At 41.8% G+C, this 288,358-nt stretch overlaps 5 protein-coding genes and 1 pseudogene across 6 annotated transcripts; 2 read left to right on the plus strand and 4 right to left on the minus strand.

Moving 5' to 3' along the window:
• Positions 1–76,756: 76,756 nt before the first annotated feature.
• On the minus strand, positions 76,757–86,126 carry GLUL (glutamate-ammonia ligase). Of its 2 annotated transcripts, XM_045811399.2 has the most exons (8): positions 85,972–86,118; positions 84,795–84,917; positions 83,149–83,327; positions 81,631–81,792; positions 80,138–80,284; positions 79,620–79,747; positions 79,241–79,440; positions 76,757–78,688 (listed from the first exon to the last, which is right to left on the minus strand). In XM_045811399.2, the coding sequence occupies exons 2-8, from the start codon at positions 84,902–84,904 to the stop codon at positions 78,370–78,372; spliced, it is 1,245 nt and encodes a 414-aa protein (XP_045667355.1). In that variant the 5' UTR covers positions 84,905–84,917; positions 85,972–86,118; the 3' UTR covers positions 76,757–78,369. The 2 variants fall into 2 exon arrangements, with proteins under 2 accessions (XP_045667355.1, XP_045667356.1); XM_045811400.2 differs by lacking the exon at positions 84,795–84,917 and having other exon boundaries at positions 85,972–86,126.
• Positions 86,127–92,970: 6,844 nt separating this feature from the next.
• LOC123801413 (transmembrane epididymal protein 1A-like) lies at positions 92,971–94,144 on the minus strand. The gene has a single exon (XM_045811422.2). The coding sequence runs from the start codon at positions 94,142–94,144 to the stop codon at positions 93,248–93,250; it is 897 nt and encodes a 298-aa protein (XP_045667378.2). The 3' UTR covers positions 92,971–93,247.
• Positions 94,145–98,414: 4,270 nt separating this feature from the next.
• RGSL1 (regulator of G protein signaling like 1) lies at positions 98,415–223,578 on the plus strand (the record flags this gene model as incomplete). Its single annotated transcript, XM_087866065.1, has 20 exons — positions 98,415–98,523; positions 146,596–146,678; positions 149,699–149,773; positions 153,901–154,030; positions 155,535–155,639; positions 156,878–157,039; positions 158,128–159,107; positions 165,427–165,489; positions 165,898–166,120; positions 168,859–168,966; positions 192,673–192,778; positions 204,822–205,015; positions 206,317–206,434; positions 206,863–206,971; positions 208,941–209,070; positions 213,128–213,302; positions 217,950–218,088; positions 218,328–218,452; positions 221,597–221,706; positions 223,460–223,578. Coding segments are annotated over 20 exons (3,363 nt in total), but the record flags the coding sequence as incomplete, so codon positions are not given.
• LOC123801317 (transmembrane epididymal protein 1-like) lies at positions 105,914–106,810 on the minus strand. Its single transcript, XM_045811282.2, has one exon. The coding sequence runs from the start codon at positions 106,808–106,810 to the stop codon at positions 105,914–105,916; it is 897 nt and encodes a 298-aa protein (XP_045667238.2).
• Positions 135,580–136,353, plus strand: LOC123801415 (transmembrane epididymal protein 1-like). Its single transcript, XM_045811423.2, has one exon. It carries the CDS (start codon positions 135,580–135,582, stop codon positions 136,351–136,353), a length of 774 nt encoding a protein of 257 aa, XP_045667379.1.
• Positions 223,579–245,799: 22,221 nt separating the features above from the next.
• Positions 245,800–246,910, minus strand: LOC123801447 (heterogeneous nuclear ribonucleoprotein A1 pseudogene; annotated as a pseudogene).
• Between the last annotated feature and the right edge of the window lie 41,448 nt (positions 246,911–288,358).

Below are 288,358 nucleotides of genomic sequence, written 5' to 3' on the forward strand. Positions count from 1 at the left end.
CTGACTTTGTTCCATGACTGATGAAGGTTTGGTTGCCCCCCAGAAAGAGTTACAGTCTGAGTCCCCTCATTGGAGGTCTCATCTGGCTCTGGTGACTGCTGTGACACTTGATAATTGGTCATTTGAGTCACCTCAGACCCTACTATTTACTTTGAGCATCAACCAGTTAGTGCTCTTGGAAGATGAAATTCTTCATTCCAGCTTCTGAGACCTTGGAACTCCTTCTCTATCTTTTCCTTGCCCTGAACAACCTGTGGCTACTGCTCTTAGCTCTCATGGTCATTTCCCATTAGGGCTAAGAAGGAAATAAGTGATTGGCAACTAATTAAGGCTTCTCAACCCTCTTTTCCAGGAGCAGGGCCACAGATCCCATAACCAGGATCCAGCAGAGTGAGGTGCACTTAGCAGATACTTATTTAATGTTTACTAATTTGAATTGTTCTAACTAAGCATAAGAGAAGCTAGAGTCAGACTGCCTTGTCAGCAACTAAATGGAAGAGAAATGCACACAAAGGCCATTATGTGTTTAGACATGCTCACTTTTCAAGGATCCAAAATAAGGCTCTTGGATCATGCTGAGCCTTTTATCATTTTAATGATTATTGTCTTCTCTTTAATATAGACAGCAGATAAACCAACCAATCAGCAAACATGTATGGATCACCAACTTTGTGCAAGTAGCCATGGGCATTTCAGAAGTGAATGACAAAGGGGAGATAAGTGATCTCGGGAATGAGAGCTGTCTTAGGTAACGTGGGCAAAGCATGAAAAGAATCCAGCATGGAGTCTGCCCTCTTGGAGTTCACAGACTCCACAAGACACATAGACTGACTCACATAACAAGAACCAGGGCAAAACTGTGAGGAAACACAAGGGAACATTCTGGGGAGGCTGTATGGAGGACGGAGGTTGCACTGGACCTTGAGGAATGATAAGGATTTGAAAAGATACAGAGGAAAGGGAAGGATGTATCAGGAGAAAAAGAACAGCATGAACACAGGGAACATAGACCAGAGGAGAGAACTGGTGTAAGGTGCATACATGTACATGCTGTGAGGGCTGTATGTAAAGAGTTAGTCTTACTCCAGTGAAAATATGTGTGAGGGGAGGAAAAAAGAAAAAAGAATCTGAGGATAGTCAGCATCTGCTGGGCCTTCAGGGCTAGGCTATGATCCAGGCAACCAACCAGCTACAGACTCTCGTTACCCCCTCACAGAATGAGCAGGCTCCTGTAGAAGAGGGGAGATTTTGCCCTTGTTCCTTCGAGAAACCACTAGATATGGCTTCTTTCCAGTCTCATATTCACTCCCACCCATTTATCTGTTCTTACTTCATGGAAAACCAGGTTTTAAAGTGTCTGTAGAACCAAAGAAATCTACTCCAGATGAGTGAGCCCATCCATGCACTTGCCCCACTGTGCGGGTCTCTAGCGGCGTCTGGGGCAGCAGACACTCATGTGAGGACTCTACCACTTGGGCCACCAAAGGCTATGGCTTCAAGAGACAGTGAAATGAACAAAGAGCTGGACCCCAGATAGACAAGAAACCCACGCATTCCTGATTGGCCATTGTCCTGACACACGAGTGGAACCAATGGCCGAGTTGTCACTGTTGCCATCTTAGTTGATCCACAGGGAAGAAAGGTCTATTTTAAGAATCTTTTTGACTGGTCACATGGAAAATTGCTACTCAAAAACAGCTATTTACTGGGTAAGTAAAGCTGCCTGCAAAACAAAAGGTTAGTATACTATCCCCAGTAACTCTTTAAACCAAAGCAAACATCCAGGCAGGCCGTGTTTGCTCTGCATAGTACTTGCTTTCTGCCCTCAGTCACCTGATTCCTAAGGTTCCTGGTTGATTTCCTCCTCGGGACTAAGCTGAGAGAGAGCAGCCGTGATATCAAAGGACGGGGTCTCTAAAGAGTAAGGGAATTAGGGGCCCATAGCAGTTCTTTTGTTATATGATGAGACTTCAGTTGCCTTTTTCAGGGAAGTCAAGGAGCTGGGCAAGCAAACCTAAAAGAATCTGGAAGGTCTAAGACCCTTCAACAGAAAAATGTCCCCTCCACTTATATCTGAGGAGTCTATTATTTATGATTAATGGACAGGAAGGACGTCAATATGGTCTATAGAGATACTGCTCAAACTGGAGGGTCACATCATCAAGGTAATACCAAAAGCATTAAAATCAACATTGCAGAGACTAAATGTGCTTATTATGGTGCCTCTGCAGTGGCTGGGACTTACTGCAAGCTGTCACAACAGCGTGATCACAGCTTCTCCATGGGTATCCCCAAGCCTTCTTTACCTCTCAGCTTTGACGATATGCTACCATACTGAGTCATATCAAGTTAAGGAAATCTTTATGTGACCTATCCTATGGAATTTACGATCTTGCTTAGGGTATAAGGTGACACATATATCAAAAGAAAATAATACAAGGTAATATATAAATACTAGAGGGCCACCTGGGTGACTCAGTCAGCTAACATCTGCCTTCAGCTCGGATCATGGTCCTGAGGCTCTGGGATTGAGCCCTGCTTCGGGCTCCCTGTTCAGGGGGAGCCTGCTTCTCTCTCTGCCCCTCCCCCCAGCTTATGCTCTCTCTGTCTCTCTCAAGTAAATAAATATACTCTTAAAGTATATTTAAATATACATATATATTTACTAGAGAATAAGTGGCATAAATCAGTGTGGGGGTTAGGGGGCAGAGCAGTGTGGCCTAGAGCACCCAGTGAAAAAGACAATGCCTATAATGGAAATTGAAGTCCCTAGCTTGCTTTCCAGTGCTTTCCAGAATTTGGCCTCAACTTGTCCCTCAACCTTATCTCCCAGGACCCCTCCTCTACAATCAAACTAGACAGTGTCTTAAGGTCACTTTGTTCCGTGGCTGTTTTACTACTCAGCACAACTTTTTCTCCCCTCTCTGCCATGCCAAATGCTAACCATGCTTGAGGTCTGGCTCACATTTCTCCTGTTCCTTGACACCTTTCCAGCAACCTCCCATCCCCTGCCAGCCCTCAGTGACCTCAGCCTGCTCTATGTCTCCCAGCAAGTCATGTGCGACTCACTGTCTGGATGCTCCTTCATTCATCAGCTGTAGACAGCCTCAAGATGGCTGCAGACGAGTTAGCTCAGACTATGCTTAACCTTTGACTTCTTTGCATATCATTCCCCCAATATATTATTCTGTCTTTTAGAGCTTGCGTCTTGGACATCCCGCATTACCTAGCACAGGACATAACACATAGTAGGTGGTCAATAAATATTTGTGAAATGGATGACAGAATAGAAAACCTTTTGATGCACAACGACCTTTCCTGATTTATGCCACTTCAGAGGGTAAGAGAAGGAGCTACACTTCATGAGGGTCTGTCATGGGTACTTGTTGGGCACTTTCTGAGTATCACATCATTTAAACTTCGCACGGAGGGCCAAGAATATTATCTTCAATTTGCATATCATGAAAATGAGGATCAAAGATGTTAAATAATTTGTTCAAGGTCAGTCAGCAATAATGAGATGGCACTGAGAGGCAGACCCTGGGACGCCTGCCTTGGAGGAGCACACTCTTCTGGCGGTGCCACACTGCCTCCCACCTGAACATCCGTGGGAATGTTGCTGAGCTTCTTGCTGTGGGTCTCTCAAGTGATCTTCCCATGACTGTCACTTCGTCACTCCGTGCATGCCCCCTCCCTTTAAACCACCCCCGAATAGTTGTTTTCCCTGCAATGCATTGGTGCTTTCAGATTTCCCTACAATTCCCTTATAATTCCCTTATCCTGGAAAACATCCTTCCACCTTTTCTACCTGAGAAATCTTACTTATCCTTGAAGGGCCCACCTGAACTGCATCCCTCTTTCATGAAATTTTTGGAATCCCACCCTAGAATAAAATTGCCCTCACTTCTGAGTCCCCATGGCCACACTGCCTCTTCCACAATTTAGGACTCACTTTATTCTGCTTCAAATACCGGTCAGTCATTTGCCTTCTGCCCCCTCTCCTAGGCTGCAAGCAACCTGAAAGCAAGGAGGCATCCTCTTCATGGCTATAATTCTGTCTTGCAGGACAGCAAGGTCTCCCAAGGGTCTTTGATGGTAAAGACAGGTGACGACACAGAGAGTACTGATTCAGTAGTGGCACCAATACCTTCAGTGATTCTGCACTGAGCCATTGGAGACATATCGAAGCCAAGAAAAAGAAACCCCAAGCAGATTTCCCATGTTTGTGCCCAGCTCCCAACCCAGGGTTTTCACCCTGGAGGCAATGCAAGTTCCCAGTTTCAAGTGATTCAAGAATGGTTCGACCTCCCTTCTTAATCTGGTCTAAGATGGTTTCCAAGATAGTTATATCACAGGGAGAGGCTGACATAATGGTTTTCCCTCTGGTTTCAAGTACTAAGGAAGAGAAATGGCTAGATATAACCTTCTTAACCATGTAGGAATAAGGTCTAACCGCTAGGTTTAAAATATGAATGAACAGGGGCGCCTGGTTGGCACAGCGGTTAAGCGTCTGCCTTCGGCTCAGGGCGTGATCCCGGCGTTACGGGATCGAGCCCCACATCAGGCTTCTCTGCTATGAGCCTGCTTCTTCCTCTCCCATTCCCCCTGCTTGTGTTCCCTCTCTCGCTGGCTGTCTCTATCTCTGTCAAATAAATAAATAAAATCTTTTAAAAAAAATATGAATGAACAAATAAATGAATAAATTAAGGATAAACATTCCAGACCCTATTTGAATGAATATATGACATTTGTTTGATTTGCCTTAGAGAGTTGCAAGCCCTCCCCAAAGTTCTTGAACACACTCCATCTAAAGATGGAGACTGGGTGTCCTCCTGGAGAGCCAGCAGCCAGCAAGAGATGGTAGCTAGGAAGCCAGCCTGGTGGATATGGCCAGTATGGTATCTGGAGCCCCAAAACCTGTATACAACCTTCAACTGCACACGACTGAAGCCTAGGACCATCTGGATAATCCAAACAACAAAGGTTTTAAAGCAATTACTACAGCAGGGGTCTAGGGAACAAATCTGTAGCACACTCTCCCTTGAAGTCAGGGCTTGAAAGTGTCGAATCTTTTAATTTTTTTTTAAGATTTATTTATTTATTAGAGAGAGAGCGAGAGCAGGGGGAGGGGCAGAGGGAGAGGGAGAGAGTCCCAAGCAGACTCCCCACTGACCATGGAGCCCCACATGGGGCTCGACCTCATGACCCTGCGATCATGACCTGAGCGGAAATCAAGAGTCAGACACCTAACCGATCGAGCCACCCAGGCGCCCCAAAAGTATCAATTCTATGTCCCCAGTAGCCCAGAGCCTATGACACAATAGATACTAATATATATTTGTACATGGATGCCATCCTCGCTCTTCTCTCTCCTTTTATCCTCCACTTGCTCCTCCTTTCTCAAGTCTCCTTCCTACCCATTCAGAACCTGTTGAGGCCCTAATTACCTTTCCCTCTCTACCTCACCTCTTCCCCCAGGCAATACATGAATGCTCTCTATGAAATATTAAATATTAAATTCTATCTTCTTTCGAATTGGTGGTTCGCTCGTCTTCTGGATGGCCAAGCACTGATAGCCGGCCTCTTGGGCAATTAGGCCTTGCTTCTCTTCCTTTGTTTACCCTCATTTTCAATCTTCTACTCCCAGTGGTGTCAGTCCCTGCAGAGTCCAGGTGCTGACCCTCAAAGCTGAGAAAATTGGCCCCCAGAGCCATGGCTCGGGAACTCTCCCTTGAAGAGTTTCTTTGAGGCGGGTTCACAGCTGCTGTTGGCTATCCTTCCCACCTACACCCCATTCTCCTGTCCTCTGCTAGCCCCCAAGAACCCAAAATATTACCAGCAACCGTGCCCCTGTTGGGGGGCACATAGGCTGTGCCAGTGGCCTTTTGGGCTGTACTAGCCACCATCTCCACAGAAAGGGTGCATTTCTTCTGGAGTGTGTGCCTGATTAAAGGCAACCCAGGAAACCAGGAAAATAAACCAAGCTGTAGGAGGATGATGTCAGCACTCCCGGGAGAACAGATACACTCTCTGGCCTAATCCAGCTTTATTTTGGCAGAGTTCACATTGAATTGTTTTGAATGCGCATCAAGACATACACCCACGGAGTTTTGAGCCCTGGTCCCAGCTGTCAGGTAAGTGGTTCACACTCTATCCCAAAGGAAGCTCTCTGGTCAAGGAGTGGAGGCTTCAAAAGGGGGACCCAAGAGGGTTGCCACCAGAGTTTCTAAGTCTGGGATTTCTTACGGGCTTGTTGGCGGGCTGATTTAATCTGATAAAACCTGCCTGCGCCTGTCATCCAATCAGGCTTTTGTCATCTATCTATCTATCACGTGGGAAAGGGTGCAGGACTCCTTCCAGGGTGGTGTAAGATCCTTTGAAGGGTGGTTTCCTCTTAAGGGGGGGCCCCTTGTCCCTGCCTGCCTGCCTTCCAACTCTCCTCCATCAGAAATACATCAATATGCCAGAAGTTTTTTCCAGGTTGTGAAGTTATGGGTGATCTTAGCTTTTTTTTCCCCCTGTATGTTTCTGTGCTGCCCCAAATCTTGTTATTTTGTTGTTGTTGTTATGGTTGTTATGTGTTTTTACCATGAGCAAATGTGACTCTAGTAATGTTGGATGAGAGGAATAATTTTTTAAATTTGATTTTCAAATGTAGCTCACCTTGCCCCAACTCATTCTCATCAAGCGAAAGCTGAGCACAAAGGCCTTTGGGTCTTCTGACCCCATGGCTCCACCCTCCTTCCTGTGGCTCAGCACAGCGTCCACACATTACCCTTATCTGAGGGCAGAGACTGAGGTGAAAGCCACCCAGGAGAGGGAGCTCAGGCAGGTAGATTCTGCAGGAACCAAGATCAGTGATAGGCCTAGAGGCCACCAATGGCTCCCCAGCTGAGCCCCAAACCCTAGCCTGCCCCAACCTTGCTCCCGAAAGATTCATTAGCAAAACGGGGAAGGGAGAAGTCAGGAATAGGAGGGGAGTGAGGCCAAGGAGCCAAGAAGGGGATTTCTAATAAAGAATTGAAACTGCTCTGCTCACAACCTGGCACATTTCCAAGGACCTCTAAGGCTGGAAAGAGAAGAGCGGGGAGACAACCAGGAAGAGGAGGCAAGGTTCAAGACAGCTCAGGGAGGAGGACCCCACCTCCTCCAGCCCCAACATAGTCTACTCATTGTCGGATCTTCTACATTCCCTTTTGTGTTTCTCTTATCTCCTTCACCCAAACTCTAGCTCCCACCCCCACCCCCAACTTTATTCTGTCCTGGACTAACAATCTGGGCTTGTTGCTCCAGAGCCTGCAGCTCCTACGGGAGGGGGTGACAATCACACCCCAGCTCTTATAGAGGAACTAGCTTGAGAGGTCAGGGAGGAAGTGGAGGGTGGGGCTGGTAGTGGCAGAGAAGAAAAGCTTGGAGCGGACCTCCCAGAAGTGTAGAGAAGGCATCTGAGCTCATGCAGCTCCATGCCACCCCCCCACCCCCATTACACTCTTACAGTGGTCTGACCCTTGAGCAGCCCTCAGTGTTGAGTCCAGAGTGGGTGACTGGCCAAGAAGGAGAAACTATGGAAGCAGAGGGGAAGAAAAAACATGCACAGACGTGTGGTGGGGTGAGGTACAGGAAGTGAGGTATTGCCCACATTTGCATTTACCCGGTAGGGCCCTTTCTGGAAGTGAGAATAGGTTGACATTTGTTCTTTAGGTTCTAATACCAAATAGATTGCTTGACAGTAGTTTCACAATCACACCCAAGGGTGTGTGTGTGTGTGTGTGTGTGTGTGTGTGTGTGTGTGTGTTGGTGGTGGGAAGCAGTGTGAGGTAGTCGAAGACAGTGAGGGAAGGGTCCTTCTGGAGAGTGCAAAGATTAACTCTGCATTCCTGCAAACTCCTGGGGGAAGGAATTGGATAACAAGTTCAGAAAAGTTATTAAGTCTTGGAAAATTCCGAGCCAATTTTCCCACAACAGGATATGAGCACATCTGTCCTTCCGTCTTCTTTGTCTCTAGTTTTTCTTTTGAAAAATTGATTGCTTTCGGGTAAAAATGTCTGTATTCTTGAAAAACATAACCCATCACATACGATTTCTATAGCAATGCCACTTTGCCACAGGAAGCCGTGCGGGGTAGTGGTAAGTACCTGCACCTCAGAACCAAATAGCCTTCAAAAGCCTGGCTCTCAGAGTTACAAACTGGGTGACCAGTCTGATTACCTGTAAATAGACATGCTCCTAGTTCCTTCTTCACAGGGTTGTGGTAAGAAATAATTGAGAGAGTACTGAGCCTGGCACTCAGCAAGCCCTCAGGAAGTTAGGCTGCCATGATGATATCTTTAGGTCAGCACTCTCCACATGGCTTCACTCCCAGTAAAGCTACTCAGGGTAGCAGAGTAATAGACTCAGCACTAGAGCAGGGGTAGCAAACTATGACTACTGGACCAAACCCTACCTGACACCTGCTTTTGTATGGCCAGAGAGCTAAGCATGTTTGTTACATTTCTAAAAGGCTGGGCAAAAATATCAAAAGAAGAATAATATTTTACAGCATATGAAAAGTATATGAAATTCACATTTCAGCCTCCATATGTTCTTCTTTCAGACGGTCTTGCTCATTCATTCACATATCTTCTATGCCTGCTTATGCCTATGAAGAAGGCCTAAAATACTTAACCATCTGCAGAGAAAGTCAGTCAGCCCTGCATTAGAGGATCAGTTGTCCAGTTCCAGCCATGCTTCCCACCTCCCAAACAGATATAATTCCACCCCCTCTTCACCAAAAACATGCCCACCAGCACACGCATACACCATTTGGCTCACTCACCATGATGTTGTTAACACCAGCTGGCCTAGTTTGGAAAGTGTAAGAAGGGACTGGCTGTAAAGCACTACTGTTATTTTCTGAGCTAGCACTTGGGGGTGGTGCAATTCCAGTCACCCCTACTGAAAAAACCTCAATGTGTTCTTTGTTCTCTCAGCCCTTGATCTTTCACTCTCGTTACTATTTCTCAAGGCCTGCTGTGTCCATTTGCACTTGCTCAGCTGGGAAAAATATGAGTTGGGCTTTGTCTACACCTTTAATCAGTTTACTGAAAAGGGGTCAGAAACACAAGAGGGAGGAAGCATTAAAACATACACATTACTGAGTGCTTACTATCCACCAGGCACTCTGCAGATTATGATGAGGAATCGGGAGAGGCCCCGGGAGAGGAAGACACAAAGAGTGAGGAAAAGAGTTATAAAACCCTGCAGTAGCTGCTGTAAAAGAGGCAGGTACAAAGCACGGAGGGAGCAGAGAAAGTGATTTATTCTATTGGGATCCTGAAGATAAGCGTCAGGAGAAGTCACAGAGAGGAGGCAGCTTTTAAGAGGGGAGAAGAGTCTGTTAGATGTGAAGAGAGGGTGAAGCCATGAGGAACAGAACAGCAAGGGCCAACGCAGAGGTAGGCACCACAAGCATGTCTGTGTGGAGGGCGGAATGCAGGGCAGACCCTTGACAAACGAGCCGGGACTCGACTGTGGATGGCCCTATGAACCACAGTCAGGGGGTGACACTTTATTCTGGAGCTGACAAGGAGCCTTCAGGGACTTCACGGACTTCAAAGAAGGGAGAGAGCTCATCGAATGTGCGCTATAAAAGTGATCATTGGCAACCATGAGGAAGGATGCCCTGGCATAGAGAAATGCTAGCTTGAAAACAAGTCAAGGGTGATGTAGCAGGAAGAAAGATCTTGGCTATAGACTTAATAGGACTTCGTGACATTGAACTCTTAGGTTAGGGAGCTCAGTTGGTTTTTTGTGGGCAGCAGAAGAAGTTGCTGGATTTGCAAAAGGGAGTCCTTGATGAGATGAGCAGGAGTGGTTTCAGTAGATTAGTGGGAACACAGGCATATTCCCCTGGTATCAGGAGTTAGTGGACCTGAAGAAGTAGGAGCAAGGAGCGTAGAGTGCGCTTTCAAAAAGTGACATTTCTATAACTCTTCCTCCCCTTACTCTTCCTTCTCCTTCTTCCTCTCCTTCTGCTTCCCCTTTCCCTCCCTCTCCTCTCCCTCTGGTTCTCCTTCTCCCTCTCCTTCTCCCTCTTCTTCTCCCCCTCCTTCACCTTCTTCCCTTCCTTCTCCCACTTCTCCCTCTCCCCCACCTTCTCCCTCTCCTCCCTCTTGCTCTCCTCTTCCTCCTTCTCCTTGTCCTTCTTCTCCCTTTCAAAAACCATTGTCTGTCCTGGAAAATACCTCTGCTTTCCAATTCATTAACCTGAGCTCTGTTCTGGAAATAGATGAATGGGCTTTTACAACTCTCCAAAGTGACATTTACCCTTTCACAGAACTTCAAGTGGGTCTTTTGGGAACCCATTATTTGAGGAATTCTTGCTTTTTTCTAAAAAAGTATTTCTAGATAAAATCAACAAAAAGCATCAAAAAGTCTTGCTTTGGAGGTAAGCCCTGCAGGATGGGTTCCTCTGTTAAGGTGTCTGCCACGAATCCAAGTCAGGCCGCCTCTCTGTCTAGGATACAGAAACCAGGAACCAGGAAAGAAGGGAAAGGCGGCCAGCTATGCTTTTAAGCTTCCCATCCCACATCGAGTTCCCTTTTCACTCTCGTCCAAGACCGACAAAGAATAGACAACTTGAAGGCTAGTTGGAAGGCAGGCAGGCAGGGAAAAGGGGCCCTTACACTAAAAAGAAACCACCCTTAAAAGGATTTTATACCACCCTGGAAGGATACCTCCACCCTTTCCCATGAATACATAGGTGACAAAAACCTGATTGGATGACAGGCACAGCGAGGGTTAATCAGATTAAAACAGCCCTCTAAGCAGCCAACGGAATGGGAGAATATATTTGCAAATGACACTACAGATAAAGGACTGGTATCCAAGATCTACAAAGAACTTTTCAAACTCAATACACGAGAAACAAATAAACAAATCAAAAAATGCGCAGAAGATATGAACAGACACTTTTCCAATGAAGACATACAAATGGCTAAAGACACATGAAAAAATGTTCAAAATCATTAGCCATCAAGGAAATTCAAATCAAAACCACACTGAGATACCACCTTACGCCAATTAGGATGGCAAAAATAGACAAGGCAAGAAACAGCAATTGTTGGAGAGGATGTGGAGAAAGGGGATCCCTCCTACATTGTTGGTGGGAATGCAAGTTGGTACAGCCACTCTGGAAAACAGTGTGGAGGTCCCTTAAAAAGTTAAAAATTGAGCTACCCTATGATCCAGCCATTGCACTACTGGGTGTTTACCCCAAAGATACAGACGTAGTAAAGAGAAGGGCCATATGCACCCCAATGTTCATAGCAGCAATGTCCACAATAGCTAAATCGTGGAAGGAGCCGAGATGCCCTTCAACGGATGACTGGATTAAGAAGTTGTGGTCCATATATACAATGGAATATTACTCAGCTATCAGAAAGAACGAGTTCTCAACATTTGCTACAACATGGACGACACTGGAGGAGATAATGCTAAGTGAAATAAGTCAAGCAGAGAAAGACAACTATCATATGATTTCTCTCATCTATGGAACATAAGAACTAGGATGATCGGTAGGGGAAGAAAGGGATAAAGAAAGGGGGGGTAATCAGAAGGGGGAATGAAACATGAAAGACTATGGACTATGAGAAACAAACTGAGGGCCTCAGAGGGGAGGGGGGTGGGGGAATGGGATAGACTGGTGATGGGTAGTAAGGAGGGCACGTATTGCATGTGCACTGGGTGTTATACACAACTAATGAATCATCGAGCTTTACATCGGAAACCAGGGGTGTACTGTATGGTGACTAACATAATAATAAAAAATCATTAAAAAAATAATAAAATAAAATAAAACAGCCCTCTAAGAAGCCCATTACAAAGCCCTAGACGTGGAAACTCCAGTCCCCTTCCTCCTCGAGCGCTTTGTACCATCACCTTGCTATTGTTCAATAAACCTGGCTTTGCTGCCCACCACTCTGTCTGGTCTACCTCTTCATTCTTCTAAGCAGCGTGACCAAGAACCACAGGCACTGTCAGAGAAAAAATCCCGGAACAGTAAGGGAGCAGCCCCTTAGAGAGCTGCATTCTAGTTCTGACTCCACTTCTTATCCCCGGGTCCTACCAAAAGGAGACAGTTGTCCCTATTCCAGTTCGATTTGCTTAAAATACACATATGATCAATGTATTTGCTTAACAAAACCTCCCATGGCTTCATCTTACACTAGGATAAAATCCAGTGTCCTTAACAGGGCAAACAGAGCCTTGCCCACTATCTAACACCTCCTAGATCTCTCCTCAAACTCTCTCGTCTGACCCACTGGATTGTCTTTTTTTCCTTCCAAAGCAACATGTAGCTCTTTATTCTTGTAGCTTTGGAATGTGTGAACCCCCTGTCCAAATGGCCTCCATCGTTCCACTTTATCTGGCAACCTTAAACTCTTCTTAAGTTAGATGCCAGGTGCTCCAGGGAACTCTTCGACGTCCCCTAAGCTAGGCTGGACCCCTTAGGTCAAACTCTATGTCCCCTTCTTAGCACTCCTGTACCCGTACTTGCTTAAGGTCACTCTATCCTACTAGAATATTAAGCCATCAGACAGCAGGCCCATAATACATGGGAAAGCTCTTTGAAAGGTCTAACAAAAGATCCAAATATTTGGATATTTTCTACAGAAAATAGCAAAGTCAATGTAAATCAAATCAACACTCCTGAAAAAAACCTCAAAATATTCTACATGGGATAGCCTTCATAATCAAGGACAATACTATTATCATACACACCTCAAACAAGTTTTTTTTAATCATATTGCCTTTATAATCACAGGATATTATTATTACTGCACATGATCTCAGCCAATTCATTATATCTTAGGACCAGAAGGGATCCAGAGGTCCTCTGATATTCCTGCAGACAGTATCAGAATGAATCAGATGGGTGAACATTGGAATGACTGAATAAGCTGCATTCTTCAAACACACAAATGTAAGCAAAATAATGCTCTTTCAACTTCTATTATCAATGAATGGTAAAAATTACAACTCAAATATTTTATTAACTAACATTTTTTCCCCTTAACTCTTTATTGAAGTAACATCCAAACCTTTGAGTGACACTGGATCAATCTTTACAAACATATACAACCATAAAGCTACTACCCAGATCAAGCTATACCAATGTTCTCTGTACCCCAGAAGTTTCCTTCTGCCCCTTTCTAGTCAACCCCACCGCCACCAAAGATAACAAGGATCCCAACTTCTTTCACCACAGACCAGGTTTTTCTGTTCTTGAACTTCATATAAATACAATCATACAGTATTTTCTCTTTTCTGTCTGGCTATTTTCGCTCAGTATTACGTGGATGCGATTCAGATATGTTTTCGCATGCCCTAAGAGTTTGGTCTTTTTCATTACTGTATAGTATTCCATTGAATATATATATGCTACAGGGATGCCTGGGTGGCTCAGTTGGTTAAGCAACTGCCTTCGGCTCAGGTCATGATCTCAGGGTCCCCCTGCTCATGCTCTCTCTCGCTCTCTCTCAAATAAATATGTAAAATCTTAAAAAATAAAATATGTCTGCTACATGCATTTATACATCCCACTATTGAAAGACATGTGCATGGTTTCCAATTTTGAACTATGGTGACTAAAAAAATGCAGTGAGCACTTTTGTGTTTCGGTGCTCATGTCTACACCTTTCTGTTGTGTGTTAACTTAGGAAATTGTTAAGTCACAGGGTAAGCACATGTTGGCTTTAGTAGATATTGCCCAAAAGTTTCCCCACGTGACTGTGCGAACTTGCTGTGTTAACATAACCACCCACAGGCCGGGTACGAGAAGTCCACACACCCCACTTCCTCTCCGACATTCGGTGTTGTACATTTCTGTTGGATTTATTTATTTGTAGCTCTTCCAGTAGAAAGGTACCTCCTTACAGTTTTCATTTGTTTTCCTGATGAGTAATGATCCTGAGCATTTTTCATGGTGTATCAGCCATCTGGACATTCTCTTTTATAATGCAGCTTACAGAAGAAGACCATAAAATATGGCCATGAACTTGGAATAGGCAAAGCCTTTTTAAAGAGAACACAATGAAGATGACCCATAAAGGAAAAGAGTGATAACATAGACTTCCTGAATATTTAAATATTCTGTTCATCAAAGGACACCACAAAAAAGGATAAAAAAAAAAAAAACCAACCGGCTTCTGGGTGAGAAAATATAACTACAATCATTGCCAGAATTATTTTTAAAATTTTGGAAATCAGCAAGAAAAAAAAAAAACAGATAACCCAATGCAAAAGTGACCAAAAGTCTTGAACTAAACCTTTTTTATTGTGAAATACTACAAATATTAAAATGCTTCTAACTGCACTTTTTTCTTCTGTGTAATTATAGTCTTGAATAAAGACGGTTCATTCAAAGTGATTTCATTGTTTTATATCTTTGCATGATCTTTTACATGAATAAAATCACAAATCAGGATTTAAACGATTCTTTTGTCCCATAGTTAATACTAGATGGATTTGGAAGATAGAGTCACAGTAAAGACTTCATTAGTCCAGCTCCTCGCCCACCCTGAGCCCTTATCTGATGAATGAACTCCCTAGTCTCAGGACTTCAAATGCTCAACAAAAACAGCAGTGATCGCTCAGCTCTGCCTTCCAGGATCAGGTGGATACTTCTGTTCAGATAAAGCTTCCTAAATCTCCAGGCCCTCAGGGAAAATATACAACCTGGTCTTTCTTAATCTCTCCTGGGACTGTCTCAGAAAGTCAGTTCCTCCCCGCCCCCAAGCTACATACACACTCCTCTACTCCCCATACCACCACCACTATGACCATATTCTTTGAAAATCTTCAAAGATCCTAGGAGTGGAGAGAAGAGGCAGTAAAAGCAGGAGGAGGTCTCTGCAAGGGGCGAGGGAGGTAGACCGGTGGGAAAGACTAGGGTAGGTGCCAGTGCTCTCTTATCTATGGAAATAACATCTTCCTGCAGTCCCTGGGGGCCTGGACGATGGCCCGGGGCTGAGAAATCTCTAGATATAAATGCAAATATCTTTTTTTCCCTTTCTTCTTGTCTTAATTTTTAAAAAGAAAAGTTCAGATTGAGGACCCGAAGTGGCAAAGCCAACAATGAAAGAAGAGGAGAGAAACAGATCCAAATATCTATTAAATGCCCACCAAATGCCAGGTAGTATACTAAGTATTGAATAAATCACAGCCCTCAAGGCACTAAGAGTCTAGTATGGATGAGCAATAATAATAGAATAATAACTGCCATTTAGTTAGTGCTTACACTATGCAACACATTGTAGACAGTATTGTAACCTGTATTTTAACATGGGTTTTGATATATAATTATAATATAAAATAATATATTCTAATATGTAATATATTTAATATATGTTATAATATATTCTTAACATTTTAAATCTTTAATCTTCATAGCACATTTAAAACGTAGAGATTATTTTCATTCCCTTTTATAGATGAGTAAATTGAGGTATCAGAGATGAAGTAATTTGCCTAAATTCAAGTAGTAAGGGCTTTATTCTGAGCTCAAGTAGGTCAAGTAGGAAGAAGCCAGGCTGGGAGTTGACCCTAACTCCCAATTAAAAGGGAGTAATAACAAGTGCATAGATAGCAAAGTGTATATAAAGGATGCTGGGAGAACAAAAGAGAGGCCTTTAGCCTCGCCTGAAGTCAGGCAAGGCTTCCTGGAGGAGGTGGTGTGTGAGCCATCCTGAAGAGTAGGTAGATTTTCAAAGAATGCGGTTGTAGTGGTGGTGGTATGGGGGAAGAGGAGTTATACGTAGCTTGGGGGAAAATCCAGCTTTCTGAGACAGTCCCAGGCAAATTAGAGCAGAGATTTCAGGCAGGAATTTCAGGACCTAGAAAGACACGAGGTGTGGGACAGCAGACCACGCAGTGTAGAAGCCTAGTGAGTGGAGGGAGACAGAGCCCAAGTGGGTGGGCAGGACCATCTCCAGGAAGCATTTTGTGTGCCAGCAAAGGACCGTGAAGAATTGGGCTTTCTCCCGAAGGCAATGAGGATCTGCAGGAGAATTTCATTAAGTAGGGAAGTGAGGGAGGTCACATTTGAATGGTGGTAAACATGATTTGCAGAGAGAAGGAAGGTTGGTAGGAAACGGGTTAGGTGGCTGTGGGAAGCCCAGGGAAAGAATTGTTACTGAAATAAAACTCCTTTGACTTAACCTCAGAACTGAGCACCACCCAGAGGCAGCAGTTTCCTCTAGTAGGCAAGACCCAGCCCACCACCAGCTGCGGCTAAGGTGGCTTCCTCCTACTCCCTGCCCCAGCGAACAAGTGCAGAGACCATCTCCCCTCCCCACTCCACCCACCACATCCAGGCTCCCCCACCCTGCGCTGCAGTAAGAGCTCCGTGACATAAGGGTATTTTAGCACCAGGCACACGCATCAGGGTGTACGGCAAAGGACCTGTGTATGAGGTGGGCTGTGGGGTCGCAGAGTCCTGGGGGTGAATTCCAGCTAAACCATACCAGATACTAGCCTCTCAGGTTACCTGCTGTAGCACGTGAATGGTAACACAGGGCGCATGAAGTACTAGGGGTCTTGCAGGTAAAGTGCACTCTGTTCGTTGTGGCTGTTAATGCTCTTACTATCATACAGACCCCTTATGATGGGGCTCCTACCTCCCACTCCAGGTTCACCCCCCCTTGCCTTGCACTCTACAGCCCATCGATATCATTCTGGCTATGTTTTCTCAGATAGGCTATTTGGCTTTCCATGCTCATGCCTTTTACGTGCTATTCTCAATGCCAAAAATACCATACCTTTCTTGCCTGTCATGGGGATTCCATTCCCATTTGTCTTTCAAAAGGGATGGTACCTAAACCGGGTAAACATGGCCATCGTGGCATTTTTATAGAGCAAAAGGCTGTGTATATGCTTCCTCTAATTATCTTTGTAAATACATATGTTTTGATATATAGTATATAATAATATATAATATATTCTAATATATAACATATTCAGCATATGTTGTAATATATTTTTATATCTTTACTCTTCATAGCACATTTGTAAGGTAGATATTATTAAATAAACAGTGCCTTTGTCTACCAGGCAAAACCGGAAATAAGCTAAACTCAAACTTTTGGACACAAAAAGCACAGACGATGCATGTATTAAAGCTTTGTACGCTCACTTTGGGTTTTTGACACACAGGTGGATACACAAATTTACTTGTAAATTGAAGCAAGTTTATTTGTGAATTTCCTAGTCGGCACACATAACTGACCTAAAAAAGTCAATAGAAGGATACGTTTTGAAGCCACTTGGAAGGCCATGTCATGTCACCACAGCAAGGAAGACTTTCCTCGGATTCCGTCTCCCCGTTGGTCCCTCTACTGTGTTTTCTCTACATCGCGCATCTTGTACGCTCTTCTACTCTTGCCCTTACTCCTCTGATGATGTCCTGCAGCGCATTTCTCTGATTGGTTACCTGTCTCTAAGTGCCCAGTTCCTTGCGTACCCCAGCCCACGGCCCAGGGCCTAGGGATCACTATACCTCCACTGAATGAATACTAATCTAAATAGCCCATAGGTTTTGGTAATGCCAGTCCCCAAGACAGGCATAATAGAAGAACTAGTTTAAGGGTAGAGTCTGTCCAGTGGGGTTCTAGCAGGAAGTTTAAGACCTATAGCTAAAAGTCAAATGAGAGATAAGAGCCTCATATGGTTTTGAGAGCTCAGTCCATGTCTTTATGGTAGCTGAAGCTATGATCTTGGTTACTGATGCCCAAGACTTGTGAATAGAGTGAGAAAAGGAGAAAGCCAAGGACTCTCAAGGAACTTCCATTTCTAAGGCCAACCAAAAGATGCCAGGAGGAAAAGATGAACAGTTGGAAACGCAGGAGAACAAAGGAAGAAAGGTATCCCAAAAAGCCAAGGGAAGACAGAAATTCAAGAGATGTCAGTCCTCCGCGGATGCAAGTGGATATGGATTTGATAAAATGGAGGTCCCTCGGGAATTTAGTGGAAGTGATTTCAGCAAAAAATCAGAGGATGGGGTGGTCGAGATTGCAGATTGTTACAGAGAAGGGATAAAAGGAGGAAGTGGGGGATCCACCCACCATTATTCAAATGAAGCACGTTCTTCCCTGCTTGAAGGTCTTAAGGCAGTATCTGTAATTTCTCAGAGGACAGTCAGCAGCTCTAGAAGTCCCTAGCGAGAGCAACCTCACTATGGCTTTGTTTCTGGAAGATGAACTAATTTTCCAGTGTGATATCTCCCAGCTTCTCTACAACTCAGAATAAACCTCAGTTTAAGTAGATGCAGACATGTAGCTGAGACCCAGGAGTTATCTTGCTCAAAGCCTTAACGGATAGATGGTCCCCAAATCCTAATTCCGACCCCCTCACAGGACCCTGAAAAAATAAAGGAGTGCACATACATCTTCCATTGACTGGGTGGGATCCAAAAATGGATAAGGGAGAGGTGCTAGTCCTGATGGATTTTTACAAGCCAAGTAGGTAGGGGCTGAACTGAAAACATATGAATAATTTGCTATAGCCTGGTTTCTGAGATAGGAAATTTTCAAATATGCATGCCATCGGTTAGATTATAAGATCCTTGGAGACAATGAGCATCCCCAAAGTACTAAACATAGCAGTAAGAACTTACTAGACAATAGAACGTTTAGACATAGGAATGCCGCTTAGAGATCATCTAGGTCTAATCATCTGTATCGTATTACCCTGAAATCACTTTCTTGTTGACTTGTCGGTCTTCTCCATTTGACTATGACCTCTTCTGAGGCAGAGTCCTTGACTTACTCATTTGGGGGGGGGGCGTATTACCCAGCACTAAGCCTGACCATTAAAGGCATTCAGTAAATGTTTGATTAATGAATAAATGCACACATAAATCTCACACAAGATGTGAAAGAGACAGTGAGTAATCCTTCTCTGCGGATCTGGAATTAAATGTCACTTCCTCAAAGAGGACTTTCTTGCTCATTGGCACTCACTGCTTCCCAGAACTTTTCAGTTTACATTTGGTTTGTTTACTCTTTTTTTATTATTCAAGTATAATTAGCATACAGTGTTATATTAGTTTCAGGTCCACAATATAGTGATTCTATAATTTTGTACATTTCTCAGTGCTTATCATGATAAGTGTATTCTTAATCCCCTTCACCTCTTTCACCCATCCCCCCACCCACCTCCCCTCTGGTGACCACCAGTTTCTTCTCTATAGTTAAGAGTCTGGTTTTTTGCTTGTTTCTCTTTTTTTTTTCTTTGTTTCTTAAATTCCACATGAGCGAAATCATACGGTACTTGTCTTTCTCTGATTGAGTGATTTCACTTAGCATTATACCCTCTAGATCCGTCCGTGTTGTTGCAAATGGCAAGATCTCATTCTTTGTTATGGTTGAGTGATATTCCATTGTGTGTGTATCACATCTTCTTAACCCATTCGTCTATCCATGGACACCTGGGCTGCTTCCACATCTTGGCTCTTGTAAAAATGCTGCAGTAAACATGGGGTGCATGTGTCTTTTCGAATCAGCGTTTTTATTTTCTTTGGGTAAATCCCATATAATCCAGTAATTCCACTACTGCTTTGTTTCCTTTTCAACTGTCTGCTCTTCAACTAGAATGTAAGTTTCAGAAGTTGGAGATCTCCTATATCTTGTTCATTGCTGTACTCAATGCATAGCGCTAGCAAAGGCCTAACACATAGTAGGTCCCCAATAGTTGTGGAATGAAAGAATGAGTGAGTGGAGCCAGAAGAAAGTCAAGCTAAAATAGAAGACTCAGATCTGTGAAGGAAGCAGGTCTTGGGCCGACTCCACCTGCCCTGGGACTTCTATATTCCCAGAACAAAGCAGCTTCTAGCCCTTCTCACTATCCAAGGAATGGGGGTAGAGCCTCTGGCTTCAAATCTTTTTTAAACTCTCCATTCTCCAGTAAATTTTGTTGGATTGAATTGTGATCCACGCTCCCCAGGATTAATCAAATAAACCCAGCTAATAAGTTAGCTGTGAGTTTTTACTCTTCCCTAACTAACTTCAAGTTTTAATCCCCTTCTGTCTCCAGAAGTCCCTAAAAGAAGAGCTGGAAAAAAAAAATCATTAGGGTTTTTCCAAACCCCTGAGTTCTATCTTTTCCCCTACCCCACTTTGACCCTCCAAATTCTGCAATTCCTCCCACCACACAAGCAGAAAGATGTGATGAGAAGACTTCCTCCCCAGCACCGGCCCACGGGTTATGGGGGAGTCACACCCGGATTGATGGAGATGGGTTCCAGCGACCTTTCGCCTTGTTTACTTGATTTATTGCCTGTGTCAAAGCGGTCTGGGAGAATTGCTTATGTCACTGCCCCGGCCTAAGGAAAGATCTCTGGCTGCTGAACCTTGCTTACTCCATCCTGCCGCCATCCCAGTTTACCGACTCCTCAATCCGTGGTTTGCCTTCCTCAGCTTGCTGCTAGGGGCTGGATGGCTCGGGGACTTCTGTTGACGTTGATGTTACTGGTATTGAGTTTTGCTCTATCTTTCTCCTGATGTAGAACAACAAATAGAACAAGGATATGAAGAACAGTTAACAATCCTAGAAGCCACTCATCTTTGATAAATTTCAAAGAGAAGGTGGGAGCAAATACACAACCACCTGGTAAAGAAATACCTGATGCACACGGAGAAGAGCGATGGCATCCAGATTACTACTGGCCCAGAGAAATGTAGTGTGAGCCATGCATGTAATTTAGAAATTTTAGTAACCGCACTAAAAAACTAAAAACACAAAAAAGTGATTAATTTTAGAATATATTTTATTTAACTTAACATACCCAAAATATTATCTTTGCAACATGCAATCAGTATAAATGTATCAATATATTTTCATACTGAATTTTCAAAATCTGGTATGTATTTTATTTTATTTTTATTATGTTAGTCACCATACAGTACATCATTAGTTTTGATGTAGTGTTCCATGATTCATTGTTTGCGTATAACACCCAGTGTTCCATGCAATACGTGCCCTCCTTAATACCCATCACCGGCCTATCCCATTCCCCACCCCCCTCCCCTCTGAAGCCCTCAGTTTGTTTCCCAGAGTCCATAGTCTCTCGTGGTTCATTCCCCCTCTATTTAATCCCCCCATTTTTCCCTTCCTTCTCCTACCGAACTCCCTGCTATTCCTTTATTCTTTATGTTCCACAAATGAGTGAAACGATATGATAATTGTCTTTCTCTGCTTGACTTACTTCACTTAGCATAATCTCCTCCAGTGCCGTCCATGTTGATGCAAATGTTGGGTAATTGTTCTTTCTGATGGCTGAGTAATATTCCATCGTATATATGGACCACATCTTCTTAATCCATTCGCCTGTTGAAGAGCATCTTGGCTCCTTCCACAGTTTGGCTATTGTGGACAATGGTGCTATGAACATTGGGGTGCATATGGCCCTTCTCTTCACTACATCTTTATCTTTGGGGTAAATACCCAGTAGTGCAATTGCTGGGTCATAGGGTAGCTCTATTTTTAACTTTTTGAGGGCCCTCCACACTGTTTTCCAAAGTGGCTGTACCAACTTGCATTCCCACAACAGTGTAAGAGGGATCCCCTTTCTCCACAACCTCTCCAACAATTGTTGTTTCTTGCCTTGTCCAGTTTTGCCATTCTAACTGGCTTAAGGTTGTATCTTAGTGTGGTTTTGATTTGAATTTCCCTGATGGCTAATGATTTGCAACATTTTTTCATGTGTCTCTTAGCCATATGTATGTCTTCATTGGAAAAGTGTCTGTTCATATCTTCTGCCCACTTTTTGATTTGATTATTTGTTTCTCATATATTGAGTTTGAGAAGTTCTTTATAGATCTTGGATACCAGCCTTTTATCCATAGTGCCATTTGCAAATATCTTCTCCCATTCTGTGGGTTGCCTCTTTGTTTTGATGACTATTTCCTTTGCTGTGCAGAAACTTTATCTTGATGAAGTCCCACAAGTTCATTTTTTCTTTTGTTTCTCTTGCCTTTGGAGATGTGTCATGAAAGAAGTTGCTGTGGCCGATGTCAAAGAGGTTGCAGCCTATGTTCTCCTCTATGATTTTGATGGATTCCTGTCTCACATCGAGATCTTTCATCCATTTGGAGTTTATCTTTGGAGCCTCGGGTCTATGGTCAACTAATCTTTGACAAAGCAGGAAAAAACATCCAGTGGAGAAAAGACAGTCTCTTCAACAAATGGTGCTGGGAAAAATGGACAGCTATATGCAAAAGAATGAAACTTGACCACTCTCTCACATCATACATAAATAAACATAAATAAAATCTTAAAAAAAAACCACACATCTCCATTCAGACTAACTGCATATCAAGTTCTCAACAGCCACACGTGGGTCTCGTGGCCACCATACTGGACAGAGCAGATCTAGATAGAAATGTCTCTTCTCCTTCTATGAGTGGGAAGCTTAGAAAATAAGGAAAGAAATTAACAAAGATGGTGACTTTAGATTATGGTAAATGCTCGCAGCGAAATAATGGTGATGAGCTAGCAACTGAGGAGTAGGGATGGGAAGTGGTGCTACTTAAATAAGGAAATCATCTGGGGCCTCTCACAGGAGCCTTCGAGTGTGTACCTGCAACCTAAAAATGGACCAGCCAGGTGAAGAAGTGCGCAGGAGCAATCCAGGCAGAGAGAACAATAGGAACAGAGGCCTCAAGGCATCCAAATGCTTGGCTGGAAATGTTCTCCAGTGTGGCCGGTAAACAATGATCATGGAAGAGGGTGCTGTGTGAAGACTTAAGGGGTGAGCAGAGCCAAAGCAGGTGGGGCTTGCAGGCCTTGGCCCAGAACTTGATGTAACTCCAGGAACAATGGAGAGCTGATGGGGGGATTCAAGCAGGGAAGTGCTCTGATCCAGTGTGCAATTGTCATGATTTCTCCCCCTTCTGCCTGGAGAATGAATACGAAAGCAACAAGAGAAGATGCACAAAAACTACTCAGAGGAGGTTATCTGGTTGACCAGGTGAGAGAAAGTAGAGGCTTGGCTGGGTATGATAATAAAGTAAACAGGTGTAAGGGACTTCAGGACACACGTCGAAGGTGGGACTGATGGATTTGCTCATGGACTGGCTTTGAGGGGGGAGAAAGAAAGAAAACATCAAGAACTTTGTCTTGAGCACATGGCTTGCTCCCCTCTTCTTCACCCTTAGCTCCAGTTTCTATAAACCACATTCCGGGAATGTCTGGTCTCCCTGAAACTTGAGCCAGAAAACCAGCTTTCCCAGGCACTGGACAGAAATTTGTGTCCGAGGTTTCAAGCCTGCAGATGCGCCCCTCCTCTGTGTCCGCTTATGCTTCTGTCCTCCTCAAATCTGTAAAGATACTCCGAGCTCCTGTGCCAGGACCACATTCCTGAGTGGAGTTTGCCTGTGTGCTTGGGCCTGAGAAGTGCTAGTAAGGCGGTCCCATTTAAATCACTCACAGCACCGGGCAGGTGAATAAACCTAAGCTGGCATGTGAATTTGTCCCGTTGATTGGAGAAAGGGTAGAAATTTATTCTAGGGGTGAGTGGCAACCGACAATACGTTCAAAAGCAAGCCTTCTGTGCACTGCATTTAAAAACAGCTATAATAACAAAAGGTACTGGTCTAGTTTAAGATGTCAATAAGATCATAAGGAATGAATTTCTTAACAACACTTCCTTATTTACTCTAGGCAAATGTTGAAGCTTAGTACACTTGATAACAAAGACCAGAATGTATATGAAATTCACATAAGCGTTTAAACCTTGTCATGGCTTGAAAACTAAGGGAGGGTGTAAGTGTGCATGCGTGGGGTCAAGGGAGTGAGAGGTGTGTCAGTGAGCTGGGGTAAGAGGCAGAACATACAAAAAGGGTGAACTGATGATGGCGAATGCCTGGCCCCTACCCTTTCTCCCTGCTGCCTGGGCCAAGGCTATATAGGAGGCATCCACATAGCAACTACACAAGATAGAACTAGTAGCGTTTTTGCTGCCTAGAAATAGGATGGCATTTCCCAAGAGAACTGAATATGAGGCCTAAGGGGGCCTGAGCTTAAATCCTGGAACTGACTGAGTCACAGTCACTGTGAAGGAAGAGTCGCCTGTTCAGTCTGGCTTTCAGCCTCTCCCAGCACAAGACAGCCCTCCCCCTGCTCCCCAGCCCAGGCACCGATGCCGCACATTCTTAAGAGATGGGAGGACGCTGTCCCTAAATTGTTTGACTCTGTGCCCTGATACCTTCTCGGCAGTGGGCATAAACCTTGGGGCTGGCTTTCCAGAAATAGTCGATAGTTCCCGGGGAAGGAAGCCTGACTTTCTTTCCACCTCAGGCCTGTTTCCTTTTCTGATAATTGTCCGTGCTTCACTGGGGGCCTGAGGAGGGCAATGTTGCACAAAGGAGACCCCAAAAGCTAATTCATTGCTAAGATGGAAGACCATGACCTGAAGCCCGTCCCCGAGAGACTCTCAGGGGAAAGGGATGTCACCTCCCCACCAGACCCAAGATATGAATGGATGGGAGGGAGAAATGGAGTAGAAGAAGAAGGTAGGAAGAAAAGTAATGGAAGAGCGAAGCCATCAGCTGAGTCCAAATCAGTCAGGCCCCTTTGGACAACCAACTGGACTTTAGACTGGTAACCTTAATTGTACACCATCACTAACCTTTCCTTTTCACCCTCCAAGTGATATCCACGACCTTGCCCACTAGCTCCCCCCCAGCCCATCCCCGCCATTTACTTGTGTTTTGTTTTCACTTCAAAGTGTTACAACCATGCACTCAGGTTTAATTGACAGAGTCTGTTTTTCTCCAAATCAGAACTGGCCTTTCAGTCGGTGGTGTAACACTTTCCCTAGAATTAGTAAGGACTGAAAATGCTAATCCACTGACCCCACGGCGTTCTGATAATACTGTGTGCACACGCATGTGTAATGTGAGCAAGGCCGTTGGATCTAATCTCGTGCCTGGAGAGCAGAGACCCAGAAATCAGATGTCCTCGATTCAAATTTCAACTTTGCCACTGAGTTGTTAAGTCTTTCAACAGGTCCCCTTCTGTCTACTGCCCACCTCCTTAGGTGAATTTAGGACAACACCAATTCAAAAATACCAACAATTCTAGTTGCACAATGTTACGTTGTTCTGGGAGTTTATTAAGGATTGAAAATGGGGCAGGGGGGTGGTAAAGCTCACTTGCATTTTTAAACAATAGAGGTGCACATATAAAAATCCAGTCAGCAATGAATAAAAACCTGATCTGAGATAAAATGCTGAACAATATTCTCATTATGAGAATCCACAGATTTCTAAAATTTGCCAGTACTTCTTGCTCATTTGTCTTTCTGGGGCTTTCAGGTCATTTATTCTTGCTCAAGCTGTGGCCGCAGTCAGGAGGGAGATTCTGCAAGGCGCAAGTCCTTTGCGGATCCTGGCCAAACAGACTTGTCTTTCATTTCTGGAGACCTGGAGTTATCCTGCCTGCCTGGGAGGCAGGGAGGCATGAAGGGTTAATCTAATCAGCCAGGCTGCACAAAGCAACCCTGTTCAAGGGAAGGAGGGTCAGAGGACTTAAGGACTTAACTACAGCCTTCAAATTAAAACTGAGACTTAAACCAAGTCTGTTTCTGGAGGGGTTGACTTTCTTGGGAGAAGAAAGGTCAAAAATAAAGCCCAGAGAGAAATGCAGTCTAGGTTCGTATTCTTGACTCGTTTTTCTTTTTCTTTCAGTCTATCATAAGGTGTTATTTCATGTGTTATTATTTGCTTATTGATTATTATTTGCCTCTCTCACTATCATGTAAATTCCATGAAGGTAGGGATCACATTTATTTTTTTTCTATTAATTCTAGGGACTCAGTAGAGTACCTCACATATAGTAAGCACTTGAAAAATATTTGCTGACTGAATGAATCATGAATTACTTAGTCTTTTTTTTTTAGGTGCTGGACTTCTTTTTAAAAATTGGGTAAAAGTTGGGGCACTTGCGTGGCTCAATCAGTTAAGCATCTGCCTTCGGCTCAGGTCACGATCTCAGGGTCCTCGGATCCGCTCATGGGGTAGTCTGCTTCTCCCACTCCCTCTGCCTCTCCCCCTCCCTCATGCTCTCCCTCCCTCTCTCTCTCAAATAAATAAACTAAATCTTTTTTTTTAATTGGGTAAAAGTTGTAACTGCTCTCTCCATAAAATATATACTTATATATTTTTTATTTTATGTTGATATTTATAAATTTATATTTTATTTATAAATATTTGTAAACTACTTGTAGTTTATATTTTACATTTTATATATTTATGTAACATATAACTCTTTTCTCCCTTATACATATACAATGTGTCTATATATATGTGTGTGTATAGATATAGATACAGATAAATTGAATCTTCCCATAATAAGACTCCAGTTTCCAAAGGATATTCCTGCTTCACCTGTGACACTTAGTATCCCTCAAAAGCACATAAATAAAAGCTCTAATGCCACACATTCTCCAGAGGAGCTCTTCTGAAAAGGACCAAGACTGAGACTAGGGTCTTCTGACTCCCAGGCTAAGACATCTGAAATTGGCCCTTGGAGATGCCTGAAGGATTCTGGGTCACCTTTGGACACATGTCCAGTAAAAGGAGATTCTGAGTGAAGGGGAACAGGAGAAAAAGAAATCCTAAATTTGTGGCTCAAGAAACTTGAATTGAAACCCGGCTCTTGCCCTTCCTAGCTGTGGTCTTATCCTAGCCGGGTGCGGGGCCTCTCTGGGCCTTAGTTTTCTCTCATGTGAATTCAGAGGTCAGGCCTAGGCCCAACCTCCTATGATATAATAACTTGTGAACCAGGCCAGTGATGCAGCTGGCAGGACTTCAACACAACAGAATGTAGTCTGTCTCACGCCGAGCTCCCGCACTATAAGAAGAAAAGAACAGGGGCTACCGGGTGGCCCTGTTGGTTGAGGGTCCGACTCTTGGTCTTGGCTCAGGTCATGATCTTATGGCTGGTGAGACTGAGCCCCACAGTTGGGCTCCGTGCTCATCGGGGAGTCTGCTTGAAGAGTCTCTCCCTCTGCCCCTCCCCCACTTGTGCTCCTGCACTCTCTCTCTCTAAAATAAGTAAACTAAAAAAAAAAAAAAAAGAACACAGTTGATGCTGAAGCAAGAGAGATTCGAAGCAAGATAGCAGGAAGAACTCTGAACTTTCTAAGGACTGGGAGACACTGAGTCAGCTGCTTGGGCAGTGGTGAAATCTCCTTCTGAGGGTGTATGGGGATGACGGTGGATAGCTCTCCGATGACCTCGTCACAGTATTGCCAGGAAAGGAGTCCTCCAGTCAGATTGCCTCCAAAATCCAGCCACTCTTTTGATTCTAGGAAAAACCCTGGGCTTCTTTTTGCCACAGATAAGATCTTAAATGCAAAATTCCTGGCAATTTTATTCTAATGGAACAGAAAATTGGTTGCCTTGAGGTGTTTTTCTTCTAGTCAGTTTTTTAGTACAAAAAAGCGTGAAAGAGGGGAGCCTGGGTGCCTCATTCGGTTAAGTGTCGGATTCTTGATCTCAGCTCAGGTCTTGATCTCATGGTCATGAGTTCTAGCCCCACGTTGGGCTGCGCACTGGGTGTGGAGATTACAAAAAGAAAAGAAAAAAAAGAAAAGAAAAGAAAAGAAAAAAAGAAAGCAAGCCTGAACGAAAGCAGCATTGGTTGAGCCCATACCTGGCAGTCTTTCCACTTGCTATCTTGTTGAACCCTACAGCAACCCTGCAAGGCACATTTTTCCCTACCAATTTTACAGATAAGAAAACAGATACTCAGAGGAAGAAATTAACTTGCTGTCACACAGCTAGGAAATAGAACTTAAGTCCAGGTCTCTCTGCCTGGAAATTCTTTCCACAACACCTGGCTGCCAGGAGGGAGGAGCTAAGTGTCGGCTGGGCACTGAGGGGTTTCCAGGCTTCCGGTTGTGCTCTCGACAAAGCATAGTTTACTTACTCTGCTCACCGAGGGGCAATGTACACTCTGTGTCTGGGGCCTTCTCTGCTTAATCTTTTCCCGAATTCCTATCTCTGAGTATCTTCCTTAAAACAATGGACTTTTAAACCCCAGTACATAGTTGGAATTCAAACAGACGTCTGCAAAAACAAAGAGACAATGAGCTTGTGAAGAGATGCTCAACCTCCTTAGAAATCAGGGAAAAGCAAATTGAAATCACAGTGAAAGAGCAGGTCACACCCACTACAAAAGCAAAAATGAAAAAGTCTGACAATACCCCGCATGCAATGAGGATATTGAACACAGGGAACTCATGTACACCAACAGACAAAGGATATTTGTACCATCATTTTGGAAAACAGTTGGCCTTATCTTGCAATGCTGAACATTCCTATAACCTTTGACTCAGCAAACGTTGCATATACTCCTCTGTATGTATCAACCATTTAATAGTAAAAATATCTTAAACAAATTAGAATATAGTCTATGATAGACACAGACATCAAGGAACCATGGGACTAAAGGGGTTCACAGCAGCCTTAGAGGAAGAGGTTCCCAGTAGGGAGGTGTCAGTCATGGAACAGAGCAACAGGTGGCTGCCAAAGGCACCGAACTCACTAGCTTGGTCTCATTCATTATGAATATGGATGCCAGATAAGATACAGGATGTCTAGGAAATTTGAATTTCAGATAAAACAAAGAATAGTTTTTTAGTGTTAAGTAGGTTCCATGCAACATTTGGGACATACTTATACTAAAATTATTTAAACTAAAAAATTATCTATCTATCTGAAATTCAAAAATACTTGCTACTCTTTATTTTTATTGGCTACATCTGGCAACCCTAATAATGAACCTCTCATGATTTGTAAGGGAACTGTCTTTTGACCCATAAATCAAAACCAATTATTGAACATATAAAGAGAACCGTTTCATAATAGTAGGAGTTTCATAATGGGCATAGAATTGTACTGTTAAGAGCTTGAAATATGAAATTAGGCAAACCCAGCCCTGAGCCCTAGCTCTGCCCCTTGCTAACTGTGGTCTAGAGTAAGTTCTTCCTCCTTTCCATGTGTAGTTCCTCATTCGGGCTTCTATGAGTTTTACATGAGGTAAGATGCATGGCAGGTGCTCAGCACAGTGCCAGACACACCATGATGTACCCTTGATAATATGAATTGCTCTTATCCATACATTGGGGTTCCTTTAAAACTGAACACTAGAATAGATGGATAGCATCTTGGTGGCCCGGACATTGCCTTCATTTCTGGGATATTTAGGACAAAATCAGAAGCAACAACCCCATCTCCTTGCCCCCCCCCCAACTAATTCACTCATTGTCTGGGAGCTAGAAGGCAGGAGAAGGGACTAGATGACCTCCAAAGACCTCCCAACACTAACATTTGGTGTTCTTAATGTCCTTAGCAATCTCATGTCCCTGATGGCCACCCTTCTTTATAACTGTAAGTGAGGGATGTGTCAAGTTGGGTTCTGTCCAGCGTGAGTTGGTCCAGTCATGGGGACACCCTCCGAGGCTATGAACCATATAGTTACACCCTTACTCTGGGAAATGCAATCTGCCTTGCTTTCTCATTCCTAGTCATAGCTCAAGTCCTTACTCTGGATCCAGAGAACACAACATACATGATTCCATGAAGATGTGGCCAAGATTTAGAGACTTCAGAGACCCCAACAGCAACACACCATCACCTGCGGATCTCCCTGTGTCTCTCCATGTCGCTTTCCCTTTCCTGCTGTTGTCCTCACTGTCTCTATACTCCGTACTCTATCTGTCTGTCTCCATCCCTACATGCTATACTAAACATGATTATTATTAGTACAGCACAGATATAATTAAGAGTTTCTGTCATTACAGGTTAACTTTAAGAGCATGGTTTATAAATAATTGATACTGGATAATATTGCCAATCATAAGATTTCCATATAATAGAATATCGCTCTGTCACAAGAATAAGGAATGAAGCATCTAGAAGAGACATTGTCATGCTCGGTATCAGTGGCTCCATATGTCATCAATGACATGAAACTATGAACAGGGAGCTTGCCCTTAAAGGAGGAACGAGATGGGCTTTGTTTCAGCTGCAGGCCCTGAATTACAGTGGCTGTCCTTCGTAGGAGACAGCTTTTCCCAGCATGGCTGAAAGGCCCAGAATATACACCTGGCCATCATGAGAGTTGGAGTTGCCCAGGGCTTCAAGCGATGTCCCAGTCTGGGTAAGTTTCCCCGAGCCTGTGGCATTCCACACCCTGCTTGGTTTCCCTCTGTCTCCATCATAGAAGTCTCAGACTATCTAATTTTGGCAAACTAAGTGTGGTTCAGTACTCAGAAAAGCATTAAGCATGTTTTCAGTGTCTTTGGGTTGAGGATAGGCAGCCTTTCTCAGCAGGCTGCTCACTTCATCCCTACCTCAACCCACGAATATGACCAAAGTAGCCATGTCCTCACTGGGATGCTGAGGGATGGATCCTGCTAAAGCTTCCAAAAAGCACCATGGCATCCTGTGCTTCAGTGAGAGCTCCAGCAGAACTTATGAAATCACATAATAAACACTGCTCCAACTTGCAGCATGAAGGGGTAGAAAGAGGCAGTGCTGTGGTTGAGTGTCCTGAGCAAGAGGCTCACCTTTGGGCCTCCATCTTTTCTGAGGGGCTGGGTCAGCACAGTCCCTAAGGTCACTCCTTGTTCTGACATTCTATGATGCGCCCTGTTTCATGGGGCAGGGAACTCCCCCTTACTCCCAGGTGCAGACTCTAATGGACTTCTATTGTTACCTCTCTCAAAGGAGTGATATTTTGTTGTCCTTTCCCTTTTCATTGAAAAAAAAAGAAAGAAAGAAAAGGAAAGAAAGAAAGAAAGAAAGAAAGAAAGAAAGAAAGAAAGAAAGAAAAAGAAAGAAAGGAGGGAGGAGGAAGAAAATCTTTTGAAAACAAACAAAACTAAAACCACAGAACAAAGCCATGCTTTTTAGAGTGGCTCGGCGGCTGGGCGCAGGGGATAGAGCAGCCTCTCTGCGATGCAGGGGTTGTGTAAGTGGCACCCCATCCCAGGGCCATGAGTCTTTGACCTCACTTGGTTATCAGGTCCAACTTGTTTATTCAAAGTGAAATGTGGTCCCCTTTCTCCACATCCTCTCCAACAATTGTTGTTTCTTGCCTTGTCCATTTTTGCCATTCCAACTGGCGTAAGGTGGTATCTCAGTGTGGTTTTGATTTGAATTTCCCTGATGGCTAATGATTTTGAACATTTTTTCATGTGTCTGTTAGCCATTTGTATGTCCTCATTGGAAAACTGTCTGTTCATATCTTCTGCCCATTTTATGATTTGTTTGTTTCTCATGTATTGAGTTTGAGAAGTTCCTTGTAGATCTTGGATACCAGTCTTTTATCATAGTATCGCACTACTGGGTATTTACCCCAAAGATACAGACATAGTGAAGAGAAGGGCCATATGCACCCCAATGTTCATAGCAGCATTGTCCACAATAGCTAAATCGTGGAAGGAGCCGAGATGCCCTTCAACAGATGACTGGATTAAGAAGATGTGGTCCATATATATAATGGAATATTACTCAGCTATCAAAAGAACAATTTCTCAACATTGCCTGCAACATGGACGGCACTAGAGGAGATAATGCTAAGTGAAGTAAGTCAAGCAGAGAAAGACAATTATCATATGGTTTCTCTCATCTATGGAACATAAGAACTAGGATGATCGGTAGGAGAAGAAAGGGATAAAGAAATGGGGGGGTAATCAGAAGGGGGAATGAAGCATGAGAGACTATGGACTATGAGAAACAAACTGAGGGCTTCAGAGGGGCGGGGGGTGGGGGAATGGGATAGGCTGGTGATGGGTAGTAAGGAGGGCATGTATTGCATGGTGCACTGGGTGTTATACGCAACTAATGAATCTTTGAACTTTACGTCAAAAATAAATAAATAAATAAATAAATAAATAAATAAGATTAAAAAAAAAAACCAAAGTGAAATGTGGGACCCAGACCACTTGCCAGGTGGCATCAGAGGTCTCCAATGGATTAGGAGATAAGATACCACATCCTTCCCAGCTCCTGTGCCAGAAAGATGTGGGCCGCTTGACCTCTGCTTCCTCATCTAAAAATACTATCATTAGAGTTTCATTAGGATGACTAATGAAAACATCATCCATCAGCCCCAAATGGGTGTTTTGTTCAAAGACTGTAAGACACTGAGAAGTATTTAAGAAAAGGCTGAACGATCCTTCCAACACATTCAAAGATTTGAATGCCCCTCCTCTTCCCACCAACAGTCCAATGCAGAAAGCAGACTTTGCTGAGGGACTTGGGGAGAGGCTTCCTCCTTGTTTCCATCACCACAGTTGGACGAACTGCTGTGACTACAGCAATGTTAATCATTACTGGAAAATGAAGACAAAGTCACTTAGCCCGTGGGATCTAGGCAACCAGGGATGCAACATTCAAATCCACTTAGTTCAAAAGGATTTCCAGAGGAAAATTCCACTTGATGTTCCCTAGGCTAGGGCTTTCCTGGCTGCCTATCACCTACTCCCAGAGCTTCCTCCTCCTCCTCTTCCACCCGCCTCGCTGCCCTGTTAAAGGGCAGCCCCCGTGCCCCACCCAGGCAGCCACTAACACGGTACCTCCAGGCAGCTTCACATCTGGAAGGGAAGAGAACGGGACGGTCATTTGAGATACTTCCTCTCCCACCACCCTGGTGACTGAGGCTGGAGGCAGCTGTGTGTATCAGATTGTTCTTGCATGGCCCCCGTGAAGTTTCCATCCTAAACAAAACAAAATTCCTCCCTTTGAAGAGAGAAGGTATCCGAAGAGCGCTACTCTAATATGTGCAGCAGAAAATGTCAGCAGCAAAGGGCTCTTCGGCCTTATTTCCAGGGACTGAGTTTAACAATAATAACCTGAGCTCTTGACTACGAGACTTCTCCGATGTGCACAGCCAGTCTCCAAGATGGGCATACGGCTTTCGGCGCCCTCTTATTTCATTTGACTGTGGAACTCTTTTCTCATGATGTGACTCGATGGAACTAATATTCTTCAGAATACACTTTGGGAAAAGCTATCTTTGGATAAAGATAAGAATTTCTCTTTTCCCCACCTTTTAACCTCTGGTTTGGATCTTCAGGGATTGTTGTAGCCAGAATGGATTTAGAACGCAGGTCACCACAGCCACTCAAGAACATGACGGATGTTCATTCGGGGGCCTACAAACCATTATTTAGCTCCGCTTTTTTTGGCACCAAAAAAGACAATGATCTATTTGTCCACCAGGGCTTCCTCATTGGAAAAATAGCCTTTTATCTCAGAAGCCCAGGATCTCTGCGTAGAAAGAGACCTGACTGTTATCCTGGAGCCCCTTACCTTTCCTACGGTAATTTGGAGGTTAACTTGCCTTGACTACTCCTCCTTCTCAACCTGATCCTTCCTCCTAGGCTCCTCCTTGTGACCGGCCAAAAGATGCCCTTTAATGGGGTTCAGGTGGAGTGTGATCTTATGCAGTGTCTCCCAAACTATGGTCTCTCAGCACACCATGGCAAGAACTAAGGGAGAGTGTGTGTTCCTAGAAGAAATCGACCTGAAATCAAATGCTGTGTCTTTGTCTATTTTAAGGGCCAGATCCAGGAAATAAACTGAGGCTGAACACATCCTTAGTTCTTGCCGTGCACCCCAAACAGAAACCAGCCTGCGGGACTCCCTTCATGAGCTCCCACTGCTGTCAGAGTAAAATCCAACTACCATCTGACTGCAGCCAAGTGCACCAACCACCAAATACGTTCCTACCTCTCAGACTTCTGTCTCGTGCTCTCCCAGCCCAGGCTCTTTGTCTCCTCAGAGGCTTTGACATTGCTGTTCCTGCTGTCTGAATACTCTTCTTCTGGCTCCGTAAAAGGATGGCTTGTTCTCATTCTTCAGGTCACAGCTTAGATGTCACCAGTGCAGGGAAGCCGTCCCTGGCCTCTCTAGGTCATCCCCCCTCGTTTATTTCACCAACCACCTTATTTATTCCCTTCGCTGCACTCACAACAATCTTCCTCTTGTTCCTTGCTGGCTCCATTCACTTCCTCCTGGTTGAGGACATGGCCTGTGCTAAACACTACTGTAGGCTTGGCCTTCAGCAGATATTCGTAGACTGAATGAATGACAGTGTAAAAGAGGGTTCCTCAAGACATCTCGGCAGCTCCTCTTTCAATGATTTCACGTTCAAACCCTGAATTTTCTACATGGGAAGAATTTACACCACGGAAATCGGCAAACGCTACAAATCAATGTTTGATTTATTGTTTTGTTGACTGTCAAACTTAAGTAACGAAGACAATGTTATGAACGCAGGTAAAAACTCAAAGCGTGTCCTATCTGTAGCTACTCTATTGTCAATGGCACAGAAAACTGAGACAATATTCGTGTATTTATGTGTGTGTGTACATGTATATATACACATTCTTTTTTTTACCCACGAAGAGCCAGTTAGCAGCACACAGCTGGCTTGGACATTGCCAGTATGTGCAACATGGCGTGACACGTGCTGCAATGGTGTAAGTGCAAAGCAAAGCTGTATCAGGAAAGGGGGGAGCAAGAACTTCAGCTGGAGCCATTGGGGAAGGCGTTCTAGGGGAAGTGACTTCAGTTTTATCCTAAGGAAAGAATGAGAAGTTTCCAAGTTAAATACCATGGGGATGGGAATTCCAGGAAAAGAATCCACAAAGATCGTAAAACATTTTGTACAAATTCCACACCCTGCTTTGTTTGTTCTGTTCTTGGCCTTTACGTCAGGGCGTCATGATGTATATATTCTTCTATGTCTTGGTTTTTTCAATTAGGATTTCATCTGTTGATACACAACCAGAGTTCATTCATTTGTACTATTTATAGAGTTCGACATTTTATCCACTTACTGGTTTATTTATTCTTCTACTGTTGACATGCAGTTGCAAACTTACGTAAACTTGTAATGAAGTAAATCATATTACAAACAAAAGTCATCCGCATCTTTTCTTAATTAGGGATCACTTCATTTTACTATTTTAGGTTGCTTGTTTCAGGGTTGTTGGGGGTTTTTTTAAGATTTTATTTCTTTATTTGACTGAGCACGAGCAGGAGGGGCAGAGACAGAGGGAGAGAGAATCTCAAGCAGACTCCACGCTGAGTGGGGAGCCCGACGTGGGGCTCAATCCCAGGACCCTGAGATCATGACTTGAGCCAAAACCAAGAGTCGGACACTTATGCGACTACGCCATCCAGGCACACCCTTGTTTCATGCTTTTGCCTATAAAACAATGCTGCCGTGAGCATTCTTCTCTATGTGTCTTGTACGTGTGCAAGAATTGCATACCTCCCTACAAGCGGAACTGCTGAGTCATAAAGCATGCAGTCACATTTACAACTTTGATTTGGAGTGTCTCCTTTTTCTCAAAGGGATTGAACCATGAGCAGTCTACCAGCACTTTTATTACACACATGCTATTGTTGACGCCTGCTTGCTATTGTCATATGCTTTAATTTTTGCACAACTGATGGGTGTAAAATGGTTTTGCATTATCAGTTTAATTTGCTGTTTCTTTGTCTTTCATGAGTTTTGTAATTTAGCAAATTTTCCAAATGGCCCAGCTGTTCTGGCCCTGGTGTTTAAGGGAAATAAATTACCCCATCTTTTCTTAATTTAATAGAAATTGTATGACTCACTTTATTATGCCCAGGTGATACGCTTGCCAGCCACTGGGTATCAAAAATACTTTCATGTCCTAACCTGAATTTGGTTTTCAGTCATGCAAAGCTGATTCCATGTTAGTCAGTTTAAATTAGATATTTGGGGAAATAGGGAATTCCTTCCGACAGGGTGAGTCTACGTCAATGGCTTTTCAACCTTCTCCCCCAAGGGAGAAAAGGAAGTAGGTGATGCCATTAATTCAGCATTTGGAGTATCTGTCAGGCCCTGGGAATAACTAAGAACACGGCCCCTACTTTTCTGGAATTTGCATTCTAGCAGCACGTACCAGTAGTCTAGCCCGACTCCCCTTCTCATCTCTCCAAGTCACGGGGCCCTTCATTCATTCAACCAGCATTACTGAGCACAGGCTCTGGGCCCTGGTATTGTGTGAAGTGCCAGGGCCACCCCTGGGGAGGCATTCTCATTACGTGTGCTGCCCCCAGGAATGCTGCCTGGCAGTTGGCTTCCAGGCTAGCCGAGGAGGCATGGGTTCTGTAAGGGAGGAATGAACTGAATCGCGCTTTGGTGGTTAGCTACGTTAAGCAGCCATGGTTTTCAAACTGCAGTTTACCTGCAATGAGAGCTACTTTCCAATGTCTGTTAATGATGCGAATTCCTGCACCCCTACTCCATGAGCTACTGACTCAGCAGGTGTGAGAACCTGGCACTTGGACCAGCTCTTTGAGAATTCTGATGCCTGAAATTTGAAAACCACTCTCCCCCTAAAGTCACGCAGCTGGAGAATGGTAGAAACTGCAGGGCATAACTCCCAGATAGAAACCCGCAGGTCAGGGCCTGTGCCCAGGAGGTGGGAACCCTGATGCTGTGGCTCCCTGGCCAGTGTTCTTGGCCCTAAGGAAATGTGCGCAGACAGAACGAAAGCAGCAGGTTGCACGGTGTCTAAGCCTGGCTCAGTGGGTTGGTCAGTGAACTTTGCTCCTGGGCTCCCCCGAGGGACGTGTGCTGCATGACCACTCCACACACCTCTGGGCATTTGTACAGAGAGAGAACACACATGCTGAAACATGCCAGCCCTGAGATGGCCCCTCTGGGTGGCTAATGGCATCGATTTACAAACACAGCATGCTTGGAGCCCCACTGGCTCCCAAAAGGAATCTCGCTGAAGAGCAAAATAACACGCAGAAATGGGCCGGAGCCACCATAGACCCAAACATGAACAGCTGGGAGCAGTGACCCCCTTAGGCCTCAGACATGGAGGAGGGAGTGTTACTTCCTGAGTTCCTGCTCAGAGGCGGGGAGGCTCCCGCTCCCTTAGCAGGTGCTCCCTACATGCCAGCTGCCTGCTGAAAGAAGGGTGACAAAGAGCTGAAGCATTTGGGGACAGGAGGCTGTGGGAGGAGAAGGGGCTCTGGATAGACTGGACGGTCATGTCCCCAAAGACAGCCGATCTCTCGGGCACTTGTCTTTCTACCCCACCCTCCCACCAGGACCCCTATTGTTGGCCTCCTGGGTGACCAAACTTGTCCTAGCCATGCTTTCCACACACTGACCGGTCCTGCCAACTCTAGACTCTGATCTGGGAACACGGGGCAAAGCCACAGGGAATGAAGTTGGTTTAACTCACATTAAACTGGATATCTGTGTAGCTGGATGTCTATATATTTTGTAAAGCATGTTAGCCCATAACTCTGCGTGGAGAGCTCCTGCCTGGCTGACAGCGCTGCCTTTTCTCAGCTCGCAGGGGGAGGCTTTTACATAAATACACCTCCCCCAGGTTACTCTCTATTCCATCGTTCTCTTTGTCTCCCTCAGGGCACTTGCCACATTCAGTAATGATGCTATTTACGTGTTTCTGGCTAACGGCCTCCTCGCTCTGGAAGGAGGGCTGCGCGAGGGCAGGAGCTTGGTTGTGAGCAAGCTGTCTTGTTCAGCGCCATATCCCAACACTGGACAGAGCCAGCACACAATTTTTAATACGGAATGAGTAACAACGCTAAGGCAGGTGTCATTTAGATGAGTCCCTGGGGCACAGAGAGAGGAAAGTTTGCCACCTAACCCTGAACCTCTGGTTCGTGGCAAAACCTGTTACAGAATCTGAGGTCTCTGGCTCCTAGTCCAATAGTTTGCAGGATGGCAGCACCTGTCCCTGTCCTGCAAAGGAAAGAAAACTCACCCACATGCCTGCAGGAGAGAGAAATGAGGGCAAGCCAGATTTGCTGAAGTTTGTTCTCTCTATAACAGTGTTTCCAACTGACTCCCTACTCTGTGCTTGGGACCTGGGGCGGGGAGAGAGAGAGTTTGGGTCCAGGTTGAGCCGCACCCAAGGGTATATCCTCATTCACCAGCATCACTTCCTGCCCGGCCTCCCTAGGACCTGAGGTTAGTTGAGACCGTCTTCTCTTGGGCTGCTATAACAACATACCACAGACTTTGTGGCTTCAACAGAAATTGATTTCCCCACAGTTCTGGAGGCTAGAAGTTGGAGATCAGGGTGCCCGGATAGCGGGGTTCTGGTGAAGATGCCTTTCCTGGCTTTCAGGTGACCGCCTTCTTGCTGGATCTTCACATAGGGGTGGTGCAGAGGGGAGGATATCGGTCTCTTTTCTTAGGACGGCATTAATCCCATCATGGAGGCTTTATCTTAATGACCTCGACTCCATCTAACTACTTCCAAAGGCCCCACTTTCTAACGCTACAACATTGGAGGGTTAGGGCTTCACCATATGAATTTTGGGGTAACACGAACATTCAATTTATAACAGGGACCCAGAAAGTGGCAGCCTCAGGGCAAAGAGAAGCCAAATGTGAACCTTCTGTAATCTTCAGCCAGAGAGATAAGACAACAGAACAGGAAGTGAGCAGGGAGATGGAGATTTCCACCCATGGGTTCGTTGGCAAGAGCCCTCCAATGGTTCCCGCGGGTTTCCTGGGCTCACCAGACGCCACTGGGAATGAAGGCTGCTCAGCTGGACCTCATTAGCGGGCCTTGTTTTCCATTCCAGTTTGCCGCTGACCCGGCCCTGGTTAGCACGCTGCCCCAGGCTGGGAAAGAGCGGGGCACCACCTCATGCTGAGTCACCCAGCCCAGGGACCAGGAAACTTACATAACGAGCCCGATTCCGGGTGTTTGTACATCAGGCTCAAGCTCCAGGGACAGAAAAGAAGGAAGCAAGCCTGGGGGCAGCAGTGGGGGCATGGGAGGGGGAAGTCCTGGGCACCCTGCGGTCTGTCGGTGCCAGGAAGTCACTGTGGCCCCAGGAGATCGTGAGAGGGCTCAGGCACACACGACGTGGCAGGACTCCTCGGATTATAGACGCAGATGAACGAGAAGGGCCACACATGGGACTTCAGCTTTCAATCCGTTAAGGCACCGTTCCCGCGCAGCCTGTTCTCGCCGCCTGGGGAATGTGAAGCCAGTCCAAAAAGAACACAGGTGGCAAATGAGGAACTTCATAAAAATGTGAACTCCTGAACTGTCTAAGCCATGTCTTCGGGGTATTGTTACAGCCACAAGAGACAGCACCGCAGTGACGTAAGACGACGTTGTTTGGGGAGGGAAACAGCCCGTGGGCTACAAAAATTTGAGTGGGTGGCCCTTTGAACTTTGTTGCAAAGCTCCTTTCAGTCAAGACCCCTTTGCAGATGAAGATTAAGGGACTGGCTATGGTAGAGACATTCCTGAGAACTCGTGGAAAGGGGATACTTTCCTTTGTAAGAATATTTTTGCACCCTAGCCCTTTGATTGGTTCTGGAAAAGCAGCCTTGCAGAACCCTGCCCACCCCCCACGCATACCCTGTAAGATGTGTCAAAGGAAAGTTGTCTACAGAGGAAGCAAATCATTCTTTCCCACCATAAACTGAGTGTCCATTGCTTTAGTAGGACTTTTTTCAATGTGCACACCATTTCTTGGCGTCTGGGTACAAATAAAGTGGCATGATGTTGTATGATTTCAGCTCTGGATAGAGTGAGAAAAGAACCAGTTTCAGAGGGAGAAAGACCTGAGTTGAAGCTTAGAGCCACCTTTGATCATCTCCCTGCCTGTTTGAGCCTCAGTTTCCTCCTCCATAGAATATGGTGATCATAGAAAACCTCACGGGGTCTCTCTGAAGGCTTTTAAAGAAGCTCTCGTTGAGATCTTTGGATATTCTAAATTTCTGGACAAACATTTGTTAGTGCTTTTTATTAATTTTTTTAATGGTTAGAAAATGAGAGAAAGTGACGAAAAGTGAAAAGGGGTATCAAAAGAACATATTGTTATTGTTTTTATTAATAACTTCTTGGTCACACACACACACAAGAATCTGATAAAAACTAGAACCAAATTCTCTAGCAGAAAAATACACTCTTTTACCAAATTTTCACATAATTTCAGGTTTCTAGATATCCTGAGGGCTAATATAAATCTCAAAATAAAAGTTCTATAATGTAAAAGGTTTAGTGCTCACAAGTCCCACGTCTGCCTCTCGGGAATCCGCAGGAGTCAAGGAGACACCAACGCTGAAAATCTTCTACCACACCGACACCCTCGGCTAGGAGACAAACACCCTTCCACCCTCATCTCGGAAGCCGGAGACGACTTCTGGGAACTGACCTGTGATTTCTTTGCACAGTGTAAGGGTGGAACTGGGAGGGAAGTCTCCACTTGTCTGCTGGTCGGACCCACCTTCTTGCCCATTGCCTGGACAGTGCATCAGGGAGGACCGGCGCTGAGTGTAGATCTCTGCCCACTGCCTGGCTAAGAGAACCGTGCTGTATGCTAAGGACGGAGCAAGGAAAATGCAGGCAATGTTTCCATCACCAGATGCTTCTGCTGCCTTTCTCTATGGGGTGATGCAGAGATTACAGAGGCAGTGAATTCTCCTCACACACGCATGACTGTGAACCCCGAGCCTGGACCAGCCCTGAGAGACAGTGACCAGGTCCTCCAGATCCCAGAGCATAAGACTCTGCACCTTTATTCTGCAAAATCCTGCAGAAGTTGGACTCAGCGCCCCTTCCCCATCACTCTGTGCTACCTTCTCCTTGCTCAACAAGAAAATAAGCAAGCTCAATCTACTAAGGCTGAGAGCAAGGGAGAGAGGTCTGGGTAAGGGTCCAATCAGAGCAAATACTTTTGCTGCCTGCAGGGCATTCATCATGAGCTTATTCTTAGGGCAAGACTCAAGAGAGGCCTTTCATTTGGCGGAGAATACAGGGCTTCCTATATTGACCGTGTGGTCTCACTGCTTCCCCTAAGTGCCACATGTTTCCTTCAGGACTTCCTCCTTTAATGTCAGGGCTTCAAAACCGTTTGTGGAAATGAGTTGATCGTGTCTAAACAGCTCCTTAAATACCAACATTAATGGATTCAAATTTTATCTATCAGATCAATTAGCAAGGAACAAAGGCTTAAGAAAATGGAGCACAGGGGCGCCTGGGGGACTCAGTCAATTAAGCGTCCGACTCTTGATTTCAGCTCAGGGTCCTGAGATGGAGCCCCAAGTCAGGCTCTATGCTCAGCATGGAGTCTGCTTGTCCCTCTCCCTCTGCTGCCCGCCCCCGACGCCCCCCACCCCCGGCAAGAGCTCACTTTCTCTCTGTCTCTTTCTCTCAAATAAATAAATAAAATCTAAGAAAGAAATAGAAAGAGAGAAAGAGAAAGAAAGAAAGAGAAAGAAAGAAAGAAAGAAAGAAAGAAAGAAAGAAAGAAAGAAAAGAAAAGAAAAGAAAAGAAAAGAAAAGAAAAGAAAAGAAAAGAAAAGAAAAGAAAAGAAAGAAAATGGAGCACCGAATAGTTAGAAAACTGGGAACAAACTGGGCTGTGAAACAGCTCTCCAGAAGGGATGATTGGCGTGGGGACATTGAGCAAAGTTCACTGGATGCCTGAGGAAACAGGCTGTGAGGTGAGAACATCACCATTACATCATCATACCCAACAATTACTGAGCACTTTGCTCTCTAAGAGCTCTGCTAAGCAGCTGGTCCACTTTTCCTCGTTTCAGAGTCACAGCACCCCAACCTTGTGAGGGAGGCACCACTATCATTACAATGAAGAAACTGACGGAGTAGCAGAGCCATTGAGTTTGCTAAGGATGGCACAAGCTAGAAAGAAGGAGATTAAGGGTCATCTGACCGTCTGCCTTGTATATGCACTCGAGTACTCTCTCTGCGCAAGGGGCTCCTGAAGATAGAACCTCAGTCAGGAGGGACTGTCAGACTCCTGAATTCTGAAGAGGAAGAAGAAGAAGAAGAAGAAGAAGAAGAAGAAGAAGAAGAGGAGGAGGAAGAGGAAGAGGAAGAAGAAGAAGAAGAAGAAGAAGAAGAAGAAGAAGAAGAAGAAGAAGAAGAAGAAGAAAGAAGAAAGAAGAAAGAAGAAAGAAGAAAGAAGAAAGAAGAAAGAAGAAAGAAGAAAGAAGAAAGAAGAAGTTTTCCGGGACTCCTCACTCAGCACTTGCACCTCCCAAAGGTGTCTCAGGTTCAGCAGGTTAAAGTTGAACTCTTGCCTACTTCCCCGAACACAAGAAACACCTCTAACCTGCATGGTGATTGCTGTTTCAACTAACAGCAACGTCATCCTTCTAGTTGTTCAGGCCCCAGAATCCCCAGAATCCCCCTTGACTCTACCCCTTTCTCTCAGATCACACATATCCAAACCATCAGGAAATCCTCTTGGCTTATCCTCAAAATACATCCAGAATCTGACCACTTGGTACCACTTCCTTTAGTATGACCTAGCATCTTCTCTCTTATCCAAGTAATAGTAAGAGCCTCTTCTTGGTCTCCCTGCCCCTACCCTTGTAACCCTATAATTTATTCTTAACACTATCACCAGAGTGGTCCCACCTTTTTTGTTTGTTTTTTTTTTACCATTTTAATGTGAAAAAAAACCCACATAGACACAAAAAGCTACAAACCAATGTCTAGTTTAATGAATTCGTATGAGGGAAACACCCTGGTAGCAACCACCCCGATCAAGAAAGTGACGGGCCACCCTAGGCCCCCCTCCATGTGCCCCATCCCAATCACACAGTCCTTCTGTGCCCCCAACACCAAGCATTATCCTGACTTTTACCCTCGATTGCTTGTGCTTCTTCATGGTTTTATCATCCACGTGGGCATAACCACGTACCACCGCTCAGACTCGCCTACTCTTTAAAACCTGATATGTCTTCTGAGTCTCTTTTTTTTTTTTTTTTTTTAAGATTTTATTTATTTATTTGACAGAGATAGAGACAGCCAGCGAGAGAGGGAACACAAGCAGGGGGAGTGGGAGAGGAAGAAGCAGGCTCATAGCAGAGGAGCCTGATGCGGGGCTCGATCCCACAACACTGGGATCACGCCCTGAGCCGAAGGCAGACGCCCAACCGCTGTGCCACCCAGGAGCCCCTGAGTCTCTTTTAATCTACAGGATCCCCTCCATCACTTTCTTTTCCTTCTTTTCTTCCTGTTGAAGAACCTGGGCCATGTGACCTGCATACTCTCCCCCAGGGCATGTTTTTACAGATTGAACACCATGATACATTTCAACATGTCCCTCTGTCCTCTTGATGTCCTGCACGTTGAAAGCTGGATCCTGGGCACCTGGGTGGCTCAGTGGGTTAAGCGTCTGCCTTCAGCTCAGGTCATGATCCCAGGATCCTGGGATCCAGTCCCGCATTAGGTTCCTTCCTCAGCACGGAGCCTGCATCTCCCTCTGCCTGCTGCTCCCCCTGCTTGTGCTCTCTCTCTCTTCCTCTCTGACAAGTAAGTAAATAAAATCTAAAAACAAAACAAAACAAAACAAAAAAATCCTAAACTGTTTAAAAAAAAAGAAAGAAAGCTGGATCCAGAGTCAGATCAGACTCTGGTCTGATTGCTTTGGCAAGCTGTGGTATATTCTTTCAATAGGAAACACAGAAAGTCTGGCCTTCATTTTTTTTTGTTTGTTTGTTTTATTGTTTTTAATAAACTTCATTTTTTAGCTTTCACTCTTTTGATGTTAGCAGCTAATGACGCTTATTACCTAGACCCATTAATTCCTTAGGGTTTGCAAAATGGGCATATCCTAATTACATGATTTTGTTTCCATTTATTAGTCAGAATAATTGTATGAAGAGATGTTTCCTTCCATTAGTATTACAGTTTACATAGGAAAGACAGGATATGTGCTTGGTTCTTCCCATTTATTTCCTTGGTTTTCAAGATAATGGATTGATTTCCTGTCATTCTCAAAAACTGTCCAATTTCTATATCGTGTGTGTGTATAATTTCGAATTCATAGATTTAAACAGATATGATGAGTTTCAATTCTTCATATTTCTTATCCTTACTGAAGCTCAAAAAAGCTTGTATTTATCAGAAATTCCAACCCAGGTCACTGAAATGAAAAGATGTTCATGACCCTCTGGTTTTCATCTTAGATTTGTGACCTTTTTTTCCCATTTATTTATCTGCCAATAATTATCCAAGTTGAAGAGGCTCCTCTGGGGAAAAAATGCTTTATTTCATCCAAATTTTGGCCAATGAAAGCTTCTTCATTCTGACTTATTTTGACATGATCCTAATAGTCTGTGGTGGGTTGAATAGTGTCCTCTCAAAATCTGTGCCCACCCAAAACCTATGAATGTGACCTTATTTGGAAACAGGGTCTTTGTAGATGTAATCAAATTAAGATGAGGTCATGTTGGATTAAGGTAGGCCCTCAACTCAATAGGACTGGTGCCCTTATAAGAAGAGGGACATTTGGACACACAGACACACAGGAAATATGTCATGTAATAGAGGCAGAGACGGGAGTAATGCATCTACCAGCCAAGAATTGCCAGCATTGACCAGAAAGTAGAAGAAAGGCATGGAACAGGTTCTCCCACAGAGCTTCCCTAAAGAACCAGTCTTGCTGACACCTTGATTTCAAATTTCTAGACTCCAGAACTGTGAGAGAATAAATCTCTGTTGTTTTAAGCATTCCAGTTTCTCGTGCTTTGTTATGGCGACCCTAGGAAGCTAAAACACAGCCTTTGATAACGTTTTCACTCTCTGGTATGAAAAAATGTTCTGGGCTCATCTTGACCATTTTGTGGCCCAGATCTGGAGTGTTTCTTGAACATTTAAGTAGACAAAACTTGGGGGTGGGGTGGGGGAGGAGGAAATAAACATATTTGAAGATTGAAAAACATTTGAAGATAAATGAAGGTAAAATTCTCATGAACGCATAATGATATTTCCAATTCAAATTCTGAGAGTCCTATTTCTCAAGGACCTAGGGAAAACAGAACAGCCTACAAAAATTTACTTGCTTTATCCTATGTTATAAATACAACAGTCTCAGAATACCAATACTACCACCACCAATTCTGATTACTGAAACAGTTTTAAAGCTATTGCTCCTGTTATTCCTATTCTCTTACTTTTTCAATGTTATACTAAATTTACATTGTTAGAACATATAGCTGTTACATACACCATGCCCTATGCCTTTTAACTCTCATTTAACCTAATTCTATAGGTAACTGTATATTTAATACTCAATAACACTTCTTATGCTGATTATTCTCAAGTCACTTTGTTGTCTGAAGCACATTTTTCAGAAAATTCCTTGAGAAGGACTCATGGGAACAATATTCCTTGAGTCCTGCAATGTTGATACATTTGTCAGGGTCCCTTCTACTTTAAGGTAAGTTTTGCTGGACTTACAATCTTTAGTTCACATTTTCTTTCCTTGAGTACCTTAAGCATGGCATTCCACTTGCTTCTGGCATAAATCAATGCCATCAAAAATCTGATGATAAACTACTTTCCTTTCCCTTATAAGTAACATGTTCTTTTTACAGACGTACCCAAAACATTTTTCATTTTTTTAAACCTAAAGATTTACTAGCTTGTGTTTATTTTCCCACACATTATATGCTCTTTCAATATGTTGTTTCAAATATTTTTCTTTCTTTTTTACAATTTGGGCAGGTTTTCTAAAGTCATGATATTGAGTTTCATTCTGTTTCCTTGTTTTGGTTTTCTTCTTCGGAAATCTCATTATTTTTTGGTTGGATCTTTTTGCCAATCTGAAATACTTGTCATGTGTTCTCAGATCCTTATCTTCATTTCTTTTTCTTTTTTTTTTTTTTTTTAGATTTTTTTTAAATTTATTTATTCGACGGAGATAGAGAGAGCCAGTGAGAGAGGGAACACAAGCAGGGGGAGTGGGAGAGGAAGAAGCAGGCTCACAGCGGAGGAGCCTGATGTGGGGCTCGGTCCCGTAACGCCGGGATCACGCCCTGAGCCGAAGGCGGATGCTTAACCGCTGTGCCACCCAGGCGCCCCTTCTTCATTTCTTTTTAATGTTTAAGATGTTGTACCTTTTTTCAGAATGGCGAAAATCAAAAACACAAGAAACAACAGGGGAGGTGAGGATGTAGAGAAAGGGGAACCCTTGTACTGTTGATGGGAATGCAAACTAGTGCAGCCACTGTGGAAAACAGTACAGAGTTTCCTCAAAATGTTACACAACTACCCTATGATCCAGGAGTTGCACTACTGGGTATTTATCCAAAAAATACAAAAACACTAATGCAAAGGGATGCATGCCCCCCTATGTTTATAGCAGCATTATTTACAATAGCTAAACTATGGAAGCAACCCAAGTGTCCATTGACAGAAGACTGGAGAAAGAAGATACAATATAATATAATATATAATGGAATATTATTCAGCCATAAAAAAGAATGGAATCTTGCCTTTTGCAACACCATGGATGGAGCTAGAGAGTATAATGCTAAGTGAAATAAGTCAGTCAGAGAAAGAAAAATACTATATGATTTCATTCATATGTGAAATTTAAGAAACAAAACAAATGAGCAAAGGAAAGAAAAAGGAGAGAGACAAACCAAGAAGCTGACTCTTAACTACAGAGAACAAACTGGTGGTTACCAAGGGGGAGGTGGGAGGGGATGAAATAGGGGATGGGGAGTAAAGAGTGCACTTATCATGGTAAAATAAATAAATAAAATGAAATGAAAAAAAAAAGAAAAAGGTCTTTTTACTTTCTATTTCTGTTAAGGTATTATTTTGTATGTTCTTTTGTTTCTGTGGTCCTTCTAATTTGATAATACTTTGTTTTTCCTTTTATTTCCTTGAGTTTTGTCACCTCATTTCTGAACGTATCTAATTCTGATATAAGACATCTTCTTAGTGTTTTATTTCATTTTGAGAAAACATATTCTATTTTTGATGCTTTATTTTGCAGCATACATTTTTGGCATGATTTCATCCATGATTTTAAGTGGATTTACATTTGACACTTTTTTTTTTTAAGATTTTATTTATTTATTTGACAGAGATAGAGACAGCCAGCGAGAGAGGGAACACAACCAGGGGGAGTGGGAGAGGAAGAAGCAGGCTCATAGCGGAGGAGCCTGATGTGGGGCTCGATCCCATAACGCCGGGATCACGCCCTGAGCCGAAGGCAGACGCTTAACCGCTGTGCCACCCAGGCGCCCCTACATTTGACACTTTTTGTTGCTCACTGTTACGTGGACTAAATTTTCTGGGACTGCTAGAAGGAGCCTTGATGTGAGGTAACTTCTCTCCTTTCACAGAGTTTCCTCCACTGTTTCCACGTAGTACTGGAAAACGAACTAAATGAAACAAAAGGAACTGTGGCAGCTTGCTCTCTCAGATCTCCTGGTTCTGGTCTCCTCCACCGCTTTGCCTTGGAGCTCGTCCTCCCACATCTCTTTCGTCTTCTTTTGTTCTATTTTGAATTCTATTTTGAACCCACCCCCAGCAGGTTCCCCTCAAGTAGGACCGTGCTGAGGAAGGGAGACTGGAGTCGGCTGTTTCAAAAGCTCACGGGGCTGGTGTGCTTCAGGGCCCTACATTCCTCCACCAGTGGAACGCTCTTCTCAGGCTGGCCTCCAGCACCTTCCAGTGAATGACTATTGACTATTTTGTGGCTCTCCTGTCCTCGAGTCCCGTCCCTTTGCTCTGCAGAGATGCCGATACCATGCAGGTCTTGTGGCTTTGGGTGACTGGTTTCTGTCCACTTCTATTTTGGGGTTTGTGAGGATACCTTGTCACCTAATTTTGAGAGAAATATTGTCCAAGGGTTTTTAGTTTTCATTCCAGTTTCTCTGTCAGTTGTGATGTGGGGATTCAGAAATGCCCAAATACTATGCTGGCACTGCAGCTGCCATCTTTCCAGAGTGCTCCTTCTGAAACCTGTTCAGGTCACGTCACTTCTCAAAAGTCCAGAAATGGGGCGCCTGGGTGGCTTAATTTGCTAAGCATCAGACTTTTCATTTTGGCTCAGGTCATGAACTCATGGGTTGTGAGATGGAGCCCCAAGCAGGGCTCCTCACTCATCGTGGAGTCTGCTTGGTATTCGTTCCCTCTCCTCCACCCCAAAGCCCCTCCCTCCATTCACATGCATTCTCTTCTTCTCTCTCTCAAATAAATAAATAAAATATTTTTTTCAAAAAGTCCAGAAATGACTTCCCATTTCACTCAAAGTAAAAGCCAAAGTCTTTACGATGGCTTATGAGGCCGTGTAGGATCAAGGCCTCTTCCGTACTCACTTCGCAGACCCTTTCTTGTGCTCTTCTCCTGTCTGCACTGCCCGCTCTAGCTCCACAGGCATCCTTGCTGTTCCTTGAACATGCCACGCATCTTCCCATCGTCTGCCTTTGCTCTAGCAGTTTCCTCTACCTCGATCACTCTTCCCTCAGACAGGAACTAACTTAACCACTTCCTTCAAGTCTTTGAAATCTCTTTCTCCATGACATCTAGTCTGACTGCCCTAATAGTGCAAACTCCTCATGGGCACCCCCATCCCCTTTCCTCTGCTCCGCTCTTTCTTCTTTCCAGAGTATTTCACCTCTTCTAACATTAAACATTTCGCTAATTTATTATGTTACTATGTATTACCTATCTTCCCTTTGCTGGAATATAAAATCCATGAAAGCAGGAATGTCAAGTCCGTTTTGTGCTTTTATGTATATCGAGTGCCCAGAACAACCCCTAGCAGCCGATGTAGCTGCGTAATAAATGCACGGGTGAATAAATACAGGAAGCAGCCAGGGGTGCGGCTTGCTCTGAGCCAGTCTCTGGGGAGCCACACAGGGCCGAGTCACCACCTCCATCACCCTCCTGCCCTGCTCCCTCTGGACACCACGGTCTGCAAGCCGATTGTCTGAATGAGCACCGAGCACAGCCAGGCAGAGTTTGTCCTTGAGCCTCATGGATTATCAGAAGGCGAGCGGTGTCAGAAACATTCTTTCTAGGACTTCTGAGTTCAGCCCAAGCCAGAAATAGCACCCCAGCCATGTGCTTTCCAGCCTTTCAGCACATCTGCTCCTCACCCCACTGGAAGAGCAGAGAAGCCTGGAGGGCAGAAAAAGAGAGACGACACCAGCCCTTTGCAGAGGGGCTCAAAAGTAGGAAAGAAGAGGAGAATGCGTGACAATCTGCCTGCCCCTGGGCGCCAGCCCGGGCCCAGCTGCGTGCCGGGCTGTTCTGAAAGACAGTAACCCAAGTCACTGATGTCCTTACCCCTTTCCATGGAATTCCTGACTGTTATTTACTTGGTGTTCTCCGCTTAGTCTCCGTGAACAGGCGTCACGTGGCCCATCTTCTAGCTGTTCCAGCATAACTAACGAGGTCAGGACCGACCGACCCATGCAAGCCATCAGGCCCACGGTCTTACTTTCTAAGCAAACCTAGGAGGTCTCAGGCAAGTGGGGTTCCTGCCCCCCCCTCCTTCCCTAAGAACAAGAAAGCCTAAGGTGGAGGCCATTTTAACAGGGAAGCCCTGCCTCAGACAGTCTCTCTGAAACTCTAATTAGTCTTGGAAAATGCTCCCTGAGCTTGGATGCCCGAAGGATCATTGCCCAATCAGGAGATTGCAAGTCTACTGCCAGGCCCAAGAAAACAGGTAAAAGGTCAAAACGGAGGCCTTCTCCAGCTCCACGCTTAGGATCTCAACCCTTTCCTTCAATTCTTTTTTTATTCTGATGGAAACTGCCAATATAGCAGGCAAGATTAGTTTCCAGACCCTCTCCACGTTGTCGATGGGTGGGATTCCGTCTGTGCCTCCCCTGAGCCTTCCCCGCCTTGTCTCCGGGGCAGCAGGAGCAGCTCTGGAAGCCCTTTCTTCTCTTTTGTTCCTTCCTCATTCCCAGTTAGTGGATGCATCGTTCTTAACCAGTAAAAATGAGTGGGCTCCACTTCCATCAGCTAAGAGTAAGCCAAGAACCCTCAAAGTACAGGAACCTGAAATTCAGATCATCTCTCAAGTTTTCCAAAGTTCCCCTTGAACTTGGATCAAATGTTCAGTGGTCCCCTGTCCCCACGCCACCGGGGCCCCAACCCTGCTGAGAAAGACATTACTGGGCACCAGACATAGTACATATGACATCTTATTTATTCCGTGTAAGCCCTTTAAGATGAATACCATCGTGCCCATTATATTCATGAGGACACTGAGCAGTGTGGTGGAGTGACTTATGCAAGGTCATGCAACTCGGAAAAGGCCCCATCAATTTTGACTGCCTTCTGGGTTTTTCAGCCAGCCTGGATAGATGCATTCACTGTGTTTAAAGGTGACAGGGGCGCCTGGGTGGCTCAGTCATTAAGCGGCTGCCTTCAGCTCAAGGCGTGATCCCAGGGTCCTGGGATCAAGACCCGCATCGGGCTCCCTGCTCCACTGGGAGCCTGATGAAGAGGCTTGAGGCTTGGAGGAGCTCAGGAACTCGACCTGCACAGGGCCTGGTCACCATGAGAGCCTTGAGCTAAAAAAAAAAAAAAAAAAGTGACAGGGACACTCACCTCCAGACTTCTGAAATGTCATGGCAATAGGACTTCCAGATAGGGAGACTGTGCACCTGGTGTCCCCAGGAGAGTTCTGATATCCATGTGTATTATTAACAGTGCTCCTTTTTCAAAGTCATCTTTGTTTGGACAGTAAGTGACATAGTCTTCCTATCCAAAGGAGCAAAGGAGTGGGAAAACGAAACGTAAAGAAAAAAAAAAAAAAAGAATTGCTCAAGAGGTCACAGAGCAGTGGGCATAGAAAGGCCTCAATAGGGCTTTGATGTTCTCAGGGTCTGCCCCACCCCAACTTCTCTTGCTGGCTTTGCCTCAGATGTTCCCTTCCACACTGCTCATACTTCTTGCACAATGCTGGGGCTATGACCTACGGGACAGGAGGAAATGAGATCAGCATACCAGACGGTTCTCAGTACCCCAGATGACCCTTCCTGCGGATCCTCGCATTACTGAAGATTAACGAAGCCTCTGAGCAGGTGATGTCTTTCCAACTCTAACAGAGAGAGGACACTACCGTGGAGGAGAAATCCGAGAGACCACCAAGGTTCTGAACGTCCTGTAAGGAAGGAAAATAGGAATGTCTTCGACCAAAGCTTTTACTCCAGATTGGAGCTTTGCCAGACGCTCTCTTCTATACCATAGTGAAAGGACACAGCAGAATGAGCAGGTGGTTAGCAAAGATCCGAATTTGTATTCTAGCTTACCCACTTATGAGTTGGGTGATCTTGGGTGATCAACCTCTCTGAGCTTTAGCTTTCTAATTCACCGGAAAAGGGGTATAAGAATGCCTACTTTGCAATGCAATTGTAAAATTTCAGATGAGATTATGTGTAAGATGTCCAGCATGTAAGAAGCATTTATTTGATTTATTTTATAATTTTTTAAGATTATTTATTTATTTGACACAGAGAGAGAAGGCACAAGACAGAACATAAACAGGGGGAGCAGCGGAGGGAGAGGGAGAAGCAGGCTCCCCACTGGACAGGGAGCCTGACACGGGGCTCAATCCCAGGACCCCAAGGTCATGACCTGAGCAGAAGGTAGACACTTAACTGACTGAGCCACCCAGGCGCCCCTAAGAGGTATTTATGATGATGATGATGATGATGACGTTGAGGGTGAGGATGATGGTGACGATGACAGTCATCTCTCACTGAATGCAACACAGCAATGCTAATCTCGGGTCATGGAGGAAATATTTCAAAGGCATAAACTCCAAAAGGAGTAACCAAGCAGTCAGAACTTTTGAGAAGAAAGGGTCCAATTATTTAACCAATTCAAACTAACTGAAATTTATTTGGAAACTAGTATGTGCCAAATAAGATAATGGATACTGAGGGGGTTTTTTTTGTTTTTTTTGTTTGTTTGTTTGTTTTGTTTTTTGGAGAGAATGACAGAGAGAGAAAGAGAGAGAGCATGAGAGGGGAGCATCAGAGGGAGAAGCAGACTGCCTGCTGAGCAGGGAGCCTGATGCAGGACTGGATCCTGGGACTCCAGGAACATGACCTGAGCCAAAGGCAGCCACTTAACCAACTGAACCACCCTCGCGTCCCGATTATGGGGACAAATGAGTTCATGCTCTTCAGGTGCTCACAGCCAAATGGAGGGTCCAGGTTAAAGGGGGACATATGTCCCCACTTTGCCATGATCTCAGGCAGTTTTAAAACACTGTCAGAGCAGAGAAGATGAAGACAGGCCGTTTTGCTTAGCAGGTGCAAGAACCTTACAGAAGAGTAGGCAAGGGAACTGGTTCTTCAGAGCTAGGCAGGATTTCTAGGCATCTGACTGCACGTTTACATTCTAGGCTGGGAAAATTCAGTTCCATTCTTCCCTCTTTAAAGAAGACAAGTTGTTTCTCAAAAAGGAGAATGAAGGAGATTCCTTCATACTCCTCTTCTACTTTCTCACATGAAGTCTGTGGCCAAGTCTAAAATTGGATACACATTGTGAGCGCCACAGAGACCTGAGATTGAAACAGAGCTTTTGATGCAGAAATTAATCAAGACTTGGATACAAATACATGTCACATATAAAAACAATGTTTCAACTTCATCGAGTTAACTATGAGACATTTAATGGAAAACAAGGCATTGAATCACAAAATAAGTGCACAAAATATGACTTATCAGAGGTAAAAAGATAAACAGTACTTGAGATATGTCACTGCTGAGAAATATTATCAATCAAGGTCACAGTCTGGAAAGAGGGATTAATAAATTCATTCCTTAGCCTTCTGCTTCTACTTCTATTCCCAAACCTTGTTTAAACTAGTAAGTTAGAACTTCTTGGTTATATAAACAGATAAGCAATTGGCTCTGGAATAGAAAATGAAACCAAATCATAATTCGGTGCAATCGCTCTTCTTCTTTAGATATAAGCTAGTAGAACATGAGGTGTTTCTATGTCTGCTACTGGTCTTCTTGGCCATTTTTCCTTCTTTTGCCCTAAGTCCAATGCAATAGTTGTCCAGGTGGGGAGTTTGCTCCCCAGGGGACATTTGGCAATTGTCTGGGGACATTTTTGATTGTCAGAATGGAAGTGGGGGAGCAGAGTGCTATTGGCATCTAATAGACAGGGGCCAGCAATGCTGCTAAGCATCCTGCAATGCACAGGACAGCCCCTCAAAGCAAAACAGTTACCCAGCCCAATAGGTCAATGGTGCTGAGATTGAGAAACTCTGGACCAAATCTGGGTAAGTTGAGAAAGGCCTTGCAAAGAAAAAAGAGAAGATGGGATTCAGAAAATTCATAGCTTGGGGTGCCTGGGTAGCGCAGTCCTTAAGCGTCTGCCTTCGGCTCAGGGCGTGGGGATCACCCACATCGGGCTCCTCCGCTGGGAGCCTGCTTCTTCCTCTCCCACTCCCCCTGCTTGTGTTCCCTCTCTCGCTGGCTGTCTCTATCTCTGTCAAATAAATAAATAAAAAATCTTTAAAAAAAAAAAAAGAAAATTCATAGCTTTCTTAATCATGATAATGTGAGGAGAGTATTTATACAGGCAGGTACTTAAAACCAAAGCTCTTACAGCATTTTGAGAGAAGCAACAGGAAGAAGGCTGCTCCTGGCTTCCCAGATCGGAGCCCCCACGGCTGCTGCTCGGGTCCTTCAGTGATTGTATTCTGTGAACTCCAAACTGAGTGATCAAGGATTCCTTTTCCTGATTAGTGAATTTGTTTATATGAAAATTTTAAGCAGTAAAAAAAATTATACCACATATATTTGGATGTGTCTGTATCCCTACATATATAGCAATTCCCTTTTATTAAAAAGAATTGTACTATGGAAACAACTTCAATATCCGTCAATGGAGGGCTGCTAAAATACACTATGGTACATATCGTTATATCAGAGTATCTGTGTATCCATTAAAAATAACAAAGAAAAACAAAAATGGAAATAGGACCTGCTGTAAGGGATTTGCCTTAAAATCCAAAAACAAACATTTTAAAGTAGAAGAATAGACTTAAAAATCGGCAAATAATCAATTGCTGAAGCTGCGTGGAGGTTATATGAGATATTAAATTTTCTATATACTAAATTTTGGGGCACCTGGTTGGGTCAGTTGGTTAAGCATCCAACTCTTGGTTTTAGCTCAGGTCATAATCTCAGAGTCAGGAGATCCAGCCCCGAGTCTGGCTCCCTGCTTAGTGTGGAGTCCACTTGAGCTTCTCTCTCTCTCTCTGCCCCTCATCCCCCCAATATAAAATAAATAAATAAAATCTTAAAAAAAATTTTTTTAATATATACATGAAGTTTTACATTCCTGTGATAGAGGGACACCTGGGTGGCTCAGTCAGTTAAGTGTCTACCTTTGGCTCAGGTCATGATTCCAGAGTCCTGGGATCGAGCACTGAGTCGAGCTCCTGAGCAGGGAGCTTTCTTCTCCCTCTGCCTGCTGTTCCCCTTGCTTGTGCTCTCTCTCTCTCTGACAAATAAACAAATAAAATCTTTTAAAATAATAATAAAATATAAAACTATTTTTAAAAAATAAATAAGTAAATTTGATAGAAGAAGTCAAAAGTAATCATTGGGAAGCACTCTATGTTCTTAGATGGAAATAGCTTGAAGATACAATGTGAATGGAAAGAAGTGAAGGACAGTATGAGAGGCGACACAATGGGGAAACATTCTTATTTTTACATGCATAAGTAGTTAAAAATTATAGAATAATAACCAAGAAATTAATTCAAGTGGTTACCTGGGGGCATGGATAGAGGAGTCAGGAACTGGAAAGATGGGGAATCAGGGCGGAAGACAGACTTTCCAATGTGTAGCTTTTTGTACTTTTGAATTCTTCAGCCACGTGAATGTATTTCACATTCAAAAGCTTAAATATTATGAAGTGCAAGTTCGTCAGATAAAAACTCATCTGTTCTAAGGAATGTAGGACATATCGTTGCCACACTTAACATTCCAGCCTTGAAAAGAACTCATGCTACTTTCACAAATATTATCTCATTTGTCTTCACAAAAACCCTGAAAAATTAAAAATGCACACGGTGGAGTGAGGAAGCAGGAATTACAGTCTGATACAGGCCGGGCACATCATGTGACACGGGAATTAGGCTTGTTCTCCCTGGTTCTTAGAAGTAGAAAAGGGGGCGCCTGGGTGGCATAGTGGTTAAGCGTCTGCCTTCGGCTCAGGGCGTGATCCCGGCATTATGGGATCGAGCCCCACGTCCGGCTCCTCCGCTGGGAGCCTGCTTCTTCCTCTCCCACTCCCCCTGCTTGTGCTCCCTCTCTCGCTGGCTGTCTCTCTCTGTCAAATAAATAAATATAATCTTAAAAAAAAAAAAAAAAAGAAGTAGAAAAGAACTAAAGTGTAACGAGAGAGAGAGAGAGAGAGAGAGAGAGAGAGGAGAGAGCATTAGACTCAACAGAAAGAATTATCTAAGGTCATGTGTCTAAGGAGGCCTCCAAAGAGATCAACTTCCCTGTGTAATCTCCACACAAAATCTTGGTGGAGCATGCAATTTAACAAAAGCTTATTGAGTTTAGGCTGTGCGAGGCCCAAAGGTAGACCCGAGTTGAAGATGAAAAAAACCACATTCTTGGATATAGCTATCTCTGCAAGGGAGTGAGAATCCCTGGCAGTATCTTAAAGATTTAAAATGTCCACATCCTGAAACCCAGAAATTTCATTTTATGGTGTCCACATGTGCAAAAGAGGCATATGTATAAGGATAATCTTGGCATCATTGTTTTGCAATCACCTGAGTTGGAAATGACCTATGTGTCAATTAATAGGGATTGGCTAAATAAATGATAGTATTTATATATAGATAGAGATATAGATATATATCCATATTAGGAAATACCACAGAGCAATTTGGCAAGGGAATATAAAAGACAATTTGGAAAAGCTACAGATAATTAAAGAATAGATTGCCAAGATACATGGTTGAGTTGAAAACAAATGAAAAAGGAAGTTGAAGGATGACCCATATCATATGGTACAAATGAAATATTAAAAAAAAAAAAAAACCTCAATGTTTTCCGTGGGTACACACACAAATATGAAATGTATAAGAAAAGGTCTGAAGGAAAAACAATGATCCGTGTTCACTTCCAGGGACTGGGAAAAGGGAGGGTGAAGGGATGGGATTGTCAAAGGAGTCTTTCGCCTTCTCTGTAGTATACCTTTTTTTTTAAAGATTTTATTTATTTATTCGACAGAGAGAGAGACAGCCAGTGAGAGAGGGAACACAAGCAGGGGGAGTGGGAGAGGAAGAAGCAGGCTCACAGCGGAGGAGCCTGACGTGGGGCTCGATCCCACAACGCCGGGATCACTCCCTGAGCCGAAGGCAGACACTTAACCACTGTGCCACCCAGGCGCCCCCTCTGTAGTATTTTTAATTTTGACAAAGCAAGTGAATTTATGGATCAACTGTGGAATGAAAAGAGTTGTTTTCATACTTAAAAGCAAGGAGAGGCGAAGGCAGCATCCTGGCTCTGCAGGCTCAAAATCTTTTATATGATGCATGAAAATATAATTCTATACGCTCTGCACAGCAATCAAACAACAATAGCTAACCTTTGCGGAGCTTTTATCATGTACCGTGGGCTATCTACTTAGCAAATCGCTTCATCGTGACCACAGCCCTAGAAGCAGGAACAATTATGACCCCTACTCTGCAGGTATGATAACTGAGGCGCTGAGCGACTTGACCAAGCCCACAATGCCAGTAAGTACAGAACAGGGATGTGAACACAGACGCTTACGCTTCCAGAATCCAGCCTCTTAACCTGCACGCCGTTCTGTCCATGTGTGGAGAGACCGCAGACGATCTAGGGAAGGACGGTGGGAAATGTCTGTGAACCTGAACGGGGGTCGTCAGGGTGGAGAACCGGTTATGGCAGACAGGGTACCTACCTAGGCAATATCCACTTCCCTTTTCTTTCTCACTAAGAGAACCCTGACCTGGTGCTAGGTGTCAACATTCATTTAAAACTCTCACAGGCCCCTTTGCACCGAGGGGCGGTCGCGTGGTGGCCCGTGAGATGCAAGCGAGCTTGTTGGCAGGAGAGCCTGTTAAAGGGCCAGTGCAGAAAAGATAGTTGTTGCTTAAGCTAGACAACTTGAGGTAAACTTAAGAGAAACAGCTTTTTTCTCTTCCTATACAATAGCTCATGTATAGATAATCTTCATGCTTTTTATTCTATGGGGCTAATAACAGAATATATTTAATTATTTGAACAACTGGGAAATAAGATTGATTCCCCAACAAAGCTATCACGTTGACCAATTCTCTGTGGCTGTGATGATGAAATCGTTCCTTACAAGCCAGAGCATACCCCACTCCATAGGGTTAACTATGGGCTTTTGGAGATAATGGATGACCCAACTTCCCTTGTGACTGGACTGGATGATGACCTGGGGATGCCCTTATCTCTTCACAAGTCTTCCCCCACTTGCCAGTGATTCCTTGCTAATTAAGATATTAAGGCTAGACCTCAAACAAAGAGGGCTTCTTAATGCTTTCATCCCGCATAGATTTAATCTTAGAAGCCACCTCTCTGGATGTGCAATTACAAGGAGAGGCTTTAGCCGAGCAGACAACAGCCCTCCTGGTAAAAGGAGCCTCAAAGCTCACCATGGGACAGTCTCTGACTGTAATGACTTCACATCAGGTCCAAGACCAAAAGCAACCAGTGGATAATGGGAAGCCGACTTATTAAATACCAGACTATGCTTATAGGTATGTCTGGAATAATACTTGAAACCTGTCAGACTTGAAACGCAGCTACCCTTAAGCCTGGACCTGACCATTGTACTTCTATAGAGCATAACTGTTCGGAGGTTATTGATCTTGTCTATTCTAGTCAACCAGATTTAAGATGTCCCTACTGAAAATACAGAGGACAATTGGTTCACCAATGGTAACAGTTTCATGGAAAAGAGGGGTAAGAAAAACTGGGTATGTTACAGTCAAGTCTAACTCAAGAATGTTGAGGTCAAAGCCCTGTCAGCAAACATGTCTGCCCCCAAAGCAGAATTAATAGCGCCCACCTGTGCTTTGCAATTGGCAAAAGCCTTAAAAATATTTATATTGACTTCAAATGTATTTTCCTGGTCCTCCATGCTCACGGTGCAATTTGGAAGAAAAGGGGATTATTATCAAGCCATAACTCTCCAATCAAATATGGGCCTGAAATCATTGCATGTATGGCCCTCCAAAACCAAGTAGCCCTTGAAATCCTGACTGCAGTTCAAGGAGGCCCAGTGTTATATGACTGGCTCCTGGCTGGGACCCAATGACTATGCAGCTCTAACCTGTAGCCATGGCTTCCCCCAGGCTGGATAGGCCACTGCACTCTTGAGTTTTGCCTAGATGCATGGATGCATTATTAAAACCATTACCAACCTTCCAAATTTAAAACCATAGTGGACATGTTCTGTGTTACATTGCTATGACCACCTAGCATCTATCTTTGTTACCTATTTGAGACTGGAGAATATTGTTTGGCACATGGAAACTCTTAAGTACATTGTCAAAGCCCTAAATGACACTCAAAATAGCGTTTCTCTATTAAATTCTGAAGTAATACAAATATGTGAAGCAGTTTTACAAAATGGAATGGCATTAAATTACACAAGGTGAAACTTGTGCTAGTGTGAAAGCAAGACTGTGTATACAGTCCAGATTACCACCAAGATACTTCTGGGTTTCTACCTGACAAATCAATGCTCTAATTGGTGCTTTAAATGTTGCTTTCCTTTAGTGATTGTTTTAAACTCCTGGACTGAAGGAAAATTATCAAAGGTCAACTATCAAAGATCTTTTATTCAGATCTCTCTTTCTTGTACAATGTTAACCGTGTTTTGTCATTTCTGGTGTCTCCCTTACTAGTGCCAAGACTCCTTCACTGCCATAACTTCCGGCTAACAGATAATCCCTTCTACTCAAGGAGATTCATCTATGTTGTCCATGTTGGATTCAGCTGCCTCCCCTTTCATAACTCCGCTATACATTCCCAACTGAACAATACTGACCCATAGGTAGGGACATCCCTATGCCCCTATCCAGCAGGAAGACGTTACAGAAGATGAGACCTTCCACCTTCAACAACCTTAAAGATTAAAGGGTCAAAATTGTTCAGGGGGGAAATGATGAGGGAACAGAAGGCAAAGCCGAGGACAAAGCAGAAACTGACACCCCCGCAACCCCCCCCCCCCCCATGGGATGTATGTGACATTCCTCAGGCACTCCTCGCTGCCCTCCAGGACAAAGAAATAGTTAACCTACAGATACCACAATGCTGCAAGACTTAAGTCTCCCTCAGTTTACAAATGTCTTTATCAATAACCTAGCTTCCGGAAGGGAATGTAGATACAATTAAATGTCCTTGTAATCTGCAGGCTCCAAGAAGTTCCCAACCATCTTCCTGTTAATGCCTTACTAGAGGGCAAAACCACTTTAACTTGACAATGGCAAGGCCTCTGGTATCTTGTGAATCTTCTTTAACATATGAAAGTATTTCCTCAACCTCCCCCAACCCATGGTAGATAATCAGCCACCCCTCACAACCTGGTGCCACAGCTCTTTCTGCCCACGGGTCCTGTCCCTGTGCTTTAATAAACCACCAATTTTGCACCAAAAAAAAAAAAAAAAAAAAAAAGGTCAGTGCAGCTGATAAGGGCCCCTTTGGCCTTTTGCCCTTCACCATGGCTCCTTTTTCTTGCCTAGAATGCAGAGATAATCCTGGAGATGCAAAAGCTGTCTAAAAGGAGTTTGCTGTGTTAATTACATCCTGGAGCTGGACAGAGCCCAGGCACCTACCCCTGACTTCTCCTTGTGTCAAAACATACACCTTGTTTTGGTTAAGCCCACAGTCATGTTCCATGCTCATGAATGCAGTCTAAGGAACACACAGGGGTCTAGAGAGGCTCATCTGGGGAAAGAACAAGATGCCTGCAAGGTCTCAGCCTCATCTGGCTCTGGAAATGTAAACGATTTGCTGCTTCGCTCCAAGTTCCCCGGGACCAGCAGGCCAAGGGCACGTGGCAGCCACAGCCGGCCATCAGACAGAGCATCAGCCCACAAAGACACACGGACATGTGGAATGGAGCCAGGGGCTCCGCCTGGCTTCAGATCCCCCTCAGCAAAAAACACAGGGCAGAAAGACAGTCCACTAGAGTTGAGCACTTGCAACTTGACTCCCGTGTTTAGGGCTATAGACCCCAGTCTACTTATAGCAGCAGCAAGTTGCCTGGGCTGGGGGGGCAGGTCAGGGCTCTGGCAGCTGCTTGTTTTGAACCTGCCTGGGCAGCTCCCAGAACATTTGTTTCAAAAGCAGGCAGGGGAGGAGGACATTTTGGGGGGAGGGGGTGGAAAAAGGAGCTTGGGGAAAAGAAGAGAGGTACACATCCTGGAAATGGAGTAGTGAGGGCTAACTCTCTGAGGATTCTATTCCCCAAGTCAGTGCCCTGAGCCTGACCACCCCAAGGGCCCGGCTGGTCCAAAGCTCAGCTCCAGCAGAGTTAGAGGCTGTCTGAAAGTCAAAAGGAGACAGAAAAAAAGCCAAAAAAGAGATCGGAGTGTCAGTCACTGATTCTAAAGGGGAGGAACATGTTGAGAAAGAGTCAAGCGGGTCAAGCTCCTGAGAGAGGCCAGGGAGGATGGGGGCGGACGTGACCAGCTGGCCGGGATGTGTAGGCAGCTGGGGTTGACCATCCTTTCCTAATGTCTGCCAGTGAATGAACAAACAGGGAAGCAGCTTAACAACGTGGTGGAAGGGAAGAAGGGAAGTCCGTCTAGGCAAAGGAAATAGTGGTTAGACTGCGGGGACAAACCCAGTGGGGATGTTAGATGGGGGCAGGCTGCAGCCACAGCTCTCTGCCACTCACCTCCCAGAGTGCCTGTTCTTCCTTTTTGCTGTGAGGGTCCTTCAATCTTTTTGGCTTTTAGGATCTCCCAGAGAATTTGAACTTCAACTAGAAAATCTTCAAACTCAAAATATTTGCCATATCCAAAACCACAAAGTTATCACGCAGGTGCTGAGTGAGGGAAGGTACTGTGATCATTTAAATGACTTTGTATTTAAATGACATTTTATTTAATGGTCATTCAAAGGACTCTACATCCAGCCAGCACTGGGTAGAAACTTGAGAGTGCTTTCCATGACTAAAAAGAGGTCAGAAGCCTAGAACTTGAAAGTTAGAAAAGAATCTGGATCACCTAATCCAACCTGCTTACTTTATCAATGAGAAGAAGTGAAGGTCGGAGAAAGGCAGTGAGTTGCCCAGGTCACACAGCCGGTCTGGGGATTATAAAAGCAGATACAGAGCACGTATAACAGGAGCTTTACATCCACCAATTCCTGTGAATCTTGCATCAACCCTAGACACAGGGATTCTGACAGGCAAAGTAGTTCAGCTCAGTTACTGTATGTGTATCACACAGAGACAGTCGGGGGCAGAGCTGGGAGCTGAACGCACATAATCTGGCTCCAGAGACTCGGTGCTCTTACCCATTTCTTTTGACTCCCTTGCACCTGTCAGCATCCTTTTCTCCACTCTCCCAAGCTACCTCCACTCTACCTCACCTTCTATTTCCCTCCCATTCCCTCTCCCCACCCGTTCCTTTCAATGTCCACGGAAGTCCTCACCTTGTTCCCAGCCTCTGATGGAAGCAGGGAGGAAGGAGGGTTTTCTACAGTGTGGAGGTCCCTTAAAAAGTTAAAAATTGAGCTACCCTATGATCCAGCCATTGCACTACTGGGTGTTTACCCCAAAGATACAGACGTAGTGAAGAGAAGGGCCATATGCACCCCAATGTTCATAGCAGCAATGTCCACAATAGCTAAATCGTGGAAGGAGCCGAGATGCCCTTCAACAGATGACTGGATTAAGAAGATGTGGTCCATATATACAATGGAATATTACTCAGCCATCAGAAAGAACGAGTTCTCAACATTTGCTACAACATGGACGGCACTGGAGGAGATAATGCTAAGTGAAATAAGTCAAGCAGAGAAAAACAACTATCATATGATTTCTCTCATCTATGGAACATAAGAACTAGGAAGATCGGTAGGGGAAGAAAGGGATAAAGAAAGGGGGGGTAATCAGAAGGGGGAATGAAACATGAGAGACTATGGACTCTGAGAAACAAACTGAGGGCCTCAGAGGGGAGGGGGGTGGAGGAATGGGATAGGCCGGTGATGGGTAGTGAGGAGGGCACATATTGCATGGTGCACTGCGTGTTATACACAACTAATGAATCATCGAGCCTTACATCGGAAACCGGGGATGTACTGTATGGTGACTAACATAATATAATAAAAAATCATTAAAAAAAAAAAAAGAAGGAGGGTTTTCTCTGGTGTGAAAACAATGGTAAAGGGAGAATAAAAAGGACCTACCTGGCCACCATGGAGGCCAGAAAGGGGCTGAGGCACAAGCCAAAGAGGATTAGGGCCTACAGCCCCTCCTGGGTATAAGGGGTGAACTGGCCTTCCTTTGGAGCAAGAGCTGAAGCGTAGAGCACGGAGACTTGGTAAAGTGGGGAAGATGACCCCCAGGAAGTGGTATGCAAAATTCTGATCGTATGCATTTTTTTTAAAGATTTTATTTATTTATTTATTTATTTATTTATTTATTTATTTGACAGAGAGAGAGAGAGAGAGACAGCCAGCGAGAGAGGGAACACAAGCAGGAGGAGTTGAAGAGGAAGAAGCAGGCTCCCAGGGGAGCAGGGAGCCCGATGTGGGGCTCGATCCCAGAATCCCGGAATCATGCCCTGAGCCGAAGGCAGACGCGACTGAGCCACCCAGGCGCCCTGATCATACGCATATTTTAGCATCCTGCCCCCATCAGTACAAAAGCTAATCTAGAATGAACCAGACTTTTGGTGTTGCCTTTTCCCACATTGCCTGGGATCCAGGGCAATACAGCTATGATACAGAGGCCAGAGCACTGGGGATGGAGTTAGGAAACTTGGGTTCAAATTCCGACTCTGCGTCTTAACTAGCTGTGCGGCCTTAAGCAAGTCACTTTACTTCCTGGAGTCTCACCTTCTTGATCTCTTATGTAAGAATAACCTACCACTTCCATAGCTGTGAGAATTAGATGGAAACTAGCTGCAAGCAAGTGCTTGCCTAGCTCAAGCTTGGCGGGTAGCCTATGCAGATTGCCAAATCCGGAACAGCGGATTGATACCAGAACTCTCAGATGCAGGGTCTTAAGGGCAGAATCTGGTGGAAGGAGAGCCTTGGGCTCTTTGATTTAAAGCTAGATTTGCAGAGAAAGCACAGGGCTGGTTTTTTTTTTTCTTTTGTTTTGTTTTACTTTGAAGTTGATTTTAATTCAAAATTCTGTTTTGTCATAACATAACCCTCCCTATTAAGAAATGAATGTCAAATGTTTTCATTATAAAGTAATGCATTTTCATGATTCAACACTTAGAAAATCTAGGAAAATCAACTTTGGTTCTACCATTTAATTTTAACATCTAATATATTTTTTCCAGGTTTATCAAAGCATGCTTTGCTTTGTTTTGACTTTGGTAAGATGTTGATCAAAACTATCTAATTGGGTTTTATTTGCTCATAGGAGAAAACTGTAAATACAAATGGAGAGAGAGAGAGACAGAGACAGAGACAGGGAGAGAGTGAGAGTGAGAAGGAGGAAGACGGAGAAGAGGGGGGTAGATTTATTTTAAGGAGTTGGCTCACACTATTGTGCAGGCTTAGCGAGTCCAAAACCTGATGGGGTAGGCCTGCAGATTGGAGATTCAGGAAGAGTTGCAATTCGAGTCAAAGCAGAATTCCTTCTTGCTTAGAGAAAGCAAGTCTGTTCCATTAAAGGCCATCGTCAGATTGGATGAGGGTAAACTTAAAGTCCACCAATTTAAATGTTAACTTCATCCAAAAATACCTTCACAGAAACATCCAGAATAATGTTTGGCCAACTATCTGGACACCATGGCTCAGCCTAGGATCAAATGAACCTCTATAAGTTCTTCTCATACCGTTATGGTATTTGTGCAAAGCTTTGTGGAAACCATGTCAGGTCTTCAACCCTGAGCATGTTTGGCTTAACTCCAGGAGTTTTCTCGTAGGTGGTGCTGGCGGTGTGAGAGGACTGGGTTTGTCTTCTGGAGTTAGCAAGCACACTGGTTTTGTTTAGGTTGTATGATGGGCATGGGAGCAAGTAGATCTGTTGGAAATTGAGGTGGGGGTGGTAAATCACATTACCTCCCTTGGTGGGGTCCCTTGGCTTGAAAGGACCCAGCAGGACAATGGCATCCTGACAGTGTCTCCTAAGGAGATAATGAAATGTCCTTGTCTGTTTCTCTAGATCAAGGTGTTTGTCCTCCACAAAGTCTACAAGTCCAACCTTGCTGCTCTGACAACACTCCATACCCTCAGGAGAGGGCTTGAGGCAGCCACAAGGAAACAATGGAGAAAGGAAATTAAAACTCTGGCAACGGTGGAGAAAGACTTCAGGCCAAGGAGAGGATGGGAATTGGAGCCATGAACTCTGCTATTTCTATCCTCTCACAGATTACCAGTCTGGCTGGCAGGCAACTCTATCAAAAGAAATTTGCAGAGCATGGGAGCCAGTAGGTCATATGGGTCTGGGGAAGGCACGGCCCCACCCCTGCCCCACCTCCCAACACATCCCCAGCAACCCCCGTCATCAGCAACCTTAGTCATCCCCAGCCTAAGATAGAGATGTCCTGGAGCCTTAGCAGGAAAGGTCAGTTGATTTAAATAGCTATGGCATCCACAGCAACTTTCCTGGCCTAAGAAAGGAAACCCAAGCCATGCGAGATGATGTGCCCATGGCTCTACCTCTGGTGGGGGAGGGCAGAGGGCGGGCCCAACGAGCATCCGTTAGGCATTTGCCGTGTTCCCTACTAGTGTGCTTTGGCACGTTCACATAGTGGCCTGACTCCGTCCTGAGGGCTGTACATCATTACAATCATGTTATAGGTGATGAAAAATCTCAGCAAGATTAAGTGACTTGCCCGAAGATAATAGGATTGGACACCTCTCCTTCACTGACTAACTGTTGTAGACTCAGTGCCATGGTGCTAAAAAGTATAGACTTTTTTTCCCAAAAGATCACAAATGCATGATTTTTGTTTGAACTCCAAACTGTGGGGAAAAGCAACCAAAACCAATTCTTTCCTACGCCTGTCTCGAGTTAAGTCACTACTGTCAGTACTTGTAAGTTTTTCCAGGAGTAGTCTATGAATATAAGGGCATAAGTTTGTGTGTGGGTGAGTATGTATGTTACATGAACACACACACACACACACACACACACACACACACGGTAGAATGCAGTATGCTCTTGCACCTTGCTTTTTTCACTTAACAATAACTCCTATTTCCCCATCAGTACAGATAGACCTCCTTCATTCTTGTTAACAGCTGCATAATATATATGGATGGGCCATATTTTTCTAACCAATTGGTTCCAATATTTGTTAATGTAAACAATGGGGCAATGATCCTTCCCGTACATGTCTTTAGGCACATAAACAAGAAAGAGAATGCTGGGTGTCCAAAGGATATGTGCATTGGAAATAATGATTTAAATTGCCAAACTGTTCTCTCAAAAGGATGTCCCAGTTCACACTTCTACTAGCAATGTTTGTGAGACTGTCAGTGATTCCAGCCTGCCAGAAAGGTCCAGAATCTCTTTGTATGCTGTATCTGACAGAACCAGTGCCCAGATCCAGGACTTCTGGTGTTAAGTCTAGTGTTTATTTGTCCTTTTATGCAAAAGTTATCTTCCACATAGACATGGTCTAAAAGAGGTAGGAGAAAGTCAGAATTTAGGTGAAATAGAAGGGCTAGTGTCTCTACCTAGCTTAGCTCCTAGGAGTAAAGAAAGCAATACAAACTTTTGAACAAACCACTAAACAACCCAGGCTGCAATGGCCAGGCCTATTTCTGAGTCTCAGTCCAGAGTGGGCATAGAGCTACTTGAAAATGTTACCTTGTCTCTGCTGGATCTCTTGGGCTGGCAGTGTTTCAGCATGTGGACCCAGGAAGCTTTGCCTTCTTCCTTCCCTGTTCTCTGAGGATGATGGCCATTCTACTCGTGTTTATTCTACTGGTTTGCATGGTGAAGGTGCCCACAGCATTTCCTCAACTCACACCATAAAAATGGGACATGTTTATGAAGACATCTTGAATAATTCTTAAATGATTTTTCTTGGGACGCAATTATATGAAAGTGAGCATCTTTAGAAATACCATGAATCAATATGCAGTAGCAGGAAAAACTCTGCTTCGGACTTTATGGATGTTGTCTCATTAATCCTAACAACAACCTTATAATGCTATGTTAATCCCATTCTACTGATGAGGAAAATAAGGCACAGAGAGAGAAAGTAAATCACAATATCACAAAATGGGTAAATAATGGGACCAACAATTAATCTTCCATCAAACTCCGCATCCCCAAATCTTTCTAGTACATCATATTGAATATAATTAAATAATAATGATTATTGCAAGGAGTACAGATCATAAATGCACAAATAAATAGATCAGCTTGGTAGATTGGTACCATAGATTGGTAATGTTATGCTAACTACAATACTTGTGATGAAAGAAACCCTAAGATTGACGTGGTGGAATAAACAGAGGACAGAGTCGAGGCTTTAGAGAGTGCAGTCAGGGAAGGCTTCTCTGGGAAGGCGGCAGTGAGCTGAGACCTTGACGATCAGACAGCTCTGCTTGGAAATGGGGAAGATGCTTTTCTGACTGAAGAAATAACACACTCAACAATCACCATCTTGGTGTGTTCACAGACCAGAAAGTGGGGACGGTAGGACTGAACACAGGCAGGAAAGGCACTCTGGTCTGAGATGAAATCAGAAAAGCAGAAAGAGTGCAGATCAAAGCAGGACCTAACAGACAGCAGAATGGAGCATACATTTCATTGCAACAACGATGGGAAACCACTGAAAAGTTTTAGAAGAGGAACGCCTGGGTGGCTCGGTCACTTAAGTGTCCGCTTTTGGCTCAGGTCATGATCCCAGAGTCCTGGGATCGAGTCCTGCTTCGGGGTCCCTGCTCGGGGAGGAGCCTGCTTCTCTCTCTGCCTCTGCCACTCACCCTGCTTGTGCTCTCTCTTTGACAAATAAATAAAATCTTAATTAAAACAAAAAGAAAGAGAAGTTTTAGAAGAGATAGGATGTCATCTGATTTAGGTTTCTGAACGATTACTCTGGTTGCTGTTGGGAAATACATTAATTGGAGCTTAGAGTTGAAGGAGAGAGAGGCCGTTTGCGAGTTTAAGTAGTAGTACGAGTGAGAGATGTAGTGATTTTGGCTGGGAATGGGATGGTGGAGGTGGATAACAATGGAAGGATTCAAAATATATTTGTACATAAAACATACAGGTTTGCTGATGGACCATATTGGAAGAGAGCATGTTGTGAATGAAAAGGAAGAATCAAAATTAATGACTAGGCTCAGGGCAGCAGTGGACGGTGCCAGAGAGCTGGGGAGGAAGAGTCTTGGGAAGGGTGCTTTGAAATAAAGAGTTCCATATTGGTCATGTCAGTTTTAGATTCCTAGTGGCCAGCCAACTGGGTTATCAAGGATGGAGTCATACAGAAAAGTCTAGAGCCCAAGGCAGAGAAAAATTGGGGCGCAGAGCCTGAGGGTTACAGGGGGGGAGATATACAGTTAAAAAGTCTAGGACAGAGCCCCAGAAACTCTCTAAAATGCAGAGTTTGAAGCCAGTAAAGGGGGTGGGGAGAGCCAGCAAGGGAGACAGAAAAGGAAAGGAGGTGCAACGTGGCTGATAAGAAGGGGCCAGGAACACATAGAGGTATCTGAGAATCCGGAGCTCTGGATTCATGCATCCACCTGGCCCCGAAGGAAAGCCTTGTCCTGAAGGTGTTGGTCACGGCAATGAGCTGGAGCGCAGATGCAGAAAATAAGTTAGGAGTCGTTTCAGAGAGCACAGTGGAAGGGTCAGATGTGGAGAAGAGGGGAGGGGATGGTCCACACTAGGGGATGTGTAGAGCAGTGTGGACATGAGACACTCTGTGATAAAGGTTTGAAGGTCCAGCTGGTTCAAGAAAAATAGAGATGGGGACTTGATGGCATTGATGGTGTAGGATAATCAGTTCAGAGTATGGTCCAGAATCATCCTAATGTGTGAGGGAGGAGACTAGTATTTGTAGCAACAAGCCCCCTTGTGAAGCTCGAAGTATTATAAGCTTGACTTTACAAGAATGGACGATTAATCTGGCTGAGCTGAAGCACGCTGATGCCAGGTGGAGTGTGAACTCAGGCTCTTGGAGCCCCAAATCTTGGCTTTGCTCAGCCCTCTGAAGCCAATAGTTATTTCCTAAGGTCGATTAAAAAGAATCACTTGGGATGGTTTTTACAAATATATACTCCTCTCTGCCTCCTCTGGAGATCATTATGTAGTTAGCTTTAGGGTGAGGTCCCTGATTCTGAAAGTTTACAATTTGGCCCCATTCCCACAGTTGTGGGAAGACCATAGTGCTATGAGCACGGAACTCTCTGGCTAGTATGGAATTTTAGAAGACCATCTTGTCCATGGTTGCAAAATTTGAGGGAAAGGTGGCACAGAAGTGAAAGGTAATTATGACTTAAACTAATGTCTCCCTGCCGATTAAAAACAAACACCATACAAAAAAAGTCCTTTCACTTTGGAAAAGCAATATTTATAGGGTCAAAGAATACACTCACTGTAAAGCAATTACACTTCACCTCTAGAAAGCATTTCTCTGAGGGACCTCAGGGACATCACACTTAGTTTCCATGTTCCTTTCTTCACTGAACTTCCTCTCCACCTGCCTTGTAGGGATATCCTAAAAATGCAAGAGGTCACCTGCTAGTACAGCCCCCTCCTCATCATTAGATGTGAGGAACCAAGTTAACTGGGAGAATCACAGTGGAAACCGCGTGCTGCTGGTTTTCCTTCTTCCTTCATCTGCTCATTTTAGCCCCCGGTGGCGGCTGTTTAAGAACACAACAGAGTCATCATTGCTACGCTGCAGTCTTTTCAGGTCACACAAGACCCGAAAATGGATGTGACATATTCCCTCCAAGATCTTCCTCTGTCACCTCCTCTCTCCCTCCCAGTGCCAAGTTGCTTCCCAGCCAGTGTGAATTAAACTACAAATTGGAAGGCTGCCCTTTGTGACGAAGGTGTATGAAGTCAAACAACTTATCTACATCAGAAATGTTCTGTGCTGGGAGACATGAAGGCAAAGGAGCGGGCACCGAGAACAAAACTGTGGCCATGTCACAAAAAAAGGAAAAGCTAGGAGTAAGGGATCTGTGACTCTTGAATCTCCTGTCTATGAAAAGTGCCTTGACCCCACACCGTACGAGCTACAGAGAACTGTCACACTGACTCTGTCCTCACAGCCCAGGACAGTTCTCACTGCCAAGTGCAAGATGAGCGAACGGACTGAGCCCCGGGAAACTGTGGGATGAGGCTGCCTGGGGTCAGGTGCTGACTCTGCTTCTTACTAGTGTGCGGCCCTTGGCCAGTCGCCTCAGCTTTCAGCACCTCAGCCCTCTTCTCTGTAAAATGGGAATAATAATAGTGATGCCACTACAAAGTGCTGCTGTACAGTGATGGAGTCAGCAGCGCTCGACACGCACTAATGACCTATGCAGGGTAAAGTCTTTATCTTCATCTTTATGTTTACCGATAAAGTCTTTCCTGATACACATTTTTTTAAAGATTTTATTTATTTATTTGTCAGAGACAGAGGGCACAAGCAGGGGGAGCGGCAGGCAGAGGGAGAGGCAGGCTCCCCGCTGAGCAAGGAGTCCGATGCGGGACTCGATCCTAGGACCCTGGGATCATGACCTGAGCCGAAGGCAGACACTTAACCGACTGAGCCCCCCAGGCGCCCCTAGAGTTTATGATTTGTCAAAGCACGTGCTCAAAAGGGAGAAGGGGAAGAAAGCCGAGTAGCTCAGATCCCTATGCACACATCTACTCATTCGAAAACATTGATTGGGCATTTTCCCGGATATTGGATAGACTTCAGGTGCAGGTGCCAAAGATAGGGCAGAGGGCTCTGAATTGATTCAAAGTGTTGTTTTGTGGTGTAAATTCAGAACCCTCTACCCTATCTTTGGCATCTGCTCCTCCTGTCTCCCCAAGTTCCTGGAAGTGGGCTATCACCTTCTGAGATACAGCAAAGGGAGAATGCCTCGGGTCTCCAGCTCCCCTTGGAGCTTCCCCACTCACCAGCAAGCGTGGCACGGTGGTGGAGCTCAGGAATGGAGAGAAGGTCACCCCTGTGTGTGTTCCCACAAGAACACTCAGTGCTGTACTGTCCCAGCTGCTGCGGCCTCCAATGGAGATACCAGCAGGCCCTGGGGTGACGCTTGCAGGCAGCTGGCACTCAGAGATCCTCCACAGGTTGTAAATGGAAGGAGGCCCCTGGCAGCAGCTAAAATGAGGGGGGAAGAACTTTACAGGTAACGTATGCTGTCACTGGAGACCAAGAACACATGAACAGGCAGTAAGAATTAAATGGTCTCCCTCTGTCTCCACCCTCCCCTCCCTTTGTCCTCTCTCTCTTCTCTTTCTCCCTTCTTGCTCTTTCTTCATTCTCTCTCCATTTCTTTGTTCTTCTCCTCCCCTTCTGTTGTGACCTCTAAGTTGGCTCAGCGTCACTGTTCCAGATCTTACATAATACGGCTTATGAAAGCAAAATAACCAGCCGCCTGCCGTGCCAGGCTGGGCGAGACCCAGAGTGAACAGAAACACCTGGTGCTCTCGGAGTTTCTCGGACTGTTTGCAAGGAGGGTCAGCGGCCCTGGGGTCATGCGCCCCGAGGGCACTGGACCCCTGAGTCTCTCCCGAGGTACACTCAGTCAGGTCTTGGAGTTTTGTAATCTGCTAAAAGGCAGAGAAAGAACAGGTCAGAGACAAAGGAGGGTGGGGGCGGAGTGGATGTTGGTAGGAGAGACCCTATGGTTGAATCATAGGAGGATGAGGACAAGAATCTGGTATTCTTTCCACCCTCGGTGACTGCCTCTGGAACTCTTAGTCGGCATCTCTTCTAAAAACTTTGCACAACCCACATCAGTTTAGTGGGCCCTGGAAGTGTTTCTTGCCTTTTCAATAGTTGTGTAGACGAAAGGGTAGGGCCATACCGATATTTTGAAGCATCCTGAAATGGCTTATGATAACCTTGCCCCTGAGGGATATGCCTGGCTCCCACATCCTGATTATTCAGGCAGAAATATTAATTGGGCCCCTTTAGGTTCCCTCCTGGGAATGCCGTGGCAAGACTATAGAAGTCTCTGGGGTTTCTGAGTTTATTTTCTTTCTGCTGAGGATTTGCTTTTCTTCCTTGAGTATCAGAAGAAAAGTTGGTTCATGAAGTTTTTTGTTTTGTTTTATTTTGGTTTTGGGATTAGAGAAAGTTTAGCCTAGGATAAGGAGGGAATCAATCACATTGTGTGTATATGTCTTCTCCCAACCCTTTCATCCAGGTGAAATGTGGTTACAATGACTCTCAAATAATCTCTGATGGGAAGATGTGTCACAGAGACACATGCAGGCACAGGCTTGGGTGGGTGTAATGTGAAGCCAGACGTTGCACGTGGTTTGGGGAGGCCAATAGGAGTCAAGTATAGCTATTACTTTATATGCATAAACACACACTTGGGGGCTTTTTTGGCCCCTGTAGACATTGTCTCTTTCTTCCTGCCTGCTCCAGGTTCCCTGAATGGCTCCCAGAGAACCCTCCTGCTCTTTGGGATGGAGAAAGGGAGAGAAGTAATCAGCATTATTCCTCATGTCCAATGAAGTACAGACAATGTACTGGAAATCCTTAATTCCACTCTCTGGCAAACAAAAAGGGCGTAATTAAGAGCAAGAGTCAAAGGAAAGAAACCGGAAACCTTAAATAAGACTTTCTCCCTAGGATAATAGTTTAATCTTTACTATCGCCTCAGGGCCAAAGTTGACAAGGGAGGGTGAGGGACAAGAGTCCATTGTGGACTTTAAAATTTACCCACAAATTCTTTGATACACATCTCCTCAAGAGGTGGAGCCTTTCCGTCCTCTAAGTGGGGACTGAATTTAGTGACTCACTACTAGCATATAGAGTATGGCAAAAAGTGACAGGGTATCACTTCTAAGACTAGGTTATAAAAAGACTGTGGCTTCCATTTACTTTCTCTCTCTCTCTCTTTCTCTTACTCCCTCTCTTTCTCTCCCTCTCTGATTTGCTTTCTTGATTCATTCACTCTGGGGTGAGACATGTCCTGAGCAGCACTATGGAGAATTCCATGTGGCAAGGAACTGAAGCCTCTTGCCAACAGTCCTGTGAGACATGATCTGCAGTTCTAATCAAATCTTTACGGGTTGCAGTCCTGACAGTTTAATTGCAACTTCCAGAGAAACTCGGAGGCAGAACCACCCAGCTAAGTCACTCCCAGCTTCCTGGCCCTAGGAAACTGTCTGAAATCACAGATATTTACTGTTTCAAGGACGTACATTTTGGGGTAATTTGTTATGTAACAACAGATAACACACTTAGGATGCTTTCAAATGATAGACATCCCTCAGGGATGGAGAGCACTGGGCCGAGCCACCTAAGGAAGATTGTTACTCAGCTTGAGGATGCCTATAGATGAAGCTGGAGTCTTCAAACAGAAAAATGATTCTCTCTAACATAGAAGAAATGAGCTTTAAATCACTTAGGGTGAAATATTCCTATTACTACTCATACTAAATGTCATCTCATAATTTCCCTCCCCAAAGAAATGCTGTATAAAATAGGGCTTGCTCATTTCTTTCAGACTTCTCTAACATAGCTGATCTTCTGAGTTCAGCTGAGAATGCTGATGGCAAATAAGTAATCATAAACTGAAAGATTACTCTTATCCTCCAAGAAAACAAATTTAAGACTGAACTGCTTTTTTTCAGTTTTGGAGATGATGGTTCATAGCACGGAATTCTAAATCTCGAAGGAATTTCATCCCCTCCTGGGGGGAAGAAAAGAATCTGGAAGACTCAGCTGCTACCAGGATAAAGCAATTGGAATGATCACCCCAAAAGGCTCTGCATTTTGGATCAGGGAGAAGATATTTCTGGACCAGGTACTTTGGGATTGGGGCAGCTCATACACAAGCCATTAACACCTAAGACTCATGCTTGTGAATAAACTGCCCCCTGCCTTAACCCAGGCTTTTATCCACTTCCTCTAGGAAGTGATATTGGTAGTGACTTTTCTCTAACAATCTAATTCAACAAATATTTACTGAAGGCTTCCTTGGCTAAGTACCTTAAGTGGCCTAGGTCATAATATATTTACATAAAAATGTCTAGATCCTAAGCCCACCTAGGAATGAGTCTGATGGTAGGTTCTTTGAGGAGAATTCCAGTATGTTTATTTGATGACCTCTTCTAAAGGAAGACCTGGAGAAGTGGATACTCAGACAGTACTGTCTCTCTAAACATATCTCCTAATGCATCACAGATTCCTTCCCAGAGACAAGTGTTTACTTCTTCCAAACAAAATACAATCCTCCTCTCTCCCCTCTACCAGTATAAAACCGTACTTCTTTATACATAACATTATTTGAGTTATCAAAACAGCTTGCAAAATCATTTGAGGATAAACTAGTATACCTAGCGATAGGACCAGAAGTCCCAAACTGCTTGGTGAGGCCAATGACATTCTTTTAGCTGTAAGAAGAGGCGGGCATAAGAAGAAAAATAGAAGAATTGCAATTCATTTGACCCCTTCATTCACAGGCTTGCACCAAAATACCCCAAATAGTACCTATTTGGTCCCCATTTTATTAAAGTTTGGAGGTATCTTGAATGCCTCCTCCATTTACAGTCGATATAATAGCAGTATCATAGTTACAAGGGAGAAGTCACTCTGAACTTTTACTGAAAGGCAAATGCAGAAAGGCTTCCAGGCAGAGTGTAGATTCATGAGCACATCCCACTGGAGTGAAGTGCACAGGTCGGCCAACTAGACCACAGATAGGGTGCAGTTGAGCAAACTGAGACAAGCTGCCATCTCAAGACGATTCAAGTACCTCAACCTGAAATCCATGAGAAAGAGGACAATTTGCTGATGTCCAAGGACCCCAGGAAACAACTCATGAAATGGCAGAAGGAACCATACCAACACTCCTCGGTCAAGTGGGGCTAGGACACCCGCCCCTGACATCAGAGGGCTCTGGGCAGTGCACCATAGACAAATACTTCTAAGCTGACAGTGCCTAAAAATCTCCTATCCATAAAGCAGAGAAAGGGTTGGCCGCAGAACCATGCTTGAAGACTTAACAGCTTCTATGGCCTGCGTCCCCGCTCCTAGTGACAGCTTATCAGCCCAGTGAATTCTACTGAAGGTGTGCTGCTTCTAGAAGAAGTACTCCTAAGTTCCTGTCTCCTTCATAAGATGCTGTATCTTGGGGAAAAGGTTCATGCAGGATATCCGTATGGTGTGTCTCGTGTACATATATGCATGTCCATCCAAATATGGTGTGTGCCTATCCTGTACCTCTGTGGATGTGCATATAGCTGCATATTGTAAAATCAAGAATGACATTTTCTCAAATGAGTGGTTGGTGATTGAGCTAAAGGCTATAAAATGGCAAGGCTCTAGTCAGCTCAAATTTGTTTACAGTTGCAATTTACCTGAAGCCTTTGGAATTACATAATGAATTGCCACTTTGTATTAGTTATAACTCATGAAGCCACACAAGGCTCTTGGCAGCCTGACTCCAGCCAGAATTAAGTGAGCCAGCAGTCATTAAGCTCAGTAAAACAGAACTTAACTTCAGTGCCATGACCTGGGTTAGAACACAGCCAGACCACCGAGACTTCACGGGTTTGATGTCACCAATAGAGCCAAAAGGCTTAGAACTCACGAAACTGATACTTAAAAATAATTCATTAGGCAAGTCCTTCAGGCACCATGACAGGATAGGGAGATAGTGCTGGGAGAGAAAACCAGGACCCCTGCCTTCCTAAAGTTTATATCAAACTGTCCTGTTGAGGGGTGGGCTTTCTTTAGGATAGCAAGTTACTTTCTAGACTTGACTTTATGGGTGTTAAGGGCCAAGCAGTAGCTGGATTTACCTAAGGGAAGCCTTTGGTAAGACATTTGAAGTCTTGGTGCCACGGGTGTGTTTAGGAACTTCCATACTTCTGTGTGATCCCGGGCTTGTTAAACGGCCCCAGTGTGACCATACAAGGAATGCCATGGGATCCTCCATTTGCTCCCTGACATTCCTCTGTCAGCCTGTGCTGTCATTTACCTCCTACCCAGTAACTGGCAGGATGAAATTAAGGAAACTCATGCTGAAAATGGAGAGCTCCTTTTGTGAACACTGGCCTCGGTCTCTTTAAGCCTGGAGGCTTGGCTGCCATTCTGCTTCATCTATCACTGATAACTTATCAAGTAACCCAGTGTCTGTTACATTAGCCATTAAAAAAAAAAAAAAAGACCTTAGAAATACAAGGGGATTGCACTGCGAACAGGGGCAGGTCAAAGCTAATTCTAGGTGAGGGGTGGAGAAGGAAATAAACTTGTTTCCACCTAAGTCTGATTGTATTAATTTAGAATTCCTTTTTGTGTAATCTTTGCCGGCGAACTATGCCCAGACCATTGCCTTGATCTAGTGCTTGGCTGCAGATAACATACCCTCCTCCCTCCTCCCCCTCCCCCCCAAGGGCCGCAAGGGGTACTCCAGTGGAGGGAAGCCAATTTCAGCTAGGAAGGGGGAAGTAGAGCTTCAACAGAAAAAAACACCCCACAATTTATCAGCAAAACCAGAATGCTTAGTGAGAGAGGACACTCTAACAATCCTAATGAAACAACCAATACAAACTGGGACCATACCCAGCAAACCAGTAAGATTATCCTACTTTGAAAGTGTCAGGAGCCAACCTTCCTAGGGAAAAACAAAATGAAACAAAAACACATATATCTAGGATTGCTTACAACTAGAGCAAAATATACACTTGCCCAAAGAAAATGGTGACCTCTAAGTTTGCGGTGACAAGCCCCACTTACTTCCAAACTGAAAGAGGACATTACCTCTTCAAGACAGTAACTACTACTGCACACAGTCCTGGCCCATTAGGTTAAAGTGTTGGGTGGATAGTGTGTTTGGCTGGAGTATGTGCACAGCACTATGGGGGAGGGAGCTCCTACCTGGCCTGGTACGGACACGAACTAAGGTCAGAGTAAACCAGGCAAGGTGTGAGAACTACCTTCAGGTAAAGGGACCAAGAACAAGGGCACAGAGGTGTCATGTGGAGCTTTTGGGGGAATCATGGGCAGCTCATTGGGGCTAGTGCCAGGGAAGGCACATCCAAGGCATATCTGGGCTAGCTGGCCCTGAGCACAGCCAGCCTCGGAAGGCTTCGACCAGGGTAGCCACAGGGTCAATATGTGCTGTCTAGAAGAACCATTGGCAGTTGGGTAAGGATAAAATCATGACCAGTAGGGATGCTGGGAAGTTTTAACGATCTCAGGCTGCTATAAAGTGAAGCCAGAGGGGTGCTTAAGACAATGTTATAGTGTTGTAAGTCAAAGCCAAGGTCTGGAGCACAGGGAGGGGAGGGTTGGGGTTTGTACCCTACTACAAAACTAGGGCTGGGATATGCCTTCATCCTGAGATTCCAAACACCTGAAGTACAGGGAAAAGCTGGTTGGCAACGCGACTCAGGATAGATTTTTAAAAGTACCCAGAACAAGTAAACTTGTGCTTTTTCTCTAAAAAAAAAAAAATTCCCCTTTTTGGGTAGGAAAGAAAAGAAAAAGGCACACAGGGACTTAAACACAAAGAATCAAGTCAGAAGAGATCTGATGTTATGTTGATTTATAAGAGCTGCTCCGGGCAGTTAACAGTCTGTTTACATCGAGGAGCTATCGAACGCTCAACATACTGTACATGGCAACTAGAAGTCGTCACAGCAAGAGAAAGCCACGGCAGGCCTGCTGCAGCCAACATGACCACCACGAAAACAGGCAGACACCGCAGTGGAAATGTAGGGATGAAGGTGGGGTTTGCTTCGTATTATAAAAGGAAAAGTAAATCCTCAGGAATCTTAACAAAGTAAAGGAGAATCTCACACTCAGAGAATAGACACCAGGATACAAAACGACAGGTGTTCTGACTCCAGGGCTGCCCCCATCTCCTCAGACAGCAGAGATGGGAAGGGGACAGTTGAAGCAAACAAGAGATTCTGGAAAAACAAAGACTTAGAAACCCTATGAACAGGATTAAAATCTAAACTTCTGGTTTCGCTTCTTAAAAATTTTAATATATCAAAAGGCCTGCTTTAGGGACATGCTCATCCCACCAGAAAAATCAACCCAATAACCCCTTGTCAGTAACATGCTCAAGTTGACCAGCCAACTCTTATTTCTCAACCTCTGTGTGGACATGTGTGTCTTTCAAATCAAAGCCACAGGGCCCAGGGGACTGCTCCTTCCACAATGTGCTTCCACCTGTTACCCGACCGGTGTCCGCCCCTTCCTCTCCACACCCCCCACCCCAAAAGTGGGCAGAGCATAGAGGACCCACCCTACAGCGGCATCGAGGGAACAGCGAAGAGCCCCAGATAGCTAGCTTTGCAAGCACTGCCTCCCTCACCCCCACTCAACAGGAGATCCTTATTTCCAACCAGACCTTTCACCTCAAATTTGGTTCCCAATGACCAGAATGTTCTTCCTCCTTTAGGAAAAAAAACACACATATCTGCACACCCATATATATAATTTTTTTTGTTTTTACATTTAAATATAAAAATACTACTCTGCTTTGTGTTATAAATGGAGGACCAAGCAATGAGAACTTTTTCTTCTAAGGTAGGTCAATCCATCCTTTTGCTGAGCTTGTCTTCACAGGGGGGCCATTTCGCCCCACGTAAGGGAAGCACTGTACCCAGAGGACGGGGTGCATTTTCCTGCCTGGTTATCTCCTAAGTCTCATTTTTAATAGAGTTGGTTATAAGCTTACATGAAATGGAACTTCCCACCAAGAGGGGAAATCCTAACCTAACCCCAGAGTAAGTAACCCCCCGCCCCCAACACTCAGCTACCTTGAAGAAAGAGCCCTCCCCCTCCCTTCACAAACACTATGCTCTGTCCAGATAGCTACGCCTATTGGACAAACACACCTGATTAAATGGAAAACAGTGGTTATGTCTCCCCACCCCCTCCCCACTAACGTACTAGACAGCTTCAGTGACAAGGAAAAAAAGGTAGGGGAGGGTGGGTCGTAAAAAGATTAAGAACCTGACCCCTCTATCCTGGCCAAAGAAAGCAAAGATATTAACTGGGCATGAGGAATAAAAAAAGACCTTGATATTCCTCCCTTTGAGTTATAGCTATTAGGACAGTCAAGAGAGGGGCAAACATGGAGGCAAGATGGAGAATTAGGAGGGGTTTGATGGCTGCAAGTCTAGTCCGCTTAGTTTTTGTACTGGAAGGGTTCATCGCCAGTTTCGTTGAGAAGACACGTGCGGATGAGGGCTTCTGTCACTGAAAAGGGGTCACAGTTGGCAGAGGGGCGACGGTCTTCAAAGTAACCCTTCTTCTCCTGGCCGACAGTCCGGGGAATGCGGATGCTAGCACCACGGTTGGCCACGCCGGCGGAAAAGTCGTTGATGTTGGACGTTTCGTGGAATCCAGTTAGGCGCCGGGCATTATCCAGGCCCCCCTTGGGATCGTAGGCTCGAATGTGGTAGTGGTGCCGCTTGCTCAGTTTCTCAATGGACTCCTCAATGTACCTGGAGGAAAGAGAAAAGATCGGGGTACAACCTGGCACCAGGAAATCTGTCCTTCAATGGCACGGAGGGACTCATCTATCAAAGACTGTTCACAATTCACCAAAACATTGTCCCCACAGATCAAATAATCTGTGAGGGTAGCAACTCTGCCTTCTTACCTGTGTGTCCCACCCAGTGCCTCAGAATGCTGCTGGATGCTCAGTAGATGGTATTTGTTGAACGAAAAGACCCTAATCAAAGACCCTGCCCCACCAGAAGCATTAAGTTCATTCACGTGCTTTTACTGTTACTAAGTTATTTCATATTGAAGATTTTCAAACACATTAAATTAGGTCCCCCTTTCCAATCGCTATCCTTGGATTCTGTTCCTAGATTATGTTTTGGTACTCTTCAAATAGGAACGAAACAAGAGAATTAGAAGACAACTTTTAAAGCCAAGTGCTAAAAGCTAAGGTACGAATGAAATCTGGATTATTAGCCCCAACACATCGAACCCTTGGCAAGGATGCTGGCAAAGAAAGGAAGATGGCCCCATCAGGAGAAGGCACTCACTTCAGACCATTCTCCTCTCGCATGGCCTTGGTGCTGAAGTTGGTGTGGCAGCCCGCACCATTCCAGTTCCCAGGAATGGGCTTAGGATCAAAGGTCGCTATCACTCCAAAGTCTTCACATACACGATGCAAGATGAAACGGGCCACCCAGAGATGATCTCCCATGTCGATTCCTTCACAGGGTCCTATCTGGAATTCCCACTAAAGAGAACAACATGGCTGGACTTTAAAATAATGTCAACTTCTGACCCCACTTCACAAGCTCCACACCCTGCTCTTTTCTCACCTCTATTCCAACCCACCTAAGTTTAGGGTAAACGAGGGGTGCCAGCAAGAGTCCCCACTGGCCCACACGTCCTATGGACGAACAAGTCATTTACCTGGGCAGGCATGACCTCAGCATTTGTTCCAGCGATCTTGATGCCGGCGTACAAGCAGGCCCGGTAGTGAGCCTCCACGATATCCCTGCCATAGGCTTTGTCAGCTCCCACACCACAGTAGTATGGACCTGCAGAGGCATTAACATGGAAAGTCAAGAGACAGGATACCAAGAAATCCCTTTCCACAGAAGTTAGAAATCAGAAAGCTCTCAATACTTGCTCTCTGGCATCACTAGACCTGCCTTCACTGGGAGGTGGGGGTACGGTGTCAGGGGGCTCCTCTTGGCCATAACCTCGGTGGAGTCAGAGGGGTTCCCCCCATGTGAGTGTCTTAAATATCCACATCAGGCTTTGGGTAACAGGAGGCCTCTTTACAGTATTAATTCAGCCAGCCTCAGTGGTATTCCCATAGCTTTTCTGATGCATAAGGAGTCACTGTCATCTCTGGGGAAGGAGTCTTTCCCTGGCAATTAAGCAACTAGGGAGCAAGAAGTTCACATCTCACCGGAGGGACTTACCTTGGGGCCCAGGGAAGCCATTGGAAGGCCAACCAAAAGGGTGACCATCTGTGCCCATGAGCGTATATTCCTGTTCCATTCCAAACCAAGGATGCTGATTGCTCACCATGTCCATTATCCGTTTACAGGTATGCCTCAAATTGGTCTCTAGAGAAAGAAAAAGAGTCAATGCGCCATTAGAGACATATGGGCAAATACACTGAATCCCAGTGCTGCGGGGACAAAGGTCTTTGGATTCCACAAAGCTAAAGTGTGAACTATAAGGTGAACTGACCTAGAATAATAAACCGTTGTTGGGTGTCCCATCAGCCTCAGCAGGGAAAATGGGAGAAGCGGTAATTGTACATCTATAGAGACTCCTGGGTCACAAAGAAATCCCATGACCGTGGATCCAAGAACACAGCAACTTTGTACCTTATCTGCCTGCTGGCCACCTCCCAAGTACCACATAGCAGGCACTTAAACTCTCTATGCACGAGACAGCTGCTTTTAGTTGTCAGCCTTATCCCTAGCTTCTCAAGCATTTAGAGACAAACGTACAATTTTCATTGAGAGAATCATGTCTATTGGGGGCCTCCCATTCCAGGTGAGAAGATGAAGGGCTAAGTCGGCTAGCACTAAAGTAAAATATTAAAATGAGATGAGCTCAACTGGAAACAATGTCTAAGCTGGAAAAGAACTTTAAAATAAGTAAATACAGACTTATGATCAGCTGCTTAACTATGTTCCAAAAAACCGCTTTAAAACCTCTACATGAAGGAAAACCCACAACGGAGTCTTTCTAGTGACCCTGAGGGAAGTATTTTAAAGCCTCTCCTCTTACAAAGGAGAAAATGCAGCTCAGCTCAGACACCGGGCGGCCCGCCCAGCTTACAGCAAGTAGCAGAACTGGTAAGGCTGCGGCTACCTTGGCTCCAGAGCTCATGCCCTTTACCACAATATGGTACTGCCTCTCAAAACAGAGGCAGTTAAGGTCCAGGCACGAAATGACTTGTCGCAAGTCACACTGGCAGAGTGGAGCAAGAGACTATAAACAGTGGGGAGGGTGGGGGGCTTCGTTTATTTCCCCCTCCTTTTACAATCAGGGAAACTAAGTACAGGGGATAAACAATTTGCCAAGGTTCAAAACCAGTTAAATGACAGATCCAGAATTCAAACCCATCATTCTGACTCAGAATCCATGTTTTTCCAATCTAGGGGCAAGGTGGGAGGGCTATGTCATGAGGGAACTCTGCTGATAGATTTAAAGGAATTCACTGTTGTTTTACATAACCAATAGGAGACTGTGGGTAGACGGGATCACACCACCTCTCTGAATGAGGAAGCTCAGGCTGAAAATGCATGTCTAATCGCCCAGTCTCCTGAAACAGTTCTGAGACACGAGATTAGTCTAGTCTAGTGTTCCCAGTACTGACTTTGGAATCTCCTGTACTTCCCCTTTTTACAACATTCATAGATTGAGGAGGGGGCACCCATACCTATCCTATACACACCTGCAGGCTTTCGGTTGTACTTGAAGACTTCACAGAACACCAGCTTGTTGGGGTCCTTGCGGAAAGGGTCCCGAAACATGGCAGCAGGGACAAGATACATGTCACTGTTGGAGCCTTCAGACTGAAAGGTACTAGAGCCATCAAAATTCCACTCAGGCAACTCTGGGGTAAAAAGAGAAGGGAAAATTAGGCTAAAAATGCAGAGCTTTTCAGGCAAGAGTACAGCCCCTTCCTTAACCTTTCTATGTCTAAAGATCTACACTTTCTTTCCAAAAAGTCACACATACAGGACTCCTGCTATGAATATGCAAACTCGGGCAACTGCACATAGCTTTACCGTCCTTCCTATGCGAGCTGCAAGTAAGACCACTGCATCAATTCCTTAAGAAAAATAACAGTCACAAAAACAACCTGAGAATGATTGATGTATCTTCCCTAAGTCCGTCTACTGGACACCAAGGAGACAAACTGAAATATTCTGACTCAACCAGGAAGTCAGTCATCACTTAAAAAAAATGGAACAGAAGAAACAGATTCTGATTCCCCTGCTAGGCCACCTGTGTTGCTTCTTTATCTCCCCACTGCATCTAGGGACTATTCCAGCTCAAGTTATGTCCTTATTCCACAGATGAGGGAATGGACGACTAGTCAAAGCTGATCCCATTATCACTTATCTACTTTCCCCAACTTGTTTTAAAGGCTGGTTTCTTCATCTCCCAAGTTGACTATGAGTTCTCTGAAGGCAGAGAGACCAGACTCTTATCTTGTAGCCCCCCACCCAGTGCCTAATACCTACCACAAAGCAGATACACACTATATACTTTATTTTAGTATTTAGTATTTATGGTCACGCATTCACTCCAATGTGAATATTATCAGAAGAGTAAGTCATCCTTAAAGTAGGCAAGAGGTGATATTTTTTCCTCTGGTCCCCTTCCAGAAGTAGGAGGGCTATGGCTTGCTCTAGACTGAAAAATGAAGGTCACAACTCTTATATAAGAGCTCCTGGTGTGATAAGCAATCAGGTGGTTTAAGAATTTCCAAAAGTGGAATCAACTAGAAACAAATAAACGGCTTGTCCTATTTAGAAACCACTTTACAGAGTCTGCTTTGCATCCAGAACCTCACTGATAAATCAGTATTCAAAGAGTTTGTGAAATAGATAGTAGCAGTCAGGTTAGAGCAGTAGTTTTCAAACTGGGTTCTTGCAGATGCCTCACAGCCAGCTAAGTAGGGTTGCCCAAGTTAGCGAAGTCTCCGGCCCCTTCTCCTGCCCCAACTAGACTTTTATCTTTCTTCTTCAATATACTGGCTTACATGGAAGGTTCTATTGAAATAAAGGGGTCCATTGTTGCTATGCTTTGAGGGAGTGGAGGAGCTTAACGTCGACTGAATGAAGTCTGAGAAACCCTGCCTTAGGAAAGCTTGACAAACAGAATAATAAAGCGGCCAAATCTAGCGGCTTGGTTTCAGGCTGCTCCCACTCCCACATGGCTCCCACTCGGCTTGGTCTCTCACCTTCTATACACTTGGGCTCGCTGTCCAAGGTCCGGGTCTTGCAACGTAATCCTTCTCCAGTCCCGTCGATCCAAATATACATAGCTTGCACTTTCTCGCCCTGAGGCAGGGACATATACAACTGCTTGATGCCTTTGTTCAGGTGGGAACTCGCGGAGGTGGCCATGGTGGACGTTGTTCTGCAGAGAAGAACCGACCAAACAATGATCAGACTCCAAACTGATCCTCTGCAAGAATGACTCAGTGAGGACCATCAAACCAAAAAGTCACAATGGGAATGTCATCCCTTCCCTTTGGAAGTCACCCTCTCCAGGGTAGAGTTATTTGTGCTGCTTTCAGAGGGATTTAAGTTTTTATCTCAGACAAAAATCTCCCTCTAGGCTTCCTCAAGCTAGAATCCACACCTGTGAAGATTAAGCTTTATTTTCTCAGTGTAGCCAAGGTAGGGGACACTGGGCGGGAGGGGGCTCCCAAAACAATACACTAAAGTTCAGAAAGAGTGTTTACAGAAGGTATCTCTCTCCCAACATGAGTAAAATCCAGCCACAGAAAGGCTTGGCTGCTATGGTTGCTGCATCAGCCCTGTCTTTTCCTTGCATCCTACCCGCCATCTCTGTGAAAAACCCTTTTTGGAGATTCTTCCACCTCTCCCAAAGGCACCCCACCCACTGAGACGGTAGGGAGAAGAATTAAAGGGGCTAGCTAGAAGATTTAAAAGGCTGGTGGGCTTCCTAAGAGCAGCACAGTTATTACAAATCCCTCAGGTATCAAAAAAGCTGATCTGCGTGGATTCTAAGATGCACACTGCCATCATTTCCAAGGGCTTCTCACTTAGGAAGGTAGATTTACATTTGCAAAGAACATTCTCGGATTCCACCAGAGAACTTGCATGAGGAAATTCCCACTTGAGTAACAAAAAGATCTGGGTTTTCAAAAGCTGAGGCACGCTAAAAACTGCAAGCCACTGCCACAAAACGTCTGAAAGAAGAGAAACCCAACACAAGAGGAAACGTTGTACCCCCCACCCCCACCCCCCAGCTCCGTGGCCCAGAGTGGCTGGAAAGGGAACACATTGTTCTCCAACGACTTGGGCAACTTTCTGAAGTACAGTGGCTAAGTTTCTATGGGCAACCGTCCATGTTTGCCCAGCTGAAAACAGAACTGCTTCCCCCTCGGAGAGCCTCACCCTTTCCCTTGGGGAAGAGCAGAACCTCCTCCGTCTGGTCTCCCGCACCGCATTGGAGAACCGGTCCCTTTCCATATCCTCTGCATACCGCGAGTGCAGAGGCCTCGGTGGGTCACACACCGCCCCTCAAACCTTCCCCACCCCCATGCCTGCCTTTAAAGGCCAGAAGGAACAACACCGGACCCCTTCAGCTCCCACTACAAAGTCTACAATCCAGTCTCTGGCCTTCCCCCCAACCTGTTACAACAATATCCAGCGACACTTTCCCCCTTCAAGCCTCAGTTTCAGATTTCCTGCTCTTTTCGGTGAGACGAGTTAGATGTCAACGTTCTAGCCTACTGTTATCGACTGGTAACTCGGTGCCCAAATTTATGTGGCGTAAAAATGGGATTCTGCGCTTTCTAGCTGTTCCTGCAGCTGTCGCCGGCTCCGGGGTCTTCCTCCCTGTCTCTTCACTCACCCCAGCCACAGGAGATCAATCGGATCGTTGGGGTAGCCCTCCCTGGCCCTTCTCCTTTTGGAGTTGCGCTCCCGCCTCTCCTGGTTCTCCGAGGGCTCCCGCTGGTCCATGCACCGGAGCTTTCTGGGCGAGGGAGACGGAGACGGAGAAGGGGTCAGGGACCGTTCGGGATCGCATCGGGCCGAAGAGGAATACGAGGACTGGTGGGCCACGGTCTTAATCTTGACTCGCGATTTCTCTCCGGAGTTCGTGGAGTAGGCGACGAAGCCGAAGCAGTTGGAGGGGGACTCCGAGGACCGCGACTCCACGTCGTCTTCATCTTCGTTGTTGGTGGTCTTTGCGGATTGGCGGCTGGGGGGGGTTCCCCGCTTCCCGCCCCCGGGGCAGTTGGGATAATCCACTTTGAGGGCAGCCCTTTCCCAATGAAATGTCCCTGAAGTCGGCGCCCCGCCCCTCGGGCCCCCGACCGAATCTCAGGGCCTGGCCGAGGGAGCCATATCCCTCCGAGGGCCGAGGCTGGGAGGGAGTAGGGGTGTCGGGGGTTGGGGCAGCGCACCGTCGCTGCCTCTGCCGGGCCAGGCCTCTCCGCCCGCTGCGCCCGCCCGCCAAGCCGGGCCCGTTTCCCCATTGTTTAGTCACACTGCAAGGCCCCCGGGACCCGCGCAGGAGCGGCCCATACTACCGACGCCCACAGCCACTCGCCTCAGTGTAGGCGTCTAGAGATCCTCCAGACCACGACGGTCCCCCAAGGCCCGCCACCGCGGAGCAGGAGAGCGAGGCTCCCGTGGGGCCACCCAGCAGGGCCACCCAGCCACTCCATCCGCAGCGCACACAACACCGCCGAGCTGGGAGCGCTGGGCCCGAGCAGTGACTCCACCGTTCGCCTCGCCGAGCGACCTCCAGGGGCGGCGCTTAGGGCCGCGAGCAACGAAAGAAAGATCAAAACAACTCCCCGCCCTCCTCCAAGCCTGGCGATCAGCGCACCCCACAATCGCCAGCCCAGAGCCTCCGGGAGCCGCGGGCGGCGAAAGCACGCGGAGGGCGCCGGGGCAGAGGAGCACCGTAGGGGCGGGAGATGCAAGGGGCTGCCCCGAGCCGCGGGGTCGACAGTCCGGGTTCGGGGGGCTGCAGGGGCGGCGCGCACCACTTCGAGACCCCGGGCCGGCGGCGTGCTTACCTGGACGGCGAGCAGGCGGCAGGGCGGGCAGGCCTCGAGAGCGAGGTGCGGCGAAGAGAGAAGGCCGGTGTGCCGCTCAGAAGCTCCACTCTTCTCCCATTCTCGGCTCTGCGGGGCTGCTCGCGGCCGCACACTCTTTATCTGCGGCCCGGGCCGCCCCCGGCGCCCTGATTGGCTCCCAGCCGCCGGGAGCCGGGGCGGATCAGCTGATGCACGCCTGGGCCCCGCCGCCATTGGGCGAGCGGCAGAGCGGGCACCGTCGGGGTGGGGGCGCGAGGGCCGGGAAAGAAAGAAAGGGAAAGGGCCCTGGGGGGAGGGGGTGTGTGGGGGAGGGGAGCAGAGGAAGGGCTGGCCGGCGGCGCGCCGACCGGCGAGTTCCTGCCAGGAAAGACCCCGCCTGCCCGGGCTGCCGCTCGCCTCCGCGGGCCGACCGCGGGCCTGGGGCCGTCCCCTCAGCCCCCACTCCCGGGCCCGAGCGGGGCGTCCGGTCGACCGCCTGGCCGCCGCCCCCGCCGCCCTCAGGTTGGATAGCTTTGCAGGCGAGGCCTCTCTTTTCCGGGGTCGTACTGCAGACCCCCAGGCTCCCTAAGGACGTTCTGATCCCCGGGAACGTAATTTTGCCTTTTGTTGTGAAAGACCCTCCCGCCCTCCTCGGCGCTCGCGTCTAGTTTGAGGCGCGGTGCGGGCAGCGGGGGCGGCGGCCGCGGCGGGGGCGGTGGCCGGGCGCCGAGGGGGCTGCCGAGGTGGTCCTGGGGCGCGCCCGCCCGCCCTCGCCGTGGGCCTGGGGACCGGGGAACGGCAGTCTGCGTTCTCACATCAGTTACCAGCACGCTGTGCTTAGGTCATGCCGTGGAGGGGATGCTGGCAGGCTTAGGAACGGTCAGGAGACCTGTCAGATTCTGCCTCCGTCCCCCCCAGACAAGTCTGTCAGCGACTCCCCAGGCCCAGGCTTCCTCATCTGCAAATAAAGCCGTTCGAGAGAGGACCTTTAGAGCCGCCCACCAGATCTGAAATTCTGTGTGCAGAACTGTGCCCCAAGGGCAGCTGAAAGAAAAGTGAGGTCTTCGCATACCCCCCTTTGAAGCCCAGGGTACGTCAAACTTTTAGAATTTTTTGAAAATAATGCTTTGTTTTGCTTTTCAAGTAACTTATTGTGTCTTCTTTTTAATCTGGAAAATTAGAATCGGTACCCCTTCCTCCTCTCGGCCTTGCTATGACGGTTGAGAATATGCGTATGTGAACACAATCTTGAAATGGGTGCTTGTCAAAAGATGCATACTAACCATATGGTATATAGAGAGACACAACATTTGCACACACACGGTATTTTCACTGCTACCGGTGCCCTTGCTTGAGTATCTCTTTTTATTGCCTGAAGCCTACCTGATGGTGTCTAGTCTTTATTGCCTCTTTCGGGGGGCCCCAGTATATGAGACTTGGAGATTTTTCTGTTTGTAGACCAAGAAGTCCAGCTTCATTGCCTTTGGAAGAGGAAGGGAAGAAGTTTGTTCTTGTGGTTACTTTTCGTACCACAAATATGGAAAAGAAATGTTGCCTGTGACCGCACACACATAACTTGGCCTCTTTGGTCAACATCCTTCCATTCCAGAGTGTGTCTGAAACTGTAGTGCTTTTAAGTGACAGATGCAGCTTTCACCCCACACTGGATTTTGGTATATTTCAGACAGGTGCCATTCTGCACTGGGTAAGGTTCCTTGCAAAGGGAAGAGAGAGCATCTTCAGTTGCAGTGCTGTACGTTGAAGCATCATGATGTGGTTAAAGGCTGAGCTTCAGGTCATACAAACACAGGTTCAGATCTGGGCTTCGCTTCTTACCAGCTTTGTGTTAGTTTTCTTAGCCACATGAAACCACAGTTTTCTTGCCTACAGAATAGGGATAACAGTTACCTTGTATAGTGTAAGGATTCCTTCTGATAGCTTATACACTAGATGAATATAGTAAACTTAGAAAACAGTAATTATAATTATTATAGGTCAAGGTAACCCAAAGAGATTGGATTCTTTCTTTCCCTGTAACAAACCCCGAAGCACAACTTTCTGACTCAGTCTTGAGTTGAGGAGGGGAAGTGGGGAAGAGGAAAGGTAATGTTTTTATTTTAAAAGATATTAGTTTTCAGATGCCCAACTGCCTAAGCATAAACCAGAGCCTTCTACTGCAGTCATCTCCACCAGCTTCTGACATGCAGGTGGCAAACATATTAGAAAATGGGACAATAAGAAGCAAATGCAGTTTTTAAAACTTACGGTATTGTATTTTGCCATGTGAGGACCTGCTTCACTTGCTAGGTATCTTCACCTCCTTAAGCAACTGACTCATCTTTCTATCCCCCAATAGTGTCCTGAATGAGTGTTCAATAAGTGATGTTTGTTAATCACACAGAAATGACAGCGGCACCATCAAGAAAACATGTGCTTTGAGCTGCGTTTCCGAGAATGCAAATGGATTTGCTTTGATCCATTCATGTGACCAGAGGCATACTTGGTGAGGGTTAGAAATGTAATACATGACCACTGAGACTTTCGGTAGGGAACAAAAGGCCTTGTCCTTGGTCAGCCCCATACTGACTGAAACCAGCCCAACTAGGGCCCAAGTGAGTCTGGGGACTGATCACGGAAGCTTTAAAGAGTATGAGGGGAAGAAAAAGCAGAAGCAGCTAACTGGTTTGCCCCCAGAAACCCAGACTGTACTTTTAGAGACGTTAAAAGGAGGACTGCCTGTTCATTCAGTTTGACTTTGCTGTGTCTGGGGCCCTTTGTTCTCTTCCCCCTTCTTCCCTAAATTGCCACTCGCCCCCATTTTCCACCTTCTCCATGAAAGAGCATTAGCATGCTTGAACCGGTGAACTGTTCCATCTCTTGGTACATCGAGTATCAGAGCCGATAGGGGGTTCTATTACATGTGCTTTGAAGTCAGGTTTTTCCCTCTTAGAGTAGGGTAGCTATGTCCAACAGGTGAGTGGAGTGGGAGAGCAGTATTACAGGTAAACATTTTTTGTTCCGAATCTACAGAACGGGCTGGGGACTAAAAGCATCCCTTCCGTGTTGTCCTGCTGTCCTGTAATAAAGGCCTTGTCTTGGGTGGGCTTTATCTGTTAGTTCTCTTAATTTCTTTCTCTCTCTTCTAAAGGACTAATTCTCACTTGCAAGTTGTAAAGTTCTTAAAGATTCTTATTTATGTATTTATTTGACAGAGAGAGAGCACCCAAGCAGGCAGAGTAGCAGGCAAAGGGAGAGGGAGAAGCAGGCTCCCCACTGAGCAGAGAGCCCAGGACCCCAGGACCACAACCTGAACCAAAGGCAGCCGATTAACCAACTGAGCCACCCAGGAGCCCGGTAAAGTTCTTAATCGAGTGATCTGGAAGTGCCTTCCCAGGGCTTGTGTGGCTGTCTTGCACTCATCATAGGCAAGATTGGGGGTAGGGCTCAAATATGATCAAACCTTCAACCATAACGGGCAGTTTGGGAAATGGAGTTTTCCCTATATTTGAATGATTTCAATAAGCATTCAACAAAACTCTTAGCTCAGGCTCAAGAAACATAGCTGAGATCCAGACTTGAGGAACACCCTGGAAACCCAACCCAGAATTGTAAACTATGCTTTTTTTTTTTTTAAATCAACACCAGTTCTTTCCTAAAGAATAGATTACAGACATAGTATAATCTTAAAACAAAAAGAACAAAACAACAGCCTTGGAAGTTGATATCATGGCTCTTAAACTAAACTCTGGGAAGAAGCTACCATTGGGCAAGCTTTCCAGTTTCACTCTCCATAATTAAAGAAGGAAAGACCAGGTTACCTTAATTCAGTACCGACCACTGAACACAAAAGAATTGTTCTTTATATCCTTCCTGGTTGTTTGGTATTCTCCCATCCACGTACTAACCAGGCCTGACCCTGCTGAGCTTCCCAGATTCGAGGAAATGGGGTGCATCCAGGATGGTATGGCCCTAGACTGATTGTTTGATATTCTTAAGCTCAGGTTAGGAAACTAGAAGTTCAGGTCTCCGCTATTTGTTCTTTAGCCTAATTTGAGGTTTGTTGAAGGTCCCTTGAAATCACTCGAAATACGGAACACTCCATTTCCCAAAGTGTGTGTTATGACTGAAGTTTTGGGCTTGAGCCCTACTCCAAATCTTGACTCCAATAGGAACCTGGGGAGCTGGGAGGAATTAAGTTCATCTTTGGTAACAACCCGGGGAAAGAAGTCCTGAGAAAATTAAAGCTGTGCACTTCCGGAACTAATCTGCACATCATTCTGCAGTGAGGAGACTGGCGCCTGTAACCTGTGGTAGCTTGCTGAAGTCACCTTAGGGCAGGATTTCACAGCCAAATGCACTTGCCAGGTGCAACTCCCTTGAGAGCCTTTTGCGTTTCCCTTCCTCCCGTCTCCTCAGGTTGCTGTGGGTATGTTCCTGGGCCACCACCTCCACAACACTGCAATCCCTCTTGTACCCACTGAGGAAAGGGCTCATTCTGTATACTTAATCATCTGTCCCCAGTTTAATTATTTCATGAACCTGGGATCTTCGTAGATGAATCTTGTTCCTTATTCTCTATGTATGGATCTCTTTTGTTCTCTAGATTGGTTGGAACATTAGTGAAGCTTATTTTTAAAAGCTTAGGAAATTAAGCATTGTGGTTAAAAAAATTGCTTGGACCAGAGTGTGTCCTTTAGTTGGTACTTTCCCCAGAGATAGCCTCAACTGATTCCACAGTCCTGCCTCCCTACCCTCTATCCCATTAGTTGATTTGAATCCCTGTTTACTTCACGTTCACATGCCAGATTTTAATGGGAAACAAACAACCCTGGGATATGTTCTGGGGATGCTTGCTTGGGCAATACATAGACTTAGTTCCTTATTTTTCCTGACCTCCTTTCCCCTCCCCCTACTTTTAAACCAGTTCGGAGGAGACTTGTTTACCAGGTTGGAGAGCCAGAGGCTTGGCTGGGGCGGTGTGATCGTAGCGCCCTCTGGTGTAATTTTGTGAGAATCTCCCCGAAGCTTAAGAGGGAATTTTTTTTTCTGACTGGCCTTGGAGGGGAGGGCCTCTGTGTTATTATCTCAAATATAGTAAATTAATAACATGCAAGTTTATTACCTACACTGTATATCTAAGAGATACTATGTTGGGATTACCAACTGATTACCAGAGGTTTGTTTATTATTATAAAATTAGGCTTCAAATGACTAGGAAAGAGCAGCTTAAGAGTGTTTGGTACTTTTTCCTTATCTCCCACCAGTGTGTGCAAGAGGTAAAGAGAGAAGAACATCTACCAAGAAGAGTCTAGAGCCCAAGAGTTAAGGGAGAAATGGCGAGGATCAGAAAACGTGGTTACAAACAAGTCTTATCCTCAGCCCTCACTCGGATCTGAGCCCAGAAATTTAAGACCCAGCCAGAAGTTGAGAGTCTGCCAGATTCTCACTCCCAGGGGAGGCCGGGCTGGGGGGATTGGGTGGTGGACAGAAATCTGACACAGACACGAACACGCCCTTTATGGGGACATCTGGAGTATTTACACAGTGCCACTCGTTCCAGGTGGGCCTTTTGGGTGACCATTTTTCTTCCTTCCTCCCTTTTTTCCTTCTTTCTTTTTTAAAACAATTTCAGTTTGAGTATCACTTCCTTCACCATTGCTATTAGCAAAGTCACTGTGGCCCAGAGGACACAGCCACTGGCCTGAGTCAGACACACCTGTACTTGAGTTCCTCTCTTGCCTTGTACCGGCTCTAAGATGTGGGTAAGTCAACCTGCTGGGTCTCAGTTTTCAGGAGTTCCTTATAGAAACACTTTGGAGGATTAAAAAGCAATAACAGAGTAAACAATTTAGAAATAGGCTGGTGGATTTTGTTATCCCAGGAACAAGGAAGAGAGTGGGCCCATTACTAAGGAGATGACTCAGGCTTTAGGACTGTTGGTGTTTCCCGGAGGTTCACAGAACCCTGGACCTGTCCTGAAAAACATTTAGAAGGAACCGGGGTAGGCGGAGATTCTGGAAGCAAATAAGCCCTTATTAAGCATTACCTATGCTACATATTTGGTGCATATATAGGAAGTTATGTAACTTGGATCTGGCAAAGTTCCTACCCTTTAGGAGTCTTAAGGTGGTGAGAAAAACCTCCCCAAAAGAAATGATTTCAGAGACAGTATAAAGCACAGTGTATCAGCTGTATGAACAACTTAACAAGGTGGATTTCGTATAAGCACCTCAGAGTTCCAGAACAAAGGAGTTAGTAAGAGTTCTTGGAGAAGGCCTCCTTGGGGGTGCTCAGTGGGGTGAGGGTGAAGGTGGGTTTTATGCTGGGTACCAGATAACATGGTAAATGTGATTGTCTCATGGCTTTCTGTGAGATGCAAGGGAGTGAAATATACAAAGACGCAAGGATACAATCCAGGAAATTACACGGGTACCAGATAACATGGTAAATGTGATTGTCTCATGGCTTTCTGTGAGATGCAAGGGAGTGAAATTTACAAAGACACAAGGATACAATCCAGGAAATTACACCGGTAGAGGTGGTGGTGGTGAAATAGGTAAGCTTTGAATGGAACAGGAGTAATAAAATAGGAAGTTGAAGAAGTACCGAGCATTTGAATTCTATATATTTGAATTCTGTACATCTGAAGTGTTACTAAATTAAAGCATTTATAAAGTCTCACTTTATTAATTTGGATTTGAAATGAAGGCAATCCTTAAAAGTAGGAGGGGGATACAAAGCACACTTTCAACCACTACAAATTAATTCTAAATTGTTTATATTACTTCCACATGGTGGTGCAACTTTGGTAAGCGAACTGAAGTACCCACTTTCTTTTATCAGGATGAGGCTTGAATGATTCCAGTTTTGAATTGTGAGAAATCATTATACTCTCAGGTGAAAGGCAATCACCTGTACCTGGAGAAGTAGGTGGTGACGGAACGACTGCTGGACTCTGCTCTCCTCCCGTTGAAATCCTCCCTTCTATTGCATCTTCTGTCCCCCGTGGCTTTTCTTGCACACTCACCTACTTCCCTGGTGCTCTCCCCACCATCCCACCAATCCCATCAGCATCCCTTTCTCAGACTCCTCTCTCCTCATCTCCTCAGCAATTAGACATTCAAGGACAGGAGATACACCAGCAGATGGAGACCAACTGTGCTCCTTTGTGGCCATTACCTTCACTGGGGACCAAAAAGGGTACAGTGCACATGTCTGAGAAAACCTGCGAGGAGGAAGGTGGGTGGACAATGTGCCAGGCATTCTAGGCCTTGTCTCAGGAAGAGCTTTTTGAAAGGAGAAGAGCCTGGTCTTCTTTCTCAGACTGCTCCACTCCCTGCAGCAATTTGTAGAGGGATCCCTTGTGATGTGGAGCTTCTTTGGATGCCATCAGCTTCAAGCTGGGACAGTAATGACGATACCAAAGGGAAGAGATGCCATAGATTCCCAGCAGACACGAAGCATTGATCATCACATGCCAACAGAAGAAGGTGGTGATAAACATGATGTCACTGATGTCATCATCCTGCCATGGGTAGCCAGTGACTGGCTTATACAGAATAAAGCCCGCCTGTATCAGCCAGGAGCCCATCATCAGAAACAGAAAAGTCTCAATCAGCAAGAGGTGAAATGTGTCAGGAGTCCACAGCTCTATAGTCAACACCAGCATCAATAGAAACACCACCAAGATGAGCAGACAGTGTGTCTGAAGCTCTATCCCTGTTGAGTTCTGGACATGTGACATCAACAACAGCAGAAGCACATAGAAGGTCAGGACCAGGGTGCATTTTTCTAGAAGCACACACCTCTGAGGCAGCAAGTTCTTGCTCATGACATCTACACAGCCGTTGAGGGTGAGGAGGATGAACATGGTGAGGTGCTGCCACTGTTTGGGGTACATAAATCTCGGTGGCAACTCTCTGTTCATCAGTATCAATCCTCCTTTAATGCAGCTGATCTCGTAAGCTATCAAGATGGAGCCAGTCACCATCTTCAGCAAACCTCCGTAGGGTATTTTCCACAGCCTGGCCCATCTTCCCTCCTTCCTAGGATGGCATGAACGATCCAGGAGAGAGTCTTTGAATATCACAGCTTTGGAGGCTACTATTGCCTGATACAGTGCATATAAGATTAGAAATAATCCTGGGTACACATGACCAATAAAGGTTCCCATTGAACTACAGATCTGTCTAACAGAGGAGAGAAGAGCAAAGTATGGGCAAGTCCACACCTTCTGGGAACACTTTAAGGTCTGGCCTTTGGAAAGAATTGCCTTCCACCAACTTTTATCATCTCACCCCACCCACTGCTCCCCCACAGAGGAAATGTTTCTTGAAACAAGCCTACGCCTGTGGTGGAGTAAAGCCTCATTGTTCCATTCCATTCTGGTACATTGGGAACTAACTTGACTTCTGCCAAAGAAGAACGCTTGTGAATGTGCTTTTAGAGGCTCCTTTCTGTGGCCCTTGAGGTACTTCTGTGCACACCTGTCCCTTTCTCCCATGGCTTCCTGCCCCTTGTGCTGCCTAGCACTCAAACAAGGAGAGAGGGGAATGGGATAGGGGTAGGAGTTGCTGTGCTATCCTGAGGTAGCCTGGCCATTCAGATATAGCTTTGGTCCAGTTGTAAGGGTTTTTTTTCTGAACACCTATATTTACAAACATTTGGGTATGTGACCGTATAATACACACCTAGCGTCAATCTGGCTTTTCTGTTCTTCTTTTATAGACACATTCTAAAGATCCCCAAGAAATCTCCCTGCATCTCCTCCTCTTACTTCACGTATCCATCTGTGCCCCTACCCCAACTGGCCAATAAATGGATACAAAAAGCTACCTTTTCATAATTGATTTTCAGGGACTGTGGTGGTTCTGTAGTGTGTCAACCTCACTAAGCTTAAGCCATATTTCCTAGAATTTCCTTCTTCAGATGGTTCCAGGTTGGGTTGGCTACAAGAAAAGTTTACGTGAGCATCTGAAGGTGGAAGAGCAGCGGCAATCCGAGCACTCCGAAGGTGTAGGATGCCAGGAGCCACTGTAGCTCATGCATTCTGTTCTTGAGCCAGGGGCTCATCTCGGCATAGGCACCACCCAGCCTATAGCTCCCTTCACTTCTCTTAGAGTCAGGGCACCAGCTTCTTCTGCAGCTCTCTTGCCACTGAAGTATTGCCATGGAAGTATGAGATGGTGAGAGGCAGACACAGGCCCCATTTTGTCCTCAGAGGTTTGATTTGTCCTTGCTCCTGCCTAACTTCATGTAGTATTCTTCCTGACTGCTGCCACGTTGACCTGAAATGACCTCGGGCCTCTTTACTTAGCAGCCTTCCATAGACTTCTTCCCTACAAATCTATAAGGTCTAATACCCATAAGAAATTCATATTTCATATCACTTTGCCCCCAAGATTCATCCCTAACTGATACAAGGGATTAAGATCAAATCCTTAAAATGCAGATACTGTTGAGTGAATGACTCCAGTGAGTTGGTGTCGGACGTTTTATTTGAATGTGACTTAGCCCATCAGCTTCATTTATCTGTTACTCCACTAGTGTCTAATGCATCTCAGAAGACAGATTCCTAGGTAATGGGTAATAGGCAGCTGAGTATAAAGCAGAGAGGGAAAAAAATAATGAAAATGAAGCAGAGAGGATGGTGGAGAAAAAAGATACAGGGAATGTGAGGCATGCCCTGAGCCCACACATGGTTTGGGGTTTATTGCAGTAGGTACCGAAATAGAGGAGTTTTTCAGGGCGTGGCAATTGTGCTACAGGGGAAGGAAGTTTATCACTCAGCATGAACCATGCTGACATCACAGTCTTCTGCGTAATCGCCGGTCCTCATAGTACAAGCAATGCCGGGGGGGGGGGGGGGGCGCAGAGAGGCAGCCCTTGTATGCCGACAGTGCCCCTAGAAGAGAGGAGGAGAATTTACCCCAGGTCATAGCACTGTCTCTGAGCCCTCACTCCTATCCATCCAAGGAACTTCTCCTCAAGTTCACTTAATTCCAGAAAAATTAAATCTCTCTCTGCCCTTGAGGATGACAATAATTCAGACTGCTTCTTACTATTGAGAGATTCAGTGAGGCTAAGATTTGAGTGTGAAGGCAAGTTGGAAAAAAGAATCTTAATTCTGCTTTATGAAGGAATTTGCTTATTTTGAAATTTAGTTTTAGGTGGTTTTTTGTTTTTGTTTTTGAGAGTGAGTGGGGATGGAGGAATGGCATAGGGAGAGGGGAGAGAATCTTAAGCAGGCTCCACACCCAGTGTGAAGCCCGATGGGGGGCTTGATCTTAGGACCCTGAGTCAGATGTTTAACTGACCAAGCCACCCAGGCACCCCTTTTTTTTTTCAATTAATGTATAGTCATTGTAGAAAAATCAGGTAATATATAAGCAAAAAGAACATTAAAAATCATCTTTAATCCTGTAATCTGGAGGTGACCATTGCCACCATTGAGGTATTGAAATGCAGTTTTAAGAACGCAGCATAAGGCAGTAAAAAATGAATCAACCAGAATTCATAAATCGGGTTCTAATTCCAGTTCTCCCTTTATTTGCTGAATGTCATACCTCTTATCTGAAAAAATTGAGTGTTGAACTTAACTTTCTATTGAAATGAAAATAAAATAGCATGAATATTGTTGCACAGAAGTGAGCATATTTATCTCCCGTTTGTATCTTCATTTTGGTGAAGTATCAAAATGCTTGAAGAGCTCGATGCTCGGAGCAGGGAGATTCAAAGGGAAAATCTGAGTGACTCTTCTAAAGTGAGTCAGGGAGGAGAGGACCCCAGGGACTCTCTTTGGTGTTTTGGACTTGTTCTGGGAGAAGCACAGGGTTCTGCCCTAAGTAATAGTAGGGCTGGGCTGGGCTGGGGGATGCATTCTCTACAGGCCCCAGGGAGCTGCATTTAGTCACTTTTAATGTTGCTCCTCATACTTCAAGGCTGTGGTCCATATGAAGTGAGGGCAGCAGGGTTCACTCCAGCTCCCACACTCATCTCCCCAGTTGTTTCTGGCAGCTGTGAGCTGGTTGCTAGTGGTCAGGGGAGGAGGGAGATGAGCAGCACTGACCCAACAGCAATGCCAGGTTGGAAGTGGCACGTATGAGGACAAGTAGCTCCACTTAAGGTCCCATCTGGGATGCTCAGGCCCCCACCTTGGCCAGGCACCAGCACTGCATGTTGGTCATTAAAACACGAACATCCTGACCCCAGGCTTTGAAGATAGGAATCACCCGTCCCAAAGCAGACACGGCCCACAAGTAGCTGAGAAGGGAACCGAGGGTGGTGAATGATTAGCAAAACTGGCAGACAGCCCCAAAGTCTGTGGACCGTGAGTGCCCGGACAGCTGTTTCATGAGGGAACTCCGCTTGACCATAGGAGCCCCTGGAGGTCCTTCATGTCCTGGCTGCTCCACACTGAGACGCCCCTCAGACCCACCCTCCCGCCACCCTCCCACATGTGTGGCATGAAATGCTAGAATGAGCATGAAATGCTAGAATGAGCAAAAAGGTCTTTAGGAATTCAGTAAATGAGAATTTGCTACTGCTGTGGATTCTACTGAGTATAACAGGGCATATAAAAAAGTATATGACATAGTTCTTACCCTCAAAGAGCTTACGATTTAGTTGAAGGCATACACCTCTGCATACACACACACACACACACACACACACACACACACACACAACAGACATTAGAAACTGTTTGGACTACCTCTGTTCCATAGAAATCAAATATTACATGTAATTTTACATTTTCTAACAGCACATTGAAAACATAAAATGGTGAAATTAATTTTAATGAGATATTATTTTTACCCAATATATCCAAAATGTTATTTCAACATGTAATTGATATAAAAATTATAAATGAAGTATGTCGGATTCCTCATTTCATACTAAGTCATCAAACTCCAGTGTATATTTTATACTTACAGCACATCTCAGTTCGGACAAGCCGTATTACAAGCACACTATACCTGCATGTGGTTAGCAGCTACCATATTGGATTGTGCAGATTTAGACAGTATGGAATGACATGTTGAGTGAATTTTAAAGTTTAAGTGAAAATAACAGATCATGGAGGAGATAGAAGTTTGGTCAAAAATGGCATGTAGCAGGGTGCCTGGGTGGCTCAGTTGGTTAGGCATCTGCCTTCAGCTCAGGTCATGGTCTCCGGGTTCTGGGATGGAGCCCTGCATCAGGCTTCCTGGTCAGCGGGAAGCCTGCTTCTCTCTCTCCCTCTGCCCCTCCCCACTGCTTGTTCTCTCTCTCTCAAATAGATAAATAAAATCTTTTTAAAAAATGGCATCTAGAGAACTACACTATAAACTTCTTAATAGCTGTGGGGTTTTAGTATGGTGCCTTCCAAAAGCATCTTTTAATTTATCTCCTTTCTGTTCAGGAGGGGTGTCATCATCGTCATCATCAACAAAGGATGATTGCAACTCACCTTGCTGCCAGGCAAAAATAAACCAAAGAAAGAAAGAAAGCCAGAGGCTGGGAAATCAAGCCGAACTACACAGGAAGTGGGTCCATGGAAATATGCGCAAGGTCAGAGATAGCCCATCTGTTGATGGGCCAAACTTTCATCTTATTTCAAATAAGGGTTACTAAGCCTGGGGTTTGTCATTGACTTACCAAAACAAGGCTCACAGAAGATGGAAAACGGCATTCTAATTTCTTAGTTTGAAAGGATGTATGTACTTTATTTCTTTTGGCACACCAGCCCATAATTTTCCTCTGAGTTTTTCTAAAACATGAGCTTTAGACCTCATTGCATAATTACGACTTAGGTTTCACAGTTTATGTAATTGATTTCAGGTACTTTTTGACGATCACATTTCAACAGCTGCAAGTTTCTTTTTGTTCTGGGAACTTTTGGCAAGGTGGAAGTATATACTCACCTTACCTCCGTTATACCTATTTCTTCCTTTATAACTATGTGACTAACTCATACCTATGGCTGAGGACAGAACTCAAGGACCCTGAGTCTGTTTTTCCATAGATCATTTCTCTTCTACCAGATATGTGTGCTCAAATTAGGAGTTAACCTTTGCTCTCTCTTGTTCAGAATTCTTAATTCTGTAATTTGGGCACCCCATGGTAAATTCCAAAATTTCCCGTGAGAGATACAGCTATCTGACCACTGAATACTCTTGCTCCCCTCCCACAGTGTAGGGTGTTTCTGGGACCACACTTCCCAGCCACTCAGTGACTGAGTTTGGGCCAGTGAAATGTGTGTGGAAGTGATGTACACCACTTCAAGACAGGACCTCTAGAAACTTCCTCCTATCCTTCACCCTTTCTTTTTCCATATCTACTGGCTGATTACAGAGGACTGTGAGGCACTGGAGAAGGACCAAGTCATAAGATGGGAGGAGTCGTATTTGAAAGACCAGGTAGAAGGCTCATAAGCATGGGAGAAATAACCTTCTTTTGTGTTAAGCCAATAAGATTTAAGGGTTTATCTGTCTTAAATCAGTTAGTATACATTGTCTGCCAAGCTCCAAGAGGCCCCAGGAAGCTCATGTAAATTCAACACCCAGCCATCAACTTTGATGTGACAAACTACCTGAAGGGTTAAGTTGATTTCTCCCAACCAGTTCTCTCCTCTGCCTTCAGTATCTCAAAGTCTAGAATTATTCTCACGAGCCCTATCCAAGCCACTGTTTCTGGAGCCCAGGAAACTAAGTTCACAGAAGCTGCCTTATGATTTATAGACAGAGAGCAAAAGAACTTGATGGTCCTAAAGCTTCTCATTAGGATCCCTGTTTCATTTTGGTTACAATCGTTCAGCAATGGGCCACATATCTTAATGAGATACAGTGTTTCTAATCACTGACCAGTGCTGGATACATCTTCACCTAAAACTAATACCAGCTATATTAGTTTTCTATTGCTGCATAACACATTCACATAAATTTAGGAATGTAAGCGATGCATTTATTATCTCACAGTTTCCATGGATTGGGAATCTGGTATGGGTTTGCTGAGACCTCTGCTGTAATCTCACCAAGCTGAAATCAAGGTGTTGGCTGGGGCTATGATTCTGATCAGAGGCTCAGGGTCCTCTTGCAAGCTCACTGGTTGTTGGCAAAATTCAGCTCCTTGCAGTTCTAAGACTGAAGCTATTGTTTTCTTGCCGGCTGTCAGCCAAGACGGCTCCCAGCATCTAGAGGTTGCTCACAGTTCCTTGCCATGTGATCCCCCACAGGAAGATCACAACATGGCTGTTGGCTTTCTTTTAGGCCAACAGGAGTACATCTCCTTGATGATTTACCTTCTTCTAAAGACCTCACCTGACAAAGTCAGACGATCCAGGACAATCTCTCTTTTCAGTAATTCAAACTCAAACAATTAGTAACCAATCATGGGAGTGAAAACCCTGTATATTCACTGGTCCTGTTCAAGGGGAGGAGATTGTACAGAGCATGTATGCCAGGGGCAGGAGTCATGGGCGCCATCTTAGAATTCTGCTTACCACACCACCCAATCCTCCTTTCCATTCCTTATTATAAGTTGCAGTATAAACGTATACATCTTTGTATCTTTCTCCTTGGTGTATTGCTAATCCCTGCATAGTACCTGGAAAATAGTAGCCATTTAGGATTTTTTAATAATTTAATCCTTCAGTTGTCTTGATTGAATTTGGAAGATCCCCTTAATTTATTACTCACATGTTTACAAATTAGTCTCCTTCATTGTATGTTCACATTTGTGAAATTCAGTTGTAGTTTTTCTCTTGTCACTATTCCAAATATCTGAGGGTGAATTGTATTTAAGGATTCTGACCTCCTGTGCAATTGGTCCACTGGTGTTTCAGTCAGGGTCCCAACAGGAAATAGATGGCAACACAAATTGGTATAGTTCAAGGACAGTTTCATAAAGGTTCTTCTTATGCAGATGTCAGCAGGGTAGAAGGAGGAGACCACTAGAGATAGCTGAGTAACAGTTGGAGCTGTTCTTAACTCTAGGCCCCAAGGGACATAGAATAGGAGAAGTTCTGGTATATGCAAGGACAGTGTAGTGGGTTGAATGGTGGCCCCCAAAAAGATATTTCCAAGCCCTAACCCCCAGAACCTGTAAAGATGACCTTATTTGACAAAACGGTCTTTGCGGATATAATTAAGTTGAGGGTCTTGAGATGAAATCATCTTGGTTTTAGGGTAGGCTCTAAATCCAATGACAGGTAATTTTATGAGAAAGTCTGAGGAAGACCTGAGACACAGAAGAATGCAGAAGAGAAGACAATGTGAAAATGGAAGCAGAGATTTGAGTATGTATCTACAAGCCAAGGAATGCCGAGGACTGCCAGCAGTCATCAGAAGCTAGGGGAGAAATATGGGACAGATTCTCCCTGAGAGCTTCTGGAAGGAATTAACACCTTGATTTTAGACTTTCGGCATCCAGAACTGTGAGAGAGTAGATTTCTGTTTTAAGCCACTAAGTTTGTGGTAATTTGTTATGGTAGCCTAGGAAACTGATACCGATGGTGTCGTGGGGGCAGGGTACTACCAGCCTGAGGTGACCCCAGAAACAGAAGCTAAAAGAATAAAAACTCTAATCTCAGTGTCTTATCCATCATCCTTCTGGTGCTCGTCATTGACTAAATGTTGCTTGAAGCCAGAGGATAATGAGCTCAGTGATGTGCTACAGACCAGGGCAGTCTCCTGGGAAAGAGACCAGGATGGAAGTGAAAAGTGGATTTGGAGGGGCAAACTGAAGATATACAGCACATCTCTTTTTGGGTTAGAAGTAGGGTAACCATAAATCCCGACGTGTCTGTAGCAGTTTGGTTTTTACCTGTTGTCCCAGTGCAAATATTAATTTTGCCTTTTCTTTCTCAAGTGTCCAGGTTTGAGTGATAAATTACATATGGTCGCATTAGTTATAGGTTAAAATTCAATAGTATTAGATTAGTATTCAAATGGATGGAGAGTTTTCTGTAGGATATGTTAAGTGAAGTGAGTCACCATACCATCAGGAGACCATCTCTCCTGATTGCCCTGTGGTCCTGACCATTCTTGGCAGGTATAAGGAGAAAAATTAAGACCTTCTGAGGTTAACAAGAACATACCTGTCTCCAAAATCTGGATCATACACTCTGTGTTTTTTGGAGTTAGCTTTTTTCACTTCATTTTGGAGATCCTGATGTGAGGGCATACAGATCTCCCCTGTTCTTTTTAATTCTTATATAGTGCTCCATAAATTATTTAACAATTTCCCTACTGGTGAAAGTTTATTATTTAAAGTTCTTGATAGAAAAAAAAATGCTTCAGTGACCATTCTGGAACATGCCCTTTATATAGGTTTATTCTAGATACTGTATCAGAGTTCCTAGCTATAGACAATAAGGATCTATTCTGGCTAGTTTGAGAGGAAGAATTTATTTAAAAAGTTAAGTTAGTTCACAAAATGGGGTGGCACTAACCCCAGAACTATGGGGCAGACCAGTATAATGATGAACATAGGTTCCTATCTTTGCCACTACTCTTCTACGGAACAGAAACCCCATGCATAGCCAATTTCCTTACATTGCTCATTTGTGAGTTGAAGTCTTAAGTGGGTGTCTCTAACTGGTCACAGTGTATCCTAGCTAGCTACAAGGGAGGCTAAGGATTAAAAATCAAAATCTACCAAAAAAGCAGGCCTGATAATGTGGAAATTGTCCAAAATGTTGGGAGGCTCTTTCAAAGATGGTGTTAGGCTTATATGACAGATGTCCACTGCAGGCAGCAAGAGTGGAATTGTTTGCTTGAAGGATATGTACACTTTAAATTCTGGCACACTCAGCCAAACTGATCTCAAGGAAACGTAGACCATGTATGATAATTCCCTACATCTCTTTCCCTGCATCTTCTCCAGCAATGGATAGTATTATTTCTTTAATACTTTTGACAATTTTTGACAACTTGACAGTGAAAAAAAGAACGTCCTTTTTAAAAATCTGCTTTTTCTTAAAATTGGTTAGTTTCTTAAAATTGTTAGTATTAACAATTTTTTTAAAATGTTGGTTAGCCATTTGTTCTGAGACAGTCATTTCTATCTTCTGCCCATTTTTTTTTAAAGATTTTATTTATTTATTTAACACAGATAGAGACAGCCAGCGAGAAAGGGAACACAAGCAGGGGGAATGGGAGAGGAGGAAGCAGGCTCATAGCAGAAGAGCCTGATGTGGGGCTCGATCCCAGATCGCCGGGATCATGCCGTGAGCCGAAGGCAGACGCTTAACCGCTGTGCCACCCAGGCGCCCCTGCCCATTTTTTTTTTAATATTAGGTTGCTCTTTTTTTGTTCATGTTTGAACACCTCCATATATTCTGGGTATTGGATTATTTTTTTCTGTTCAATGTGTTGAAAATATTCTTCACGGTGTCCCCTTTATCTCTTTCTTTTATGTCTTTTAGTTATAGGAAATCTAAATAAAATGGGTAATCTTTTCAGAGTTTATTTTTCTCAAGAAAAATTTTCTTGTCTTTTATTTTAAAATATCCTTCAATCCCTTCAAAATATTTTTATAGTCTTGTTGCTCATGTGTAACTTTTCAGTCTATCTATAATTCGTGTGTGTGTGTGTCGTATGAGGTAAAACTTTAGCTTGTTTGTTTGTTTTGTTTTTCCAAGTGGAGAGCCAATTATTCCTTGCATTATTTGAAGACACCATTTTTAACATGTATTTAATTCTCCCACTACATATTTCTGTTGCTGGAGTCTCTGTTTCATTACACTATGTGGATTTAAGGCTCTATGATGATACTCGCTTGGTCCTACACCACAGTTACAATTATTGAATACTTATAAGGTATTATAAAAGCTGGCAAAGCAATTTATTCCTCATTTTTTTTCTTCTCAGAAAAAAAAAAAGATCTAGGCTCTTCTCTATGTTTCTGTCCCAGATATGTTTTAGAATAGATTTGTTGAATTCCATTAAATCACGTGGAGAATTTTTTGACTGGAAGTACATTTAATTTAAATATGTTTCTTCCAGATATGTTGCCTGGAAGATATGTTTTATGGTGTATTATGTTAGGAGAAATTCACTTATTATTAGAGATTTCGTTAGCAGTTTAGAACTGGGGCACAAATAACTTAAGAACCATGAGGTGTTTTCTCTAGTTCTTCATCATTTACCATGAGTATATTAAAAAATGGCAATAAAAAAAATTGGAAGCCACCCCCCCCCCAAAAAAAAACAATGGGAAAGCACTCAGGAATTAGGTGTAACAGGAGAAACACGAAGGATTAGAAATACTCAAAGAAGCATGTTGTCTCAGACTCCGCTCTGACCTGTACCCAAAAATGTAAGCCCCAGGCAGAAGTTCAGGGAACCGTCAGCCTCTCCATAACCCAAGGATCCACGGGGTAGAGATAAATCAACTCTTTAGGAGGAGGGGGTATAATTGCACTGTTCTACTCATGCACACTGGGTCTCCTCGCTGCCTACTTTCTCCTCATTTCCTTGTCTGGATCAGTCAACCCTTCTTCTGCAGAGAAGTCATTGGAGCCCAGGCAACAGAAGAAGGGACTTGACTTTCAGACCTAGCAGCTTAAGTCTCTGTCCTGCCTCTGGCCAGCCATGATTCTTTGCACAAATTAGTCCGTCAGAGTCTTAGTTGTAGAAAGTTCTAAAAAGCCAGCTGGGGGTACCTGATGCAGATATACTAAGCAATGATATATAGAGAAACTATTTCAAATAGGTCAGTGGGGTTTTTTTATACACAGACCAGGAAGAGTGGACCCACCACTCAGATGATTTGTACTTTAGACTGTAGATGCCTCTCTGGGAGTTCACGGAGCAGTCAAACATTATATTTAGCAGAGACAGGAAATGGAGGCTCTGGAAGCCAAAGAAACTTTATTGAGCATCAGTCATGCAGAGGACAATGTTATATCCCGGAAGATGCAAAGCAAATTAGGTAACTAGGATATGAAAAATTCTCTACTCTTAAGGAGCTTACCTTTCGGTGAGGCAAAACTTGCCCATGAGAAACAAGACGTAGCTGAATGTATCAGAGCCAGAGGAGAATTAGACGAGTTCCTGAGTTCTAGGTCAAAGGAGCAGAAGAAATTTTTCTGGAGAAGGAATTGTTGGTGGTAGCAGTGCAAGGAGATTTAACGCTGAATATAAAATAACTCTGTGTACTAAATATATGGTGGGCACTGGCTTTTTCTAAATCATACACCATGTTTTTTGGCAAAGGCACAAGTGTAGCATATAGTAAATTTGAATCTAGTCGATTGCTGGTGGGACTTCTGGTAAAAAAAAGTAGCTCATAAGCACCTTGCTTTGGCTAGATGAGAAGTCAGGTATAAGACATGTGATGGCATTTAATGAAAATTTGGCTTATGGAAACTTGAAAAATTGTGATATGAAAGTACCAATTCTCACTGTATGTACAAAATTTGAAGTGATAGGACTCTATCCAAGTTAAAAAGTATACATGAGATTCTTATCATTTCAAGAGGGTGGGATAAGTGCATTATACCACATCTGTTTCCACATGGTATTGTCACTTTAGTTGGAAAACAGAAATACCCAACATTGTAGTTTTGTTTTCTGAGAAGTCTTTATTCCTTTAGTAAAACCTGGAGAAGTAGGTGGTGACGAAATGACTGCTGGACTCTGCTCTCCTCCCATTGAAATCCTCCCTTCTGTTGCATCTTCCGTCCCCCGTGGCTTTTCTTGCACACTCACCTACTTCCCTGGTGCTCTCCCCACCATCCCACCAATCCCATCAGCATCCCTTTCTCAGACTCCTCTCTCCTCATCTCCTCAGCAATTAGACATTCAAGGGCAGGAGATACACCAGCAGATGGAGACCAACTGTGCTCCTTTGTGGCCATTACCTTCACTGGGGACCAAAAACGTACAGTGCACATGTCTGAGAGAACCTGCGAGGAGGAAGGTGGGTGGACAATGTGCCAGGCATTCTAGGCCTTGTCTCAGGAAGAGCTTTTTGAAAGGAGAAGAGCCTGGTCTTCTTTCTCGGACTGCTCCACTCCCTGCAGCAATTTGTAGAGGGATCCCTTGTGATGTGGAGCTTCTTTGGATGCCATCAGCTTCAAGCTGGGACAGTAATGACGATACCAAAGGGAAGAGATGCCATAGATTCCCAGCAGACACGAAGCATTGATCATCACATGCCAACAGAAGAAGGTGGTGATAAACATGATGTCACTGATGTCATCATCCTGCCATGGGTAGCCAGTGACTGGCTTATACAGAATAAAGCCCACCTGTATCAGCCAGGAGCCCATCATCAGAAACAGAAAAGTCTCAATCAGCAAGAGGTGAAATGTGTCAGGAGTCCACAGCTCTATAGTCAACACCAGCATCAATAGAAACACCACCAAGATGAGCAGACAGTGTGTCTGAAGCTCTATCCCTGTTGAGTTCTGGACATGTGACATCAACAACAGCAGAAGCACATAGAAGGTCAGGACCAGGGTGCATTTTTCTAGAAGCACACACCTCCGAGGCAGCAAGTTCTTGCTCATGACATCTACACAGCCGTTGAGGGTGAGGAGGATGAACATGGTGAGGTGCTGCCACTCTTTGGGGTACATAAATCTCAGTGCATTCTTCTTGTCCATGAGTACCATCATATCATCAAGACAGAAGACCACATAAACTGTTAAGATGGAACCAATCACTATCTTCAGCAAACCTCCGTAGGATATTTTCCACAGCCTGGCCCATATTCCTTTATTCCTGGGGGGCCATGAAGGATAGAGGAGTGAGTCATAGACTATCATGGCCTTAAAGACCACTGTGGCCTGATACAGTCCATAATAGAAAAGATATAGCCCTGGATATAAATGACCTATGAACTTTCCCATGATATTACAGGTCTGTCTTACTACAGAGTGAGGACCAAAATTCAGGACCTCTCTTCTCTCCTCTCTGTTGTGGGCCCTTCAAGTTTTGGACTGCATATTCAGAGCTAACTTCTACCTACTTTTATCATCTACCTCTGCCCACTACTCCCAGAGAGAATGCAAAGTTCTGGACAGGAGCCTATACTTTTGGTGATACGTGTCTCATTGTTCCATTCCATTCTAGTACACTGGGAACAAACTGACTTCTGCCAAAAAAAGAAAGATGAATATTTCCTAGTATGCACCTGTGAGTATATGCTCTCATGAGCTCTGTGTTTGGACTTTTTGCTTCTGGTCACATTGTCTTTCTCTCTTCCATGGCCTGCTTTCTTCCTCTCCTGTCTAGTGCTTAGAGGAGCAATAGAGAGGTACATGAACTGGAGATTACCCAGAAAAGGCCTGGGCTTTGTGCATCTTTTAAGAACCCATACTCACGTCTTTGGCCATATATTGAAAGCAATTATATTCTTTCCAGACATGGAAGTTTATAAAATTTTTTCGGATGTGATTACATATATGCACATGGAGCATCTACCTAGCCTCTGTATTTTTCTGTAACAGATTTGGGGGGACCACTGAGAAAGTCCCTCACCTGCCCCCAAATCTCTTTCTAGTAGATAGTAGATAAACTTGAAAAGCCACTTTTTGAGGCCAATTTTCGGATGTTAAGGTGTGATTTGTTGTTAAAATGGAGATATGTTTGGACAAGTAGATTCAGTGAGCTACTTATATTTAATGTGAATTAGCTCATCAACTTTATTTTCAAATTATCATTTGCTCTCTGTCTCATACATATAGGGAGAAAAAGTCCTAAGCAGTAGATGATAGCCAGTTGCATCTAAGGCAATGCATCCAGGGCAAGAGTCTTCATTTAGAGGGGATGGTAGAGAGCAAGGTACAGGGAATGTGAGGCAGGCCTCTGGCACACAGTGGTTCTGGGTTAATTGCAAGAGGTATATGGAATAGGAGTAACTCTGAGAGTGACAGGTATGTGGAGGAGGAGGAAATTCATCATTCAACATGAAGGATGCTGACATCACAGTCTTATGCATAATGATTTGTCTTCAGAGTAGAGCAATGCTGTGGGGCAGAGAGGCAGCACCTGTATGCTAATAGCACCTTCAGTGGGGAGGAGGAGTGTTGACACCCAGGTCACAGCACTGATTCTGAGCCCTCACCACCTATCTCCCTTTCCTGCACCCACTTAATATCAGAAAGAAAAAAAATCAATCCACCCATGCCCTTGGGGATGAAGACCATTTCTTGATAGTGGAAGAGTGAGGATTTGAATGTAAAAGTGCTGTACAAGAGAGAGCTGAAGATTGCTTACAGAGGGACTTGACTTCCTTATTCCATTTTAATTTCAATTTTCCTTTCTTACACAAGCGTGGCATACATTGGCCAGCAATTCACTATATTCATTTCCTTTTCTTCCTTTGTGCATTGATAAACTACATTTCCTACTCTGCCTTGCAGTTAGATGTAGCCTTGCAACTGAATTCTAGCCAATGGGATATAAATGGAAATGATACAGATTACTTCCTGGTCTCGCCCATAAAATCCTCCCTCACATACTCTTCCATGTTATTTTCCTTTCTCTGGCTTTATACAGAATATCACAGCTTACTGTATGTTGTTGAGGATGGAGGAGCCCTAGGATGGAAGGAACAGTTTTCCTGGATTACTCCTCCTAGGAAACCTATACATTGTTCAGGAACACTCATTTTGGACTATAAATAAACAAGGAATGAACTGTTTTTCTTGAGCAATGGAAATTTTCACATCTGTTTGCTATTGTAGCTGGAATACCCAAGCAAATGCAAAACTAACACATAAACTTTATAGAAAGAAATTTGGAAAAATCCATAAGCAAAATAGACAAAAATAAGCACCTGCAGTTCCAAATCTGATGATAACCACTGTTAACATTTTGCTGTAAAATCCCAGCTTTTGGGGAAAAATGACTGGAAATTGATTCCAGAATTCCAGTCCCAGTTTTCCCCTAATTGGCTTCTGGCTTCTCTATTAAAGAAAAGAAAGAACTATGGTATCTGTGTTCTCTAAGTTGGGGGTGGGGGATAGAGGAGGAGGAGGAGGAAGGGAAACACTTGGGGGTTTTGCATAGAAAGGAATGATTTTGTCACCCCACATTTTTTCCTTTTTAGCTAGTGGTCAAAACACCCACCGAACTTCAAAGAGGTGAATGCTCAGGGAGAGGGGGTACTGAGGGAAGCCAAGAGTATGACACTGTGATAGAGTGGACTAGGGAGGAGAAATCTCTGGTACTCTCTGTGGTTCTTGCCTTGACCTGGGAAATTGTTGAGCTGCTCTGAGGGGAACTGGCTCTCAGTACAGCAAAACCCATTGTTCCACTAAGTATTTACCATCAGCAAAGAGCCAGTGTGTGTTTCTGAGTAGCCCAGTTCCACCTAGAATGGACTGCAGGTGTCAGAAAAGACTATTTGGGGTCACTAGTAATTGATCAGCTCCTCAGTGCTGTGGGTTTAATGGACATAGTAGATGTTGAGGGACAAGCAGATGCCATTCATCTCCTGACCACCACATTTATCTCCCATGTTTGGCCACTCCTGACAGCTGTGAAGCAGTGGTCAGAGGAGGATGGAGATGAGCAGCACTGACCCAACAGCAATGCCAGGTTGGAAGTGGCACGTATGAGGACAAGTAGCTCCACTTAAGGTCCCATCTGGGATGCTCAGGCCCCCACCTTGGCCAGGCACCAGCACTGCATGTTGGTCATTAAAACACGAACACCCTGATCCCAGGCTTTGAAGATAGGAATCACCCGTCCCAAAGCAGACACGGCCCACAAGTAGCTGAGAAGGGAACCGAGGGTGGTGAATGATTAGCAAAACTGGCAGACAGCCCCAAAGTCTGTGGACCGTGAGTGCCCGGACAGCTGTTTCATGAGGGAACTCCGCTTGACCATAGGAGCCCCTGGAGGTCCTTCATGTCCTGGCTGCTCCACACTGAGACGCCCCTCAGACCCACCCTCCCGCCCCCATTCTCAAGGAACCTCAGGCACAACCGCTGCCACTTGTCTAGTATGAAATGCCAGAGTGAGCAAGAATGTCCTCAGGAAGTTAGTGAACATGAATTTACTAAATGCTGTGAGATAATCTTGTCCTCACAAAGCTTACAATATAATTAAATGTGTACTATACACAGACACACACAGAAAATATACAAATATACATTAATTACAGAATTATTTAGAATTAGAGAATGCCATGCTGAGTGGTGTATAGACTGCATTTTAGAAGATTTCAGTGACAGGAGTTGTTCATGGGAGAGGTTCAAGTTTAATCAGAATCATCCCTAGATATGTCCTAGAAAACTGCCAGTAACTCAGGGAAGGTTCTAGTGTCAGATTCTTTCAAAAGCCTTTATACCAATTTTCAAGGGATCCTTCATTTCTTATCATTACAGGGCAGATATGGCTAAGAAACCAGGGTAGCATATGGGTTCTAGAGTGGCAGGGTCAATAGAGCGCTTGGCCCACCAGTCTCTAATGCTAAATCAAGGGCACTTATAGGAGGAGTAGGACTGGGACAGGACCGGGAAACAGGTGAGGCTGAAAACTTTGACCTCCTCAATTCCTTTGGACCCGCCTTTCTGACGGAGGAAACCCCTCCTCCCACCTAAGGGAAGTCTTCGTCTGCTTGAACACCTTTCAATATCTGCACCAGGGAGAGTCCTGTCCAAGGGGATACCAGTTTCTGTAGGACCCACTCCCATCACTCTTAATATCTCCATGTCCATAACAAGACTAGATCTGGATATAGCCCAGACAAGGATGTACAAGACCTAGTCTGAAGTGGGAGAGGAAACCAATACACTGAAAGAATTACAAGGCCTCACCAATCAGTATTGTCAAGAGTGTGGGGAGCACAGATGTGAATAAATTCTAAAGATGTTTGACCACGTAAAGTGAAATTGGATCACTAGTAGAGCCAGAGTTATCAATATGACTTTACTTTCCTGAGATTCTGGTGTAAATAGTCTGCTAGGTTGGCCGATTGAAACCTGGACACTCAGTGAAGTTGACATTCTGGAATTTCCCTGGCAAACTCTAGAGAAGCATTGCCAAAGAGAACTTTCTGCAAAGATGGGAATTTTCTATAATCTGCCCTGTCCAGTATGACAACTTCTAGCCCCCTGTGACTATGCAGCACTTGAAATGTGGCCAGTGCAACCGGAGAACTGAATTTTTCATTTTAATTATTTAAATGTAACTAGCCACGTGTGGACAGTAGCCATTGTATTGAAAGCGCAAGTCTGTTTGGAAGTCTGAAGGCTCAGGGGAATGGCAAGGACACTTCGTTTTTTATCTAAGTCCACTCTAGCTGCATCCCGCAGGTTTTGAAATGTGGAGTGCTGTCATTACCATTCACTTTTCAAATTTTACATTTTACACTTTTTACGTTTTACATTTCTATTTTTATTATCTACTTAATCCAGAAGTTATCTAGGAAAACATTTTTAATTTGCAAACAAATTGCTTCCTTTCTTAATTATCCTTCTTATGTTGATGTTATTTCTGCTTTTTATTTATTTTTTTTTTTAAAGATTTTATTTATTCATCTGACAGAGAGAGAGAGACAGCCAGCGAGAGAGGGAACACAAGCAGGGGGAGTGGGAGAGGAAGAAGCAGGCTCATAGCAGAGGAGCCCGATGTGGGGCCCGATCCCACAACGCCGGGATCACGCCCTGAGCCGAAGGCAGACGCTTAACTGCTGTGCCACCCAGGCGCCCCTATTTCTGCTTTTTAAAAGTATGTTGTTTTTCTTCATAAAGGTCCCATGAGAAGTATTTGAATATTCTATGTTCTTATTCATTTTGACATGGTATGATGACTTCTGAGATGGCTGTATTTATGGGTTTTTATTAAAGGTTATTTTTAAAAAACATTTTATTTATTTATCTATCTATTTATTTATGAGAGAGAAAGAGAGAGAGAGAAGGATTGGGGGAGGGGCACAGGGAGAGGGAGAAGTAGACTCCCCACTGAGCAGGGAGCCCAATGTGGGGCTCCATCCCGGGACTCCGGGATCATGACCTGAGCCAAATGCAGACCCTTAATCGACTGAGCCACTCAGACGCCCCTGTATTATGGTTTTTGACTATGACTTTGAATTTGTTCACTCTCTTTTTATTTCTTTCAGTTTTTATTTTATGCATATAGCTGCCCAGTATTAATACATTAAATTTGTAATCGTCATATCTTCTCGATGAATTGAATATAATAGAAGAAAACACATTTGTCCCTTTTAATTATTAATGATTCTCATCTTTAGTTTTCTTTTGTCTGATATTAGCATTTTAACATCTACTTTCTTTTATTATTTTTCTAGTATACTTATATGCCTGTATTTTCAACCCTCCTGTGCCCATTGTTCAAGCATGTCATGTTCTTAGCTTAACTTTGTATTTTAACTTGTTTGAAAACTCTGTGTTACTTTGACAGGGGGATTTTTTTTAAAGATTTTATTTATTTATTTGACAGAGAGAGACAGCCAGTGAAAGAGGGAACATAGGCAGGGGAAGTGGGAGAGGAAGAAGCAGGCTCCCAGCGGAGGAGCCTGATGTGGGGCTCGATCCCAGGACTCTGGGATCACGCCCTGAGCTGAAGGCAGACGCTTAACAACTGAGCCACCCAGGCGCCCCTTGACAGGGGGATTTAAGATATTCACTCTTACTGTGATCATTGATATATTTAGACTTCTGTTATGGTTCCATGTTCCTTTTTTGGTCCTACCCCCAGTTCCTCCTTTGAAAATACTTCCATAGGAATGAGTAACTTACGTTTACTAGATTTAAAATTTCCACTGAAATAAACATGTCTGTTGGAATTGAAGGTTTGGGGACTTGAGATTGGTGACACATTACTGTGTTTCTGTGTTCTCCAACTTCCCTCACCCCTTCAGCTCCAGCTTTGTTAGACTTTACAAATAATCCTATGGAATCTTGGAAACTTGACGTGCCACTGGACATGTCACATAAAGCAAAGTTGTCCTTGGGTTCTTATAGCACCAGTAGTTGAAGTGACAATGTCTATTCTTTCATTCCTCATAAATGAATTTTTATATATGAAATTTAATAAAAGCCAAGGCCTCACCGCACTGGTATCTCATGCATTGGATGCACCAGTTATTGGTTAGAGTCTTTCTTGCCTGCTAAGAAAGACTACCTAAGAAACAATAGAGTGAGGCAGTTAGTAGTACAGACTCTAGGAGTACTCTGCCCTGGTTGAACTCTCTTATTCCGTGGTTGGAATTTTACTTATTCCCTGTAAGTATAGTATGGGGTCAATAATAGTATCTCTTCAGGGGGTTCCTGCGAGGATTAGAAAAAAATAATCCATGTAAAAATACTAGGCACAATCCTTGATGAACAATAAGAACTCAGAAAATGGTAGCTGACATTGTTAGCAATTATCGTAGTCCACACTGAGGACTTGAGACAAGACTGTTTTCATACAAATTGCTGTTTCCTTATTGCCCTTCCCCTTCCCTGAAGGAGAGCCATGGAGCTCCTTGAAGACTCATGAAGAGACATAATCTACTTCTCTTGGTATTTTTAGCATTCCCAAAGCTGACTGAAGATGTGAATCCACGAACAGAGGGTTTGGGATTTAAACAGGTGCTACAGGCACTGGCCTCATACTGGCAATCTCTGTCCTATGTTTACATTTTGTCTGCAGTTGCTGCATTAAGAAGACCTGACCTTAATGAAATATTCAGTCCTAGATCTTTTCATGTCCCAAATTAACTTTAATGAGCAAACAAGGAAAGATCAAGAGGCTGCGACTGGGACTTAGGGGAAACTTTGAAGCAGAAGCCAGGATGGGGTAGATGCCCTCTGGAGATGGGCCAGCGTTTGCTTTTGATGACAGCGGACCTTCAGATCTTGTTCATTTGAGCTGCAAACAAGGTGCTCTGAGAAATCAGTATACCTGAGATTTCATCTTTTGCAATGCCTCTATGTTCCTCATTCAACAAACATGTGTTGAATACCTACTGTGAGAAAGAAATGTACTCGACTGCTTTTTTATATGCTTTGGATAATATCAGGGTAGATAGGACACTGTCACTACCCTCAATGATTTTATGTTCTAGTAGAAGAAATAAGGTGCACACAAATGGCCACGTTCTGTGTTGGGGTTGGGAGGGTGCGAAGACTGTGAAATGTCACAAAAGAGGTATAAATTTCCATCAGATCAAGGAAGAAGCAATTGCTTCCACCTGGGAGGGAACCAAGACTGCTATATGCAGGAAGGTAGATAGAAGTTGCCCTTTAAGAGTGGTGGGATCTGGACAGGTAGGGGTGAGCAGTGCTCTTTCAGGTAGAGCACACTGTGAGAACTGGTGGGAAATCCAGGGAATGTTTTGGTAATAGCAAGTTGTACCTACTCTGTTTCTTCTCTCTGTGTGTTCATAAGAAAATCTCTTAATCAGTTCAAGCCTCAGTTTTCCCAGGGGCTAGTTCTATTTACTCCTCAGAATAATTGCAAAGATTAGATGACTTGTTTTATAATAGGCAAACATGTAGATCATTGTATGTGCTTGACTAATGGTAGTTAATATCCCTCATGCTTATTTCTGGTTTTCTCCTTTATTCCAGTCCCTAAGCTGGTGAGAAGCATATCCCCAGGAATTTCTACTGGGATATGGAGTTTGGGGGCAAAAAAACAAAAACAAACAAACAAACAAACACAAAAAAAGGAGCTTCAGGTCAATACTGATGTTTAAATTTAAAGGACATTTAGGATTGCCACAAACAGTCCTCAGCGGAGACAGTTTTCTCCTGTCATAAAAGGGCCCTAGTGTCCTGGATAGAACCAGTCCTAGACTGACTATCCCCACTGTTTCTGTCCTATTACAAACTCCTGGTTGGCATGGTCATCTTTCCAAGTGTCCATCACAGTCATACCACCAAAAAACTCTTCTATCAAAGACTTTTCCTTCACTGCTTCTCCAGGCTTCTGGTTGAAGACTCCCAGAAAGGAGTTTAAGAATCCGTCAGATGATCTAATCCATCAGATTAGTAGAGTTGGCCTTTGAACTTGTCTCAAGAGTAGTAGACCTCACTTAGAGCTATATCTTGTCATGTTCCATTTTTGGTATTCAATTCAACAAATGTTTGAAACAGGATCTTAACTGTAACTCATCCTTTTGTCTCTGAGTTTCAAAGGCTAGTAATAAAACTGTTGGTGGGAAATCCCATTGTCCTCATTCCAAGGGGAGGTGCTGGAGCCTCTAGGGAAGACTTTTGAAGGAAAGGCCTGGAGTTATGCTGCTGGCTTTTGCTCCCCACCCAGTTCTAGCTCATCTTAAGAAGTTGAGGTTGACAAGAGATTGGAAAGTGGGGATTTCTTTGCAGAGAATTGTCAGTGTCCTGTGCATTTTCTGCACCATCCTTGCTGGCTAGTGGGAGGGATGAAGGTCCACTCTCCTTACCTCAAGCCATGTGACAGGGACTCCAGGAGGTACTGTGCAGAGAGCAGGACATGTGTTGCCTGGAGGAATGGAGGGCCCAAGTATGACTCTCACCTGGGAGTCCAGTGGCAAGAGGCTCTCATGGGGTTGTCCCTACCTGGTGCAGAGTGGTGAGAGGTGGCACAGAGGCAGTGAGGTGCATGTCCACTGACAGAAGGGCAATGGCTGTTGTGTCCAAAGTCTGCATATGAACCCTGTGGAAGTCAGCAGGACTGGGCTTCTTCAAGGGTTCTTCCACTAGAAAGCCCCCTGGAGGATGAAGGGACCTAAGGGATTGAAAGGGGGAGTCACAGGTGGCCATGTGAAGGAAGGGCATAGCCAGTGTACAATCTCTGAGGAAGCAACAGAGGTATCTCTACAAAGAGGACCATGCAGAGAGCATGGACAAATATACTAGCCTCATAAGACCATGTTCCTTTCCCCAATCTCCTTTTCCCTGAGCCAACCTGGACAGATGAGGAAGGGTAGCTAGAGAGTGCACAGTGGTGAAGCAAGGAAGAGAGAGAAGCTGACCACACACCATCTTGGCCACCTCCACCACCTTTGCAAACTTCTCAGCCTAAAGCAGCCCAAGCTAGAAGGAGATGAGTTTTAGACTGGATAAAAGTTTGGAGTTTAGATAATGCATATGAATTGGGCTAGATTATTTGATTAATGTACCAGACTGGACCTTTTTTTAATCTGAGTGACTGAGATTTGGGCCCAGGAGCAAAGAAAATTGGTTCCACAGAGCAGGTTTTAGGGGGCCATGGTAGGAAAGAATAAATTGCTTCCAGCTTTCACCTGGATAGGTTGGGCTCATTCAACCAACTAGAGTCTGTGCTATAACCACAATTGTGTTAGGAGCTGTGGGAGTCACAAATATGAACACAGCCCAGTACCTGCAATCCAGGAGCTGCTAAAGAACAGGAATACCTTTAATAAAAGGCATACCCTGAAAAGACTGACAGTAGCTGGGGCGCCTGGGTGGCTCAGTCGTTAAGCATCTGCCTTCAGCTTAGGGCATGATCCCAGAGTTCTGGGATCAAGCCCCACATCAGGCTCCTCCACTGGGAGCCTGCTTCTTCCTCTCCCACTCCCCCTGCTTGTGTTCCCTCTCTCGCTGGCTGTCTCTCTCTGTCAAATAAATAAATAAATAATCTTAAAAAAAAAAAAAAAGACTGACAGTAACATGCCAATGGAATATAAGGAAATGGGAAAGAAATTAGTGGAAGGAGAAAGACAATAAAAAATGAGCATCTAGGTATTAGATGCTGGTAAAGGCTACAGAGAAAAATGAAATGGGGAAAAGGACTGGAACATGCCAGGCCTGTGAGAGATTGCTATTTTAAATGAGATCATCTTTGAAGGCCAATGTGATAATGGTGACATTCGAGCAGAGACCTGAGTGGTAACTGGTGAGTCACTCAGATATTTGAGGAGAGACTGGTTAGGACTATGGCAGATATCCACATGGAGGCTGATGGTGCTGTGGACCAGGAGGAGGGGTGAAGATGGTGAGAAGTGGTCAGATTTTGCATGTTTTTTGAAGGTAGTGTCAAAAGGATTGAGAGAGCCATTAGATAAGTAATATGAGAGCAAGAAAGGAACCAAAAATGATACCAAGATTTTCAGTCTGAAAAACTAGAAAGATGAATTTGCATTTTTTGTGTGTATTGGCAAAGGCTTCAGGAGAAAAAGGATTTGGGGGAAAGATAAGGAGTTTATCTGGGGCACTTTAAGTTTGAGATGCCTGTTTGATATTCAAGTAGTGATGGCAATTAATTAGAAATGCCTGGAGTTCAGGGAGAGGTCAAGAATATAGATTTGGGAGTGAGCATATACTTCCATGAGTGTCAGTGGGACGATTGTCAAGAACTTTGAAGGATCTGAATTTTACCCGATTTACAAGCCAACAAGTCAGCCTACCACAGCGTCATGGATGCTGGCAGAAGACATGAGCCTCTGGGGTCATAGATAAAGACCATTATTACAATAATCATGGTAGGCAGAGTATCTGCCTTTTCCTTCCCTGGTTCCCTGAGTCTCAGGTCCCCAGGGCAATGTGGAAGGGCCAGAGATACCTGAAATGCAGTGGGTTGAATGACAGGAGAGGAACCCCAGGCTGAAGAAACCTGAATCTTTTGTAATGGACAGTCAGTGTGCCTGTCCTTTGCTCTGAGGGGGACACTCTCTCTGTGTTTGAAATCTATTTGCTATGCAGACATCCTTGGAAAGATAGTTCAGAGTAAAGTCAATCATCTCCTCTGCTCATGAGTTGTGCAGAAACACAAGAGACCATGGAAAATAGTTTCTTCACAAAGTATCACTCTCTGAGGAGCACTATGGAAATTTTAAGGGGCACACTTGTTTTTGTAATGACTGAGGTGCTGCTGTCATCTCATAGGCAGGATCCAGGAATTTTAGATATCCTGTAACATATGGGCAATATCACACAAAGAGACTTATCTCATGCCCCATACTACTTTTAATGTCAAGCATTCACTTCAGTGAAAAAAAAGTATAGTTAATTGAATTATTTGAGTCTAGACTCTATTTCTACTTTACAAAATATCTTCAGTATAGTTTACTATACATATAATATTTAATCATTTAAATCAAAGGAACATTGTACTTGGCTTTGTTTAGAATTCTATCAAAGTTACTCACCATTTGGGGAAAAAATACATTGCTAGCAGCAACACCAGTTATTCGAGTAGCTGTACTTACGTCAGACCACAATTGTAGCTGACACAATTATAGTGATTTTATGTGTATGGATATATATATTTATTCCACCTTTGTTTCATAAGGTCAAATATAAAGATTTTTTTGGAGTATTATCTAACTCCTCTTAAAACTCATTCATTATGAGAAGATATAATATAGTCAGATTCTTGTACAAATACTGCTGAGACATCAATGAAGAAGAGCACTGGAAAGTGACCATTGGATTTAGAAGCATAGAAATCATTAGTGACCTTGAAAAGAGCAATTTCAGCGAAGAGGTGAGGACAAGAGTCTGTTTGAAGTTGGTTCAAAATAGCGTGAGAGGACAGGAGTTGAGACATGAGTATAAACAACTTCTTTGAGAAGGTTTTCTGTAACAGGGAGCAGAGCAATCGGGTGATACGCAGAGCATTTGGCACAATGCCTAGCACATAGAAAGGGCTCAGTACATGTTGGTCAGAAGAGGACTTGATGACCTATGGGAGATGCTCAGGAAATGGTTTATTGACTGGGTACTAATAAAAAGACATGTAGGCATAGGGACTGGTCAGGAAAGGCTTCTTGGAGTCTTTTCTTTTGAGCTTTAAAAGAAATGATGGAGTTAGAGGAGGAGCATAGAGGGGAGAGGGTGTTTCAGGTACAAGCCAAGGAACCAAGATGGAGAGATGTTGAGGGAGGGGCAGCCTGCCTGCCAAGCCAGGGAGTTTGGGGGGATTCCAAATAGGAGGGGTGAAGAGGAGGACCTGGAGACACAGCTGACAGAAGACCTTGAATGCCAGACTACGGCATTTATTTTCGTTCTGATGAATCAGTAGGGAGCCAGAGATCTTAAGCATCAGGGACATGATGGGAATATAGCATTAATTGTATTTTCAACTACATGCTGTGCTTCTATTCCAAGTGTTGAAGCTGGGCAGGTTACAGCTCATGTTCCAGACAATCTAATGAGAAACACATGTTTTTATGCTAACTCTAACCTTTAGTTTCTTCCCTAGGCTAGGACAGTCCTGGGAATAAAATTCTGGGGATAAAGATAAATAGAAAATAGAAACTCACTTTGGGGATTTAAGGAGGGATGGGGAGAAGGGGTCCTCTGAATAAACACATTTGAAGTTGGCTTAAAAACAGACTGTTTCTGCAGAAAGCCAGGGACTGCTGTCTCAGCTGGCCATTAGCAGTAGTCTCTAGTTTCTGAGGCAGGGATGTGTATACCTTAATGGCGTCTCTCCCATATCCATGTATTATGGTGAGGAAACAGTGACTTCACTGGATATTTTAGAGTCAGGGCCATTCATCTTGTCACATATGGTCTTGAGGTTCTGACCAGGTATGGTTGGTGCAGTCCCAGGACACAGGGGAAAGAGTGGTGAGGATGGGTCTGAGAGGCATTGTGGCCTAGCAGCAAGCACCAGGCTTTGGCTTTAGCTGGATCTGGATTTGAATTCCAATCTTTCACCTCCTGCCTATGTGACCTTTGGCAAGTCCCTGGACCTTGATTACTTTGCTGTTAAGAAGAATATTTATTACTGCCATTAGTTTTTAAATTCTGTCCAGTCAATAAATGATGCAGTAAATGGAGAACGATGGGGGAGAAGCAGAGTTTCAAGCTGGAACATGATGGTTCCACCTAGATAAGCCCCTCTAAGCCTCAGATTACAGTGCACTCTTTGGCAATCCTATTTTGTTCACATGGTACAGGTTATAAGGAAAGCCCAAACAGGAGATTGCAGTCATTTCTGAAATTTTTTTAGATTATATCAATAATCTAATTATTAATATCTCTTTGGATCCTGGGCTTTTTACATAGAGAGATTGGGCGGGTGCATTGCTAAAGGGAATGAGCAGGCAAAGAAAATGTAAATAGGTGACTTTGGACTCTAAGCAGCTTTAACTGTAGCTTTCTATTAGATCATCAACTGTTGGCTGGGATGATTGAGACACCAGATACGTTTCTATGAGTGTGAGAGCCTGGCTTGCTCCACTCCACCATGAAAAAGTTGCAATGCCAGCTACATATGGACAGCTACAGGAATTCAGCATGGCCAGTCAGGGAGTTGAGTCTGACCCCTCCATCTGGAAGGGAGTTTGAATTATTCTTCAAATGGAACTTTGAAGGCTGGCCCTAGAACTAGGAGCCAGGGCAGCCTCTGTGCCTATAGAGAGAGGTGTGATCTGAAGGGCCTTCCAGAATCTCTTCAAAGTTGCCTCTTCTCTTTCCCTGATCTCCATGAGCCAAAATACCTGAATTCTGCCATTGTATGAAGACACAGACCTGGGGTCTGGAACTCAAACCCAGACTTTAAGCATTTATTAGCTGTCCGGACTCATAATAATTAGTTAAACTTTCTTTCTTCTTCTTCTTCTTTTTTTTAAGTAGGGTCTACACCCAGCATGGAGCTCAAGGCAGGACTTAAACTCATGACCCTGAGATCAAGACCTGAGCTGAGATCAAGAGTCAGATGCTTAACGAACTGAGCCTCTCAGCTGCCCCTAATTAGTTAGCCTTTCTCAGCATTAGTTTCCTCATTCTCAAAGTGAGGATAATAATTAACATTATTATTAGCATAATTTCAGGTATTTTTGTGAAGATTAAATGATAAAAAATGATAAAGTCTAGAGGCGCCTGGGTGGCTCAGTCGATTAAGTTCAGACTCTTGATTTCAGCTCAGGTCATGATCTCAGGGTCATGGGAATGAACCCCTCGACGGGCTCCACACTGGGTGCCCCTCTCTCGCTGCCCCTCCCCGACTCATCCTCACTATCTCTCAAATAAATAAATAAAAATAAAATCTTAAAAAATCCCATAAAAGCAATAAAGCCTAACTCAGTGTCTGTCACAGAGTACCTCAATAAATGTTAGCAACAAGGACATGTAAGAATGTTACACTGGGATAATGACAACATTTTTAGAAAGTGCTTTCCCAAGCATTATCACTTTAAATTTTCACAACACCCTAATATACAAAAAGAATCATCACTCCTTTTAATTAGATGATTGAGGTTCAGAGAAGCTATGTGACTTACCAAGTTTATGCAGTGAGAAAATTTAGGATTCGATGGGGTGGTCCAATTTCAACGCCAATTTTATTTTATTACCATGTGCTGCCTGCATGAATGCTTGGAAAGGAGGGGACAGAGCAGTATTAGGTGGGAATGGGGGGGCACACAGAAGGAAAAATGAGAGGGCGCCCAAACCCACACTTTTATGCGTGGAATTAGATGTTAGCAAGTGGGATCTCTGAGAATAGACATGTAATTACACTCAACTCACCTTTGAAAGGTCATATATAGGAATGTCAAGTATTCAGAATATAAAGAATATCCAAGAGAAGAGAAAGGAGCACCCCTAAAATTTTAGTTTGAGTTAATGTTCTAAGGCTCAAGCAGTGACAGTTATGCATAGAGGCACCTAAAAATCTCATTCAAAACCAATTTACTGTCTCTATATATGCAATGTTAATTTGTCTTACTGATTCATTCTCTAGGTTATAGATTAGAAGCAGCATAACAACTGAAGAAGAAAATTCACATATTGACAGCAGATAAAAACTAAGCTGATGGCCTGACAAGAGAAAAAAACTGTGACAAGCAGAATAAAACTTAAAAGAATGTAACAGTTTGGGTCTAAGTGTAGATACTCGCAGTGCTCCTTCCATATCCCACCCCCTGCTTCATCGTATACCTTCCTATATGATGGCCGAGCAAGATAACTAACTGAGCCATAGAAAGATAAAATAGTAAAATGTATTCATCATACCTTATCAAAGCTAGCAGATATGTTTTAATACATTTTTGCAATAATCATGCCTAAAATTGTTTTAAAAACTGAAGAAAAAGAAAACCCATTTTTATTCCAATTTCCTGAGCAATTTGATGGCAGACAAACTTAGGTGTTATTGTCACTAAAAAGTAATTTATCTGCATAAACACTATTAAGTGCAGAGGACCAGTGGGTCAGATCTCAAAGTCATGGCACATCCTTTTCTGCTATGAAAGAATGATCCATTAAAAACTCAACTTGAATTTTCTGTTTCTGTGCATCAGGAAGACCTGGTGGGACTTTTCACTGTATGTCGTGTATGTGTCCCTGCTGCAGTAGAAGCCCGCTTTCTGTCCTGGGAAAGAGGTAGAAACTCATCCAGATGGAATAAAAGATACTGTCCTGACTATAATGCCAGGGTGGCAAATAGGCCTTTGTATTCCTAAAGTTTGGATCCTCCTCCTTGGGAGGGTGCGTGGCTCTCTTTTTATCCTGAAAATGCAGACCCTTCGTGGTGGTGCTCAAACTCTTGAAGCAGAGGAGTCAGAATGGACCTTTGGGCTTCAGGAAGTTAACAGGGAGGAGCAGCCTAGTCCTGGAGGAAATCCCAGGAACTGGGAATAAATACAATCACTTCTTAGTAGGGCTTCGGAGGGGATGCCAGGGGTCTGACAGGAGTGAATAGGAGAGACAAGGTCCTGGGACCCAGGTAACAAGCACTGGTGTCTGAGGCCATACCAAGGGACTGTGTTGCTCAGAGTGGCCCTCCTTCAAAGGCCCCTGCTGGCTTGGGCAGGGACAAGACTGTGGCAGCCACTACCTTACTGAGGCTAAATCACCAGAAACATAGAGATTCAGTGCTGCTCCCCCCGCCCTGCCCTGAGCTGGAGGGGCAGGGACATTGTTGCTGTTTTAATAGCAAGAGCACTATATCATGTCTCTCCTCTGTCTGAGAAAGGCCGTTTGACAGACTTATAGGACTGTATTAGTCATGGGGTTCTTGAAGAAAGACGGAGACAGGTAGTGGTAGATGACGAAGGATCCATTTCCTGACAATCTGGTAGATTGGGGCTGGAGCCAGTTCCATTTTCATTTCAGAAGTGAGTGACATTACTTCTGTCCAGAGAGTGTGAAACTGTTTACGTATAATTTTTTACATCTGTATAGTTAGAAGACCAGGGAAAGGGGCTAGATCTTCTCATGTCTGGTGTTCATATAACCAAACCATCCATTCCTATGGCTATTCAAAGGAGATGAGTAATTCTGATGCTCTTCTTCTTAGCAATCCCATCTGTATCTACTAGATTTGGCACTATGATGCTTCAGCCAGCTAGTTGGCCAGCCGAAGATATATCAGAATAGCCTTGTGTTGCAACACTTAAAAATCAAGTCTGGGCCCTGGATGTGCCTCCGAGAGAGGAAACTTGCTTGAATTCCCCATTGTGAGAAATGAGAGCTTCCATATTGTGTGGAGTACTTCATGGCTTTTAGGGTTATTCTGATAGCTGGCCAGCATGTTTGGCTGGCCAACTAGCTGGCTGAAGCATTATAGTGCCAAATTTAATAGATGCAGATGGGATTGCTAAGAACACTTCAGGGGGCTTCAGGTTCTCAGAAGGCCTTAAAGTAATAGACCCTCTACTCCTTCCCTCACGTGAGAAATTGGGCTCCCTTGTGGGCTTGAATCTCTTAAGCTCATGATGGAGATAATTTAATGAGAATGGGCAGTTCATCTTAATTATGATCATTAACACAGATTATGGGCTTAGTGGGATATTTTTGATGGCTGTAACTCTGACTTAAGTAGTTAGGATTTTCTGTAATTGGCTCCCTTATGTCTATCCTCCCAATGAAAGGAGAAATCAAAATCCTTTTCAGGTGGTTTGAGACTCAGTTGCAATCCAGCAATGGTCTCTGATTTCTCATGAGTATTGTAAAGCTCCTGACAGGAATGGATGTGGGAGGAAAGAGAGTTAGTTACATTAGGGCCCCTCCTTTGGGAGCAACCTCACCCCACAGAGGAGGCCCTTTCTAAACTGTGAAACACCCTCTCCCAGCCCCATGTGCACAGTGGCTTGGCTCGACCAAGAACACCATGCCCTGAGAAGAAAGCAAAGCACCCACCTAGATGTGTGAACTGCCCCAACTCAAACACCTTTGCTCCCTTTAAAAGATGAGCTTCTCTTTAATAACCACTCCAAAGGCTTCTGTTTTTGGCAACATATCAGACTGATCTAACCCCCCTCCCGCCTTGACAGGAAAAGATATGGGGGATAAAATAAATAAGATGTAGCAGAACAAGATTATTATTATTATTTTATCCAAGATCTAAAGAAACCCCCAATCTCCAGGTAATAAAATATGAACTGTAGCTCAGACCTATGACAAGATTATGAGTTGATTCTGTGGCAGGAAGCGCTTGACCAGTCCCAGATAGAGGCCCTACTAGCTGGGGTTTTCATGCCAACAGGGGGACAGGAGGTATGGGCTTGGGCTCAGACACTGGGAATACTAAGACACAGATTTCCACATAAAGACTGAACTTGGAAATGGTCCTGTCAGTGTAAGAGAGACTAAACAAACTCTTCCCACCAGCTCAGGAAGTAAGGAAGCTGTTCTCTGCTAAGAGCCCAGGGTAAAAAATAAAACAAGGCCCAAGTGAGAATCTGAAGCCTCTCGGAATTCACACTATTCAGCTATGGGGGGGAGGGTGCAAGAATCTCAAGCGGTGAAATTAATGTAAAATGTAGTTAGCGCCAGCATAGTGAAACTCATGGGGTATCCCGCAGAAGCAAGTGAAACTCCCAAGGGAAAAAGCAACCCCAGCAGAAGTGGGTTCACAATCAGATTCATAGCCCCCTGCCCAAGGAGACTGTAGTAGTTTGCTAGAGGTGACGTAACAAAGTACCACAAACTGAGTGGTTTCAACAGAAATTTGTCTCACGGTTCTGCAGGTGAAAAATGTGACACCTCATGTTCTAAGTGTAGCAGGGTTGTTCCTTCTGAGTCTGTGAGGAGGAGTCTGTTCTGTGCCTCTTCCCTGGTCTCCAGTGGTTCACTGGCAATCTTCAGTGCTCGTTGGCTTATAGAAACATCACCTCAATCTCTGCCTTCATTTTCTTTTTTTTTTAATTTCATTTTATTTTTTTCACATTTATTTTTCTTACTAGTTTCAGAGGTAGTGTTCAGTGACTCATCAGTTGTATATAACACCCAGTGTTCATTATATCATGTGCCCTCCTTAATGCCCATCACCCAGTTACCCCATCCCCCATACCCACTCCCCTCCAGCGACCCTTAGTTTGTTTCCTATGGTTAAGAGTCTTTTATGGTTTGTCTCCCTCTCTAATTACATCTTGTTTTATTTTTGCCTCCCTTCCTCCATGCTCCTCTGTTTTGTTTCTTAAATTTCACATATGAGTGAAATCATATGATAATTGTCTTTCTCTGATTGATTTGTTTCACTTAGCATAATACCCTCTAGTTCCATCCACATCATTGAAAATGGCAAGATTTCATTTTTTGATGTCTGAGTAGTAGTCTACTGTATATCTATACAACATCTTCTTTATCCATTCATCTGTCAGTGGACGTCTGGGCTCTTTCCATAGTTTGGCTATTGTGGATATTGCTGCTATAAACATTGGAGTGTAAATGCCCCTTGGGATCACTACATTTGTATCTTTGGGGTAAATACCTAGTAGTACAGTTGCTGGATCACAGGGTAGCTCTATTTTTAACTTTTGAGGAACCTCCATACTGTTTTCCAGAGTGGCTTGCATTCCCTCCAATAGTGTAAGAGGGTTCCCCTTTCTCTGCATTCTCGCCAACATTTATTGTTTCCTGTCTTATTAATTTTAGCCATTCTGACTGGTGTGAGGTGATATCTCATTGTGGTTTTGATTTGTATTTCCCTGATGCCAAGTGATATGGAGCATTTTATCATGTGTCTGTTGGCCATTTGTATGTCTTCTTTGGAGAAATGTCTGTTCATGTCTCCTGCCCTTTTCTTGACTGGATTATTTGTTCCTTGGGTGTTGAGTTTGATAAGTTCTTTATAGTTTTTAGATATTTGACATATCAGATAGCCCTTTATCTAATATGTCAGTTGCAAATATCTTCTCCCATTCCGCAGGTTGTCTTTTGGTTTTGTCAAGTATTTCCTTTGCTGTGAAAAAACTTTTTATCTTGATGAAGTCCCAATAGTTCATTTTTGCTTTTGTTTCCCTTGCCTTTGGAGATATGTCTAGCAAGAGTTGCTCTGGGTGTGGGCTCCATTTTTAATTCCAGTTCTACTGTGTACAAGTTGTATGACCTTGAATTACTTAATTCTCAAAACTTCTGTTTCTTTAACTGTAAAATGGAAACAATTATTTGTTTGCCTTCTTAATGGCCCCTGTCTCTTCTTTCATCCTAAGGAAGCATCCTTCTCTCTCTCCCTCTCTCTCTCTCTTTGTGCTAGTTACTCTCCTCCTTCTTCTGTGTATCAGAGGAGGTGGGCCTGGGCACCAGCCTCAGCTGCAGAGAGTGAAGTAGGTTGAGCCCAGTGGTAATTCCCTTGCTGGTGTTGGGTTTAAGCATGGGCATGAAATCCGGATCCAGTCAGAGAGATGTCCCCATCATAAAGAAATCTTTTATATCTATATCTATATCTATATAGATACGTCTATAGAGATATATCTCCAGGCTGGGTGGCTTTATACACATAGTGAAGAAAAAAGCTCTCTTCTCTGCCTCTGGACATTCTGTAAGGATGTGCCATTTGGAAGCGTGGCAGCAGCTTGAAACCATGATGATTGCTAATCTGCGAACAAGACCAAGGAGAATGGCAGAGAGAAAAACTAGAGAGAATCTGAGTCCTTGATTACTTCACTTAGCCACTATACTAACCAGCTCTGGGACTGCACTACCTGTGAAGTTCTTGTTAAGTGAGAGAATACATTTCTTAATGTTTAAGTCAGTGAGATCAGGGTTTTCTATTATTTACATCCCAAACACCCTAAGTGATTTATTACCTCATAGATTTATGTGAATAAATGCGGTAATTCCTATAAAGTGTTTAGCACTGTGAAATGTTTAGCACTGTGAAATGTTAACAGTTATCACTAATAAAACACTTCATTATGGAATTATTTACTGCTTTCTTCTTTACTAAGATGTGTCACATTTCTCCAAATATATATAAGAATATTTTTGGCCAGAACCCAAGCTTCTACTTCTTTGGTGCCCAATTCAGTTACCAAAAAAACACATAGTAGTAGATATTTAATATATATTTCATGATTAATCAGTATATGTATTTTTCCCTAAATATAATGGACAGTCTAACCTGGATGCCCTTGTGTTCGGTGGAGACTGTGTCCCCAAGAAGAATAGGGTTTTTTTTTTTTTTGCCACGGGGCAGTGAATTCCAAGAGAATCTAAGTAGTTTGAAAAATGGGAAAATGGTAGCCCTTTCTAAAACTGGAAAGTGCCATAATCACAGGCTATTGGGGCTCCCTGGAAATCATGTGTACATCTTCTTCATTTTATAGTTGAGGTCCAGAGACTTCATGTTCTAGAGGCCAGGACAGGATGGGAACCCAGCCTCTAGACCCTGCTTCAATCCTTTACCAGCATTTGTTCATTACTTTCTTGACTTTCTCCACAGTCAACTTCCCTTACAACCTGAGTAAGAGGGAAGCCCTCTCCCTAAAAGCCATTTGGGCTGCCAGGAATTCGTGAGAATTCATGGGAATCTGTGGGAATCTGTGCGTCCACCTCCTCCCAAGGTCATTCTGCAGAGTTGCTGCCAGGGACCAGGTGGCCTGGCATGAGATCTGAGACTTGGCATCCTTTGCTAACTGCAAACATCAGCCCCTCATCCCTGAGGGTCACTGAGGGCTAGAGGTTGAGAAGAGGCCTCTCTCTGTCCACACATTGATTAGCTCCTAGCATGGAGGGCTGGTAACAAGGATAGGGAGGGACCCCCCATCCAAGTCAGAGCAAAGGAGGACACAGGAGGACACCCATCCCAGGGTGAGATCTAAAAACTGTTAAAAGACTTTTGTTCCAGTCTGTCCTAGTCTGGCTCTGCATGTGACCTACCCTCACCCTCACCCCTGCTCCCAGACACCGTACACATTCATGGCTTTGTTCATGCCATTTTCCACACCTGAATGCTCCCACTTTTCTCTCATCTGCTCCCCATCCCCAAGTTGTTGGCCTGTTGAATTTAAATTTCAGTGCAAATATCTGCCCTTCCATTCAGAGTTAACTACACTCTCCTCTGTGTTTCCACCATACTTGGTTTATTCAACATAAAATTTAATTCAAAATGGCTTCAGTTGGGTCTTTTCTACTAAATCAGTGCTTCTCAGAGTTCATATGCATACACCTAGAGATTCAGATTCAGTAGGTCTGATCTGGGGCCTAGGAGTCTGCATTTTTAACAAGCTTTCAAGTGATGCTGACATTGGTGGCCTATGGGCCACTTTGAATGGCACTTGAGGGCAGGTGTCATGTCTTATTCATCTTTGTAATACCAGCTTTCAGCACAGTGTCTGGCTGATTATATGTAGTTAATACACATTCATTGAATTGAAATGAATCAAATTAAGGCACTGGTGTTTCTGAGGTGTCTCCCTTAAATGCAAATATGGGATCTGGGCAGCATTAGACAGCTGTAGCTGGGGTGGCAGAAAGTGGGGTGGGGTAGGACTTGGGGCTCATAGAAAGGCAGCATAAATCAGCATTACAGATCCAGAAACTCAATTTTATCAGTCTGTTTAGGTTCTAAAAGACTGAGTGACACTAATATGTAAACCAGAAGGCCAATTATTTCTTTTTTAAAGATTTTATTTATTTATTTGACAGAGATAGAGACAGCCAGCGAGAGAGGGAACACAAGCAGGGGGAGTGGGAGAGGAAGAAGCAGGCTCATAGCAGAGGAGCCTGATGTGGGACTTGATCCCATAACGCCGGGATCACGCCCTGAGCTGAAGGCAGACGCTTAACCGCTGTGCCACCCAGGCGCCCCGAGAAGGCCAATTATTAATTAGCATTAGAGGATAGGTCTTTCCAGGGATGGAAATACCAGAGTCTACCAATGAGATACTCTCCCCCACCACCCATCCTTGCTGCCTGCCCCCCAACCCTTCACCCTAGGATCAAAGTGGCTCTGGATAATTTAGCTCAGAATCTTGACTGAATGTAGATAACTAAATGAACTTGTAGGTAAAAGAAAAGCTTGACAGGGGCGCCTGGGTGGCTCAGTCAGTTAAGCGTCTGCCTTTGGCTCAGGTCATGATCCCAGAGTCCTGTGGGATCCGGCCCTGCCTCAGGCTCCTTGCCCAGTGGGGAGCCTGCTTCTCCTTCTCCCTCTGACTGCCACTCCCCCTGCTTGTGAGCACTCTCTCTCTGTCAAATAAATAAATAAAATCTTTTAAAAAAAGAGAGAGAGAGAAAGAAAGAAAAGCTTGATAAATTGCCCCCTTCCCAAAAAGACTTTACTTCTGTAACAGAGTACTTATTTTCTCCCAATAGTCTTTCTCCTTGGGTAGTGCTGGTTAAAGACAGATACATTCTTGTTTCCAAGTATCTGTGTCACTTTGGGGTGTCAGGCCCCATCAGTGGGGGGACTAGGTGAAAGGGGGGCTCACAGCCTTGGCCCACTTATACTTGGCCTCATGTTGAGCTGGACTTTCCTTATACTTCTTAGTGACAGTCAGCTTGTGACTAAGTATCTCAGCATAGACTTTGTTAGGAACTAACCCCCTAACCATGTGGCATCCTGTGAGTCACTTTCTGTGCTTCAGTTCCTTCCTTCCTTTGTGAATCTTTAGAGATTTGGAAGAAATAGGCTCTGTGATCTCATCCAGCCCTAAGTTTACCAACTTAAAATACTTTATATTTATAACCTGCTTTAAAATACAATATTTCATGGATGCCCCACAATTCCACATTTACCTATGAGAAGAATGAATCTTAGAGAAAATGAATGCCTTGTCTTCAGGCATCCACCTAGCAAATGTCCAAACCAGGTCTCAGACACCAATCAGACTCCTCGTTTTCTTAATCACTACCTGATAAGGTCTCCTGGAGCCTGGACAAGGAGGGTTTTTCACTTCTCTCCCACCCTTGAGAGCCTCTGGCTCCCTTGATTCCCCCTTTCCTTATCTCTCTCTATTCAGGGTCTGGGCTGCTTTCACCCTTTCTTTCCTTTCTGTTGAGTTCCCCATGTTCTCTCTCAGTTTTCTCCATCTCTCTCTCTCCTCCACCTTCCCTTCCCTCTCCCTCCCCTACCCATCCCTCATTTAGCCTCCTTCCTTCTCTGCCCTCTCTCCTCCTCCTCCTGCATGCCAGCCTCTCTTGATAAACGTTGTGGGTTCTGCTTTTATAAAGATGTCACCCCATACTGCTGGGTGAATCTATGGGTTGGTTAGGGCAGGAAGATGGTGCCCAAGCATGGCCTAATGATCAGGATGGTGTTTCTAGTCTAGTGCAATGGTTTCCAAGCCTCAGGAAAGATGGCCTGCATTGGAATTACTAATGGTGGTGGGGGAGGGGGGGTTGGTTATAACTCAAAATGCAGATTCCTAGGCCCCTACCCAGAGGGACTTTATTCAGTAGGGTCAGGGTGAAAATTTAGTACTCTGTATTTTTAAAGTCTCTTCTGAGATAATTATTAGGAACAGCAAGATTCATACCTTACTATTGGGGCCTGTGCCCACCAGACCCTGTCCCTAGGGGTGAGTCAGTGAGTAACCAAGTATCCATTACAGTACCAGGAGGGTTGCCTCTGGTGGAGGCCTTGTTTGTAGGTTATGAAACATCAGTTAGTGAGTTTGGCACTTGCTCCTTCCCAATCCCAGGTATCTGCCCCATCAGTGGTATATCTAGCTCAATATGGGGAACTCCTTGCTTTTGCCACAATTGGTCAAGCAGAAGCTCTTGATTTACATTCCACTTATTTTTTACCACAAACCCCCAAATCAATAGGGTATGCCCATTCCTTTCATTCTTTTAGATGACACTTCCTTCTTTCATACCGTTGTCTCCGTGTTACTGGCTGGAAAGGAGTAAGAGGAGAGCAATTTTCATTTATGTCCCTCTATTAGAACACGAGTTTTCTAATTACTATACCAGGACTTGCAGCATGAAATCTTCCACAGCCACACATGTGGAAACTGGTAGAGGTTTGAGGCCATCTGGTCTACCCCTCACTAATGAACCCTCAATGCCTATCACTGAGAGACAGACATTCTTTGAATATGAGCTCTGTGCTGCATTACCAAGCTCTTTGCTGGGGTTATACTCTGCCCTTGGTTTATACTATGTGCTCTCAGTACAGGGAATATTGCCCCCAACAGAGTGAGTATTTGTGTTACAGTTATGCCAAGTCCTCCACACCCTTTCATCCAAGGACAAAGGGGTTGAAGATAAAATTTGAACTCACATATGTTAGTCTCTCCAGCTGTTCACTGGGAATGATCATATTTGCCCTGACTTCTACAGCTGGAGTGAGTTCTTTCCTCTAACTGAATAGGTCTGGTCATTTGTTTCACTTATTTGGCATGTAGCTCTTAGCATTAGTGGCCTTGCATCATTTGTATGTATCTGTTCTGTCTTTATAACTAGATTATAAAGCATTTTATGGTAGCTATCATGTGATCATGTGATAGTTCATTCATATATTCATTCATCAAACATTCATTGAGCACCTCCAGGCATGGGGCTAGATTCTAAAGAGACAAAGAAGACAGGACATGGTCTCCAACTTCAAATGCTTCCCAGTAAATAAGGAGTGGTAAAAATGTGTGACTGTAGAGATGTGGATAAGTGTATGTGTGTAAGTTTAACTATAGAGATGTGTATAAGTTTCATAGATAGGTATCTTCCTTGTTGGGAGGAGATAGTACTTGAGCTGAGCTTTGAAGGAGAAAGGAGGAGTTTCCCGAATAGAGAAAGATTGTGGAACAGGAAGTCCACTCCAAGATGAGCTTGGAAGCTTCTGATATGCCTGGAGACAATGGTACATGTGGGAAGGGATTGGAAATGAGGCCAGGCCAAAGCGAGAGGCACCTTCCAGGGTAATCTAAGGGCATGGATTTTATCCACAAAGCCATGGGATGCTACTAGGGAATTTAACTTAGCCAGTGGCATTATTAGCTCTCTATTCCCAAAGCTCACTCTGGCTGCAATGCGGATAGGAATAGATGAGGATTGGAACCCAATTAAGAGATGTGGCAACAATGCAGAGTTGGTGATGCCTGGACAAGGGCAGTATAGATGGGGATAAAGTGTTCAGAGAACTTGTTAATTAATATATTGTAGGGGTGAGTGAAAATTGGTACCACCACTTTGAAGGGAGATTCATCACTAGTTATTAAATTTTAAGAAGGTAATAGTCTGTGATTCAGAAATGCTAGTTATGGTTATCTCCTCTAAGAAAGAGTTTTTACTCAGTATTGTTTGTTAAAAAGTAAATCAGCTAGACCAATACGTCCATCACTAGGGGACTAGATAAATATAATATTAAGCACATCAGTAGTACTGTCTATATAACACAATAGTTCTATAATATAACAAAATAGTTCTGTCTCCAACACATTATGACTGAGTAAAAAACAACCAGTAGCACAATGATACATAAAAGTGTTGATGTCCTAGAGAAAAACTCATTTTGGCATTTGGGAGAGGCCCAAAGACAGCAAACAGCTGTCTTCCTACCTTCTCCCCCTAAAGTAGACTGAATAGACATCAAGTCACACTTATCCACACAGTGCTTCTACTTAGAATTCATATTTTTGTAAAAAAAAATTAATATTGAATAGATACAAAATAACATTTATAGAATACATGTAAGCTCTACAGAGTTGGGATATAATCAATACTCCTGTGGTCCCCACCAACTATAAGAACAGATAAACATTGTTATTTTCCATGTCTGTGTCCCTCTCAAATCTATCCTATTCTTCCCCTCTTGGAGATAACCACTTCCCTGAATTTTGTTTATGGTTCCATGTATGTGTTCACATTGTTTAATTTTGTGTTTTTTTGAACTTTTTATATTTATATGGAGTCATACAGTATTTATTATTTTGTGACATTCTTCTTTCATCTAAAATTATTTTTTTGAGGTTCCATGTTGGTATCAGTCAGAGTTCCCCAGAGAAGCAGAACCAATAGAAGATATATACAAAGGAGATTGATCATGAGGAAGTGGTTCATGTGGTTACAAAGTAAGGCACAGAAATCCACCATCTGCTGTCTCCAGGCTCGAGACATTGTTATAATTACAGTCAGAGTCTACAGACCTGGGAACCAAGGGAGCTGATGGTAGAAACCCCTGTGTAGGGACAGAAAGAAGACCTATGTCCCAGCCCAGTACACAGGCTGGAAGAAAAACGGATGAATTCCATCTTCCTCTGCCTTTTGTTCTGTTCAGGCCCCAACAGATTAGATGAGGCCCACCCACACTGGGATGGACAATCTACTTTACTAAATCCGCTGATTCAAATGTTAATCTCACAGATACATCCAGAAATCAGGTTTAATCTGGGCACCCTGTGGCCAGTCAAGTCAACACATAAAACTGACTACCACAATGTTGTTGAATGTAGCCGTATTTTTTGTTTTTACTTCTCTATCATATTTTTGTTTTATGAATATCTTACAAATTTATCTATAAATTTTAATATTGAAGGACATTTTGATTATTCCTCCTTCTCTCTGCCAGCTATAGACAGTGCTGCTATGGACATTCCTGCATATGATCCTTGTACGGATGTATAAGAGTTACTGTATAGTATATACAAGTAAGGATGTATATCTTCAACTTTCCATATAATGCCATATAACATCAAATTCTTTTCCAAAGTGATTGTGTCAGTTTATATTCCCGCTAGCAATATATTAATTATTCTGTTTGTTTCGCATGGTCAGACAGTTGTCAAGCTGATTTTTGTCAGTCTGGTGGATGAGAAATGATAGCTAACAAGCAAATGGGAACCTCAATCCTACAGCTACAAAGAACTGAATTCTGTTACAACCCTGTGAGCTTGGGAGAGGACTCAGCTTCAGCGTGAAGTGCAGCCTGGCTGACACCAGGGCTGTACCTCGTGAGACTCTGAGCAGAGGACCAACAAAGCTCTCTGTCTGCATCCTGACCCAAAGAAAGTGAAATAAATGCATGTTCTTTTAAGCCACTGAGTTAAATTGTGTTAAACTGTTACACAGCAACAGATAATGAAGACATTATTGGATCCATGGAGAAGGATATAAAATCCAAATATGCTAATTAGTTCTGCTGTAAACAGAATTGATATAATCTATGAAGGGGCTGAGAGCTGTTTTCTTTAGTTATTTGTTGGTAAAGGGCTTAGATTAGCCTCACTGGGTTAGGCGCTCAATCCCTTGACTGCTCTGTGACTAGGAAAGCGGGATTTGTCAGCAAATGACAGCTCCCATTTAACCCGCACGGCTTGAGAAGACACTTACTTCCCAGGAGAGGGGAGCTTTCATAGTTAAAACAACAATACAATTCTGTCATGCTAATGCAATTGGGAAAGACAGTTAGAAAAGACAAAGGTATATCTAAAAGGAGATCATTTTTTCATTATTGAAGTTAATATGATTATATAAAATCATTTGAAAATTAGTAAGAGCAGTAGGTACATGCAACAAGGTGGTTAATATGAAGATCAATCTAAAATTATGGTTTTTTTATATCAGTAAAATTATAAAATAAAATGGAAGACCCACTGATAAAAAGAACAAAAGAGAATTTGCCAACAAATAAACCAAAATGGAAATCTGTAGGATCAATATGAGACCAATTTAATTTGAGACATTCCTGTACTTGACTGACTGTCATGAAGAATAATATGACCATTACATGAGAGAAAATATTTAATGGCCAATTCACACTAAGCTTAGCTTAATAGGATCTTTTTTCTAACCAGTACATACATTTTACTCAGTGATTCAAAATTTAGTCCGCCTAAGAGCTACCTGGGAATGTGTCTTGGAATGCTTATTTCGAGACACCACCCTCAAGAAATTCCGAATCAGTACCCCTGAGTAGAACCTATTCACCTGCATTTTAACTTGGAAAAACATTGTTTCAGCCCACAGGAAAGAATCTCAGGTGGCGGCCCCTCAGTTCTGACCTGGAGACCAGCGGAAGACAGATCCTTAGGAATGAATATTTTTCTGGCAAACCTCAAGTAACATCAGAGAAATTGAGTATTGTATGTGTTTACTTAAGACTGCTTATACCCAGGAGAATACATTTGTACCTAGTACTTGAATGAGATTATATGTGAGGAATATTAAGGGATATGCCCTACATTGTATACTCTCCATGCTTTCTCTCTGTTCTTTCTTACATTCTGTGAATTTGGGACGTGAGGAAGGTAGCAGTAGTGTGAAGGACAAGTAGGAGAAGAGGCAAGGGGAGTCCTTGCCATAATCTCTGAGAACTGCAGACGTCCAGGCATTGGACATCTGCTTATTTTACTGTTTGGCAATGGTTGGTTAGCTATCAATGAACCAGAGCAGAAGACCAGAACGGAAACCATGACACCCACCCCGCCATAGATTTGGGTTTCCTCCAAAACCATTTCCCCTGTGTATGTGCATGCAATGAGCTGGAGAGAAGATATAAGTGGGCTTCCGGAAGCTCCCTCCACACTCTAGAACCTGAGGCAACCATTCCTGAGCTGCTTGCCTCTACCTTTGGTCAGATCTTTACCTTCAGTTCCATGGGAGGCTTTGAGGGTCATCTGTACCCAGGGCTGTCTCTCTTCTTCTATGGACTTTATCATGCACGACTAGTCTCCAGGGCCTTGATATGCAACTACCCTGTCCAGTATCTGCCACGCCATCCCTGGAGCAAAGGAAGATGGGCAAGGCTGCAGCAAATATACTATGTGGGGCTGGTGAAGATATTAAGTGCCTTCATTTTAGCAGCCCAAGAGCTGCATAACATACATGGACAGTTTGTACTTATCAGCAAGATATATCATCAGAGAAACTTTTTGTACCGCAAACAGTGGCAACATCTCACTCTATATATGGCCTTCTTCCTGAGCGGGTGTGTGGATGTGGTGAGCCAGAACTTGCTGCCCCAGAGGTGTGCTGCTCTGGAGCAAGGTGCCCAAGCCCTGGGCATGTTTCTGTTTCTACCTCTGATGGTGTCTCACATGCAGGACTCAGAAGGTGTGGAGCTGCAGTCTCACATCCTGCTTACTCAGGCCATATTCCTGCTGGTGCTGGTGGTGATCGCAGAGCTGTGGGCTCCTGATATGCTGCAGCTTTGGGTGATGAAGGCCTTTTTTTATATGATGACGGGCTCTTGGCTGATTCAAATAGGCTTTATGCTGTACAAACCAATTTCTGGCTATAAATGGATGGATGATGACAAAAACAACATTGTATTTGTCACCACCTTCTTCTGCTGGCATGTGGCTTTCACTGCCATTTTGATTATCTGGGTCTATGGCTTCTCCTTTTTGTGGTATTGTTACATTTGTTGATGTCTGATCTTGGGTAAGCCCAGAATGGTTCCTGTCACCTGCACATCCTGGAACACCTGGATGAGAAGTTGCGGGAAGTAGAGGTGTTAGAGCGGAAGATGACCAAGGCAACAGACTGCTGGGATGGACATACTGCTCTCCCCTTCTGGCTTCTCTCAGTCTCATTTGCGGAGCAGTGTGCCAGGACAGGCCAATGAAACATGAGAGGCATGTTACAATGACCTTCACTCTTGGCTCCCCCAGTATTTCCCCCACCTCCCCTTCCTTTCCTCAACTCCAGCCAAAGCATTCTCCTTGCCTTTCTCCTCTCTGTACTCTTCACATGCCTCCCAGGAGGGAGGATATGAAAATAAATGTACTCTATTCTGCTGTTGGGTTTTTATAAATATCCTCACCCACCCCAGAGAATACTGACCACTAGTTACATTTAGTACATCATCATAATTTACCCATCATAATAACAACCTCCTCACCCTTTCTCTTTCTGGATCTCTTCAATACCCATACTACATTTAAACTGTTATTTTAACTATAAAGAGCTCAGAGAACTATTGTCAAATTCTTTCTTTAGATTATGATTTGTCAAAGAGATCTTTTATTTTCAGCTTTATTGAGATATACTTAATTTACAAACAAATGCACATATTTAATGTATATATTTTGATGAGTTTGGATATATGTGATACCATGATGACATCACCACCCTCCTTGAAGGCAGTTTCCTCTGTGGGGTCTAGCAGAACAAAGCAACTCCCTTGCACATAGTGAGGGCACAAAAGGGCCCATGTGCTTCCAGAATTTATGTATCAGTCTCTTCAAATGTAAAGTCTGTCAGATTCTTCTACCTGGGTAGATCAGCCGATTATTCTGCACACACCTCAATCAATTTCCAAGTAGTAGACTCACCTGGAACCACTCCTTCTGGTTCTCATGTGTAGTAAAATTCAATGGCTTATTTATTCCACCAAATTTTCTTTTTAATCCTCATAACTATCTTACATGTAGGTTTATAGACAATAATCTAAAAGGGTTAAATAATCAAAAGGGTTAAAAAACTAGCTTATGATAGCCAGACATCTAGTTATGTCACATAATGCTATACCTGGGTGTTGAAGGAGGTGGAATTCTGAGTGGTAGAGTTAAATTAGTGGCAACTTGCAAAAGACTGTCTTTATGACAACTGTTCTACTTCTTTCCCTGCTGTCCCCAGCCTAACAGATTGTTAGCTTCGCTTACTCTTGGTCATGGTTATAATATCCAGGCTTAGGACAGAGTGAGGCTGGGGCAGGGATTCTACAGGGTCATCATCTTTCTAGTTTCCCTTTTGCTTCTGGTTCTCAGGAGAACTAGACGTACCTGTTTCCTTTGGTTCTGGCCTTACTCTTCCTTGTTAATTTTCTTGTTCAAAAGTTAAGTTGTAACCGGGGTGAATTCTTGTCTGGTTGTTAAGGTTTTCTACCCTGTGGTTTGAGGAGCTTGTGAGCATTCTGAGTTACTGCAAAGGGGGAGGTGATTCCTGGTGGTCAGCAATGTCTCCAAATGCAGAATGGCATGCATGTGACCAGCAAGCAACAACTCTCCATGGAAGGCTTTCACCTTGCACCAGTGGGATATCCAATCATGTAACAATGCTGCTCTCCACTGGAGATGAGCAGTGGTCCCTGAGGTGGAAATAAAATATTTCTCAGGCATTAGTTCAACTTCTGTGCTTCTCCTCGGTCCTGGTGACCAGTGGAGCTCTGCAGTTTTCCCTATAGATTCTGCCCTGTTCCTGGTTGTTACCACTAGGTCCCATCCCCTTGTTTCTCCCCAACAGCCGTGGGTATTTTTCAGGCCTTGCCTAGCTTTGCAGCTCTTCATTTCTGAACCCTAGTTGAACCTCCTCTAGTGCCTGAGGTTGGGAAAGTAGGGAATCTGTTTTTCCTCTACATTCTTTCCTACTGATATGGCAACCCCCTGTTTTCTACTTCACTCACCCTCCTATTTTTGTATTAAGAGCGTATTTTGGATTTTTTTAACCTAAAAATTGACTCTTCTTTTTTTACAATTACAATCAGTCCTCATCTTGAGGCAATGTCTGTCACTAATTGGGGGAAAAGTTATTACAAGGGTGGAAAGCAAAGCCTAGTATTAATATATTAATATTTCAAGATATTATCTCTCTACAAAGATAGAAGTTGAAGAGATACCATCTCTTGACAGATCTGTCCATTTCTGAGTACTTTTGAGCTTCTGTTAGATGCTGATGAACTCATCTCTTGTAGTAAATTAATACCTCTAAATATTATCATGTCTTGCAATATGTACCTTTGAGGTAAAATAGTAAATATTAGCAGGGTCCTACAAAACCACAAAGAATTATTACTGAGGCCTGATAGAATGGCAGAATGGACAGACCTTATGTTCGGATGAAAGGGCCTTTCTGTACTCTCCACATCGCAATCGGTATGAGCAGTCTGAAAGTAATCCTAAACACTGGAATGTAAAACTAACTGAAGATAAGTTTAGAACCAAGAACCAACAAAAAAACCCGAGTTGTAGAGAGGAAGGTGTAATCTTCACTACTGTCCACCAGAGGGCATCATCTTTACATGAGCCTGGAAAAGGCGCTTGGTCTCCATTTGGTGTTGAAGTATCAGTTTAGAAGAAATGAAGGGATGAAGAGGAGGGCAAAAAAATACATAAGCAAGTGTCATCCAGGCATCCGGTAAACGTAATGAAGGTCTGTTTGTTTCTTGTTAAACTTTGACGTGTGGACATGAATAAGCATAGAATTCAAACAATAGATATAGATTATATGTAGATAGATCCATGGAAACATAGATACATAAGGGATAAAGGTAAACACATGTACAGATATCTATGCATATGTATATAGATATGTGTGTATCTTAAAAAACAAAACGCGTACAATGCCCTTTGAGCTGAAATGGCTGCTGTTTTTTAGCAAGTTTATAAAATAATCAAAATGCTCTTGTTTAGCTCATCACATAATAGGTATGCAACAAATAATTGGTGAATGAATAATTAAAGTATCTAGTACAGGTGTAGCATAGATGAAATGTTGGTTTAATTCTGATCTGGGTTTTGATGGATAAGTAGGAGTTAGTTAGAGGAGTTCAGGGCAGGAATTCTGAGGTCTTATATGTTCATTCACTCAGACACCAAAGCTCAGCAAACACAAGCTTGGCAGTTCCAGGGACAGAATTTCATGGCCCAGTGATACAGAGAAAACTACCAAGTTCCTGCCCCTTTGTGCGGGTGGCTAAGGAAGAGCCACACAAAATTGTTTTATGAAAAGTTTAATAATTTACTTTTCAGTTTGAAGGCAGAAGATTATTAATGGGCTCTTACTAATTGAAGGGGAATATTGTGCCAAAACAACAAAAATACTTGCAATTACTTGTAATCAACATTTAATATATTAGGCATATACTTAATATACTAATTATTAAATTTTTTAACTGGACATATAAAATTATTTATAAATGTAATATTATTTAAAATTGCTATCATTTGTTCATTATCTTTCAATAAAATCATGCATTTGATAAGTCAAATTTTCCTAAACAGATACCATTTCCACATTTTGTTAGTTAAAATTCCGTAGTCATTTCATATTAGGAAATTTAAAATTTAAATTTACCCACTCAACCAAAAGGAATAAAATTACTATTGCCAACTTCTTGAGGCTTCTCTGTCCAAAACTCAGAAATCTTATACATATTTTAGGTCAAAGAATATAGGACCAAGACTAACACTTTGTATGATCATATCCATGAGGTTTCTTGGGTTTTTTTGTTTCTTTGTTTTGTTTTGTTTTTTCCTTTGGCCAAGACTTCACTAATCACCAGTCACAAAAGATTGTATTTTTTGTAACTCTTGAAACTTGTATCTTTCTTTAAAATGAATTGTTAGCTAAATAGGGTATTTTGGTGAAAGACTTTTCCAGTTTTTATTCTCTTTCTGTATTATTGTAGATAATTGCACCAAGACCTATTATGTACCAATAGCATTTTGAACTTTTTATGTAGGATGAAATTGCACCTCCTTTGACTTTCAAACTTACATGTATTGCACTGACCACCATTCTGAAGTCTTTGATTGAAATCTGTTATATCAGCAAAGATAACAACAATTAGGAGTAAGGTCTAAATTCTACATGCTCTATCTTTTCCTTAGGTAGCTAACGAGGAGCAGTAATGAACACAAAGTTCTGAATCAGAAGGCACAGTTCTGCTTAGGAAAAGTCTATTGTCTATCAATTATATCTAAAGCTTTCGTAAGTTAACACTGGGACAATGACTCTATGTTATTTGCTCTGCCTCTCCCTTACCCTCTTTCAGTGTCCCCATTCCTCAGTCACAATTTTTAGGTCTTTATATTTGTGCAGGACTTAAAGCTTCCATATTCCCTTCACATCCATTTCTCAGTTGAACTGAACAGACATTATCAGCACCTACTCCTGATGGGCACTACGGGACATGGAGTACTACTTCCTCTATGCCGTTTCTTTCAGCTGAGTTCATCCAGTTCCTAATTATTGTGATTTATTTTCCTACTGTTAAAATAGGATGCCAGTTTGAGAGAACAGATCGCAAGGGGGCAGCTATTTCAATTTATTGTCATCCAACTTTCTATTTGTTTAACAACCTTTCTTAAGTCCCTTTCCGGATGACTTCATCCTCTCCATCCTGGTTACTTGAATCACTAAACTCAGCTTCCAAGGGTTTTGTAAACTAGTTGATATTATTTTGACAAGCCATATCTCCTGGACATTCTGTCCACTGAAAACATCAGCCTACAAGAGGTTTGAATTCCCTTTCTCTGAAGGGCTGTTGGGAACTTCGTTATCTTATTAAACAATTCTTTCATTTCTCTGGTTCTCTTCTCATAGGAAGTGAATATTCAGATGAAAGACCATCACCCCTATAAGCCCTAATAATTTAGCCAAAAGTTACTGAGAAGAGAGTCATTCAGTGTCATACCCAAGAGAGGGTTAAAAGACTTGAAAAGTTCTAGGATTGTTGGGAAGCATGTCATATCTAAAAAACCTTGTTGTCCTATAAAAGAGAAGAACTTTGGAAGTTTGAAGGAATGTTAATAATGAACCACCAATAATATATCATTTACATTTGAAAAAGTGTTATGCTTTCTTTAGTATATGTAAAGACCAGATACTCTTTTTTTTAGAGTGATTTTGATTTTTAAAGTGAAGAGTTTCATGATATCTTGATGTTTTATGTGTTCCAAAATGAGTTGGTAGCCTAGCATATTTCTTCAATCATCAATTACCTCATTTGTTAGTCAGTGTAATACACACACACACACGCACACACACACACACACACATGCATCTTGAGAGAGATCGGGGTGAAGCTCTGGATGGTTTACATTATCTCATCTATTCCTTGGCTTATCATGTCCTTTGGAAAAGAGCTATCACAACCTGGGCAAAAAATATATATTTGTCTTTTTCAGTCTTTTCCTAAAAGAATGGCATATATAACACTGATAACCCACATTCCTTAACACAGTTTACTTTCAGACTTGTCTTCAGTGAAGCTGTGTGCAGGCATTCTCTACTCCTGATCACTGACCATCTTCCCCACAGTTCAAAGAGGCTAACTACTGGAGTCATTAACAACTTAATGGAGTGTTGTCACTCTAACAATGGCAAGGACTAAAAGCCAACATCACTGGCTACAGGCTTGAAATGCATCATCCCTGACCCTTCAAGACCTTCTAGTTCCCAAAAGTCAGGGGAATCAGATATCTCCCAACTTGTGTGATAATAAGAATCACCTGGGGTACTTGTACATTTCAAGGTCCTTCCTCTGATAACTCTGATTTAGAAGGGCAGGAGTGGGGCTCAGAAGTCCATGTATTTTAAAAGTGCCCCAAGATGATTATTGTCAGGCAAATACAGGAAATTTTTGTATTAGATAGATTTGAGTTCACATCTCAGCTCTGATACTTAGTGGCTATGTGTTGGGTCAGATCTACAATGCAATGATTTCCCAAAGCTCTGGCTGTCTCCTCTACCCCAGTGTATCTTTACCCTGGAAATGGTAGCATATCTCTTTAGCAAAGATTAGGAAAGAGATTCACAGTAATTTCTTGCGAAAATATTGCAAAAGTTCTTCCTAACAGGCAAAAATGCTTTCTCTTTACATAAAAGCTCCTGTGTCACTCAGGACTGAAAATTGAATGAGAGACCCAATATTTCACTGTGATGGCTCATTTTAATATTAATTATAAATAGGCTCCTATTTATGTAAATTCACTTCATAAATATTTATTGAGCATTTCCATGTGACAGAAACTGGGTTTGGGATGCATCATTAAATAAAACAGCCCCAAATCCATATAGATATGGAGATATGGTTTACCTCTTTTATACCATCTTCAGGAAAGAAAGTTTTAAACATGTAAGGATACACACAAGAAGTGTTAAGAGGAGTGATACAGAAAAATAGATCCTTGTGAGGAAGTCCAAGGGGCTTATTTTTAAGTCCATTCAAATGCATTTTTCATGTGAAGAGTAGGTATGATTTACTAGCATATTTGAAATAACATGGGCTCTTGAATCAAATGGGCAGAGTAAAATCTGTGTTGTACTTACTATTTTTCAGTGAAGGGAGGTAATAACCTCTGTTTTATGGGGTTAAGAATTGAATGAGAACAAAGTATAAATACCTAGCTTAGCTTCTTACTCATGGGAGGTATTCAACGAATGTTTATTCTATTCCTTTTCCAAGCCAATGGATTATGAAGTAACCTGCAGCCAACCAGAGGAGGACCTATCTGAGAAAGAGAGAGGGTAGAAAACACACTTGGATATTTGGTTGAATTTGCCAGCTTATCTGAAAGATAAGTCATTAAACATTCACTGAGTACCTGTTAAATTTCTAGAAAGATATTAGATACAAAAGACACATCAGAAATAAATTAATAGATCCTTGCTTCCCTGAAGCATAGAGTGGAGTTAAAGAGACAGAGCTAAAACTCAGGATCTATGTAATTGGAAAACAATTTATAAAGAACCTGTCAGTGCACACAAAATAGTATGGACTAAAAGCCTAAGTACAGGAAGAGTCTGGTACATTCCAGGAGATCCAGGAGATCAGGTAACAAAGACTTATCTTCAGATTGAGGCCTATACCAGAAATAAATAGGGCACTTCCTGATAGAATCTGGAACCCCTTAGAGGAGGTGTCACTGCATGTTCACAATGGGTGGAGTTCTGTTGACTGGGGGCTAAAATTCTGCCTCCTAATCAATCACAGTGGCAGGGAAAGCATGACAACATGAACAATGCTGGTGAGTATCTAAAAGGGATGTTTCTGAGGCTTTTAGCCCCCACCCCAGGTAAGGCAAACCTGCCCAGTCTTAAACCACATGTGGCTTTTGTGTTTCATGCCCTTTGTTTTCTTTTTCTCTTCTCCTCCCCAACTCCCACCCCCACTTTATGCCACCTGATCTTTGAGGATAGGACAGAGCCCTAAACATAAAACAACAAGCCAACTAAGAAGAAGGAAGAAAAATGCAGATTGGGCTCTCATGTGCCATGTCTTCTCCAGGGGGAGGGCTAGCATGAGGTTTGGGGTTATCCAATGGTTTCTTTTGTTCCCACATCAGTAGTAGTATTGTACAGAATGAATGTTGAAGACCTGCCAAATTATTAGGAAGTTTCAAGGCAGAATAATTGATAATGGAAACACAGGAATGAAGACATAGTAGGATAGGGAAGGGGAAGGTGTGGAAAGCCTTGTTTCTATACCCCATTAAGACTGTCTTATTAATGGCAAATTCTATCATAGTCAAGCCCCTTGTCACCAATAGTGTGTATAGCTATGGAACACAATCAATTGGGAAATTTTGGCCAAACCCCACTTTCCTGGATTCAGATTGTCTCAATAATCTCATGAAATAATCCATGCAAGGCTCTATGAATGACAAACCAACAATTGAACAAAAGCTCAAAAGATTGAAGATCTCTTGAAAGAAGAATTCATTCAACTTTTATAGAATTTAGATATTATGTAAGCACTTTCAGTGCCTAGGGGAAGAAAGATGAAAAGACAAAATTCTTCATCTCATAGAACTCAGTTTATTGAGGAAGACAAATGATACATCAATGGAAGAAAACAGTGACTTGTTTAATTATAATAATGGGAGATATAAATAATGGTGCGGGGGGGGTAGTGATTGATTTTACCATTGTGGTAGATTCTACCATGTTTGGTTCACCAAGAAGATTATATGTAAACCAGTTCTTGATGGATGACTAGTGATTTGGAAAGCAGTTGGGTTGGGAGGACATTTTAGATGATGAGAATGCAGGAACAAAGATATGGAGATTGGAGGTGAGAGTATATAAAATGTGCAGGAAAGAGCAATATCTTGGCTGGCAAACAGGAGGAAGCATGGTATGGTGCGACAGGTGATGGTGCTGGTGGGCAAACCAAAAGCCAGATCTAGTGAAGCATTAGATTCTGTAGGAATCTATAGGCTTTGGACTACATTGAGTAGTCCTTGAAGGGCTTTAACAATAACAACATTAGAAGACTATGGTGGCAGTGTGTGGAAAGTGTGGAAAGATAGGCAGACCATTATAAGAAACTGATGCCATAAAGTCAAGGTGAGAGATGATAGGACCTGAAATAAGACAGTGACTTAATGGATGGAGAGGACAGGATAGAGTCCAGAAGTATGTAGGATGAGAGACCATATAACATGATCCTCCATTGCATATGGGGGTGTTTTGAGGAAGAGAAATAGAACAAAGGGATAGTCAAAGATGATTTTCAGGATTCTGATTTAGACAATTGGAAGAGTGGTAGTTCTGGTGATTGAGATTGGGAATACAGTGAAAAGATCAGGTTGGGAAGCAAAATGATCAGATCAGCTTTGAAAATGTTGAGATGGAAGTGCTGGTAGATGTCCATGGAGAGATGTTACATAGCTCACTGGATATTTAGAACTAGAGCTCACTGGATATTTAGAACTAGAGAACGAAAACTGATATCAGCTCTACTACAATAGTGTTTGATTGTCTCGGGTCCTATTTCTATTACACAAAGATAATAACTACCATCACCATGAAAAATGATGGAGGGGACTGTTTAGTTTTCTTATATTATCATAACTGCACTCAAGCAATTGTGAGTGGCACTCACTATTCTCACCAGATGTTTAACTAGACTAAGAGATAGGACTAATATAGTAATTATGTTGCTCGTTTTACAAGTCTTTCATTATAATCTTTGGGTATGATGGGAGAATTCTGGGCATTGATAAATGACTGGGTTATTCACTAGTTGAATCTTGGGCATTAAAGAGCATACACAGTGAGTTAGAGCAAACTTTGAGGGAGTACCTAGTCCACCTATGGTCTCTATGCTTGGCTTTGCGACATTCAACATTCATCTCCTCAGATTAACTTCCACTGCACAATATCAACCCTGAAAGGAGTAATAAATACTTTGCATGACCAAATTAGTATTCAAAAAAGTTCTTGTTGGGCCCAAATCAACAAGTTGAAATTCTAATGGAATAAATATAAATTCCTGCCTTGGTTTCTGAAAAGTGACTGCATATATAAAGGATAGTGGAGTTAATAGTTAAATGTGAAAGCATCCATATCTAATCCCATTTTGGGCCACACTAATAAGAACCTACAATATGGACAAAGTCATCTTATGCTCTTCCCTGGGAAGCATGCAGAGTACTTGAGTTGTGGGTGCCACTCTAGCCAGAGCGGGAGGACCCAGGTAGAAAGGAGGCCATGTGAGGAATGGCTGAAGAATTCCTTAGTGACTGACCAGCCAGAGGGGTTGGAGGTGGACAGATGGTTGAGATGGTTTTATAAATATGGGAGCATAGACCCCTTTACAAGGATTTATGTGAATTCTGTTGAGCTTCAGAGGGCAGAATTTCTAGAAGTGGAAAGAAGATAAAAGAGGGCAGTTTACAGTAGGAAAATCTTCCTAACAATTTCATTTCTTCATAAATGGAATGGGTAGCCCTGTAAGGTTGTGAGTTCCCCCACAGCTGGGAGTGTTTAAGCAGAATGATACCGCAGAGGAGAGTCCTGGAGACAGGAAAAAATCCAGATAGATGACCTAAAGGTCATCAAATGCTGAGATTTGGCCATGTGAAATAATCCATTCTATTGCTTTGCTTTCTCATCCTGAATGCAACCCTGGTTCATAGGGATTTTTTTTTCTCCCCATGTAGAGATAATCGGTTCTACAAATCTTATAATTCTGCTAGAGGATGAAATCTTTGCCGATTTTTTCAACACATTTCTCTCTCTTCCGGTAAGTATTCCCAGAATTCAAATGTTTCATCAACAGCCAAATAGTGAATCTCACTGAGCTGAGGACATTGTTTAAAAAAACAAACTGCTACTAACTCAAAACTATTTAAATTTGAGCAAATAAATAAGAACCAGAATCTCCTTTAAAAAATCTGGGAGCTTTCCGTTACGGATAAATCCCAAATCCTCAGCTTCCTTTGCCTGTTCAGTTATTTCCCATCACACCCCCTACTGGTACCCAGATCTGTAGTGACAGCAACTGACCCTCATGGAGTACACCTGGCATTCTCTCACCTCTGTACCGCTTCTTGGCTGTGTTGTTAGTTTTTGTAATTTCACCTACCAAAGTTTTTTTTTTTTTAAGATTTTATTATTTATTTGAGAGAGAGATAGGGAGAGCATGAGCAGGGGGAGGGGCAGAGGGAGAAGAACAAGTAAACTTCCCGCTGAGCAGGGAGCCCCATGTGGAGCTCGATCCCAGGACCCCAGGATCATGACCTGAGCCAAAGGCAGACGCTTAACCAACTGAGCCACCCAGGCACCCCTCCACCTACCAAAGTCTTAACCATTTTTCAAATCTCTACTTAAATCTTGTTCTTGAGAAATTCCTATCTTCTCCTAAATCAGAACTTATTTCTCCCTGCCTTTGTGCCCCTTGGCACTTTGCAAACCTCTTGTGTTATATGGGTGTGTTTCTCCCACTTAATTGTGAGACTGTGAATTCCTGCAGAACAAGGACCTTGGATTATTTATTTTGCTCTATTCTTCTTACCAGGTGTTTGGCACCTAGCACTTTTTGAGCTGTTGCCTGAAACCAAACATGTATTTTCTTAGCCTGTGCAACTAAAATCTCAAACATCAAAATATTCTTAGATCCAAACCTAGACTGATCCCATATCTTTTTTGGTTTAAGTTTTTGGTTATATCTTAAGGTTGGTGCCTTATAAATTGTGGCTCAGTGTGTCCTTTTCCATGGAACACTACCTATTAAAAAGTAAAATTCATACAACTGGGGAAAAAACACTTTGTACTACCTCACAAACATTTATTGGGTAGTTACTTTGTGCCAGCCAGTGGACTTGGTACTGGGGATGCAGATACTAATGATGCCATCCCTGTTCTCAAGCAATTCCCAACCTAATGAGAAAGAGTAATATTTAAGGTGAAAACAAAAAGGGTGCTGGGTGACATGATAAGAGTGTCTAGAAGGCAGCAAGAGTGTAAGTGTATCAGACCTGGAGAGGCCACTTCTACCTGGTAGGTCAGGAAAGACTTCAATGAATAGGTGACACAAGCCAAGTCTTTAAAGAAGACGACATATTTGACAATTGGCTGGGGAAGAAAATGGGGGAAAAATGTGGATAAAGAGGTAGGAGGAAAAAACAGGGGTGGGGGGAGGGATAGACACCATTCCCTTCTTACAGGTGGATCTCAGAAGTTAAATGACTTGCTTAAGAACATATGGCAAGTCTGGGGAAGTTCTGGGACCTGACCAGGTTTTGAGGCTCTATACGAGACGTTTTCCACATCAGCCTCATGCCCTCTGTGGTACAAATGTCACATGGTGAAACTGCTTCCATGCACTACTCCTACATAATCTCATGACTCCATAGCCCTACCACACATCTTATAAAGGCAACTTCACATGCCAGGCAGGGCTGTCATGTCAAAACCTGAGTGCAGAGCAGAGAGGGGTCACTAAGGACTGAGCCCCTTCACAGGCTGATATTTGTAAGGTACAATCAGTACCATTGCCTTCCTTTTATATCTCATAACCAAGGACAAAGGGGAGAGAGGTAAGGGCCTCAGACTGACAAAATTTGGGGCTGATAGTCTTGGGGAGATGGTCAAGCTGACATAATGTGCTAAGAGTACAGCCAGGAGTTGGGGCTTCAGCCTCTCTAGTTTATCACAAATGATGTGGGGATACTTTGAGACATGTTGGTGCCTATGGTAAGACTGCTAAGCTTAGATACCTGTAAACATAGAAGCCCTTGCCAATTAGTCTCAAAGCTGGTTGCCTAGGTCACAGTCTCTTCTCCAGGACAGTAACATAGAATTATCTATCAATTTTGGACACTCTTAATGCCCCCACTAAGTAATTTTTACCCCTAATTCTCATATCCGTAAGCCCCTCTACTTTCTCCAGTTCAAGAGTTTAGGCAAATCCAAAGCTGTTTCTCTTTATGAAAAGGCTTCAAGTCTTTGCTCTAACTCTCTAAATCCAAGCACAAATGAATAATGCAGGGCTCCTAGGTGCCTCAGTTGGTTGAGTGTCCAACTCTTGGTTGTAGCTCAGGTCATGATATCAGGGTCCTAGGATCGAGCCCCGCATCAGGCTCTGCAATCAGTGGGGAGTCTACTTGAGGATTCTGTCTCTGCCCCTCCCTCTACCCCAAACCTGCTCATGTTTTCTCTCTCTTTGTCTCTCAAATACATAAATAAGTCTTTTTTTAAAAAATATTTTATTTATTTATTCGACAGAGATAGAGACAGCCAGCGAGAGAGGGAACACAAGCAGGGGGAGTGGGAGAGGAAGAAGCAGGCTCATAGCAGAGGAGCCTGATGTGGGGCTCGATCCCATAATGCTGGGATCACACCCTGAGCCGAAGGCAGACGCTTAACCGCTGTGCCACCCAGGCGCCCCTACATAAATAAATCTTAAAAAAAAAAAGAAAGAAAGAAATGAGTAATTCAATGCAAGAGTAAATACCTTTTAATATCATGGGCTTTGGTCTTTGTACACAGACAAGATAACTCCCAGGTCGGGGCAAGGCAGACCCAAAAGATTGATGAATCTTGCAGTTTAGTCTATTTTGGGTGTTTTCAAGGCAAGTTGATTTAGGGGGATGAATTTAAGAGTTAATGTCCCTTGAAATAGGAAATCAGTGGAACCCCGTTCCCTTGTGGCTGCAGTTGGACTGTGACATATTTGTGAAGAGAAGCTCTACCTCTTTGGCTATTTCCTAGCTTGCTTTATTTATTTATTTATTTATTTATTTATTTATTTATTTATTGCAGGTCTTTGGTCAGACACCATTTTATACTGTTGAAAATTCACAGTGGAGCTTGTGGCCAGAAATACCTTATGACTTGGTAAGATTCTTGAATGGCAGAGCATTTGGGATGGGGAGAGAGGGACCTAAATTGGAAGTTTGAATTGAGAGATGGAGAGATAAAAGGAAGAGGAGGCCCAGAGGGTGACTCTGGAAGAAACTCTAAAGCAGGTGAGTAGGACCTTGCAAACAGCATCAAGCCAAGTAGACATTTCTCCTTTTTGTGTTTTTACCACTTGGGCAGACAATTGCTGGTGAATTATCTCCTCTATATTGTAGTCTATGGTCAGCAAATGATATCTATCTTTCACATCCACTGTGATTATTGGGGAGCAAATGTTTGGAACACAATTTAGAAGAACTCTGGGGCTGTACCTAGTCAAGAAAGAGTCTGAGAATTGGTTGGCAATGCCTGCCATGAGCACAGGGTAGGAAGTGGCAACCCATGGGCCACATAGTGATTATTTGCATTATAAGTTATAGCTTAAGGTAAGGTGCCACTCTGAAATTCCTAATGATTCCCTTGTGATTCTCTTTCAGAAACATGTCTTTCTCCCAATTTTTTTATCTCTTCATATTTTCCTTGTCCATTGTCTTTCTCTTCTCCTTTTCCTCCTTCCTGTTCTCCTTTTCCACTACATACAGCTTAGACTTACCAAGGCCTTCTGCATGCTGTACTAGTGGCATGTGGGATCAGAAAGAGCACTCTAAGCCATACTCACAAGATTTTGTTTTTCTCTAAGACCTGGAGAGCTGAGAAAGACACTCCCTCTGATTCTTATATTTGATTTCCCTAGGAAAACCCTGAAACTTAAAATCTTTATTTTCTTGAAATAGAAGAAATAACCATCAACACCACAGAAATACAAAGAATTATGAGAGACTACTATGAAAAATTATATGCCAAAAAATTGGACAACCCAGAAGAAATGGATAAATTCATAGAAACATACAATTTCTAAAACTGAATCAGGAAGAAATAGAAAATCTGAACAGAACAATTACTAGTAATGAAATTGAATTGGTGGTCAGAAAATTTCCAACAAACAAAAGACCAGAACCAGATGGATTCACAGTTGAATACTACCAAATATTTAAAGAAGAGTTAATACGTATTCTCCTCAAACTATTCTTAAAAATAGAAGAGGAGGGAAAGTTTCCAAATACCTTCTACAAGGCCAGCATTACCCTAATACCAAAACTATACAAAGACACTACAAAAAGGGAGAACTACAGGCCAATATCTCTGATGAATATAGATGTAAAACTCCTCAACAAAATATTAGCAAACTGAAATCAGCAATACATTAAAAGGATCATTTACTATGATCAAGTGGGATTTATTTTGTGGATGCAAGGATGGTTCAGTGTTTGCAAATCAATCAACATGATATACCACATTAACAAAATGAAGGATAAAAATCATATGATAATCATAATAGATGCAGAAAACGCATTTGACAAAATTCAACATTCATTCATGATAAAAAAAACTCTCAACAAAGTTGCTTTAAAAGGAACATACCTCAACATAGTAAAGGCCATATATGACAAACTCACAGCTAACATCATACTCAATGATGAAAAATTGAGAGCTTTTCCTCTAAGATCAGAAATAAGACAAGAATGTCTACTTTTATTTAACATAGTACTGGAAGTCCTAACCACAGCAATCAGATTTTTTTTTAAAAAAAGGCATCCAAATTAGTAAAGAAGTAAAACTCCCTATTTGCAGATGATGATACATATGAAGCCCTAAAGACTCCATCAAAAAATGTTAGAAGTAATAAATGGATTCTGTAAAGTTGCAGGATACAAAATTAACAAACAGAAATCTGTTCTGTTTCTATACACTAATAGTGAAATAGCAGAAAGATAAATTAAGAAAACAATTGCATTTACAATTGCACCTAAAAGGGTAAGATACCTAGAAATAAATTTAACCAAGGAGGTGAAAGACCTATACTTTGAAAACTATAAAACACTGATGAAAGAAATTGAAGATGACACAAACAAGTGGAAAGACATACCATGCTCATGGATTGGAAGAATTAATATTATCAAAAGGTCCATACTACCCAAAGCTATCTACAGATTCAATGCAATCTCTATCAAAATACTACAAAATACTACTATCAAATACATTGAATCTACAGATTCAATGCAATCCCTATCAAAATACAAAATATTTTTACAGAACTGGAACAAATAATCCTAAAATTTGTATAGAACCACAAAAGACTCCAGAAAGCCAAAGCAATCTGGCAAAAGAAGAACAAAGCTCAAGGTATCAAAATCCTAGATTTTACAAAGCTATAAAAATCAAAAGAGTATTGCACTGACACAAAAATAGACACATAGATCAATGTGGGTTGGGTAGATCTATGGATAAATCTATCCATAGGTCTATCCACAGGACACAGAGCCCAGAAATAAACCCACACTTATGTGATCAATTAATCTATGACAAAGGGGGGGGGGGAGAAAATACAATGGGGGAAAAGATAGTCTCTTCAATAAATAACGTTGAAAAAACTGGACAGCTACATGCAAATGAATGAAACCACTTTCTTATACCATACACAAAAATCAACTCAAAATGAATTAAAGACCTAAATGTGAGACCTGAAACCATAAAACTCCTGAAAGAAAGAATAGGCAGTAATCTTTTTGACATCAGCCCTAGCAACATATTTGTGGATATGTCTCCTCAGGCAAGGGAAACAAAAGGAAAAATAAACTATTGAGACTACACCAAAATAAACACCATTTGCACATCAAAGGAAACCATCAGGAAACAAAAAGGCAAACTAGTGAAAGAAGATATTTGCAAGCAATATATATAAGAAAGGGTTAATATCCAAAAAATATAAAGAACTATACAACTCAACACCAAAAATAAGTCCGATTAAAAATGGGCAGAAGACCTGAATAGACATTTTTTCCAAAAATGATATACAGATGGGGGTGCCTGGGTGGCTCAGTCAGTTAAACATTGGACTCATGATTTCGCTCAGGTCATGATCTCGGGATCATAAGATCAAGCCCCGTGTAGGGCTCTGCACTCAGCATGGAATCTGCTTGAGTTTGTCTGCCATCCTCTCTCTTTCTGCCCCTTCCCCCGCTGTGCTCTCTCTCTCTCATTAAAATAAATAAATACAATCTTAAAAAATATATATGTACAGATCACCAACGTACACATTAAAAGATGTTCAATATCATGAATCATCAAGAAAATGTAAATCAAAACCACACTGAGATACCACCTATACCTGTCAGAATGACAAGAAGTAACAAGTGTTGGTGAAGATGTGGAGAAAAGGGAACCCTTATTCACTGTTGATGAGAATGTAAATTGGTGCAACCACTGTGAAAAACAGTATGGAGATTCCTCAAAAAATTAAAAATAGAACTGCCATAAAATCCAGTAATTCCACTACTGGGTATTTACCCAAAGAAAATGAAAATACTAATTTGAAAAGATATATGCACACCTATGTTTATGCATTATTTACAATATCCAAAATATGGAAGCACCCTAAGTGTCCATCGATAGATGAATGGATAAAGAAGATGTAATGATATACACACACACAAATTGGTGGTTGCCAGTTAGGAAGTGGATGAGGGGATGAAAAAAATGGGTGAAGAGAAGTGAAAGCTACAAGTAAAAAGAAAAATTATATTCTTCCTTCTCTAGTGGCTCAGTCCCTCAGGGATCCAACCTGTACTCTAAATTATGTAGTGTGAGTCTTTGTGTCTTTTTGTACGTGTTGTGCATTTGATATGGGTTAGGAACTTGTGAGAAATTGTAAGTGTGCTTACAAAGAAGCAAGTTGAATAGAGTTATGACTTGACACCACAGATCATAATCTCTTCTACTTCTATCTAGCAAGACTTAGATCTTTTCTTAAACAACTTGACTCAGGAATAAGAAAAAATTTTAATAAAAGACCAAGGCTTTTCTTTTCCTACCCATTCATGTTCACTCCTTTGGGAGCCTCAGCTCAAGTCGTCAATCCCCTTAGATACTATTTTTAATCAACATACCTCTGCTGTGGGCCAGATACTGCAGGTATGAAGTTATTTATTGCCGCTTGCTAAGCTGCATTTCTTAACAGTTCAGTTCCATTTCTATTTTCTGTTCCTATTTTGTTTGGATTCCAGAATGCAAAGTACAAAGGATTATTGACCTGGTTGGAAAAATACCGCCTACCTTTCTTCTGTAAAACCAACTTGTGTTTCCATTACATTCTCTGTCAGGAGCTCATCAGTTTCATTAACTCCCCAGAAGGAGGTAAGCATGAGAGTGTGTGTGTGGAGAAATATGGGAAACCAGGCTGCATAATGATCCTGTGCCTGTTAGTTCTATAGTAAGGTACAAATACTGGTCACTTTTGTAGCCTTAGATGTGAGGGTGTCTCAGCTTGTACTGCAGCAGTACGTGAAATCTTAGGCTGAAAAATTGGTACCTAGAGCAATAAGCAGGAATCAGATAGGTTATGTATATTAGTTGTCTCACTGCAGCCAGAAGTGAGAGAATTACTGGTGGACACACAACATGGCAAAATTGCCTAAAATATATCCGGAATCAAACATAGCTCACCACCATCATTGCTACCACCTGGTCTAAGTCACCATCATTTCTCACCTGGCTACTGAAATCATCTCTTAATTAATCTTCTTGCTTCTTCTCTTGTTCTCCTGCTCACAGCAGCCAGAGAGAGCCTTTTAAAACTTAATTCAGATCATGTCACTCCTCTGCTCACTGCTCCATACCCCCACCAATGGCTCCTGTCTCGGTATAAAATCCAATGCCCCTACAATGGCCTTCAGGGTCCTAAAGATGTGGTTCTATTACTTTTAGGACCTCATCTACTTCTACTCCCCCCACCTTGCTTACTCCATTTCAGTTATACTTGACCTACTTGCAGTTCCTCAAACATGCTGGACACATTCTCACTTCAAGGCTTTGCATTGACTGTTCACTCTGCCTGGAATGTTCTTTCTCCATATATCCACATTGGCTCCCTCTCTCACCTCTTCAGATTCCCGTGCAAATCTCACATCCTCTGTGGAGGCTACCCTGATGACCTTAATGTCCACTCATCAAATTCTTGCCCTAGCACTCCCAACCCCCTTTACCCTCTCTTATTTTTCATTTTTTCCTGTAGTGCTTATAATGTTCAACCTTACCAGATAATGTATTTATTATGCTTATTGTTTATTATCTGTCTCCTTCACCAAACGTAAGCTCCTTGAGGGCAGGGATTTTCTGTTTGCGGAGGTATCCCAAACACCTAGAATGGTTCTAAGTAGAAGACATGTAAAAAATATTTGTTGAAAGAATGAATTAGTAAAATTCCCATCTAGGGCTGAATTGATAATTTGACTCCCAGCTGCACCCTGAGGAAAGTCAAGATTCAGGAGATACCACTGAGTAAAATGTAATAAAACACCCAATATATTCATCTCTTTCCTTCAAAATATATTCATGTTTTGAGAAAACTGGATCAGCAAAATCACTGTCCGGTGGGGATTATAGAAGGCAAGAGGTCTTGGTCAGAGGCTGTGGGTTGTACTGTGTTTGTGGGTCCCTCGTATTATGCTTGTCACTAGAGGGTCTATTTCCTACCTTCAAAAGCACCACATACTCATAACCAGCTCATCTAACTGGCCACTATTTTTCCTCACTCACTCTTACTGAATGGGGATCTAGCTATGCAAGGCTGAGAGAGGTGCTGGAGGAATAGCTCATTCTCTCTCTCTCTGTATCTCTCATCATGGACCTTTCCTGGCAGCCAAGATGATGAGATGGAGAAAAGCGGACCAGTGGCTACTCCATAAGTGCATTGGTGGGGTCAGAGGAATGTGGCGCTTCTGTACCTACCTCAACAGCAGCACAGGTATGTTCTTGGAGTGGCTTCTGGAGCCTTTGCAAGTTCTTACAGCTTCCAGGATGCCCCAGAGCACTTATTGATAGTAATGTATGTATATGGGAAATACAGTGTTTTATATTGTTGTCTTTGAAAATGGGTCCACGATGTAGGTTAGGGCAAAAGCAAGCAGAGTGCCTTTCTTTTATTCATCCATTCATCCATTCATTTAACAGTGTTTGTTGAGCACCACTGTATGGCAGCCACTGTGAACAAGAGCCATAAATCCCCACTTAATAAAGCTGCCACAATGGTGGGGAAACAGACAAGGAACAAGTAAATAAACAAATCCATATGAGTGCACAAGTGTTGGGATGCGCTGCTTTCTGTTCTGTTGGGTCCAGTGGTTGATGAGGGCTAGGAGGTCAGCAGCCAGCTAGTTGACACTCCAGTTCAGCAACGTTAAATTTCATCTAAGGACAAGCCCTAGTTTAAGGGTGAAATCCTGTATTTCCAGGGAGCAGATAGGGAAGAACTAGACAGACTATCTTTTAGTTTGTCACTCAGACTCCAGCCCTGGCAAAGTTGTGAAGCAGGAAATGTAGTCTTTCGCACCTTTGGGCTCCATTATTATTCTTCTGGCTGCTCTTGGTCCGTGGTATAGCAAATGTTCTTTTTAGTTCTCATCTTCATTTTTTTTTTTTTTTTGGATAAAACTCAAATATCTCATGATCCATCCTCAGAGTCTTACAGTTTTCCCCAAAGTGGCAGTTTTTCTCACAACATCAACACAAGTCACAAAAGATCCCTATCCATTAAGTCCTTTTTCCCCACGCCTCCATCTGCCCCTACATTATGACATTACCAGAGATGATGCCTTAACCTAAAGAAGTGACCAATGGTGATGTTGGAGGCAGTTGAACAGGCTGGTGCTGGGGAGTGGTATCAGCTGCTACACCCAGATGCAACCACTGAAGGGGCAAGATTGGGCTGTAGCTCTGTGCTTACCTTTTCTTTTCTTTCCTTTCCTTTTCTTTTCTTTTTTTTAAAAAATTTTATTTATTTATTTGACAGAGAGAGAGAGACAGCCAGCGAGAGAGGGAACACAAGCAGGGGGAGTGGGAGAGGAAGAACCTGGCTCCCAGTGGAGCAGGGAGCCCGATGCGGAGCTCGATCCCAGGACCCTGGGATCACGCCCTGAGCCGAAGGCAGACACTTAATGACTGAGCCACCCAGGCGCCCCTGTGCTTACCCTTTCTAATCTGTAGGTGAAGAGCTGGTGGATTTCTGGATCCTTGCTGAGAAGATCTTGAGCATAGATGAGATGGACCTGGAAATGAGAGACCACTATCTGTCCCTCCTCCTTGTGCTGAAGGCTACCCATCTACAGGAGGGCTCAAGAGTGGTAACTCTCTGCAACATGAACATCAGTAAGAATTATAAAGCGTATCTGAACTGAAATCACTGGGGGAGGTAACAAAGAAATCAATTCAGTGTGTGATATATCACTCAGTCTCTCATTTTGCAGACTGCTACCCTCTCCATTTTCTATGTATCAGGGATGCCATTGGGAACCCTTAACAGGGAAGGGTTGCAAGAGACCAGTCATCCTTAAGCTTCTTCCTGAGATATTACTCACAAGTTAAGGTTGGGTGGAAAGAATGAGGAAGAATTGGGACAGGGTAATTAAACAGCTCCTGAATCTTCTGAGACTGCATGGCTTATCTTTTTTTAAACTGAGATTCCCTAGAACAAACTACAGCTCACAGGCCAAACACAGTGCGTGTAGCCTATGAGCTAACAATGTTTTTATATTATTAAAGGGTTAAGGAAGAAGACTGTGCAGCAGAGCCTGTATATGGCTCTCAAAGACTAATATATTCACACTCTGCCTTTTACAGGTTTGCCAGCCTCTTCTCTAGAACATCAGATTCACCTAAATTTATTTATTTGTGTGTGTGTTTGTTTATTTATTTATTTATTTATTTATTTATTTATTTATTTATTAAGTAAGGAGACATTCCTAACCCAAATATAAATGTGTTCCAGAAGATTTGCTGTTTGGGATTTGTCACATTCCTCTATTCATATAGATAATTGAGAATTTATGACATTAAAATCAGGGCTAGTAATGACTCCTTCAAATTATCCAGTCTAAACTCTTCCTCTAGGCAGATCTGACTCAGAAATCCCTTTCTTAAACATATTTTCTTGTGTTGTTTGCTTTTCTTTACAAGAACATCCAGTTGTCTAAAAAATAATTCAAGGAATCCCATAAACTGGCTTATTTCTATGGGGAGGAAGGAAGGTAACGAGAGAAAGGGGTCACCGTTCCCTGAGAAAACCTTAAAAATGTGTTTATTATATATTTGTCCTGTCCACACCCCAGGGTTGCATGAAGAACAAATGAAATTCTATATACAATGACATTTGGAAAAATTCAAAAAACCACTCCCAACATCATTTATCATTACCATCACTATATCATTTTCATCCTTCATGTCTCTTTTCTTTCCAGAGTCCCTCCTGAACCTCTCCATCTGGCATCCCATCCAGTCAACCACCAGAAGGGAGATCCTGAGCCACATGCAGAAAGTGGCTTTGTTCAAAATTCAGAGCTATTGGCTTCCCAACTTTTACATCCATGCCAGGACAATTATGGTCAAGGAGGAATCATGCCAATGTCTGATGCAAGAATATGAGACTCGCCTGTGCACTGTTTGCTGTACTCATGTAGGAGGACTCCCTCTAAACATGAGCATCAAGAAGTCCCACCATCCCCCAAAGCAGTATTCGAGCAGGAAGGCCAAGAGGAGGATGTGGCAATTGATAGACCATGGCTCTACTCTGGAAATGGATACCAAGCCAGACATCAATATTATGCCCTCCCAGGAGATGTGTTCTCCAGAGAAGAACACATACAAATATAAATATATACAGACGCCTTCCCCGAAAATAACTTCTTCAAAAGAGAGAATAATCAGTTCCTTGGAAAAGGATATTTTCTGTGCCAGGAAGTCCAACATGAAGAAGAAAGCCAAGAGCCACCTCCACATGGAGGGCCTCTTTGAGACAACGTTCTCTGCACACTTGAGGACTGTCACCCCCATCATCAGTCACTCCCCCGAGATGACAGTCAAGAAGGCCATCAAGCAAAGCATCTCCTTAGGATACACCCACTGGGCCTTGTGTGCTGATGCCTGTGCAGGGAGTCCCTTCCGGGACCACCTGAAAAAGCAGAATTTGAAAGTGGAGATCCAACTCCTGGACCTCTGGCAGGACCTGCACCATTTTCTCAGTGTCCTGATGAGTAACAGGAAGACTGGGAATGCCACCTTTCGTCACATGCTGGGCAACCGAATTTGTGAGCTCTACCTAAATGAACAGATTGGTCCGTGCTTACCACTCAAATCACAAACCATTGAAGGCCTGAAGGAGATGCTGCCTTCTGGGGATATAAACCCCTGGATTCCCAGAGCCCAGAGGGAGATTTGCAAGGTAGGCCATGTCTCACAGAAATGGGTTAGTATCTGGAAGACTAGGTCAAGACTGACCAAAAATCCTATGTGGTCACCTAGACCAATTAATGATATAATTACCTACATGATTCTTCACATATTGAAGACTTGGTTGATCTCTTAGGAAAAAGCTATACAAATTCCCAAGAAACAGCCAAAATTCAAAGTAGAATGGAAGTGGGCGAGTGGTCAACATCCACTTTTTATTTCTTCTTTAATTTCCCCTTGTATGGAATCTCCCAAAACCATGAAACTCAGAGTATTCTACTGAGGGAAGTTCTAAGAATTCTGTTCCAAACATTATGCATTGAAATGCAGGGTAGACTAGACTAAACTAACCATCAAGGAAATGGTCAGTTGGTAGGAGTTTATTCTTATCCCAAAATATTAGATAAAAGTATGCGACTATCTTGAAGACTCACAGGAGATGAAGGCCATAGCTTGAATATTGTATGGTCAAGATCTCGGCAGAAAACAAATGGCAGAATCGAGTTGGGTAACAGATGAAAGCCTGATACAAGGGACTGCTTACAAAGGAAAGGGCATGAGGGTAGGGAAACCATGGGAGATCGTGCAACACCTCAGGGCCAGTAAGGGTGGGTCACTTTTCTCCCTCCGAGGCCTGGAGAATTGAGGAGAGGAAGCAGTTACCAGAACCAGGAGAGAAAGAGCTGTATGGGGTGGGACACTTGGCAGGAACTCTGTCAGTAGAGGTGTATAACCAGTCCTCAGTGATCTGGCCAGAATGGATCAAGGGGAATAGCTAATCCCAAGCTCACTCCCCTCCTTTCCCATCTCTTGCTAGGACACCTAACTAGATCAATCCAACATGAGGTCAAGGGAGCCTTTTGATGTGGCCCGAAGAGGTTAATTTCCCAAGGCACAAGCAGAGTGAAGAAGGATAGAGAATAGATCTGGAAGGGCAGGTGGATATAAACAACTTATTTAATGTATTAAAATGTATTTGCCTTATAAAGCATGTTTACACATATTACCCCTTTAAGGCTTCTTAGAACCTCAGAGGTGGACAGGGTAGTACTATTGCCACTGTTGTACAATAGAGGTAAATGAGACCGCTAGAGGATAGGTGGGTTAGCCCAAAGGCACACAGCAGGCTAGTGGAGAAACCAGGGTCAGAACCCAGGAGGTCTTGGCTCTAATACCAGCACAGTTTCCAGTACATCTTAGTTATCAATAGTTGCACATAGAGTAGTGTAAGACTAGATCAGTCCAGTGGGTGCACAGCCATAGCTCTCCTTTGCACAGTTCTTTAGTGGAAGGCCAGAGGCCCTGCTTTTCTTTGTGGAGGGTTTTGGAACTAGAGACTTAAGACTGAGGCTGTGCTTCCTGGATCAGCAAATACAGCAAAGCCCCCTGCCTGGACTTTGATCTTCAGCAAAGATATTGATGGTATTTGTATGTAGGTAAGACTAGCCTATCAGTTTCTCAGGTTAAAAATCTTGATATCACCCATGACTTGCCTTTCTGTCTCAAGCCCACATGTAGTCTATTGGTGGATACTGTTGGCTCAACCTTAAAAATATATCCAGAATCTGACATGCCTCCTGAGCTTCCCTGTTACCACTACTCTTGTCTAAGACCCACCCAGTGTCACCTGGATTACTGCAGTGGCCTCCTAACTGATGCCTATGGATTTGTCCTTGGAGATGACGAGCAGGCTCATTTCCACACTGGCCATGCTGATTCTGCAAAAACATAAATTGTGTAACTTAATTAAAAATAAGTAAAAGGAAGTGAGTGGGGACCTTGAAAACAAATGGCTTTCTGTCTTCAGTAAAATCTAAAGTCCTTGCCAAAACTGACAAGGCCTACATGATTTCTCCTCTACCTCCCCTCTGTGGCTTCATCTTCCGCTGCCTCTGGGCACATCACTGCAGCCATGCTAGGCATAGTGCCTGCTCAGTGGCAGTGCTCCCACTGTGTGTAAAGTACAGATGCTCACACAGCTGTGTCCCCACTGCTTCAACTGTTTGCTCAAGTTACCTCAGTGAGGCCTTCCTTACACACTTCATATAAAATTTCATCCCATCCCTACTTTACTTTTCTCCTTAGCACTTACCATTATCCAGACCCAACCATCCATTCTTACATACATATGTACATACACACATACACTCTGTGTGTGTATAATACATGTATAATCCTTACAATGTACATTTATGCATATGTGCATACAATATACATCTATATATACACATATGCTTGCCTTATTTTTCAGATAGATGCATAATATGTATATATATTTAACTTATTTTTCTTGTTTCTCCCTATGAGGGTGGAGATTTTCATCTGTTTTGTCAGTACTGTCTCCCCAGCACCTAGAACACTACCTTGGGGTATAGTATTCAGTGCTTGATAATGCTGCTGAGAGACATTCATGCTCAATAGATGTCTGTTGAGCCAATCAATCCCAGTTAGCAACGGCCCCTCTTTTGGCCTTGTGCAGGGCTATCTTTTCTGGTTGGAGACAACTAGATTCTGTGAGAACTCTGATTTTCATCCGTCTCTTCAATCATCCTCCATTATCCAATCAACCTTTGTGAACTGTCTATAGCATGCCCACTGATATGTCCATTTCCTGACTTCTGATTCACCAATGTGGAAACATAGTCTATGTGAAGTAGGGGAAAAAAGTTTTTAAAGTTCTAGCTGTGTCACTGTTTGGCTGTGTGTTCTTGAACAAACCCAAAGTCTAAATTCTTGAATTTCCCTAGGTCTCTTTGCCTCATATGTAAAACGAGAATTGGGACAAAATCATATTTTGTCATTGTATTTGTAGACTTAATAAGTTTATAGATACATTGAGAATACTATACTGTAAAAGAAAATGAGTAGAGAGAAGTAAGTGTGAATCTGGAAGACAGAACATTAACTTAAAAATTGCCTTGGGTTCTAACCAAAGAGGGGAGGATTGAAAGAAGGTACTGAAGATGGCAAGAGTAAGGAGTTCCACAGACACTGGAAAGTTTTACTACCTGGCCTTTTATGCACTGCTTTTAGGATGGGACAAGAGAGTTTACCAAGTGATGGACAAACTGAATTCTGAAGGAAATGCTAATACACTTTAATGAAAAACAATTATAGAGTGAAACCATATGATAATTGTCTTTTTGTGCTTGACTTATTTCACTTAGCATGATCCCCTCCAGTTCTATCCACGTTGATGCAAATGGTGGGTATTCATCCTTTCTGATGACTGAGTAATATTCCATTGTATATATGGACCACATCTTCTTTATCCATTTATCTGTTAAAGGGCGTTGCAGCTCCTTCAACAGTTTGGCTATTGTGGACATTGCTGCTATGAACATTGGGGTGCAGGTGCCCCTCGGATCACTACATTTGTAATCCATTGGGTAAATACCTAGTAGTGCAGTTTCTGGGTCATAGGGTAGCTCTATTTTTTAAAGTTGTTTTTATTATTATTATGGTCAATTAGCCAACGTATAGTACATCATTAGTTTTTGATGCAGTGTTCAACAATTCATTAGTTGCAAATAACAGCTCTATTTTTAACTTCTTGAAGAACCTCCATACTACTTTCCTGAGTGGCTCTACCAGCTTGCATTCCCACCATGAGTTTAAGAGGGTTCCCCTTTCTCTGCATTCTCGCCAACATTTGTTGTTTCCTGTCTTATTAATTTTAGCCATTCTGACTGATGTGAGGTGGTATCTCATTGTGGTTTTGATTTGTATTTGCCTGATGCCAAGTGATGTGGAGCATTTTATCATGTGTCTGTTGGCCATTTGTATGTCTTCTTTGGAGAAATGTCTGTTCATGTCTTCTGCCCGTTTCTTGACTGGATTCTTTGTTTTTTGGGTGTTGAGTTTGATAAGTTCTTTATAGATCTTGGATACTAGCCCTTTATCTGATATGTCATTTTCAACTATCTTCTACCCTTCCGTAGGTTGCCTTTTAGTTTTGTTGACTGTTTCCTTTGCTGTGCAGAAGCTTTTTATCTTGATTAAATCCCAATAGTTCATTTTTGTGTTTGTTTCCCTGGCCTTTGGAGATATGTCTAGTAAGAAGTTGTTGTGGCCAAGGTCGAAGAGGTTGCTGCCTATGTTCTCCTGTAGAATTGTGATGATTCCTGTTTCACATTTAGGTTTTTCATCCATTTTGAGTTTATCTTTGTGTATGGTGTAAAAAAATGATCTAGTTTCATTCTTCTACAGGTAGTTGTCCAATTTTCCCAGCACCATTTATTGAAGAGACTGTCCTTTTCCCATTGGATATTTTTTCCTGCTTTGTCAAAGATTAGTTGACCACAGAGTTGAGGGTCCATTTCTGGGTTCTCTATTCTGTTCCATTTATCTATGTGTCTGTTCTTTGCCAGTACCATACTGTCTTGATGATTATAGCTTTGTAATATAGATTGAAGTCCAACATTGTCATGCCACGAGCTTTGGTTTTCTTTTTCAACATTCCTCTGGCTATTTGGGGTCTTTTCTGGTTCCATACAAATTTTAGGATTATTTGTTTCAGTTCAGTTGAATTTCTATATACTAACAATGAAACAGAAGAAAGAGAAATTAAGGAATCAATCCCATTTACAATTGCACCAAAAACCATAAGATACTAGGAATAAACCTAACCAAAGAGGTAAAGGATCTGTACTCTAAAAACTACAGAACACTTACGAAAGAAATTGAGGAAGACACAAAGAAATGGAAAAACATTCCATGCTTATGGATTGGAAGAATAAATATTGTTAAAATATCTATGCTACCCAGAGCAATCTACACATTCAATGAAATCCCTATCAAAATACCATTGACATTTTTCATAGATCAAATTTTAAAAAGTAATTATATGTTTAGATATTGTTTTATTATATTTATTATTTATTACTATTACTTTGCTGCAAATCTGACTATTTCTTCTAATGGAAAATGCTTTATTTAGCATTGTTTATTAAGATACCAATTAGATCACTTATTTGCTAGTTATTAGAGTCATAAATCTTTTAAGCTAGAAGGAACATTAATAGGGTACTCATTTCATACGTTTGTTTATTATTCATATTTAATATATATATTTAGAGATTATCCACTGGTCAATCACATCATATTATATATTGCTAATATTCAATCACTGAGCTGAATTTTCTCAGGAATATACTTCACTCCAGTTCCCCAGCAGTCCAGGAGATCTGATGAAGTTACCAAAACTCATACTCTTCAACTCACCTTTTGGCAGCATGACCAGGGCAGTTTGTGGAAACAATCTTACGTTCCTTAAAAATTACCGTTGTTGACTCATTCCCTGCAAAATAATGCCTACACTACTTAGCAAGGCATTTGTGTCTCTCATGTTTAGTCCCATCGAAGCTTCACTGCTTCATCCTTGCCACTACCCCACCCCTATGCTCTTTGCAGGATGCTACAGCTTGCCCATGCTGGAGTACTCATCATTCTCAAATATGTCCTTTCCCATCTCTGTACTTTTGCTTAAGTTCTTCCTACTGCCTGGAATGCCCTTTACTCAACTTCCAAAAGGTGAGCTCCTACTTATCCTGCAAAATGCAAATTCTGGTTTAAATTTCCTTGCCTCTATGAATTCTTTCTGGATTTCCTGGACTCTGCTCCCAAAGAACTTTGTTCACCCTTGTACTGTAGCATGTGGTATCCTGTGCTGTTCATCATACTAGAAGATGAGCTCCTTGGGAACAAGGTTTGTAGCATATTGATCTGTATATTCCCAGCCATTTGCATAGTACCTGGCAGATAGGAAGCCCTCAGAAACTATTTGTCAAATAAATGAATGAATAAAGGTGAGAGTACAGACGAATAAACCTAGCTAAGGACGAACTCTTAGGGTTTTTTTGTTGTTATTGTTGTATTCTGTTTGTTCTAATGTAATGAAATATTCTTCACAAGGAGGTAAGGTCTTCAAGTGGGAGATATTGAGAGAAGACACTTCAAAAAAGATCTTTGGTTTTCAGGACCATTTAGAGATGAAATGAGATTGTACTTTATTTGGAAAAGAACAAGGAAGTATGAAGATGCCAAGTAATTGTCTTTCAGTAAATTGTTATTTTCTTAGGTAAATATCACTTACCATTCTCTGAGATTCAGAGAGACTGCACAAGCTGCCATATTCAGAGAGACATAGGTTGCCTCCTGGTTGGTCATGGCTAATGTTTGCTGTTCCATTATATCTCCAAATTAGAGAATCCAGAATCTGCAGCCTGTTCTTCTCCCAAATGAACACTAGGACAAGAGATACAGCAAACTGAGCATCACCTTATAATGCTTATGTCCTGTTTGGGTTTCAGATGCTCAGCTCCTGTTATGATGAATTCCTGGATGAAGAGGACTACTGGTTTCTCATTTTTACAGTAGGAGGGACTTTGAGTTGGGGAGGAATCATGAGGTTTTGGGAAGAAAAAAGAGCAACTGCTCTCTTAGAAGCCTTATTTGTCGAAGTAAATGAAATTTTTATTTTTCCTAAAGACCACTGGGCATTGACATGGTCCCCAATATTCTAAACATAAGCCTCAAGGAAAAAGACTCAAGTGCAATAGCTGATTGTGAAGAAGTCACATTCATATGGAATTTCTCCCTTATAGAAATGGATTTGATTAGACGAGGGTGGGGGTTGGTGTGGAAAGGAGCAATGGTTCTTAACAAAATGAAAGCAATCAGCATAAGTTCATGTGACAAGGAGGCACAGCGGGACTAAGCTGTTAACAAAAATCTTGCTTCTTTTCTAGTTCCTATAGCAAATGCTCTTCCCCTTCTCTTAGACTCAAGCCAAGCTCACCAGCAGCAAATGGCATAAAAAAGGATCTATAAGTAAAGAAGAGCACATTCTTCTTTATAAGAGGTGTGAGGAATCCCTGGAGCTAAGCCAGGGTTTGGCTAACATGGAGAAAATGGATTCTATGCAGTGGCAAAAGATAGCTACTGAGGACCTGAGACAAGGCGGGTCTCTCCAGGTAGAACTAAAGTCTCCAGTGTTCCAAGCAGGTAAGGGCAATCACCATAATTTTTTGACCCTAACATATAGGCAACTGGGAAATATTAATATTTAACATTTAGTGATAATTTACTGCATGTCAGTACTGTGCAATGCAAAGATTACCTCATTTGATCTTCAGAACAGCCTATGAAGTAAGTACTGAATAACTGCAGCACAGAGAGGTTAAGTGAGCTTCCCAAGGTCACAAAGTAAGTGGCAGAGCCAGGATCTGACTGACTGGCCACTTAAGTTTGGCTAGACTCAAGCCCATCAAAGCATCACATTAGTTACAGAATAATTCATTTTTGTACATCAGATAACCATATTCCACCTTACTACACCTCCTCCAGAGTCAGGTCCAAAGCATTTCTGTGAATATATTTTTAATAGCTACTCCTCTCTCCCAGCATAACATAGCAGCTCACTTAGGCAGTGGAAAGGAGTGCTTAGGAGCGCAAGGCTCCGCTGTCCCTGAGGACTGGGTTATATCCTAGGTCTACTAATGACTATAAACTTGAACAATGTATTTAACCGCTCTGTAAGCTCCAGTTTTCTCATCTTTAAAATGGGGCTAATCATAATAGGTTTGTTGTTTGTTGTGAAGACGCTCCAAGTTCACCTATGAAAGCTATTACCACAATGTTTGGCAATAAAGTTCGATAATGTTTGGCATTAATACCCAAATTGAACAAACTGCTTTAATTATCTATGCTGAGGCAGTCAGAATACTGCAGTGTTTCTCAAACTTCAATCCACGATAAACACATTTGACTTCAGGGAACATGTACTTGTATATATGTGTGTGCATATATGTGGAAAAACATTTTCACAAAGCAATACTTACCCTTACTATATAAGATGATTTCCTCTAATATTCTCTATTCTATTTTATTCTATTTCATTTTGTAAAAGCTGGCAATGACAATTTTTCAACATATTATTGAGTCATGACCTGCACTTTTAAAAACACAGAAGAGGAATAAGCCAAAGTTTTGAAAATTCAGTTCCACTGCTCCCTTGCTCAGCCCGGGCGAGTTACTTCATCTCTTTGAGCTTCATTTCTTCAACTACGGCGTAGGGATAATGGCCCCAACTTGGTAGGATTGTTGAGGGGATTCGAGGCAATGCATTTACACAGCAAGCAGGTGCTCAATAAGTACTTGTTAGATTATACTAAAAAACATTCAACTTTTTTAAAACTTTGATGTACACTCCATATACAAAACGCTTGGCTCTCAGAGCCCTACTTGGGCATGAGTTATTTAAATTTAGCATGAACAAACCCTCTGTTTCATATCAGAGTTTCACCTTCTCTCTAAATCCTGAACAAGCCAGAACCTGTCCCAGAAATCAAGAGAAAAGTGGAAGGATAGCTGGTAAATTTCACTGCACACATACTTGGCAATAGGCATTGCTTTGTTGGCCTTGGAGTGCCAGCAATGGCCAGGAAGAGTGGGAACCACTCTCTATGAAGATGTTTCTTCCCTCCCCCAGCACATGTCATTACTTCCTCCACCATTTATTTTTTTGAAATGCAAGTCTGACCTGATAGGGGTCCTCCTGTATATTTGCCCAACCCAGGGCCCTGACTCCCAGGTGAAGTGATGCCTCCACTCAGGGTACACCATAAACTCACAGTGCATCAGAGATAGAATACTCTCAGCTTTCATATGGAGAAAATGAGTCTCTGAGAAGCGGAAAGACTGGGCCAAGGTTGCTTAGCAAAGGAGGGATTGGTCCAGGACTAGAAACCTGGATCAATTGCAGGAATGATCTACTACTCTTAAAACTTACAGCTAGATTCCCCTGGCTGAGAGATGATATAATGACAACACTGACATAAGGACAACTAACATTTGTGGGTTCCTACCAGCATTCATCCCAGATTCCCACCAGTATAATCTTCAGAAATTACTGGACTGCCTTGGGAGAGTTTCTGAAGAACTGTGTATAATTAGACTTACTTTAAGCCCCAGAACTCACAACATGATTGAGTGTTTTCACCTTGGTAGGGGGCAGGGTGCTGCTTATCTGCATCTATTGTCCAGTACACGACTAAAACTTCCCTTGATGCCTCAGCCTTCCTGACTCATCTTATTTTTGGATGCAAAAAGGTATTCCCTCTCAATTGATTATGTATAGCTAGAAATAATATATGGCTATTTCTAGAAAAAATAATTCACTCTCAAAAGACAATGATTTGCAACTATTAATGATATTCACATATATGAACTGTCAATTCTGAAAGTAATTCCCAAAGACAGAGCCAAGCAAGAGAGAAAGTTCCTAAAATGTCATTTGCCATGTATTATCCCTAAGTGAATCAGAATCTTTGAAGCAGTAGGAGAATGTTTGAAATACATTTGCAATTCCTTCCCACAACAGATGGCTGCTTTTGAAGGGGTCAATATTCATTTGGATAAATTACTTCTTGTATATGTGTTAACAATCAATACCTCTTTTGAAATCATATCTCAGTTACCCTAGTATCCCTCAGGCAGAAAATCTCCATGGGTCAGGTATCCCCAAGAAGGGCAGAATCCTCCCATTCTGGAGAGGAGGGAAGGCTATATTTCCTTGCTTCTAATTTGGCCTGAGGAACTTATATTCCTTGTGTGAACATTTTGTTAAAACATTATTGTCTTACTTAAATAACATTTTAAAGGTAACACCTTCAATAAAAGCGTATGAATCCTTGAACCAGAGTGCACAACCAGGCTCTATCCCTTTTTTCCCTACTTGATAGACATAGAGAAAATGTCCTTTGAGGAACTCTGCTATAAATTTCCAAAGGTGGCCATACAGAAGATTAGCGATGACTACAAAATATATTGTGAAAAAGCACCTAAAATAAGTAAGTGTTTACAACTCGGAGAGAGATTTGAGACAATGAGGTAAGAGAGTCTCCAACCACAAGAGGCACAAGCCGAGAGAGGAACCATGCTTCTTTTGAAATGAGGAGTGGTCAGGGGGGAATTACTGTCTTTTTTTCTCCTACACAGCCACAGAAGGGCATCGTGAAACTGACAGGTAATTATAAATGAGTGAGGGAGGTGATGAAAATTGTTAATTCCCAGCTTCTCACCTAGTTATCATTCTGGGGTTGTATAATGCAGATATGTCTTCTACCAAGTTTCTCAGAGTTGGAGATGTGTGGAAGGAGGTTTGTTGGTGTGTGTTCTTAGTAATAACCCCTTTAAAGACCTGAGGAAAGCAGAATTGGCAGAGGTAGGTGCTGAACTGCAAGGCAGTTACAGTAGACCTCAGCAGATCCCACAGAAGAAGCTCTAAAGCTAGGATGGCCTTTCAGAGTTGTCCCTCACTGAGACAAAGGATTCTTTTATTTTTATTTATTTTATTTTATTTTATTTTATTTTATTTTATTTTATTTTATTTTATTTTATTTTATACTTGTTTATTTTTTTATGTTCACATTGACTCATAAGGGATTTGGCTGCCTGTGGGGAGGTTATAACCTTGGGTCAGGCAGCACCCTTTGGCTGAGGCAATGCCCGGAGGGGGCCTCACCTCTGAGCTGTCTGTAGCCAACACCCCAAACAGCTGGGAATGAGTGCTTTGGTCCTAAAAGGAGGATGTGAGCTGTGCGTCAGCTGTGCACCACAAAGCTTTCTTGACTTTCTTTGTATGGAAATTTCACTCCATCTTGGAATTGCTACCCCAGGATTCTGGTTGGTTCCTTTTCCTAGGGAACTTAGCCTAGAAGGTCTGACTCACACTCCTATAGCTTCTCTGGAGACCACAACAAATACTCCTCTTCACCCTCCTTTGCTACCCATCCCAGAGTCCCTTTATTTTCAGCTAGTGTCTCTGCTGGTCTTGAGGGACTTAACGGGGAGGATGAGGGGCCTGAGCTCCCTGGTCATCATGACTTCTCAGGCTGTAGTTACTATGATGGACAATTTATCATCAAAATTGGGCAGCGGAATACCAAGAGTGCCAAATGAATTGTCTACTGCCCCTGCTGTGTTATTGATGACCCTGATGATAAGAGTGAATTACTCTGTCAGTACAGTAACTCCTTTCCTTGCCCGCTAGCCTCTTAGCCTAAGGAGTTTAAAGTGACTGAGTGCCTACTCTGTCCCTAGTAGAAGCATTCCCCCTCTGGGAACCGGGATGTCTAGACCAGCACTCTCCAGTCCGGGAGCCACTAGCATCATGTGGCCATTGAACACTTGAAATGTATCTGATACAAATAGGTTACACACAATACATATTATTAAAATTAATTTCATCCTTTTTTATTTCTCTTTTTAATGTGACTACTAGAAAATCTAAAATTATACATATGATTCATGTTATATTTCTATTGGACAACACTGGTCAAGGCCCATGGAACCTAAAGTTGTAAGGATTAGAAATTTCCCTAAATAAATCATTGATGCTGATGTTAAATGGATCACTTCTACTTTTATATTGTCCCCATACCCATGTATTCTACTTACTGGAAACACAACACCTTATAATGGTCTTCAGTTTATCCTGGAGGATGATGTCCCATTTCCCAAGATCATAATCAAGCTGGTTTCACAGCTGCACCTTCAAGGAATGGCTCCATTTCTCTACCAGACCAGCAGCTCTCATAGTTGATAGAACTAGTGGAACCCATCATCATATATCCACTGCCAACCTCCTTGGCTGTAAGTATATTCCTTGGTCAGAGGAAAAGTTACTTGGGATCTCATTCAGTGATCTTCTGAGCCCCTGACAGCAATGCTCACTGAGGCCTTGCAGGCAGGAATCCTTGTCAGTTCCAGGCAAGATGAATTGATGCCCTTTCTAGAGTAGAAGTGATCCAGTGTCATCAATTTGTCATCAAGTGGATGGTTGGTTTTCTATGAGAGTTATTGAAATGTGTGGCCTCAGCATTTGTCCCTGTCACTGACAAGTTGAACATTTGGCACCAGTGGTAACTAAATCAGCCTTGGTGAGTGTGGGGCCCATGCCATTGGGTGCATATACAACTTCCATCACTGCCATCTAGCTTCTCTGTTCATGAGTTCATTGTGCCAGCACTGAGGTGGATTATGACAGAGATTTGCTGACATCAACCATCTAAGTCATTCTGTCTACTTGGTTAGTTAGTGCCTCTTTCACAGTGGTTGTTTATTAGTGAGCTTTAAGATACAATACAAAAATTTTTGTTCTTCATGCTTACTCTCATAGATTCATCCACATGTGCCTTCCTTGCTCCCAGTATTCTTCTTTATTTATTTTTCAAAGATTTTATTTATTTATTTGACAGGCAGAGAGAGCACAAGCAGGGGGAGTGGCAAGCAGAAGAAGAGGGAGAAGCAGGCTCCCCGCAGAGCAGAGAGCCCAATGCTGGGCTTGATCCCAGGACCCCGGGATCATGACCTGAGCCAAAGGCAACTGAGCCACCCAGGCAGCCCCCCCCCCAGTATTCTTTTTAAAAAAGACTTTGTTTAGAGTAGTTTTTGGATTACAAAAAAATTAAGAGGGAGGTACAGAGATTTCCTGTATATCCCTTGCTCCAACACTTGTACAACCTCCCCCATCATCAACATCCCCCATCGGAGTGCTACATTTGTTACAATTGATGAACCTATATAAACACGTTATAATCACCCAAATCCATACTTTACCTTAGGATTTACTCTTGGTAGTGTACTTTCTATGAATTTGGACAAATGTATAATGACATGTATCCATCATTATCATATCATACAAAGTATTTTCACAGTCCTAAAAAACCTCTGTGCCCTTAAAGTCCTAATAAGCTCCACCTATTCATCCCTCCCCATACTGCCAACCCCTGGCAATCACTAATCTTTTCACTATCTCCATAGTTTTGCCTTTTCCAGAATATCATATAAGTTGAAACCATATAATAAATAGACTCTCCAGGTTGTCTTCTTAACACGTCATAATAGACATTTAAGCTTCCTCCATGTCTAATTTTGTCTTGATAGCTTATTTCTTTTTAGCCCTAAATAGTATTTCATTGGTTTAATGTACCAGAGTTTGTTTATCCATTCACCTACTGAAGGACATCTTGGTTCTTCCAAGTTTGGACAATTATGAATAAAGCTGCTATAAACAACCATGTGAAGGTTTGTGTGTGGTCATAAGTTTTTAACTCCTTTGGGTAAATACCAAGAAGCAGAATTGCTGGATCCCACGATAATAGCATGTTCAGTTTTATAAGAAAGTGCCAAACTGTCTTCCAAAGTGGTTGTACAGTTGCTTTCCCACCAGTAATGAAAGGGAATTTCTCTGGCTTTACATCCTCGTCATTTGGTGTTGTCAATTTTGCACATTTGGGCCATTCTAATAGGTGTGTAGTAGTATCTCATTGTTGCTATAATTTGCTTTTTCCTGATGATATATGATGTGAAGCTTCTTTTTAAATGCTATTTTTGGGGCACCTGGGTGGCACAGTTGGTTAGACATCCAACTCTTGGTTTTGGCTCAGGTTGTGATCTCTGGCTCATGGGATCAAACCCCAGGTTGGGCTATGCACTCAGTGCAGAATCTGCTTCAGATTCTCTCTCCCTTTGCCCCTCCTGCTTGTGCACTCTCTCTCTCTCAAATAAATAAACAAGTATTCTTAAAAATGCTATTTTCTATCTGTATACTCCTTTGCTGAAGTGTCTGTTACGGGTTTTGGTCTACTTTTTAGTCAGCTTATTTATTTTCTTATTGTTGAGCCTTAAGAGTTCTTTGCATATTTTGAAAAACAATTTTTTATCAGATAGGTCTTTTGCAACTATTTTCTCCCTTTCTCTAGTCTAATTGTCTTTCACAGAGCAGAGTGCTTATTTTGAATGAAGTACAGCTTATCAATTCTTTTTTTCATGGATTGTGCCTTTGCTATTGTACCTAAAAAGTCATTGCCAAATCCAAAATTATCTAATTCTTTCCTATATTATCTTTTAGGAGTCTAATTGTTTTACATGTTACATTTGGGTCTATGATCCTCTTGGAGTTATTTTTTGTGAGGGGTATAAGGTCTCTGTCCACATTGATTTTTTTTTTTTTTTTTTTTTTTTTTTGCATGTGGTTGTCAAATAGTTTCTGCACCATTTGTTGAAAAGACTATCTTTGGGGCACCTGGGTGGCTCAGTCAGTTAAGCATCTGCCTTCAGCTCACGTCATGATCCTGGGGTCCTGAGATCAAGCCCCACATCAGGCTCTCTGTTCAGTGGAGAGTCTGCTTCTCCCTCTCCCTCTGTGCTCTCTCTCTCAAATAAATAAATAAAAATCTTAAAAAAAAGAAAAAGAAAGAAAGAAAAGAGAAGAGAAGACTACCTTTGCAGCATTCTATGTCTTTGCTCTTTTGTCAAATGTCAGCTGTCTGTATTAACGTGGGCCTATTTCTGGGCTCTCTGTTCTGTTCCATTGATCTATTTATCTGTTCTTTCACCAATACCACATTGTCTTGATTATTGTTGCTTTACAGTAAGTTGTTTCTTTGTGTTTTTTTTTTTTTTTATAGTAAGTCCTGAAGTCAGTTAGTATTAGTCTTCTAACTGCTTTTCTCCTTCAATATTGTATTGGTGATTCCGGGTCTTTTGCCTACCCACAGAAACTTTAGGGTCAGTTTTCCAGCACAGGTGTAATTCATTTTATTGCACTTCATTTTATTATGCTTTGCAGAATTTGCATTTTTACATATTGAAAAATTATGGCAATGTGTTGAGCAAGTCTCTTGGTGACGTTTTTCCAATAGCATTTGCTCACTTTGTGTATCTGTGTCACATTTTGGTAATTCTTAAAATATTTCAAACATCTTTATTATTATTTTATTTGTTATGGTGATCTGTAATCAGTGATCTTTGATGTTATTATTGTAAGTGTTTGGGGATGCCACAAATCTCACCCACACAAAATAACAAACTTAGTTGATGAAATTTGTGTGTATTATAACTACTTCAATGACTGGCCATTCCCTCTCCTTGGACCTCCCTCTTCCCTGAGACACAACAATATTGAAATTAGGCCATTAATAACCCTACAATGGTCTCTAGGTGTTTGAGTGAAAGAAAGTGTTACACATCTCTCACTTTAAATCAAAAGTTGGAAATGATTAAGCTTAGTGAAGAAGGCATGTCAAAAGCTGAGATAGGGTGAAAGCTAGGCCTCTTGCACCAAACAGTTACCTAAGTTGTGAATGCAAAGGAAAAGTTCTTGATGGAAATTGAAAGCAACACCCCGGTGAATACATGAACGATAAGAAGGCAAAACAGCTTTGTTGCTGATATGGAAAGTTTTAATGGTCTGGGTAGAAGATCAAACCAGGCGTAGCCTTTCTTAAGCCAAAGCCTAATACAGAGCAAGGTCATAAGTCTCTTCAATTCTAAGAAGGCTGAGAGGGGTGAGGAAGCTGCAAAGAAAAGTTTGAAGCTAGCAGAGGTTGGTTCATGAGGTTTAAGAAAAGAAGTCATCTCCATAATGTAAAAGTGCAAGGTGAAGCAGCTAGTATTGATGTAGAAACTTCAGCAAGTTATCCAGGTGTAGCTAAGATAATTCTTGAAGATGGCTACACTAAACAACAGATTTTCTATGTAGACAAAACAGTCTCATATTGGAAAAAGATGCCATTTAGGATTTTTCATAGTTGGATAGAAGTCAAGGCCTGCCTTCAAAGCTTCTACAAACAGGCTAACTCTCTCGTTAGGGTATAATGCTGCTGGTGACTTTAAGTTGAAGCCAATGCTCATCTTCCTTTCTTACCTTTAAGTGTAGGGTCCTTAAGAATTATGCTAAGTCTACTTGCCTATGCCCCATAAATGGAACAACAAACCCTGCATGATAGTACATCTGTTTGTAACATGGTTTACCAAATATTTCAAGCCCACTGTTGAGACCTACTGCTCAGGAAAAGATTCCTTTCAAAATATTACTGCTCATTGACAATGTACCTGGTCACGCAATAGCTCTGATGGAGATGTACAACATTAATGCTATTTTTATGCCTGCTAACACAACATTCATTCTGCAGCCCATGGATCAAGGAGTAATTTTGATTTTCAAGTCTTATAATTTAAGGAATACATTTCTTAAGGCTACAGCTGCCATACATAGTGAGTCCTCTAATGGATTCGGGCAAAAGTAGTTGAAAACCTTCAGGAAAGGATTCACCATTCTGGATGTCATTAAGAACATTCATGGTTTGGGGCACTTGGGTGGCTCAGATGTTTAAGCGTCTGCCTTCGGCTCAGGTCAAGATCTCTGGGTCCTAGGATGGAGCCCCAAGTTGGGCTCCCTGCTCAGTGGGGAATCTGCTTCTCCCTCTCCCTCTGCTTCTCCCACTCACACTCTCTCTCTGTCTCTCAAAGGAATAAATTTTAAAAATCTTAAAAAAAAAAAACCAAAAACATTCATGGTTCATGGGAAGAGATCCAAATATCAACGTTAACAGGAGTTTAGTAGAAGTTGACTCCAGCTTCCATGGATGACTTTGAAATGTTCAAGACTTCAGTGGAGGAAATAACTGCATATGTGGTAGAAATAGCAAGAAAACTAGAACTAGAAAGGGCACCTGAAGATGGGACTGAATTGCTGCAATCTCATGATAAAACTTGAGTGGATAAAGAGTTGTTTCTTATGAATGAGCAAAGAAAGTGGTTTCTTGAGATGGAACCTACTTCTGGCAAAGATGCCATGAAGATTGTTGAAATGACAACAAAGGATTTAGAATATTACATAAATTTAGTTGATAAAGCAGTGGCAGGGTTTGAGAGGATTAACTCCGATTTTAAAAGAAGTTCTGTAGGCAAAATGCTACCAAACAGCATTGGATGAGACAGAGAAATTGTTTGTGAAAGGAAGAGTCAATTGATGTGCCAAACTTCATTGTCTTATTTTAAGAAATTTCCACAGTCACCCTAACCTTCAGCAACCACCACCTTGATCAGTCAGCAGCCATCAACATCAAGGCAAGACCCTGTACCAGGGTCACAACTCACTGAAAGATTTTATGATGGTTAACATTTTTTATCAATAAAGGGTTTCTTAGTAAACTAAATAGACTACATTATAGTGTAAACATAACTATTATATGCATTAGGAAACCAAAAAAAATAATTTCATTTGTTTTATTGTGATACATATTTTATCGTGGCCGTCTGGAACTGCACCCAAAATATCTCTAAGGTATGCCTGTATCCACAAGTAAGTAGCTGGAATTTTGATTGTAACTGCATGAGTCAAGTTGGGAATAACTGACATCTTGATGATACTGAGTCTTCTTTTCCACAAACGGGGAAAACCTCCCCATTAATTTTGTTCTTCTTTGAATTAGTTCAATAAAGGTTTATAATTCCTCATATAGGTTTTGTACATATTTTGTTATATGTATGCCTAAATGAAACAAAATTATTTCAGTGTGGTTGTGCTAACATAAATGGCATTGTGTTTTTAATTTCAAATTCCATTTGTTCTTTGCTAGTATATATGAAGGTGATTGACACCTGCATATTAACCTTGTATTGTGCAACTTTACTATAATTGCTTATTAGCTCCAGAAGATTTCTTATCAATTCTTTTGGATTTCTACATAGATAGTCATACATATACAAACAACAAAGGTTTTTTTTTTTTTTTAAGATTTTATTTATTTAACAGAGAGAGACAGCCAGCGAGAGAGGGAACACAAGCAGGGGGAGTGGGAGAGGAAGAAGCAGGCTCCTAGCAGAGAAGCCTGATGTGGGGCTCGATCCCAGAACGCCGGGATCACGCCCTGAGCAGACGCCTAACAACTGCGCCACCCAGGCGCCCCAACAACAAAAGTTTTAATTCTTCTTTTCCACTCCATGTAAATTTTATTTCCTTTTCTTATCTTATTGCATTTGCTAGACCTTTCAGCACAATGTTGAAAAGGAGTGGTAAAAAGACTTACTTGTCTTATACATGATGTTAGTTTAAAAGCTTTAAGTTTCTCACCATTAATTATAGTGTTAACTATAAGGTTTTTTTATATGATATTCTATATTACACTGAAGAAATGCCTCTGTATTTTTAGTTTACTGAGAGTTTTTATCATGAATGCGTGTTGGATTTTGTCAAATGCTATTCAGCATCTATTGATGTGATCATGTGATATTTCTCTCTTAGCCAGTTGATGTGATGGATTATATTGGTATTTGAATGTTGAACCAGGCTTGCTTACATGTTGAACCAGGATTGCTTAAAATCCTGTTTGGTCATGGTATATAATGCTTTTTATACATTGTTGGATTAGCTTTGTGAATATTTTGTTAGGGTTTTTGCAGCTGTGTCCATGACAGATACTGGTTTGTGTTTTTCTTTTCTTCTGATGTCTTTGATTTTGGTATTGGGGTGATGCTGGTCTCATAGACTGAGTTAGGAAGTATGTCTTCTGCTTCTATCCTCTGAAAGAAGTTGTAGAGAATCAGAATGATTTCTTTCTTAAATGTTTGGTGGACTTCACCAGCAAACACATCTGGGCCTGGTGATTTCTGTAATGATGCCCCCCATTTCATTTCTGATAATAGTAATTTATGTCCTCTCTCTGTTTTTTTTTTTTTTGTTTTGTTTTTTTTAGTTAGCCTAGCTGGAGGATTATTGATATTATTGATCTTTTTTTAAAAAACAGCTTTTGATTTCATAGATTTTTATCTATTGATTTCCTGCTTTCAATTTCATTGATTTCTACTCCGATTCTTATTATTTCTTTTCATCTACCAACTTTGGATTTTATCTGCTCTTCTTTTTCTAGTTTCCTAAGTTGAAAACTTAGATGATTTAGATCTTTCTTCTTTTCCAATATATGCATTCAATGCTAAAAATTTCCCTCTAAGCACTGCTTTCCCAGCATTCCCACAAATTTTGATGTTATGTTTTTATTTTCATTTAGTTTAAAATACTTTTTAATTTTTCTTGAGATTTCTGCTTTGTCCTATGTGTTGTTAGAAGTATATTGTTTAGGGGTGCCTGGGTGGCGCAGTCGTTAAGCGTCTGCCTTCGGCTCAGGGAGTGATCCCGGCGTTCTGGGATTGAGCCCCACACCAGGCTCCTTTGCTAGGAGCCTGCTTCTTCCTCTCCCACTCCCTCTGCTTTGTTCCCTCTCTCACTGGCTGTCTCTCTCTGTCAAATATATAAATAAAATCTTTTTTAAAAAAGTATATTGTTTAATTTCCATGTATTTTGAGATTTTCTAATTATCCTCTGTTATTGGTTTCTGTTTAATTGCATTATGGTCTGAAAGTAGATATGGTATAATTTCTATTAAATTTGTTAATGGCCCAGAAAATGATCTATTTTGGTGAATGTTAATGTGAGCTTGAGCAGAATATGTATTCTGCTGCTGTTGGATTTGGTCTATAGATGTTAATTATATCCAGTTGATTGATGGTGTTGTTGAGTTCAACATGTCCTTACTGATTTTCTGCCTTCTGGATCTGTCTGTTTCTGATAGAGTGGTGTTGAAGTCTCTATATATGATCGTGGATTTATGTAATTCTTGCAGTTCTACCAGTTTTGCTCGTGTAGCTTAATGCTCTGTCGTTAGGTGCATACGCATTAAGGATTGTTATGTCTTCTTAGAGAACTGACGCCTTTATCATTATGTAATGCCCTTCTTTATCCTTGATAACATTCTTTTCTTTGAAGTCTGCTCTGTCTGAAATTAATATAGCTACTACTGCTTTCTTTTAATTAATATTAGCATTGTATATTTTTTCTATCCCATTTACTTGCAATCTATATATGTTTTCACATTTTAAGTGTGTTTCTTATAGATAACATAGAGTTGGGTCTTGTTTTTTGATCCACTCTGACAATCTGTTTTTTACTGAATACATTTAGACCATTAGCATTCAAAGTGATTATTGATATAGTTGGTTTAATATGTATCATATTTGTTACTGTTTTCTATTTGTTGCCCTTGTTCTTTGTTCTTATTTTTGTCTTCCACTCTCTCTGCCTTTTATGGTTATTGTTTTTTAAGATTTTATTTATTTGTTTGACAGAGAAACAGCGAGAGAGGGAACACAAGCAAGGGGAGTGTGAGAGGGAGAAGCAGGCTTCCCGCCAAGCAGGGAGCCCGATGCAGGGCTCGATGGATCCAAGGACCCTGGGATCATGCCCTGAGCCGAAGGCAGAGGCTTAATGGCTGAGCCACCCAGGTGCCCCTGCCTTTTATGGTTTTAATCTGAGCATTTTATATTCCACTTTCTCTTCCTTCTTAGAATATTGGTTATATCTTTTTTTAAACTTTTTTTTAGTAGTTGCCCTAGAGTTTGCAAAATACATTCACAACTAATCCAAGTACACTTTTAAGTAACTATATAACACTCACAGGTATTTTGCATGCTTTATAATAACACAATAATTTAATTCCTTCCTCCCATCCATTATATCATTGAATGCATTGTCACTATCATTTGAATACATTGTCACTATCATTTGAATACATCGTTACTATCATTTGAATATGTTGTTACTATTTTTTTATTTTGAACAAACTGTTACCCGCTAGATCAACAAAGAAGAAGAAACATGAGTTTTAACTTTCCTTACTCATTCCCTTTTTGATGCTCTCCTTTTCTTTTTGTAGGTCCAAGTTTCTGACCACATTATGTTCCTTCTCTCAAGCAAATTTCTTTTAACATTTCTTACAAAGCTGGTCTAGTGACAAGAAATTCCCTCATTCCTTTGTTTGTTTATTTGTTTTAGAAAGCATTTATTTCTCCTTCACTTTTGAAGAATAATTTTGCAAGATAGAGAATTCTAGGTTGGTGAGAGGTTTTTTTTCTGTCAACACTTCAAATATTTACTCCATTCTCTTCTTGCTTGTATGGTTTGTGAGAAGTCAGATGTAATTCTTATGCCTGTTCCACTCTAGGTGAGATGTTTTCCTCCCTGGCTTCTTTCAGGACTTTTTTGTTATCTTTGAATTTTTGTGGTTTTAAAATGATTTGCCTAGATGTAGTTTTTTCCAGCATTTTTTCTGCTTGATGTTCTCTGAGCTTCCTGGATCTGTGGATTGGTATTCAACATTAACTTGTGGGCAATCATCAGTCATTATTGTTTCAAATATTTCTTCTGTTTATCTTTTTTCATTCTAGTATCCACATTATACATATATTACACCTTCTGAGTAGTTCTTACACAGTTCTTAGATGTTTTGTTTTGGTTTGGTTTTGGTTTTTCTCAGTCTCTTTGTGTCCTTTGCTTTTAAGTTTTAAAGGTTTCTGTTGAGGTATCTTCAAGCATAGAGATCTTCGCTCAGCTGTTTCTATTCTATTAATGAGGCCATCATAGGCACTCTTAATTTCTGTCAGCGATTTTGATCTTTAGCGTTTCTCCTTGGTTCTTTATTGGAATTTCCATCTCTCTGCTAACTTTGCCTATTTGTTCATGAATGTTGTCTACTTTACCCATTAGAGCCCATCTCGTAGTTGTTTTAAATTCCTAGTCTGATAATCCCCAAATCCCTACCATGTTTGGTTCTTATGTTTGCTCTTCTCTAAATTATGGGACTTTTTCCTTTTGGTATGCCTCATATTTTTTTCTAATAGCAGGACATGATGTACCAGGTAAAAGGAACTGCTGTAAATGGGCCTTTAGTAATGTGGTGGTAAGATGTGGGGGGAGGGCCAGCATTCTATAGTCATAGGTCTCAAGTCTTTCCGTAAGCCTATGCCTCTGGACTGTGAACTTAAAAAGAGCCAGGAAATTAACACTGATACTTTACTACCACTTAATTTTCAGGTTATGTTCAAGTTTCACCAAATGTCTCTTTATTAGGTGGAACAGTTCCTCAAATATTCTGACTTTTATATCCTTGACACTTTAAAAAATTGCAAGGTTACTTTTATAGATGTCTCTCAATGTATTTTTCTGATGTTTTCTCATGTTTAAACTTGGATTATACATTCAGGTTATTCAGAAATATCATTGCAGTCCTTTTCAATGCAGTAGGTGGTACATAATTTTGCTTTGTTCCATTACGGGCAATATTTCCTTTGATCACTTAATTATATGGTGCCTGCCAGGATTTTCCACCGTAAATTAATTTTTCCCTTTTGTAATTAATAAACATTATGTGTGTGGAGGAGAGAGGGTACTTTGAAATTATGTAAATATCCCATTCTTTACCACACTTATAACTCATTCATTTAGATATACAAATGACAGATGATAGATAGATAGAGATTCAGTATTTACTGATATTATTTTAATGGGTTTTAATCTATTACTATAGTTACTTACTTTGATGTTCAAATTGTCTCCTATTTGGTCAGTGTCATTCCATTCAAAGCTGGCTTCTGTCTCCTCTTGACACATCTCTTGAGCATTATCTTGCTTGCTTGTATGAGATAGCTGTTCCAAGCTCATCTTGTACTCTTCCTACTCTAGCCCTAGAATCAGCCATTTCTCTAAAGAGTGTGGTTCCTTCTCTTAAAGAATGATATTTAGAAGTCAAAGTCCAGGAATTAGGTTATTTCATTGCTATTGAGATTACTGCAACCAGGTCTTCTCAATGGACAGAACTAGAGAACATATATGTTTGTTCGTATGTGTATATGCATACACCGACACATTTATAGCTATGTTTTTCCATATTTATATAAAGAAAACCATGAGATCCCACCTATATCTCCAATTTAATCCAATACAACTGAGTTCATTCTAGTTTTCTGCTTTTCCATATTTTTACATCTGTTCTCTGACAATGAGAAAATTTACTCCCTTTCCCTAAATGTGTTTAGTTATTTGATTAATTCTTTCTATGTAACAAACACCTTGTCTACATTGCCACCACCTTCCTCTTGCTGATGCCCTCTTCCCCTTACCTGGGCTCAACACCTTACACCAGGCCCTTTCCATGCATGGTATCCTCCTCATCTTGCTTGAATTCCAACACCATTTATAAGATGCTTCTTCTTGGGGAGACACTCCTCACTCTGTTTTCACGACCTGTGCCAGGATGCCGCTACATGTAGCCATTCCTTCTTGCCACTGGGGCTCTGACTTCCCACACCTGGACATCCCCCCTTCCATGGAGAAGTCGTCCTTATTTTTCTCAGGCACTGATGCTCCATACCAGGCTGCACCCATTTCTTGTGTAGACTCTCTCCTCATCTTGCTTGGACTCTGTCACCCGACACCAGGTGACCCCTTAATGTAGACGTCCTCAACCTGCTCAGGTTCTGATACCCTATGCTAGGCCACACCTAATGAGAATATCTTCCTCATTCTTTTTTTTTTTTTTTAAGATTTTTTTTTTTTTTTATTGGGGAGAGAGTGAGGGATGGGGAGGGGCAGAGAACAGGATGGAACTGAGCATGGAACAGACACCTGGCTTGATCCCATGACCCCAAGATCACAACCCATGCCAAAATCAAGAGTCAGACACTCAACCAACTGAGACACCCAGGGGCCCTTATCTTTCTCATTCTGTTCAAGTTTCCACACTTCATGCTGGTCTGCTCCTTTGTGTCCTAATGTGGGTGCCCTTCTCACCCCAATTGAACTCCATATGCTGGGTCTCCCTTTGTGTAGATGTTCTCCTCATCCTGCTTGAGTTCTGAATTCTCCAGTCCAAGTTGCCCTTCATGTGGATAGTCTCCTCACCCAGCTTGGGCTTCAGCACCCAGTGTAGGGCAGTACTTCTGTGGGGAAGGCCCCCTTACCCTACCTGGAATCTGTGGCTCTTTCTCCCTTTTTGTGCTTACACCTATCTTGTTCTGCCCTTAGTAATGATTTTATGACTTAATTATTTAGGATATGAAGCCATCTTTTCAGTTTTTTAAGGGTGGCATTAGTCTCTGACATTATCCCCAGAATGTGATATTGTTTTTATCATCTTGAGTAGGGGCATAGAAAGAGTTTTAGAGACTTCCACTTGATGTTTCCCACCGTAATAGCTCTTACTCCTTAGACCAAGGAAATAATGTGGAGATCCTGCCAACTACCAAGTAATTCCATTCCAGTATACATTTATGGATTGGAGAAATGACTACTGAATGGCTTTGTTAGTTCAGTGGACCCACTGTGCCCACTGTGAGCTATACCTGGGCCAAGACTCCATTTATTACCTCATAAGTGCCTTCTCTAGTGGGGTTGATGATGACATTCTGGGGATCCAGCTGGTGTTAACTAGAACCCTGTGTTCAATAGTCCTTGAAATGACTGGGTATTTCCCTTTCAGTTACTGGAATAAATGCCCAAAGGTCCCATTGGAGAGGGACCATGAGTATCATTAGAATTTACTTTCCATAATGTAGGGTCTTCCTTCATGGAGACCTTTCTTCAGTCAGTGCATTCCAGGCCTGAAAATTGACTCAGGTTTAGAAACTGAGCAAGGGATTGTGACTTTCATTGGTGCAAGTGCCCTCAGTCATTTATCCTTGGTGTCTGTTGGTTGTATATATTAAACAGTAATTTTTTTGGCTACCTGTCTATTTAACCGCTAGGAACACCATGTTCTATTAACCATACCCACAGCTTTCTGAGGGTCAGGTCCTCCTAGCTTCCACCTTATTATTCTATTACCACTTTATTGTTCATTATAATAGTAACATCTCCCTTACTTCTGGCAATAAAGTGCCTACACCTCACCTTTATGATTTTGGGATTTGATTTCCATTGCTATCAGAGACCTCAATTTAGTAAGAGTTAGCCCTGACCTACAGAGAAAAGTGTGTTGGAAAACCCAGAGTTGGTGTGTTAAGAATATGCAGACTATGACTTGCTGAGTAAGAAGGCACAAGCCACCCCCACAGGGTTGGCAGGTAATTCCCTTGGCATCTGAGCTCCCACTTTTGGGAAGAGAAAACCTAGGGCCATTTTAATTGAAAGTACAATTTCAATACACTCACACAAAAGAAGTAAAGTCACAAAATTTATTACTTTCAAGTCCCAAAATGGGGTGCAATAAGCCAGAGGAAAAGCATTCCTACATCCCATGTCACCAGTGAGCAAGAGAGAGAGCACAAGCAGGGTAGCAAACACCTATTACTTATAAGGAGGTTGGGGCAGCTGTCACTAATTTTTCATGGACCCAACTCTGAATGGGCATTTTAAAAGATGCCCCAAGAAAAGCAAAGTGGGAACTTGGGGTGAAAATCTTAAGCTTGGGTCCTTATCTAAATGTCCAGACTCTGGGTGTGAGCAGAATTGTCACACTGCAAAATGCCTAGGCAGCTACTCAAAATGGATGTTTTCTCATCACATAAAGTCACCAAGAAGCTCCTCAGTGATGTTAATGCTGCTTTCATCAGTGCTTCCCACTCCTTCCCCACTACCCCACTCTTTGGCTTTAGCAAAAGGATTGAGCCTTTGTGGCACATTGTTGGCTGGTGGGTTTTTTAGTCTTACATAATTTATCTTCTGTAGCAGGTTCAGTTCTATGAGCCATATGATGTCTTCCTCGCCTGTTTGTTTTGGCCACTAGAGCTTCTACTCAGGATGAGCCATTGCTTTTCCCAAACTTCTAAGAGTCAGCATAGCAGTGTTGTGCTGCTTCCCAGGATACCTACCAGGCTCTTAAATCCTATATCCTAGGAGAACAATCCTATATTAATCACCTCTCCCTTAACCAAGTTTGTATTCTGTCCACTTTGAGCCAGCACCCTCAGCATTATTCCCATACATTGTCTCCTAGTTTCTGCCAATACATGTTGACTAGGTTCACTGCTCCTGTGAAAGGCTCACTACCCTAGGTTGAGCAGCTTCTCTTCCAGCTGAGGGCCTCAACTCTGCACCATCACCAGGCAAAATTTATAGCAGGTTAGGAGAATGAATGCTTCAACTCAGATGGGGTGGGGTGGGATTTGAGCTGCATACTACAGCATCTACTGCAGTATTCTTGACCCAGAAGAAGCTTAGGACATATTAATGAGCATGGTTAAATCAGTATAGTCACAGGGAGAACTTCTATGTGTACTCTGAATGTGTTTCTCTAGGCTCTACTCCTGTGTACATAGTTTATATAACTTTATTCTGTGCATAGCTTAATAATCTCTTAACATGATCTTGTGACCTGATGCAGTTAGCATGCTCCCACCCCAATATCTCAGCTCTGTTCTCCCTGACAGAAGGAAATGAAGAGCCAAGGCATCATGGCTTTTTTTTTATTTTTCCCAATATGGTATTAAAAAGTTTCTACTTCAAATCACCCAGCCTCTGTTCTTTTCTCTCTTCTTAGCCCTTATTTGCCACTTTTCTAGTAATTACTGATAATTGTGAAGAATAAGAAAAGGAAGAATATGTTTGATCATCAACTGCCCTTTTGAACACAGATCACCTTTATGTTACCTCCCAATTTTTAATCCTTTCCTATTTCCCAAGGGTAATGGTAATTTAGTTTTATCTGTTTTTTTTAATTTACATAATTTTTTGATATTTATATAAATTGAGTCATGCAGTATGTACTCCTATGACTGCCTTCTTTAACTCAACATTGTTTGTGAGTTCAATCATGTTGAATGCTGCAATTGTTGACCTATTTTTAGTAATGCAGAGCAGTTGCGTAACCCTCACCTCATTTTTTTCATTATTGCTCCACCAAGGAGCCTCTTTAGACATGAATTTTAATGCCATAGATATACTATATATGTGTGGTATATAAAAGAGTAAGGCTTTTCTGACTCTCAAAAACAAATTTTTACCTATTGGAAACAATATCATCTTTTGAGAATGCATGCTGTAGAATATTCTAATATATGACTATACCATTCTTAATTTATTCAAAAGTGATGAATATTTGAGTTGTTTCAGTTTTTTAATGTTCCTATGAACATCTTTGTGCATGTTATTTGATGCACATATGAACATATTTCTGTTGAATATGTACCTAGAATTTCTGGGTTGCAAGATATGCATATATTCAACTTTGATAAATAATTCCCAATACTTTTGCAAAGTGTTTGTACATGTTTATGGTCTTATCAACAGGGTATGAGAATTCCAGTTGCTCCACAACCTCACCAATATTTGATGTGCCAAATTTTTATTCTTAGCTATTCTTGTGTGTATGTAGTGACATCTCATTTGTTGTTTTGACATCTATTTCCCTACTGAGTAATAATATTGAGTGCCTTTACATTTGTTTAATACTTAATTGGATATGGGGAGGGTGTGTGCGCACATGCACATGACATTCCTATTTAAGTCTCTTGCCTACTTTTCTATTTGGTTTCTGTCTTTTTTTTTTTTATTGATGTGTATGGGTTATTTGTATATGCTATACATGAGTCACCTATCAGTCACATGTCTTACAAGGATAATATTCTCTCTCTCAATGGTATCTCTAACAAACAGAAGCTATTAATTATAATCCAATTAAAATTGATTTTGTTTCTTTACTCCCAGTATCTTTACTTCATAGAAATACTCATGTTTTTAACTATAAGCTTCTTTGCATTGCCTTTAATGTTAAGATCTACAGTCTTAACTCTTTAATTGTTATACTATAGAATGCACCAGTGAAGCCATGTGGTCCTTGTTTTTTCTTTGTTGAGAGGTTTGTCATTACTGATTATTTTTTATTTCTTCTTGAGTCTGTTTGATAGTTGTACATTTCTTGGAATTTTTCCATTTATCTAGATTATCTAATTTATTGGCATACAATTGTTCATAATATTCTCTTTTTATTTCTGTAAGGTTGGTAGTAATGCCTTTACTTTCATTTCTGATTTTAGTGTTTGAGTCTTTTCTTAGTCAGTCTAACTAAATATTTATCAGGTTTTTTATCTTTTCAAAGAAAAAGCTGTTGGTTTTGTTGATTTTCTATATTGGTTTTCTATTCCCTATTTTGCTTACTTCCATTCTAATCTTTATTATTCACTTTTTCTGCTAACTTTGGATTTAGTTTGCTATTCTTTATCTAGTTCCTGGAGGTGTAAGTTTCATTTACGGATTTGCTATCTTTTCTCTTCAATATCTGCATTTACAAGAATAAATTTCTCTTTGAGCAATGCTTTTGCTACATCCCATACATTTTCGTATGTGGTGTTTTTTATTTCATTTAGCTCAAAGTTATTGTACTTTTCAACTACAGAATTGCTATTTGATTTCTTTTTGTCATTTCTTTCTTTTTATTGATACTCTATTTGGTGAGACACCATTCTCCTGACTTCCTTTCGTTGTTTGTCTATGCTTTCCTTTAGCTCTTTGAGCATTTTAAGACAGTTGATTTAAATTTTGTGTCTAGTAAGTACAATGACTGGACTTCTCATGGACACTTTCTATTGATTTATTTCTTTCTGTGAATGAGCCATACATGGTTTTTGCATGCCTTTTAGTTTTTTTGTTGAAGACTGGATACTTTGGATATTATAATGTGACAACTCTGAAAATCAGATTCTACCCTCTCCAGAGGTGAAAGTTTTAGATCTTCTCATGACTTTTCTGAGCACACATCCAGTTTTGGGCATGTAAATAGCTTTCTTGATTCCCTGGTATATGTGGGAGCTTTAAAAGCCCTTATTACCCCATGTATCTACTTTTACAACCTCACCTTTCCCCAACTTTGTGTTGTCTGATGTCCCAACTGTTGGCCCAGGCTACTGTAACCAGTACTTGTGCCTATAAATGCTTTCAACAAATGTCACATGGGATGCTTCTCAGTCCTGAAAATACTCTAAATAGGGAAAAACAAAGGCTAGTCCTTATGCCAGTCCTTCATGGAAACAAGAGACAACTTCATTTCAAAAAGGGCAAACACATTCTTTGAAAATTAGATCCATATTGCTATCTCTGGCAATAGCAACCTGCATCAAGAATGTAGGCTGCTGTCATATGGCCACCACTGATGTGGGATGCGGGAATGGTAGGTGGACAACTTAAAATGCCACAGCACTTTCTTAATAGACTCAACCTCTTCTTTCTTCACTAAGCCTTCCCCTGGTTATTACAAGTTCTTGACCAGGTCCAGAGTTCTGTAAAACCTTGATTATGACCATTTTGCCACATCTTTAGTTGCTTTTATGCAAGATGGATCCCTGGAGCTCCCTACTTATCATTTTCTGTGATGTCATTCCCTATTATACTTTTTAATCCATGAATTTAGTGTATTTCTCCACTTATTTAAGTTTTCTTTAATTTCTTTAAATAATGTTTTATGTTTTTCCATGTAATATTATTTTATAGCTTCCTTGGGGCGCCTGGGTGGTGCAGTCGTTAAGCGTCTGCCTTCGGCTCAGGGCGTGATCCCGGCGTTATGGGATCGAGCCCCACATCAGGCTCCTCCGCTATGAGCCTGCTTCTCCCTCTCCCACTCCCCCTGCTTGTGTTCCCTCTCTCGCTGGCTGTCTCTATCCTGTCAAATAAATAAATAAAATCTTTAAAAATATATATATATTATTTTATAGCTTCCATTACATTTGTTTTTAGTCTTTGATGTTTTCCGATACACTTGTAAATGGTATAATTTTTAAAGTTTCATTTTTTAATGAAAAATGGCATTAGAAGTATGTTGATTCTTACATATTGGTCTTCTATTCTACTGCTTTCCTAAATTATAAATTCTAAAAATTGGTCTATAAATTTGTTTGATTTTTATACACACGCTTGTGCCCTCTGCCCATAAGGAGTTTTATTTATTGTGCTAAAATATTTATACCTTTGATTTCTTTTCATTACTTCATTGGTCTTACTAGGTCCTCCATTACCCTTTTAGATAGAAATGGTGTTGGCAAGGACACTTGTCTCAATCTCAGGAAGAGGTTTAATTACAAACTTAATTTCTTTAAAAGATACAGGACTTTTCAGACTTTCTTTTCTTGTTGTGTCATTTTAATGTGTTTTCTACAAGTTTGTTGATTTCATTTGAAATTTCAAATATTTTGTTAAGTTGTTTATGATACCCTCTTATTATGATTAATTATATCTAAGGTATGTAATGTTGGATGCAGTATTCTGTATATGCAAGAAGATGTATTTGACTAAATATGTTCAGATTTTCTATATCTTTTTAAAAGATTTTATTTATTTATTTGAGAGAGAGAGAATGAGTGGGCAGGAGGGGCAGAAGGAGAGGGAGAAACAGGCTTCCTCCTGAGCAGGGAGCCCAGTGCAGGGCTTAATCTCAGGACCCTGGGATCATGACCTAAGCCAAAGGTAGACACTTAATCAACTGAGCCAACCAGGCCCCAGATTTTCTATATCTTTGGTGGTAGTTTTAGTTTACATTTGTATCCATTATTGAAAGAGAAATTTTTAAATTTCTACTCTGGATTTTTCCTTCCTTTCTTAAGACTTGCAGTTTTGGGGGCCCCTGGGTGGCTCAGTCAGTTAATCATCCAACTCTTCATTTTGGCTCAGTTCATCATCTCAGGGTCATGAGATTGAGCCCCATTGGGCTCCACGTTCAGCAGGGAGTCTGCTTAGGATTCTCTTTCCCCCTTCCTCTGCCCCTCCCCCCACTCACTCTTTCTCTTTCTCTCTCTAAAATAAATAAATAATTCTTTTAAAAAAACAACTTGCAGTTTTTCCTTTAGATTATTTGAGGCTACATCTCCAGATACAAGCAAATTTGTAATCATTATAGCTTTCTGGTAGAGCAATTCATTATTTCTAATAATGCTTCTTTATTGTTTACTTTGTCTAATATTATCTAATCTAATTAGATATCTAATTATATCTAATACTCATCACCTTTCTTTCTGGCTAGTGTTTGCTTGTTATATCCTTTTCCATTCTTTTATTTTTTAATATCTCCTTTTATATCTAAGGTGAGCCTCTTTTAAGTGGACTCTCTCCTTTTTTTTTTTTTTTTTTTGGAATTGCATTTTTGTTAAATACAGTTTGAGAATTGCCTTCTAATTATTTAGTCTGATCACATTCACTGTAACTTCTCATGTATTGGGTTTTAAATGCTACCTTACTATTTTCTATTTGTCCCTTCTGTTCTATGTTCTCTTTTCTCTCCTTTTGGCTTTCTTTAAGATCACAATTTGGAGGGGGGGGTTCATAATTCTATATATTCTTTCTGTTAATGTGTTGTTTTTACGTGTTTTCTTCTCTTACCGGTTACCATATAGATTTCAAAATGCATCCTTGACATATTAAAGTTTAATATAAGTTACTACTTTTATTGCATATATATTACTGTTTTATAAATCAATATTCAGTTAGGCTTCTCACATATTCACTTTTTCATCATTTCCTGCTCCTCTAAGTTGCTTCTAAGAACAACTTTTGACATTTCCTTTAGTGTGAATTTTAAAATTATCTTTATTTTGGTTTTATTTGCTAAGAATACAGTCTCAGGCTGTAGAATTCTTGTTGGAATTGTTTTCTTTTAGCACTTTGAAGGTATCATTTTACTATCTCTTGGCTTCCTTAGTTCATTTTGAGGAGTCAGCCTGAAGTCTTCACAGGCATTCATTGCCTACCCCACCCCCATTTTCTCTTTGTTTTTACTTTCATGCAATTTTACAAAGATGTATCTAAGTATTTATACTACTTGTGGTTTCAGGACTTCTTGCATTTCTGATTTGATGTCATTTATCAGTTTTAGAAAATTTTCAGTTATTATCTCTTCAAATATTTATCCCGCCCCATTTTATTTATTCCCTCTTTCTGATAATCTTACTACACATATTTTTGACATTATAACCACTTGCTTATGTCTTGTATGATTTTTTTTATTTTCCATATTTTTCTCCATATGTTTCAGTCTGCATATTTTCTTTTGATCTCACTCCTAGTTCAGTAATTCTCACTTTGTTTTGTATAATTTGTTATTAAACCAATGTATTAATTCTTAATTTTCTTAATTTCGGTCATTAAATTTTTTATTTTCAGAATTTTTTCTTTGTACGATAGTCTATGTTGATATTTTACTCCTTTTAATTCTTTGAACTGTATTAATAATAGTAATTTTAAAGTCCATATTTGGATTTTCTATGTCAATTTCAACTATCAATTTCTTCCCCTTGGTTTTTGGTCAGGTTTTTTAAAATACCTTGTTATTTCTGCTTTATTTGTGAACACGGTTGGTTAAAAAAAAAAATTGTAGAGATAATTTGAGGCTCTGGATAATGTTATTTCTCTCCAGGGAGGGTTTTATCTTAGATCTGACATACACTAAACTAGCAACATCCAAGTAATCTTAATCCATTTAGGGACTGAGTTGGTTCAAAGCTGGCTTTTATTCCTTTTGATGGATGAGCTATTTCTGGTTTCCCTTACTTCTTGGGATCACAATTGAAAGACTGGGTACTTATCAGAACCCCTTCTCCTTTGTTGGTTTGCAATTTTGCCGCCTTCTGTCCTGAGACTCTACCAAAAGCCTTGTTAAATTTTTCAGTAGCACTGTCATAATTGATAAGTGTCTTGAGAATGAAAGCAGTGCCAGGGGTTTTTGTTTTTTTTTTTTGTCCATTTTCTAAAGGCCAGTGGCTTTGTCTTCTGACCTATTGTGGTTTTAACACTGCAAATACCTCTAGAGCATCAGCTTAACTCTCTGGTTCCTAACATCCTCTTTGTTTCTAATTTCTATGTTTTTATTTTATTTTGTAATTTTCTGCAAACTTATATATGAGTTTAAAAATGTGTTATTTTTTATCCACAATTTATAAGTGTTTGTATTTTGAGTTTCTTTTGTGTGGATTTTTTTTTTTATCTAGTCTTCCATAAGTCTGAATTTTATTTTTTTTTCACCTATTCAATTGCATTTATTTAGAACCAGTATATACTTCTATTGCTTTCAATCTTTTTTCTATGCTATCACTGCTAGTATTACCAAACCTATTGAAATTTTCTGTGGGAGTATATTCTATTTAATAAACATTTTAAAGCATTGACTATATAACTAGGACATGTTCTAATTTCTGGCAGTGAGATAAGTAATATATCATCTTTACCCTTAATGAGTTGATAGTCTATATTTTCTTCTACAATACTCACCTCAAAGTGCTTTCCTAAGACACTGAGATCTTGAAATCTATCATTCTCCAATAGTAGTGTTTTAATATACTTTTTGAAATAATGGTTTTTATATGGCAATAGGGAACCAGACACCCACTCTAAATTGTGTATGGTATGATAGAATACCTTTTAAGAAGCTTGCAGTGGAAGCAGTGTTCTCAGAAAAGAGAATGATTTCAGTTATAGCAAGAAGTTAGAGGAAACACTTAACAAAGAGCTCAAGATTCTGTGAGAGTTTGCTGATTACAGAGCAGGAGATCCAGAGGGCAAGAGAAAGGGCATAGGATGGAATAACAGAGGGGTCAAGGCAGACTGACTGTCTTGTGGAGTATAGTCTAGTCAAAATGGCTGATTAGGGGAAGGCTAGATAACATTTGGTGTTGAAATGAGAAGAAATACAATAGACTTGGTCTTAGGAGTCTTCTGAAGAAGGTGGGTTCTCGGCCTAATGGCCAACAGACTTAGATAACACAATCTAGACTGAAGTCAGGGGTAAAAATCATTCCCAAGTCTCTTTTCAGCAGTAATATCCTGAGATGATGGCAGTTGTGGGTGCCGTGGTTTTTAAACATGCACTCAATGTCTGATAAATATCCTTTTTAATTAGTCCCTTCTTACTCTCTGAAATGTTCTTTATAACATGGTATTACCTAACTTTGTGATTTTTCATTAGATTTTGCAGCGGAAGTTGTCAGACAACCAAAGGTGTTTTCACCCTCACGTAGGAGAATGTCCTTCTTCAGAAAGACTGGTGCAAGGAAGCCCTCATTAAGACCCAGGTAAGACACAGGATCTGGTTACAGCAATATTCTCCAGACACAAGCTCTCTTTAATCTAACATGCTTAATGCTGAATTTATTTTTCTTCATATGGATTTTTTACTTCTTTCCATATATCATACACATACACAAGGCACACTTTGTTATTTATTTATTTTAAAAATTTTATGTTAGTTAGTGAACATACAGTGCAATATTGGTTTCTAGAGTAGAATTCAGTGATTCGTCACTTACATACAACACCCAGTGCTCATCATAAGTGCCCTCTTTAATATCCATCATCCATTTAGCCCATCCCCCACCCACCTCCCTCCGTCAACCCTCAGATTGCTCTCTATCATTAACAGTCTCTTATGATTTGTTTCCCTCTCTCCTTTTTCTTTTCCCCCTTCCCCTATGTTCATGGTTTCTTTTTAAATTCCATATATGAATGAGATCATATGGTATTTGACTTTCTCTGATTTTTTCACTCTAACTCCATCCATGTTGTTGCAAATGGCAAGATTTCATTTTTTTTTTGATTGAGTAATAATCCACTGTATGTATATACACACCACATCTTTATCCATTCATCAGTTGATGGACCTTTGGGCTCTCTCCATAGTTTGGCTATTGCTGATAATGCTGCTATAAACATCGGGGTGCATGTACCCCTTTGAATCTGTATTTTTGTATCCTTTGGGTAAATACCTAGTACTACAATTGCTAGATCATAGGGTAGTTCTATTTTTAAGTTTTTGAGGAACCTCCATACTGTTCTCCAGAGTGGTTGGACCAGTTTGCATTCCCACGAACAGTGCAAGAGGGTTCCCCTTTCTCTGCATCCTCACCAACACCTGTTGTTTCTTGTGTTGTTAATTTTAGCCATACTGACAGGTGTGAGGTGGTATCTTATCATGGTTTGGATTTGTATTTCCCTGATGATGAGTGATGTTGAACATCTTTTCATTTGTCTGTTAGCCATTGGATGTCTTCTTTGGAAAAGTGTCCGTTCAAGTCTTCTGCCCATTTCTTTTTTTTTTTTTTTTTAAAGATTTTATTTATTTATTTGACAGAGATAGAGACAGCCAGCGAGAGAGGGAACACAAGCAGGGGGAGTGGGAGAGGAAGAAGCAGGCCCATAGCTGAAGAGCCTGATGTGGGGCTCGATCCCGTAACGCCAGGATCACGCCCTGAGCCGAAGGCAGGCACTTAACCGCTGTGCCACCCAGGCGCCCCTTCTGCCCATTTCTTAACTGGATTATTTTTGGAGAGGAGTGTAGAGTTTGATAAGTTCTTTTAGATTTTGGATACTAACCCTTTATCAGATACAACATTTACAAATATCTTCTCCCATTCTGTAGGCTGCGTTTTAGTTTTGTTGACTGTTTCCTTTGCTGTGCAGAAGTTTTTTATATTGACGGAGTCCCAATAGTTCATTTTTGCTTTTGTTTCCCTTGCCTCTGGCAACATGTCTACTAAGTTGCTATGGCTGAGGTCAGAAGGGTTACTGCCTGTGTTCTCTAGATTTTGATGGATTCCTGTTTCACATTTAGATCTTTCATCCATTTTGAATTTATCTTTGTGTGTGGCGTAAGAAAGTGGTCCAGTTTCATTCGGCATGTTGCTGCCCAGTTTTCCCAACACCATTTGTTGAAGAGACTATCTTTTTTCCATTGGATGTTCTTTCCTGCTTTGTCAAATATTAGTTGATCATAGAGTTCAGGGTCCATTTCTGGGTTCTCTATTCTGTGCCAGTGATCTATGTGTCCGTTTTTGTGCCAGTACCATACTATCTCAATGACTACAGTTTTAATATAGCTTAAAATCTGGAATCATGATGCCTCCAGTTTTGTTTTTCTTTTTCAGAATTGCTTTTGCTACCTGGGGATCTTTTGTGGTTCTGTACAAACTTTAGGATTGTTTGTTCTAGCTCTGTGAAAAATGTTGGTGGTATTTTGATAGGGATTGCATTAAATGTATAGATTGCTTTGGGTGGTATAGACATTTTAACAATGTTTGTTCTTCCAATCCATGGGCATGGAATGCTTTTCCATTTCTCTGTGTCCTCTTCAATTTCTTTCATACATGATCTATAGTTTTCAGAGTATAGATCTTTTACCTCTTTAGTTAGGTTTATTCCTAGGTATCTTATTGTTCTTGGTGCAATTGCAAATGGTATTGATTCCTTGATTTCTTTTTCTGCTGCTTCATTATTGGTGTATAGAAATACAACAGATTTCTGCACATTGATTATATATCCTGCAACTTTGCTGAATTCATGTATTAGTTCTAGCAATTTTTTTGGTGGAGTCTTTTGGGTTTTCTACATAGAGTATGATGTCTTCTGTAAATAGTGACAGTTTTACTTCTTCCTTACCAATTTGGATGCCTTTTATTTCTTTTTGTTGTCTGATTGCTGAGGCTAAGACTTCCAGTACTGTGTTAAATAGTAATGGTGAGAGTGGACATCCTTGTCTTGTTCCTGACTATAGGGGTAAGTCTCTCAGTTTTTCCCCATTGAGAATTATATTAGCTATAGGGTCTTTCATATATGGCCTTATGATATTGAGGTATATTCCCTTTATCCCTACTTTCCTGAGGGTTTTAATCAAGAATGGATGCTGTATCTTGTCAAATGCTTTTTCTGAATCTATTGACAGTATCATATGGTTCTTCTCCTTTCTTTTATTAATGTGGTATATCACATTGATTGATTTGTGAATATTGACTATTGAACCACCCCTGCAGCCCAGGAATAAATCCCACTTGATTGTGGTGAATAATTCTTTTAATGTACTGTTGAATTAGATTTGCTACTATTTTTCGTGAGTATTTTTGTATCCATGTTCATCAGGGATATTGGCCTATAATTCTTTTTTTAGTGGGGTCCTTGTCTGGTTTTGGAGTCAAGGTAATGCTGGCTTCACAGAATGAGTTTGGAAGTTTTTCTTACATTTTTGTTTTTTTGAAACAGTTTGAGAAAAATAGGTATTAACTCTTCTTTAAATTAATTCCCCTGGGAATCCATCTGGCCCTGGACTTTTGTTTATTGGGAGATTTTTGATTATTGATTCAATTTCTTTGCTGGTTAGTATCTGTTCAAATTTTCTATTTCTTCCTGTTTCAGTTTTGGTAGTTTGTAGGTTTCTGGGAATTTGTCCATTTCTTCCCAGTTGCCCAGTTTGTTAGCATGTAATTTTTCATAGTATTCTCTTATAATTGTTTATACTTCTGTGGTATTGGTTGTTATTTCTCCTCTTTCATTCATGATTTTATCTATTTGGGTCTTTTCTGTTTTCTTTTTGATAGGTCTGGCTAGGAGTTTATCAATTTTACTAATTCTTTTGAAGAACCAGGTCTTAGTTTTGTTAATCCATTCTACTGAGTTTTTATTTGTTTGTTTGTTTCTATATTGTTTATTTCTATTCTAGTCTTTATTTCCCTGTTCTGCTGGTTTTAGGCTTTATTTGCTATTCCTTTTCTAACTCCTTTAGGTGTAAGGTTAGGATGTGCATTTGAGACTTTTCTTGCTTCTTGACATAGGCCTATATTGCAATATACTTCCCTCCTAGGACTGCCTTTGCTGCGTCTCAAAGGTTTTGTACTGTCGTGTTTTCATTTTCATTTGCTTCCATGTATTTCTTTTTATTTCTTCTTTAATTTCCTGGTTAACTCATTCATTCTTTAGTAGGATGTTCTTTAACGTCAATGTGTTTGAGGTGTTTCCAAATTTATTCTTGTGGTTGACTTCAAGTTTCACAGCGATGTGGTCTGAAAATATGCATGGTATGATCTTAATCTTTTTGTTCTTGTTGAGGGCTGGTTTGTGACCCAGTATGTGATCTATTCTGAAGAGTGTTCCATGTGCACTCAAAAAGAATGTGTATCCTGCTACTTCAGGATGAAATGTTCTGAATACATTTGTTAAGTCCATCTGGTCCAGTGTGTCGTTCAAAGCCATTGTTTTCTTGTTGATTTTCTGCATAGATGATCTGTCTATTGTTGTAAGTGGGGTGCTGACGTCCCCTACTATTATTGTATTATTATCAATGGATTTCTTTATGCTTATTATTAATTGATTTATGTATTTGTGTGCTCTCAATTTGGGATCTTCTTGATTGATCTTCTTGATGGATAGATCCTTAATTATGATATAATGCCCTTCTTCATCTCTTGTTACAGTCTTTGTTTTAAAATCTAGTTTGTCTGATATAAGTATGGCTACTCCAGCTTTCTTTTGCTATACATTAGTGTCATAGTTGGTTCTTTGTCCCCTCACTTTCAATCTGTAGGTGCCTTTAGGTCTAAAATTTGTCTCTTGCAGGCATCATATAGATGGATCTTGTTTTTTTATCCATTTTGATATCCTCTGTCTTTTTATTGGTACATTTAGTACATTTACATTCAAAGTGATTATTGACAGATGACTTTATTGCCATTGTGTTACCTGTAGAGTTGGTGTTTCTAGTAATAGTCTCTGGTCCTTACTAGATTTTGTTGCTTTTGGTCTTTTTTTCCTCCCCTAAAGAGTCCCTCTTAAAATTCCTTGCAGAGCTGGTTTAGTGGTCATGAACTCCTTTAGCTTTTGTCTGGAAAACTCTTTATCTCTCCTTCTATTCTGAATGACAGCCTTGCTGGATAAGAAATTCTTGGGTGCATATTTTTCCCATTCAGCGTGTTAAATATTTCCTGCCATTCTCTTCTGGCCTGCTACGTTTCTGTGGACAGATATGCTGCAAACCTCATCTGTCTTCCCTGATAGCTTAAGGACTTTTTTTCCCTTCCTGCTTTCAGGGTTCTTTCCTTATCTGTGTATTTTGTGAATTTGACTATGATATGCCTTGGCAATGGTCGTCTTCTGTTGAATTTAATGGGCATTCTCTGTGCTTCCTGGATTTTGATGTCTGTCTCCTTCCCCAGATTAGGGAAGTTTTTAGCTATAATTTGTTTGAATAAACCTTCTGCCCCTTTTTCTCTCTCTTCATCTTCTGGGACCCCTATGATATGAATGTTATGTTTTAACAAGTTGCTGAGTTCCCCTAAGTCTACCTTCAGGGTCCATTACCTTTCTTTCCCTCTTCTTTTCAGCTTCATTATTTTCCATAATTTTATCTTCTATATCACTGAATTGCTTCTCTGCTTCATCCATCCTTGCTTTTATGGCCTCCATTTGGGATTACATCTTGGGTATAGGATTTTTAATTTCAGCCTGACTAGATTTTAGTTCTTTTATCTCTGCAGTAAGGGATTCTCTAGTGTCTTCTATGTTTTTTTTTCAAGCCCAGCTAGTATCCTTATAATTGTTTTAAATTCTAGTTCAGACATCTTACTTATATGTGTATTGATTAAATCCCTGGCTGTGAGTTCTACTTCCTGATCTTTCTGTTGGGGTGAATTTCTCCATTTTGTCATTTTGTTCAGGAAAGAAAAGAAGAAATAAAAAATAAAAAACAAACAAACAAACAAAAAAAGGAAAAAAAGGGCACCTGGGTGGCTCAGTCATTAAGTGTCTGCCTTTGGCTCAGGGCATGATCCCAGCATTCTGAGATCGAGCCCCACATCGGGCTCCTCCACTGGGAGTCTGCTTCCTCTCCCACTCTGCTTGCCCGTGTTCCCTCTCTCGCTGGCTCTCTCTCTCTCTGTTAAATAAATAAATAAAATCTTTAAAAAAAAAAAAAAGGAAAAAAAAAAAAGCAAAACAAAAGACCTAGATCCTTGGTGTGTTTTGAACCACCTATTAAAAGAATGTAGATCCCAAAATTAAAAAAAAAAAAAAATTTAATTAATTAATTTAAAAAATAAAGGAAAAAAAACCTGAAAATAAACCAAAAAGGAGGAAGAAATATATATGTAATATATATAAATAAAATTTTTAAAAAATTAATAATAAAAAATTAACAAGGGGAATTGAAAAAAATAAGAAAATAAATGAAAAAGCACTCTATGATCAGTAGACTTGGTGAAGCCAGTTGTTTGTGCTGGTCTCCTGGGGGAAGGGCCTGCTGTGCTGATTTTTAGGCTTGCTTGTTTCAGTGGAAGTGTGCCTCCAGGGCACAGGGGGGCGGGGCTTGGTGTAAGCATCTCTAGCCTCCACTAGGTGGAGGTGTTTTGCTCCCTGAAAGCTTTGGGCACTGATGGGTGGGATGAATATGGCAGCACCCTGCTCTCTAGCCCTGGAGTTGAAAGTTCATGCCCCCAACTCTTCAGTGAGCCCTCACAGAAGAGCAATCAGTCACCTCATTTATATCCCCAGTTTCCATCTGAACCCTCAGTTCACCCTGCCTGCATCCAAGCTTTTTTTTTTTTATCTCAGGCGCATGGCTGAGTTTCAAAACTCCAAATTTTAGGGACTCCCGCCACACAGACCCATGCTGCTCCTCTGGGGGAGGGTCTTGCTGCACTTTACCCTTTGCCAGCTAGCCCCATGAAGGCAGTGACATGACTGTGCATAGCAGGACCGTGCAGTGGTTTGAAGTTTATGGCAAAACAGAGCAAAAAGCCGGCACCAAAACCCACTGCTCTCAGCAGGCTTCCCCCCTACTGTGCCCGGGAACAGTGCAGCAAGTTAGTGCCACCCATTCTTCTTGCAACTCAGGGGATCCTCAGACTATGCCATGACTCCTCAGATTCTGCTCCACTTTGCCACCTGAGCACCTTTAAGCCAGGCACATCCTTCATGGTAGCAGACTTCTAAAAGTTCAGATTTTGCACTCTGCTCCTTACAATACTTTGCAGTAGCCTTCATAAGCAAGCTCCCTCCCTGCCTATGTATCCACGGCTATATCTCGCACAAGTCAACTCTCTGCACCTCCTACCTTCCAAATAAGGTTGCTTTTCTACTTGTAGACTTGCAGTTTTCTTTCCCTCAGACCTCCAATTGGTTTCTCGGGTGTTCACAATGATAGCTATCTAGCTGTGTTCGAGGGACAAGAAAAGCTTCGGTTCTCCCTACTACTCGGCCATCTTAACTCCTCTCCACACACACTTTGTATTTTAAACCCATTATTTCTTTATAAAATTGACACCATGCAATATATATTATACAAGAACATTTTTTAACCTAAAAAACTATCATGGACATCACTTCTTATCAGTATGTATGGTTCTACCACCTTTCATGGCATAGATGTAGCATGTTTGGGTTTTTTTTTTTTTAAGATTTTATTTATTTGTCAGAGAGAGGGAAAGAGAGAGAGCACAAGCAGGGGAGCAGTGGGCAGAGAGAGAAGCAGGCTCCCCGCTGAGCAAGGAGCCTGATGTGGGACTCAATCCTAGGACCCTGGGATCATGATCTGAGCTGAAAGCAAACACTTAACCGACTGAGCCACCCAGGCATCCCTAGCAAGTTTTTAAATGGACATTTTTATGGACTTAAAAAAAAAAAAAAGACTATTTATTTGAGAGAGAGAGAGAAAGTGAGCATGCGGGGAGAGGGGCAGAGGGAGAGGGAGAGGAGAATCTCCAGCAGACTCCCCACTGAGCAAGGACCCTGGTGCAGGGCTGGATTCCATGACCCTGAGATCATTACCTGAGCCAAAATCAAGAGTCAGACACTTAACTGACTGAGTCACCCAGGTGCCCTTTTATGGACTTTTTAATGGATGTTACATTATTTTTAATTTTTCACGGCCATAAATAGTACCACAATAAACATCTTTATATATATCCCTGCTATTTGTTTTTCTGGATTGTGTACTACTGTAGGTTCATCGGTTCCTTACTTCATGTCTCTCCCCCTTATAATTAGTCCTAGAGTCAATCTCATTAAGGTTTCATGCTAGGAAAAAACTCTGTGGCCCTTTCTTTCAGAGGTGTCCACTTACCTTTCTTTCTACTTACCTTAGTATAAGTGCCACCTCTGCACTAAAAGTTCTTCAAATATATGTATGCTATGATACCCTCTTGTCTGAATACTAAATTCCTAAAATATAACACAAACATCTACCATGTACTACTTTTTACTGCTCTTTATTTTTTAAGTATGTTTTCCATCTTCTCAACTTGACTATGATTTTCTTGTAGGCCATGCCATCCATTCAGTAATTCATTTTATATTCAGTTATTACCTATTAATTACTAGGTATATGAACATCCTTAAAGAAGATAAAGATATAGTAACACATACAAATTTGGTAGTCAAAGTCACTGGGAGAATATTTTGCACAGAGAAAGCTTTCTGAAGTATGTTTTTAGTTACTGATAACATTCATTGAGAATGGTAAGTCCTCTGTCTCTTCTAAATACTCTAGATAGACCTCCCTTCAAGGAACTGACAATATTTTCTGAGCATCAATCATTTATTCCTTTTGCTGTTCCAATTTGTACCACTCTCCATTATGTCTACAGAAATTCCTATTTTCCAATTTAGTTGAGTATAAGTATCAGAGAAGTCATATACTTCAGTTTCATATCTTCAGCTAAGACCAAAAGAGAATGGCCCAGAGATACCACATTTGCAATTCTCTTAAACTTTGTCCCTAGCCCTCATTCAATATAATAAACAGTTATTGATCATATACTGTGTCCCAGACACTAATGTTACAAAAAATGAAATATAGTCCTTGCCTTTAATCTAATACAGAACTAAATAAAATACAAGGCTGACCGTATAATGTTATAATAAAATATTGGCTAATTACTATAAGAGTATAGGAAAGAGAAGGAAATTTCGAGCGAGGATTAGGAAAAGAGTATCAGAAGAGGCCCCAAACTACATGTACAAATTCATGTGCATGTGCAAAGAAATGAGAGTATTTTGGGGGTAGGGCTAAACTTTCCAAGCTAAAGAAATGACACCAACATATAAACTCACAAATATAAAAGTACTTAAAAACTTTAAAATAGCCCAGTGGTGTTAAGGCATAGAATGCAAGAGGTGAAGGGACATAAAGCATAAGATTAGAATGCCAGGTTGAGACCAAATAATAGAAAGAAGGTCTTGAATGAATTATTAAGGAATTTGTATTGCTTAACTGGAAATGAGAATTCCTTGGTATTTGTTGGAACAAGAGTACCAGAAATACCTGTTATATGGATTTAAAAAACATTACCCCAGCAGAAATAGTAATGATATATAAGGAGTCTGAGAATCAGAGACTGAAGACAGAAATAATAGTTAGAAGGTCATTGCAGTTGTTCAGACAAGTGATATTAAATGTTTGAATTAAACACTGGGAGTAGAAATGGAAGGGAAGATACAGATTTTAAAATGACTGAAAAGGAAGAATCAGACTTCTGGAATGGTGTTGTAAGAACATCACAAATTAGGGGCGCCTGGGTGGCACAGCGGTTAAGCGTCTGCCTTTGCCTCAGGGCGTGATCCCGGAGTTATGGGATCGAGCCCCACATCAGGCTCCTCTGCTATGAGCCTGCTTCTTCCTCTCCCACTCCCTCTGCTTGTGTTCCCTCTCTCGCTGGCTGTCTCTATCTCTGTCAAATAAATAAATAAAATTAAAAAAAAAAAAAAAAAGAACATCACAAATTGACTCCCCATAAAAGCAGTGATAAACTGGACAAAAAAATTCAGAACTCTGTAAATTATTTTATCTAAAATGTCAACTTTAAAGAACAACAACAAAGAATTATGAGACATACCCCCCACCTCCCAAGAAAAAACACACAGGAAAGTATGGTTCATACCCGGAAGGAAAAAACCAATCAATAGAAACTGTCTCTGAGGTAATTTAGATATTGGACTTATCAAAGTCTTCTAGGCAATATGTTTCATGAAATAAAGGAAACCATGTTTAAAGAATTAAAGGAAAGTCTGATGACAATGACTCATCAAATAGAAAATATTAATAAGATAGAAATTGTAAAATAGAAGCAAATAAAAATGTGGAGTTGAAAAGTACAATAACTGAAATGAAAATAACTGAAATGAAAACTGAAACTCACTAGAGAGAATCAATAGCAGATTTGGCAGAAGAGGCAGATTTGGCAGAAGAGGCAGATTTGCAAATAGCTCAATAAACATTATCCAGTTTGAAGAAAAAAAGAATAAAGAAACATAAACAGAACCTCCAGTAAGCACAACAACATGCAAATAATGGAAATATCAGAAAGAGAGGAAAGAGAGATAAAGGGGCAGAAATTTTTTTGAATATATAATGGTTGAATATTTTCCAAATTTTATTAAAGCCCTAATTAAGACATGCAAAAAGCTTCCTGACTCCAAGTAGGAAAAACTCGAAGGATCCACATCTAGACACATCATGGTCAAAATGCTGAAAGACAAAGAAAAATCTTAAATGCTACAAGAGAAAAATGACTTATATTCAAGGAAACTACAAAAAGATTAAAGTTTACTTCACAATGGAAACCAAAGTTGGGATGATATATTCAAACTAAACTCAATGAAAGTAGAAGGAAGTAAATAATAGATATCAGAGTGTAAGTCAACAAAATGTAGATCAAAAAAAAAAAAAAAGAAAGAAAGAAAAGAAAAAGAAATAGAAATAGAAAAAATCGAGACACAAGTAGGTTTTTTTTACAGATTAAAAAAAAAAAAAAAAGATAAACCATTAGCTATACTGGCCAAGGGGGGAAATGAGATGACACAGATCACCAAAATCTGGACTGAAGGAGAACTTAATCACTGACTCTACAGAAATTAATAAGATTTTAAAGAAATTCAAGGAACAAACTAGACAACTTAGATGAAATTAATAAATTTCTAGACTTACCCAAATTTCTGAAACTAACCAAAGAAGCAGAAATGTGAATAAATCTATAACAAGAGAAGAAATTAAATTAATAACTTAAAATATTCTCACAGAGAGAAGTCTAGATACAGATGGAGAAATCTATGCAATAGTTAAAGGACAAATAACACCAATAATAGTCCATGAACTCTTTGAGAAAATAGAGGAAAAGGAACACTTGCTAAATTACTCTATGAGGCCAAAAAAGTATTATCTTGATCCCAAAGTCAAACAAAGATATCATAAGAAATGAAAGTTACAGACCAATTTCCCTCTTAAATCTAGATATAAAAATCCTCAACAAAGTATTAGCAAACCAAATCCAGTAAGATATAAAAAATATTATACAGCATGACCGAGTGGGATTTATCCCAGGAATGCACAGTTGCTCTAACATCCTAAAGTCAACTAATACAATAATTTTAAAACAACTTATTTTTTAAATTTTAAATAAGTTTAAAATTACTTATTAACGATACTAATAAAATAAGGGGGAAAAATTCCACATGATTATCCCAATTGGTGAATGAAAAGCATTTTACAAAATCCATCACCAGTTCATGATAAAAATTCTCAATAAAATTAAAATAGAAGTGTACTGTCTTATTCAAATAAAGGTCATCTATTAAAAAAACTTAGAGCTAACATCATACTTAATGAAATAGGTATATAAAAGAGGAAGAATAAGTTGGATAACCTGTGGATGTGTGTATAGAGGTTTAAATAGTAACTATTTCAAAGATGAGGTTGAATGGACAGTTGAAATTTTGAAGTGGAGGTCATGAGAACTAGAGATATGGTATCAATGAAAATCAAAATGAAATGAATCCACTTCCTCATATCAATGAAAACTGAAACCCCAGAGGATGCAGACATTACCCAGAGGGGGAAAATCATAAAGCAAAAGTAAAGAGGATTGAGGATAAAACATTAAGAGCACCTGTATTTAAGGAAATGTGAAAGAGTAAGTCAGCAAAAGAAATTTAGAAATATTGATCAATAACAACTGATCACTCACGCTCTGCCTCACTGAAATGAGTACGAATTAGAGGTTGCTTTGAATTAACAATGTAAAAAAAAAGGGTTTCGTTTGGGAGGAAAAAAAAAAAGACATTATCTCCTTTAAAATACCTCTCCTCCTCTTCTATTGGGGATGTCAAATGATTAGACCAAGCTTACGGTAGATATATAAAAGTTTAAATTTATCTCCAAGGAAATAAGCATAGTAACGAATTCAGTCACTCCACTTTTCATACGTGGCTAAAGTCTGGGAAATGCCCTTCCCCATTCCTTAATTGGAGCAAAATCTAGGGTCACCATCCTTTTCTCTTCACCAATGATGCTTTCTTGTTTTCCAGAAATTTAACAGAAGTCCTTCTAAATACACACCACTTGGAGTTCTTCAGAGAGTTCCTCAAAGAACGGAAGGCTGAAAGCCCCTTGCAATTCCTGGTAGCCATACATAAGATCAGTATTGAGACAAACGAAAAAATATACAAGTCTGTCTTTGAAAATATAATGAAGACTTTCTTCCATGGCAAAGCCTCTGCTGGTATACATCCTCTTCTCCTGATATTGTTCCCTTCTCCTTTTAGTATCTTAGGAGAAGAGTTTGGCAGAGAACCTGTCTCATGTGAGCCCCCTGAAAGAGCAGAACAGAGCAGTGGCCACATGGGCAGTACTGAGACAAAGATTAAGAGGGACAGTAAAAGCAGAGAGCAACAATAATCTAAAGTAAATACTACTACGAGAAGCCAAGTGCAAGACACTTGTACTTAAATGTGAAATATATCTCTCATTTAACTCTACTCAATGCTGAAAATGGGATTTTATTTAATCTCTATAAGATAGGAATGAATAACTCCATTTTACTAATGAGGACGATGAAACACAGAAAACTTGAATTCAGACTCAAGTTATTTGACCCTTAAATCAACTAGACAGTAATTTAGATACAAAAGCAGGAGTTAGTTATATGTAAAGTTGGAGTGCGCACCTACTGTAGGTTGTAGAGAGAGTTGTCCTGGGAAGAACTGTCTCCCTGAAAATCTTTGTGTCATGAATTTTGTTTACTTGCCTGTGGAGGGAGGGAAATCTGACCCACGTAAATTGATCTTGGCCAGAAACAGAAGTTGCATGTAAAGTGTTGACCTGTAATTCTAGAGGAAAGAAAGGGAGGTGAGCATAATCCCATCCTCGAAGGAAAGAAATCCATAGCAAAGCAAAGAAGTTAAAGCCTTTTACTTTGACACAAATGAACAAATGGATGTGTGTGTGTGTGTAGTGTGTGTGTGTATTTGCTTGTGATAACCAAAACAAGGTCATAAATTTTATGAAAGTAAAGAGGTAAAACTGGCAAATGGTTACTTGCAGGAACTATTTACTTGTTGATTCTCAGGGAGAAGACAAAGAAGCGTTTGCAGATCTTGTCCTTGATAAGTTTTCAAGTCTAATTAATGAACACAGTAGTGTTCTGAACACCTGGAGAATCATATTGCCCTCATGATACTTATTTGTAATCTTGGATTCCCTCCCCATCTGCCCCAGCAATTTAACTTTAATCCTTTACTGTTCTGCCCTCTTCCTAAACCGAACACTTTAAACTAGCTGCAGAAATGAGTCTTTTAAATATTTCCTTCCCCTTAAGCACTCATTTTTGAAATTTGAATGGAAGGACTGTATTTGCCTTGCAATTATGCTTTTGAGATTTTCAAACAAATTGTGGAGAGCTCAGAGTCTAACCAGATTAAGAATAAGGGACAGTGAGACTCTAAGATGAAAAACGCACCAGCTACCTCAGAAAAGGTAGACAAGGGGATGATGACTTTTTTCTCTCTCTCTTGCATTTTTTAGAAGAACTACTGCAGTGTGATGCCCCTATTATCAAAGAAATCTCTCAAATGCGTCATGTCAGCACAACAACACTGTTAACGCTACAGGGCTTTGTCATGAAATCTCTGGAAGAAAAGTGGTGAGTATTGCTCAGTGAAGGCAATAATTCTTTCTGGAGATGCTCATTGGCTTCTGAAAGCCATAGTACTCAAGGAATCTCAATCGTTTATAGTTCACTGCCAGAGCTTCCCTACAAGAGAAAAATCAAATTTATCTTGAATCCTCTACCTACCTACCTGTGCACATGTGTGTGCGTTCACGTGTATGTGCATGCGTGCACGCACACACTTCAGTTCATTTACCTGAACAAGGACCAATACAGTATTGATCAGGAAAGACAGGCTGACATTAGCAGAGGATTGAAATGGTAAGAAGAGTATTTGTGAGTGTCTCACCATCCCAGTTCCCGCTTTGACTTCCTCCAAAGCTGAGATAGGTTTGCCTTTACTGTTACTGTTTATGTACCAGGTGTTTGCCGCCTTGATATTCTTGGTCTCCTTCTGGCAGGTTTAAAGATTACCAAGAGCTGTTCCCACCTTATCCTCAGGAAGGGCATATTGAAGTACAAACTTCTAAGAAGCCCTCAAAAACCGCAGCTCACCTGCAGGAATCCCAGGTCAGTGAGGAAGACAGTGAAGACAAGGCGCCGGGGACAAGGAAAGTACTGCTTAGGCATTGTCAGCCATGCAAAAGAGTTTTCCTGTTAGCTTATTTATTCACCCAAACAACTATTTTTTGGGTATGTTTCTTAATTCATATTTTACAAAGGAGGACCCCCGAAGCTCAGAGAAATTGTTACAGTGGGAATTTAAGGAAAAATCCTTGCCTTCACTCTGTGACTAGAGCCAACTGAGTGATAGACAGGGGTCAGGTACATGGAGTTCAAAATGTCAGGTTGTTTTTTAGTACTAAAAGCTAGTTTGAAAGACAGGGATTGGCCATAAAGCCAAATGGGCTTAATAATCCTCTCTGCACCCAAATTAAACTTAGTCACATGTGCAGCCACAGCATAACGGAACAACTTAGGCCTCCTGGGTAAACCCCTTATTGAATGACAAAGGGCAGGCCTAAACACAGGTATCCTGCAAACAAGCAACTTCCAAAGAGAGAATGCAGAGGGCTGAGAGCAGAACATGTCCATTTTTTTCTTCCAAACTCATCAGTTATATAGCTAGCTCATTCTTTCTCCATGCCAGCAGTAAAAAAAAAAAAAAAAAAAAAAAAGGAAGAAAGAGGAGACAGAATGTTTTTCCAGTTTACACAAAAGCATTTTAATTGACAATGTACAATTTTCCAAAATATAGTTTTTTAAGAAAATGGCAATAATTAAATATTGTCTTTACAAAGAAGTTTCATCAGTAAATTCCAGTGTACTTCAGACGCCTGTCCACTAAGACACATGCTCCCCCAGACAGGAATGTTACTCAGTAAAGTGTCTTCATATGATTTGAGAAAAAAATACATGCTCCTTTTAAATAATCACTTGCTCAATGTGTTGTAGAGTTGGTTAGTATCAGAAAAATTTGAGCCCAGCTCTGACTCCAAAAATCATGCTAAGAGATTTCTGAAAACAGAAATGGACTCTGCCCGTATGAAAATGTCTACTCCCTCCTTTGTCTTCTTTTTTTCCCTCCATGCATGAGTCAACTCTGTGCTGGGTTACCATGAATGGTTGTGTAGGACATTAAAAAGACTATTGTACCCAGAACCAGACTGTGTTTTAATTTCAGGCTTAGTGCTTACTTTGTACCAAGCACTGCATTGCAGTTTACATATATAATCACTAACCCTCACCACAACCCTGAAGGCTTTTGTTTCTCTCTTACACATGGAAACACTGAGACACAGATTAAGTAAATTGACCCAAATTACACAATGAGAGAAAAGCTAGGCTCCAGACTCCCAAGTTTCTGATCCCAAATCCAGCGATTTTTGTCTTTCACCACTGGCTCTCTAAAGCCATGCTTGCATTGAAGATCCCTCTTTGTAGAATGAGACAACTGAACTAGTTGATCAATAAGATTCTTTCTAACTCCAACTATCAATTTGTCAAGAGGTAAAAGAATTACAGAATAGTCACTGGGTATTAAGAAACAGATAAGGAAGTTAAACAATGTGTGTGGGGGGGTGTATGTGTATGTAATTATAATTTTCTCTTCTTAATGATTAGAAATTATTTTACTCATTTCTTTATTTCTTCAACATTTCAAATTAGCCTGAGTCATTATTCCCTTCTTATGAGTTATGCTTATCTCTGACTCCTGTTTCTTCCTATTTTTAGCACTCACACTCTCTCTTCTAATCATGGCATCTCAAATCTTACTGCTGAAAGACTGTAGTAGGAGCATTGCCAATGGCCCACGCCTGGGTAAAGCCAGAATCTTCTGCCCACTAGCCACTTAATTTGGAGAAGGTTTACAATTCTCTGTTTTTCCTCACCTTTAAATTGGAGCTAAATATTATTCCTTATAAAGGAGGTGTTGTGAGGGTTAAATACAATGAATGTCAATTTCTGGTACATAGAAGACTTCCAGTGAACAGCAGCTATTCTAATGAATATGGCATACCCCTCTCTCTTTCCCCAGAGGAGAGGCTGGATGAAAATGATTAGCTTTATTAAGAGCTTTTGCAAGTACCGCAGATTTGTGTCTGATCCCAGTAAGCGCCAGGAATTTGAAGAATATCTTCACCTAGAAGTACAAAACAACAAGGAAAGTAAGTCACTGTTCTATTTACTGTCTTTCCTGTTGATATTTCAGACACAGAAGTTAGCCCAGATAAGAAGCTGCAGAGCTGTTGCTTTGTGTCATGCCTGTGTTAGCCTGGGGTCTAGCAAAAACTCTAGTCCAAGCTCAGGCCTGCTTAGAGAGGATGTGAGTCCAGTGGCTTCTGCTCACAGAGCCAGCAAGAATGGGAAATGACTAGTCTAAAGTGCAACAAGATCTTACATTTCACAAAACTGTTGTCCGTAGTATAGATGTATTTAACTACTAGGTTTATGAGTTCATTCATTCATTCAACACACTTTTTGAGAATCCACTATGTGGCGGGAACTTTGCCAGGTGCTGGGATATAGTAGTAAACACACAGTATAGGATATGTCTTCACGGCACTTACATTCTGAGGGCAAGACAGAAATAAGAGCCACAGATGTTGGAGTCAAATATCCTGGGTTTGAATATGCCATTTTCTAACTGAAGGACCTTGTGAAAGTGATTTTGTGCCACAGTTTCTTCATCTATAGAATGGTCACAATAATGGTGCTTATCCCTTAGATTGTTGTGAGGATTAAATGAGTTAATACATACAAAGTATCTTTACCCATTACTATGAAAGAGTTAGCCAATGTTATTGCTAATATTATGTGGTGATATTTGTAGGGGGACTCTAGTTAGTCAAGGAGGAGGATCAGGAAAGACTTCTAGAAAATGACGTAATTTGTCTTCAGGAATGAGCAAGTTAGACAAGCAAACTAGGTGGGGAGAAATTTCTAGGTCTGCATAGAATCCTAAAGTAAGAAAGAGCATGGCACATTGCAAGAACTGCAATCAGGCCTTTTGGACCAGAGATTAATGATTATGATTAATTAAGATTAATGAGATAGCAAAAGTGATAGTACTGGAGATAGTACTGAGATAGTACTGTACGAATTGATAATGACAAATCTCATCTCTCTCCTTTTTTTTTAGTTTTTAATTTAAATTTAATTAATTAACATAGTGTATTATTAGTTTCAGAGGAAGAGTTTAGTGATTCATCCGTTGCATATAACGCCCAGTGCTCATAACATCAAGTGCCGTCCTTAATGCCTATCACTGCATCTCTCTTGATGACTTTTGAGTTGTTTCAATTGTCAGTATAACAAATAATGCTGCAAAACATACATATTTTGCAATCATGTATTTCTATGAGATTAATTCCTTAAAATGGGAGAAATGGGTAAATGGTTAAAAATAGTTAAAATTCAGTCCTTTAAAAATATTACATTAATTAAACTCTTACCAGTGTATAAATAAGTGCCACATTGTCACCAACCTGGGGTATTAGGCACTTTTTAAAAACTGACAATCTGGTAAATGAAAACTAATGTGCCATTCTTATGTATGTTTCTTTAGTAATTGAGTACCTTTATTTGTTGGTCATTTGTATTCCTTTTTGAATTGTTTATGTCCTTTGTCTATTTTTCTATTGGAATTTTAATTTTAATATTGTTATATTTTCTAATTTGCAAAAGTTTTTATATGTATGTTTTAGGAACTGCTTCACAAACATTTAGGATTTTAGAATAGTTCTAGTTCTTTTGTTTCTTCTTCTAAATAAAATTAGTTCAAAATCTTATGCCCCAGAATTGTAGAGAGTCTAATTTCACCCTACTTCAAGTTCCCACATCCTTAACTTTGTATGAGACAGCCCAAGAAGAGTGGTTCTGTAACTCAGTGGGAGATCTATCTGCCAGGGGTCTGTTCTCTGTCACTATCATTTAGACTTTTCTGGGATTGTTATGTCCTTCAATCAATTGACCCATTTATCATTACAAAAAAATACTTTATCATTGGTAATATTCTTTTCTCTGAAATCCACTTTGTCTGATATTAAGATAGTCAGTCACTCCAGCTTTCTTTTTTTTTTCAAGTTTAAATCCTGCTGTAGTATTTTTAATGCGAAAATGGTTAGCACATAATAGTAATAATAGTCAACATTTATTTGAGGGATTATTGTAAGCCAAGCATTCTTAATACTTCATATATATCGCTGACTTTATCATCATTACAAACCCTGTGAAGTAGGTTCTATTATTAATACTGTTTGACAGATGAGGAAACTAATGGGAAAGATTCAGGTAGCTTTGCGCAGTGTCAATTAATTAAGTGGCAAAGCCAGGATTTGTTTTATTGTTTTCTTTTCTTTTCTTTTCTTTTCTTTTTAATAATATTTATTTTGTTATATTAGTCTCCATACAGTACATCCCCAGTTCTTGATGCAATGTTCCATGATTCATTACTTGCATATAACACCCAGTGCACCATGCAATATGTGCCCTCCTTAATACCCATCACCGGCCTATCCCAATCCCCTACCCCCCTCCCCTCTGAAGCCCTCAGTTTATTTCCCAGAGTCCACAGTCTCTCATGGTTCATTCCAGCTTTCTTTTTATTAGTGTTAGCATGTATTATCTTTTTCAGTTCCTTTACTTATAACCTATTTATGCCGTACTTTTTTTTTTTTTAAAGATTTTATTTATTTATTCGACAGAGACAGACAGCCAACGAGAGAGGGAACACAAGCACAGGGAGTGGGAGAGGAAGAAGCAGGCTCATCGCAGAGGAGCCTGATGTGGGGCTCGATCCCATAACGCCGGGATCACGCCCTGAGCCGAAGGCAGACGCTTAACCGCTGTGCCACCCAGGCGCCCCTATGCCGTACATTTAAAGTGTTCTTGTAGCTAGCATAGAGTTGGGTCTTGCTTTAAAAAAATAATACAACCTGACAATCTTAACCTAACTGACAGTCAACTGTTAAATATTCAGGATAACTTGTGGAACATCAATAGCTGAAATCAACTATGGTAAAAGTATTTATTATAGAAATAAGCAAATACCACAAATCAGCTCACCCCCTCCCCTAACAGAGCTGGTTTACAAGTATATCACTGCTCCCAGATTTCTTGAGTGGATTTAGCACGCTCTTTTCCTAAAATCCCTGACCATCATACCAATTTCCCCTACTATTCAAACTCTTTTTTTCCCCTTCGAACTCAAGTCTAAGAGATAAAGAGAGATTGGAAGATAGGAAGAAGTAGCTTTTGCTTTATTTGGTCCTGTAACCCTAGGACCTAGCACAGGGTCTGGGACATAAGAGGTGCTAGCTATTTATTCAATGTTGTAGTACCCTCCCATTTTATATGTAACACTTCTCCAAAAGGAATACCATTTATACCATAGGAAACACCACACCCAGATCAATGATTCCCAAAGAGATATCCAGAATAATGAATTTTATAGGAAGAATAGTAGATTCTAGAGCTGAATTAGACAATTTCATTAAACCCAGCCAGGCAATTAACCAGGGTCTACTTGCCAGATACAGCCCAAAACTGTTGTCTTCTCAGCCCTAAATCCCTATGAATAGATTTCTTTGTATATATCCTAGTCAAGAAACTTTCTAAAATAAGTGCCTTGTTTTTCTGAGACACAATGCAAACCTTCTTAAATCTTCTATCTTCTTCTTTACTCATTTCTGTTTTCTACTCCAGCGCTCCACTCTCTTTCAGTAAATCTCTTCTTTACTCTTGATGTTTGACTTTTTTGTTGTGCTGCTTTCCCAGTTTCCTTCTAAATTACTTCCCTGATAATTATTCCCTAGAATAACATCATCAGAAACACAGACTCCATTTTGAAGGTCACATCTGCAAATTCAGTTTCTGCAGAAATGTTATGGATTACCATAACTACAGTGCAATTATATTTCTATGAGACACGCATCAGGAAAACACCTTTCAGTACTCAGTTGATTTTTATTTTATTTTTATTTATTTATTTATTTATTTTTTTTTGGTGTGTGTGTGGTTATACCATCTGAGCAGATAGCTTTTTCAGAAGTCCTTCAACTCAAAGTAAAACACTGAGCCCAAGGGTAGGAAATCACTATTTCAATAGGCCCAAAGATGGGTCCCCAGTTTCCTTTCTTCATTTTAGTTATACCCAAGTCGAAGGCTTCAAGAAAGAGTGACTTCATCAAACTAGATTTTAATTCCTCCCTCTTTCTCTCTCAGATTTCTCCACATCACCAAATGTATCAGGACGCCCAACTGCATATGCTGCAAATGCCCGGAGTACAGACCTTGAGAATGGTGATATAACCCTTATTAGGCGCCGTATATTTGGCCACAGAATTATCACTGTCAACTTTGCAGTCAATGATTTGTATTTTTTTTCTGAAATGGAGAAGTAAGTTTCCCATCTCTCCTCATGGTTTTCCCTGGTTATTACCATCCAGCAAAGACTGGAGTGGTCCGTAAGTGGCACAGTGATTTCAGCCCTGCCAAGCAGGAATCTCCAACTGAAAATCTCACTGAATTCTGTCTGTCATTGTATCAGTTTCTGCCATTCTTCCCTTAGGTCCTAGGAGCTCTTCAGTATTCTGGAGTTGCCAATATTGAAATGATTGAAATATTGAAATGATACTTATACCCAGGAAGTGGAGCACTTTTTTTCTTATTATTTGTTAATATGATAGAAGTTTTCTTATGGAGCACCATAGGGTCAATAGTTCCTTAGTTAGAACAATGAATAATAATAATAAAAATTGTGTGTATCTGTGTGTGTATGCATGACATTAAACAGATATATATATAATGTCTATAATATATATATATATAATATATATATATATATATTCCTTGCTTTATTCATGCATCTTTTTTTTTTTAGGTTTTATTTATTTATTTGACACAGAGAGACAGCCGGGGAGAGAGGAAACACAAGCAGGGGGAGTGGGAGAGAAAGAAGCAGGCTTCCCAGTGGAGCGGGGAGCCTGATGCGGGGCTCGATCCCAGGACTCTGGGATCATGCCCTGAGCTGAAGGCAGACACTTAACGACTAAGCCACCCAGGTGCCCCTTATTCATGCATCTTATGAAAAAAGCAAGTAGTAGGAAAAAATTAGAGGTCATTCCATTACAACGTTGGTGAAGTATATAAAACAAAACATCCTTCTGGTCTGGGTCAGATTATTCTTACCTGTTGTTTAGTGCGGTTTCTACTTAGAAAAATTTCTTTGGGGGGCGCCTGGGTGGCACAGTGGTTAAGCCTCTGCCTTCGGCTCAGGGCGTGATCCCGGCGTTATGGGATCGAGCCCCACATCGGGCTCCTCCGCTATGAGCCTGCTTCTTCCTCTCCCACTCCCCCTGCTTGTGTTCCCTCTCTCGCTGGCTGTCTCTATCTCTGTCGAATAAATAAATAAAATCTTTAAAAAAAAAAAAAAAAAAAAGAAAAGAAAAATTTCTTTGGGCAGGGAGGGGCAGAAAGAGAAGGAGAGAGACAAGCCTGAGCTGGCTCCATGCCCAGCACAGAGCCTGATGCAAGGCTCAGTCTCACAACCCTGAGATCATGACCTGAGCCGAAATCAACAGGCGCTTAAGTGACTGAGCCACCCAAGCACCTCTCTAGTTAGAAATATTCTTAACCAAGTATGTCTCATGTGTATAGCTCTCCAATTTGTGAGCCCAGGGCCTGAACTTGCAAAACAGTCGCACTGGGGTAGAGGAGTTAGTAAATGGTTCTCAACACTGGTGCACATCAGGGTCACTGGGAGCTTGTGAATACTGCCAATGCCGAAGTCCCAGAGATTTTAATTTCACTGATCCAGTGTGGAGCCTGGGAACCGGTATTTCCATAAGCTGCTCATGTGATTCTGATGTGAGGCACAGTCTAGCACCTCTGAAAGAGAGAATGGACTTAAAATTTTCTTGAACATTTGCAGATAGAAACAAGTGACTGTAGGGGTGCCTGGGTAGTGCAGTCGTTAAGCGTCTAGCCTTTGGCTCAGGGCGTTATCCTGGCGTTCCGGGATCAAGTCCCACATCGGGCTCCTCCGCTGGGAGCCTGCTTCTTCCTCTCCCACTCCCCTGCTGTGTTCCCTCTCTCGCTGGCTGTCTCTCTGTCACATAAATAAATAAAATCTTAAAAAAAAAAAAAAAAAGAAACAAGTGACTGTAAGAGAAATAAGAGTCTCTACTTCTTTCTCCGTCCTCATCAATGGGGACATCTTTGCCATTATCAGGAAGGGCATGTTCCTGGAATACTGATTTGAAATTTGGAATACATTTCCCCCATAGAAATGATGTACTACATGATACCTTATGTACTAAAGTAGAATGGGTTATAAGTCTATGTTTTAGAATGTGGTGGGCTTTTTTTTTTTTTTTTGAGAACTGTTGAAAGTTCTAAACTACTTTAAAAATAAAGATGGAGATGCATAAATGATATTTAAATTGATATAAGTTGGAAGTCTCCTATACATACATACAGGTTACTCAGTCCTCTATATTACTTGACTCATTGTGTATCATTGTTATTATTGATTTTGCTTGCTTCTGGTTGATTAGCTTTTTAAAAATTTTAATTCCAGTATAGTTGATATACAGTGTTATATTAGTTTCATGTAGAATATATTGATTAAATAATTCTATACATGATTCAATATTCATCATGATAAGTATATTCTTACGACCTATTTCACCTATCCCCCCACCCACCTCCCCTTTGGTAACCATCAGTTTGTTCTCTATAGTTAAGAGTCTGTTTCTTGGTTTGTTTCTTTTTTTCTTTGTTTTGTTTCTTAAATTCCAAATATGAGTGAAATCATATGGTATTTGTCTTTCTCTGACTGACATTTCCCTTAGCATTATACCCTCTATCTCCATCCATGTTGTTGAAAATGGCAAGATTTCTTTCTTTTTTATGGCAGAGTAATATTCTATTGTATAAATATGGCACATTTTCTTTATCCATCAATCTTTCAGTGGACACATGGACTGCTTCCATAATTTGGCCATTATAAATAATGCTGCAATAAACTTAGGGGTATATATATTTCTTTGAATTAGTGCTTTTGTGTTCTTTGAGTAATACCCAGTAGTGGGATTACTGGATCATATGGTAAATCTATTTTTAATTTTGTGAGGAACATCCATACTTAAACAGATATTATTATGTTAAATCATACTAATGTACTTTCACTCACCTGTCAAACTTTTGATGTAACGTCAAAGCCATTCCTCTAATTGGAGATCCACATATTTTTCTTGCATAAACTATATCCAAAATGCTATCTGCTAATTCTAATTTTTCTCTCTTTAAAGTGGAGTGAGAATTTAAAGGCAATTTAATCCTTCTGGATTTTTTTTTTTAAAGATTTTTTTATTTATTTATGTGACAGAGACAGCCAGTGAGAGAGGGAACACAGCAAGGGAGTGGGAGAGGAAGAAGCAGGCTCCCAGCAGAGGAGCCCGATGTGGGACTCGATCCCGGAGCGCCAGGATCACGCCCTGAGCCGAAGGCAGACGCTTAACGACTGCGCTACCCAGGCGCCCCGTCCTTCTGGATTTTTATACTTATTTTTTCAAAGTTTTAAATTGCTTTGTCACACCTAACTCAATAGCAACTTTTTGAAAAGAAACTTGCCTTTACTGGAACATTCCAACACATTCAAATTTATTTTCATAGAAACAACAAATACCTTTTCCTATGATGCTCATATTTTATCAATTTTCATAAATTAGAAATTATAGTAACAAGTACAACAGGTAAAAATATTTGAGAAGAAACATGAATAATTCTCAGTATATATCTGCCTCAACTCACTGGGAAAATGTAAGAGTATATTACAGAAGGTACAACCAGCGTATATAGTGAGCATGTCGTTGGCATCAGTCAACATGTTTTCAGAAGCACAAAGCACCTGATCATTCATCACACTGGTTAGGGGAATTTGGTTAAGAGATCTTCCACTGCACCCCAGTGAGGCATTTAGCTCAGTTCCATAAATGCTTATGCACTAGGTTGCTTGGGCACTGGATTTGGCACTGGAGATACAAAAGACAGCTAAGACAGGCTCTCTATTCTCTAAGATCCCGCAAACTAATCGGATGGTAGGCAAAACACAAATGAGAGTTAAGAAATAGGATGATAGGTGCAGAAAGTGCTTTTAGACAACTAAAGAGAAAAGCAGGACTTTGTTTACCATGTTCACTGCTGAATCCCTGCTCTTGGAACTGCACCTGGCAGTTAAATGTCCACTGATTGAATAATAAATGGATATGCAAAATAAGCTTATAATGGGAAAATCTTGGAATTCTACTCTTAGGAAACGTTTAAATGGCTAAGATTTAAAGAGGCCTGAGAGAAATAAACTGTGTATTCAAATCAAGATAAGGTATAACTGACAGGTATTTGATGGTTAGTAAAAGAATATGTTGCTAGGAGACAGAAAGTAGTTGCCAGAGGCTGGGGTATGGGGAGAATGGAGAGTTACTGTTTAATGGCATAGACTTTCAGCTGGGGAAGATGAAAAAATTTCTGGGGATGGATTGTGTTGATGGTTGCACAACAAAGTCAATGTACTTAATGCCACTGACTACATTTAAAAATGGTTAAACTGGTAAATTTTATGTTGCATATATTTTCCTATAATAAAAAAATTAATAAAAGTAATGTGTGGCTTCAAAGAGTGGTGGTGATTGTGAGAGCATCAGCACAGGAGGGGAAAGAAAGAGCAAGATAACTGTTAGCCTTTAAAGTCTTCAGAGGCAAAACTGGTACAGAGGTCAGGACGGAGGCAGAATGGGATACATAAGGGAGTTTATGGTAAAGAAATACACTTGAAGAAGCACTTAGCATGTTACCTGACATGTGGTAGGTGAGCACAAATTTTTATTTGCTTCTAGAGGCATTATGATTGAATGAATTAAGTTGCAACCTGGCCCAGGATTAGCCCTTTCTTTTTTAGGCCAGAAATGGGTCTGGGCTGGCTGCCCTATATAGTTGCTGCTTTTGTCTTCTCCCTGCTGATTTCCTACTTACTGCTTCTTTTTAGATTTAATGATTTGGTGAGTTCAGCTCGCGTGCTGCAAGCCAACCGGGCATACAACGAGAATGATGTGGTCCTACTGAGGTCCAAAATTAACATCATCCTAAAGCTCTACCTGCATTCTGAAATCCCTCCAAGGCTGAGGGTAAAGGGGATTCCCACGCCTCTCTGGGCTTTTGCCAAGAAGCATTTCTTCCACCAGAACTCTGAAAGCTGATAGGCACCTCCTAAGTCTTGGGTCAACCAGATGTTCTTTACCTAAGCAGTTGCATGAAAAGTGGCTGTCTTCTGGGGAGGGGGTGGTCTTACAGGTCCTGGGGTCAAGAGAGGTTTTCTGCCTTCCCTGGAGCCTCTGCCAGTAACAGGCTCCCACTCTATGGGTAGGTGAACATCTCTGAATCTCAGAAGGATGCCATTCTTGCTGCCATTGCAGAGGGCCACCTAGATCGGACCATCTTCCACGGGACTATCATGTCTCTCTTCCCTGTCATTATGTACTTCTGGAAAAGGTAACTATTTCCCCTTGCCCAAGGACCATGAGGGCAGGAAAACACATTTGACTTTCTAGAGAGTTTTCTGTCTTCCTCTAGCCCTCTGCTCACAGTTTCCAGTCTCTTGGGAACTACAAAGGTGTATTTTTAACCTACTTGATACACTCCATCCCTCACACTCTCACACTGAAACTGAATCAGAGGATGAAGGCCAAGTAAGACTGGGGATCAGAGTGCCTGGCTCCCACTTCCCCTGTGCTTGCTTGGGAAAAGGATGTTAGTTTTCTTAGGCATAGGTTCCTCACCTAAGAGTGAGTATGGACCATAGCTACCTGGGAAGAAATTCTGTCAAGGTTAACACAACTGTGCTTGTGCTTAGGGAGCTTCACTGAGACAGTAAGACAGAAGAGTTTTACTCTGTTATGTCCAAATCCCATAATTACCATTAGAGGCACAGTTGGTAGATATTTCCATTTCCGAGAAGAGCTTAGAAAGTTAAGAGGTTTTTGTTGTTGTTGTTGTTGTTGTTGTTGTTGTTAAAGACTTACTTATTTGCGAGAGAGAGAGAGAAAGACAGTGAGTGTAGGGAAGCAGAGAGGGAGAAAATCTTCAAGCAGATTCCCTGCTGGGCACGGAGCCAGACGCAGGGATCCATCTCATGACCCATGAGATCATGACCTGAGCCAAAACCAAAAGTCAGTCACTCAACCAACTGAGCCACCAAGGTGCCCCAGAAATTTAGGTTTTTATGTCATATCTCCCAATGTTAAAGTGGCAAATGTGGCAACTAACTCAGAACTAAAACATGGTGAGGAAATTATGAAGGCCAAAGAGCAAAAATGAAACAAATAAAATATCTGCAGGAAAAATGCAACCTGTGGCCCACTGGTTTCTAACCTAGTCTGTCAAGGTTTGGGCAGAGACACTGGCCCAGGTTCTCCCAGCTGGTTATTTACTCTTGTAGTGTGCTGTAGTGCTAGCCTATACCTTCTACATAGTGAATAACAGTGCCCTATATGACAGTGACCAGAGGACAACTGGCCGAAATGTTCCAAGGCAGAGCTCATTAGGATATTTAGATTATTATGTGATTCCAGCTCTTAGGGGACCCCCCCACACACACACATGCATAAATGTTACTTTATTAGAAGAGAAATGTAAATGTTGCTTACCAATCTCCAACCTTTATTTTAAAATCTCTATGATAAATAGAACTACCCTACAATTCAGCAATTGCACTACTACGTATATACCGAAAGGATACAAAAATACAGATAAAAAGGGATACATGCACCCTGATGTTTATAGAAGCATTATCGACAACTGCCAAACTATGGAAAGAGTCCAGGTGTCCATCAATTAATGAATGGATAAAGAAGATGTGATATATATATGCAATGGAACGTTACTAAGCCATCAAAAAAATGAAATCTTGTCATTTGCAACAATGTGGATGGAGCTAGAGGGTATTATGCTAAGCAAAATGAGTCAGAGAAAGACGAATACCATGTGATTTCACTCATATGTGGAATTTAGGAAATAAAACATGAATGTGTGGGGAGGGGTTAAAAAAAGAGAGAAGGAGAGAGAGGGAAGCAAACCATAATAGACTCTTAATGATAGAGAACAAACTGAGCATTGATGGAAGTGGGTGGGGCATGGGTTAAATAGGTGATGGGTATTAAGGAGAGCACTTGTTATGATGAGCACTGGGTATTATGGGTAAGTGACAAATCACTAAATTCTACTCCTGAAACCAATATTACACTATATGTTAACTAATTAGAATTTAAATTAAAAATTTGGAAGAAAAAAATTAATATAACTCAGTTCAATTTAAAAAAAAACTGTATGATAATAAATTATTTAATACATGATTGAAAGTATTAAAAATTGAAGTTTAAGATAACCAGTTTATCTTTTGAACACCAATTATTATCTAGCACCAAGCCTAGACTTGATTCTAGTTCTGCTAAACAGGATTAAATAGAAATTTGTCCTGAAAATTTCTGGAGGATCAGAAACCCCTGGGAAAATGCATGCTGCTCCTGGCTTGAGTCAGTGCTCAGCACTGCCTCATACCTATTTAGGAAGTATAGGAGTGCTTCAAGGAGGCTTTGAATCCCTAATTTTTATGCAGCTGGTTCTTCACTTGCTTTCCTATATAAAGAATTTTATATTGCACAAACTGTGTCTACATATGTTATCCCGGTGAACCTCTCAACAGCCCTATGAGGTGGGTGGAGCAAAGTGTTATTATCCCTATTTTATAGATGAGTAAATTGAAGTTCAAAAGGGCAAAGAGACGCCTAGGATCACTTGGAAGAGGTAAAACCAGGATTAGAAACCAGGTCTCTTATTTTCTTAAGCACCATAAAGAATGCATCGTGGCACACTGGGAGCTCCATGATGGGAGGTAGACCCATTATAGCAAGTGGAATGAGAGAAACCAACCGTGATCAGATAGAATGCCCCCTGGGAAGCGAAAGAGGGCACCAGTTAAGACCATCAGAGCAAAGGCAGGATAGAAAATAAATCCAATCTTATCCAAGACCAACCTCCAAGGGGTCCAATGCAAGGGTAGGTTGAGGGACAGCAAGGTGTTAGGGGCCAGGGAGGAAGAGATGAAGAGTGTTGTGAGGGATTCCAGGGAGCAACAGTTCTCAGGTTGCAGTGAGTCATGTGAGAAGCAGGGGTTTACTCCAGGGAAAGGGCTGCTGGGAATGTGATGACAGGGTTATGACCTTTGGTAAGGGACAGGATGAAGCCAGGGATTGGGACCTGAGAGGAAACCAGTCAGATGCTCTGGCTGCACCAGGTGGGGTTAAGTGGGGAGCTCATAGTCTGATGCTCAAGCAAGCATCAGAGGGACTGACTCCTCCCCAGACCTGGATATAGCAGATTCTTTACAGACTCCATTCATTAGTTCCAGAAGGCAGTCCCAACATACTGTCCATATCAGGTCCTCACTGGAGCTAGGCCTGGACAGGACACAGAGAGGGCGTCTGACAGGCAGCACTCCCAGGCCAAGTCTTTCCTCTTCTCTGTTGGACACTCCACTCTCTGTGACGAGTGGTCCTGACCCAGTTGCCCTGTGCTCAGTGTTCTAGCCTCCTCAGCTTGTAGCTTTCTCTATGTGACCAGAAGCCAATCTTCTCACAGGTTTTGTTCCTGGAAGGCAATCCGCTCTTACTTCCAGTACAGGGGGAAAACATATAAGGATAAAAAACCTTCTCCTAAGCCAATGCACAAGTATCCTCCTTGGAGTGGAGGTAAGCTCTACCATGACCTATAGCCCCATTCTCTAGCAAATGAGACTCATGAAGGGAAAGCAAGGGTCCAAAGGACCAACTTAAGACTTCACAGAAGGTATTTCCTGGACGGGTGGGCATCTCATTAACTTGGCTCTCAGAGAAGCATTAAAATGTGTTTTATCTGTTGATATCAGTGCCAGCTAAAGGGTACCCAACACATGTACCACACTCCCCAGCAGTACCTCCCAATAGCCTCAGGGTATAGGTCATGGTCCACGTGGTAGGTAAATGGAGGTGGTGACTTCACTGCTTTACTGCTATTTAAGAAGTCCCCTGCTCCAGCTCTCTCCAGAAACCTTACCATTTGAAAAGCATCTGTTTTATAGTGTTAAGTGAGAAAATTAAAAAGTAGATGTAGGGTATGATTTTAATGTGGTAAATATATATATCTTTATGCATATATATAATTTTTATGAGAGCATGGGAGAAATTCAGAAATAAAGTGTTAATAGGATTATCCTGCATGGTGTGATTATGAGAGATTTACATATTTATTATTAATATATTCTTAATATGTTAGTCATATGTTGTGTATTATTAACATATTTATAAATAAGCAAATAGATGTGTTTGAACACACAGCCATATGTTTTCCTAGCAGAGCAGTTAAACTCAGTCCCTTTCTTAATATCTGCACTGAGATCAATACTTAAGCAAAAGGAAATTTTAAAAAGAGGAAGGAGCATGCACAGAGCAGTGCCTGGAAAGGATGGATGTCTTTGTAGTGGAAGGTTCTGAGAACCAAAGAGAACAGGTCTGTCAGTCTGAAAACAGTACCAGCATCAGAACAAAATATGGAAATAGGACAGGAGTCTTAAAGACAGCACCAAACTGTCCTGTGAGAGAGCTGAGCGAGCATTCCATGGTTTTAGCTCAAACCTACACAGTTCTCATGTCCATTTTCCCAGATACTTAACCCTGCCCCCCTTCCAGCCTCCTCACAAACAAGCATCCCACCCCTTTGGGGAGTACAAATGAGGACTTTGAAACTTAACCCTTGCCTAGCTTGCATGAACAGTGGGAGAAGCAGCTCTGGCTGGTCATAGAACCAAGTTCCTGCCCCTCTGAGAGACTCCTCACCTAAGTAGGAAATAAATTACCTCTACCTCCCTGGCTGCAGCGGCCCCAATAGTCAATGAATGTTCTCATTATCCTTGACTCTGCCTTGTAAAATGTCACATCAGTAGACAGAAATCAGCAGTCTTTTCAGTATGTGGGTGCAAGGGCTTATTTGGAATGAGTGTGGAGGGATGGGGGTGGGGGATGGTAAGAGGGAAAGGAAAGGACCATGAGCAGGCAGGGTGGGCAAATGATACTCAGAGGAGCAAGAACATGCCCCTTAGTGGCAATCAAAAACTTCCACCTTCAGCTCATTTCCTATTGCTGAGCTCCAGGGAAGGAAATCCCCAAATCTTTTCTGGTGTCTGAAATTGGAAGAGGGTAACAGGATGCCCTAAATTAAGGGGTCGGAGCACTTGGGTCCTTGGCCTGAAGAATCACTGTGTAAATGAGCTGAGGGACCTTGAGCATCTTGCTTCTCCTCTTTCCACCTCAGACCCCTGATCTCAAATACAGAGGTTTGGATTTAGATAATGACTATCATTAGCATCCTAGACACCAAAGAATGTTGTCAAGAACCTCCTTGCTTACATATAAAGATTTATTTTGTTGGGTGTTCTAAAGGATTTTAATACTCCCTCTCCTTCTCCAGGAGACCATGCCGTCTTAAGATTCACCTTACTCAGAGGTATTGAGTGGTTTCGGCCTCAACAGCGGGAAGTAGTAACAAGTCCAGTCCAAAACTGTGAGTTGGAGTTGGAATCCCGCTGATCTAACTACTTAGATGGTGACTCTAATCCAGTTTGGCCAATCTCCTTATTGACCACAAGGAGACTGAGGTCTCTAAAATGTGAAGTGATTTGCTCCAAACCACAGAGCACGTGAGTGGCAGAGATAGGATGAGAAGCAGATCTCCTGACTGCCTTTCTGAAGCTCTGTGCACAGCTCTCATCTGAATAATTGTATCTTCCTAATTCTTTTATAGCCCCTTGAAGGCAAGTGCCTTAAAATTCTCTGTATCTCTGCTGGCTCCTCTGTGTGTGGTATATGATCTTTATGAAGACACAATCATAACGTCCCAACTGTTATTTTTCCCTCCTTCTGAGAACACCTGCTGGCTTGAACAGGACCTCGATCCCATACCTCCTGCTTCCTGGAAGTGCCTGCTACTGATCTTCTTACCCCTGTAATAAACACTCTTGTCCTAGCCTCCCATATTTGAGCCATGTTATATCCTTTTTCTCTTCCATCTTCAGCCTCAAGGAGTTAATCCCACTTCCAAGTATCAAAGTTGCCTTGGTTTCCACATGGTCTCTCCTGACAAGCCTTTCTTTTTTTTTTTTTCTATACCAGTTGTTCACTTCTATTTCCAGGTTGGAGATATTGTTTCTCTCTGCTGCTTCTGGGCATAAATGCCAGTTTGCATGTTCTGTCCATTTACATATGTCCCCTCATTGCTTAATGGGGAGGAGGGGGCACTACGGAATATTGTCCATGATCCATAGGGTACAAACAGCCCTAAGGTTTTGTGATTCGCATGTTCATCTGGCTTAATCTCCTTATGTTACTTCCCTGGGTCCATGGGATTGGCATCATGACCTTTGCATCCAGACAAAATGTCTCCTAAGACCAAAGATATTGCGGCATTCAAACCAAGTCTCCTTAAGGTCCCCTGAGCATCACTGCTTCATCTTCCATTTCCCAACTCCTTTCCTGAAGTTATTTCCCTAGAAGCTATTCTGGAATGGCCTTCCTGGGCTGGAGGCCCTCCAGTGAATGCCTGTGCCCTGAGTTCTGATGCAGTTTTTCCTCTATATTTGCCTTTAGCTTCATCCAGCAACTTACCCCATCAAGACATGCACTCTCCACGGTGCAGCTGTGTCCTGTCTCAGGGTAGGCACGAGTCAGAAGTCCTCTTCTTCAGTTCAGGGCTGCTTTGTCCAAGTTTACAAAGGGAGATGGGGGAGAAACTTCCCAGAGACCCAGCTCTACATCCTGACACTCCTTAGCATATGGAAACCGAGAAGTTGAGCTTTCTTCTTCCAGAGAGTCCTATAGTCAAGATAGTTAGGGAAGGGTTTCTCTGTGGGTATTCTTGCATGCCTCCAACTAAGATAGGCACTTTTAGGAAGTCGGATCCCCTGACCCACCTTCCAGGAGAACATTATTGCTGGGGGAAGAGTGTCCCAGATATCTTTTATTCCCAGCCTCCCTAATACTCCAGGCTTTCAAGGTAAGGTACATAAAATGGAAAGAAGAATTGTTTTACTTGGCAAGATATTGGCAATAAAAGCATAAAGGACTTGAGGCTGTCAAAATCTGATTCAGCCTAACTTACTTCTGTACAAGCACCAAAGTGGAATTAATGCTAAGTTAGGGCTCTGAGAAAATCCCCAGGGGGTCATGGAAAACACAACTGAGCCAAAGAGCTGCTTGAAAGTCAAGGTTAAAGACTGGTATCCAAGATCTACAAAGAACTTCTCAAACTCAATACACGAGAAACAAATAAACAAATCAAAAAATGGGCAGAAGATATGAACAGACACTTTTCCAATGAAGACATACAAATGGCTAACAGACACATGAAAAAATGTTCAAAATCATTAGCCATCAAGGAAATTCAAATCAAAACCATACTGAGATACCACCTTACGCCAGTTAGAATGGCAAAAATAGACAAGGCAAGAAACAACAATTGTTGGAGAGGATGTGGAGAAAGGGGATCCCTCCTACATTGTTGGTGGGAATGCAAGTTGGTACAGCCACTCTGGAAAACAGTGTGGAGGTCCCTTAAAAAGTTAAAAATTGAGCTACCCTATGATCCAGCCATTGCACTACTGGGTATTTACCCCAAAGATACAGACATAGTGAAGAGAAGGGCCATATGCACCCCAATGTTCATAGCAGCATTGTCCACAATAGCCAAATCGTGGAAGGAGCCGAGATGCCCTTCAACAGATGACTGGATTAAGAAGTTGTGGTCCATATATACAATGGAATATTACTCAGCTATCAGAAAGAACAAATTCTCAACATTTGCTGCAACATGGGCGGCACTGGAGGAGATAATGCTAAGTGAAATAAGTCAAGCAGAGAAAGACAATTATCATATGATTTCTCTCATCTATGGAACATAAGAACTAGGAAGATCGGTAGGGGAAGAAAGGGATAAAGAAAGGGGGGGGTAATCAGAAGGGGGAATGAAGCATGAGAGACTATGAACTATGAGAAACAAACTGAGGACTTCAGAGGGGAGGGGGGTGGGGGAATGGGATAGACCGGTGATGGGTAGTAAGGAGGGCAGGTATTGCATGGTGCACTGGGTGTTATACGCAACTAATGAATCACCGAACTTTATATCGGAAACCGGGGATGTACTGTATGGTGACTAACATAATATAATAAAAAAACATTAAAATAAAAAATTAAAAAAAAAAACTTTGTACTAAAATTCACAAAAAAAAAAAAAGAAGAAGAAGAGGAAGAAAGTCAAGGTTATTGATAGCAGGCTCTGTGACTGGAAGGCTTTGTTTCCTCACCAGCCATCCTACCCTCTCAGACCTTCTACAAGGCCAACAGGAGTTTAGAGCTGCCCCAGTATCACTTGCCTGTTCTGGTGCCTGGAAGACAAGAACTTTGGAATTCTTTGTACAGAAAAGCAGTACATAGCTTCAGGGGTTATTAGTTCTTGGAGAGGAAGGTGAGAATAAGAATTCAAGGAGCCCTATCCTGAGGTCAGAGGGTTTTGGTTTGCACCACTGCCATTCCTAAAGGGAATGACAGCAACAAACCAGCAGAGTATGCCAGTTACCTCACTGCCATTCTAATAACTGGCCACTCTTCTCTCTTCCTTCAGACCAAATAACATGGCACCAAAAAGGAAAAAAAAGTAGTCAAGTCAGTCTCCCAACAGAGGCACATCATCTTTCAGAAGGCTCCTAACACTGACAGAAATTTTCTGGTCAGAAATGAAATGCCCTGGTGTCATCTGCCCTGGAATGATCAATGGGATATCAGCCCAGACATGGTAGGATGGGACTTCAGTGGGTAAGATGTGAGCAGAGAGCATGAACAAAAGCACCTCTGTCCTCCTTAATCCTGGGAGTCCTGTCAGACATGGTGTTTCTACAATGGGCATGTAACAGATCACCTGACTCTCGGGGTCGAGAGACCTGAGTTCTTGATTCACTCTGGAGCTGCATGGCCTTGAGCAAATCCCTGACTCACAGTTGTCAAAGAATCCCATGACAAATGTGTGTAGATGGCATTAAACACTCTAGTAAACAAGGTGCTGTTTTTATCAACAGTAAACAGAAGGGATCTTAATGCTAGGACCTCCCATTTGGACAATGACTCACATCCATTTTTAGGAAATCCTCACAACCTTGTGGTAACCAAGTTAAAAATTACTTATCTTTAAACAAGCAAGGAAACTGACACACAGAGAAGGTAAGTGGCTTTCCCCAGATCACCAGGTAGTAAGTGGCAGAGTCTGGACTAGAACACACCACTTCTGAATCTTTGGCTCGTTCTCATTCCATGGTCACCCTCTATACAACTTTTCATGCCCAAAAGGAATAGTTCTTCCCTAGAGTTCTGTTTATTTGCCAATTAATAGATAAAGAGACTCTTTAGGAATTTTTTACCTAAAGGCCTAAAATTGTCATAATTATAGAGTCACTAGGCCCATTTTGAAGAAAATCAGGAGTAAATGACCAAATGTCCTAAATGAAACCTCCACTTGGGATAATTGAGAAAAGACAGACTAAACTCTGTGGGTTGCAGAGCAAGGAAAAACTAGAAAGCTTATTGGAGGACTCTCAAATTTCCAGGCAATTTCCTGCTATGTTGATGCCCTTTATTTCCTAGACTTTCCTCAAGAATGAAAAATGTTGTGATGTCAGGGCAGGGCTCACAAATACATGGGACTGTGAGATCATCTGCATGGGGCTTTGATTGTGAAAGGCCAGGAAGACTCTAGGTAGGTATAACTAGAAAAAGTCTTGATGCAAATGAGGTGTAGAGAGCCTCCAGCCACTGAGAGAGAGTCAAGCAAAGCAAGAATTCAGCCTAAGGAAGGCGCAGAAGAAGGGAATGAGAATTTCCTCCCCTAATGGGGCTAAGGCTGCAAAATGGAATTTGAGTTAACAGATGGAGTTATAGTTTCTAAAAAATCAGGTAGGAAACTAAGGCAAGACGCCAGGAAAAGAATGGGGAAGAACCCTATTATTGGCATTGAGCTGTCGGGAATGATTTTGGTCAAAGATGAACAAGTCAAAAGCTTGCACATGGAACCAGAGAGGATGTTACAACAAAGCAATAATGAGGATCTAGTAACATATTGACTCAGGGTCATGTGCATAAATACCCTCACATTGGACTGAGACAAAGCTGAAACTATAGATTGGCAGTAGGTGGGTCCCACTGAAGGAAAAGAAAGATCACTCAAAGAACTCATCTGAAACTGTGATTTTTGCCCATTTCATAATTCTCTACCTATATACACTCATCCATGGGTATAGCTGCATGCAGATATGCAAGAACAAACAAACATGTTATTCAAAAGACCTCACAATACTTAATAGGACTACCCTGAATTGAAAAAAGTAATTCTGCTCATTTATTGAGTCTTGCTGATGCTTCCTTTGGTTTCATATCCTCTCACTTCAGAGATCCCAGATCTAGTATGTTCTCACTCTAGATTTAGGCTAGTGTCACAAAGGTAATCACTTAGCATGCAAACAGGTAATATAAATGAGTAAGGAACCCATGAGAGGTAACAAGGAATGCTAGAAACTGATGAGCTGGTGAACACGTATCAAAGAGGACAGTAACTCTCAGCTCCAGCCAGCCAACTCGGTGTGGCCAGAGCTTTCTAAGTTAAGACAAAAATAAGGAAAGAAAGAGAAAGAAGAAAGAGAGAGGGAAAGAGGAAGAGTGAGAAAAAAGGTAAAAAGAAAAAGAGAAAAGGAACATGAAATTCAAAGTTTTTATAATACTGTGCAAGTCAAAAACTTGGTTGTTAGCAACATTGGCCCACAGCCCAACAAATGCAATCTTGGCTTTAAAATGTTTCTTTCCCCTTGTAATTATATTTGCATCCTGGGTCTATCTTAGAAGACATTAGAAGGGAGGAAGAAAATCCAAACAATAGACCCATGAGGGTCATTGGCATCAAAAGAAAAGGCCAGGGAAGGAAGCAGTCCTCCTCTAGTCCCTGTGTTCTAGCTAACATAACAAATTACCAGACACTTACTGGCTTAAAATAACACAAAATTACGATTTGACGGTGCCGTAGGTCAGAAGTCTGACCTGGGGCTCATCAGGTTAATGTCGGGTGTGCAGAACTGCATTCCTCTCTGGAGGCTCTAGGGGCGAATCCATCCTCATGCTCATTAATGCGGTTGGCAGAATTCAGTCCCTGCAGTTGTAGCACTGAGGTTTTGTTTCCTTGCTGGCTGTCAACCTTTCTTTGCCTAACTGAAAAAGCCCCAACTCTTTAGTAACATATTATATAAGACCATTGACAATTTTGGCCCCAATCTGGATTTCCAGATTCTCTTCCTCATGCATTCCATTCCCCAGCAACGTTGTGTAAAATGGCCTTCCCCTTCCCCTCCACCTGGTGGTAAGAGACATCACAACAGTGACACCTTTTGATTGTCTCCTCTTTCTTCCCACCATTTCCTCTGTTTCTGCAACACTTTTCCCCCTCTTTGGAGATCCTTGTTTATATATATCCCTCAGCTACTAAACTATAAACCTTTGCAGGTCAGAGACCATGTCCAGTTTTTCTTTATGCCTCTACTACCTAGCAGAGTGACATGCAGATAATTGTTGCCCCATAAATACATGCTGAATGCATGAGTAAATGAACTGTGCTAGGTTTGGGAATGTAGTGGAAAAAATAGAATATGCACTTTATGCCTACCCTGACCTTACAGTTAATTATGCTGACTTCACGATTAGTGTAGACCATGATGTTTACCAGAAAAATCAAATCGGTAATCAAGTCTAATTGTGACTAGCCCATTAAAGAAGAAATATCAAATTTTCCTTATGATTTTTTTTTATGTTCCAATAATTCTTGATGCTTTAAGAACTCTCTATTTTGTTAGGAAGTTCATAAAACCCATTCAGACTAAATACTAACAGAAAGAGGTAGGGGAAAACAGGAAGAGAGACAGAGATCCACCTTCCACCTTCAGAAGCCTTCCAGTTGCATGTGTCAGGAAATGACATAAAATTGTCCCTCTTTTTAAGAAAATATGAAAAGATGTCTGTCCTTCATTTTGAAAGCCTCTAACTGATCCAGGTGTTGCTGCAGAGGAAATGGCATCTTGTGTGTAGCACCTCGGGGTGCAAGTCCTCACCCCTATACTTCAACCAGAGCTGCAGATCATTAACCAGAATAAAGGATGTCCATATTCACAATCGGTGGGCCTCCTATACTCCTCTTAAAGGAAAGGGCACAGGAAAACTATATGTTGCTCCCCAGAGGCTCTTAAGGTCATTTTCAATTCAAGAAATTAATGGAAATATTACTTCCCATTCTGGATTAAGACCATGGACCAGCCAGGCTCATCCAGAAGCTCTGACACATGGGCCCTTCCCTGACCAAGAGTCCAGGCCAGGAGGTCCTGCTGCCTGCCATTCCTATCAGCTCATGTTTTTCCATGAGGCAGGCTGGTTTTAAATCCCATCTCCACTCCTTAGTACCTTTGTAATCATTAGCAAATTACTTAACCTTGTTAACTCCCAACAAGTGTAAAATAAAGATGTTAATGTCTACCTCCTAGGGTGGTTTGGAAACCAACTTGAAATAATGGAGGCCACATGCACTGAATGGAGCCAGGCACAGAGTTGGCAATGAGGATATTAGTTGCCCCCACTCTTTCTAAGTTTTTCCTAAATTTCCTGGAACATGAAGGAAATTATTGACCAGGAAGTGACATAGTTGAAGAGTTAAATCCTGAAGAAATTCTGAATGCTTTTCTTCCAATAAGATACATGATTCATGAGCTTTGAGTACCCAGGACATCCACAAACCCATTAATTTCTAATATGTAATTTCTATGTAGTCATTTGGAAGATTTCTTTATGTTCTATGAATCTACTATTAATAGGAGGTTAAAAAAAAAATTCCTCCTGAGCCCCTAACAGATACTTTAAAAGTCAGGGGAATAGCCAGTTGGTAGAGCTGTTCTATCAAAATACACATGATACTTATGATTAAGTTTGCTGTCATATATGGGCAGTTTGTGGCACCCCAAAACAATTATAATAATAACAGCAAAGATCACTTGATCGGGGGCACCTGGGTGTCTAAGCCATTAAGCGTCTGCCTTTGGCTCAGGTCATGATCCCAGGGTCCTGGGATCAAGCCTCAAAAAAAGGTCCCTACTCTGCAGGAAGCCTGCTTCTCCCTCTCCCACTCCCTTTGCTTGTGTTCCCTCTCTCACTGTCTGTCTCTGTCAAATAAATAAATAAAATCTTAAAAAAAAAATCACTTGATCACAGAGCACCATAACAAATATAGTATACTAAAAGTAAAAAAAACTCAGTCTGAAGATAGAGCAAGCATCAGAAACAGACCAAGATATGGCAGGGATAGTGGAATCATCAGACCACAAATTTAAAACCACTACGTTTAATATGCTCAGGGATCTAATGCAAAAAGTAGCCAACAGGCAAGAACAAATGGGTAATGTAAGAAGAGAGATGAAAATCCTAGGAAAAAATAAAAAAGAAATGCTAGAGATTAAAAAAAAAAACCGTAACAGGAATGAAGAATGCCACAAACTGCCTATATATGACAGCAAACTTAATCATAAGTATCATGTGTATTTTGATAGAACAGCTCTACCAACTGGCTATTCCTCTGCCTCTCTCCCCTCAGGTCTTCCTGTTCCCTGAGACATAACAATATTGAAATTAGGCCGATTAATAACCCTACAATGGCCTCTAAATATTCAAGTGGGAGGAAGAGTCGTGTGTCTCACTGTAAATCAAAAGCTAGAAATGATTAAGCTTAGTGAAGAAGGTATGTCAAAAGCTGAGACAGTCTGAAAACTAGTCCTCTTGTGGCAAAGAGTTAGCCAAGTTGTGAACACAAAGGAAAAGTTCTTGAAGATTAAAAGTGCTATCCCAGTGAACACACAAATGGTAAGAAAGCAAAATGGCTGGCCTTATTGCTGATATGGGGAAAGTTTCAGTAGTGTGGATAGAATATCAAACCAGCCACAACATTCCATTAATCCAAAGCCTAATCAGAACACAACCCTGACTTCAATCTTATGAAGCCTGAGAAGGGTGAGAAAGCTGCAGAAGAAAAGTATGAAGCTACCAGAGATTGGTTCATGAGGTTTAGGCAAAGAAGCCATCTCTATAACGTAACAGTGCAAGGTGAAGCAGCAAGTGCTGGTGTAGAAGCTGCAGCAAGTTATCCAGAAAATCTAGCTATGATACTCAAGGTAGCCACACTAAACAACAGATTTTTATTGTAGATAAAACAGTCTTATATTGAAAGATGCCATCTAGAACTTTCATAGCTAGAGAGAAGTCAAAGCCTAGCTTCAAAGCTCATTTGTTAGGGGCTAATGTACATGGTGAATTTAAGTTGAAATCAATACTTATTTCCACTCCAAAAATTCTAGGGCCTTCAAGAATTATGCTTAGTCTACTCTGCCTATGCTCCATAAATGGAACAATAAAGCCTGGATGATATATTTTAAGCCCACTGAGACCTACTGCTCAGGAAAAAAAAAAAAAAAAGATTCCTTTTAAAAGATTACTGCTCATTAAAAAAAAAAAAAAAAAAAGATTACTGCTCATTGACAATATACCTGGCCACCCAAGAGCCCTGATGGAGATGTACAATGACATTAACGTTGTTTTCATGCCTGCTTAGACAACATCCATTCTCCAGTCCATAGATTAAGGAGTAATTTTGACTTTCAAGTCTTATTTAAGAAATACATTTCTTAAGGCTATAGCTGTTACAGTGATTCCTCTGCTGGATCTGGGCAAAGTAAATTTAAAACCTTCAAGAAAGTGTTCATAAATGAACACTAAGAACATTTGTGATTCATGGGAAGAGGTCCAAATACCAACATTATCAGGAGTTTGAAAGAAGTTGATTTCAACCCTCATGCATGACTTTGAAGTTCAAGACTTCAGTGGAGAAAATAACTGCAGATGTCATAGAAATAGCAAGAGAACTAGAACTGGAAGCGGAGCCTGAATATGTGACTGAATTGCTTCAATGTCATGGTAAAACTTGAATGGATGAGGAGCTGCTTCTTATGGATGAGCAAAGTAAGTGGTTTCTTGAGATGGAATTACTCCCAGTGAAGATGCTGTGACGGTTGTTGAAATGTCAACCAAGGATTTAGAATATTGTGTAAACTTAGTTGAAAACGCAATGGCAGGTTTTGAGAGGATCAGCTCCAATTATGAAAGAAGCTCATGGGTAAAATGCTTTCAAACAGGGGCACCTGGGTGGCGCAGTTGTTAAGCGTCTGCCTTCGGCTCAGGGTGTGATCCCGGTGTTCTGGGATCGAGCCCCACATCAGGCTCCTCCGCTATGAGCCTGCTTCTTCCTCTCCCACTCTCCCTGCTCGTGTTCCCTCTCTCGCTGGCTGTCTCTCTCTGTCAAATAAATAAATAAAATCTTTTTTAAAAAATGCTATCAAACAGTATTGCATGCTACAGAGAAATTGTGAAATAGTCAATCGATGTGACAAACTTCATTGTTGTCTTATTTTGAGAAATTGCTGCAGCCACCCCAGCTTTTAGCAGCCACCACCCTGATCAGTCAGCAATCATCAACATGGAGGCAAGACCCTCTACCAGCGACAAGATTACGAGTCTCTGAAGGCATCGATCATGGTTAGCATTTTTAGAAATAATATATTTTTTAAATTAAGGTATGGACTTTGGTTTTTTAGACATAATGTTATTGCATACTTAATAGACTACAGTATAGTGCAAACATAAATTTTATGTGCACTGGAAATGCAAAAATTCACTTGATTCACTTTATTGCGGTGGTCCGGCATTGAATCCACAATATATGAAGGTATGCTTGTAGAGTCTTATGATCACATCCTAGGCTTTTAGTGAGCCTGTGCTGCTGAGATGTCAATTTTTCAAATGCTTTGCAGTTTTTCCTTTACCCATTTAGGTGGTCCGGGATGGCCGGAGGGGGCTGGATTTGTGTATTTGCCTTCTCCCACATGGAAGGCTAGAGTAGCTGGAGTTGGCTCTTTTTCTTTCACCTGGGTTGGTTAGATTCTGATAAAATCCCAATATGTTAGGTCTGGTAAAATAGTTTCTCTTGTGGGCATACCTTTCTCAGAATGCTCTGGTGTGTTTCAAAGTGGTTACTTTTTACCTTCCTCTCCTGGAAGCCCAAGGGGTTTTTCTCTGATCTGTACTGTGAGAACCTGGTAGAGCTCCTGGAGGTAAAATACACAAAAGTGTGAGTCCTGCCCCCGTGATTAAATCTTCCTGGGTTTTGGGGTGTTTTTGTTTTGTTTTGTTTTGTTTTGTTTTATCTCCCCGACTTGTCCATACAGAACCTCCAGCAATTTATCAGTACAGCTTAGATTTCTTCCTTCATTTTTGTTCTCATTGAGGTGGGTTTCTGCTCTAGTAAGTTGAGATTGTCTGTATTCACGTCTGTCTAGTTCAAGGAGCACCAGTTTTCCCTGTGACCTTTCTCCTTTGATAGATCTAAGAAGCCTTGTTGATTTTTTAGTTTGTTCAGTTTTTTACTTATTGATAGAATGGGGTGATGACTTCTAAGCTCCATACATGCTGGATCAGAAACCTGAAGTCCTGGGATGCCGTGACACCGCCCGTGAAGCCGGGGCATTGATTCGGGAGAAGGACGAGGCACAGACAGGTTAGCTTGCGAAAGAGAGCATGGTGCAGGGGACGACCGCCAGGTGTGCCACTGCCAACAGTGCGATCGACCTGAACAGCTGTAACCTCGCGTATTTATTGGCAATAAACAATCAAAGACAATCAAGGGAATGAGCCGTATTACATCCTGGTGAATAGTAGTACGTCACGGGGAAGGTCATGGGATTACATGATGTAACGTTCAGCAAGTGAGGCCTATTCTTTTTTTTTTTTTTTTAAGATTTTATTTATTTGACAGAGAGAGAGAGAGACAGCCAGTGAGAGAGGGAACACAAGCAGAGGGAGTGGGAGAGGAAGAAGCAGGCTCCCAGCGGAGGAGCCTGATGTGGGGCTCGATCCCAGGACTCCGGGATCACGCCCTGAGCCAAAGGCAGACACTTAACGACTGAGCCACCCAGGTGCCCCGAGGCCTATTCTTAAACATGTTTCTGTGGACCCCGTGGACTATTGTCAAGAGCAATCAAGTTTCTGTTGGGGCAGCGTTCTGCCCTGAGCAAGCTGGGCGTTCCCAACTGCTGTGTAAGCCGGGCATTCCCAGCCGCTGGGCAAGCCAGGCATTCCGACTGCTGTGCTCTGACATAAACGCTAAAGCCCACAGGGTCACAAACATGTTTTCCTATTATATCCTTAGCATAAGTTCTCGGCTAGGGGCTGCTGCCCTGGGAGATTTTTTAAAACATTGAACCTGGGCCCCACAAAGGTTCTGACTTAATTGGCCTGGGATGGGGCCCAAGTGATTCCAACATAGAGCCAGCACTGAGAACTACTGACAGGTGCCACATGCACTTTACTGCTGAAGGAGAGAAATAGACAATGAGAATGAGCACAGAGGGCTTTGTCTTGGTCACTCTAGTCAGCCTTCTCTGGGCTAGATCCAGTTCTTCAGGTGTTATCAAAGGAAATAGCTACATGACATATGTAGAATTTTACATTTTTAAAAATATATTCACAGGGTTGTACAGTCATCAATACAAACTAATTTAAGAACATGTTTTGTTGATCTGCAGTTCAACTTGGGCAGTACTGCCATCTTAAGTCATCCAATCCATGAACACGAAGCATCTTTCCATTTAGCATAACACTGAGACTTATATAATCTTAAAACTCAACATTATAAGTATGTCTTGCTTTCTATAGCAGCTGAATTTGGTAATAGTTGAATAAAAATCCGTCTTTATATCAAATTATTTTCTTAATTAAGACTTTATTTTTAGAGCAATTTTAAGTTCACAGCAAAATTGAGGGATAGGTTCAAAGATTTCTCATATACCCCTACCCCACACGCATGCATAACTCCCCTATTATCAGCACCCCTCTACCAGAGTGGTACATTTGTTACAACTCATGAACCTACATTAACACATCGTAATTACCCAAAGTCCCTAGTTCACATTAGAGTTCACTCTTGGTGTTGTACACCTAAAGGGTTTGGTATAATGACATGCTATCATTACGGTATCATACAGAGTACTCTTCCTGCCTTAAAAAGCCTCTGTGCTCTGCCTATTTATCTCTTCTCCCCTGACAGCCCCTGGCAACCACTGATCTTTTTACTGTCTCCATAGTTTTGTCTTTCCCGGAATGTCATATAATTGAAATCGTACAGTATGTAGCCTTTTTAAATTGGCTTCTTGTGAAGAATAATTACTGTTTACTAAGTGATTAGTAATATGCATTTAAGGATCCTCCATGTCTTTTCATGACTTGATAGATCATTTCATTATAGCATTGAAAAATATTTAATTGTCTGGATGTCCCAGTTTGTTTATCCATTCACCTACTGAAGGACATCTTGGTTGTTTTAGTTATGGTAATTATGAATAAAGCTGATGTAAACATCCATGTGCAGGTTTTTGGGTACCCATGTTTTCAGTTCCTTTGGGCAAATACCAAGGAGCATGACTGCTGGATCATATGGTAAGAATACGTTTAGTTTTGTCATCCAGAATGGCTGTACCAGCTTGCATTCCCGTCAGGAGTGAATGAAAACTCCTGTTGCTCCACACCCTCACCAGCATTTAGTGTTGTCAGTGATCTAGATTTTGGCCATTCTAGTAGGTGTGTAGGGGTATCTTGTTCTTGTTTTTAATTTCTATTTCCCTGATGACATATAATATGGAACATCTATTCATATGCTTTTTGTCTATCTATATTATCTTCTTTGATGAGGTGCCCATTAAAGTTTTTGCCTATTTTTAATTAAATTATTTGTTTTCTTATTATTGAATTAAGAGTTCTTTATACAATTTTAGATAACATCCTTTATCAGATATACCCTTTCCAAATATTTTTCTGTCTCTTCTCTTCTCATCTCATTCTCATGATTATTTGTCTCTCACAGAGCAGAAGTGTTTAATTTGAATGAGGACCAGCTTATCAATTTTTCTTTTATGGTTGATATCTTTAGTTTTGTATCTAAAAAGTCATTGCCATACCCAAGGTCATCTAGGTTTTCCCCTGTGTTTTTCTTCTAGGAGTTTTATCATTTTTAACTTTAAATTTAGATCTGTGGTATATTCCGAGTTAATTTTTGTGAAGGGTGTATGATCTGTGCCTATATTCATTTTTTTGCATGTGGATTCCAGTTGTTCCAGCACCATTTGTTGAAAAGACTACCTTTGCTCTATTATATTACCTTTGCTCCTTTGTCCTTTCTGTGGGACTATTTCTGGGCACTCTATTCTGAAAATTGATCTATTTGTCTGTTTTATCCATTAATAAATTTGTCTGTTCTGCTGATCTATTTGTCAGTTCTTTTGCCAATACCACACTGTCTTGATTAGTGTTGCTTTATTGCAAGTCTTGAAGTTAGGTCCTCTGATTTTTGTTCTTCTCTTTAAATATTATATTGCCAATTCTAGGTCTTTTGCTCTCCAAATAAACTTTAGAATATGTTGGTTGATATTCACAAAATAACTTGCTGGAATTTTTATTGAGTTTACATTTAACATATAGATCAAGTTGAAAATTGACATCTTGATAATACTGAGTCTTCCTATACACATAGACTATCTCTGCATTTACTTTTTTCTTTGATTTAATTCAACAGATTTTTGTAGTTTTCCTGATATATACCTTGCACATATTTTGTTAGATTTATATCTAAGAATTTCATTTTGGAGGGTGCTAATGTAAATGGTACTCTGCTTTTAATTTCAAATTCCATTTGTTCATTGCTGGCATATAGGAAAATAACTGGTGCTTGTATATTAACTTTGTACCCTGCAACTTTGCTATAACCACTTATTAATTCCAGCAGATTTTTTGTTGCTTCTTTGGGTCTTCTACATAGATAATTATGTCATCTTCAAGCAAAATAGCTTTATTTCTTCTTTCCCAAAATGCATACTTTTTATTTCCTGTTTTTCTCTTATTGCATTAGCTAGAAATTATGGTATGATGTTGAAAAGGACTGGTGAGAGGGGACATCCTTGCTTTGTTTTTAATCCTAGTGGGAAAGCTTAAGTTTCTCACTGCTAAGTAAGATGTTAGCTGTAGCATTTTTGTGGATATTCTTTATGAAGTTGAAAAAGTTCTCTATTCCTAGTTTACTGAGGATTTTTATCATGAATGGCTACAAGACTTTGCAAATACTTCTGCATCTATTGATATACTCATGTAGTTTGTTTTCTTCTTTTTTAGTCAGTTGATGTAAATTGTGACATTAATGGATTTTTTAGCATATTTCTTAAAGATTTTATTTATTTGACAGAAAGAGAGAGAGCACAAGCTGGGGAGCAGGAGGCAGAGGGAGAGGGAGAAGCAGGCTCCCCGCTGAGCAAGGTGCCCAATACAGGGCTCAATCCCAGGACCCTGGGATCATGACCTGAGCTGAAGGCAGACGTTTAACCAACTGAGCCACCCAGGCGCCCCTAGATTTTTTACTATTAAACCAGCCTTGCATACCTGAGATAAATTCAACTTGGTTGTGGTATATAATACTTTTTATATATTGCTGGATTAGATTAGTTATTATTTTGTTGAGGATTTTTGCATCTGTGTTCATGAGAGATATTGATTATGTGGTTTTTTCTTGTAATACATTTGTCTGATTTTGGTATTTGGATAATGCTGACTTCATAGAATGAGTTAGTATTCCCTCTGTTTCTATTCTCTGAAAGAGACTATAGAGAATTAGAATAATTTCTTTCTTAAATGTTTGATAGAATTTACCAATGAACTTATCTGGGCCTGGTGACTTTTCTTTTGAAAGTTTACTAATTATTGATCCAATTTCTTTGGTAGATATAGGCCTATTTAGATTGTCTATTTCCTCTCATGTATTAGCAAATTAGCAAGGATTTCGTTCATTTCATCCAGGTTGTCAATTTTGTGGCATAGAGCTGTTTGTAGTATTCCTTTATTATCCATTTAATGTCCATGGGATCTGTAACGATGGCCTTTATTTCATTTACGATTTTTGTAATTTTTGTCCTCTCTCTGTTTTTCTTAGTAGCCTGGCTAAAGGTTTATTGATATTATTGATCTTTTCAAAGAATCAGCTTTGATTTTATTGATTTTCTCTACTAATCTCCTGTTTTCAATTTCATTGACTTCTGCTCTGGTTCGTATTTCTTTTATTTCATGCCTACTTTGGATTTAATTTGTTTTTATATTTCTAGTTTCCTAATGTGGAAACTTAGGTTATTAATTCTAGATCTTTCTTATTTTTTAACATATGCATTCAATGGTATAAACTTCTCTCTAAGTGGTGCTTTTACAGTACCTCCTAGATTTTGATAAATTGTATTTTTATTTTTATTTAGTTAAAAATATTTTAAAATATTTTCTGGTATTTCTTCTTTGACCTGTGTGTTGTTAGAAGTATGTTGTTTAATCTCCAAGTATTTGGGGATGTTCCAGGTACCTTTCTGTTACTGATTTCTAGTTTCAATGCATTGTGGTCTGAAAGTAGACATTGTATGATTTCTATTCTTTTAAATTTGTTAAGGTGTGTTTTATGACCGAAAATGTGGCCTATATTGCTAAATGTTCCATGTGAACTTGAGCATAGGTAGTGTTCTGCTGCTGTTGGATGAAGTAGTCTATAGATGTCAATTATCTCTGATTGATTGATAGTGTTACTGAGTTCAACTGTCCTTTTACTGATTTTCTTCCTGCTGGATCTGCTCATTTCTTACAGAGCGGTGTGAAGTCTCCATCTACGATAGTGGATTCATCTATTTCTCTTTGTAGTTCTTTGTTTTTCCTAATGTAGTCTGATGCTCTGTTGTTAGGTACATACATGTTAAAAATTGTTACACTTTCTTGGAACATTGATCCCTAATGCCATTACTTAATTTCCTTTTCATCCCTAATAACTTTCCTTTCCTTGAAGTCTGTTCTGCCTGAAATTAATATGGCTACTCCTGCTTTCTTTTGATTAGTGTTAGCATAGTGTATTTTTCTCCATCCATTTACTTATAATCTATGTGTATTTTTTATCTAAATCAAGTTTCTTATAGACAACATATAGTTAGGTCTTCTCTTTTGATGCACTTTGAAATTTCTGTATCTTAATTGGTATATTTAGATGATTAATGTTCAAAGTGATTATTGATATAGGTGGATTAATATCTACCACATTTGTTGTTGTTTTCTATTTATTGCCCTTGTTCTTTATTCCTATTTTTTTCATTCACTCTTTCTATCTCTTATGGTTTAAGTGAGGATTTTGCATGATTTCATTTTCTTTTTTTTTTTTTAAGATTTTATTTATTTATTTGACAGAGAGAGACAGCCAGCGAGAGGGGGAGAACACGCAGGGGGAGTGGGAGAGGAAGAAGCAGGCTCCCAGCAGAGGAACCTGATGTGGGGCTTGATCCCAGAATGCCAGGATCACGCCCTGAGCCAAAGGCAGACGCTTAACAACTGAGCCACCCAGGCGCCCCATGATTTCATTTTCTTGACTTCTCTTTCTCTTCTTTCTTAGCATATCAGTTATACTTCTTTTTTTAATTTTTTTTAAAGTTTGCAATATAAATTTATAACTAATTCAAGTCTATTTTCAAATAATACTATACCACTTCATGGGTGGTATGAGTACCCTATACTCACAAAATAGTCCTAATTCCTCCCTCCTGTCTTCTGTTAATTGTTGTCATTCAATACATTTATATATACAAATGCATAAGCATATATACATACATATATATACATTATATACATATATACATTTATATATACAAATATACACATTTATATATACACATATATGCACATTTATATATACAAATGCATAAGAATATATACATACATATATATACATTCACATATATATATATATAGTTGGTAAAATAATTTTTTTGCAACTTACATTAATAAATGTCCATGGAAATTTTTAACCACCTTCAACACATACATACAATTTAAGTGAAGCAAGGCCATATAGCAAAAGTATTTCAGTTAAATTAAGGAAATAATTTTTTTAAAAAATAGAATAAAGAAAATTCAAGGTGAAGTCATGTAATCTCAGAAAGAGAAAGACTTTCTAAGCATAACACTATGGCAAAAAAACTGAAAAAAAATGATATATCGTATGCCTAAAGATCTAAAGTTTTTATTCATCAAAATTTTGCATAAACAAAATAAAAGTATAATTTAAATGGAGGGATACATAGAACATATTTGATAAAGGAATTAATATCTTTAGTCTATACAAGAGCTCTTTAAAAATGACAAAAAGTGAACACCTCAATTTTTTTGAAATGGAGAAATAACATGAACATTCACATAAAAATATTATTCACAAATGGAGGATATAAATTTTTGGCTTCAAAAGTGTCACAGAAATCTAAAATTATACAAGAGAGTGTATTTTTTACCTAACAAATTGACAGAGCTATTTGGTGGGGGGAAGGGGGTTCTTCTTTTCTTTTTTAATAAAGAAACTGACTCTTGCCAGCATGAGGGAAAAAGGACGCCCTCATATAGAGAAAGGCGAAGTTTACATGATACAATTCTTCTGAAAAGCAATATGGTAATATAAAACAAAAATATCAAAACCCTTAAATCAGTTATTCCAATTCTAGAAATTTAGCTCTAAGGAACTAATTATAGGTGTTTACAAAGACTAATTTCAAAATAATTGTAGTGTCATTAACTATAGAGAATTTTAAAAAAACACTAAGTGTCCAATAAGAAGGATGCAATTAAATAAATTATGGTGTAGGATACAAACAAAAACTTAATAAAATGAGAAAATATTCATGAATGGAAGTGGATGCAGAAGCAGTATTATGCTATGACTCAAGATGTTAATAATATATAAATATAAGTCCCAAATATTATTTGATAACTACATAAAGAATGTGCATCTTTATAATACCAGAAGTTTAACAGTAATTATTCTAACTGGTGGGATTACAAGGTGGTATTTATTGTCTTCTTTCTTCTTTCCTAAAATTAACTTTCGCAGGGTGGCTCAGTCTGTTAAGCATCTGCCTTTGGCTCAGGTCATGATCCTAGGGTCCTGGGATTGAATCCCACATCAGGCTCCTTGCTTAGTGGGGAGCCTACATCTCCCTCTGCCTGCCGCTCCCCCTGCTTATTCTCTCTCTCTCTCTGACAAATAAATAAAATCTTTTTTAAAAAATTAAATTAAATTAACTTTCCTTCAATGAACTAAAATTAAACATACACATACACACTTAGACACATATTTCACGTATTTCAATCAACAACTATAATTTTTTTATTTGTAAAAGGATGAAGTTATGGGCTTAGAGTAGCTTCTTGGAACATTATTCTTTTAATAAGAGGAAGCAAATAAAAACAAGTCAAAAAGATGTTTAAACAATCTTTGATAACAATTGATAGAATATTATTCAGTCATTTTAAATAATTACTATAAATCAATATAATGTGCTTGTAGTATGTTAAGTTTTTTAAAAAGCAACATCACAATGGAGCAATACAATAGAATGTCAATTATGCAAAACTCTTCTATGCGTGTAAATAAAGTCTGAGATGGAATATGGAATATTAAAATAGTTTGTTATCATAATGAGAGTGTAGGTGTTTTTTAAATTTCTGATGCTCTCATGGTATTATTTATCAAATAATATGAATTATAATACAAATTAGACTTTTCATAAGACACAACAATTAATCTTCTTATAATAACTTTGATTACTCTTTTTAAAAATTAATTCTGGTTATTTTTGACTCACCTTACTTATTAAAAAAAAAAAAAAGAAACTTAACACCCAACAAGTCTTGTTTTGCTTTTAATTCACTTACCATCCAAGAACATACAAGAATCTGAGCTCAAGTTTTGAAGTACCCTGGCCTTGACCCGCCTTGGCACTGGCTGTGTGGCATTGGGCAAATCATGGAACATATCTGAATCTGTGCTTCATCCATTGAACGGGCATTACACCACCTAACTTGGGAAAGAGGCAGGATGGTTGCTATTTATACGTTGGGGCTACTAGAACTTCACCATGGAGGACCATGATTTATTCCTTACCTTGGGTCACCAAAGTGGAGAAGCAAACTGAAGACACAGTTCAAGGACAATGACAAATAAGCTCTGCCCTCTGGAGGCTCTTTGCTGCCATGTATATTGGCATAGAAGACACACCAGTATATAAGACCAGTGTTTTTTGGCGGGGACTCTTTGCATTATTTCCCACTCACTAGTCTTTCATGTTGGTCTAATTGGCATAGGAGAAATGCCAGTCAGCCAAGAAGACCTGATCTGTAGTTCTGGGGTGGGGAAAGAAGCTGCTTTTAAGGCCACTGGCCTGCCTACAAGGGCTGCCTGAGTCAGCCACATGGGGATGAGGGTGCACATACATAGAGGAGGTCTTGGGGAGGTGGCATCCAGTCTAGAGCAGAAGTGAAGTGTAATACTGTGAAACAATATAGTCCATGTATCAGCGACTTCGGAACCCTGGGGTACAGCCATCATCTTCAAGTGGATGGGGTGGTCATGCCACACACCTCTGTGGAATTGTTTTCTTCTTTATAGATGAATTCAAACCTTCTAATAAATACCTTTATACTTCTAAGTGGGGTCACTTAATTAAAGTCAATAAACAAAATCTTATAAGAACTAAAGGAGGGAGTCAGCTTGGCATTATGTTGACAAGGATGATTCAAAGAATGCAAGTATTCTGTAGACTGGAATGCATTGTGCAAAAATAATTCTTAGCCAGATAATTACACTTTATATAACTGCTAACCAGCTCTAGTGAAAGGGGGAAGGGTATACAGAGGAAAGACCATAGGCTTCTGAGACAGCTAGGGTTCCATTTCTGGGTCTTACTAGCTGTGTGACCCTGGACAGCTCATTTACACTCTCTGCACCTCATTTCCCCACCTGTAAAATGGGGAAATAAAACTGTCTTTCAGGATGATTGTGTCAACGAAGAAAATATGTAACAGCCTAATAAAATACTGGACTTATAGCGTATGTTGAATGAATGTTAATCCCAGCCCACCACCACCACAACCACCACCTCCACCATTCTTGTGTGTTCTCTACTTATTTTCACAAGTCCAAAAGGAGACATGATAAAGCATGTCATTCAGCCATGTCTTGGAAGCTCTTGGAGGGAAAATTAAGTTTTTAATGAGATCATGAGTCACACACACACACACACACACACACACACACACACGCACGCGCAAAGGCATTTCCTTTAGACATTCTGAAGCTATGTCACGCTCAATTTTAACTGAGTTCTATAAAATGAATCTTTCCATTTGTGACCATATATAGGACAAGTCTTACACATGCCTGACGAAATGAGATGATGTCCTTATATCACTTCCAGACTTAACCACTTTCTATGTCAGGCCTTTGTACATCTATTTCTACATCTATTTCTAAGTAAACATCATTTGCATAAAGCTCCTAGAGGCACAAGCTTGCACATCTTTGATCTCCACAGTATCAGATGCAACTCTGTTGCTATTTTAGGGAATGCATGTGTTTGTTCTTTCAATTCCTGCAAAGTTGTTTTGACTTTATTGGTCTCATCTTCCAAATGTGCCTTTACTTGTCCTAAGTTTTCTAATGTATATGATTTACGTGTATTAGATTAAATTGAAGAGGTCCAAGGTGAAATATTTCTCCAGTTGTTTTAATAGTTCCTGTATCTTCTATTATGTGGAATAACATCTTGTTCTTTCTATAGTGGGATTCATTACCTGTTATAGTTTTACATATCCTATGTTCCTTATTTTTCCTTGGACTCCAGTAGGTTAGGGTGGAGTTTGGCTTAGTGCACATTATCCTGGCCATTTTCCCATGTTATATATAATTTGTGGAGGAGTCATGAAGGACATAGTCATAAGTAGTCAAGCAGTGGGTGACCCTTTTAATGGTGAACTCCAGATCACAACACATTAACTGTCAGTTCAACTACACCAAGGTTTGTGGAGACAATGGCTTCTGTGCCCAAGCAGGTTGCAAATAAATTTTGAATGGAACCTGGCATCACCCTGAAGGAATTCTTTTTTTTTTTTTTTAAAGATTTTATTTATTTATTCGACAGAGATAGAGACAGCCAGCTAGAGCGGGAACACAAGCAGGGGGAGTGGAAGAGGAAGAAGCAGGCTCATAGCAGAGGAGCCTGATGTGGGGCTCGATCACATAACGCCGGGATCACACCCTGAGCCAAAGGCAGACGCTTAACCGCTGTGCCACCCAGGCGCCCCACCCTGAAGGAATTCTAACTTCACACGGTTGGGGAAGTATATCAAGATGGTGTCAGAGTAGACTAACTTTACACAGCACATTTTTAAAAAGACACATTTATTCAGCATCATGATCAGACTATCACATTAGCAATCAACAGCATGAGTGCAAAAAAAAAAAAATCTACATTAAAATCCTTTGTTGGAATGCTTTACACTTTCCACAGAACAGAAACTAAAATAGCCTGTTATGCAATTAGTCCTTCAGTTTTTTGCCCATACACATGAGTATTGTCTAAGACATGTCTTCTTTGTAGCAGTGAGGCCCTGGCACCACTGTGTTGTCAGAGTTTACAAATCTGCTGTAGCCTGTAGCTTCCCTGTCATTTCTCTGGCTCTCCTCTCCTGCTGAGCTTTGTTTCCTGGCAATAATTAAAACCTTCTGCCACTGCCGTAGCTACTGCTGCTGCTGGAACCGCCATAGCCACCTCGGTTTCATGGTTTGGCAAAGTATTGGCCTCTACCACCATAGGGGCCAGAGCTTCTGCCTCCAAACTTTCCTCCTTTCATGGGTCCAAAATTTGAGGACTGATTGTTGTAATTGCCAAAATCATTATAGCTTCCGTCTCCTCCAAAATTGCCTCCACCTCCTCTGTTGCTAAAGCTGTCATAGCTGCCGCTCCTGCCATAGCTACTACCCTGATTCCATAACCCTGTCCACCACTTTCATAGCCCCTGCTTCCTCCAGAGTAACCAGGGCTGCCTCCTCCATAACCACCATCATTCCCAAAACCGTTATAGCCATTCACACTGCCACCATATCCACCACCACCTCAACTGCCACCAAAGCCACCTCGCCCACTGAAGTTCCCTCCACGACCAAAGTTGTCATTCCCACCAAAACCGCTTCCACGACCACCACCAAAGTTTCCAGAACCATTTCGACCTCTTTGGCTGGATGAAGCACTAGCCATCCCTTGCTTAGATAGGGCTTTCCTTACTTCACAGTTGTGGCCATTCACCGTGTGATATTTTCGAATGACAATCTTGTTTACAGAGTCATGGTCATCAGATGTTACAAAAGCAAAACCTCTCTTTTTGCCACTGCCTCGGTCAGTCATGAGTTCAATCACTTCAATTTCCCCGTACTGTTCAAAACAAACTCCTAGATGATGTTCTTCAGTGTCTTCTTTCACGCCACCAACAAAAATCTTTTTCACAGTTTAGTGGGCACCAGGTCTTTGAGAATCTTCCCTTGAGACAGCCCTCTTTGGTTCCACAACTCTTCCATCCACCTTGCGTGGCCTCGCATTCATGGCTGCATCCACATCCTCCACGGGGCATACGTGACAAACCCGAAGACTCTGGAGTGCTTGGTGTTTGGATCGCTCATTACCACACGGTCCATAAGCTTTCCCCATTGCTCAAAATGGCTCCTCAGACTCTCGTCGGTTGTTTCAAAGCTCAAAACTCCGATGAAGAGCTTCCACAGCTGTTCAGGCTCTGTGGGAGTCTCTGACTTAGACATGATGGTGGTGGGAGGGGAGACTTTAACGATGCTTACTTGGCAGCGTCCCCAGGCAGCAGTGTCCTATAAATTTTTAATTCATTCTTGTTCTTGTCACTCAAGGAAATCTACAGTTATTATGGCCATTATTGCTAATAGTTCCCCAGGCATAATCACGCTGCATCATGCTAGGCTAAATATTAGGCATGTAGTGTTGATACAGTAAAAGATGGTGTTCTTCCATCCTGATATTATTATAGAGGCATCCTATTATTTTCTTTAATTTGATGTAATATGCCTTTTGCTTTGGTCACCCTCTATGTTTCATTAGTGGCAGGTGCTATAATTTCCCCAGTACGATATATATCATTATTCTTTTTATTAATATTTTGCCTTTTGATTTAGATTCTGGGGTGTTGTTAGTGCTAGTTCTTATCTCTGGATGGCTGCACTATTCATTCATTGTGAGTTTTTATATCGTTTCTATAACTATATCTTAGAGATCTTGTCACCTCCCAGATTGTTTTATTCCAAGCTTTCATATCTAGATTTTTAGTAAGCAACCTAAGCTTTCGTTTCAGCAAACCATTACACCTTTCAGTTGATCCAGAGGTGATAGGGCTTTAAAGTTACACATTATGCCTTGCCCTTAGCCCATTCTTGTATTCACTTTGTTGTGAAATGGGTGCCCCGATCTGATTTTATGATGGATGGGATACCATACCATCCAGATTTTGAATGCTCTAATGCTGGATTTTTAAAAAATCATGTTTCCTGCAAGGATAGGGTAATCCTATTCCTGCCCATGTGTCTTCAATGGTGCATACATTCAGTTTATTCTCTGATGTAGGCAAGCATTCTATATAATCAATTTGCTTAATTTGGAAGGGTCTGTCAGCTTTGACTGTACCTATAGTATTCAGTAATGACCTTGAAGCTTTAAACTTTTGGCAATTCTCACTTTTTTAAAATTTTCGAATTGGACGTATTTGGTAGGTACATACATGTTTCTTTTCTCTATCCAGCTTCTGGTGTCATGTATGCCAGCATGAACTGTTTGATGATGTGCCCATGGAATGATCCTAATATTGGTCATATCTATGTGTTCAGTTTGTATATTCCATCGTTCTACTTGTTTATGTATGGTTGTGTTTTGAATTTGTTTTCTCCTTTACCATGAATCATTTTGTTTTCTAGTTAAATTTTAGGAAACTTTGCCTCTTTGGTTTACCTATTGAGTTTGCCTACCTACTTGTTAAATTGGTTACTTCGGAGTTGTCCTTGTGAGGTGCAGAGATGTGTGATGAATATGGAGATGTCATACAGTGCTATTATCTGCCATATGTCCTTTACCCTATATACTACTTCCTATTTTCCGGTCACTTTCCCACCATGTTCTTGACCAAAATTGCTATTCAATTAGCTACTGCCCATGAGTCTGAGAAAATAGACACCTCCTTCTGATTTTCCTAAACAGATTGTTCAGTCTCCCATTTTATGGCTATTAGCTCAGCATATCATCTTGGTTCTCCTGAGTCTGCTTGTGTCAGCTAAGACCACTACTAGTCCTCAAGACCATAGCCTGATAGTGTTCACCCCATGGTGTTATGGAAGCATGTATTGTTGAGTGCCATGGACTAAGGTGGTTCCTATTGCCCAACTGCCTGAGCTCGAATAGGCTCACCCCTTGGAAATTCCAGCAACTCCACTACTGACATTGCTGGGATTTTTTCAGTTAATACAGGGGGTCAACACTTCCTCTATTTATCCCATTCAGAAATATACAATTTCCATGTTAGGACTTTATGGTCAGAAGTAGCTCCCCTCTGTCAGGCGTCTGCTTTACTTACTCCAGAATAGGCTGTTGGAGTTTTAAGTGTAATTGGCTTAGTTTCTGTTGGTGGCTCTGTATTTTGTAGGGCCTTATCAAGTGCCCAGGGGAGACTTTCAAATGATTGGTATCTGTTCTTGGACCATGAGTACTTAGCCTAAAATGCTATCAGGTAAAATTTGGGGTCCTGCAGTGTTTTTATCCTCAGACACCATTTCAGATTTACAAATCTGAAAACCCTCCTTTTTATACATTACGAATGTAATATGTAATTCATATTACAAATATGAATATAGATACTTGCATTTATTTTTAGAGTCCTCATTAGCCAGTACCTATGTATTAAAATTTCTGACAGCATTTCTGAAATAAGTTAAGGCTGCCTCTTGAGTCTCTGTTCATCTGAATTCCCTACTTTTCCTAGTTATTTTATAAATGTGTTTTAATATGATCTTCTTATGAAGTCTGTGCTCTTTCCAGTATCGAAACAGTCCTATCAGTTTGTGACCTGCTGCTTTTGTGATAGTAGTTTGTATGCTATCTTCTTTATAACTGGGTCAGTTATTTTTCTGCCTTCAGAGGACCAAATTATACCCAGAAATTTTATTGTAGCGTGGGGTCCCTTGGGCATTACTTGCATCATTTGTCCATCCTCGGAGTGTAAGCTATTCCATTAACTATATTGTGACTCTAGTCTGTTGTTCCAAGTTATCTCCAGAAATAAGGATGTCATCAATACAAGAAATGCTGGATTGTGTGTGTGTTGTGGTTTGCTGGAAGACCTGAATGTCTTCTGTTAGAAGGTTGTGAGCTATTACTGGGTTGTTAAGGTATCTTGTTGATAACCTAGTATCCTTGATATCATGTGAATGCAGTCATGGGGTGGCTCTCCTTATCAACTGGAATAGCAAGGAACATGTCAGATGAGTCTATCCCCATGTAATCAGTTCCAGATCCAGTGGTGATATTGTTTCTGATAGCACCTATATCTAGGTACCCCCCCCCACCAATCTGGGGAGGTTGTCTAAATTCCCATAATCTACTGTAAATCTATAACACTCATCCAGCTTCTTAATAGGCTGGATTGAATTATTATAATGTGAAACAGTAAGTGCAATAATTTGTTCCTTTAGGAGTTTCTGAATGTTTCCCTCAAATTTTGTACTATTACTTCCATTCCAAGAATGTTTTCTTAATTGGGATTTATAAGACATTTAGCTGTAATGCAGAGTCTACCCTCAATTGTTAGAATCCATGTACCCATGTGTCCCTGGTGTTAATTTTCCTCCTAATCATCCAGTTAGTCCATTTTTTTGTGTTAAAATTTTCTAAATGGGGACACCTGGGTGGCTCAGTCGGTTGAGTGGCCGACTCTTGATTTCAGCTCAGGTCATAATCTCAGGGCCCTGGGATTGAGCCCTGCATAGGGCTTCTATCTCCCTTTCCCTCCCCTTTTGCCCCTCTCCCTTCCCGTTTGCTCCTCCCCTGGTGCAGGTGCTAACCCTCTCTCTCTTTCTCTCTCAAATAAATAAATAAAATATTTTAAATTTTCTAAACAGTGGGATACCCCTATATCACTCTTACTTGGGACCCTGTGGTATATGTAGTATTTCTGCTCACAAAACAAGCTTCTATTGATCTGGCCTGTGTGATATATGGGCAATACCTCTGGCTTGCGCCAAGAGACTGTGACCACAGAGTCTCCAGGGGATGCTCATGGGGCTTGTCTATTAATGGGATTAAGTTTTATAAAGCAGTTAGTTTTTAGAGTAAATGGGGTAGTGGGTATATGTGGGTTTATTTTCCACAGGTCTATCTACCATAAAAACTTGGCTGTTTCCATTTCTCTGCCACTGTACATACTTTCTTGGGTTCTTGAGTTTCCGTTTTTATAATTTGTGTTCAAGGGTGGTGATGTAAATGGCTTAGGGAGCCAAAAAGGCCTTATATAGACTTAGGTCTAGATGGTCTGTTTTGATTTGGTTTATTTTCATTAGGTGTAAGCCTGTTTTATCTACATATAGGAGGTTTAAAGCTATAGCCTTTATCTTAATTCCTCAGCTGTTCTTATCAAGTCATATCAGTTCTGGTTTTCCGGTTCATGCAAATACTGTAAATAATGCTTTTCTATCCTGTAGGGTACAGCTTTTAAGCTGACCTTTTAATTTGTTCTGTTGCTTCCACATGTATCACTTAGGATGTATATCCTCTATCATAAATCAGAGTTAATAGTCCTAATTTCATAATAATGAAATACAATAATGAAATGAAGTATATTAGTAGCTTCCACTGCAGTTTTCCATGGAGATGTTTTAAGGGATTATATATTAGGTGTTGGTCATCCTATTCTCCAGTTTGCTGCTACCCAAACAAAGACCTTTGTAAGTTAGTATTATTTTCTCCAGATGCTCTAGGGTATTGATACGTTTTAACATCAGTGGTAATGGGTTGGAAAGGCATGATCTCTACTCTGGGGGGATCAGGTTTTGTCCTCTTTGGACCTTCTATGTCCAAATCAGATTGTTGGAATTCCGTTCTAATTTTTGTCATTTCTTGTTTGGTATTAGCGTTCTCTTCAGTGACTCTGATTGGTTCCATATTAATCATGTGTTGTAGTTTTGTCTATTATCACAGGCTTTTAGCTTCTAGTTAATGATACTTTTGCAGGACTTCTTTTCCTTGGTGCCCACAGTTCTTGTCATGCCACTTTGAAGATGAAGAGGTGGGCCAGAGGAAGAGTGGTGGGCAGCAAAGTTTACTGAGTGATAGTAAAGTTTATTGAGTGATAGTACCAAGCTCCTGAAGAGGGAGGGGACCAGAGAGGGTTGCCAATTTGGCATTTAAATCTAGGGGTTTTTACAGGGTGTTTGGTATGGGCTGTTTTAATCTGATTAACCCTTCTCGTGCCTGTCACCCGATCAGGTTTTTGTCCATGAGCTCATCCATCTATCAGGCAGTTGTTCACGTGGGAAAGGGTGGAGGGCTCCTTCACGGTGGTGTTTCCCTAGCCTCAGGGATCAAAAGGGTGCCCCTAAGGCATGCCAGCCAGTGCAGGCCACCAGATCAAGCTCTTTGTTTAAATATTCCACAGGCTGGGGGGCGCCTGGGTGGCTCGGTTGTTGGGCGTCTGCCTCTGGCTCAGGTTGTGATCCCGGCTATGGGATCGAGCCCCGCATCAGGCTCCTCCACTGGGAGCCTGCTTCTTCCTCTCCCACTCCCCCTGCTTGTGTTCCCTCTCTTGCTGGCTGTCTCTCTCTCTGTCAAATAAATAAATAAAATTAAAAAAATATATATTCCACAGGCTGTTGAGCGGGCCCCCAGGCCTGAGTTAGGACACCCAAGGCCCATTCCCTTCCTTTCTGTCACACACAAGTTGTAAGTGCTCCAAGGGGGAAGACTTAAAGCTGGGGCACTGAGTAAAGCCAAGAATAACAGGATGTGGGCTTTTTCCTTTTAAAGGTAGTTTCCTTCATGGAACACTACATCAAAAACTAATGATGTACTGTATGGTGACTAACATAACATAATAAATAAATAAATAAATAAATAAATAAATAAATAAATAAAGGTAGTTTCCTCTTGGTTGGGTGGGGCGGGGGGCCACGGAGCGGGGGGAGTGCTGGGGCCCTTGTCCCTGACAGCCTTCTTTCCAACTATCCTTCATTATTACCAGGGTCAAAAGGGTTGAAATAGTTATTATCCTCAGGATGTAGATTGGTGCCCTTAGAGGCAAAAGGCTCTGGATTTCTTCCTACCCTGGAGATAACTTTTTTTTGCCAGCACTTTTCCTTTCTGCCTGTTGGCCTCTATGTTAACTAGTGCTTCTAATAAGAGCACTGAATTATCTTCCATAGTTGTTCTTTTTAATACACGATATAAGTGACTGGGTTGGGTGATCAGGCCAATATCTGGAGTTTCTTAATTTGAAGTTTCTCCCAAAGTCTTCAATAGGTCTCTAGGGATCCTCAGACATTAATAAATAATCCATTCTACCCCTAAACCACCTCGTGAATTATTTTGATTAGGTTAGGAAGTGAAGTGTGTATTTGCTATTGTTTTGCTGCCTTTAACAACTGTGTTCAATGTATGTTTTATCATAGAGATGCCTAATAGGATTCCAAATCATTTATAATACGGTAAAGCAGAATAAGATCATTGTTGTGGCCATTATTGGCATCCAAATTATAGTAGCTCTATCAATTTTATCTCTTCAAAGGCTGGTTATAATCTCAGTAGGATGCAGTAGATAGTAAACAATATGTTGAGCTTAAAATTTGCCAAGCCATTAACAGGCTTTATCAGATTTTGGTTAATTATAAATTTATTACAATTTATCACCTTTTTAAATTTACATGGAATATGACATATATTTCATAGCAATGGCCAATATTAATCGTTATTGCTTTGGTTCAGGTTGCAAAACAAAAATTTGTTTTGTTTGAGGAGGTGAAGTGAAGCTCAGTTACTGAGTCTGTCTTTGCCAAGAATTTACTCAACATAGGTGATGTGGGAAGCAAAGGCAGAAGAAAAATTATTAAATTTCCTTACTACCTACAGCACATTAACAAGTCCTTGAAATAGGCAGAGTGACATTCCTCTAGGGACTCAACTGCTTTGACGTTGGTATTTTGCTAAGGGCAAAAGGCAATCTTAGCCCAACCCCCAGGACCCTGTGAGTCTACTTTAACATATAAAAATTCCTTTGGAAACTTCATCTCCAAACTCCCCAAGATACGTGTTAGCAATCATCCGAAGGGTCTCATGACTCAGGTTTTATTAGACGGTAATAAATGCCCTTTTCCCAGCAACAGCTAACCCCCTCAAGGTCCTGGAAACCCTGCTTCCAAAATTCCTTAGAGATGCACTATCCCTAAACCCCTCCCAGCTTGAAAGTATATAATCTACCACTCCTTATGACCCCAGTGCAGTTCTTTCTGCCCATGGGTCCTGTCCCCATGCTTTAATAAAATCATCTTTTTGCACCAAAAACCTCTCAAGAATTATTTCTTGGCCATCAGCTTCAAACCCTAATGTCTTCCCTACATGAGTAGGTTCACTGTGAAATTTTATAAGCCAACTACACACAGGATAATGTGTTATTACTAAGCTGATAAAGAAATACCATAGTTCAAACCAATGATAGATGAGTCACACTATTGTTCCAAGCAAGGGGAGATGAAAGGAATAAAGTCCAAATTTAGCTGAGGTGTACTTTTGTTAAAAGAAAAAAAAAAAATTAACCGACTAAGTCAGAATATCTAGTTGACTTTATTAAGCAATTTATGAGCCCAGCAGCAGCACACATGGCAGGTAGAGAGACGCTCTGAGGAGTTGTACAAAATGGATGGTTTTTATAGCAAGGCGGGTGGGGCAAGGAAGTTATTAGCAAAAGAAAAGAAAGGATTGTTTCAGGCCAGGGCAGCTTCTTTTAAGGGGAGAGGAACCAGCCGGGTTTGTTATCATGCAGATAACCTCACCCAAGCTGATCAAGAAATTTCAGATTGACTTTTAATAGGTCACATGGTGGGGCACCTGGGTGGCTTAGGTTAAGGTCTTCCTTTAGATCAGGTCATGTCCCAGGGTCCTGGGGTCAAGCCCCTCATTGGGCTCCCTGCCTCATGGGGACCCTGCTTCTCCCTCTACCTCTGCCTGCTGCTCCCCCTGCTTGTGCTCTTTCTCCCTCTGTCAAATAAATAAATAAAAACTTTTTTAAAAATTAAAAATAAATAAAAGGTCACATTGCTGGGCGCCTGGCTGCCTCGGTTAAAAGAATGTGCAACTCTTGATCTCAGGAGCCTGAGTTAGAGCAAAGGACTCCATTTTGGATTTCTCTTTATAATTAAAACTATATATTTATTATTTATTTTTTTAATTTGAGAGAGAGAGAGAGAGAGCACACAAGCGGGAGGGACAATGGAGAAAGAACCCCAAGCGGACTCCATGCTGAGCGCAGAGCTCCTGAGCCCGGGCTCCCTCGAACCACCCTGAGCTGAAACAAGGCTTGGAACTTAACTGACGGCGCCACCCAGGTACCCTGGATTTCTCTTTTTAAACACTTTAGAGGAGTTGAAATGAAGAGAGGCTTAGCCAAGCGAGAGCTGACATCCAGCAGCCAATGCATAAAAGTCCTCTGTTGCTACAGCGTGTTGCTAGGCAACAAGAGCACAGGTGTTGTTTGGCAAAAGATCTTCACAGGGACACTACCTGGCTGTGCCCCTGCTTATAAGAGACTTGCCTTTACTGGGGCAGAAGCTAATTGTCCTAAGGTCTTTAAGAGCTATTTTCAATCAGCAAAGTTTTCGATTGCTCTGAGCAAGCATTCTCCAGTAGCCCCCACAGCTCTCAGTATTAGTCCTCTAATGTCTCCTTGCCAGTTACATCATATGTTTTCACCGAAAACCGCCAGCCAGGTGCCTCCAGCTGCTGAGTTCTGATGGGCCAGAACAGATGAGATGATGATGATGTCCTGAAACAACTTCGTTCTTATACCGAAACAACTTTACCTCTAAAAACAGTTTGTCTTTGCCATAAACAAGTGGACTTGAAATCATATCAAACCAATAGACAACATAGGCAGAGCGGACTGCTTGCCATCGGGGGCGGGGAGGGCTGTCCATTGTATTCTTGGATAAGAGACACCTGGGAGGCTGGATTGCTGGAGAAGCCCAGGACCCCCATCAGGCAGCCAACCCAAACGAGGACAACCTGTCGCGGATTTAAAGCTGCTTTCCCTACCCCCTCCCTCCCCCCTCCCCCCGCCCCCCCACCACAAAGACTTTCCTGTGGCGGGTTTCCTACAGCCAGAGGCAATTCAGGTGACTGGGTTCTGACCAGAATTTCACAGGCCTGGGGCTTCCCCTGCAGCCCTAGTCCCGCTGACAAGGCCTGGACTGCATGTGCCCAATGCCCAGGTCAGGATAGCTAGGGGCCTGGAAAAAGCAATGTTGAGGGAGGCCAGGTCACAGGGCAGGGCTATTAGGAATGCAAGTCAACAGCCTACATATGCAAGGCCTCCCTACCCATCGTGGAGTTTTCCCCACAACGCAAAGCTGGAGGTTTTCATCTGCTTTGCCAGGGAGCGGCCATGCTAGCGGGACAGGGGAGCCTCCCTTTAGACACATTTTGGAGTCCTGGTCCCTAGAAGAACCTAGGGTTCCATTTGGCTGCAAGTTCACATGGGGGTTGTTGCCCATTTGCAGCCGCTCAGCGTGATTTTCGGAAGATGGGCTCCCTCCATGCTGGAGGCCATGCTGGTGATTGGGGCCTGGTGGGAGGTTGACAAGTCCGAAGGGCGGAGTCTGCCCAAGTGGAGCTTCCGGGTGCACACTGCGCATGTGCGTGCTACACTAGGCCAGGGCAATGTTGGGCAAGGCCGTCACCTGAGGAGGCTTTTGGAGGTGCCCGACAACTGCCTAATCCCAAACTTTCACCTACACAAACAAACATATTCCCACTGAAGACAGACCTTGCCAGAGTTAGACCAGCGGGCTGGCTGAGGTGCCTCCGATAAAGACACCTGGGAACCTTGGTTGCTATCGAAGTCCCGGACTCCAGCTGACGGTAAGTCTCCATGGGGTCCGAACGGCTCCCATTTTAGTGGTGGTTTCAGAGCGATTTTCAGAGTGTGGGGTCCCTGTACCCTTGAGGTTGCGTGGTGGCTAGGGATGCGTCCTACTTCCAAAGGCCTGGTGGCCTCGGCTGCCAAAAGGATGGCTAATGGGGCACGTACTCCTGTCAAGCACCATACTGGTTAACGTAGCCTTGGACCTGAGAAAAGGTGAGTGTCGTGTGAGGCAGGGTCACAAGAGCAGGCTGTTGGAAGTACCAGCCATCTGCCTAATTCTAAGGCTTAACCTACTCAAATGTGTCTATTCCCCATCAAGCAGAGCTGGAGAAATCTGGACTGCCTTCCTAGGACCAGGTGGGATGCCCCCTTACAGGGTACACCTGGAATCCTTCATGGCTGGAGGAGCTGGGACCCCAACAGACAGCCACTTCAAATGCAGACGGACAGTTCCCAATTTAACCTAGATCCTCAGAAAGATTTTGGGGATGTGGGCTCTCTCCCTACTGAGGGCTAGCAGGTGATAGGCAACTGGTTTGAGCTTCGAAGGCCTGAAGGACTCCGACAGCCACAAGCTGGCAGACAGGGTGCCGAATGTACATTGTAGGTCATGGGTCATGACTGCCAGGATCCTGAACAGGGCACTATCAGGTGCGACCGGGTCCCAGGAGGGGGTATTGGGGCTACAAGGCATTGACCTAATGCACAAGGCCTACCTGGGCATTGTGGAATTTTTCCCTCCGAAGGTAGAACTGGATGTTTTTCAGCTGCCTTGCCAGGGCAGGGACCTGCCAGCAAGACAGCTTATCCTCCATTTGGAGGCACCTAGAAGTCCTGGTCCCTGGAGAAGCCCAGGATGCTATCAGGCAGCAAATCCACATAGGGCCTGTTTGTCACCCATTTGCAGCTTCGGCTCAGAGCAATTTTTGGGAGATGGGCTCCCTCCACGCTGAAGGCTATGGAGGTGATTGGGGCCTGGCCAGAATTTCACGAGCTGGGAGGGTCTCATCTGCTCAAGGCTAGCTTACAGGGTGGGGACTATGCATGTGTGGGTCACCAGCTGAGGGTAGCCAGGGACCTGTAAAAGGGCGAGTGTGGTGTGGGAGAGGCCTGGACAAAAGAGCAAGCTACTGCAAGCACCTGGCACTTGCCTAATGCAAACCTTAACTTACACAAATGCACATATCCCACCGGAAGATGGAGCTAGAGGAATCAGGACGGTGGGGCCCAGCAGGATGGCTAGGGTAGCCTCTGGTAAGTGACACCTACGAGCCTTGATTCCTGGAGAAGCCCAGGACCCCAGCAGGCAGCCAGTCCACATGGGGACAGTCACTACTTTAAGCCAGAGCCTCAGATTTTCAGGAGATGGGCACCATCCCCATGAAGCCATTCAGGTGGCTGAAGTTTGGCCAGAGCTCCACAGGCCTGGAGCCCTGTGCAGCACAGTGCCAGCTGGTGGTGTGCGGACTACACGTGAGCAGGGAAGCGGGTCCATGGACCCAGGGATCTGGGACGGGGCAATGTCGGGTGAGGTGGGTTCACAGGAGAGGGGGTATCAGGGATACAAGGTCTTGCCTAATGTGAGAAGTCTACGTACCCATTGTAGAGTTTTTTCCCCTCAAAGGCGGAGCTGGAGGTTTTCCAACTGCCTTGCCGGGGAGCCAGGCCATGCTGGCAGGACAGGGGAGCCTCCATTTGGAGACACCTGGGAGTCCTGGTCCCTAGGGAAGCCAAGGACACTCTTCCCCCCCGCCCCCAACCAGGCTCAAGTTTACAGAGGGACTGTCACTCACTTGTGAAGGGACTTGGTGATTTCCTCCATACTGGAGGCTATGCGGGTGTTTGGGGCCTGGCTAGACTTCAGTAAGCTTGGAGGGCTGGGTCTGCTCAAGGCTAGTTTTGGGGGTGTAGGACATGTGCAGGCCACACATGTCAGGACGCCAGACACACGGAACAGGGCAATGTTGGGCAAGTCCTGGAAGCTGCAGGGGCTTTTGAGGGTACCTGGCATCTGACTGATTCCAGGATTTGACCTACCCAAATCCACATTTCCCTCTAAAGGTCAACCTGGAGCAATATGGACTGCCTTGCCAGGTTTGGATCAGTGGGCTGGCTGGGGTAGCTTCCATAACAGACACCTGGGCACTTTGATGGCTGCAGAAGCCCAGGACCCAAGCTGGTAGTAAGTCTACGTGGAGTTTAACTCACCCATGTCAGAGGGTCCCGCTGCCTAAAACTGGCTTGGGAGGTGGGTTCTGCACACGTGCAGGCCTCCCAAGTCAGGGTGGCCAGGACGTTGGACTGGGCAAGCACCTGGAGAGGCCCTGTCACCAGAGGGGGGTAATGTGGGTGTCTGGCATCTGTCTATTTCGAGGCTTAACCTCCATAAATGCTCATTTCTCCCCTGAGGGCAGAGCTGGAGGAACTTGGACTACCTTGGCAGGGTGGGCTTGGGCAGAATGGCCTGTGTATCATTCAGTAAGAGACACTTAGGAGCTGTGGTCACAGGAGAAGCCCCAGACCCCATTAGCTCGCCAGTTCAAACAGGGACAGACAGTTGCCAGCTCAAGCAAGAGCCTCTGAAAAATGTTCAGAGGGTTGTGGGGTCTCTCCAGCCTGGAAGTTAGCAGGGGGCTTTATGCCAGCATGAGCTTCACAGACCTGGAAGACCCCAGCAGCCACAGCAGCCTGACGGGGTGGGTACTGCGCACCTGTGGGCTGTGCGGGTCAGGCTGGCCAGGGACCTGGAACAGGGCAAGGTCTAGGCCAGGTCACGGGCGGGGGGGGGGGGGGTTATTGGAGAAACTGGCATTCCCCCAAATTCCAAGAGCTGGCCTACACAAATGTGCATATTCCTCCTGAGGAGAGCGCTAGAGAGATCTGGACTGCCTTGCCAGGGCTGTGGGGGGGGGGGGGGGTTGGCCAGGAAGCCACGACTGGATGCCTTCATGGCTGCGAAAGCCTGGGACACTAGCACATGGTAAGTCTATTGGGGACTGACTGTCACCCATTTTAGCAACTGCCTCAAAGCCATTTGGGGGTGGGGGTTGGCCTCCTCCACACTTAAGACTACGCAGGTGGTTGGGGGTGGTTCCTAGTCCCACAGGCCTTGGAGGACCCTGAAAGCAAATGGAGGACCAATGTGTGAAATGTGCACTGCAGGGTGGGCAGGTCATGGCGGCCAGGGACCTGGAACAGGGTAACATCGGGTAAGGCCGAGTCACGGGCAGGGCTTACTGGGGGGACCTGGCATCTGCCTAAGTCCATGGCTGGACCTACAAGAATGCGTATATTCTCCCTGGAGGCAGAGCTGGAGGCAGATCCTGAGAGCCTGGCTAGGGCGGACCCGGAGGCCTGGCCCTCCGAGCCTCCTCTAGGAGATACTGCAATACATCCGGCAGCCAGTCCAGTTGGGAACTGACTGGCCAGATTAAAGCCGGTGCCTCAAAGAATTTCAGGGTGGGTTCCCTTTACCCTGAGGCCATTCAAATATTTGTGGCTTAGGCTTGGCCTCCACTCTATAGGCCTGGAGTGCCCCACCACCACCCCTGCCCTCCCCCCAACCCCATGCAGTTCAAGGTCAGGGGACAGCATGCAGCCTGCACGCCAGAGACACCCAGGTGCCTTGATTGCTGAGGAATCCCAAAACCCCATCATGCAGACAGTCCAATTGGGGCAGACTGTTGATAGATAAAGCTGTTGCCTCAGAAAAATTGGCTGGGGGGGTGGAGGGGGGTGGGAGGTGTTGGGCTCCTTCACCCTGAGGCCATTCAGTTGTTTTGATCAGGCCAGAACTCCACAGGCCTGGAGTGCCCTCTGCAGTCCAAGATGGGTGACGGGGTGGGGACTGCAGGCACTCAGGCCATACAGGTCGGAGTAGCACCCAGTACCCGGAACAGGGCAATATCCAACAGACCAGGGTTACGGGAGAGGGCTGTCGGGGGTGTCAACCTAAAAATAAAATTGCCAGTTATTTTTACTAGCAAAGTCAGGTTTGGGGGGGAATAGCAGAGGAATTGTGACTGAGGACAAGCAAACTATGGCAAACCACAGGCAAGCTGGAAGAAAGAAAGGGAAGGTCAGCTTTTATTAGGTTTTAGGAGGAAACTGGGGAGGGTTTTTGAGCACAAGTTCATTGGAGAAAAGAATGAGGTTGTGGTGGTTTCTCATTGGCTGTAAGAGGAGGTCAGCGCGCTGTTGCTGGGGCAGGGAGAGTTCTTCCTTCCTTAAAAGCAGGAGGTAAATTCCTATATGAAAAGTGTTCTCCCTTGTCGAGATCAGAATTCTCTTCCTTTCCCTTGCTGGATGTGCAGGCCGCGAGGCGTGGTAGTAGCATGACAGCTCACTCTTCAATTTTTAATAAGGCTGCCTTTAGTCCATTTCATAGGGGTAGCTGGATTCTGCCTAATTCCAAGCCTTAACTTCCACAAATGCAAATAATCCTCCAAAGGCAGAGCTGGAGGAATCTTGAGTGTTCCAGGGTTGGAAGGTGGGCGGGGGTGGTGCTGGCTGGGGTATCCTCCCATAAGACACACCTAGGAGGATTGGTTGCTGCAAAACCCAGGATACCAGCAGAAATTAAGTGTATGTGGGGTCTGACTGTCGCCCTCTTTAGCAATCCCCTCAGGGTGATTTTGCAGTGGTGGGCCTTCGCCCTTTTAGCAATGCAGGTGGTGAGGGATGGCTCCTAGCTCCACAGGCCTGGAAAGCCCTGGTTGCACACAGGGGACATTCTGGGTTTATTACCTATGTGCAAACCCACAGCCAGGGACTTTAACTGGGCAAGTGTCAAGGGAGTCTGGGTCACATGACCTGGATGGGGGGGGTACCTGGATTCCACCTCATTCCAAAGCTCAACAGACACGAATATATACAGTTGCCCTGAAGGTACAGCTGGAGAAATCTGGACTACTTTGCCAGGGCATGGCTGGTTGGGATGGCCAGGAGTCTTGATTGCTGGAGAAGCCTGGAACCTCATCAGGCAGCTAGTCCAAGTGTGGACTGACTTGCCGTCTAAAGCTGCCTCCTCAGAAAGATTTTTGGGTAAGGGGTCCTTCTACCCAGAAAGCTATGCAGGTGGTTGGAAATCAGCCTGAGTTCTACATGCCTGGAGGGCCCTGGATGCCTGTGGCTGGATGTTGGGGGGCATATAGCATATGTGCAGGCCATGCAGGTCAGGAGGCCAGAGATCTGGACGACCAAGTATTGGAAGATGCCATGTTACTGTGCGAGCTTTTGTGGGTCAAAGCATCTACCTAAGTCCAAGCCCTAACCATCGTTAATAAGCATATTTCCCTAAGTCAAGCAGAGAAAGACAATTATCATATGGTTTCACTCATCTATGGAACATAAGAAGTAGGAAGATTGGTAGGAGAAGAAAGGGATAAAGAAAGGTGGGGTAATCAGAAGGGGGAATGAAGCATGAGAGACTATGGACTCTGAGAAACAAACTGAGGGCTTCGGGGGGGTGGGGGAATGGGATAGGCTGGTGATGGGTAGTAAGGAGGGCACGTATTGCATGGTGCACTGGGTGTTATACGCAACTAATGAATCATGAAACTTTACGTCAAAAACCAGGGATGTACTGTATGGTGACTAACATAATAAAAAAATATTATTATAAAAAAATACGCATATTTCCCCTGAAGTTATGGTTGGAGGAAACTGGATGCCTTTCCAGGGGAAGCTGGGCAGTCTAGCAGGAGTATCCCTCAGTAAGAGACACCTGGGTACCTTGATTGCTGGAAAAACTTGAGTCCTCAGTCAGATGTGGACTGACTGTTTAAAGTTGATGCCTCAGAAAGATTTGGAAGGTAGGCTTCCTCTGCCCTGGAGGCTATGCAAGTGGTTGTAGACTGGCCGAAGCTCCACACGGGAGGGCCCCAGCTGCCAAAGGATGGCTGTTAAAGGGCATACTGTACACATGCATGCTGCACAGGTCTGAGAAGGCAAAGACCTGGAACTGGGCAGTGTCTGGAGTATCCTGGTCTCAAGAGCAGTCTCTCGAGGGTCCATGGCATCTGCCTCATTCCAAGCCCTAACCTACACAAATGTGCATGGGGGGGTTAAGGGTAATCTGCCCCAAAATGTGCCACTTCAGCATATTAATTATTTTGAATTAGAAGTTATTTAATAGCCAATGCAAGAACACCCAGACTCCCCTTTGTCTCAAGAAAGCAGGAAAGATGCCCTTTCTGTACAGGAGGTAGAAAGACATCTTTATCACCAGAGAGAGAATTCAGAGTAGGGAAGGCTATTTAAATAAATATTGTTACTTTTACTAATTTACTACCCCAGCACAAATTCCATTTAGAATTCTTTGCTAATTGAAGATCTCAAACATTAGTTTTTTGTTTTTTTTAACTGTCAATTCCTCACAAGTTTATTGTTTCTTTGTCTAAAAAAGTATGAAAGCTTCCTGCCTTCCTGCCTTTGAGTCTTAATTTTAATATTGGGCCTATATACACAGTTAAATTTTGTTTTTTTTCCTATTCATAGGTCTCATGTCCATTTAATTCTTAGGCCAGCTAGAAGAATTTTTAATAATAGAGGAAAATTTTTCCTCCCCAACACTTGGCATAGTTAGGATAAACTTTTCTGGCTGGACGTTGATGCAAATGAGAGATCCTGGGACATCTGACAAAAGCCAGCAGAAGGAATTCTTACCACATCAGCCCTGGGGAGAGTCCTCTCTCTAAATTTAGATCAGCAGGAGAAAATATTTGTGGAACTAGTTTCTTGGGCTTAGCAATTCTGGTAAATTTGGTAGCATACTCTTGGTTTGACTGATCCATTTTCTCCAAGGGATGGTCACAATTTTTCCATTTGTGTCATTTGTCATAAAAAGGAATTGCCATAGATCATATGCCTGCCCTTCTCTATCAGCCTGGTATTTAAGCCAGCTTCACAAAGTAGAGAGTTCATGATTCTCATAAAACTGGCTGGCATCTGTTTAGACAAATTTTGCCGTGGGTCCTCTATGTAAAAACTGGATGAAGTTTTTCATTTCACCTTGTTCTATGTCCTAAGAGCCTGGATTCTGACCAATATTCTCTCTGGTCTCCACCATCTGGAATGTATACTTACTTGGATGTACTATAGTGGCCAGTGAAATTGACTGGGATTTCAAGACACATAGTTGAAAGCAGTACTGTCTTTTCCAGCCATACCAGCTCTCAGAAGCATTTGTCATAGGAAGTCCCAGCCCTTAAGGGACCTTTATCATCTTAATCTTTGTTGCTTGTTGGTGCTGGAAAAGTCTCATTTCAGTAGCATGTGACCAGTGTCACAAGTTAGCAGGTCTGTGATTAGAGGTGGCTGGCTCAGTTTTCCTGGGACCAGAGATACCATGTTTACTACACCACCCTTTCTGCCTGTGCAACAAAGGCTTTTGCTTTCTTAAACTATTTTTGGGAGTAACTTTTGGATCATTGGGCTACATCATCTCTGCCCTCTTCAGGGATGCCTCTTGCATCTATAACCTAAGCCTGGAAAATTGCCTCCAGGTCATTCCATAAAAAGTCTTATTGGTTTGAGTGGCTATTGAGGACTAGCAAGATCCTACTTGTTAATGGCCAGCCAATGGATCCTTTAAAATGGCTATATTTGAAAGAAAAAAAAATCCTTATGTGGCTCTCAAAATTGTCCTATAGTATTAATAACTAGCCTTAGGGACTCCCTTGATAAGATGAAAGAACAGAAATTAGACTTAACACAAAAAGTAATGTCCACAACTAATGTAAATTTCCCTTCTCACGGTCTGGTGCCACCTGCCTGTTTTAACTTCTCTTTCCCTGCATGATCTACAGAGAGCACTCTGGCCTAATCTCTAGAGTTAAAATATACAGGTTACTCATATAAATGCTGAAAGCTAGGAAATGAATTTCACACAAGTTCCTGAGATTGGTAGTAAGGCTGGCTTTGCTCCTACTTTCCAGGGCTCTGTAATCAGGTTCTGCCAGCTTCAGGCTTTCCTATGCAATGTTCTTTGTAGATGTATCCTGGACAGCCCCCCCCCCCAATGAAATTCATGTCCCCTGAACAGCGGCAGATCTTGTAAATCATAAAGCCCTTTTACCTCCACTTTCAGATCCTACCAAATTAGAGAGGAATTAGAAAAAATTTAAAAAATTAGAAAAAATTAGTGGCCATTCATAACATTCTCCTCACAGATAAAACAGGTGACCAAAATTTCTCCTAGGCCCTCCTACCAAAGATCAGCAGAAGGAATGTTTAGGGACTAATAGAAGCCAGTGTTGAATTATATACTCAGAAACAAGGCTTTTGTTAAAATGCTTTATACAGATTCCTATTTTAGTTACAAATCTTTCTGATATAAAGTAACAAGTTTGATGGAAAAGGTAGGTCAGTCCCTTAATACTTTGGCTGTAATCCAGTTCTTTTGGGGGAATTAAAAACAACTTCATCTTGCAAATCTCTACAAAACCAGAAATGCAAGTCTAGAAAGAAGTCAAAGCCCACCTATCTTTATTAACTTCCAAAGCTTGCCTATTTCTGGTCAAAATGCTTGTAGATAAAGGCTAGGATATTGGAACAAAATTGTCCTGTACTTCAAAAAGAGGTATTACATTTACCCTAAAACTCTTAAGGGGAAAAAAAATTGCATTCCTTCTCTGTTCCTTAAAGTTACAAATCTTATGTCTTTGAAATTTAAACACAGGCCACAATCATGTGAGACTGAAGGCGAAAAAAAAGGAAAGAGGCCTTTTTAAAATACAGACAGCTAAAAGGGCCCTTGTGCCCAAACTCTACTTCCAGGGACAAATACAGATTTTTAAAAGTCGTCTCCATATGTGTCCATATGTAAGTTATATATATACGGTATTTTTCTACCTGTGGATGTTATTGCCAAAATTAACTTATAAAGAAACTATTGAATTGGCTTAAACTTAAGCACATAAAATTCTCAAAAAGAAAACACTACAAATGAATTTCAGTCTATGTGATCTGGGAAAATATTTGGTAGTAAAATTTAATTTAAATCTGTTGGTTTAATTAAAAGAGACACGTCTTTAAAAAAACGTATGTGTTGGCGTACCTGGGTGGCTCAGTCAGTTAAGCTCTGACTCTTGAGCTCAGCTCAGGTCTTGCTCTCAGGCTCTTCAGTTCAAGCCTTGCTTTTGGGTGTGGAGCCTACTGGAAAAAAAGTAGACATATCTTTAGAGTTATCAGCATTAAATATACTTCTATCCAGGTTTATTAATCAAATAAGTTCATGTTATCCCTGTTATAAAATTTGTGAGCAAATAACTTAGAATAATAATTAACTTTATCTAATGTCTCATGAAGTTTTTGTGGGTAATCTAAACATAACTCTTGGGAGCAAAGGATCTAGATAGATATAAGTAAAATATTTATAGACAAACTTTTAGCAACAACAATTATATTTTATGGTATGCATACTTAAAGATAGCTTCCAAAAGTATTTGGTAACCTGAAACTTTGTAATTTTGCTAAGTTAGGTGATGAGTTAATTTAAATTCTTTGAATATCTATATTAAATTTCCAAATAAGATAAACCTATATTCAGTCATTAATGTTTCATTATTTTATCTACTTTTGTCTTCCCAATTAAACTAACAATAAAATCTGGGTTTGTGAGTAGACATGTTTTGTGTTTATTTAAACAATTGTACTATGAAGACGCACAAGTGTCTAGAGTAAAATGTATTCACAAACTCGTCAATCTAAAAAAACAGGTGTAAGTTCACAATTGCTTACTACTTAGATCTAACTAGAAATTAGTTTCTAAAGGTAAAGAATTCTAATTAATATATGTGGCTAAAGCTACTAGAAATAAAGAAACATCTCCATATGAAAAAAATAGCAGGATGTATGCTTTTGGTTAAAAGAAGGCATGAGAAATGGAAATGCATTTTTGTTAAGGGAAAAATAATTTTGTTCAAAGAGAAGCTTGGAAAAGAGGGACAGCATAAGACAAAATCTGAGTGTAAAAAAGAAAGTTGTAGAAGGTTTATGGAGGGGCAGGTGGGTGGCTCCGTCTGTTCAGCATCCAACCCTTGGTTTCTGCTCAGGTCATGATCTCACGGGTTGTGGTATGGAGCCCCACACCATTATCTGTCTGTCTCTCCCAAATAAATCTTTAAATTAAGATTTATGGAAAAAGAATCTTTGAAAAGGAAATTTATGTGTGGCCAATACTGGCTAAGATGGGAGTAAATTTAAGTAAGTGAGTTTTAATATCAAAAGTACACTGATGTAAAATTAAAATTGAGGTTTCTCTCTGTTAAAGACAAAGTTTTCTTGGACTGTCAGTCTGCTCTTGACAAGAGATTGTAAAAGTTTTTTTTTTTCCTTTTATTTTTTATTACTGAAGTATAATTGGCATACAATGCTATATTAGTTTCAGGTGTACAACATAATGATTCATTAATTCTATACACTGCTCCCCATCATAAGTACAGTCACCATCTTTCACATGCAACATTATTACAGTACTATTGACTATATTCCCTATGTTGTACTTTTCATCTCCATGACTTATTTATTTTATAACTGCAAGTCTGTACCTCTCAATTCCCCTTATTTTATCCTTCCAGTCCATTGCCGCCTCTCTGGCAAGCACGGTTTGTTTCTTGTATTTAAGACTCTGTTTGTTTTGTTTTTTAGATTCAATGTATAAATGAAATCCTATGATAATTGTCTTTCTCTATCTGACTTATTTCACTTAGCATAATACCTTCTAGGTCCATCCATGTTGTCACAAATAGCAAGATCTCATTTTTTTTAATAGCTGAGTAATACTGTAATACTCATACACACACATGCACACACACGCACACACACGCACACATCTTCTTCATCCATTCATCTATGGATGGACACTTGGGCTTCCATATCCTGACTTCCATATTCATATCCAGTAAATAATGCTGAATAAACACAGGAGTGCATATATCTTTTTGAATTAGTGTTTTTGCTTTCTTTGGGAAAATACTCAGAAATGAAATTACTGGATCATATGGTATTTCTATCTTTTAATTTCTTGAAGAAACTCCATACTGTTTTCCACAGTGGCTGCACCAGTTCACGTTCCCTTTGCTTCACATCCTTGCCAACACTTGTTATTTTTTTGTCTTTTTGATACTAGCCATTCTGACTGGTATGAGGTGATATATCTTTATGGTTTTGATTTGTATTTCCCTGATGAGGAGTAATGTTGGGCATATTTTCATGGGTTTGTTGGCCATCTGTATGTCTGTCTTTGGAAAAATATCTATTCAAATCCTCTGCCCATTTTTAATTGGATTGTTTCTTTGGTGTTGACTTATATAATTTCTTTATACATTTTGTATATTACCCTTTATCAGACATGTCATTTGCAAATATCTTCTCCTATTCAGTAGTTTGCCTTTTCATTTTGTTAATGATTTTCTTCACTGTGCAGAATCTTTTTATTTTGGTATAGTCCCAGTAGTTTGGTTTTTTTTCCCCTTGCCTAAGGAGACATAGCCATAAATATGTTGCTAAGGCTAATGTCAAAGAGATTACTGCCTATGTTTTCTTTTAGGCGTTGTATGGTTTTAGGTCTTACATATAGATCTTTATTCCATTTTCAGTTATTTTTGTGTATGGTATAAGAAAGTGGTCTGGTTTCATTCTTTTGCATGTGGCTGTCCAGTTTTCCCAACATTTATTGAAAAGACTGTGTTTCTAGGAATTTATCCATTTCTTGTTCAATTTGTTGGCATATAATTTTTCATACTGGTCTTTTATAATCCTTTGTATTTCTGTGGTACAGATATTATCTCTCCTCTTTTATTTCTGATTTTGAGTCCTCTCTTTTTTTCTTGGTGAGCAAGACTAAAGTTTATCAATTTTGTTTATCTTTTCAAAGAGCTAGCTCTTGATCTTTTCTATTGATTTTTTTCTATCATTTTGTCTCCATTTCATTTATTTCTGCTCTAATTTTTATTATTTCCTTCATTTTACCGGCATTGGGTTTAATTTGTTCTTTTTTGAGTTCCCTTAGGTGTGATATTAGGCTGTTCATTTGAGATTGTTCTTATTTTTTGAGGTAGGCCTGTATACCATAAACTTTCCTATTGAAACTATTTTTGCTGCATATTAAAGATTTTAGGCCATCATGTCTCCATGTAGCTTTTAATTTCCTCTTTGATTTTTTTCACTGACCCTTTGGTTATTTGGTAGCATGCTGTTTACTCTCCACATGTTTGTGTTTTTTCTGTTTTTTTTTTTCCCCTCATAATTGATTTCTAATTTCATACTGTTGTGGTTGGAAAGAATGTATGGTATAAGTCCAATCTTCTTCAATTTATTGAGACTTTCTTTGTAGTCTAACATGTGGTAATATGTGGTCTGACCCTGGAGAATGTTCCATGTGCCCTTGAAAAGAATGTGTTTTTGGATGGAAAGTTCTGCATCTATCTGTTAGCTCCATTTGGTCTAATGTGTTGTTCAAAGCCAATGTTTTCTTGATTTTCTGTCTGGATGACATATTCATTGATATAAGAAGGGTGTTAAAATTCCCTACTACTGTATTATTGTCAATTTCTCCCTTTATGTATGTTAATATTTGCTTTATGTATTTAGATGTTCCTATGTTGGGTGCATACATATTTACAATTATTCTATCCTCTTGTTGGATTGATTTCTTTATCATTATGTAGTGCCCTTCTCTGTGTCTTGCTACAGTCTTGGTTTTAAAGTCTATTTTATCTAATATATAAGTCTTACTACACTGGTTTTTTTTTTTTTTTTAACTTCCATTTGCATAGACTATCTTTTTCCATCCCTTCTCTTTCAGCTTGTATATGTCTTTAGGTCTGAAGTGAGTCTCTTGAGGGCAATAGATGGGTCTTGTTTTTTTATATATTCATCTACCCTATGTCTTTTGATTGGAGTATTTTCCATCTATATTTTAAGTAATTATTGATGGTCTGTATTTATTGCCATTTTGTTAATTGTTCTGTAGTTGTTTTTGTAATTCTTCTCTGTCCTTTTCTTCTTCTCTTGCTCTCTTCCCTTGTAGTCTCATTGTTTTCTTTAGTGTTAGGCTTGGATTTCTATTTTTTGTGTATCTGTTATAGGAGTTTGAGTTATGGTTACCACTGGGTCCATCTATAATATCTTATGTAGACAGAAGTCTATATTAAGCTGATGGTTTCTTAAGTTTGAACACATTCTACAAGCACTACAGTTTTACTTCCTGCTCCATGTTTTATGTATGTAATGTCATATTTATATTTTGTTTTCCTTGATTAAATTTTTATAGATATAATTGATTTTATTATTTTTGTTTCAACCTCTAAACTGACTTCGTAAGTGATTAATTTACCTTTACTATATGTATGCTCTTAACCGTAATTTTTCCTTTCATAATTTTCTTCTAGTTATGGCCTTTCCTTTCCTTTAATATTTCTTGGAAGGCTGGATTAGGAGTGATGAACTCCTTTAACTTCTGTTTGTTTGGGAAACTCTATCTCTCTCCTTGCGTTCTGAATGATAATCTTTCTAGGTAGTGTACTCTTGGTTGTATTTTTCTTTTTTTTCTTTTCTTTTCTTTTTTTTTTTTTTTAGCACCTTGAATATATCATGCTACTATTTTCCGGCCTGCAAAGTTTCTACTGAAACTAATAGCCTTCTGGGGTTTCCATTGTGCATAATTGTTTTCTATTCTCTTGATGCTTTTAAAATTCTTTATCTTTGGGGTACCTGGGTGGCGCAGTCTTTAAGTGTCTGCCTTCGGCTCAGGGTGTGATCCCGGCGTTATGGGATCGAGCCCCACGTCAGGCTCCTCCGCTGTGAGCCTGCTTCTTCCTCTCCCACTCCCCCTGCTTGTGTTCCCTCTCTCGCTGGCTGTCTCTATCTCTGCCAAATAAATAAATAAAATCTTTAAAAAAAATAAAAAATAAAAAATAAAATTCTTTATCTTTACATTTTATCATTTTAATTATGTTTGTTGGTGTGGTTCTCTTTGGGTTCTTTTTTTAAGAAACTGATTTCTGGACCTGGGTATCTGTTTCATTCCCCAGATTAGAAAACTTTTCAGCTATTACTTCTTCAGATAAGTTTTCTGTCCCCTTCTCTCTCTCTTCTACTTCTAGCATCCCTATAATGTGAATGTTATTATGCTTGATGATGTCACCGAGTTCCCTTAACCTATTATCATTTTTATGATTGTTTTCTTTTTGCTGTTCAGCTTGTTTGCTTTCTACCACCCTGTCTTCCAGATCACTGATCTGTTGTTCTGCATGCCCTAATCTGTTGTTGATTCCCTCTAATAGATTTTTCATTTCAGTTATTGAATTCTTCAGCTCTGACTGGTCCTTTTTAATTTTTTTTCTGTCTCTTTGTTGAAGTTCTTACTGAGTCATCCACTTTTTTCTCAAGTCAAGTGAGTATCCTTATGACAGTTCAAATTCTTTATCAGACATATTGCTTATCTCCATTTCATTTAGTTCTTTTTCTGTGATTTTGCCTTGTTCATTCATTCTGGACATATTCCTCTGTCTTCTCATTTGCCTAGCTCTCTGTGTTTGTTTCTATGTATCAGATAGACTGGCTGTGTCTTCTAGTCTTGAAAATAGTGGCCTTATGTAGAACTCCTGTGGTACCCTACAGCACCCGTCCTCCCTCCCCAGCTCACCAGCTCCAGGTACTCCAGGGTGTCCCCTCTTTGGGCTGGGTATGTCGTCTTGTGGGTCAGCCTCAGCTGCCTTCAGTCCAGCCAGCTGTAATAACCCACTTTGCCTTCTGTGGGCACACTGGACAGGGGTTGCTCCCTGTTCCATTCAGAGGCCTGGCTGGGGCCACTGCAAGCTTATTGGTGGATGGGGCTAGCAGTCAGCCTAGCTGTCTTGGAGTTAGCCTGTCTGCCACAGCTGCAGGCACACCAAAGGGGAGGGCTTGCCCCCTGTGCAGCCAGCTAAGAGATCTGGCCACAGAAACTGTGTGTGTGCTGCTGTGTGTGGTTACCTCCCACTACCCCTCTGACCCCAGGATAAGAGTCACGTTGGAGTGCTACCTGTCCAGGCTAGGGCTGCATGCCAGGTATGGGGCAGGAGTCACTCTGTAGGGCCATATATTGATTTGCATAAGCTTAAAAAGGATATGATCTCCTTGTAACAGGATATAATTGGAAGCATTGTTTATATCCCCAAGGCTTTGACTAGAATATCATATTTGAGGAAAAAAATGCAGACTCAGATATAAACACAGTTTTAGGGAACCAAGGTTGACTTTAGGGAGCCAATAATGCCCCTTGGAAAAGCAGCCTGATATTTTGTTTACAGGGTTTTTAGCAGACTTACTAGGTGAATAAATAAGATGACTTCCAAGCAAGTGCAAAACCCTCTGGATATTTTGAGAACCTTGAGAAGAGAGGAAGTAACCCAAATCTGTGTGTATTACAGGCAAGTCTCATGGCAAGTATTTGGCTTTTTACCCTTGAGAGGTTGTTAAAAATTCAATATGCAGATTCCTTATGAAAAGTTCTAGCAAAGCAGATATAAAAGAGCCCCTATCATCAACTGTTATTTTGTACTTATGTAAATGATCAGGTCTGGTTTATTAAAACTAAATTTATTTTACAAACAAATTAATGTTAATTTGGCTAACTTTAATAATGTGATCACTTCAGAGAGAAAATTTATATTTCAGTAACACACCTTTGTGGATATTAGATTCTATTTCTATTAATCATCTTTGACATTTTATTTTTCATCTGTAAATCAGACTAGATTCTGAATTCTGTTTTCCTCCTGTGTCTGGCTACACCTCTCAAAAATAACATTTTCAATTTTCTCCATCCTTTCAACTTGGAATCATTGAGAACTGAAGCAGCCCTTTTTCCTGAAGCCCTGCAAACTGAATATGAATGTCTTGATAAAAACTTCAGGGAAGTCACCACAATAGCTCATATATAGATAATCTTCATGCCTGTTGTTCTATGAGCCACTCAAAAAGATCACCAGAGACATTGAAACTATAGGAAAATCTGGAAGATTGACAGTACCTGCCCTCCCTCTCACTGAAGTTGCTTTGAGCCTGACTTCTATGCTGTTGTTTGTGGAGAAGCCCAAGTTTCACAGGCTGAGAGGGCCCTGGCCAACCAGGTGCATATCGCACATGTTCAGGCCATGCAGGTCAGGCTAGGCAGAGACCAGGAAGAGGGCAAGTGTCGAGAAAGGCTGGGTAACAGGAACTGGCTGTTGGGAGTCCATGGTAGCTGCCTAATTGCAAGGCCTAACCTACACAAATACATATATTCCTTCTGAAGTTAAAGCGGGAGGATTCTCAACAGCCTTGCCAGGATTGGGCCAGGAGGGCTGGCCAGGGCATCCTCCAATAACAGATGTTATTGCTGGAGAAGTTCTGAACCTCATCAGGCAGCCAGAACAAAAGGGGACTAATTGCCACCAGTTTAAAGCTGCTACCTCAGAAAGATTATGAGGTCACCCTGAGGTCATTTAGGAGCTTGTAGTTTAGCCAGAGCCCCACAGGCCTGGAGTTTCCCTTGAATCCCAGAACCAAGTGACATGGGAATGAGTGCACAGCACGCAGGCTGGGGTAGCTAGGGACCTGGAACCGGGCAGCATTGGGTGAGGTCAGGTCACAGAGCATGCTATTGGGGATACATGGCATCCTCCTACTTCCAGGCTTTCACCTGCACAAATGTGTGTATTCACACTAAAGCAGAGCTGGAGGACAATGGCTTTGCCAAGTGGGGATTGGACAGCTGGCCAAGGGATCCCTCAATAACAGACTCTGAGGAAACTTGATTTCTGGAGAAGCCTGGACCCTATCAGGAAACCACTCCCAACTGGAGATTGACAGTCACTAATTTAAACCTGCTACCTCAAATTTTGGGGGTTGGGTTCTTTCTACTGTGGAGGGCAGGTAGGTAGTCGTGAATGGTCTGAGTTCCACAGGCCTGCTGGGCTCCTGCAACCAAAGGCCTACTGACAAGGTGTGGACTATACGTGCACGGAAGGCACAAGTCAGGGTAGACGAGGATGTGGAACAGGGTAATGTACAGTGAAGCCAGGTCATAGGGTAAGGCTATTGGGAATACCTGGCATTTGCCTAATTCCAGCCCTAACCTATACAAATATCTATATTCCCCCTGAAGGTGGAGCAGAGAAAGATGGACCAGCTTGCTGGGGCTGGATTAGGTAGGCTGGCTGACATACTTTCCAGTGAGAGACTGCTGGGAGCCTTGATTGGTGCAGAAGGCTGGGACCCAGTAAACAGTTAAGTACACATGGGGACTGACTGTTGCCCATTCAGTGGCCACCTCAGTGATTTTTCAGGAGATGGATTTTCTCCACCCTTGAGGCAATGCAGGCATTTGGGGACCTATCTGAGCTCCACAGTCCAGGAGAGCCCCAGCTGGCTCTGGACAGCTGACAGGGTGTAGATTGCTCATGCCAGGGGAGGCAGGTCAGGGTAGCCAGGGGCCAGGAACAGGGCAATGTTGGTTGAGGCTGTGGCACAAGAGTAGGCTTTGGAGGTACCAGGCATCTGCCTAAACTCAAGCCCCAACCTACACGAATGCACATACTCCCCTGAAGGCTGTTTTGTTTAGGGAAGCAATGCTCAAAGACTGATTTGGTCTTTGCCAACAATGTATTTAACACGAATTCACTGCAAATTTCCCATGCCAATAGCATACAGAATAATGTCTTTTAATAAGCCAATAAAGAGGACGCCTGGGTGGCTCAGTTGGTTGGGCATCTGCTTTCAGCTCAGGTCATGATCCCAGGGTCCTGGGATCGAGTCCCACGTCAGGTTCCCTGCTCAGCAGGGCGTCTGTTTCTCTCTCTGCCCCTCCCCCTGCTTGGGCTCTCCTCTCTCTCTCTCTCTCTCTCTCTCACTCACACACACACACACACACACACAAATTTAAAAAAAAAGCCAATAAAGAAATATACTCCAAACCAAGGTTAGATGAATCACACTGCTGTTCTAGGCAAGGAGAGATGAAAGTAGTAAAGTCAAAATTTAGTTGAGGTGTATCCTTATCAGAGTTGGTATCTGGGAGAGACAGCTTAGCCAACCAAGAGCTGAAGTCCAGCCGCCAGTACAAAAGTAAGATTCCTGTCTTGCTAGAGCAGATTGCTAGCAAACGACCACACTAGTGTCAACGTGCAAGGTGATCTTTGTGAGGCCTCTGTAGAACTTTCTGCACTGCCTGTGAAAGAGTGGCTTCTACCAAGCAGGAGCTAATTGCCGCAAAGTCTTTAAGAGCTATCAGTTCAGCAAAGTGCCGCCTTGCCTTGACCAAGCACTCAGATCATCCTCACAAACTCTTGGTGTTTATAGTCTTAATTCCGCCTTGCCATAATTGTTTCTTTATATGTTTTTATAAACCATGGGCCCCCTCAGCAGCTGAGCTGTTGAGTTCTTATCAGTGAGAACAGATGAGAGGATGACATCCTGACACAACATACTTTATTCTTATATTGAAATAACTTTGCTTCTTTTTTTTTTTTTTTAAAGATTTTATTTATTTGACTGAGAGACAGCCAGAGAGAGGGGGAACACAAGCAGGGGGAGTGAGAGAGGAAGAAGCAGGCTCCCAGCGGAGCAGGGAACCCAGTGTGGGGCTTGATCCCAGGGCCCTGGGATCAAGCCCTGAGCCGAAGGCAGACGCTTAACGACTAAGCCACCCAGGCACCCCATGAAACAACTTTGCTTCTAAAACCAACTTTTCGTATCTTTGTCATAAACGAGTGTATATGAAATCATATACACAACACCTTGTGATTCCAAATCACTCACACACTAACTAATACTAGGGGTTTAATGCCCAGTACAAATCTAAGCTCACAAAAATATCAGTCCACCCTGTGATTCTGCATCACTTATAATCTTAATCGCAATCATATTTGGGGAGTATTTTTCTTTTGATGCACATTCTTTTACACCATAGTTTAATGACCAGCTTAAGCAACCATACTCTTAATACTATCAATATAAACCTAATAAAATAAAGAACTCTTTAGCATGGTACCATATTGAAAGACCAAAGAACAAAAACTTAACCTTCTTAAACCACCCAGTTGAACTTCCTTGACAAATACATACCCAAGTGGAGACCATTTCTATAAAGCTCCAGGGGCACAAGCTTGCATAGCACTATTAAATATATATTCAATTGTCATAACATCAGAATTCAAGCCTGTCATTATTTTAGGGATGCACGTTTTTGTTTGCTTTTCAATTCCTGCAAAGTTATTCTGACTTGATTCATCTCATCTTGTAAATGTGCCTCTACTTATCCTAAGTTTTCTAATATATTTACAATTATTAATTTAAGGAGGTCTAATGTGAAATATTTGTCCAGTTATTTTAATAGTTGCTTCATCTTCAGATCTGGAATAATCTCTTTTTCTTTCTATTATAACATTCATTACCTGCTATAGTTTTACACATCCCATCATGTTGTGTTCCTTATTTTTCCCTTGAACTCCAATAGGTTAGGGTGAGGGTTGGCTAAGAGCATACTATCCTGGTCCACTTCTCCATATTACACATAACTGGTTGAGGAAGCTTTGAAAGGCCATAGTCATACATTACTTATACCACAGGTATATCCACAGTCTAGCAGTAATAAAGGTACTATGGTTCCATTCCAACAACATGTACTTAGGAACATGTTTTCCTTTTACCATAAGGGAGCTTTCTGTGGCCTGTAAGCTCTACTCTCCCTGCTGATATTAAAAAATGGCAAAAGTGTGGACCCCCAAATCATGGGTGTTTTTTTTCCTTTAAATGCCAATATTTTAATTTTCAGTTGCCCAAGGAATCACAGCCATTACGGTGTGTGGTATCTACTTTACTTCTGGTTGGGCTGTCTCAGGCCTGTTATCTCAGGCAAACAGTATTGCCCCACGATTATAGCTGTTTTAAGAGTATTCCACACATTAACACATCTGTATTGTATCAATTGACAATCTATAGTTGGAGAAATATATTTTAGGTCTTTATTGGAGTATAGTTGACATACAATGTTATATTAGTTTCAGGTGTACAACGTAGTGATTCAACAATTCTATACATGACGTTATACTCACCACAGTGTAGCTGTAATCTGTCATACAATGTTATTACAATATTATTGACTATATTCCCTGTGCTGCACTTTCCATCACTATGCCTTAGTTAATAACTGGAAGTTTGTACCTATTAATCTCCTTCACCTATTTTGCCCGTCGCCAGTTTATTCTCTGTATTTATGATTCTTTTTCTGTTTTGTTTGTTCATTTGTTTTTTGATTCCACATAAAAGTGAAATCAAATGGTATATTTCTTTTTCTACTTCCCTTATCATTATACCCTCTAGGTCCATCCATGTTGTCACAAACAGCAAGATTTCATTTTTTATAGCTGAGTAGTATTCCATCATTATATACATATACCAACTTTTTTATACATTCATCTATCAACAGACACTTAGGTTACTTCCATATCTTGGTTATTATAAGTAATTTGCAATAAAAACAAGGGTGCATATATCTTTTCAAATTATTGTTTTTATTTTCTTTGGGTAAATAGCCAGTGGTGAAATTACTGGACCATTGGTATTTCTATTTTCAATTTTTTTTAGGAAACTCCATACTGTTTTCCATAGTGGTTGCACCAATTTACATCCTACCAACAGTGCACAAGTGTTCCCTTTTTTCCATATCCTCACTAATTCTTGTTGTTTCTTGTCTTTTGAATACTAAACATTCTGACAGGTGTAAGCTGATACCTCATTGTGGTTTTTTTTTTTTTTTTAAAGATTTTATTTATTTATTTGACAGAGATAGAGACAGCCAGCAAGAGAGGGAACACAAGCAGGGGGAGCGGGAGAGGAAGAAGCAGGCTCATAGCGGAGGAGCCTGATGTGGGGCTCGATCCCATAACGCTGGGATCACGCCCTGAGCCGAAGGCAGGCGCTTAACCGCTGTGCCACCCAGGCGCCCCCTCATTGTGGTTTTGATTTGCATTTTCTTTTTTTTTTTCCCCATTGGCTCTATGCCCAACATGGGGCTTGAACTCATGACCCTGAGATCAAGAATCACATGCTCTACGGACTGAGCCAGCCAGGTGCCCCTGATTTGCATCATCTAGATGATTAGTGATGCTGATCTTTTCATGTGTCTGTTGGCCATCTGTATATCTTCTTAGGATTTTTTAATCAATTTTTTTTTGGTTTTGAGTTGCATAAGTTCTTTATTTATTTTGGCTATTAAGCCCTTATTGGATATATCATTGGCAAATATCCTCTCCCATTCAGTAATTTGCCTTTAGTTTTGTTGATGTTTTCCTTTGGTATGCAGAGATTTTATTTTTGTATAGTCCAAATAGTTTATTTTTGTTTTGTTCCCATTGCCTGAGACATATCTAGAAAAATGTTGCTAAGGCTAATGTCCAAGAGATTACTACTTATGTTTTCTTTTAGGAGTTTTATGGTTTCAGGTCTCACATTTAGGTCTTTAAACCATTTTGAGTTTATTTTTATGTATAGCGTAAGAAAGCAGTTTCATTCTTTTGCATGTAGCTGTCCAGTGTTCCCAACACCATTTATTAAAGAAACTATACTTAGCCATTGTATATTCTTGCCTTCTTTCTCACAGATTAATTAATCATACAAGCATGGGTTTATTTCTCAGGTCTCCTTTCTATTCCATTGATGTGTCTATTTTTGTGCCAGTACCACACTGTTTTAATTACCATAGCTTTGTAGTGTATCTTGAAATCTGGGATTGTGATACCTTCAGTTTTGTTATTTCTCAAGATTGCTTTGGCTATTTGGGTATTTTGTGGTTCTGTACAAATTTTAGGATTATTTATGAAAAAAACGCTATTGGTATTTGATAGGTCTGTATTGAATCTATAGCTTTTGCTTTGGGTAATACAAACATTTTAACAATATTCTCCCAATCTGTGAACATGGTATATCTTTCCATTTGTTTGTGTCTTCAATTTTTTTTGTCAGTGTTTTATAGTTTTAGAGTATAGGTCTTTTACCATCTTAGTTAAATTTATTCCTGGGTATTTTATCCCAGAGATAGAGACAGCCAGTGAGAGAGGGAACACAGGCAGGGGGAGTGGGAGAGGAAGAAGCAGGCTCCCAGAGGAGGAGCCTGATGTGGGGCTCGATCCCATAACTCCAGGATCACACCCTGAGCCGAAGGCAGACGCTTAACCGCTGTGCCACCCAGGCGCCCCATTGTGTATATATATTTAGGTTTTGAATTGGTATCCTCACTAACCTTAATAAATTTTGGGCTTAATTAAGTTAAATTTTACATATTTCCACCTCTTTAGTTTACCTACTGAGTTTGTCCACCTGGTTATTAAATTTGGTTACTTCAGAGTTCTCCTGAGGTACAGAGACATCTGTGATAAATATGGAGATATCAGTCAGTGCTATTTTCTGCCCTATGTCCTTACCTCATTATGTTCTTATTTGGTACTTTTCAGTTAATTTACCTGCCATGTTCGTGTCCAAAATTCCTATTCCATTAGCTACTGTCCATGAGTCTGAGAAAAGATATACCTCATTCTCACTTCCCTTAACAGATTATTCACTCACCAATTTATGGCTGTTTGTTCATCATATTGTGTTCTCCAGAACCTGATTCTGTCAAGTTAAGACCATCATTAGTTCTCAAGGCCCCAGTGTGCCAGCATTCTCTAGATGGTGTCATGGAAGCTGATCTAAAATCCATGCATTGCTGAGGGCCAGGCACCAGAGTGGTCCCCATTGCCCAGCTGCTCAAGCTTAAACAGGTTCATCCCTCAGAAATTCTGTGAAGTCCACTCTGGCATTGTGGAGATTTCCTCAGTTCATGCAGAGGGCTGACCCTCCAACATTTAGTCCTGCTCGGATAGACATTCTCCATGTTAGGACTTTACGGTCAGGAGTAGTTCCCCTCTGTTTGTCAGGGGTCTGCTTTACTCCAGAATAGGCTATTGGAGTTTAAGCATAATTCGCTTATTTTCTGTTAGTGTCTCTGTTGTTTTTAGGGCCTCATACTGTGCCCAGTTGAGTCTTGAATTTTGTTGGTATCTGTTCTTAGACCATGGGAAAATCTTAGTCCAAAATGCAATCTGGTAAAAATTGAGTTCCTGCAATATTTTAGACCACAAACACATGTTGCAAACCCTTGTGAATATAGGCACTTAAGTTTTTTGGTTTTTTTAAAGATTTTATTTATTTATTTGAGAAAGAGCATGAGTGAGCATGAGCTGGGGGGAGGGGCAGAAGGAGAGGGAGAAGCAGACTCCCCGCTAAGCAGGGAGCCCAACAAGATCCCAGGACCCTGAGATCATGACTTGAGCCAAAGGCAAACACCCACTGAGCTACTCAGGCACCCCTGGCCACTTTAGGCTATATTAGGAGTCCTCACTAGCTGCTGCCAATGTACTAAAGTTTGAGAGCACTTTGAAATAAGTTAAAGCTGCTTCTTGAGTCTCTGTCCATCTGAATTCCCTGTCTTCCTTGCTGTCTTATAAATGTGTTTTGATACTATTCCCATTAGTGGCATGTGCTGTTTCCAACATCCAAACAGTCCTATCAGTTTCTGAACTCCTTCTTTTGTGGTAGGAATTGGAATGCAATATATCTTGTTTATGACTGGGTCTGTTATTTTCCTGCCTTCAGAGGACCAAATTATACCTAGAAATTTTCCTATAGTGTGGGGTCCTTGGACATTACTTGGGTCAGCTGTCCATGCTCTGAGTGTAAAGAATTGAATTAACTCTGTTGTAACCCTATTGTTCCAAGTTATCGCCATAAATAAGCATGTCATCAATACAAGAAATGCTGGTTTGTGTGTGTGTTGTGTATTCCTGAAAGGCCTGGAATTCTTGTGTTAGAAGGCTGTGGGCTATTACGGGGTTGTTAAGATATCCTGTCGGTAACCTAGTAAACATATCTGCCTTCCCATGTGAATGCAGTCAGGGGCTGGCTCTCCTTATCAACTGGAAGAGCAACGAACACGTCAGGTAGGTCTATCGCCATGCAATCAGTTCCAGATCCACTGGTGATATTGCTTATAATAGCACCTGTATTTGGGAGTGCTTCTCAGTTTGGGGAGATTATCTGTTTAAATTCCTAAAATCTGTAAATCTATATGACCTGCCTGGCTTTTTGACAGGCCAGGTTAAGTTATTTATATGGTGAAATAGGAGGCACGAGAATTTGTTCCTTTAGAAGTTCCTGAATGTTTTCCTTATTATTTGTGTCCTGTTAATCCATTCCAAGAATGTTTTCTAAACTGGGACTTATAAAGCATTTAAAGTCTGTCCTCATTGTTAGGAATCTATGTACCCATGTGTGTGGGGTTAATTGTCCTTCTTATCCTTCAATCAGTCCCTCTTTATTGCTTTAGTTTTCTAAATTAGTAGGATATCCTTGTGTCATTGTTATTAGGACCCTGGATTTAACAACATATTGGTTTATGTAGTGTTTGCAAAAGAGGTTTCTGTTGATGTAAGCAATTGTTTCTGGCTTGAGCCAAAAGGAGAGACTGCTGAACCCCTATGGGGAGCTCATAGGGTTTGCTCTCTTTGGCTAGCAGTGATTTGTCTATTAATGGGATTAGGTTTTATGAAGGGACAGTATTTACAGCAAATGGACCAGTGGGTATATACGAGTGGGTTTATTTTCTGTAGGTCTATTTACTGTACAAGGTGGTTGTTTCTGTTTCTCTGCCTCTTCTATGTAGTTTCTGGGGTATCTATTTGAACTTCTACTTTTATAATTTGTTTTCAAGGGTGGTGGTCTACATGGTGTAGGTGGCCAAAAAGGCCTTGTAGATTTGGGTCTAGATGGTCTATTTTGATTTGGCCTATTTTTATTAGGTGCAGCCCTGTTTTGTCTACATACATGAGTGTTAAAACTACAGCCTTTATCTTTTGCTTTTAAAGTGTTTCTTTTTTTTTTTTTTTTTTTTTTTTAGCAATCTCTACACCCAAAGTGGGGCTCAAACTCCCAACCCTGAGATCAAGAGTCGCACATTCTTCCAACTGAGCCAGCCAGGCACCCCTCTAGCCTTTATGTGTTTCTGGTGCCTGCAAATAATGGTGTTCCATCCTATGGGGGTGCAGCTTAGAAGATGACCTCTTAATTTGTTCTGTTGCCTCCACCTGTAGCAGTGTAGGTGTCTGTCCCTTAACATAAATCATAGTCAACAGTCCTAATTTCATTATTATATTAGCTTCCCCTGCTGTTTTCCTTGGAGATATTTTAAGGGATAATATATTAGGTATAGGCCATCTTCATCTCCAGGTTGCTGCTATCCAATCAAATGAAGATCTTGGTAGATTAATATTATCTTCTGCAGATGTTCTAAAGTGTTAATTCAATTTAGCATCAGCGGTAATGGTTTTGAGGTACACAACCTCTGTTTCTGGGAGGATCAAGTTTTGTCCTCCTTTGAAACATAAATCTAATAGCCACTGGATTTCTGTGACCAAATCAGTTTGCTGGAATTCTGTTTTAATTGTTACCATTTCTTGTCTGGTGTAAGCTCTCGAGTGACTGATTGGTTCCATATTATCACATTTGTCATTTTGTCTATTATCATGGGCTTAGCTTCTAGTTAGTTAATGTTACTGGTATCAAAAGAGTTAAAATAATTATCATCTCAGGATGTGGGTTAGCACCCTAAGAGGCAAAAGGATCTGTGTTTCTTTCTACCCTGGAGATACCTTACTGTGCCAGCGATGGCTGCACACGGGATGGAATTGAAATGGGAGCCACAGGAGGTGAAAACTGAGTTAACCTAAAGTATATAGAAAATAAAGATACACACAGAGTCTCTGGGAGACTCAGAAGGCAAACGAGAGAGAGTCTCATCTTTGCTTGGGCTCTGGGGTTTTTACTGAGGATTGTGGGTTTGTTGTATGTGTCCTCTTAGGCATCCAGGAACTGGTTAGAACAAAGACAAGGGCCTAGGTGTTATTCCTTGGAGCCAGGAGGTCTTGGCATTGAAATGTCTAGTGCCGCTGGTCAAGAATATGCATAGGATGGCTTTATCCGGTCCTTCTTGAGATGTTATCTATTCTAGAGAACCATTAACTGCTTGTTCCTTATAAAGAAGACCTATCTGCATTATGAGGCATGTGTAAAGGGGAGGTGCATGTTCTAGCAAGAATAGAAGCAGGAGAAGGAGAAAAACAGAGAGTCCTTCAGGTTCCCTATCTCACTAGCACCCTTCTTTTCTACCTATAGGCGCCTATGTATCTTAATCCTAAGAAGAGCTCTGTAATGTCTTCCTTAGTTGCTCTTTTTAATACGAGGTATAACTGGTTGGAGGATCAGGCCAGCAGCTGGAGTTTCCTTAATTTTAAGTTGTGCCCAGACTAAGTCTTTAATGGGTCTCTAGGGATCTTCAGAAGTTAATACACAACCCATTCTATGCCTAAACCACCTCTTGAGTAATTTTGGTAGGGTTTGTGAGTAAGATATATTTACTATTTCCTCCTGCCAGTCACAAAGATCTGTGATATTTTGTCATTAAGATGCTTAAAAGAGCATTCCAAATGGTTTATAATATGGTTAATCAGTATTAAGATAACTATTCTGTGGGGGTGCCTGAGTGGCTCAGTCAGTTAAGTGGCCAAATCTTGATTTCAGCTCAGGTCATGATCTCAGGGTCCTGGGGTCCAGCCCCATGTTGGGCTCTGTGCTTAGTGGGGAATCTGCCTGAGGATTCCCTTTCCTCTTCCTCTGCCCCCCCCCCAAACTCTCTCTCTCTCTCTCTCAAATAAATCTTCAAAAAAAGGAACTATCGTGGGCACATTAGCACCAAATTATAAGAGTTCTATATTCCAATATGAATTTTACAAGCCAATAGCATATACAATAATGTCTTCGAATAAGCCAATAAATATCATATTCCAAATCAATGATAGCTTAATCATACTATTGTTCCAGCAAAGGGTGAGGAAAGGAATGAAGTCTAAATTTAGGTGAGGTGAACATTTTGTTAAAAAATGAAATTCAACCTAGTAAATTAGAATATCTAATTGGCTTTATTAAGCAATTCATGAATAAGGCATCATCCCATCTAGCAAAGAGTTGCTCCAAGGAGTTGTACAAAATGAAAGGTTTTTATAAGAAGGGAGGGTAGAGCAGGGAAATTATTAGCAAAAGAAAAGAAAGAATTGTGTTTCAGGCCAGGACATCTTCTTTTAAGGAGGGAGGGACCAGCAGGATTTATCATGTCACCTCACTAGTGCTGATCAGATTTCAGATTGAAGATCACACTCCTGGGATAGGGTGAAACTTATATTAAGTCTTGGTTTGCTATGTTTGAGGACAGAGGGACTCCATTTTGGACTACTTGTTTCTTTTTCTTTTTCTTTTTTTTTTTTTAACACTTTCTATGAGTTGATACTGGGAGAGACGTGTTAGTCAAGTGAGAGCTAACGTCCAACTGCCAGTGCAACAGAGTCCTGTGTTGCTAGAGCAGGTTGCTAGGGACTGACGGCCAGAGTGTTGATGGGCAAGATGATGATCTTAGCAAGGGTTTTGCTACCATCAGCAAAGGAATCCTCTTTATTATGGCAAGAACTAATTGCCCCAATGTTTTCTGAGAGCTATTTGAGATCAGCAAAGTGTAGCCTTGCGCAGACCAAGCACTCTCAGATCAACCTCACGCACTTCAGTATTCATAGTCTAATGTACCCTTACCATACGTACTTCTGCATGTGTTTTTATATAAGCCCTGGGTGGGGCCCCTCAGCTGCTGAGCTGCTAGTTCTTATCAATGAGAACAGATGAGACCTTGACTTCCTGACACAGTTTATTCTTATAACAAAACAACTTTACCTCTGAAAATACTTTTTTGTCTTTCATCAACAAGTAGATTTGAAATCGTATCAGACCAATACACAGCAACAGAGGAATCTGGCTGACTTTCTAGGATGAGGCCAGACTGGCTGGCTGGCCAGGGGATCGTTTACTTAAAAAAAAAAAAACACGTGGGAGCCTTAATCAGTGGTAAACCCAGAACTTCATTAGGCAACCAGTCCAAATGGGGATTGGTTACTGTCTCACAAAGATTTATGAGCAGTGGGCTTCCTCTGCCCTGGAGACTATACAGGTGGTCAGGCACCGGCCCCAGCTCCACAGGCCTGGAGGGCCTCAGCCTCCCAAGGCCAGCCAACAGGCTGTGGACTGAGCATGTGGCGCAGTTCACTTGAGGGCAGACAATGAACTGAAATTGGGCACAGGTCTTGAGAGGCCAGGTCACTGAAGAGGGCTTTTGGGGGTACAAGGCATCACCTGATTCCAAGCCATAACCTACATAAATGTGAAGAATCCCCCTGAAGGCAGAGCTGATGAAAAGTGGACTGCCTTGCCAGGATGGGGCCGAGCAGACTGGACCACGTATCCTCCAATAAAAGATACCTGGGAGAAGACTGGGACCCTATTAGGCATTCAGTCCAAATATGTACTGATTGTAGCCATTTTAAAGCTGCCACCTCCGAAAGATTTTCTGGGAGTGGGTTCTGTTTTGCTCAGGAAGCTATACAAGGGGTTGGACACTGGCCCTAGCTCCACAGGGCTGGGGGCCTGGCTACCCATGGCTGGCTGACAGGGGACATACGCACATGTGCCAGCCACACTGGTCAGGGAAGCCAGGGACCTGGGGCTGGGCAAGCGTTGAGTCTAGGTGTCAAGAGCAGGCTCTTAGAGGTCCCTGGCATCTGCCTAATTCCAAGTTCTAACCTAAACAAATGCCCATATTCCTCCTGAAGGCATCACTGGAGGAAACTAGACTGCCTTGCCAGAATGGGACCAGTTACCAAGGCTCCCAGTTATCTCTCGTTGGAGGATACTCCATCGGTCAGCCAGGCTACACCCTAGCAAGGTGGTCCAGTTTCCTGCAGCTCTGCTGTTGAGAGAATACGCGTATTTGTGTAGGTCAGAGTTTGGAATTAGGAAGATACTTTATGCCCCTAATAGCTCACTCCTGTGACTGTGCTTGACACCTTAACAGATCCTGCTACCATGACCTACGCAGTCTTGCATGCAGAGTACCTACCGATTAGCTGGCATTGGGCAGCCCAGGGCCTCTGGCCTGTGTAGCTGCAACCTTCCCAAACCACCTGCATAGCCTCCAGCATAGAGAAAATCCACAGCAAGAAATCTTTCAGGGAAGGCAGCTTTAAACTGGACAGTCTTCATTTGATCTGCTGCCTGGTGGGGTCACAGGTTTACCGCACAGGGTTCCAAGACAGCCCACCCCAAAATGTTTAACAACTGCATATTAATAATTTTGATTTAAAGTTTACTTAAGAAACAGCCAGTGTAGGAAGAATACTCTGATTCTCCTTTTCTCCAGAAACCAATGAATAAATCACATGAAGGACCCTCCTTGTACCAGGACGTTGGGAGACATCCTCACCATCAGAGACAGGGAATTTAGGACCAAAGAGGCCTATGCGAATGACCCTTGTTACTTTTACTGATTTACTACCACAGCCCAAGTTCTGTTTCGAATTCCTTACTAATCAAAGCTCCTGAACATAAGTTTTCTTTGCTTCTGTCACTTCTTCATAGATCCAGGTTTCTTTGACTAAAACATCTAAAAGCTGCATGAGGGGCGCCTGGGTGGCTCACTCGGTTAAACGTCTGCCTTCGGCTCAGGTCATGATCCCAGTGTTCTGGGATCGAGCCCTGCATCAGGCTCCCTGCTCAGCAGGGAGTCTGCTTCTCCCTCCCCCTCTGCCCTTCACCCCTGCTTGTGTTCTCTTTCTCTCTCAAACAAATAATGAAATCTTTGAAAAAAACAAATGCTGCATAACTTGATCATTTCTTTGGGTCCCAATTTTAATTTGGGCCTCTGTGCACATGTAATAAACCTTGGGGTTTTTTAATTCTATTAATACATCTCTTATCAATTTAATTCCTAGGCCACCTAGAAGAATCTCGAAGGGTAGGATAAAAGTTTTCCTTCCTAGCACTTGGCATTGTCGGTAGGATAAACTTCCCTCGCTGGATACTATTTGCTTTGAGGCTGATGCAGCTGAGAAATCCTAGAACATCTGATGAACAGCCAGCAGAAGGTAAGAATCCTTGGCAGAAGGTAGGAATCATTATCACGTCAGTCTCCTGATCTCGGCCTGCATGGTCTAATGGAGTGAGATTGGTGAGTGTCTGTCTTCTCTCTCTTTCTAAATTTAGATCAGCAGGAGAAAATACTTGTGAAACTAGTTTCCTGGGCTTAGTGATTCTGGTAAATTTGGTAAAGTACTCTCGGTATGACTGATCCATCTCCTCACAGAGATCATCATGATTTCTCTTTCTCTGTCTTTGGAGTCTTTTGTTATAAAAAGGAATTACCATAGGGAAAGAACACAGGTCTTAGGCCCTTAGAAGACTACTGTTCAAGCCAACCTCAAAAAATGGTGTGTTCGTGAGTCTTATAAGACTGGCACCTGTTTAGACAAAATTTGTTGTGGGTTCTCTATGTAAAAACAAAATGAAGTTCTTCCTTTGTCTCCTTCTGTGTCCTTAGAGCTTGCCTTTATAACCAGGAAGATTATTCTGTCTGGTCTCCACAATCCAGAGGGTGCACTGACCTGGAGTTTACCTTAGTGGCCAGTTGAATAGAGTGGGATTCTGAGACACAAAACTATAGGCAACGTTTTCTTTGTTTGGCTGTGTCAGCGGTCAGGGGAATTTGTCATAAGAAGTCCCAGCCCATAAGGGACCTTTATCATCTTAATCTTTGTTTCTTGTTAGTACTGGGAAGTCCCATTCCACTAGCACTTGCCCAGTGTCACGGATGAGTGGGTGACTGCAGGTGTCTCATGATTTCAGGAGACAGCTGAGATGCTGCCTTTACTATTACCATCCTTACTGCCTGTGCAAAAAATGTTTTTGCTTTTTTAAACTACTTTGGGGAGCAAACTTCTGTATCACTGGGGCTGCATCACCTATGCCCTCTCTAGGGATACCTCTTGTGTCCATGGTCTGGAAACTTGCTTCCATGTTTTTCCATAAAAAGGTGTATTGGTCTGAACAACTATTGAGGATTAGTAAGATCCTACTTACCAATGGCCAGGAGAGGAGTTCTTTAAATTGGCTATATTTGAAAAAAAAAAAAAAAAAAAAGTCCTTTACAGAGATCTCTTGATTGTTTTATTGGCATAACAGCTAGTCTTAGGGGTTCCCTTGGCAAGAAGAAAGAACAGAAATTAGACCTAACAAAAATTAGGATCTACATCTAATATAAATTCTCTTTCTCACAATCTGGCGCCATCTCCCTTTAACTTCCCTTTCCTTATATGATTTACAGAGAGCACTCTGGCCTAAACTCTAGGTTCAAAGTACACAGATTACTCATGTAAGTGCTGAAAGTCCGGAAATGAATTAATACAAGCTCCAGACACTGGTAGTGATGGGGTTGTGGGATACAGGTGCGGTTCAGTGGGGTGAAGTCCGGAGCCGACGACCAAGAAAGAATTCTTGAGGCATCTTTGGTGCAAAATTGGTGGTTTATTAAAGCCCGGGCACAGGACCCGTGGGCAGAAAGAGCTGCTGCCCCGGGTTGTGAGGGGTGGCTGATTATATACCATGGGTTGGGGGAGGTAGGGAAAAGGGGAGGTTTCAACAGAGTACTTTCATATGTTAAAGACTCACAGGATACCTGAGGCCTTGTCATGGTCAAGTTAAGGTTGTTTTTCCCTCTAGCAAGGCGTTAACATTAAGATGGTTGGGAACTTCCTGAAGGCTGCAGAGTATGAGGACATTTAATTGTATCTACATTTCCTTCTGGAAGCTAGATTTTTTTTTTTAAAGATTTTATTTATTTATTCGACAGAGATAGAGACAGCCAGCGAGAGAGGGAACACAAGCAGGGGGAGTGGGAGAGGAAGAAGCAGGCCCATAGCGGAGGAGCCTGATGTGGGGCTCGATCCCATAACGCCGGGATCACGCCCTGAGCTGAAGGCAGACGCTTAACCGCTGTGCCACCCCGGCGCCCCTGGAAGCTAGATTATTGATAGAAATGCTTTGTTCTTGTAAACTGCTAAGACATTTGCAAACTGAAGGAGAC

Source organism: Ursus americanus, chromosome 2, assembly GCF_024610735.1.
Source record: "Ursus americanus isolate L20-20 chromosome 2, mUrsAme1.1.p, whole genome shotgun sequence".
NCBI classification, from domain to species: Eukaryota; Metazoa; Chordata; class Mammalia; order Carnivora; family Ursidae; genus Ursus; species Ursus americanus.

Bases quoted from the DNA above. Each gene is read 5' to 3' on its own strand.
- GLUL (XM_045811399.2), bottom strand. From the start codon at position 84,904: ATGGACCAGCGGGAGCCCTCGGAGAACCAGGAGAGGCGGGAGCGCAAC. The intron at 80,285-81,630 runs GTGTGTATAGGA...TTCTTTCTCTAG, and splicing joins GTACAACCGAAAGCCTGCAG to AGACCAATTTGAGGCATACC. The intron at 78,689-79,240 runs GTGAGTGCCTTC...TCTTTCCTCCAG, and splicing joins CGAGAGGAGAATGGTCTGAA to GTACATTGAGGAGTCCATTG.
- LOC123801413 (XM_045811422.2), bottom strand. From the start codon at position 94,144: ATGGGAACCTTTATTGGTCATGTGTACCCAGGATTATTTCTAATCTTA.
- LOC123801317 (XM_045811282.2), bottom strand. From the start codon at position 106,810: ATGGGAAAGTTCATAGGTCATTTATATCCAGGGCTATATCTTTTCTAT.
- LOC123801415 (XM_045811423.2), top strand. From the start codon at position 135,580: ATGGGAGGCTTTGAGGGTCATCTGTACCCAGGGCTGTCTCTCTTCTTC.